Source organism: Chionomys nivalis, chromosome 1 (assembly GCF_950005125.1).
Source record: "Chionomys nivalis chromosome 1, mChiNiv1.1, whole genome shotgun sequence".
NCBI classification, from domain to species: Eukaryota; Metazoa; Chordata; class Mammalia; order Rodentia; family Cricetidae; genus Chionomys; species Chionomys nivalis.
The window spans coordinates 50,037,083-50,325,440 of NC_080086.1; the positions used below are offsets into that span (position 1 = coordinate 50,037,083).

Here is a 288,358-nt window from a genome sequence, read left to right on the forward strand (position 1 = left end):
TGCACATTTTGTTTTCCTTCTGGCATAGAGTTAAGATAGAGTAATAACTTCACAATCAAATGTGAGAATGGGCTCTTCAGAGATCTCATCATTGGCAATCAGTAGATCCAGGTCAGAACTACACGGCTGTCTTCCTAGGCATTCCAGTCAGGATCTGAAGCATCAGGACATCCTTTTCCATTCTGCACGAACCGACAAGAGGCATTCTCTTAACTCTCTCTGTGACACATCTGTTGGACAAAAAACACTCAGGATCACATTGTCCCTGGGCGTCTAGAAGACTGTTGTCTTATAACTCATCTAAAATTTAATTACATTATAAATCATTACATTAGCATCTGATTATAAGTCTTTGGGGACTCATTGTACGTAAAGTTCTAGCAGTAAGGCTGTCTAATAAATGGGAAGCTCTTACCAAGCAAGCAGCTAAAAGATAGCCAGGGTGCCGTTGGGCATCTATATGGCAAACCTGGAAAGACAGGAAGAGTTCAAACAATGCACTGGTTCTCCCTGGCTTGTGAGGAGCGCAGGTGTCGTAAATCCCACTGCAAAGTGTCTAGACTTGTGGGAAGGGTGCTTTGGGTGGTCACAGTAATTAGCAGGTTCTCTTGGCACGTTGCTGACACTGCAGCGGGGATCAGGACACTTGGTAGAGTAAAATATTGACCTGGGCCAAGGGCCGACATAGATACTCCAGACCTGACATTTGGCTCTTAGATCCAGAAATGCCGTTAATTTGGAGTATGGCCCTGTAGTGAAGAAAGCTCCCCTGAACCTGCCTAGGTGCCTTCCCACTTCTGTAAGAAGAATGTTGCATGCAGCAAAGACCCAGGAAGGCAAAGTAGGTCAAAGTAATACATCACAGTGTGGCCAGGGTTTGGGCAGCAAACACAAAGAAAGAACTTGGAACCGACAGACTGAATCAAACAGAGGGCTAGTTTTGGGAAATCCTCTGATGGATGTGTGCATGATTGTTTATGTGGGGGGTGCACATGTGTATGCAGTTGCATTTGTGTGTACAGGTACACATGTGTGTGTACGCCTGTGGATGGCAGAAGACACTTGGGATGTGGTTCTTTAGGCACTTTCTGCCTCTGTTTGGGGAAGCAGGATCTCACATGGGCCTGGAGCTCACCAAGTAGGTTTGGCTGGTTAGGCAGCAAGCCCTAGTGACCTCCCTGTCTCCATCCCCAAAGCTGAGATTATTAAGAGTGTACCAACACTCTTAAAGGAAGGGAGGAAAGCCCTCTCGTTTTTTTTTCAAAATGTGAACTCCAGCCTTCGTATGACCAAGGCAACTTATAAAAGAATGCATTTAAAACTATAATTAATTATAGTTTTAGAGGATTGCAGTCCATGATAGCACAGTAAATGCTTGTTGGTTCCTCTCTCAGCCTCCCAAATCTGTTTCTCCTTCTGGGATATTGACACCTGTAGCTCCTGGTTGCTCCTGACAGAAATTAGACCCATTCTCTTTCCCTCGCTTTCTAGATGAATTTCTATAGCCTCATAAGAAGAGGCTCCAAAATATAGTCGGGTAAACTCTCGTTTCTGCATTTTTGTTTGTGTTTTTGAGACAAGGTCTCACTATGTCACTTCAGCTGGCCTGGAACTTGCCACGTAGACCAGGCTGTCCTCAGATTCACAGAGATCCTCCCGCTTCAGTCTCCTGAGTACTTCCCTTAAAGACCTGGGCCACGATGCCTAGCTACAGTGCATATCTGATTTCACAATTTCTGCATGTTGGGAATGAGGTTGGATGGCCAAGGTGTGCTGTCCTATCAAAAGGTTCAGCTGGGGAAGTGTGGCAGATGGAAGGATCCAGTTTCTCTTGTCAACTGTACTTGACTGGTTGGTGACCAGAGACCTCCCTCAGGTCCTTGTCAGGGGACTTCCTCTCTCTGTCAAGAAAGGGTCACAAGATAAGCCAGATAGACCCTCCTAACAAGATTTAAAACTACAGGCTTTTTCGACCTCATCTCAGAGATGACAAATCCCATTCATTGCTTTGCCACCTTTCTATTTGTTCAATCCCATGCACACCCATAGGGAGGGAATTACACGGGGTCTGAATGTCGGGAGGAAGAGACACCTGGAACTCTCTCGAGACCTTACCTTCCTACTCTTACCCTCCCATTCAAGAAAATAATTATATTTGTTGGTTGCCCCTCCCAAACCTAATGGGTAGCTGTGTAGAACCTTCCACAGAAACCATTACCAGGCAGGAACAGCCAACCCTTAGCTAACAAACTCTGGAGGCTCTGTGGGACAGTAATGAGAACGAAAACCCTCAAGGGGGATAGTTACAGGGACTTCACAGTTTCCTGAGGTTTTCTCTGGGAAAAGTTGCCACTTCCAACTTTTCATAGCAATTATTGGAGTAAAAGCTCCTCCCACTTCTGTCAGGGGACAAGACGCTAAACCATTTTTTTTAATTAATTAATTTATTTAATTATTAAAGATTTCTGCCTCTTCCCCGCCACCACCTTCCAATCCCTCCCCCTCCCCCAATCAAGTCTTCCTTCCTCCTCAGCCCAAAGAGCAAGCAGGTTTCTCTGCCCTGTGGGAGGTCCAGGGACCACCCACCTCCATCCAGGTCTATTAAGGTGAGCATCCAAACTACCTGGGCTCCCACAAAGCCATTACGAGCAATAGGATCAAGAACCCATTGCCATTGTTCTTCAGTTCTCAGTAGTCCTCATTGTCCATTATGTTCAGCGAGACCGGTTTTGTCCCATGCTTTTTCAGACCCCGGCCAGCTGGCCTTGGTGAGTTTGAAGCCCACCAGGCCTTCCTAAGAAGGCCTCACTTCAAGAGAGCTTCCTCAAAGCCTAAGTTAATTGAGGTGTAACAGAACACTACCAACCTTGGAAAGGGAAACATCTGACTTCAGCCCCTTCCTGTTAGTTTGTTCTATTAAGACTGTTGTGGGGCACTGAGGAGCTCTTGTAACAAATGAGTTTCAGATTTGCCGCTGATGTGACACCATTGATGGGATTGCCAGCTAGGGACTTCAAACAAGTGTTCTTCATATACTAAAAGCTCTAGTGAGAAGGACAAGACAAAACAGAAACAGACACGATAAGAAAGATGGACATTCTAAGAACCAAGAAGAGGTGCTAGTGATTAGAAAAATAAAGCCACTGAACACATAGGAAGATTTTTTTCCAGACAGCGTCTCATTTCCTCATGTCCAGGATGGCTTTGAGCTTACCATGTAGCCAAAGATGAATCCTCCTGCCTTCACCTTCTCAGGGCTGGAATTACAGACATATGTAAAATAAAGGTAGCCAAAATCTTAACAGATGGGGGCATAGTTCATAAGTCCCACCCCATCTGAGGAGTTACTGGTGGCTGGTGGCTATAGAAAAAGGGAGAGTCACTTTTGTTCAAAGTCATAGGCCCTGAGAGGCCACTCGTACTCCTACAGATGATCCCTGTGCACGTGGGAGCATCACTAAGGACATGCAGCAGGTGTTAACTAAAGAGAGAGAGAGTGAGTTGGGAGGGAAAACCAAGAGAATGGGGAGAAATCAAAGAGAAATAAATGGGAGTGCATTGAATCCAAACATACTATTTGCATGTATGAATATTAAATGAGCTATTTAATAAGAATTTTAATGAAATATGTAATGTCCCTCCAAATACACATACATTAAGAGAATAAAAGAACATCATCAATTTTATGATTACAGAGTTGATAGCCTGGATAAAATGGACAAGTTTCTTTAGAACTCATCAGCTCTTCCTCAAGAACAAACAGAAAATCTCAGTAGGTTTATAGCCATTAAAGAAATTCAATAGAAGAAGAAGAAGAGGAAGAGGAAGAGGAGGAGGAAGAGGAAGAGGAAGAGGAAGAAGAAGAAGAAGAAGAAGAAGAAGAAGAAGAAGAAGAAGAAGAAGAAGAAGAAGAAGAAGAAGTTGTTGAAACAGTAACAGCCTTCTACAGAAAGAAGTGTGTACCCCAGAAGGGTTCTCTGGTAAGTTCTACCAAACATGTAAAGAATTTATATCAGTTATATGCAATATCCTCCAGAAGACAGAGCCGGAGGGAAAACTTGTTAGCTCATTCTATGAGGCTGGCATTGCCTTGCTCACCATATCAAAGAACTTGCAAGAAAAGAACTCATGAACCTAGATGGAAAACCACTCAGCAAATGTTAAGAATTCAAATTCAACAAAGCATGAAAAAAAATCCATATGCTATGGCCCAATGAGACCTGCAGTTGTGTAAAGGTGGTTCACATTAAAAACCCAGATAATGTTGTCCATTGTATCAACAGACAAAGGGAAACTCATGGAATCATGTGAACAGAAAGAGCTTTGACAACATCCACTACCAATTCATAACAATAACTCTCAGAAAACTAGCAACAGAGGAAACCCCCTCAGTCTGGAAAAAAAAAACAACAGTTGTCACAATGCATTTTAAATTTTTATTTTTTTATTTTTACGTACCAATGCCAGTTCCCCCTCCCTCCCTTCCTCCTGCACTCCCCACCTTCCCATCCACTCCACCCCCATCTGCTCCTCAGAGAGGGTAAGGCCTCCCCTGTGAAGTCAATTAAGTCTGTCCCATCACCTCACTGATGCAGGACCAAGGTCCTCCGCCTTCCTGCTCCTATCCTCACTCTTGTTAGGCTGAGTAAGGTATCTCTCCATAGAGAATGGGTTCCACAAAGTCAGTTCATGCATTAGGGTTAGATTCTGGTCCCACTGCCAGTGGTTCCACATGGTGCCCAAGCCACACCATTGTCACTTGCATTCAGGGGGCCTAGTTCGGTTCTATGCAGGTTCTGCAGCTGTCAGTCTGGAGTCACTGAGCTCCCGCTAGCTTAGGTCAGCTGATTCTGTGGGTTTCCTTCATCATGGTCTTGACCCCTTTGTTCATATCAATGTTGGTCCCTCTCACTGATTGTACTCCAGGAGCTTGGCCCAGTGGTTAGCTGTGGATCTCTGCATCTGCTTCCATCAAACAGTTGTCATAATACTGAGTAGTGAGGAACTAGAAAGTTCCTTGGTAAGATCAGGAACAATCACATCATACTTCTCATCACTCTTGAAGTTCTAGGTGATGCAATAAAACAAGAAAAGGAAATAGCAGGGAAAATGGCTAGGAAGGAAATGTTACAGCTGTCTTCGCAGATAGCATGACCATCCAGCTGGAGAACCCAACCACACACAAGGCAAATAAACAAGCTCAGTGAGGTTGCAAAGTACAAAGTTAATATACTGAGACTGATCCCTTTTCTATTTTCAGTACTAAACAAGTGGAATTCAAAATTGAAGCCATGATCCTGGGGCTTGAAAGACAGTTTAATGGTTAAGTATGTGCACTGCCCTTGCAGAGGATCGGAGTTCAGTTCCTAGCACCCACATTGGGCAGCTCATAACCACCCTTACCTCCACTTCTAGGAGATATGACATTTTCTTTTGGCCTCTGTGAGCATCCCCACACATGCAACAGACACACATATACATACACATTAACACACACATACACAATACAATTTTTGTAACATCTCAACTAAATCAATGGAGAGTTAGTTCAGCTTCATAGATAGAAAGAGCCCATATTTTCAGTATGTCAGGCCTTCCCAGTTGATCCATAGGTTCATTCAACTGGCATTCAAGTATCAGGATTTTTATTTGTTTGCTTGTTTTTATTGTATACACATTAATGTTCTGCCTGCATATATGTTTGTGTGAGGGTGTCAGATCTCCTAGAACTGGCATTACAGACATGTGTGAGTTGCCATGTGGGTGCTGAGGACTGAACCTAGGTCCTTTAGAAGAGTAGCCAGTGTTCTTAACCACTGACCCATCTCTCTAATCCCCCAAATATCAGGATATTTCTTTGGTGGGTATGAACAAAATGTCCTTAAGTTTGAATAGAGAGCCAAATGTCTTCAAATAACCAGCTCAGTATTAAGGTTGAAGACAGTTATAGTATTAATACCTACTATAAAGCTCAGTAATTGATAGAGTATGGTATTGGTGAAAATACAAACAAGTCAATACAACAAAATATAGCACCTAGACATTGATTCACATAAATACCAGACAATTTGATTGAGTAAAGATTCCTTTTTAACAAATGTGATAGAACAGCTGGATTCCCACACACAAAAATTTAGTATGTGTATCGCGCTCTCTCTCTCTCTCTCTCTCTCTCTCTCTCTCTCTCTCACACACACACACACACACACCTAAAAGCAGATCATAGACTGAAGTGCAAGTAAAACTTAATACTATAAAACTTCTGGAGGACACCTCATCCAAGGAAGCCTAAGTGGCCTTGAATATTATGATGAGTTTTTCTTTCTTTCTTTGAAAAGATACAACACTAAAGACTGATCCAGGGTAAATATTCACAGATTAACTGGACTTCCTTAAAAAAAAAAAAAAAAAAAAGGACTTAGCACTCAACAATAAAAAGAAGACCGTCCTTTCAACATAAGCCAAAGATCTGAACAGACGTTTCAACGATGAAGACAGACAGATGTCAAACAAACAAGTTAAAAAAGATATTTGGTGGGACTGAAGAGATGACTCAGAGGTTAAGAGCACTGACTGCTCTTCCAGAGAACTCAGGTTCAATTCCCAGCACCCACATGGCAGCTTACAACTGTTTCCAACTCTACTTCCAGGGGAACTGACACCCTCACACAGACATAAATACATACAGAAATAAATAAATAAATAGATAAATAAATAAATAAATAAATAAATAGTTTTTTAAAAAAGGTATTTGGTATCAGTTGTTGTTAGGAAATTTCACATTAAAATGAGAAAGTGCCATGCTCCTGTTTGAATGTCTAGGGACTATATGCTGACAGCACCAGATGCTGAGGTTGTGGGGCAACACACGATCTCTAACAGCCTCTTTGAAAGACAGCTAGACAATTTCTTAGGAAGATAAACGTAGGCTTATGACACAATTAAAAGCAACACCCATGGTGGTTTGAATAAGAAAAGCTTCTCTCCTCCCCCAACCTGCATGCTCATATTTAAATGTTAGGTTCCCAGTTAGTGGAGTGTTTAGGAAGGACTAGAGGTGTGACCTTGTTGGAGGAGCTGCATCACTTGGGGTTTGCTCTGAGGTTTCAAAAGCCCTCACCAGACCTAGTTTCACCCTCTCTCTGCCAGCAACTTTCGGATCAGCTACTGCTCCAGCACCATGCCTGCCTGCCCGCTGCCACACCCCTGCCATGAGAATCATGGACTGATCCTCTGGAACTGTAAGCAAATCTCCAATTAAACGCCTCATTTTATAAGTTGCCTTGGTCATGGTGCCTCTTCGCAAGAATAGAACAGTAACTAAGACCACACTCCCAAATATTTACCCAAGTAAGAAACAAAAATGTACACACGGACACTTAAAGAAATGTTACCCATTTTTCTCCCAAACTGGAGAAATACTTTCTCCAATACTTTCTTCAGTAGGTCGGATTAATAAATAAATAACGAGATGTGAAGACAATGTGATAGTATTAACTAAGAGTAAATCAATGGTTAGTGCACAAATGAAACCTGTTTGGGGAACCTTACATCCATACTAAGTGTGAAAGAGGTCTTGAAAGGTTTTGTCGTGTATAACACGCTGTTGAAAAGGTAAATCCATATGGACAGCATAAGGACGGAGAGCTGTGGTTAAGCAGTCAGCTGAGGATTCTTAGGATACTGGACTCAGCTGCATGTCACCAGTAATAATCCAGATGGCGTCACTGTGTCATAGGAGCTACATGTCATTATACTGATGTTCACACTTACAGAATGCAAAGCAGACAGTAGACATGACGGAAAGCACGGAGGGTGGGTGATCGTGACATGGCAAGGAGTGATCCTCGGTTTGGGGAAGTAGAGACAGGCAGAAGCCTGGGCTCACTCTGCAAATAGTCTAATGTACTCGGTGGGTCCCGGGCTGATAGAAACCCTGTCTCAAAAAAGAAAGTGGATAACTCCCGGGAAATGATTCCCTTGGTTGACCTGTGGCCTGCACATACATGCACACATATAAGCACCCTTAGGAGAACGCACACACACACACACACACACACACACAGAGAGAGAGAGAGAGAGAGAGAGAGAGAGAGAGAGAGAGAGAGAGAGAGAGAGAGAGAGAGAGAGAGAGAGAGAGAGAGAAGAGGAGGGGAGGGAGAGAGAGAGAGTAAGGATAGTAAGGCTGTATGTAAAGCCTGGGACCATGAATTCTGAAGTCTTTTTTTTTTTTTTTAATGTCCTGATGCTGACCCAACAATTTGAGTTGGAAATGAAACTTAACAGACATTTAAAAGTTATCTTTGATTTTTGAGACAGCATCTTGGTATGTAATCGAGGCTGGGTTTGAATTTACAACTGTCTTTTCTCCCACTTTTCTGAGTACTGGGATTGTAGGCCTGAGCCTCCCTGCCTGCCAGCCTTTTCCATTTATAAGGTGATTACCTCAGGCGTCTCACTGCAGCGGAGGCAAACTGTTCAGCTGTTCCCGCACAAACACCATCCAACCTACCTTTCCCACATCAGTTTGAGATATCACCTGTCAGGTCCTAGTACTCCTGGGTGTTGTTTAGAATATTTCCAGGCTTTCTTTTTCATTCTGTTTACATGTCTCCTGTGTATGAGTGAAAAGCTATTTTCCTAGCTTCTACAGTGTGTTTACACACTCCAAACGGTGAGTCTGATTACGCTGAGAGCTTTCTATTTTTCCACATGAACTTAGAACTAGTTTGCCTCGTAAATTTCCAAATGATGCATTGTCATTGAGGCTACTCCATAAACTAATTTATGAAAAGTTAACATTTCCATGATGATGAGCTACCCAACACAATGACGTGTCTCTTGTTTCTTCAAATTGCATTTGGTATCTCTCAATGGTGCACAAACTTCCAATATGCATGACTGAGCTTGGTGGGAACGAGGCTAGTCACTGATGCCCCAAACCCAGAAACTTAACAATCAGAAGGAGTCCTCAGTGCTGAGGACAAGCATGTCTGAGGATTAGACAGCCAAGGTCCTAAAGCAAGAAGTAAGCATCAGGACATTTAATTAAGACACAACCCCCTCAAACAGTGGCACTTTGTGTAGGAGCATGAAGAAGAGTCTCCCTCACAGAAGCTGCCAACTATGGTCCTCAGAGGAGAGAGAAGGCAACAAGGAGCTGGAAATTCCCAATAACCCTCATGTGGGTTGACCTTCCATGAGAAAACGTTTCAGGAAGAAATTTTGGATCAAAACAGTCTCAAATAGGCAGTTCCTCCAGTTTCCAAAAGCAACAACTAAATTTTTTTCAAATGTAATTAGATATTGCCAATTAAGAACCCTGAGGTGAAATCATTCTGAATGTACAGTAAGACCTAAAGCCAATGACTGATGTCTTATCCATGAAAGAAGGAGAGAGGCTGGGGGTGGGGGAAGTAGTGCGCATGCCTTTAATCCCAGCACTCGGAAAGCAGAGGCAGGCAAATCTCTGTGAGTTTGAGGCCAGCCTGGTCTATAAGAACTAGTTCCAGGACAGTTAAGGTTTTTACACAGAGAAATGTCTCGAAAGAAGTGGGTGGGTGGGGACTAGGAAGTGTAGTTCAGTAGTTGGTTCTTGTGTAGTGTGTCAAAGATGTACAAGACCCTGTACTTCATCCTCAGGAACACAAAGATATGCATAGAAGAAGAATGTGAGTGGGCACGGAGAAGCGCGTGCGCGCGCGCGCGCGCGCGCGCACACACACACACACACACACACGAAAGAGAGCCATGTGAAGATGGAAGCCGATTTGGCTCACAGTGTCACAATTTTAACAATGCCATGGCAAACAGAAACTGGAAGAAGTAAGGAGGATTCTTTCCCAAAGGCTTGCGAGGCAAGATTGCCCCTACTGGCAGTATGACTTCAGTTTTCCTAAACTCTGAAGTTACCCAGATATAATTTGATGTGGACACCCTAGACAACAAATGCACCAACTTTCTAAGAATTCACACCGATAAAATTCAAAGAACTTGGTTTTATAACCCCAGACCAGAAAACAGAGGAAGAAATAAGTTACGACAAGCAAAAGTTAGCACAAAGAACAAGCTGCAGAGAATACTTGGCTAGCATTATGTAGGCATAGTAATGGTCAGTGTGGGATCTAGGACAAGTATATACAATAGTCCCAAAGAAATAAGAATCTTGGGAGATGGCTTGGTCAGTAAAATGCCTGCCATGTAAGTACAAGGTCCTGGGTTCAGATCCCCAGCGTTCATGTAGAAAGCAGGGTTTGGTGGTGCAATGGAGTAGCAGAGACGGGAGGATCTGAGGATCACTGATTAGCTAGACTTGGCCCTGTCTTAAAACTAATGTAGAGAACAATAGAAAAAGACAAAGTTGACCTCTGCTCTCCACATGCATGCACACATGTGCCTAACTACAGACACATGCATATGAACACACATATATACATATAAAATGTAAACATCATTAAAATAATAATAGAGAAATGGGAGTGGTTATGGAACTGATGTTGATATAGAGATTGCCAAAATGAACTATAAAGTTGGGGAAGAGGCATAATATCTAAAATTTTTAAATATATAATAAGTAGAAACTCAGTTAATAGACTAAACAGCATGTGAAATTTACCTGATGGGAAAATGAGATAAACTAGGTGATAGATCCAAGGGAACATCTCAAAATGTAGTCCTAATAGATTTTTTAAGTCATAAATTAGGAAGGGTTGGCAAGATATCTCACAGAATGAAGTGCCTGCAGCACAAGCCTGTGGACTAGAGTTTTGACCCCCAATACCCTCATAGAAGCAGTCAGAGCAACCCAGTTTTAATCCTTGGACTCAGCAAGAAGAGACAGGACATCACTGGGGCAAACTTTGTAGGTAGACTAGCAGAAATTAGAATTGGCAAATTCCAGGTTCAGCAAGAAACCCCTGCCTCAGGACCTAGCGAGAAGGCTCAGCACTTGTTGCTCTTGCAAAGGACCTGGGTTTGATTCCCAGGATCCAAAAAGTGGCTCACAAACATCAGAAACTCTAGTACCAGGGGACTCAACACCCCCTACAAGCCTCCATAGGTTCCAGGCACACACATAGTGCACATGTATGTAGGTAAAACATGCACACATGATTAAAAAGAAAGGAAGGAAGGATAAGAAGGAAGAATAGAAAGAATGAAAAAGAAAGAAAGAAAGAAAGAAAGAAAGAAAGAAAGAAAGAGACAGACAAACAGAGACAGAGCAAGGCCCTGAGTCTGATACTAGCATCACAAGCAAATAAGAACTATAAGAAGACACGGTCTTGCTTTCCTTGCCACTGTGGTCAAACCCCTTACCAGAAGCTACCTAAATGAGGAAGAATATATTTTAGCTCAGAGTTAAATGCAGTCCATCATAGGTGATGTGGGATGTCCTTCTGTATATGTGTTGCTCTTATTGGTTAATGAATAAAGTTGTTTCAGACAACGGATTGGCAGAGTAAAGTCAGGCAGGAAATTTGAACAGCAATTTATAGAGAGTAAACAGAGTCAAAAAGATGCCATGGAGTCCCTGAAGGAGAAAGATGAACATTACCAGTAAGTCATAGCCTTGTGGTGATACATAGATCAATAGAAATGGGTTAATTTAAGATGTAAGAGCTAGCTAGGAATACACCTGAGCCATTGGCCAAACAGTTTATAATAATATAAGCCTCTGTGTGCTTCTTTGGGACTGAACAGCTGTTGGACCAGGTGGGACAGAAACTCCATCTACAGACGGCAAGGCATGGTGCCAAGTGGTTGAGGTGGCTGGTCAAATTGAACTTGCAGTAAGGAATCAGGCAGACTTGAATGCTGGTGCCCAACCCATGAGATACCACTGTATGTATCTTCCCTCTTCAGCTAATTCTCTCTGGAATCTCGCAAACATACCCAGAGAGATATTTCTCTTAGGTAATTCTAAATTCAACCACGTGGCCATCAAAATTAATCTTCACAGAGAGTCCAGGTCAAGGAAAACAACACAATAATATCTTGTATAGTCATATGGTTATGCATATGTATATTTTATCTATCCATTTATTTCCCCATTTAGTGTTTCAGAAGGCAATAGTGGGGACTTGGAGAGGGAAAATTAGGCATGAAAATGACTGTGTGTTCTATGGAACTGAAAAAAAAACCCACAAATCGTTGATTTAAAAATTATGATACATAAGAAGAAGTCTGTATCTAGATATATTTCTACAAAAATACAGAGCATAAAAGTAAAAACCTTGGGCAGGGAAGATAAGTCAGGAAAGTGTGAACTACACAGGTATGAGCACCTGGGTTCTATTCCCAACACCATTTAAAAAGCCAAGCATGCAGGTGTGTACATGTAATCCCAGGCAGCACTGGCGGGAGTGGGGGAAAGTGAAGAGAGTAAGACCCTTGGGATTTGCTGACCCATCAGCCTGGCCTAATTGGCAAGCCCTGAATTCTACTCAGAGAACTTGTCCAAAAAACAAGGTGGGTGGCTCTTCAGAAATGACACTTGAGGTTGACATCTGGCCTCCACACAAAAGCATACAAGTACATGTGCGTGTGCTCTCTCTCTCTCTCTCTCTCTCTCTCTCTCTCTCTCTCACACACACACACACACACACACACACACAAAGAGAGAGAGAGTGGGAGAAACTTTAAATCCATACAGAGAAAAGCCTGATACTGAAGTGAATTGAAATCAGATTTCTCGCCAGCCATAGTGTAGATCAGTGCTTCTCAACCTTCCTGATGACGCCACCCTTTAATACAGTTCCTCATGTTGTGGTGATCCCCCCCCATAATTATTTTGTTGCTATTTCACAACTGTAATTTTGCTACTGTTAGGAATCGCTGTGTAAATATCCGGTATATAGGGATCTAATATTTGACTCCTGTGAAAGGGTTGCTTGACTCCCAAGGGGTCTCTACCAACGGGCCGAGAACTACTAGTATAGATGGATGACAGAGGAGTAACTGTGTCTTAAATATGCAGAGGAAATATCCTTCATTCTTTGGATCCCTTGGTGTGGACAAGTTCCTTGTACAAAGGAAATACCCAAACATGTGAAGCAGGTTCTAAGTTTGAGTAGTGGACTGATACTAGGAGGATTTTAAGGTGCATCATAGAAAGAAGCCCAATTTCTTCTAAATATCTCTTGCTGAAATGTGGATGTTAAAACCGTTGCTGGAGCCAGATAGAAAGAGTTTGCTCATTTAGAATGTCAATAGAATGTAACCAACATGATTAGTAATGGAGGCAAAAGGTCAAAGGAAGATGGAGAACAGATAGCTAAAGCAAGAGGTTGGAATGATTCAAGTTAAGAAGAGTAAAAGAAAGCTAGGCATGGTGGTGCATGCCTTTCATGCCAGCGCTTAGAGGCAGGTGGATCTCTACAAGTTTGAGGCCAGCTTGGTCTACATATCAAGTTCCAGGACAGCCAAGGATACATGGTAAGACATTATCTCTAGCAAGCAAACAAACAAAACACAGTAAAAAAAAAAAAAAAAAAAAAAAAAAAAAAAAAAAAAAAGAAAAGAAAGAAAAAGAGGAAGGGAGGGAGAAGGAAGAGAATGGATGGAGGGAGGGAGGGAAGGAAAGGGCAATGACGGGGAGACTCCCCTAGAGTCCCTAGAAGAATTCAGCCATGATAATGCCATAGCTTTAGTCCAGATTTCTGACCTCAGTGTAAGGGAACATATCCATGTTGTAGGAGAGGCGGGCTATCCGCCACCCGGCTAGCTTTACACTTGAAATAATTATACGGAAACTGTATTCTTTTAAACATTGCCTAGTCCATTAGTTCTAGCCTCTTATTGGCTAATTCTCACATCTTGATTTACCCATTTCTAATAATCTGTGTAGCACCACAAGGTGGTGGATTACCGGGAAGATTCTTAACCTGTGCCTATCTCGGAGAGGAGAGCTATAGCGTCTGCTTCACTGCCTTCTTCCTCCCAGCATTCTGTTCAGTCTATTCCGCCTATCTAAATTCTGCCCTATCAGGCCAAGCAATTTTCTTTATTAATTAACCAATGAAAGAAACAGATAGATAGAAGACCCACCTACATCATATCTACACTGCTTTAAGTCAGTAACTCTGTGGGAATGTGTATCCGCAGCTGTGCAGAGGGTTTGGGGCTCTCAGACGGTCACTATCTTGTTTGGGAGCTCCTGGTGGTGTGAATCTTATAGTGGCTGAGACTCAAAGAGGAAGGGACTAGGGTCCTACAGTCATTTGGAGAGAATGCTCCCACTGACAAAATTTTCCCCCACTAGGTCCACACCATTTAAAAATCCCAGTATCTGTCGGTAGCCCCACAGGCTTAGGATCAAGCTTTTTCATATATGTGCCTTTGGGGGAACTTTTATGATCTGTATTACAGCAATATCTCCTATAAGTTTTAACGATACCATTAGGGTACATATATCATTTTCACCAGACCATGTAGAAGTTCGGCAGGCTCGTTTGACTAGAATGTGGTGGTCAGGTAAGGGATTAGAAGGCAGTGGCAAAGAAGGAGGAGGGGAGACTTATCGTGTGCATCACAAATAGGTCGTCAGAGGACTGTTTTTGCCAAGGTTTGTGGGTAAACTCAGGATGTGACTTTACTATTACAATGCACAAACTCTGCCCACATTTTCCAAAACATATATACAACTTAAATTGAACATCTTAGACGGTTTTGGGGACTAGACTATCTGAAGTGATAATGCCGGAGGAGGACTCTGCTGCTGGGTGCTAGTGACACACTCTTCAGCTACAATCACTGAAGCAGGGTGGTATTGGCACATAGCAGTAAATGGGTGAAACAAAACATTAAAAAAAAAACCCAAGAAAATGTCTTGCTCAGCATTAATCTGTGCTATGAGGAAAGAATTGTTTTCAAGCCAGTGTGTCAGAATAGTTTGGAAGATAGAGCATGACAAAATACATTCTGCTTTCACCTGGGGTTGTAGCTTAGCAATAGAGTATTTGCTTAGGAGGTGCAAGGTCCTGGGTTTGAACTTCCCAACCCAACTAAAATTTGTGCATGACAGAATAAAATGTTTAATATTAGAGCTAAAGAAATCACTCGGTGTGTTAACACTGCTTGTCATATAAGCATGAGGCCCAAAGTTCAGATCCCAACACACATAACAAATCCAGGAGTCCTGTGCCTGCCTGTAGCTCCAGCTCTGAGGAGGCAGACACAAAAGGATTGCTTAGGATTTTGGCTGCCAGCCGGGCCCAGAAAACATAAGCTCTTGGTTCAAGGAGAGGGCCTGTCTGCAAGATCTAGGTAGAGAGTGATAGCAGAGTCATGGGCACATCCTCACACACACGTGCACTCAAGTGCACATACACACATACACATGTATACACACATGTGCACACAAGTGCACATACACAATATATACACACATGTGCACTCAAGTGCACATATACACATACACACATGTGCACTCAAGTGCACATACACACATATATACACACATGTACACTCAAGTGCACATACACACATATATACACACATGTGCACTCAAGTGCACATACACACATATATACACACATGCACTCAAGTGCACATATACACATACGCACATGTGCACTCAAGTGCACATACACGCATTTATACACACATATGCACACAAATGCACATACACATGTACACAAGTACACACATGTACACACGTGCACACACACATATACACACATGCACACAATTGCACACACACATATACACACATGCACACATATACACACACATACACACATATATACACAAATAAATTGTTGACTATTAGGAGACTATGAGATGGTTCAGAAATGAAGAGCCCTGGCTGCTTTTCCAGAGGGCCTGGACTTGATTTCCAGTAACCATATGGTGGCCCACAACCATATGTAACTCCAGTTCCAGAGAATCCAATACCTTTTTTTTGGCCTCCTCAGGCACTGTGTGCACACAGTCACAAACATACACATGGGCAAAACACACACATAAAACAAAGGAAAAGATTTTAAAGTTGAATAGTAACAAAACTCACGTAAAATAATTGAAAAAAGAAATAAATCACTTCAAACTTTAGTTTGGAGATGGCTTTTGTGACACAGAAATAGTCGATGTTTATAACAACACAGTTGAGTGTCTATGATTTGGGAGACAGTGAACTACAGTACACCAATGAAACACTGCTATTATACACAGGGTTTTCATATGGCATTACTTAAAATAAATAGCATGCGTGGTTTGGTTTTATCATAAGCATAGATGTTTGAAAAAGAAGTGGAGAATGTGTTGTGTTTATCTCTTGATGAAAAATCAATTTCTGTTGTGTTTCCCACATTTTTCTATTTTTCTTTTCTTTTTTTGTATGTTAATTTCAGTAATGTATTTTATTTATTTATTTTTCCATTAAAAAATTTACACTTCCTCCCCTCCTCCCAATCCCCTCTGGCTCCCCCACTTACTCCCCCCCCCCCCCCCCCCCCGCTTCAGAGAGGACAGGGGAATCCTGCCCTGTGGGAAGTCCAAGGTCCTCCCCTACATCCAGGCCTAGGAAGCAGTGCATCCATATAGACTAGGGTCCCAAAAAGCCAGAACATGCCATAAAAACAAGTCCCAGTGCCTTTATCAATGGCTTCTCAGTCAACCCCCATTGTCAACCACAATCAGAGAGTCTGGTTTGATCCCATGCTCGTTCAGTCCCAGTCCAGCTGGATTTGGTGAGCTCCCATTAGAACAGGCACACTGCCTCAGTTGGTGGACTAACCCCCTCGTGGTCCTGACTTCCTTGATCTTCTCCCTCCTTCTGCCCTTCAACTGGACCTTGGGAGCTGAGTCCGTTGCTCTGATGAGGGTCTCTGTCTCTATCTCCATCCAGCGATGGACGAAGATTCATATTTACACTTTTCTATTTTAATAAGCAATCCTCTAAGAAAACAATGTTCCTGTGACTTTTCTTAGCAATTCCTAGTGCTTTAAAAACTTAATGGGAACTGTCTTGTTTCCAAGAGCCAAAAGCTGAAAATGAGGCAAGTGTGTTTCAACTGGGGAACAAAGATACAATCTGGACTATCCAGACAGTAGAGAACTGTTCACGAATAAACGGGACTGGCACATGTTGTGACGGGGTGAACCTCAAACACTGAGGTAGTGAAAGAGGCCAGAACAGAAGCTGCATGCTGTATGGTTGACTTGCTGGGAAATGTCTAGAAAAGGCAAATTTAAAATGAAAGAAAGTAAAGGGACTCAGGCCAGCTTCAGCATGGCTGACACAGCAAGCATGGCTCTGGCTGGCTTGTCCTTCTCCCCATTCCCTCTGCCTTGCTAAAAACCTTTAGATTCCATTCCTAAAGCTAGCCCCCAAGGCCCATTCCTGTATTTGGCCACTTTCTCTTCATGAGACTGGCTACCAAGTTCCAGCTATCAAAATACTGGAGTCCGACAATCAAAAGACCCCTATGGCTCAACTAATTAACATGCCCAATTAAAATTAAACACCCCATCCTAATGGGGTTTCCCATTTTTACCTTTATAAACCACATGTGCTTATGGGCCATGTCTGTCTCCTGTCCATCCAGAGGCGGTCCTTTGTCCCTCCAGACCAAATGCCCCTGCCTCCTTTCCCTTGTTCCCTCCTCCTTCTCCCTTGTCCTCCATCTCCTGTCTTAGTCTCTTATTCCCCGACTGATCCTTCTGTGGCAAATAAATCCCCTTGGTTTGAGAACTTGGTCTTGGGGGTCCTGGGCCAATACCTTTCCTTTCAGAAAGTAGATCATCACACTATGTCTTGGGATGAGGGCAAAGATTACATCCATGTGGGGAGAGAGGTTTTTTGAGGGAAGGGGTGATGGAGTGTTCTGGATTATGTTGACAGTTGCATAACATGAAACTAAAATTCCCCGAGTAGTCAGTCCACTTAGAGCAAATGCTACAAACTGTAAGCTATACCACAATAAAATTGTTTTTTTAAACTTAATGGAGAATTTGGTGAAAGTTCAGAGACTAAAAGGCTTCACAGTTTTGCCTCTTCATTTCCTCTTGGCTCTACTTTTAATATGAAGAGGGTGGATGAGGGAAAGCTGGCAAGAGATTGACAATGCCAAATCCCCGAGAACTTGCTTTGAACCGCCCTTGTGTCTGTGTAGACAGAATTGTCAGCTAGATGACCCATAGTATTTCTGATTCCGGGACAGAAGGCCTACCTCCGTGTACACACAGAACCACCTGCCTGTTTCCATATCCAATTGTGGGTTCCCAGAGGTGAGACGCTGGTGGCGTTACCCTCGAGGATTCATGGTTTCAACAACCAGCTCTGGAAATTCTTTAGCCTGCATTTTCCTTGTCTGGTAGGAGGTAAGTGGGCTGTGCTCAATGGTGTTACAGTCCTGTTCTTTTCCTTGGCATTCACCACCGTCAACAATTTGTGCCAGATTCCAATCCTGTGACCTCAGTTCCTGTGCTCTTCACCTTGGATAAGCTGACGTGGATCTACCTCACTATCTACGACTCCCCACCCCCGCTTTGTTCAAGCCCCAGACTTTCCTATCAAAAACAAGGTTTCTCTAATTGTTCTAATGCCTAAAGAATTTTTCCATCTGTGGATTCCTCCGATCAGTGGATCTCAACCTTCCTAATGTTGTGACCCTTTAATACAGTTCCTCATGCTGTAGTGACCCCCAAATATAAAATTATTTTCATTGCTACTTCATAACTGTACTTTTCTATGGTTGTGAATCATAAAGTAAATATTTGTGTTTTCCAATGGTCTTAGGTGAGCCTTGTGAAAGGGTCATTCAACCCCTAAAAGACGTCGCAATCCACAGGTTGAGAGCCACTATCTTTGCCATTAATTTCCGCATTTTGTGTTGGATTTTTACTCTCCCAAACTGCCTTGAGGTGTTTTGTTATGTTCACCATTTTGCAGGTTGGGAATGAGAGCAGGCACAGTAGCTTCTCTGTGATATAGCCAGGACCTTGTTTGGGGCAACTCAGATGACTGGAGGTAGCTGGGATGGACTTTATGTTAGAGACTTGTTTCTGTCATCTAGAGTCACCTGTAATCACGTGGCATCTGCTAGGACTTGAATATCCAAAGTAGCTTCCTCAATCATGTGAATGGCTTCTGGGTTAAAGTGGCTGAGGAACTGGGCAAGAAAGTGGCAAGAAAGCCACTCCATGGACTAGGTTGTGTTTTGGAGTAGTTGAATTTCTTATGCAGTGGCTGCCCTCCTTCAGGTACATGGTGGAAGAATTCAGAATGGAAACATAAATCTTTTATGTTTGGGGTTCAGAAGCCATGAACTGTTTCTCTTATGTTCTAATTGGCTACATGCAGCCAACTTGGATGCATTATGGAAGGATATCTCAAGGGTGTATTTATTGAGAGTTCTGGTTCCAAGTGGTGTATGATCAGTCTTCATTGGTAATTTGACTGAATTTGGAATCATCCGGGAAACACACCTCTGGGTGTTTCCAGAGAGATTTAACTGGGAAGAGAAGATCTACATTAGTGTGGATCTTTTCACCTCATGGACCAGGATCCATAACTGAATAAAAGAGATGAGATTCTAGGTTATTCTAAATCAGTCAAGTTGACAAATGAAGATTAACCATTGCATAAAGTAAGCTTGGGGGTTCCTATCCTGGTCATGTCACTGGTGTGTGACATAGTGTGACTTGGAGGAGTCTATCAACCTTTTGCCTCCCAATTTCCTCATCTTCTTAGAGTGGTAGGAAGTGGTGGTGACAGGAATGTCCTTTTCATCTAGAGCTGGTCTGTGAGTTGGAACAAAGATATTGTTTACTAATCTGCTAGAAAAACCTCTCACATCAGTAAGAAACCCACAAACACTGACCAGTATTAATAATTTATACTACTAATGCTATTTGGTTGGCTACAGTGCTTGCTACATAAAGAGAAAAGAAAATTCCAGGCATTGTCTCCTGAAGCATAAACATAACCGCTCCATAAACTGGAGTGGAGCCAATTGATTCTACAATGTCCGTTTAGGCACCGTTCTACTGGATGAAGACTTCGACACCAGAAAGAGATACATTTCGGTTGTTTTCTTTCTTTGAATGTCTTTCAAAGACATAATATAACCTAAATAACAATGAATTAATTTTTTTAAATTTATAACCACAAAGCTATTTAATATAGAAATGACCTTAGAAAACAAGCATTGAGAGAGCTGGAAGGTGAATCAGTGGGGATCCTTGCAGCAATAAAAACCTGACCCTAGTCTCCAGAGTCCATAGAAAAAGGTCCAGTATGGTGGCATGCAGCTGCAATCCTACCTCGGAGGAGGTAGAGACAGTAGGATCCCTGGAGTTTGGTAGTCAGCCAGCCTAGCTTACTTGGGAAGTTCCAGGCCAGTGAGAGACCTTGTCTAAAAGAATGCACATGGTGCCTGAAGAATGACATCTAGGTTGTCTTTTGGCTCCCACTCACATGTGTACACATGTGCAACTGCACACACACACATGAGCATTTGCAGAATAATATGGGAAAATCAGAGTGGAGACGAAAGCAAAGAGCAAAGATGGGAAGAAGGCACCAGAGCTGTGTTTGAACGATGTGCAGTTGGCAATAACATAATTGCTACCTGCGTTTTCTCCACCAGAGCCTCTTACTGAAAGGATTTGTCTTTATTTTGGAAAAAAAAAAAGTGACTCATGTGAACTCTTCTGGGAAAACAATATAAAACCAGCCCATTACACTATTTTAACTTTATAGAGAAGTGCCTGAAATGAGTTTGCAACCCATGTAATCAACAGAAATAGCCTCAGATTGCAGGAGGGCTCATTTTTCTTCTTAGAGCTCCGAGTTTTGTGGCTGTTGTTTTCCACAAGATTGGTTTTCTTTCAGCCTAGCTGCATTCCTCAAAATGGATTTAGGAAGAGATGGTGAGCCCTGGCAATGCACTTCAGCAATAGACACAAACTCATGGCTTTAAGACCCCCTCAGTGAAGGAACACCATGAAATGAAACAACGAAGGACAAGGAGGAGGCTGGAAAGTTAATTTGGGAAATTCCACTCTGAAGAGGCTCAGCATTGACTCCATTTGAAACAATGGGCCTATTGGACAGCGATGGTCTTTTCTTCCTCTGTTTCTGAGGTTGTGTTGCAGGGTCTCAAGCATGCTAAGCACATGCTTTCCCCAGTCTCCAGATGGTCCTTCACCTAGGGCCCTTACAAAGAGACTCTAAGGAGGTTTGGGTGGATGGTTTGAGTGCAGATGGTTTGGGAGATGGGGCTGATGCTCCTGGAAAAATCCTTGTGGAACTGATAATGAGGCTAAATAATGCAATTACAACCAAGGCCTCCCTCGCTTAGAAAAAAGGATAAAGTTCTTAAATTAAAAAGAAAGAAAGAGAGTAGTTGGGTGTGGCGGTCAGTAGCCAGGCAAGAAGTTTAGGCGAGGCACCAGTGACCAGGCTGGAAGCAGAGGTGTGGCAGTGAGAATTATGGGAAGAGGAAAGTTGCAGTCTGCAGCCGTCACCCAGACACAGAGGACCCAAGATGTGACTACCTTGATGAAAAAGGTACCAAAGCTGTGTGGCTAACACAGACAAGAATTGTGGACTAATATAAGTTATGAGTTAATAAAAAGCCTGAGCTACTAAGCCAATCAGATTATGATTAATGTAGATCTCTGTGTGTTTCTTTGGGATTCAACAGCTGCAGTACCGAGCAGGACAGAAGCCTCTGTCAACATTGGGGCTCCAGAGATGAGGTGGTTTTTCTTTTTCAGGACCTAGCTTTCTAGCGTGGTCTAATTTGAAGTGTGGGGTCAGGCCTTGTACTATTTAACCTCTGGAACAGGGTGACATTGGACAGGGCAGTTTTCTGAGGCCAATGGCAAGGCTCTGCAGTATGCAGTGGCAAGGCAATAACAGCCTACATACTCTGTATTCACAAGGGTATTTTATACAGTAAAGTGCATAAAACACAAGGCTTTGTGAATGTCCACACTTGTACATGCCCAGGCGATCTCACCTACATCAGCATCCCCACAGGCTTGTGTACTCCCCCAGTCAAGAATTCTTCCTACAAAGGAAATCACTATTTTGACATGTCTTCAATTGACATGTAGTGTGTACTCTCTTCAGTCTGGTCCTTCTGATTTAATATATCCATGTGGTTCATGCATGCTGCTGAGTAAAAGAATTATAGGATTGATTCCAGCTACATTCTTCCTCATTTCCATAAACAAATACCAAAATATGAGCTATTCATGTCTCTTATATAAAATGGCATCGTATCTGTACATAACACCTATATTCTCATATGATTTCAAGTAATTTCTAGGAATTCTAGGGAAGAAGAGATAGGAGGGCCAATGGTTTGAGGTCAGCCTGATCAACACTGTGAAACCCCGTCTTAAAACAAAATAAATAAATAATAAATCATGCCTGGGTTTCCTACATTACCTAATACTGTGTAAATAGCTATCGACCAAATATAGATGAAGCAGAAGAAAATGACCTAAAAAAATAACTTCAGGACAATGTCTGAGGCCTTTAAAGAGGAAATGAGAAATTCCCTCAAAGAAATGGAGGAAAAGACAAACAAAAAATTGGAAGACATTAACAAATCCCTTGAAGAAAACCAAGCAATCAAACACATGAAAGAAACTATTCAAGACTTGAAAACTGAAATAGAGACAATAAAGAAAACACAAGCTGAGGGAATTATAGAAACAGAAATCATTAGAAAACAATTAGGAACCACAAATGCAAGCATAAACAGCAGAATACAAGAGATGGAAGAGAGAATCTCAAGCACTGAAGATACAATAGGAGAAATAGACTCATCGGTCAAAGAAAATCTAACAAAAGCTTAACACAAAATATCCAGGAGATATGGTACACCATGAAAAGACCAAATCTAAGAATAATAGGTATAGAAGGAGAAGAAGTTCAACTCAAAAGCACAGAAAATATATTTAACAAAATCATAGAAGAAAATTTTCTCAACCTAAAGAAAAATATGCCTATGAAGATACAAGATGCTTACAGAACACCAAATAGACTGGATCAAAAAAAAAAGTCCCCTCATCACATAATAATCAAAACAATAAACATACAGAATAAAGAAAAAATATTAAGAGCTGCAAGGGAAAAAGGCAAAGTAACATATAAAGGCAGAGCTATCAGAATTACTCCTGACTTCTCAACAGAGACAATGAAATCCATAAGGTCTTAGTCAAGCGTTATGCAGATATCAAGAGACCATGGATGCCAGCCCAGACTACTATACCCAGCAAAACTTTCAATCACCATAGAAGGACAAAACAAGATATTCTATGACAGAACCAGATTTAACCAATAACTTGCCAAAAACCCAACCCTACACAAAGTACCAGAAGGAAAACTCCAACCAAAGGAAGTTGGCTACATCAACGAAAACAGACAATTGATGATCTCTGCAAACACCACAACCAAAAACAACTTAAGGAAAGAAGGAGTTTATTTTAGTCTATGGTTCCAAAGGGACATTTTCATAATGGTGCAGAAGGCATGGTGTGATAGCAAGACCAGGAGGCTGGCTGATTATATATCGCCCATATACAGGAAGGAGACAGAGAGGAAGGCAGAGGACAGGAAGTAGGGTGAGTCTATAAGCTGTCAAAGCTCACCCTCAACAACATCTTCCTCAAGAATGGTAGTACCTCTAAATGCTCCATAACTTCCCCCAGAAGAACCAGCAACTGGTGACCAAGTGTTCACTACATGAGCCCATGGAGGACATTTCTCACTGAAGCCAACACATTGACGATGCTGGTTAATCTTGATTGTTGACTTGATGAGAATTGTCATGATACCTCTCGGTATGTCTGTGAGGTAATTTCGACACTATCTTAGTTATGGTGGGAAGATCCATCAAAAGGGTGGCACTATTCAATGAGCTAGGGTCTCAGATTGCACATGAAGGAGAACGTCAGCAGAGTGTCACCGTTCATCTCTCTCCACTTCCTCACTGTGGACACAGAGTCCAAATGCTGCTATAGCCTTCCGGCTGTGATGGACAGGACCCTTGAACTGCAGGCCCAAATAAAACCATTCTTCCTTTAATGCAGTGGTTCTCAACCTTCCTAATGCTGAGACCAGTGTGGCAACCCCCAATCATAAAATTATTTTCATCGCTCTTCAGAACTGCAATTTTGCTACTGCTATAAATTGTAATGTAAATATTTTTGGAGATAGAGGTTTGTTAAAGGGGAAGGGGGTTGGGACCCACAGGTTGAGAATCACTGCTATGACTGTCCTTTTTTTTTTTTTTTTTTTTTTTTGGTAGGGGGGAGATCAGGTATTTTGTTGTAGTAGTGAGGAAAATAACTAATACAGTGCCTCAAAACTGAGATTAATAAAACAACAACTCTGGGGCTTGGGTAATTTCTCAGGAAAGGGATCTGGGACAAGTCATTTACAACATCAGCTGCTTGTGTCAGACCTACTGGCTCCCAGTGCATTAGGGGCATCTGGGTAGGGCCTCCTGCTGGCACCTTCTACAGATGTCTGTTAGAAACATGACATTAAGCAGCAATGACATTAAGCGGCTCTCCTTCTAGCATTCCTATAGGATCCTGTCCTTCACCGGAGAGTGGGATCACTTGGTATGTGTATTGCTTAGCCCTAAGGTCAAATAGACTGGTGTCAGCTGTAGACATTGTTGATCTTTTTCAGAGGTTCATTTACCTTTTGTAAAATTAGAATTGAAGTAAATCCCATCTGAAATATCCATTATTAACTCAGCATCCCTGGATGAGCTCAGGGCTTACCACTGTGACTAGAATGGGCTGAAGGATAGAGGCAAGGAACGAATCTAGCTATACCTAAATTACATGGTGCTTTGAAAACCTTTGGAGACATTACCTGTGCCACACTCATGGCACGTGTGTCTGTATTTGTCTTGGTTACTGTTCTATTGCTGTGAAGAGACAGCATGATGAAGGCAACTTATAAATAAAAGCATGTCATTGAGGGCCTGCTAACAGGGGTTGGTCCATGATCATCATGGTAGAGGTAGAAGCAGGCAAGCAAGGCATGGTGCTGGAGCAGAGGCTGAGAACTTATGTCTGATCCACAAATAAGAGGTAAAGAGAAGGGGGGGGGGCTGGGCCTGACATGGGTTTTTTGAAACCTCAAAGCCCAACCCCAGTGACCCACCTTCTCTAACAAGGCTATACCTCCTAACACTTCCTAAACAGTTCTACCAACTGTTGACTGAATGTTCACATATATGAACTTGTGGGGGCCCTTCTCATCCAAACCTCCACAGCATCCTTTGCTACTGTTCTAAAGTATCCTTAACCAGACTACATTTATCTGTTGGCTACCTGAATCTTTATCCACATGTTACCTAATCTAGCCTGGGTGTTGTAGTTCATGAGGCTGAGGCAGGAGGAGTCCTGTGAATCTGAGAACAATCCAGGTTACAGGGTGAGCCCAGTTTCAAACAAAAAAGGGGACCCCAAGGAAAAGAATAATTTAGTTGGCATTTTAACTATTTTCTTCTTAATCTAGTTTTGTAATCTGTGTTCACGGTTCTAGGATTAGGGTCTTTGTTTGTTTATTTGTTTGGTCTTTTCTCAAAATGAATCATTGCCCTGTTAAATTCTCTTGTTAAAATACCAACATTAATGTTAGGAACTAATAAGGATATAGTAACACATATTTCTAACAAAATTATAATAAAAGGGATATACTGTAATTCTTTGATAATTAAAAAGAGAAATATAGTGTACATACCATTTTTGTTGTAAAAATCTTCCTGTACTTCTTTGAATACAGTAAAAGTTTAAAAGTTTCTATGAAAAAATTAACAAGGCCTGCTGGGTGTGGTGGCTTACCCTTATAATCAGAACTCAAGACTGAGGCAGGAGGACTGCTGTGAGTGTGAAGTCAGCCTAGGTTACATAGTGAGTTTAAGTCAAGACTGAATACAGCTTGAGAAGTTGTCTTTTTAAGAAAGTAATAAAACTTTTAAAGTGATAAAAGTAGAAAATAAAATTAAACACAGTAACGGTGGTTTAGCTTGGAAAGTCTATGTAAGAGATGAACACTCCCCCCCCCCCCCCACCCCAACTGCTCAGAGAATGAAGTAGAGGTATAAATAGCCTTAATTGCTTTAAACTCCATTGTTTGAATTGCACAGGTGCTCGCCACCTTCTGGACGCAAGGGGTATTTCACCATTTGGAGACCACACAGAACAATCCGAATTGTTTATAAAAACTTGTCTTTTTATAAACTCAGCCCTAAATGGGATATCGCCGTCAAATCCCTCCCCTCAGAACTCGGGAAACCCCGTGAAAGAGGAGCCAGAAAGACTGTAAGAACTCGAAGGGAAGGAGGACACCAAGAGAACAAGGCCCTCTAAATCAACACAAGCAAAGCTCATTTGAACTCACAGAGACTGCAGCAGCATGTACAGGGCCGGCATGGGTCTCCACCAGGTCCTCTGTGACTGTATAATGGCTTCTAGTTTAATGTTTTTATGGGACTTCTGAGTGGGTCTCTGATTCTTGTGTCTTCTCTTGGGCTCCTTTCCTTCTGTTAGTCTTGTCCAACTCTGATGTGATTGTTTTTTCTCTATCTTATTATATTTTATTTTGTCATATTTTATTATTGTCTCTTAGAAACCCATTCTTTTCTGACAAGAGACAGAAAGGGAGTGGATTTCAGATGGGAGGGGAGTTGGAAAGGAACTGGGAGAACAGGGAGGGAAAACAGTAATTGGGATACAGTATGTGAGAAAACAATCTATTTTCAATAAAAAGAAAAATGAATAAAAAATTTAGGAAAACTCGTCTTTTAAATTTAATGTTTAATTTTGAAACTCATGGATCACAATCATATTCTTTAGACTCGAAGAGGGAATATTTTAATGCAAACAAAGATGACAGGCTATATACTTGTCCTCGGTAAGGAAAAATTATGAAGTGGGTCTAAATACAAATTCAAGGCATACATGGAAATATCTGCCTAAATATAAAAGAGACTGCAAAGACAGGTGGAAGAATTGCCTTTCGAAAAGAGAGAGCCACAGTTGTACATTGGTTAAAAGAGAATTTTACATTATTATTATTATTATTATTATTTTGGTTTTTTGAAACAGGGTTTCTTTGTGTAACAACTCTGGCTGTCCTGGAACTCACTTTGTAGACCAGGCTGGCCTAGAACTCACAGAAATCCTCTTGTCTCTGCCTCCTGAGTGCTGAGATTAAAGGTGTGCACCACCACTGACCAGCTGAACTTTACATTTTTAAAGGGAGAATTAATGTATAGTTTGTATCGCTTAGTACTAATCATAAATTCAAAAATAAAGTGAACTGGGAGCTGGAGAGACAGCTCAGCAGTTAAGACCACCCGCCGCTCTTCCAGAGGACCTGGGTTCAATTCCTGGCACCTACATGGTGACTTTCTGTAACTCTGGTTCCAAGGGATCTGACGCCTTCCTCTGGCTTTCACAGGCAGCGGCACACAAGTGGTACAGATACACATTAAAGTAAGACATCTATACATATAAAATTAAAATTAAAAAACAAAACTGTCTACAAAAGGAAAAAGGAACCACATTCCTCCTCCTTTCCCACATGACAAACTCCTTTATATAATTATAATTATTTCTGAGATACAGCAGATATAGTATAAATTCCTACTCCAGAACAAAATTATTGAATCATATAGTCTGTTTTTTTTTTTTTGTGTTCTAGCACTTTCTCTCTCTCTGTCTTTCTCTGACTCTCTCTCTCTTTCTTTCTCTCTTTCTGTGCTAAATATATAATCAAGTACCCATCCAGGAAAAGTATAACTTGGATTGTGAAGTGTTTTAAGTTAGCAGGGCTGGATATCAGAGCTTGTTTCATTTAATTCCCAGGCATGAATAATTAAAAATATTAATGCCTGTGACCTACAGGAATTAGGTCCCATGGTAGATATAAAGATTCTTTCCAGGGAAGTGAGTTTGGAGTAATTGGCTAAAGGCCATCTCAGGGGAATCTTTTAAGGGCTTTACTAATCCCAGATTGGCATCAATTCATTGTCAGAACTGACTATCTATTACTTTTAAGGATCCGTCTGGTCTAAAGCAGGCAGGCCTGGCCTTACAGTATGAAACCAAGATGTAAGTGGTAATATTAGAGGTTTGTTTTTTTTTAGCTCTTTAGTGGTTTGGAGCATGGACCTAGGAATGAGACTATCCTTGGTTCCAATTACCATTGAGCCTCTGACAAATGAACAGGTTATGAATGACTTCTTCACAGAGCTCCAGGAAGGAAAAGATGGAATCAAAACAAGGCTACTGTAGTTCTGCTACTTAGCCAGGAATCCAGCTAGTGTGGGGACCTCCTAACATCTTTTTAGATGTCAAGATTGTTTCCTTAGAATCATCAAAAGTCAGATGTCAAGAAAGCTTTTGTGGATCTGGGGATCTCTACTGTCACAGGAAATGACTTTAAACCCTTTCTACTGATATTTATTCTGTTTTTGTTCTTATTAGTGTTGTCTTGAGACACAGTTTCACTGTGTAGCTCAGAGTGCTTGTTATTATTAAATTGCTACAACTTGGGGTCATCTGGGAATGAAGGAACCTCGATTAAGAAAATGTCTGTCATATTGGCCTGCAGGCAAATCTATGTGGGCATTTTCTTGTTTAATGATTGATGTTGGAGGGGCCAGCCTAGTTGGGTGGTGCTACCCCTGGGTAAAGTAAGTGGTCCTGGGAAAAGAGACAACTGAGCAGGCAAGAAAGCAGGGTGGTCCTCCATGGTCTCTCCTTCAATTCCTCCTCAAACTCTTGCCTTGACCTCACTGGGTCAAGGTGACCTGTGACCAGAAGTGGAAGCTAAACAAGTCCTTTCCTTCCCAAGTAGCTTTTGGGCATGGTATTTATCACAGTAAGAAACAAACAAGGACACCTAGCCTGGCTGGGAACTTATATAAATGACACTAACCTAAAACTTGCACAATCCTCTTGCCTCTGCCTTCTGTGTGCGCGAACACAGGTGCAAGCCACTGAGCCCAGGTATTCCACTGACGTTCACAAATGTCTTCGGGTTACTATTGCTGTGATGACCATGACCAAAGCAAGTTGAGGAGCAAAGGGTTTATGTGGCTTATCTATACCGCTGTTCATCATGGAAGCAGGAGTTAATGCAGAGGCCATAGAGGAGTACTGCTTACTGTCTTGCTCCTCATGGCCTTCTCAGTCTGCTTTTTAATAGAACCTGGACCACTAGCCCAGAGATGGCCCAGCCCATCAATCACTAAGAAAATACCCTACATATTTGCCTACAGCCTGATGTTATGGAGGCATTTTCTTAATTAAGGTTTCTTCCTCTCAAATGACTTTAGCTTGTGTCAAGTTGACATAGAACTAGCCAGTGCAATACTAGATTTGGGCTGTGCTAGTTCCTCCAAGTAAGAGGAATGAGAGGGAAGGAAGCCCAAGAGAATACATGAGGGAAGAGTGAGATTAGTGGGAAAGGCATTTGAGAGAGTAAGGATCACAGAGGAACTAAAGAGAATGATTGAGATGAATAAAGAAAAAAGACAGAAGACAGATTCTAACACTTGTAAGAAAACAGAGAAAAATGACACAGGGTAAATCAAAAGGAAGCACAGTTCTTGAGAGTGGACACCAACAAGGCACCTGGATTCTGATCCTGTTGAACCTCTCTCAGTCCACTTTTCCTTGGAATTTGTAGTGTGGGTTAGAGGATTGTTGCTCTGTCAATGAGCAAACTATTCAAAGAAGGGATCAAGAAGGGGAGCAGAAGGAGGGGACTAGTGGTCCGTTTTTTGTCACTTCAGGTGAAAACTTGAGGAAACCTCGGAGAATCGGACGATGTAAGTAGCTGTGGCTACTGCAGAACCTGCTCCTACTTGCTGAGTGCTGGCAACTTGATCTTGGATAACTTAATGCTATCGTAGCAGCATCTGAGGAGGCTGGACTAATATTATCTTTCTTTTATAGTAGATGTTTCTGAAATATATAGAAACTTTGTAGTTTTCCTAAGGTCGTGCAATTGGGAAATGCCTGCACAGTGTATTCGAATACACTTTGTTGATTTGAATAACTGAGGTGATTAAAATAATTTCTAAGCCTCTCCATAGGCCCTTAGTGAGTCTACAGTAAATTCGTGTTCTGGTTAGTCCACAAATTTCTCGGTTAGTTTTCCTGTTCTTCCAAAAATTCTGTCAGTCGAAGTCTAATAGGCCTGGCTTCAGGGCATCCTTTCTCTTTCTAGTTAATTTGAAAACTCCGCCTCACCAGAGAAAGCGTCCCGTCTCCAAGGAGACCGGCGCGGGAGGGACTTCCGGCCCCACGCGCACCCACTTCCGCCTCTTGCCGGAAGCGCTGAGGCAGACGGCGTGGGCCTGGCGCTGGGGAACCTGGCGCGTGCGTAGCTGGCCCGTGGTGGCTCCAGGCGCGCGGCGATGCTGACCCCCGCGTTCGAGCTGAGCCAGGACCGCGACTTCCTTACGGTCGCCATCCGCGTGCCGCACGCGCGCGCCTCCGAGTTCGACGTGTACTTCGAGGGGGTGGACTTCAAGTTCTACGCCAAGCCCTACTTTCTGAGGCGAGTTCCCGCCGCCTGCGCCCTGCGTTTACTCGGGAACCCGCGCTCGGGGGGCTCTCGCCGCTGCCTCGGCGGCTTTTCCCTGGCGCGCGGTCTCCCGCGCTATCGCCTCCTTCCTCACCTGCCCATCTCACCACCGGGCACGGGGGCACCCATCCAGTGTCTGTCCTGTCGCCCTCGGTCCTTCCTGTCTTGTGCTGTTCTTTCGCTGCACGCCCACGCTTCTCCCCCGCGCGGTGACTTCCCCGCAGGGTCGGCCTTTTGACACACGCCGGCACGCTTTCCGTGTCCGCCTCCTAGCGGACCGCCCTCTGCTCCCTGCGGTTCTCAGGTTCCCTTCGCATCCGTTTAGCAGATTTCTGCCTGACTGCCAAGAGAGGCGAGTAGTAGTTAGCACTTGCCCGTCTGGATTTTTCCCCGTGTTGAACCAAAACGGTAGTGGCAGCTTACACTGGGGCGACCTTTGATGTAGTAGGTACTCAGCGTCTTACGTGCTCGCGCGTGCGTCACCTTAATTTTGATAGCCATACTTTGACTTAGGCAGTACTGTGAGCCCCCTTGTGCGGTGGATGCTGTTAGTCTTCTTAAACTTGTTCATCCGTTTTTCAGCTGAGCATTCCGCTCCGCTGCAGTCAAGCTGGTTTCTTCATGGCTCTTGACTCTTATCTAACCACTAAGATATTAATTAGTATGTCAACTTGAAAATCGAGTAGGTCACTTCCAACTTAGGAACTGTGGATAGTAATGAACCATGTAGAAACTATTTTCCCTATACCTATAAACCTTGGATGTTATTTTATTTATAAATTAAAGTTAAAATAAAGCAGAATAAACATAACTGCGTTTAATAACTAAGGTTTATTATGAAGTTCTCTCCCCCACCCCCGTCTGTTTGGTAGCTAAAGTATTCAAATGGAAAGATGTGTCATCTTTGATTCTTACTTTCTTAGCTGAAGGAATGTAAGTTATTTAGCTTTTAAAATGTGAAAGATATCTGAAAAATTGCCGTTCAAATGGTTGATAGATTTTGTTTGTTTTTGTTTTTCTTTTTTGTTTTTCTTTTTTTTTTTTTTTTTTTGGTTTTTCGAGACAGGGTTTCTCTGTGGTTTTGGAGCCTGTCCTGGAACTAGCTCTTGTAGACCAGGCTGGTCTCGAACTCACAGAGATCCGCCTGCCTCTGCCTCCCAAGTGCTGGGATTAAAGGCGTGCGCCACCACCGCCCGGCTTGTTTTTGTTTTTCGAAACAGGATTTCTCTGTCCCTAGCTGTCCTGGAAATAGATTTGTAGACCAGGCTGGCCTCAGACAGAAGCCTGCTGGGATTAAAGGCCCGCACCACCAACCTGGTGGTGGTTGATAGATTTTGTTGGCTAAATATATACTGTGTTTGGTGATCACTTACCTTGTGTTAAATCTGCAGATTAACACTTCCTGGAAGGATTGTGGAAAATGGAAGTGAGCAGGGGTCCTATGATGTGGATAAAGGTATGGCCTTTGGGGTTTTGGATAGGTTTTTCTATGTTTTTTATATGTGTGTATGCTGATGTTGCTAAAATTCTTTCCCCAAGAGACGCCATCTACCTCTCCTAAGGTCTCACTGATAAACTAGGTGTGATTCCACCGAAGTTCCCTGGGGGAACCATTGAGTTTACTAGGTGTACAGAGGAGTGGGTATGGGGTTATGGGCAGGAACATAGATAGCTAGCTGAAGTAGGCACAGTAGAAGTCTCCAAGGCTTCCCCAGGGCTGCAGAGCTAATTCCCTCCCTTTATCCTATGCTCTAGCCCCTCCTCCAAGACCACATGTAGTTGGGACAGAATTGTTTCATACACTGGTTGTGGGGTGGGGGCTGGAGTGGTGGATGACTATCAGGTGAGGGTCCCATGACACCCCCCACTCCTTCCTCCTGTGAGGCAAGGTACAGTAGTCCACAGGCTCAGCTTTGATGGCGGTTTGTGAGCAGGCCTTCCAGAACTGGAGATGGTGGCAGTCTGACCCGGAGCATAGTACTACACAACAGTATATGTAGGTGTAGATGGGCATGTTGGGAGGCGCTTGTGGATGTGTGTGTGGGGGGGCAGGGGTTCATGTGTGCGGATGTGCAAGTGGAAGCCAAAGAACAACCTCTGATGTCATCCGGAGGAAAGCTTTTTAGACAGGGTTTCTCACTTGCTTGTTGCTTATTGACAGGCTGGGCAGTGAGCCACTGAATACTCCTGTCTGCTCCCCAGCTCCAGGATTACAAACATGCCCCACTACTCCTTATGTTTTGTCTGGGTTCTGGGAACCAAACGCAGGTCCTCCTGCCTGTATGGCAAGTGCTTTACTCACTGAGCCGTAGGCCCAGCCCCAGCCAGGGTTTTGTGGATTCCTACATAGCCACACAGCAGTAACCTTAAAGATGCCACGGAGACATTGCCATATGCTACATAACTCTTTCTTTAATGTGTAGTGCCTGTTATCTGGATTTGGGGCAGTTAGCAGTTTTATGTCTTTTAAAATAGTTTTAAGAATCTTTAAATTTGAATCAAACGTTCTAGTTCCATTTTCAGGAATTGTTTCTACATTTGGGACATGTGTAGAAGTAAACATCAACATGAAATGATTGATTTTAAAATATGAAGGATTTATGAGCTTTTGGATGGAATTTTTCTTTTATAGTTCTCAAACTTGGATTTTAACTACAGGCAGTTGAGAAATTATCCATGGAAGAAATTTAAAGAGGAATTGAATTTTCTTTTTGTGATTGATAAGTCTCCATTTTAGCTAGCCACAAAACCTGTTTATTTTACTCTTCTACAAGCTATTGTCTTTTCCTTTGTCACTGGATTTGGGGTAAGAGTCGCTTGTGGAGCCAGCAGAGTAGCTCGGTAGGTAAAGGTGCTTGTCTAGTAAACCTGGCATCCTGAGTTTGGTTTCCAGAACCCATGAAAATGTAAAGGAGAAAACTGACTCCACAGAGCTCTGTTCCGAATGCCACACCTAAATCATAGCCCAACTCCCCTCAACACACACATAGGCACGTACAATAATAATAAATTTTTTTAGTTCAAAAAGAGTAATTTATATACACTTGTATAATTTATTCAGTAACTATTGACCAGTGAAGTAGGGTAAAGGAGGGAAAATGAGACTGAGAAACTTAGGATCAAATTCCCACCCATAATGCAGTATAACTGTTGTGATATTGATGTATAAGGAAGCTGCCATCCTAGATTGTGGATCTATCTTTAGTTGCCAATAAGTTGCATATAACAATGATATTATTAAACTTTATTGCTGGAGAGATAGCTCAGCTACTAAGTGCATACATATGCTGCTTTTGCACAGGATCTAAGTTTCTGGTTTGTGGTACACAGAGGCTTACAGTTACCTGGAAGTTCAGCTCCAGGGAATCTGACACCCTCTTGTGGCTCTCATTGGCACTTGTACTCGCATGTATATATTAAAAACGTAAAACTGTAAAGTTCTTAGAGCTGAGGAGTTGTATATGTGTGAGCCTTTGGGTTGAGTTGCATTTGGTTTATTGGGTTGCTAAAAGAGGTAAAATGTTTAAAACAGTAGACTGGAAATAGGGTCACACACTTGTAATCCTGGTGCCCAGGAGCCTAAGGTAGGAACATAATATCTTGTGAATTTGAGGCTAGCCAGGGCCCCAGAGCAAGGCTGTCTCAAGGAAAAAAAAATCTCTTGAGTTAATAAATTATTAAATTGCAATTACTTTAGTGTAGTTTGAAAGCCACTGCTGTTCTTTGGATTAGCTATTCTAATTCCCTCCTAGTCCAAAAGTGTATCTCATAAATAACTGTTGCTTGGTGCTGTTGCCTCCCCAGGCCCCTGAATTTTAGAAACTCTTTGTTTTGATGTTTTGACTAGGTTAAGATGGTACGAGGTAACACCAATGCATTCTGTGCTTTGGATACATTGATTTCTGATCGCCGTGACAACTTTGGAAAAGTCCTTCTTAAGACTTTTTTTAAATCTTGATTTATAGTCACTAAATCTATAATAAGGGCCAAATTTTGGAACCCCTTGAGGAATTATGCTTTTTAAGTTTAAATTGTTAGATATTTTTAAAAATATGTTACCGCCATGTTTATTGGTATATATTCATTGCAGAAGGTGTTAAGCTTTATGAGAACAGTTTCTTTCAAGTATATCGTATATTTTAACCATGTTCATCACCCCAAGGTTTTTCCTTTCTCCCTTCTCTCCCTTTTCTTCTCCTGTTAGTGTCCTTGCCCCAAGTTTTCCTCTACTTTCATGTCTCATACACAAGGGCATACCCATTCTCAAACACACATACACACATGCCCGCATGTGCTCACAACCACACCCACAGAGATGTGTGTGTGTGTTATTGTCTGTCTGTCTGTCTGGTTTATGCATCTATAAAAAGACACTTTGGTCCACAAATGAGACAAAACATATTTGTCCTTCTGTGTCTGGCTTATGTCACTTAATATGATCTTTGTTTTTTGTAAATGACATCATTTTTTTAAATGAATGAGTAAAAGTCTGTTGTGTAGATACACATTTTCTTTGTTTATCTGTTGATGGGCACCTAGACTGAGTCTGTCACTTGGTTGTGGTGAATGTGCTGCAGGAAATTTAGATATTCAGGTGTCTGTGGTGTGATGACTTGGACTCCTTAGGGTATATACCTAGGAGTGGTATCTGGGTGGTATGGTGATTCTAGTTTTAGTATTCTGGAGGGCATCCTTATTCTGAGGTGCTAAGATTATTTTACATTCTCACCAGTAGTGCATAAGGCATCACTTCTCTGCATCTTTGCCACCATTTGCTGTTGTGTTTTCTTTGTAAGAGCCATTCTGACTGAGCTGAGATGGAATCTCAGTGTACTTTTAATTTGCATTTCCTTCTTGGCTAAGGATGCTGAGCATTTTTTCCATATGTTTATTTGCCATTTGGTTAGGTTGCTTGGTTTTTTTTCTTTGTGTATTTATGTCTGTAAGTATGGTTTGTGTTGTGGAATATTATAACTATGTAAAGATGTGTTACATTATCGCTTCTCGGCCTTTTGGCTAAGATCAAGTGAAGATGTGTTACATTTGTTATTGTATGTTGTAGAATACTACTTTAACTATGTAAAGATGTGTTATGTTTGTTTATGCTGCGTTTGTTCAATTATGTAAAGATGTGTTGCTGTTTTACTTTGCCTGCCTAAGGCACCTGATTGGTCTAATAAAAAGCTGAAGGGCCAATAGCTAGGCAGTAGAGGGATAGTAGGGCTGGTGAGCAGAGAGAATAACTGGGAGGAGGAATCTAGGCTGGAGAGAAGAGAGAACAAGGGAGGTGCCTAGGACCTGCTGGCCAGGTATCCCCCAGCCAGGGAGCCACACAAGAAGCAGAAACAGTAGGGCAAATAGAAAGAGAGGTTAAAGGCCCTAGGGCAAAATGTAGATGAAGGGAACAGGTTAGTTTAAGTTATAAGAGCTAATGGGATAAGCAAACGATAAGGCCAAACATTCATAACTATTAAGTCTCCATGTTTTGATTTGGGAGGTGGTTGGTGACCCAAAAGAAAGCCTGCTACAGGCTTGTACCTGTGTATGTGTTCATGTGTGTTGTAGGAGGCTGCTTGTTCGTTCCCGGCTGCTCAGACGCAAAATAACCACACAAAAACTATTAATTAAATCACTGCTTGGCCCATTAGCTCTAGCTTCTTATTGGCTAACTCTTACATCTTAATTTAACCCATTTCTATTATTTTATATTTTACCATGAGGCTCCTGTCCTACCAGCAGAGTTCCAACTGGCAACTCGTCTTTACCCTCTGGTGGCCACATGGTGTCTCCTGACTCCGCCTTCTTTCTCCCAGCAGTTAGTCCCCCCCCCCAGCTCTGTTCTGCCCTGCTATTGGCCCAAAGCAGTTTCTTTATTAATCAGTGGTAATCACAGCATACAGAGGGGAGTCCACATCACATGTGTATATGTGCATGTGGATATAGATCAGAGGTTGACTTAAGGTGTCTTTACAGTCCACCTTATTTTTGAGACAAGGTCTTTCCCTGAACCTGGAACTTGCTGCTTCAGCTTGGCTAGCAGCCCAGGGTTCTTCCTGTCTCCACTTCTCTAGCACTGGGATTATAGCTGTTTGCTGTTGTACTCAGTTTATTGTATATGTGCTGGAGATTCAAACTTAGATTCTTATGGTTGTGTGAGAAACAATACCTAAACGGGGTCATTTTTCCAGTCTGAGTATTTTGTGTTTGAGTTCTTTATATTAATTCTCTTCAGATGTATAGTTAAAATTTTTTCCTCATATAATTATATATTATTCCTACTTGCATTTCTCTTATATATATTTACTGAAGTCTTTGAATTATTTTAATCTGTCTAAATATAAAACAATTTCTCTTAAAGGAATTTTTACCATTCGATTGCCCAAGGAAACTCCTGGCCAGCATTTTGAGGGGCTGAACATGTTAACTGCTCTTCTGGCGCCAAGAAAATCCAGGTCTGCCAAACCACTTGTGGAAGAAATAGGTATGTTTACTGTAGTTGGGAGGAGATGAAGATAAGTAGGAATATTTGTAATATTTTGTTTTTCTAGGAGAAGAGACTTGGGGCCAGAAAATTAGAGGAAAAAAGTTCAAGAGAAGAAAAAGGAAAGGTTAAAGTTACTGTGAAAATAGCTTATCTGGTATCACAATTACAAGTCATAACCAGTAGTGGACCAGTAGACTAGTCACATTTTTCTTTACCAATTAAAACATCTTGCTAGAAGTAAATAGTTGGAAACATTTTATAATATGAACACCTGCTAGGTCACAAACTATAGTGTTTATTTCCAATATCCTGGACTCCCACCCATGCTCTTCCCAGGCTTTGTCCCCTCTTCTTTCCTAGACCACCAGTGCCTTCTCCTTGGCCTGATTGTGAGTTGCATGCACAATTATTCTTAGAGTGTGTTCCTTTTTGTCTGGCTTCTTACTCTACGTTCTCATGAGGCATATCTATGTTACAGCAGAGGCATATATATATATCTTCAACATGATTTTGTGAGTTTCTCTATATCTCCTCCTGTTGGTGCACTTTTACGGTGGCTCTGCTTTTTGGCCATCACGAGCAGTGGGGCTGTGGATATTCTTGTCTGTGCCTTTGGTGCACAATGGGAGGCCTTTTCCCCGTGGTGGTGACAGCGGCTTCCTGCTCTCATTGTACCTAGACACCTCAGGACTTAAAGGAAAAAATTAATGTTGAACACATTTAGGTTCTTCTGAAGTTTCTGAGGAAGGAGCTGACGATGAGGATGCAGACTTTGACTGGGAAATTGAGCAGACTCCCTATGAAGAGGTCTCAGAAAGCGCTTTGCAATCACAGTGTCACTACGGATTTGGAAACCTGCGAGCAGGTGTGGTTCAGCGGTTACAGGTATGCTGTCCTGGAAGACAATGGCACACAGCGTTTTCAACTTCATTTCTGCTCACCCAGGGCATTTTTAAGGTGACATAGTTAGTGCCTGTAGCAAGCAGGGTCACACAGCTGTCCATTTTTCCTTGTCCAGCCTGCTGCTATCCTTATGGTTCTGGATGGGAACAATCTAGAACAAATACAAACAGCCACTCTCTCCTAGTGTTTCTGTACAGCCTCAAGGAAGCATGATACACCTAAGGATGGAGAGCAAGTACTAGGGTGTGACACAGCTTCTGTTTCACATGTGCGGGAGACAGGATTTCCTGATGAGGACCAGCCTGGGAGCTTTTTGTTTAGTTTTTCTTGTTCTTATTTTAAATTTGGGGGCTGAATGTATGTATATGTGAGTGTATGTATGTATATACATGTATGTAATGTACATTTGTGTCTATGTGTGTATGTTTGTGTACCACAAATTCACCTGGTATCCGTAGAGGATATATGTACATACACACACACACATACACAATGGATGTAGATAAATAGATAGAGATATTGATGTAGATATAGTTCGGGTTCTCTTTAAGTTTGTAATCCCTCTACTTCAGTCTGTCGTGGGATTACAGGCATGCTCCTCCTTTAGATTGTGTTTTGGTAAGATTTTTAAGTTCTTAGTACACAGTAGATATTGTATTCTGCTTATTCTTGGTGTAGATCAAATGTAAACTCTCAGGAAATAAGGTGTATCTGAGTCTGTCAAGAAAAACCAGGGAGTCTCTATTCTGGTTGTAATTGTGCCTCTGTTTAGATTTGGGATACTGTGATGATTGCTGGCCACAAGTAACTTATTCTGTCTTGGTAAAACGGGAATGATTTTAAAAATGTCATGAAATACTAAAAACTTAAGAGAAAATTCTGGAAAGTGTTGGGCATTATAAAGACTCCTGCCCTTAAAACATTGAAGTTACTCTCACGATTCCTGCAAGAGAATAAAATTGGCATTTACCCTGTAGCAAATAACCCAAATAAACGTGTGTGTAAAAGCTTGGGCACTTTTCTGCCATACATGGCGTGCCCTCTGCTGCTCTGGTCTCTTGTTTTCATGGTGATCTCTGAGGTACTTAGAATAGAGCAGGCTTCATGCAGCTCTGGCAGAAATCAAAGTGCGTGGGCTTCAGTTGTTTGGCCAACAGCTAATTTGTGATCATTTGATTTGGGACTGGCCTGTCCAGAGCTACAAATGAAGGCTAGTACGTGCCGTACAGGCTGAGTCCAGAATCTTCATTCAGGTTAACAGTGCCCCAGATTGTTGGTAGGGAAGACTCCTTTGAGGTTGTTGCTTACTTGCTTTGGTGTTTGGAGACAATCTTACTATGTAGCTGGCCTTGAACCTAGACTCCTCTTGCCTCAGCTTTCCAAATGTACAAAGTGTGACCACTTTGAAGGGATTCTTGCTTAGAGGATACAACAGAACCATAGTTTAGATGAGGCCAAGTCCGTTTTAGGTTAAAAGTTTTTATATTTATTGAAAAGATTTTTAAAGCTATTTAGGTTGCTTTTAAGCAAACATTGTCATGAAATACTTTTTGTTTTTTGATATGGGGTCTTAGGTATCCTAAACTGTCCTGGAACTCACTAAGTTGCTGAGCTTGGCCTTAAATTTCTGATTCTCCTGCCTCCCCTACTTAAGCCTTGGGAGCACAGATACATAACATGGCACCTAGATTTTATTGTAAAAAGTAGTATTTTGAAACATAAAAGTTATATATATTCTTGGGAATAACATGGTATTTCAGGGCATGTATGTAGGTAGTACTCTGTGTCTGTCTGAATGGTGAAACTAAAGCATCAGACACCTATATACCTGCCACTCAGACTAGAAATGGAAGTATTGGTGTAGTTAGGATGCCCTGTCCATCCCTTTATGATTACATCTTTTCTTTCTCAATCAGAAATACTGTTTTTTTTATTTAGATTAACTATCTAAAATTGCTAAGCTCTTTTTCAAACATTAATAGCATGAACATTGTTTTCCTAAAACTCACTTTAGAAAGAGAAGGGCGCTCGAGTGAGTGGACTGGAGGGTTTTATAATGTGTGTGGTGTCCTGCTAGCAGTAGTGGCTTGCCACCCCGTGCACAGAGCACTGAAATTCCAGACGCTCTCAGACTTCCAGTTTCCACATGCGTTTAATTTGGCACCAAAACCTTATCTGAAACCACATAGTTTTGTTCTAGTTTCTCTCTCTCTTTTTCTTTTTTTTTTTTTTTTTTGAGACAAGTTCTCACTTTGTAAGTCAGGCTTGCCTTCAACTTTTGGTAATCCTCCTGTCTCAGTCTTACCACACCCAGCTGATCCTCCCAATATGTTTTATTTAATTTTAAAATTTATTATTGTGTTTGTGTATATATGTGTATGATTTATGCATGTGAGTGCAGGTACGTTTGTGTTATAACATGTATATGGAGATCAGAGGATAGTTTTCAGAATTCATTTTTTTTCTCTATACTGTGGGTTCTAGGGATCATACTCAGGTTATCAGGCTAACACAGTTTCTGTTGCTGTGGTAAAATAAAGAAAAAGTTTATTTGAACTTATGGTTCTAGAGGGAGGGTCTCTGATGGTAGGCAGGGCATGGCATGGTGGCAGGAACAGGAGGCAGGCTATTCACAGTTCCTTCTACACACAGGAAGCAGAGAGAGGGAGCTAGAAGTGGGAAGAGGCTATACACTCTCTCGAAGTTTCTTCTTACAAGGTTTCACATCTTTAAAGACCCGTAACCTGTTCATACAGAGTTCTAGTTGTTGACCAAGTGTTGATATGTCTGAGCCTATGGGAGACTTTTGCCATTCAAACCACCACACACAGCAAGTGATTTTTACCAACGGAGCCATCTCTCCAGCCCCTAGAAGGTTTTTTTTTTGGTTTTTTTTCGAGACAGGGTTTCTCTGTGGCTTTGGAGCCTGTCCTGGAACTAGCTCTTGTAGACCAGGCTGGTCTCGAACTCACAGAGATCCACCTGCCTCTGCCTCCCGAGTGCTGGGATTAAAGGTGTGTGCCACCATCGCCCGGCCCCTAGTACGTTTTAAAAGCTATTTTAAGCCATACTTAGTGTGTGGGTCTGAATTATTACTGTGAAGTAGTAATGTGCTTGAATAGCGAGTGCTACCACAGCCTTCTAACACACTGTTCTCGAACACCTTTGTAATTCAGAGTTCCAAACCTGAAGCCAACAAGTTGGGATTTATGTGGATCTGTCTGCTTCTCAGGGCATCTTTACTATTGTGTCTGCACTTTTTACCAGGAGACAGATCCAGTAAAAAGCTTTAAAGAAAATGGGATTTTCTGCACGAATTAAATTTGAGGGATATGGTGCTCTTCATAATATTAAGAATTAATCAGACTTTCAAAAATCATAGTAAGGTTTATATGTTTTATCAGATGAGTTTACAGCTGCTGTTTGTGATGGTCACATCGAGTGGCTAAAATGTGACCATGTAACATAAACAGTGCTGTCCTCTTTCTTTTAGTGAAGAAGCTATAGTGCGCCTAGAAAAGGTTACCACACAGTAAGAGGATTCAGAACATTTGTCTCAAAATATAATTAAAAAAATGACTTTTCTAATACTGTGTTTTCTTACAATTTTAGTTTCTATAATTTCTGTGTTTGGATCAAGACCCACACAAAACATTTGTTCACTACTTGTATTTTGCCAGTATTTCCTTATTTTTTTTTTTTTAAATGAAAATAGCCGGGTGGTGGTGGCGCACGCCTTTAATCCCAGCACTTGGGAGGCAGAGGCAGGCGGATCTCTGTGAGTTCGAGACCAGCCTGGTCTACAAGAGCTAGTTCCAGGACAGGCTCCAAAACCACAGAGAAACCCTGTCTCGAAAAACCAAAAAAAAAAAAAGAAAATAGTTTTGTTTTCTCTGATGATGAAAGCAGTGTTCTCGTTAAAAAATGTAACCCAAAGAAAAAATGTCTTCAGTGAATAATTTAACTCTTTACAGGAAGAATAATCCTGTCTTCCTTTAAACAGGTTCGCAGCTTCTCTGTTTTATCTGATAATAAAAATACTATTGCTGAAGCAAATTCTCTCCCCACCCCTGCTTCCCATGTACATACACACACCCGATTTCTTGCCTTTTTTGAAATCTCTGCCAGCCACCAGGGCGCCTTTGGAAAACTGCCCTGGCTGCTCAGAGTCAGGGCTGCACAACAAGCTGTTGGCACTGGTGGCTGCCAGAAGCCGCAGCCCTGGAGTCTCTGGGCGCCATCCCAGTCAGCCGTCTCCTGAGACGGCCTTGTTGCAGGATGCCAGGCCTTCTGGCCCTTGCTTTCCTTTGACTACTTCAGGGACCTGAGGTCTTTGTCTCCAGGAGACACACTGGCCAGATGCATACACAGTGCATTTTCTTTCCAGATTGGGTCCTGTTTGATCTGTGATTTAAGTGTATACAAGCCTGGCTTAAATCCTCCGTGACCTTTTCCTGGCAGCGTTCATCTTCAGATCACTTGGGACTAGTGACCACAGCAATTCTAAATGAGAGAAAGAGGAATTCTTTTCTTTCTGCTGAAGTTCATTCTCTTTTCTTCCTTTCCTTGAGTTGATTGATGCCTCAGACTTTTCTTTTGTAGTGCTAAGGATTGAATCCAGGACCACATGCATTCTAAGCAAGTGCTCTACCTCCAAGCTGTGCCTCTAACCATGCCTAACTTTGTGCCCGGCCATTTTAGTTTCTTATTAGGGTCCAGTTTGAGCAAGGCCATGGTATATGTATGTGCATAGAACAGTGCAGATGGGGTGGCCCAGCTGGAAATAGTCACATGGTGTAATCTCTCTGCTCATTGCTGTGGTGGCCTTGAGTCAGTAGACTAGCGGGGAGCAGAGCTGGGGCTGGAAAGAGTTGCTTTTTTTCCAGTTCATCCCATGAAGTTGGGGACTTTATATGTATACTCATTACTGGATCTTTATTCCAGCAACCAGACCAGTCCACAGCCTCTGCACTATGCACTCAGTAGTGATTTCTTTCTGACTGCCAAACACACTGTTCTAGTTAGGGTTACGATTGCTGTAATGAAACACCATCACCAAAAGCAAGTTGGGGAGGAAAGGGTTTATTTGGCTTACACTTCCACTGAAGGAAACCGAGACAGAAACTCAAATAGGGTAGAGACCTGGAGGCAGGAACTGATGCAGAGGCCGTGGAGGAGTGCTGCTTACTAGTTTGCTCCTCATGGCTTCTAAACCTGCTTATAGAACCCAGAGATGGCACCACCCATAAGAGCTGGGCCTTCCATTATCAGCAACTAAGAAAATGTCCTACTGGCTTTTCTACAGCCTGATCTTCTGGAGACATTTTCTCAACTGAGACTCCATTTCTCTGATAACTATAGTTTATGATAGCTGGGCAGTGGTGGTACATGCCTTTAATCTTGGCAGAAGCAGACATATCTCTGAATTCGAGACCAGGGTGGTCTACAGAGTTAGTTCCAGGATAGACAAGGCTACACAGAGAAACCTTGTCTTGAGATATCAAAACCCAAAACTATAGTTTGTGTTAAGCTAACATAAATTAGCCACTACACACTGAAAAAGAAGGTAGACTAGACCCCTCCCCATGAAACATTCTATGGAGAAGATGGACAGTCATTGTTGTAATAAGGAGCGGCGGGGCTGCGTCCCCGGCACCCGGCCGCCCGCATGGCTTATGCCCCAAAATAATTACACGGAAACTGTATTCTTTTAATCACTGCCTGGCCCATTACTTCCAACCTCTTATTGGCTAGCTCTTACATATTGATCTAACCCATTTCTAATATTCTGTGTAGCACCATTAGCTGGCTTACCAGGAAAGATCTTAACCTGCGTCTGTCTGGAGTGGGAGAATCATGGCGACTCCCTGACTCGGCTTCTTTCTCCCAGCATTCTGTCTGTTCACTCCACCCACCTAAGGGCTGGCCTATAAATGGGCCAAGGCAGTTTCTTTATTAAATGAAAGTAACTCCTCCATCATTTCCCCTTTTTCTGTTTAAACAAAAAAGAAAGGCTTTCACTTTAACATAGTAAGATTACATATAGCAAAACAGTTATCAAGCAAGACTTACAGTTATACTATTTATATCTATTTTATCATAACTAAGGAAAACTATAACTATCTATCCATTCTTCAACTCCATCAAAGACTCCAGAAGGATATAATATTACCTAAGTAAACAAGAAGTAAAATACTTCAAACTCTAGAAATGACAGAGACATCACGCTGCCTGGACAGTCATCCAAAGTTTCTCTGTACCATTGGGGCATCTGTCTTCAGCCTACAGGCCCATAGTATCCAGCAGACATTTTCATCAAGCAGGAAATTCCAAAGACAGTTCAGTCACTTTTTGCTGTGTCCTGCAGAATGTCTTGCAGACTCTTTCATGAGTCAGGAACCCCGAAAGACCATCTCACCTTTAGGCAAGTTCAGCAGTCCTCTCTCTGCGGGTTCTTTGTGTCCAGTTTATGCATCAGTCCAGGCAAGAGCAGTTTCTTGCCCAAATGGCTATCAAACTCCTTAAGGAGCCTCTTCGGTGCCCATCTTCCTCTTGAAGTAGATTGGTGCTGCCAGGAGCAGACGTGTCTCATTATCATGAAAAGCCCTAAGTTATTAAAACATTTTAAATGCCATGTTCTGTAGTCTTTGAAAGATATGAAGAATGCCTATCTAATTGAAATATATCTCTATATATCTAGAAAATCTAACTAACATGACTACAAGCTTGACTATTATTGATGATTATCCATTAACAACCTATATTTCCTATTTTACATTACATTTTTAAATGAACTACATAATCACAATACCTTAATCAAGATCAGAAATACATAAACATATAACAAAATTGACCTTAAAATCCATACCAATGCAAATTATTCATATCTATATCATATCCCCCTTTAAATGTAAAAGAACATTTATAAACAATATTTGGGAATATGGGCGCAGTTTTTTCTCTCCAAACTGCTTCCTGCTGAATGGGGGCGTCGTTAATTAGGTATTTCATGGTATAACCTGTGTGCCAGGGTCATCTCAGTCGGCAGTTGAGTGAAGTAATTTTCTGAAGGTGTTCACAGCAACCTTTCAGGAGGGCGTGGTCTATCATACCATATTGGTATAGCCGCAATCCACAGAGTCTCATCCTCTGTGAAAACAAAAGAAGACCCTCTCCAAAGCATCATATCCTTAGACCCATATTCTGAAATCATAATACCCTTATATCCATTCTGGTTTAGCTTGGCAGCCCATATAATGAAATGTCTCTCTGCACTTAGCTCCTTTACAGTCAAAAATTTCAAAGAAAACACAATAATACAAAGAATCCAGACTCTCTGTGAATTTTCCATTTTTACGTGGCTTATTTTTCTTTATTTCTTTTAATCTATAACTATCTGTACTCTGTCTCTTTAAGGACTTTATCCTTTTTTTAAAACATTAACTTTATTCTTTATATATATTTTTTTCTCTCTCTCAAGCCTACGTACATTCATCCAATAGTGTCTGAATCAGTTATATTGTGAATCTGTAATTTTTTTACTATCCAGGAGCACTTTGTTTTGTGCTTTTAAATCGCTAAGCGCTTAAGAATCTAAGCTGTGACATTCCTAGGTCAAAAACAGGTACTGCTTGCTTGCCCCGCCCAGTCCAACATGGCGGAGCCGCTCGTGCCTCTGATCCTTGCACATTGCACCAGTAGCATGATGGAGCTGCTTGTGCCTCTGAGCCGCAGCACAAAATGACTTCCTTTTAGGCACACAGTGAGTCTAGTTGCCATCAAACAAATCGTAGCACTTTACTCCAAATGCTCCATTCAAAAGCTCTGTCTCCCGCAGGAGCCAGACAGAGATTGCAATGGCGGCACAGCGCAGAAAGCCGGCATTTTAAAACAGCCAGTTTTTTCCTGCTGCTGAGTCAGGACAATTTCTTTGCAGCACGCAACCAACAAACAGCAAAAAGCTGTCTTAAATTCTCTCTCTCTCCTTTTTAAGCCCTCTCAGGTTTTACGTGGAGTTCATTAGCACGTTGGGTGCCACTCTGTTGTTAATAGGAGCGGCAGGGCTGCTTCCCCGCCGCCACCCGGCTAGCTTTACCCGAAATAATTACACGGAAACTGTATTCTTTTGAACACTGCCTGGCCCATTAGTTCCAGCCTCTTATTGGCTAGCTCTTACATATTGATCTAACCCATTTCTAATATTCTGTGTAGTACCACGAGTTGGCTTACCAGGAAAGATCTTAACCTGCGTCTGTCTGGAGTGGGAGAATCATGGTGACTCCCTGACTCGGCTTCTTTCTCCCAGCATTCTGTCTGTTTACTCCACCCACCTAAGGGCTGGCCTATAAATGGGCCAAGGCAGTTTCTTTATTAAATGAAAGTAACTCCTCCATCAAGTCATCATGTAGACAGTAAATAGGCTAATGGCAATAGTAGCAGGTGGAAGAAAATGGTGGTATATGAGCCTGGGGACCGTTTTGATGAGGATGCCCAGAGGAGGCCCGTTGGAGGATGGGACATGCATGGAGTTATGATGACAAGGGCACTGTAGATGCAGAGGGTCAGAGTGGAGACAGATGTATATGTCCTCTAGTGCACTTGGCCAGAGGAAAAAGCTGGCATTGGTTTGAAAGGCAATCTGGGCTTGTGATGTAGAGCAAGGAATCTGGGTTCTGAGAGTCCGTTTACCTTCTGAAACACAGAGTTTTCTGTCGGCCCTCACAGATTATAGCCCATTTGTGACCTTAAGTCTGTCCAGGTGCAATAATTAGTTGTTCTCCCCTCTCCCCTTCCCACACACTCACTTTAATTACTGCCAACGAGTAAGGAAACTGAAGGGGAGGAAGGATTTGTGTTCTCAGTAGAAGCCAGTGAGTAACAGGGAACATCCATGGAATGGAGACAGAGAGAACAGGGAATCTGACATTAGTGAGTGTGTTTAGACCTGTATTATATTGTTTAATATTAATAGTAGATGTGGCTCCAAATGCCATTCCTTTCCCCAAGAAGAGCAAAACGATGTCATGTGATTACTTGTCCTGTGAAGGTTTACATTACATGGCAGAAGAACTTGGCAGCTGTGATTAAAGATGCTATCGACATGGATTTTGTATGTGGGCCCCTCTAATCACAGAGGGAGGAGATGAGGCCATGTGATGAGCTGAGGGAGGGATGATGCCATGCTGTGGATTCATTGTCCTGCCTCCCCTCCCAAGGTTTTTGTCCACATGTGCCCTAGCCTCCAAGGAGGGAAGAAGAGCCGATGCTGTGCTGCTGGGGAGAAAGTGTTCTGGTGAATTCAGCTGTAGAGATTGCAAGTTTTTCCCATGGAAACTTCGCTGCATGCTTGTTGAGCTTATTGCATCATGACTGTTCTGTTTCAATTTATTATGAATTGCATAAACTTGAGGGCTGCCCTGAGACTCTTAACTACTGTTTATAATAGGATTTCTGTAGGGAAATGCATTCCAAGTCTGCAAGAAGTAAACTGCAAAGGAACTTTGGAATGTAAATTTTATGTTTGTGGACAGCCATTAGTCTGGTTGTTGCCTCAAATGTTGGTATTTGAAAGTATTAAGATATTCTAGTTGATCCAGTACCTTCCAGAAAGGTCACTGGATTCCTTCGTTAATATTTGAATTTACTTCGGTTAAGACCTACATGCTTTGTGGTAAGAAAGGAAGAGTTTATTTTAGTTTTAGACTTTATAGATATTTATTTATTTGGTGTGAGTATGTGTGCTTGTACCTGTTTACATGCATGGTTTTCAGGAGGAGGTCAGAGGAAGGACAGTTTTTGGGTCAGTTCTTCCACCATGAGGGTCTGGGGGATTGAACTCAGTCAGATTACCCACTGAGCCATTTCTCTGGCCCCAGAACTCTTTTTTTGTTGTTTGTTTGGAAATTATGGTTGTGTAGGGAGACTGGTTGTGATGTCTCCCCATAGTCTAGTTTTAGTAATCTTGCATTCTGACCATCAACTTTAAAGTATGCTTATATCACTGTTTTGTTTCTTTCTTTCTTTCTTTCTTTCTTTCTTTCTTTCTTTCTTTCTTTCTTTCTTTTTTCTTTTTTCTTTTTTTTAGATGACATAAAAAAGTGAAGGGATTTGCTCAGTATCCTCGGACTACTGACTTGTCTCTATTTTCTTTTTGTGTATGTGATTCCCTTTACTGCTGTTCTTTCCATTTACAAGTCTTTTGGGACAGTTCACATGCACAGCTCTCCCGGGTTACCGCTTGGTTGCGTTCCGCTTGCATCCTGTATGTTCCTTCCAGTTCTGTGCTTACCTGGAGGTGATAGATGTGCGAGTAGACACAGAAGAAAGCCACAATTTGGGGAGTATTTTGGATTGTGTGAGGTTTCTTCACTTTACAATTCCTACGTGTGTCTGTTCTGTAGAATTCTGCTTGGGAAACATGCTGCATGTTCACATATGCACATCTTGGCTTAGATTTTTAAACTTTCAAGTGGAAAATCAAAGACCCGAATTACTCATAAAAATCCTTAATTTTTTTTTTTTTTAATTTGTGCCTGTGGGAATGGAGGTCAGAGGCCAGCTTCATGGAGTTGATCTTCTTCATCTATTGCTATGTGGTTTCCAAGAACTGAACTCAGGTGGTCAGGTCTGCATGGCAAGCATATTTACAAAGTAGACAGTACAGGGTTTCTTTCTTTGAGCTAGACAGTGGGAAGAAAGCCAAGTCTCTGTAGATGTTGGATACTCACACCCTCCTGTCTTTGGGAACTTTCAGATCTCTGGGGCTAAGAAGGGAAATGAAGGAGAATTAAACGTTCTTACATGTTTGTAAGAGTGTGTTCAGTTCTGCTTCGTGGTTCTTACATGTTTGTAAGAGTGTGTTCACTTCTGCTTCGTGGTTCTTACATGTTTGTAAGAGTGTGTTCAATTCTGCTTCGTGGTTCTTACATGCTTGTAAGAGTGTATTCACTTCTGCTTCGTGGTTAAATTTTTTTTTTTTTTTTTTTTTCTGAGACAGGGTTTCTCTGTAGCTTTGGAGCCTGTCCTGGAACTAGCTCTTGTAGACCAGGCTGGCCTCGAACTCACAGAGATCCGCTTGCCTCTGCCTCCCAAGTGCTTGGATTAAAGGCGTGCGCCACCACCACCCCGCTTTGGTTTAAAATTTTCAACTAACTAAATATGTGCGTATATGCTTGTGTGTGTGCGCACACACACATGCACCTGCTACAGCATGGTGGAAGTTGTATGCCCCAGGATGTCTGTAGAGTCATGATGACAACTTCTTGGAGTTTTCTTCCCTTCTATTTGTAGGTTCTAGGGATCAGGTGGTCAGGCTTGGTGGCAAGCGCCATCATCCTTTGTGTTAAATGTTAATAAAATATCACTATAAATAGATTCAAACATTTATGGCTTTTTATTTGTTTGTTTGATTTTACTTTTTGTATTTTGCAACAAGATCTCATTGTGTAGCTCTGGCTGGCTTGGGACTTTCTATTATAATAGACTGGCCTCGAACTCAGATCTGCCCAACTCTGCCTACCAAGTGCTGGGAGCAAAGGCATGCTCTACACCTGTTTGTTAGATCTGAATTTAAATATTACAAGCTGTTTCATACTTTAGGGATAGTAATCAGGCAGATTCTTCCATGCTTTGATGTTCCTCCTCCCTTCTCCCAGTTTGGTTTTATATATAATATATATTGTGAGACAGGATTTCTCAGTAACAGTCCTGGTTGTCCTATAACTCTCTTTGTAGACCAGGCTTTAAACTCATAGAGATACCCCTGCCTCTGCCTCTCCAATTGCTAATATTTAAAGCATGCACCTCCATGCCTGGCTTATTTATTTATTTTTATGTGCATTGATGTTTTGCCTCTGTGTCAGTGTGGGGGTACCAGATTCCCTGGAACTGGAGTTACAGATAGTTGTGATCTGGGTGCTAGGAATTGAACCTGAGACCTTTGGAAAAGCTGCAAGAGCTCTTAACCTGAGCCATCTCTCCACCCCAACTCCTCATTTGACTTTTAAATGCTAAAGATTGGAGATAGTGCTCTTTCTTGTTCTGTTGATTTTAGGATGAACTGAGCGAGGTTATTGATATTAAGGATCCAGATTTCACTCCTGTGACTGAACGAAGGCAGAAACGCCTAGCTGCTGAGCTGGCCAAATTTGACCCGGATCATTATCTGTGAGTATTAACTTCTGTGGCAGTTAAATAGGTATTTAACTCTTTATTTTTTTTTTCAGAATCTGTGAGTATATGTATGTGTTTGTGTAGTTATGTGTGCATGTGCACATGGAAGCCAAACATGACAGTGGGTGACTTCTTCAGTCATTCTGCTTTATCTCCAGAGACAGGGTCTCACTGAATCCAGAGCTCACCCATTCAGCTAGGCTGGCCCATCAGGCCTGGCCAGTTAGCTCCAAGAATCCACCCATCTCTGTCTTCCCTGCACTGGGCTATAGTGCTGGAAAGTGCTAGGGATCTGAACTCAGGTCCTTGTGTTTGCATGGCAAGCACTCTACTACTAAGTGAGGAATCTGCCCGGCCCCTCAGTGTCCCAGACATACGTGCTTTAGATCCTGGAATTAGTGAAGGCACTAACCCTAATTCACGTTTCACCTAACCTGTATTTGTGGGGCCTTTGTAAACTTACTACTTAGTTTATACTAGCAAGGGAGCACTCTTAATACTCTTTTGTGGTTTCCTTACCAGACTTCAACACATCAAACTCATAAGAGTGTTTGCTTGTACTTCTTACAGGTAGAATTTTTGTCATAGTTATTTGTATATGTGAATGAATATGTCTTGATTTCCATAAGAATCCAGGTCTACATGTGCTATATTTCTTTCTAGTCTGGGATCTTCCTAGAACATTATCTACAGTGACTAGATAGTTACTTTTGGTAGAGTATCATTAGAACTCAGTCTTAGTTCTGCTGTATTTTCCACCTGCATCTGTTGTGACCTTTGCCATAATCAGAACTATATTTGCATAAAGAACTTACCAAAGTAGAAATGTGCTGTCTTTTACTGACCAAGGTAGCAGCACTTCTTTGCATTTCACTGGGCCTCTGATTACCTGGCTCTTCTAGGGTGTGTGGAGAACGAGTGTAATTGATATATTGACATAACCCTCACTTATTATTTTTTCCAGGCTCTGGGCCAGTGATTTCAAAAATGTTACCCATATAACTATTATCACCGCTTCCCAATATTTTTGTCCAATGTTTTCAGCTTATCAAGTCCCCCCAGGAGTATTTCATTTCATTTTCACAAGGAGAAGAGAGGTGAAGGGACTTGTCCAAGGTCACACTACTACTAAGTGGGTTGGGTAAAACTCGACAAGAGGCTCCTTTTGTCACTCTGTATTTCCCTTTTATGTACACTATTCCACTTTAACTGCCATTGCTCTTGTGATTAACATTCTCTCTCCTGTGACCCAGTGGGGTACTAATTGGAATAGCAGAAGTGAGTCTTGTGATGTGCAAATGGAATGAGTGACGTGTGGTGATGAATGGTGAACTGTTGAACACCCTAAGGGAAGCCGAGAGAGGGCTGTGTTATACTGTGGAGGACATCTGAGAGACACGGCTCCATTTAGACTGCCATTTCTAATTACTTTTATCTCTTCAATGGTGGTTTTAAAGGTCCACTGAAGAGTAATTTGAAGAAACCCATTTAGAATCATGCTGAATATTTAAAGTAGAAATTTCATTGTCAGCAAATTTCTCAGCCAGTATGAAAACAGAATGAGCTTTCCAAGGCTGAAATTTCAAGTGCGAGGGAGCTTAATTAGAAGAACTGCCTGGAAGAGTATGTTTGTGGCCTGAGAGGATTAGGATATTGAAATTTATATTTGGCAGCATGATAGTCTAAGCAGGCCCTGTTTTCCTCCATTTCCTGTGCTACTTTATTCAGAAGCTTTTTAAAAACAATTTAAACTACATGGCGGGGGGGGGGGGAGGGTGTATGTATGTGTGTCCTAACACATGTGGACATCATAGAACAACTTGCAGGACTCCAGTCTCCCACCATGTGGGTTCCCAGGGATTGAACGCAGGTTGTCAGGCTTAGCAAATGCTCCGACCCACTCAACCATCTCACTTGGCCCAGAAACTCATTTGCTGGAATAGTTTTCATGGAATATTCTTTCCATTTCTTAAGGAGTGGCTCTCAGTGGAGGGATGATATCAGATTTTGAAAGGACTTCAAGAAAACGAGTGTGATTTTATTCTAAGCAGGACAGAGTAAGCCACACTGACTCAGGACTAAGATTCAAAGTAAAATCTAGCTACTTTTGGGTTATAACTATTTTGAAATCTGTTGTAAAATCAGGATCTCTTGCAGGTTGGTTATTCTTTTAGGGTGTTCTGCGGCCTGAGAAAGTACTGTTCGTGGTGGTCTATAAATCTCATTGTTTCTGAGTCTTTTTTTTTTTTAAAAATGATTTATTCCTTTTGGATATCAGTTTAGACTTATTTATTTATCTCTTGTCTGTGTTGAGTGTAGGTGTGTATTATGTCATCAAGTGTGGAAGTCAGGACATTTTCAGAGTTTGGTCCTCTCTTCTTCCACCATGAGTATCAAACTTGGGTCATCAGTCTTTGGTGGTAAGCGCTTTTACCTGTGAGCCTTTTGCTGGCTCAGGTGTTATTTTTATACTAAAGTCTGTAGACAGTATCTTCAAGTATTCCGTAGTAATCTTTCACCTTTGCGTACAGCCAAATGTTTGTATTTCTTTTCCTTAGGATATTGTTTTTCTTCCTGCCAAATGTTTGTATTTCTTTTCCTTAGGATATTGTTTTTCTTCCTACATTTGTTTTTGATTCTTGGGAATATTAAAATGATAACCAATTCATAATATCTTGCCTATTTCTTTGGTGAGAACAGAAGGATTTAATCAACATTTTAAACATCTGTAAGATAATGAAAAATCAAATAATCAAGCTTTTTTAATTGTGGTAGATTTTCATTATTAGGACTTTTTGTAAAGAGTTGATGCATTGGTCTGGTTTTTTTTTTTAATGTATTAAGTAGATTTCAGCTACGATTTGGGAGGCTGGAAAGGGTGGCCATTTATCTTCTGTGATTTCCTCTACTCCACGTTTCTTGTGGTCCTCTCACATGGCTTCTAGTAGCCTTCTCCTGACGTCTGACAGCCATCTGTCTGGACTTCTTCAGATGTGTCAGCTGTGAGGCTGATGCTCTCAAGTGAAATCTGCCTCCACTCGTGCTTGGTGTTCTTTGGCCTTAGACAGCCGCTTCTCTCTCCTTGGTGTGATATCAAGTGTTCTCTGTGAGCTGGACCCTGCTCCTTCCGTCAGTTCACTCCTGCCCTCCTTGCTCATGCTTCATCTCCGGGCAGCAGCTGATACTTGCGTTTCCACTGCCCTGCTCTGTCAGTTCACCTTTGCCCCTTCTTGCCCTTGCTTTATACGGAGGCAACAGCTGGTGTTTGCATTTCGCTGTTTCTCATGGGCTTCTTTCACTCATGCAGGCCTCTTGCTAGCTTTCTCTTCCTGCCTCATTTTGTGAACAACTGACCTTCAAGGCTGTGTTCAGACATTACTTTCATAGACCTTTCACCTTCGCCTGGGTGAGGATGCCTCCTCAGTGCTCTCCTGGGCAGCACACTTTTTTTTTTCCACTTTGTGTTCCGAATGTCTGTGTTTATGCCCATGGTTCTTACTAAGTAGTGGAGCCCTCGTGGCGGGTCGTTGGTCTACTGTTGCTGTGTGTGTATGGAGGACATTCGGTGAGTGCAGTGACATTTTCAAATGTGAAAATAATTGATTGGGGAATGTAGACGGTTAGTCAGTCACAAATCATGTTCATGCAACCCTTAATTCATAGACAGTGTAAATAAAGATAAACCATTTACTGGGCCTGGTGGTGCAGGCCCACGATCCTAGGTACACTGGAGGCTAGAACAGTAATGAGGACTGTGAAGAAGCAAGTGTAAGGTGTAGAGATCACAAGTTCAAGGCCTGCCTGAGCTATGATGTGAGTTCAAAGCCAAGGCTGTAGCTAGTGGTAGAGCACCTCCCAGCATGCATGAAACATGAGAGTCAATCTCCAGTACAGTATAAGAATGGAAAACAGAATAACCCATCACAGTCTGGACTCTTGGAATGGTATCTGAGAATTTTTATTCAAAATAGCCAGTTTATCATCTTGGAGGATCTTACTAGGGCAGAAGGATGGGGTAGAGGTGGTTTGCTTTTTCTCTCATGAGTCCCCATTCAAGTGAGCTCTTTTCCTTTGTGTCCTCGGTGTTTCTGAGTCCCGCTCTCTCACAGGACTAGTTCTTCCTGCATGATTCTTTCCTCTTCCTTGGTCACAATGCTTATGACTTAGCCTCTCTCTTGAGTATCAGACTTGTGTGTCCAGCTGTATATTTATATGCCCTAGATGGATACATCAAACTTAACCTGTCTCAGGTAGAAGTTATTAACCCTCTCCTCATATCTTTCAACCTCCTGGGGCACTGTCTCCATGAAGACCACTGTTGTTCTCTGTATTGCTGAGCCATAGTCCTGGCCATTGCTTTGATTCTCAAAGTTCCTCAGCCCCTGCTTCTTGAGGACCCTACCTTCTTCTTATATATCAGATGCACCTGCTTTGTTCCCTCTCCTCTGCCACCATCCTGTTCTGGCACAGCTTCTACTTCTTCGGATCGCCCCTCTAAGATGCATGCCCTGTGTTCAGTGACCTTAGGGGTATTCCTAGTATGGCCTTCATGTGTGTCCAACCTTTTATCTTGTGTCTTGTCATCTACAAAGTTCACAGTCAAGAAACAGGCAATGAATTACATATATCTGTGTGTGTATGTGTATACATATCTACATGTATATGTGTATATATAAAGTAAATTTACATTATTATGTTAGATCTAATTGATAGCTACTCTGAGGTGTTTCCAGTCTGTAGGCCATGGGTCAGACGTGCCTGGAAGGTTATTGTTATCAGTATCTTATTTTCAACTTATCTTGGCAATTCTTCAATGTGATCCTTGTTTCCTAGGTATTTCTGTTTTTTGAGCTCAGGCTACTCTCTCTTATTTTTTTAGATTTTATTTTCTAGTTTAAATTATACATCCATGTGTGATCTGAGTGTGGGGTTGTGCACAGGATGCAGTGCCTATAGAGGCCCGAAGAGGGAGGTGAATCCTTGGAGCCAGAGTGACAGGTGGTTGTGAGCTGCCTTGTGAGGAGTCTGAGAACCAAAATCAGATCCTCTACAAAGGTAGTGCCTGCTGTTAACTGCTGAGCTATCTCTCCAGTTCCTCTCCTAACTCTCTTAATATGAAATCTTTTTTTAAAAATATTTTATTCATCTGTATTTTATGTACATTGGTGTTTTGCCTGCATGTATGTCTGTGTGAGGTCAGTGGATCCCCTGGAACAGGAATTACAGACAGTTGTGAAGTGCCATGTGGATGTTGGGAATTGAACCCGGGTTCTCTAGAAGAGCAGCCAGTGCTCTTAACCCCTGAGCCATCTTGCCAGCCCCTTTAATGTGAATTCTTAATTGTCTTTCAACTGCTGATTGAAATAGTATTTCCTCCAAGGCCCTTAAATGTGTTAGTTTTGTTTTGCTATAGGATTTTTTGCTGCTGTGTTACAGCATTCTGCCATACTTGTGTCTCTGGTGGGACTATAAATTGTACAAGGGCCAGGGCAGTTTGTATCTTGTGAACAGAGAGAGGAACCTAGTGCCTAACATGGAGCTTAGAATATGGCACAAAGTCTTTCCTTTTTCTTCTTGATAATTTTTAAATTTTAAACTAAAATAATGTACCATTTTCCCCCCTTCTTCCTCCAACCTTTCCCTTGTCCTTTCCCTCTTAATGGCCCTGATACCTTTCTCCATACTCTCTCAAATTTATGACCTCTTTTTCTTTCATTATTATTCTCTTTCTCTCATGCCCAAAGCCTGTGAGTCTTTTTTTATTAATACAGTATTTATTTGTCTTCTCTCTGTCAAACCCTGAGCCAATCACTTTCCCAAGACTTCCTGGGGAGGTACAGGAAAAGGAACATACAGGGCAGACGGGACACAAAAGAACTATGGGAGGTGAAGTGGAGACAGCTGCTTCACATGGCGAAGAGGATGAGAAAGGCCACCATTAGGCAAAAGAGCCCCATGGCCTCTGAGAGGGCAAAGCCCAGAATGGCGTAGGAGAAGAGCTGTTGCTTCAGAGAAGGGTTCCTGGCATAACCAATGATGAGGCTCCCAAAAACAGTTCCAATCCCAGCCCCAGAGCCAGCCACCCCAACAGCAGCCCCAGCCCCAATGAACTTGGCGGCTGTGTCGATGTCCCTGGAAATGACACTGGTTTGGAAGCTGCGGCTAGGGACGAGTGAGGTCAAAGGACGAGGGACTGCCAAGCTGCTGAGGGCCTCATCTCTCCGTGTCTGTGGGTTCAGCTCCACTGCAGACAGTGGACGGCTCAGCAGCTGAGAGGTGCTCCTGACCAAGGAGCGGGTGGAGATGAACCTGGAACAGGCATACATTTTCAGGGGTGAGGGGCCAAGGCAAGAGAGCTGCTCCCAGGGTAGAGAAGACAGAGAGCCCTGTGAGTCTTTTTAATGTTGCCTCTCTGTATGTGATTTTAGGGCTGATCATTTATATTAGATAGCCACTTGGGGGCTCATCCCCGGAAAAGACTAATTTCCCCCTTCTCAGCAGTCATTAGTTGCCTGTGGAAATATGCGTCCTGAATTACCTGTTCATCTGTTTGTGTTTTTGTGGCTGGGTCTGAAAGGTCTTTCCTTTATCATAGCATCTCTCAGATCTGGGCTGCTCATGAACCCAGCATTGGTTCTAGACTGCAGCGCAGTCAGTGTTCAGATCCAATTCAGCTCCACTGAGACCTCAGGGTAGGAGGCTCCTCCTCGTGCCTTCTGTGGAAGACATCAGAAACGACTACTGTTCCTTCGGTTTAGTTGCCATTTGCTTTATGGGATTAGTGACCATAAAGAAAGTCAGCGCAACACTCAGTCTTCTCTCAGGTTGTGTACTGATGTAATCTCTATTTCTGTGCAAATATGATAAATTAAGATTATAAAAAAAGAAAGGAAACCAGTGAAATCTGATGTAATAAGCCAATTCATTTTTGAGCAGAGCTGACTTCTTTGAAGATGAGGCAGTCGAACAGATTTTGAAGTACAATCCTTGGTGGAATGATGCACATGCAAAAATGATGGCCTCTTTGGGAAAGAGCCAAGAACAAGGAGATGATGCTGCATTAGGTAAGAAACTCAAATGAGTTTTTCATTGTGAACATTTGTGATTTTTAAAACTCTCATTGCTGTGCCAAGCTACTGCCTTTCATGTTGTATGGCATATGATTTTAATTGCTTTTCATTGTGAAAATGCAATTTTTGGTTGCTAATTGTGCCTCATTTGTTAGCTTTTCTCTGCTGGTATTTAAACTGTAAGGTACCATAGCCTGTGCTGCATGCACAGGTTTTAGGTGTTAGTCCTATGCTTTAAAATTCCACCCTAAATCATTCAGTTATTGTTTGTTGGAAAATTCTTATGAAGTAGATTTTACCTTAGACTCAGTGTTATCTTTTTAAGTTTTTGAATTGATTTATTTTTAGAAATAAGGATATTGACATACATTCATAGTTGAAGAATGTGCTTGAGAGATACGACCGTGCCCCTGTGCTGAGGACACATGAGTATGAGTAGGGGAGACGCAGGCTATGCCTTTGCTCTCGTACATGAATTGGATGTGGCCTCCTCTGTTTATTCTCAGGTAGTGGGATGAGGAAGCCAGAATAGCTGTCTTTCCATCACAGTTTCCAGAGCATGGTGAAACAGTTTGTACTGGAGAATGTTGAGGTGGGGATTTCACAAGCCACAAGAGGTGACTGTTCCATGTGAAGATAAGCATAGCCAGAGTCCTTTTTTGGGTGTGTATGTTCTCATCATTGGTCCAGCACAAGCTGCTTGTTCTAAGTCTGTGGAGTAGAGTCACAATGGTTTCAGTTAGATCAGAGCAAGAGTCCTACGTTATCTGATAGGTGATTTGGCTTTTCTTTATATACTAAAACTAAATTTCAGCATTTAATGAAAGGAGTGCATAGGTAAGAATAAATATTCTGAAGAACAGTAAATGGAATGTAAACTTTCCTGTTGTGGAATATCGGTTTAAGGGGTTTTACATTTGTTTATGCTATGGAATACTTGTTTGATGATGCAAAGATGTGTTGGCATTCTTTTATGTTACATTTGTTTAACTCTGTGAAGCTGTGTTACTTTGCCTGCCTAAAACACCTGATTGTCTAATAAAGAACTGAACAGCCAATAGCAATGCAGGAGAAAGGATAGGCGGGGCTGCCAGGCAGAAAGAATAAATAGGAGGAGAAATAGAAATCTGGGCTTGAGAATAGGGAAAGAGGGAGGAGTAAGAAAAGGAAGAGAGGCTGGGCGGTGGTGGCGCACGCCTTTAATCCCAGCACTTGGGAGGCAGAGGCAGGCGGATCTCTGTGAGTTCGAGACCAGCCTGGTCTACAAGAGCTAGTTCCAGGACAGGCTCCAAAGCCACAGAGAAACCCTGTCTCGAAAAACCAAAACAAAAAAAGAAAAGGAAGAGAGGAGGATGCCAGGGGCCAGCCACCCAGCCAGTCATAGAGTAAGGAGGAAAGAAAGATATGTAGAATAAAGAAAGGTTAAAAGCTCAGAGGCAAAATGTAGTTAAAGAGAAACAAGGTAATTTAAGTTGAAAAACAGGCTAGAGATAAGCCAACCTAAGACTGTGCATTCATAGTTTAAGAATAAATCTCAGTGTATTTATTTCGGAGCTGGGTGGTGGCCCCAAAAGAGTTTAAAAAAAAAAAAAGAATCCAGCTACACTTTCCTTCTCCAGGTTTCTTCTCCTAAAAACTATTACTGTTTACAGTTTTGAGTGTATTTCACATGAATTTATTTTTGTGTTGACTGTCAAACCCACGGCCTTATATATGTTAAACACACACTTTTATCCCACATTGTACCCCACCCCACCCCACCCCAAGCTGTATTCTTAGCCTGGGGTGTTTTTAAAGTACAGACCTCACAGCTAAATATTTGGTTTACTATGGCGTACACAAAAGGTGCTGTGCCTGTGGCCTTGCCATCATTGTTGCTGAGTGTCTTCCACATGGGCATACCCAGATCATTCGCCTTTTTGTACACGGAAGCCGCCGCTGCTGTCCAGTGCTGCATGTCTCTCGTGACGGGGAGCCTTTGGGCTGTATTGCTGACGGTCATTTGGTTACTGCCCTCACGGATCGTACAGGAGCTATTTTTACCTCAGTCCAACTGAAGTAGTTATGGGCTCTTCTGTATCAGTTCCTAAAAGCTGTCTTCAAGCAGTCCAGTAAGCTGCTGTTCACTCCTTTAAGCATGTGATAGAGTGATTATTATGTAATAGGCAGTAAGAACAGTTTATTAAGTGTTTTTGTGGTTAAGTTTTGTTAGAGTTTGGATAGTTTCTACCAGAGTTAAAAACTGCCATTGTAAGTTTAGAAACTAGACTATTGGTTCTGAGTACAGGTGTGTGTGCCATTGTCTTCAGTGTGCTCTGTGGTTGTATTTGGTCTGTGCTTATGACACCTTCAGACTCCTTCCCCAGCTAAAAGACTTGCAGATGTAGCATTGTTGACTCAATCTGGGTCATTAAGGATAAGCTAAGTAGGTCTCAAGAAGTTTGCTCCTGAAGGTCAGCTGCCCTCCCGGGTTTGGCAGTGTTGTGGTTTGAGAGGAAGCTTGTGATGGTGTAGTTGAGATTTCTCTCCACCAGAGGGAGCTAGTTGCCCTAAAAATCAGAAGGCATGCTCTTTGATTTCAGTTCTAGCTTGCTCTCCTTTAATAATGGCAGTGTGTTCTGAGGCCAGTTCTCCATGTCAGCAGTGCTTTGAGTGAGGTCCTCTGTAATTTTAACAGATTGAGCCAGTGCTCTGTCCTTTTAACCGCTGAGTCCCGACCCTTTATCTGACTTGTAGCCAGATTGGTGGTTCAGGCAGTCTGCTCAGCCATTACGGTGATTCATTCTAAAAGTCACCTTTCAAAACAGCAAGGCTATGTGATCTAAGGTGGAAGAATTTGAGCTGTACTGAACAGAAAGGGCCTCCTTAATTATGCCAGGTATAAGGTTAAGTATAGGCAGGACGTGGCTGAATATGAGGCTTGCATTTAACTCCCCCCTCACTGCCAGCTGAGTGACCGTGCAGCCTTGGGTTACTGTGGAAATCTGCCTCCTTCAGAGCTGCCGTCAGGATTGAATGAGGCTGTGTGTATGAAAGCCTCCCTGCATTGTGAGTCTTAGAGATTATTGTTAGAGAGTGAACTGAGTGGCAGGAGAGCTAGGAACTGAATGACTTCTCTGTCAAATTGCCATTTTTGTATATTCTACAAATCTTTAATGGAAAGTTCCTTATTAATGAGATTTTTTTCTTTCATTTTATTCTTATTCAAATATTTGAGACACCCAGAACTGGAGGAATGAACTGGCGTGTCGAACTAGGGTAAAATATGGGAGAAAAGAAATAAAGCAAAGAACTAGCTTTACAGTTCCATTTACCAAGATACATATTGCTGCTGTCTCTCGTCTCCTCCCGATTGTCTCTGCCCTTCTCTGCTGCCTTGCCTTCCTGCTTTGTGCCCCGCAGTGAGATGCTGTCATTCAGATGGGACATTGCAGATGATAGGGACGTACCTTGGAGTCATCCTTCAGATGACGCAGGTACACCTTGGAGTCGTCCTTCCTCGTACTATCATCACCTTTGTTTTGAGCTAAGATATGCTGTAGGTGGGAAACTTAGGTGCTGTCTTTGCTCGGGTGGTGACACTGGTCATGTTTATTGGAGCCCAGAGTTACAGAAGGGAGTCTGACTAACATCATCAGCTTTGTAAACATCCAGGTTTTCCTCCCCCAAAGACTCCTGAATGGCAGCGTTAAATGCTGTGCTCCCTGGGAGCTCCGATTTCACGAGGATGGACTCACCGCATTTCCCAAGTTGTCTTTCAGTGGTTAACGTCAGCCCAGGAGTCTTGGCTTGTTATGACACCACATAACATTACAGCCCATGAACTTCCTTGTAGGGCCGTCCTGTTTGGCACCAGTGAGCCCTTGAGTGTTTGTGGAGATAACTGGCCGTGTCAGTTTTGAAAGTGGTGGAACGGCAGGGCTGCCCATTTAGCTGAGGGCTCGAGTGCAGCGCAGGTTCTTGATCTGTTTCCAGTACACGTACAATGTAACAGACAGATACGTGTTACTCAGAGGAGCCAGATTATGGATGACTGAATCGCTGATCCAGACAAGACAGGGTTGTTTGGGAGGGGGATTTAAAGAGGAAGACAAGGTTTAAAGTAACAGAATCAGAAGGAGTTTGGGAGAAAGAGCAAATACCTCAACAACATCTTTTCATCATCGTGGGACTCCTTCACAGGTCTCAAACATACCAGCAAGATAGGTTGCTAATGTCTGTCAGAAAATAGCTGTGGGCAATTTGCTGTAATGTTTGGGCACCAGCATCTCCTCCGACACTATTGAGCTGACTTTTGTTTTACCTAAGACTGTTTTTAAGAGTATTAATATCTGAAATGTTGTCAATTCTGCAGCTAAGTCATAGAAATGCTTACTTGATAGGTGTTGCTTGAGGTGGTGACCACTCAGGTGTTGGTATTTCCTGTACTGCTGCTCGGTTAGACCTGATTGGTGCTGACTACTCCAAGTTCCCCTTTGGAATGTGATTTACCATCCTGATAAATTGGGGTTTAGGAAACTCAGATTGATTGGTTGAGGAAAATCCGATTGATTTTTATAATGATATCCTCATTAGTTGTATATCTGATTCTTTCGGTTGGCTCAAATATAAAATATGTTTGAACTAAGGCCAAAATGGAACCTAGAAATCCTCAGAAAAAGTTGATATTTTAAGAAAAGGCTAATACAAAGGCTAGTGGCAGCTAGCATCTTTAAATTCAAGAGTACAGTTAGGTAGGCTTTTCCTATGCTGTACAGTCCTTGAAATTGATAATGTGTGGATTTTCTTCCATTTGGAGTGTAACTTTGTACAGTGCTGAGGTTAACCTTTTCAGATTGTCAAACAAGTATGGCTATCGTTACTTAAGAATGGAGACATGGCCCTGTAGAAGAGTTGGTGTGTTTAAAGACAGTTCTGGGCATGGTTTCTCTGTGATTCAAGAGTTACGTGAAAGCTGAGGTCTTTATTAGTCAGCCAGGGTATAAAGGCTTTTCTCTGGTGAGATAATATTACTGTGAACACCTGGCACTTTCCTATTAGCTAAATTAATGACTGTTGGAAAAACCGTGCTTAAGGGAATCCTGTCTCAAATCTTCTTGCTAAGCACAAGGGTCTTAAAGACTTTGTCAAGTGTACTTTCTTCGTGTATTGAGTTTGTTTCTTTATGTAGCTTCTTTAAGCTGAATCATTCAACATGAACTGAGTACTTCCATTTAAATAAAGGCATCTTTAGATGAGCCTTTCAGCGAGGCAAACAACATTCAGTTATCTGTCTTAACTATTTTTAAACATTGTTCTCTAAAGAACGTTTTACCTGACACATACCTGTTTCATTTTTTTTTTGAAATAAATATTCTTTAACTATGATGGCCAGCAGATTAGATGAGTTATTAAAATCATTTGTCATTTGTGGAAGCCATGCCTGTATAAGTGCATTTCTTCATTCATTTCTGCATAGATTTGCTAACATGGTTGAAAAAATAATTCAATATATTTCAAAATCTATTTTTGTGCACTAAGTACATTTTAACAAGTAAAAGAAGTATAGTTTCTAGTAATTTCAGTGTGTTTAGATGTTTTTTCTTTTTGGCTGAAAAAATTTTTAAACAAGTAAAAAAAGTCATGTTAAACTTAAGCTCATACAAGAAGGTGAGTTTGGAAAATTATATATGAAAAGGGCTATGGTAATCATGTCTCTGTTACTATAACAAAATAATAGCGCTAACTACAAAAGAGGACATGGTGGTTTGGCCTTGTGCTTTTGAGCCCGTGATAGATCAGAAAATTATAGCTGAAGCTCATGGTGAGAGATTGGAAGAGGCTGGATTCTTACTGTCCTTCTTAGACTTGCTCCCTGTGATCTTTGTCGTCTCATTTGGCTCTGCCTTAAAGATTTCACTGTATCAATTCCCACCATAGGTTAGATAACAGAGCCTTTACTTACCTTGTGGGCTTTGGGGACACTTATCCAAACTAATGCAAGGGCTTATATCATTTTATATGACTTTTGTCAAATTGTGAATAGTCTTGTTGAGTTGAGGCAGTACGAGAATGGGCACCTCTGTCTATCGGGAGAATGATTAAAGAATATTAAAAGGCAGCCTAATAATTGTTGATCTCTGGATAAGGTAGCAGAGTCTTTTCATAACTCTTCTTTACTAAGAGGCCTCCTTGAGTCACAGCCGAGCACATCTCACTCTGCTAGGGGCTGGGATTCCTTTCTTTACTTGCGGCTGGATGTGACCATGTGCTCGAGTACTGGCTGGAGGGACATGATGGGTAGTGCTCTGTGTACTTTCTGGGTCCTTTCTTTAGAAAGAAGGTGCTTGCCATCCTCCTCCTACTCTCTGCTTTCTAACATCGTTTAGGAAATGATACAAGCCTAGAGCAGCCATCTTGAATGTGTGTAGAAAGAAGTCATAAACCAGGCAAGCCAATGCCCACCAGGCCCTAGTCCCTTCCCAGGGTTGTGGAGCGAGGGAAGCTTGTTTTCCCTAAGCTATTATTCGTCTGCTACTGGCGGCTCTTCGTCACAGCAGTTTAGCCAGTCTTACATGCTGCAAGTTATTCTGACGTATTTTTTTTGTAATTTTTTCCCTTTGTTTTAAAGATTTTTTTTATTTATTATGTGTACAGTGTTTTGCCTGCATATATACCTGCGTACTAGAAGAGGGCACCGGATCTCATAGGTGGATGTGAGCCACCATGTGGATGCTGGGAATTGAACTCAGGACCTCTGGAAGAGCAACCAATGCTCTTAACCTCTGAACTATCTCTTTAACTCCCTGACATAATTTTTTATATGAAGCATGAGAAGTGGGAAGCAGGGCTTCTCTGCTAGTGGGATGAAAAATTTTCAAGTGAATTTAAAAGTGAATAATAGGAAATGGTTTTAAAAAGTACTAATTTGAAAGATGCGAGATCAGTTGCACTTTTATTTGGGGATAGCCATATTTGGCAGTGCCATCCATGCCATGCTAACTTTGGCAGCTTGAAGGATGGAAGAGTAAGGGGATCATGGATTCTTTATGTGATTTTAGAGAAGCATTGAGACCAGGCAGCATGTGTCAGGGGAGTCCCTGCTGTGAAAGAACATTATGTGAAGCTATGAAATTGATGCCTGGGTTGTGACGGAGACCCCGGGATGTTAAGAGGTGCCAGCCTTGACTCTATCGTGGAGAGTGTCATACCAGGCATGAAACTAGGCTGTGGTGGTTTGAATGAGAGTACCCGCATAGGCTCATATGTTTAATACTTGGTCCCCAGTTGCTACAGTTGTTTGGGAAGGTTTAGAAGGTACAAGGGAGAGGTGTGTCACTAGGAGTGGACTTTGGAGTTTCAAAAGATTTTTATCATTCCCAGGTAGCTCTTTCTGCTTCCTCCTTACAGATAGAGTTGTGAGCTCTCAGCTGTTTCTGTTGCCATGTCTTTTCTTCACCATCTTTGACTCTAACCCTCTGAAACCATAAGCTCAATTAAATGCTTTTGGTTTGGTTTGGTTTGGTTTTTTAAGACCGGGTTTCTCTGTAGCTTTGGAGCCTGTCCTGAAACTAGTGCTTGTAGACCAGGCTGGCACCGAACTCACAGAGATCCGCCTCAGCCTCCCAAGTGCTGGGATTAAAGATGTGTGCCACCACCGCCAACTAAATGCTTTTATAAATCATCTTGGTCTTGGTGTTTTGTCACAGCAATAGAAAAGTAACTAAGACACAACCCAAGAGAGATATATCTTGCCGGCAGCAAGTCTGGAGGGACAGAGCCATCTAAGCCCTTTGTCACTATACAGGGACCTATAGGATTTGGAGTTTGTCCTGCTGGCTTTCAGCCTTGCTTTGGTCTGATAATTCTCACTGCCCCCATTTCCTCCCTTTTGGAATGGTAGTGCATATTCTATGCCATTGAATGTTGAAAGTATATATTTTGCTTTTTGCTTTTACAGAATTTAAAAGTAAGAGATTGCCTTGAGTTTCAGAAGAAAGGGCCCTTGGACTTTTCAATATTTTAGTGTTAAGACTGAAAGACTATGGGGGCTATTGAAGTTGAGCTAAATGTATTTTGTACTTGGGTATGGCCATTACTATAGGTGATTTGAATGAGAAATATATCCCCTGTAGGCCTGGGTGTATGACTTGGTTCCTACTTGGTGGAGTTGTTTGGGGGAGATTTAGGAGGTGTAGCCTTGCTGAAGGAGTACCTAGGGGTAGGCTTTTAAATTTTATGACCTTATTTCACTTTTAGTTGTCTCTCTTTGCTTGGTGCTTGTGGTTGAAATATGAGCTCTCATTGTCCTGTTCTATCGCTGTGCTTGCCCCCACTTGCTGCCATACCTCCACCTCTCTGCCATGACTGACTCTTACTCTCTAGAACCATAAGCCAAATAAACTCTTCCTTCTGTCAGCTACTTTTGGTTGTGATAGTTTGTGATAGCAACAAAAAGTAACTAATAAAGCCAGTTTTGCTTACAAGAACTAGAACTGAACAGTTTGTGGTTTTGGTGGTTATTCTTTCTGTTCATGCTTTTGACTCTGTATAGTATTGAGGACTAATAGTGTTAGTGTGAGAGAGAATAGAAAATACGTTGCATGACCAATGTATAACTGTAGAATGATTTTATGACGGGACTGTGCTTGCCATGCTCGTGGAAGCTACTGAATTTGGATCCCAGCACCAACATACAATGCTGGGTGAGTGTGGTAACCTATTTACAATCCTAGAAATAGAGACGGGATCCCCAGAGCAAGCTGACTAGCAGAATTGGTGAGCTCCAGGTTCACCAAAAGGAAAGTATGGCGGAAAATGCCTGATGCCAACCATCTGGCCTCCACATGCATGCACACACATACAAGCACCTATTTCCACATACCATAAAATAAACACATGCACACAGAGATTTTTTTTTAAAGACTTGATATTAAGAGATACATGGTAGATTGCCTAAATTGTGGGCATCAAAGGAAACTAAGAAACTGAAGTCTCATATTTGCTTGTCTTCATGTAAATAAAGCATTTTGTTGTATCATTAACATTTAAGCATTTCAGTGTGTTGTTTTAGAATATGTAGTCAATATTTAGTAAAAGTGACTGATATAAAAAGTGAAATTTCTTTTCTCTTTTATCATGAAGTATTTAATGATGGAAATTGGGGAAATACTGTATTTGCAACAGCTAACAAAAACCAAAAGTACTTTGAAGTAACAAAAGCAGCAATTCTGTCTGACAAAGTTGGTGGTTTAGTGTAGTGGGATTCACTGTTCATTTGGAATAAAGTGAAGTCTTGAAACATGAAATGCTAGCTTCCAGATAGATTTTATTATTCCATTAGATATTGTTGTTGTTATTATTATTTTTTTATGTTTTTTAAAATGTGTATTAATGCTTTGTCTGCATGTATATCCATGTACTACAAGTATTCCTGGTGCCTGCCAGAGGTCAGAAGAGAGCGTCAGATCACTTGGATGGGAGTTACAGATTGTTTTGAACTGTTATGCGGGTGCTGGGACTGAAACCTGGGTCCTCTGGAACAGCAGCTAGTGCTTTAAACCACTGAGCTGTCTCTCCAGCCCCAAGTGAAACAACTTTAAGTTCGTGTATGATTTAGGAGTTGGAAAAAACATTAACCAAGGCTCTAAATCCAGAATCTGTCTGTCTTTCTTTCTTTCTTTCTTTCTTTCTTTCTTTCTTTCTTTCTTTCTTTCTTTCTTTCTTTCTTTCTTCTTTAAAGGACTGTTTGGAATTATATTGAAAACAGTTTCTGTGGCAAAAGGTATCCCAAAATCAGCAGATTTGAAGTTTGGTTGGGATTTATATTTAATATATTTAATTTATTGCTTGTGTGTGTGTGTTGTGTGATGTGTGTGGGTCTATATATTCCTTGGTTCATGTGTGGAGGTTAGAAAACTTTGTGGAGTTGGTTTTTTTCTTCCCCCTTTATAGAGTTCTTGGGAACAAATTCGGGTTGTCCTTGGCCATGATTGGCATGTGTTTTTACCTAATGAGCTATCTTGCTGACCCAAGGATTTATATTTATAATTCACAAAAAGTTTATAAAAATTTGACAGGCCAAGGTGTTCAACAGGAAAAATTGGACAGAACACAGTTTGATGGGCAATTCACAGAGCAAACCCAGTTTGCCAACACAACTAGGAAATAATGCCATCTGTTTAGCAGAGTGGCACTAACTGAAGTACCCGTCCATTAGTTAGTGAGTCACAGTTAAGTTTCTTGCTGTAGAACAGCTTATCCCTATATTAGAGCTCAGGTCTGGCTCTGATGGACTGTGGTAGCTCAGATATGACTAGCCTGTGGGACGAGAGCTATGAGTACAGCCCAACATAAAATCATAAACTTACATAAAATATTATGGAGGCAGAGGCAGGCGGATCTCTGTGAGTTCGAGGCCAGCCTGGTCTACAAGAGCTAGTTCCAGGACAGGCTCCAAAGCTACAGAGAAACCCTGTCTCAAAAAACCAAAAAAAAAAAAAAAAAAAAAAAAAAATTATGAAACCTTTTATTTTATTTTTTTTGTTTGTTCTACATCCTCTTTGATTTTCTTTTTTTTATTTATTTATTAAAGATTTCTGCCTCCTCCCCTCCACCGCCTCCCATTTCCCTCCCCCTCCCCCAACCAAGTCCCCCTCCCTCATCAGCCCTAAGAGCAATCAGGGTTCCCTGCCCTGTGGGAAGTCCAAGGACCACCCACCTCCATCCAGGTCTAGTAAGGTGAGCATCCAAACTGCCTAGGCTCCCACCAAGCCAGTATGTGCAGTAGGATCAAAAACCCATTGCCATTGTTCTTGAGTTCTCAGTAGTCCTCATTGTCCGCTATGTTCAGCGAGTCCGGTTTTATCCCATGCTTTTTCAGATCCAGGCCAGCTGGCCTTGTGAGTTCCCAATAGAATATCCCCATTGTCTCAGTGTGTGGGTGCACCCCTTGCTGTCCTGAGTTCCTTGCTCGTGCTCTCTCTCCTTCTGCTCCTGATTTGGACCTTGGGATTTTAGTCCGGTGCTCCAATGTGGGTCTCTGCCTCTGCCTCCTTTCATCGCCCGATGAAGGTTAATATTCAGGAGGATGCCTATATGTTTTTCTTTGGGTTCACCTTATTTAGTTTCTGTAGGATCACGAATTATAGGCTCAATGTCCTTTATTTATGGCTAGAAACCAAATATGAGTGAGTACATCCCATGTTCCTCTTTTTGGGTCTGGCTTACCTCACTCAGGATAGTGTTTTCTCTTTCCATCCATTTGCATGCAAAATTCAAGAAGTCATTGTTTTTTACTGCTGAGTAGTACTCTAATATGTATATATTCCATACTTTCTTCATCCATTCTTCCATTGAAGGGCATCTAGGTTGTTTCCAGGTTCTGGCTATTACAAACATTGCTGCTATGAATATAGTTGAGCATATACTTTTGTTGTATGATAGGGCATCTCTTGGGTATATTCCCAAGAGTGGTATTGCTGGGTCCAGGGGTAGGTTGATCCCGAATTTCCTGAGAAACCGCCACACTGCTTTCCAAAGTGGTTGCACAAGTTTGCATTCCCACCAGCAATGGATGAGTGTACCCCTTTCTCCACAACCTCTCCAGCAAAGGCTATCATTGGTGTTTTTGATTTTAGCCATTCTGACAGGTGTAAGATGGTATTTTAAAGTTGTCTTGATTTGCATTTCTCTGATCGCTAAGGAGGTTGAGCATGACCTTAAGTGTCTTTTGGCCATTTGAACTTCTTCTGTTGAGAATTCTCTGTTCAGCTCAGTGCCCCATTTTATAATTGGGTTGTTTAGCCTTTTACGGTCTAGTTTCTTGAGTTCTTTATATATTTTGGAGATCAGACCTTTGTCAGTTGCGGGGTTGGTGAAGATCTTCTCACAGTCAGTGGGTTGCCTTTTTGTCTTAGTGACAGTGTCCTTTGCTTTACAGAAGCTTCTCAGTCTCAGGAGGTCCCATTTATTCAATGATGCCCTTAATGTCTGTGCTGCTGGGGTTATATGTAGGAAGTGGTCTCCTGTGCCCATGTGTTGTAGAGTACTTCCCACTTTCTCTTCTATCAGGTTCAGTGTGTCCAGACTGATATTGAGGTCTTTAATCCATTTGGACTTGAGTTTTGTGCATGGTGATAGATATGGATCTATTTTCATTCTTCTACAGATTGACATCCAGTTTTGCCAGCACAATTTGTTGAAGATGCTCTCTTTTTTCCATTGTATACTTTTAGCTCCTTTATCGAAAATCAGGTGTTCATAGGTTTGTGGGTTAAAGTCAGGGTCTTCTATTTGATTCCATTGGTCGACTTCTCTGTTTTTATGCCAATACCAAGCTGTTTTCAATACTGTAGCTCTGTAATAGAGTTTGAAGTCAGGGATGGTAATGCCTCCAGACGATCCTTTATTGTATAAGATTGTTTTGGCTATCCTGGGTTTTTTGTTTTTCCATATAAAGTTGATTATTGTCTTCTCCAGATCTGTGAAGAATTTTGATGGGATTTTGATGGGGATTGCATTGAATCTATAGATTGCTTTTGGTAGAATTGCCATTTTTACTATGTTGATCCTCCCAATCCAAGAGCAAGGGAGATCCTTTCATTTTCTGCCTTTTAATGCTCTTTTTTTTTTGTAACTAGATTGCGTGGTTCTTTGGACATGGTTATCATGACATGATAGCATCTTTTCATAAGGTTTAAAGGTTGGACATAGGATGTGGGATTCCCCTCTGTATGCTGTGAATACCATTGGTTAATGAATAAAGCTACTTTGGCCTATTGTAGCACAGAATAGGGCAAGGCGGGAATTTAAGGAGATAGAGGAGGGAAGAGTAGGTGGAGTCAAAGAGAAGCCATGTAGCTGCTGAAAGAGAAAGATGCTCGCTGGAGCCTATTGGAACTTTGCCCGTAGGCCACGATCTCGTAGTGATGCATGGATTAATAGAGATGGGTTAATTTAAGATGTAAGAGCTAGCTAGAAATATGCATAAGCTAATAGGCCAAGCAGTGTTTTAATTAGTACAGTTTCTGTGTAATTTTTTTGGGTCTGGGCGGCCAGAAAATGAACAAGCGGTCTCAGTCTATAGACATACTTACTAGCCAATTATGCCCATCTCTTTTTAAAAGTGGGTATTGGTTGCTACATTGTTTTCTCTAGGCTTATATTATTGTTGACAGAATTTCTCTTCCTTCAATCTGCAAAGCTGTGGCCCCGTTTTCTTGCCAGCTTTTAAATGGGGCAATCTTCAGATTGTGGAGGTTCCAGAAGTACCTGCCACATAGCCTTTTCACAGGCCATCTCACCCCAGGAATATCCTGGCTCTACTCCAACAGTAATGGAATGTGAACATGGCAATGACTGTGCTGTCATCTTTGTCACATTCTGTAGGACAGAACCAACTGACAAGATCTTGTCCACAAAGGGAGTGATGCCACTCTTTGTGGGTCATCTCGGAATTCTCCATACCACAGTCACTTAAATCCATTAAACTGGAAAGAAATGGGAAAAGTGCTGCTAAGTTTATTTCCCGGCAGGGTGGGAAGTATGTGTAGGAAGGTGTCCCGGTAATTTTATGTCAGTGTAACACAATCTAGAGTCATTTTGGAAGATGAAATCTCAAATGACAAAAAGACCCCACTAGATTGGTCAGTATCTGTGTCAGGCAGCTCATAATTGTCTTTAATGACTGTTCCTGAGGGTATGGTATCTCTAGCCTTCTGCACACACACACAGACACACACACACACACACACACACACATAATTTAAAATAATAAGAATAAAACTTAGGAAAAAGATTTGTGAAGTCAGAAACTACTATTGAAATGTAGGAAGGAAAGGTCTGGAAGGTTTGAACAGATGCATGACTCTTAATAAAGCTTGAAAAGCTTCCTTAAGAAATCGCCTTATATGTAGAGTTATGGATAAATAACTTTGATTTTGCTTTCTATATTTGGAATTCCAGTTTTGGCAAATCTTCTGCACTGGGTGTTTTATGAACCTGAATGGCACATTTAATTTTCAGAGCTGTGTTTTCTTTTAGTGTCTTTTTCAGATGAGGAAAAATATCAGCTACGAAAATTTGTGAATAAGTCTTACCTGCTGGACAAGACAGCTCACCGTCAGGTGTACTACAGTTTAGTTGACATCCTTCTGGCCTATTGCTATGAAGTACGCGTCACTGAAGGAGATCACAATGTAAGTCTGTGTGTTTGTCATTGTGGTAGACCACTGTGTTAGCTCAAGGGAGCTAGGGCTTAGCTACCTGTTGAGAGCAGAGCCTGTTGTGATAGATTACTTAGGGACTGTCCCAGCAGAAGTAATTGTGGTCTTGTCTCTTCTTTCTTGGCAGTAGATCTACTAGATAGATAGCAGAGCAGAGAAGTGTAAGGAAATAAAGCCAAGGGTAGAAAGGAAGGCCGTGTCATTTGACACTAGAGAGTAGCAAAAGAGCCAACTACCACACTTGTATTTTTCTCCAAGCTTCATTTATCACATGCAGAGTAAAGCCTTTTGCAGAAAAGAATCTTAGTATACAGTGTGTACTTAAAAAGATTTGTATGTCAGTCCCATTTTTTCAAATCTTGAATCACATTTCTTTTTGTTATTTAATAGAATCATCTCAGGCCGAGGCAAGAGGTTTGAGAGATCAAAGCCAGCCTGAGCTGTAAATGGAGACCCTGCTTTCACCTTTTGTTCATCTTCTTATTGGATACTAAAGAAACCATTATTTTATTTTTTATTTTTATTTATTTATTTTATTTTTTTTTATTATTTTTATTTTTTTAACTTCATTTTATGTGCAATGGTGTGAAGGTGTCAGATCACTCAGGGACTGGATTTACACACACTTATGAGCTGCCATGTAGGGTGCTGGGAATTGAACTCGGGTCTCTGGAAGAGCAGTCCGTGCTCATAACTGCTGAGCCATCTCTCCAGCCCCGTGTCACTATTGTAAAGACTGCATGTTCAGTCACTAGTGCATCCAGTCTTTGAATTAATAAAGAGATAAATGCTGGAAAACCAAAGTCTTTTGAGGTAGTGTGGCCTTACTATTTATAATTACTTGTGCTCAGAATTTTGGCCTTATCATATGCTTTCCTTTTTCCTTTTGATTATGCAGATAATTTATATCACTGGGATTTCCCATAATTCCAGTAGTTAGTAATAACCACAGTTACAAGATGATTTATCTGGCTTTCTTTCCTTGTGCATGTGTGTGTGTGCGCGCACACTCATACATACTGTGATTTAATTTACCTCACACAGCATTCTACTGTCAATAGTAGTTTGAGATGCCATTTTTTTTTGTTGTCATGATTCTGAAAATTTCTGAAGTGACTTTTGCAGTCTGCATGTGATCTAAGTGAATAATCTTGGGGTTATCAAGAATGTAATTATCTGAAAATACTTTAGTTTCAAGTCTTTTTAAAATTAATTTATTTTTATTTTCTGTTTTGCCATGACCTTGGGTCCCCTGGAACTAGAATTACAGACTGTTGTGAGCTGCCATATGGGTGCTGGGAATTGAACCCAGGTCCTCCCAAAGAGAAGTCAGTGCTCTTAACCACTGAGCCATTTCTCCAGCCCCTCAAGTCATTTTTAAGGACGTTCTAAGTGGATAAAATGTTTACTTAGTCAAAAAAATAAAGTCTCATCATTTTATATTATCGAGTCTTTTAAATTTTTTGAAAGATTTTAAATTTTGTGTTTTTGAGGTTTTGCCTGCACATATGTATGTTGCACCATGTTTGTGCCTGTGGAGGTCAGAAAGGGGCATTAGATACCCTGGAACTGGAGTTATGGGTGGTTGTGCGCCACCATGTGGGAGCTGCGAAATGAACCCAGGTCCTGTACAAGAGCAGCTAGTACTCTGGACTACCGAGCCCTTTCTCTAGCCCCACATACTAAATCTTGATGAGAGAAAGTGTTATACTTGATAAAATTTGCCAATTTTTCTTTTATTTGCATGTTTAAAATCATGAAGTCTTGCAACTTTGCAAGCCTTCGGACTACTGTTAATCTCGCATGCACTTTTAAAGGCAGTTTCTGTGGGGTGTTCAGGTGCCCAGCAGCAGTTCAACAGCGAATGATTTAGTGGAGAAAGAAACAGCAAACATTTTGCTTCAGTTCTGTTTGTATGTCCCTGCTTATTTGTTTGTACATTCTGATGCTCTCATTAGTGATTAATTCCACAAAATTCCAAGCTCAGTGAACAGAGGCATCTACTATTAGTCTCTGCATCAATACAGTTATTTTTCTTCATTCATAAATATATCATTTTTGCATGTACTAGTTCCAGTGAATATATTTGTTTCATTTTCAAATGACTTTTGATGGTGACACTGCTTTCTTCAACACAAAGGTCGAGTCTGCGTGGACTATCAGAAAGCTGAGCCCAACTCTCTGCTGGTTTGAGGTATGAGTTCTACTTGAAATTGTTTACACTTTTGTTGTTTATAAAGTTATTTTTTTCTGTTGTTCATTTTGGTTAGTTCAAGCAATTTTTTTGTTGTTTAAAATTTTTCTTAATATTTTTAAATTGGGAGCTTTATTGTACTTTTTAAAAAATAAACTTGTTACCAGACAGTGGTGGTGCATGCCTTTAATCCCAGCACTCGGGAGGCAGAGGCGGGTGGATCTCTGTGAGTTTGAGGCCAGCCTGGTCTACAAGAACTAGTTCCAGTACAGGCTCCAAAGCTACAGAGAAACCCTGTCTAGAAAAACCAAAAATAATAAGTAAGTGAAATAAAATAAGAATAAACTTGTTGGAATAGTCAATCATGAAGCATTTTAGAAATTGTGGAGGGAAATAATATGTGGAGGAACACAGGATACTGTGGGTTGTTGAGAAAATGTGGACAGAACTGCAGGTATGTTAGTAAACTGCGACGCAGAGTTCAAAAATAGGTAACAAACCCAGGTGATAATGAACTACCAGAGCCACGTACCGTGTTTTATATCTCTTATTTATCTTGTTCTTCAGTAACCTTATTGAACAACACTCAGTAAGGTGAGTGTTGCTTAATTTACATGTAAAGAAACTTAGATCATACAATTTAAAACAAATTGTTCTGCATCCTATTAATTTATGGTTAGAGCTGCTAACCTCTTTTTAAAAACATTAAAATTGGGGGCTGGAGAGATGACTCAGAGGTTAAGAGCACTGACTACTTACTCTTCCAGAGATCTTGAGTTCAATTTCCAGCAACCGCATGGTGGCTCACAACCATCTGTAATGAGATCTGGTGCCCTCCTCTGGTGTACAAGCATACATCCAGGCAAAAACCCTGTCTGTACACATAATAAATAAATAAATAAGTCTTTAAAATAATTAAGATTTTATTTGTCACTATTACTATTTTGCAGGCACTTATCATAGCATCTATGCGAAGGTCAGGGAACACTTTTGTGGAATCAGTTCTTACCATCCACCTTTATGTGGGTTCCATGGATTGAACTCAGGTTTACCAGGTGCAAGGCGCCTCTACCTGTGGAGTTTCCCACTGGCCTGCTATCCTCTTTTAGTGTGACGATAGTTGGTTTTGTTTCTATTTTCTAAAAATTTTTCTACGGTTTTCATAACATTTATTAAAAATAGTTATCTTTTATATTTCTGAGTTTGGAACAATTTGTCTAACATCAAAGTCGTACCATCAGTTCAGATAATGCATACTCTAAGTTTTATAGTGAAGGTTGCTTCATGTATTACTTCCTTCTATGAGGAGGATTCAGTTGCATCACTGAGACAGGTGCCATATGAGACTGTTACTGTTTCAGTAGTAAGAGTGGGCCGGTAGCATTGCCAGCCACCTCAGCTGGTAGCTACTTATAAAGTCAGGAAGCCTGTCCCTGTCCCCACTTTACCATCAAGTCCAAATCCATGTCTGGATGCCTGTCCCAATTAAAACTCTAAAATGTCCCTGCTGTACATATGGGCTTTAATCCACATGTGTGATTTGTTGATGCAGCGTGAGGAAGTGTGAGTCTGTGACCAAGTGAGGTGTACAAGAAGAATCTCACTTGTGCCAGTGGTCAGGGGTTCAGGGTTTAATTGGGATTATTCCTTTTTCATTGTGTGAATTTTGTTGTGTATGTGTGTTATGGAAATTACTTACTGATATGACTCTTCATAGACTTGGACAGATGTTCCTGAAATCCTGGTGTCTTTTGGAAGGAGAGTTTTGTGCTATCCACTTTATCGTCATTTCAAGCTGGTGATGAAAGCCTACAGAGACACCATAAAGATACTGCAACTAGGTACGGTAGGCTTGCATGTCTGGGCATGAGAAGTAAAGTTTTAGTATGTGGAGATGTAGTCATGACTTTTACTCTTTTCTGTACATACATGAGTAACAAAAGTAATCAAATCCACTCCCCGGGATATAAAAGATAATGTTACACTACAGAGATACACAGTCATGCTTACTTTTTTTTTTTTTTTTTTTTTTGATTTCCAAGACAGGGTTTCTCTGTAACTTTGGAACCTGTCCTGGAACTATCTCTCATTGACCAGGCTGGCCTTGAACTCACAGAGATCCACCTGCCTCTGCCTTCCGAGTGTTGTGATTAAAGGTGTGCGCCACCACTGCCCGACCATGCTTACCTTTTCAGAGAAGGGGGAATAAATAGACACATACATCAGCATTCCAGATCATGCCACACTGAAGATAGATTGTGTTTTCAGTGTTTCTTGGATTCCTGTAACTTTCTAGGCACCGGGGTGGGACTGTGGGTCTAGTAATGATGTTTGATAAATTCTCCCCTCATTGAGCTTTACAGCGTTGTCAGAGACTGATAAATAAACCAGCAGTTCCAGTCCAGAGCCACAGCTGCTCTGACCGAGAAGTAGAGTGATTGTTTAGGCGGGCACTTGTCACCTCTGCTTGAGAAAGCAGGGAAGACTTCCCAAGGAAAAGCATCAATACTCTGAAGACTCTGGACTGATGCTAAATTTAGCATAAAAAGTCAAGTAATTTCTGGCTGTAAGAATATGGAAAATTCCAGGCTTCAAAACAGATTCTAAAGCGCCCATACCAACAGCATTAGAAAGGATTAATTTCCAAGGTAATGATTTTGAAGGGAGCATCATCTGTTTGTGTAGATTAGTTCTGGTACATTCATTTAAAGTCACTTTCCACACTTCTTGGTCTTTCTTTTTTGTCCTGCCCCTGTGTGGGGCTTGTCTTTCCTTTGCCCTTTTAAGGGTGTTATGGGCTTTAGTTTTCAGGCTCACATAAGGGAAGTCCTTCCTCCTGTCCATGAGAAGGGAAGCTTGTCATCCCCCATGTTCAGGTGACTTCATTGGATTGCTAGGGAAAATCCCATCTTCGTTGTTTTGTCCCAAGGGACACCTAGCTTTGTTGTCTTCAGTGTTCCCTCTGTTCTCTGAGGGAGGCATGCTTGAAGTAGGTTATAATTGTGAAAATGAATCGAATCATAGTTAACTGAAAGATGCCTTTTCTTTCGCTGATAGATTTAGACTAGCAGTATTTTACTTTGAAGGATTGTTGTTTAGGATACATGAGTGAGTATTGTTGAGAAATCTATCTCCTTTAACTGTGGGAAACAAACTGCCTTTTTTGGTATGTTATTTTTCTGTTGCTTTCCATCGAAGCTACTTCTTGAATCTCTAAAATTACCTTGAGAAATCAATCTATTCTAAATGACTAATAGTCAGGCTGGAGCTATACATCACAATTACTTGCTTTTTGTTGTCTTGCAAGATTTTCTGAGCATTGTTCATAGATTTAAGCTTGGAGGCTCTTGTCTTATGGCTTCCCGGAGGAAGCCAGCAAAACTGAAGCAAGCTCTTCGTGCATGTTCTCATACACATCCACTCTCGCTCTCATTCATATAAACTATTACTTCTTTCTTCTTATTCTGGGAAGTAATCTGGCACTCTGGAGTTTTATTTGAAAAGTAATCAGTTCTGTGATTGCATAACCCAAAATAAATTTGATTGCCTTGACTTACAGTCTAATCAATTATTTTAAACAGTTTTAGTAGGTTAGAGCTGAAATTGAGATTTAACTTTTCATCATTATCACTCACAAAAAAATAGTCTTATCAGCTATATTTTGTTGGCAGCAGACTTGAAATAACACACTAGAGCCCCTGTTGAAATGAATGTGAGCCGACTAAGCCACAGTGCTGGGTTCTGAAACTGGCTTAAGTTGTGCTTAGTGCAGAAGCAGAGCTCTGGGTTGTCCTGAGCCTGTGCCATTGGATGTGAGGGTGACAAGCTCTGAATGAGGGTTGTGACCTGTGCATGTTCAGATGGATGGCACAGGAATGCCATTATTATCACTGAGGAATCTCATTTTTTTTGGACACTTCATAAGTTAAGTGGAAATAGCACCAGCTTGGCATTTGGTGTTTTCCAAGAATGAATTTGTATCTACTTAAAATTCAGAACACAGCCCTAGCAGTCACACTTTTATTGTAAAGGTCAGGTAGTGCTTGCATAGTTGAAAGTAATGAATGACTCTTTCCCACAAAGAAATACTGATCTCAGATGGATGAGTTTCCAGAACTAACGTGGGAATGCTTCTGAAACCACAGAGAATAGCTTGTGATAACTAAGATGAGAGTTTTCAAAGAGCCATGAATTTGCTTTATCTGACTTTACAACATCCTTTACCAGGATGCTTTATTGGGCCTTGAGCATCTTTAAGTTTCCTGCATCCTTACCTCTTCCCATCTTACAGAAGGCCCTGCTTATCTGTCTCTTTTGTTGTATATTAAATCCAAACTTCCACAGGATGGGAACTGACCTTGCCCTGGTCAGCACTGTTTTAGTGCTTTACTCATATGGTTGGCTGTTCTCCCTCTTCGTTCCTTCTGCAGCACAAAATTCCCCTTTGTAGCCAGGCGATGGTGGCACACACCTTTAATCCCAGCACTTGGGAGGCAGAGGCAGGTGGATCTCTACGAGTTCAAGGCCAGCCTGGTCTACTGAGCGAGTTTTAGGACAGGCTGCAAAGCTATGCAGAGAAACCCTGTCTTGAAAAACCAAAAACCTGACTCCTGGGCAAATGTCACTGCCTCCTGCTGGCTGATTTTTCTTTTTTTTTAAGCACGAATAGAACCCATCCTAGAACCATCCTTTAGTAGATTTCAGTCAGTTGGAAATGAAAACAGTTGAAAAAAAAACTAGTTTCTGGTCTACCTTAGATTTATTCTACTGGAAGCTACACGCCGTATCATCCATTACTTGATCATACATTGTATACATCTTGAATATTTGGATTCGTGTCTCTGCCTATAAACACTATAAGGTTTTTCTCACTCTGCGGTTGGAGGGCAGCAAGCAAGTTCCACCTTTGAGCTCATTCTGTGTCCCCATTGCTGTGGATGGAAAGTGCACATGGCTTCTATAATATATATATATATATATATATATATATATATATATATATATATATATCCTATAGGTTTTTCTGACACTTAAGATTCTATACATGATTTCTTGCTAGTCCTAGTTACAAGATAAGTCTAATTTTAGGACTTGAAGTTTTAACTTCGTGCTTGTAAAGAGGAAACCTTGACTTGTCTGGCTTGTGCCTTCCTCAGGTTGTGTAGCCAGTAGTGAGTAGGACAGCTGTCACAGGAAGGGGCCCCTCCCTTTTTTAATGGGCAAATCACATCTCTAATGGCTAAGTTACCATATTGACATTGCTGCCATGGGAAGTGCCAGTTGCTTCCAGAATAGCCCTTGCTACTCAGCCACCACAGTTGCTCTTCCCTGCTTTCTGATGGGGGCAGGTGCGAGTTCTTGGTCTGTTCCTGTTCCCAGGGAAAGGAGGTTGAACTCTCTGTGGGCTTTTTTCAAGTAGGCTTTGGCCCATTTTGTCCTGTGTGAGCCTGAGTGGAAATGGTAATCACACCCTAGCTGACATGAAGTTGCTGTTTTCTGTGTTAGCTCCTGGCTCCATTCTTCTGATGCCTTCTTATCTCAGTTCATGGCTAGTGCCATCTAGAAAAGCAGAAATTACTGCCACATGTTTGCAGAGGAAAAGCAGTCTCTAAAAAAATAAGGGAATGGCCAGCCAGGGTAGATGACACAGCCTGAACTTGACTCCATGTCTGTCTAACTCAAAGTCTGGGCCCTCTTGACTATTGGATTCATTATAAATGGAGTCTGGCGTTAGCCTCATAATAACCCGCACTGATTGTGAGAAAGCCAGTGTTGTTGCAGTGAGGGGCTAGGTTTCTGGGTGCTCCTGAAACACATTTGCTGCCGAGTCAGTGAGTGTATGGGGTTCATGATATGGCCGTTTTGTGTGTTACGATTTTTTTTTTAAAGATTTCTGCCTCCTCCCTGCCACTGCCTCCCATTTCCCTCCCCCTTCCCCAATCAACTCCCCCTCCCTCAGCAGCCCGAAGAGCAATCAGGGTTCCCTGCCTTGTGGAAAGTCCAAGGATCTCCCACCTCCTTCCAGGTCTAGTAAGGTGAGCATCCAAACAGCCTAGGCTCCCACAAAGCCAGTACGTGCAGTAGGATCAAAACCCAGTGCCATTGTTCTTGACTTCTCAGAGCAACCCTCATTGTCCGCGATGTTCAGGGAGTCCGGTTTTATCCCATGTTTTTTTTAGACCCAGTCCAGCTGGCCTTGGTGAGTTCCCGATAGAACATTCCCATTGTCTCAGTGTGTGGGTGCACCCCTCGCTTTCCTGAGTTCCTTGCTCGTGCTCTCTCTCCTTCTGCTCCTCATTTGGGCCTTGGGATTTTAGTCCGGTGCTCCAATGTGGGTCTCTGTCTCTGTCTCCTTTCATCGCCTGATGAAGGTTAATATCCAGGAGGATAACTATATGTTTTCCTTTGGGTTCACCTTCTTATTTAGCTTCTCTAGGATCACGAATTATAGGCTCAATGATTTTTTTTTTAAATAAAAAGTTGTTTGTTTTTTCTAAATCTGAACTCAACCACTTTATTATGTTTTCTAGTTCAATTTAGTCATTATTTTGTTTGGGCAGCTGTATGAGAAATTTTGGTTATTAACACCGATAAAATTAGAGTTTAGAGGAGCTGGGGTGTGGCTGGGGTGTAGCTCAGTAAGGAGGCTTGCCTTCTCCGTGCAGTGTTCAGTGTTCTAGGTTCTGTTCTTAGTACCCAGAAAAGTGGTAAGAAAAATTTGTCTGTCTCATTTCTAAGCTACAGCCCAAGAAACCTCCTTCGTGGGTTGAAGGCCACTTTCACATGAGATGAGTAGCAGCCCTTACATAGAGGTTCCTAACAGCTCAATAATAACAGACTTCTCAGAAATTACTGCTTTACAGTCCTCTTCTGTAGATACAGTAACATGATCATAAGAAAGCAATTGCCAGGGTACCAAGTACAGGCCTTTGGACTGACATGATTTTCATTTTTAAGAGATGTAGGTGATTATAAATTGAGGCATCTGTGGCAAGTGTATTATATGAACTTAGAATTCTGATGAAACTTTACAAGTGAATTTCTTCTTTTTTAAAATTTATTTTATGTGTATTAGTGTTTTGCCTGCATGCATGTCTGTGAGAGGGTGTCAGATGTTGGAAAGTATTAGAAAATACTTTCGAAAGTTCAATTAGAAGATACATCCCCAAATTAGATTACCAGATGAGTTTATTTAGATTGACTAATATGAACACTTTTTAGACCTTTTAATTTTTATTGCTCAGATACATGCTGTGCAACTGTTCTGCAGTCTACTCAGCGAGGGTTTGTTGAGTGCCTGCTATGTCAAGGACCTGCTGAGCTGGGTCCTAAAAATGCAGTAGTCTGGATAGGGGAATGATATACATTACATACTCCAAAGGGTGTTTAGAAATTTCACTTTTCATTACTGAGGGTTGAACCTAGAGCCTGAAAGTGTGCTATGGTTGAACCATAGCCCTAGTCTGCTCCCAAGGTTGTTTGATTTAGTGTTTTTAATCGTGTGTATAAGAAGAAGCTCAGAAGTGTCGAGAGTGAAAATCTAAAACCAGGGAAACTGATTTAAGGTATGTCACCTCCAATAGAAGGGAGTTAGTTGCTGCTATATTTGACTTCCATGCCTCAGTCCGACCATTTCCTAGCACACTATCAAGTATCTGTTAATTGGTTGATGAGTTTATCTATTAATTGATTTATTCAACAGACAGTTTAAATGAGTACCTACTTGGAAAAGCTCTTCTGGACAAAGGACCCAATAAAAATTAAGAGCAATAGAAAGAAGAATTAGTAGCTTTTCAGATGTTGCTGACCCTCAATAGTGGCTTGCTTTTAGCTATAGCCAACACTATGACGATGATGAATCCACGGGCTCTATTTCTTTCACTTACTTGCAGAGAAAAGTTTCATGGTCTGAGCACTGGAGGAAATAGGTTTTGTTAAAAGGGTTTCTTCTTTCATAGAATTGTTCCAGGAGTCATGTGCCAGGGTGATGACTTTACATGCCATAATGGCACTGGTGGCAAGTTCATCTGAGGCAAGAAAGTTTACGATGAGAACTTTATCCCAAAGTATAAGGTCCTGGCAACTTGTCAATGACAAATGCTGAACAAGCACAGATGTTTCCCATTGTTTCATGTGCACTGCTGAGGCTGAGTGGGTTGGGTGATTCGTGTGGTCTTTAGGAAGGTGAAAGAAGACATCTTGGAAGCCAGCAAGAAGATCCCCATTGCCAGCTGGGGACTGTTCTGATTCATTTGATTTGTATGCATCTTAACCATTAGACCATTCCTTCTGCCTCTCAGGAGAGCACATCCCATCTCCTGCTCACAGTATCCTGGAACCTTTGTGCTCTCCCCTTGCTTCTTTGCTGTCCTGCTTAGTTTTGGGTTTTAGTTTTTGTCAGTTTCATACAAGTTAGAGTTATCTGGGAAGGGAAACCTCAGTTGAGAAAATGCCATCAGATTGCATGTAAGCAAGTCTCTGTGTATTGTCTTGATTGATGTAGAATGGTCCAGCCCAGGCCTGGAGGGATGGCTCAGCCATTAAAGGCTAGGCTCACAACCAAAAATATAAAAATGGTCCAGCCCATTGTGGGTCCTGCCTTTCCAGTGCAGTGTCGCGGTCCCCCTCGGCCAGCAAGGAAGACGCGCAACACCAGAGCTCTTCTTGCTAAGCAGTTTTATTCAGGACCTTTTTACAGTTATCTCTCTCTCTCCCTCTCTCCCTCTCTTCCTCCCCCCCCCCCCTCTCACTCTCTCTCTCTCCTCCTCTCCCTGGGCAAACCTCTTCCAGCCCTTAAGTAGGCCTGGGCCGCCAACCCCAGATTGCCAGGTGGCACTGCCCATAGGTCCACACATATGCAAGCAGCTGACAATCATTGCGTGATAATAGCATAAGTCAGGCCTAGTTGATATTAGGAGTTGATTATCACAGAGAGCACTCGCTTTCGGGATCGCGGAGGGTGGTGAGCCAGCACCATCAGGTGCAGCTCCACGCAGCTCTCTACAGTGCAGGTGGTTGTGAGGTGTGTAAGAACACAAACTGAGCAAACCAGGAGGAGCAGGCTTGGTCTCTGCTTTAGTTCTTGCCTCTAGGTTCCTACCTTGAGTTTCTACCCAGACTTTTCTTCTTGGTGAACTATAAGTTGTGAAAGGAAATAAACCCTTTACTCTCCAAGTTGCTTTTAGTCATGGTGATTTTTCACAATAGAAACCATAGCTGAAACATTTGAGTTACATATTTTCCTTATTCCTCTTCGCGTCTAGCTTGATTGAAGAGATAAGTTTGAGTATGAATAAAAACTAAAGTGAGGGGACACAGGCCTTCCTGTCTGTGTCACTCAGTACTGAAGCAAGTGCTGTGCACTGGCAGGTACACGGCACAAAGTACCCTCCTTAAAAGGAACATTCAGTTTAACAAAGGGAGATGGGATGATTCACTTGAGGTTGGACAAGTCCTCATGAAGGTTATATGGTGGTATACTGCCTTCCCATCATCTAGATACTAGTCATCTAAACCCTAATTAAAATCTTACAGGAGCAAGCTTTAGAGCGGGAGTCAACTCCCAAATTGTGGTACTGAGCCAGAGTGCTGGAAAGTATAGACACTGTGATTGAGCTAACCTGAGCTACTCTTCTTTCTCCCGCCTCACGCATAGAGGCTTGAAATCCCATCTCTTCATTAGCGTGCCAGTTTGTTTCTGTCTCTGCAGTGGTTCTATCTTCCAGTTCATGTTAGCCAGCCTCAGAGCATTCATAGGTTTTTATGTAGCCCATCTAGAAGGATGTTGATATGCAATGGCCGTCAAAGGGAAGAAAACCATGTCCACTTGTTTCCACAGAATCCCTGCCTCTAATATTCCTGGCACCCACTAAGTGTTGTTAGCTGTTATAAGTGTGTAGTTTGTTTTCATGGTAATTTGGAAGTTAAAATTATAAGAAAAGTTCTTTATTCGCTTAAAATACAATATAGGGGGCAGCATTTCCTACATGGTTTGCATGTTATAATTGCCTTCTAGTTACTGTGAATTGCTAATAGTTTAAGGTTTAATGTTCTGTTCCTTGAAGTTTGGTTATGTATGTTGCTTACTGGGGGTAATGGCTCTAAATCAGCTGATTTCTTAAATACTTTCAGAGAATTCACATCCATGTTATAGTTCTTAAACTGTTTAGTTAATATGCTTTGCTAAGTTCTTCGGTTTCTTAGCTGAGTAATATAGAAAATGAAGAAGTTATAGTTTTTTCAAATGTATGACTTTTAAAAACTTCATAATTAATTCCCTTTGACTATCTATAAAGTCAGCCAAACCTTTTTGAAAATGGGAGTAGCTTTCATTCTGTCTTCTGTAAGAAGATGAAGTCGTATTTATTTAAAATGAAGTTAGGGTGGGAAGAGAGGACTTGAGGTCCTATTGAAGGTTAATATTGGAACCTAGATGAAATCAAATGAGTCATTTTATATGCCCCCCCAGAGGGCATACAAGAATTCCATTTATGTAACTTAAGAGTTTCTTTAAATAAGGAGCTCATCTTTAAATACTACTAAGTGACAAGCATGCAGGTGTTGAGCAGACATGAGTCTAGTCTTTCTGTGCAGGGCAGTACACAGAATCGATGAAGAGTAGAAAGGTATGCACAGCATGGCCTTAGCCTTTGAAGAGTTTGTTGTCTGACAAGAATGAAGGAACAAAAGACAAGACATATGTATGCATTTGTAAGATAAGGGGGCTTGGTGACAGATGATAAATGGCTCAGTTGAGAAACTATTTACTCCACAAGTTTGAAGACCAGAGTTTGGATTTCTAGTTTGTAACCCTAGCTCTTGAGAAGTGAGACTAGGATGCCCAGAGTAAGCTAGCTAGCTCGCCTAGCTGAACTGGATGCTCTGGGTTCAAGTAAAAGAACTTGCCTTAGTGTATGAGGTGGAAAGTAGTCAAGACACCTCTGGCCTTTGCATGTATACACATGCATGTGCGTGGGCACGCACGCACACATGCACACACCCTTGCACCACTTATGTATGTATATGATAAAAAGTGTGTGTATAAAAGGAAAAAGAGAAGAAAATACCTTAAGTGTTCCCAAAAGATCGAATCTATCCTGTTTGGTCCCTGAGTTAAGTATTTTAATTTTTTTCATCTCATTTATTTATGTAGGAGGGCTATTAAGCTATGACCTTGTATCCTGTAACCCTTAAACTCTTCATGTAGATGACTACCCTTGTACTACTGATTGTTCTACTTCTACCCTCCTTAATGCCAACATTTTAGATATGTGTCACTATGCCTGGTTCTCCTTTTACATTTTAAGTGATTAAAAATAACAAAAGAAAAGTGATACTTTGAGTCAGGTACGATGGCACACACCCTTCATCTTGGCACCTGGGAGACTGTACAGAAAGACTGCAAATTCCTGCATGTGGAAGACTCTGTCCCATAATAAAAACAAAATTATGTTTCGTGACATGAAAATTATATTCACTTCATATTTTAGTGTCCATAAATAAAGTTTTATTGGAACACAATCATGCCCAATCACTTACGTATTTTCTTTGGCTGCTTTTATAATTTAATGGCATAGTCAAGTAGATGCAGCAGAGATTACACAGCCTACAAAGCTAAAATATCAAATTTGTAGCTCTTCACAGAATACATTTACCACCTTTGCCTCAAGTTTATCTTGAAGGATTGGAGGCTGAGGTCATGGGCTGCCTCCTATCCCTAACAGCAGGGTGCTAACATTTATCACTTTCCTTGCTATCCCACTTTGTAGGCAAGATACAGCTGATCTATTTGGTTTGCAGTAGCATAGGATCCTCCTCACTAGGAGGAGCAAACTGAGATGTCTAGTTGGCCAAGCAGTAAGCAAATAAGGCAGGGTGTATGAAAACAGTGATGAGGCCTGGGTGAAATGGGCAGATGCATGGTCCATCTGTCACCTGCTGTCACTGTGTTGTGTGTAGTCTTGACACTCTGCAGGACTTTAAAAGAAGTAGAAAGGAACAATACTGATTGCCAACATTTTTTTTTAAAAAATCACCTTGGGCCGGGCGGTGGTGGCGCACGCCTTTAATCCCAGCACTTGGGAGGCAGAGGTAGGCGGATCTCTGTGAGTTCGAGACCAGCCTGGTCTACAAGAGCTAGTTCCAGGACAGGCTCCAAAGCCACAGAGAAACCCTGTCTCGAAAAACCAAAAAAAAAAAAAAAAAAAAAAAATCACCTTGGCACAATATTTTCCACCATCAAAAGATGCACGTGATGGGCTGAGTGGGTTTTCTTTCAGGCGCCGCTTGAAGAGCTGCTAGCTCTTCCTCCTGTGCACTCACATTTCCTCTCTCTGGCTTCGTAGAGCCGCTTTCCCAAATCGAGCTAACAGTTCCCAAGGGCGTGTCAGAACTTTGTTATTAAGCAGTATCAATTCAAACAGCTAAGTTTTAGTTGGACATGGGAATATGTGGCATATTCTTCGGATGAAGTTGTTGAATCATAATTGTGCTAAAATATTTTTGAAGTTTTTAGTATATGTTTTAAGTTTGTCTCAATAAGCTGTTTGTCTTTGACTTCTTAACTTGTCCATTTTTTACTTAGTATGTAAATAGGATTTTTTTTAAAGGAGTTTTACCTGGAATTTGAGTGTCTTGTTCTTAACTGTCTAAATGAGTGAGAATCAGTTATGCAACCATCAAGTGATTTTGATGACATCTGACTATGTGCTTAGAGATTGAAAGACCTGACACTTTGACAGGCTCTGATTAAGGGTTGTAAGCACAGAAAAGGCTAAAAGCAGCCTTGGTTTTTTAATGGTGCAGAGGAAAGAAAATTGGTACAGCTGAGTTTCAGGTAGTAGATGTGATAAGAGAAGTTGGAAATAAGTTGTGTGTTATTGGGGAACTTTTCCAGGGAGACACTGACAACAGACCAAAGAAACAGTTCTATCCAAGTCTAGTTTAGTGGATCAGTGACATCATTGGAGTCACTTAGAGGATCATGGGGAGGGGCTACTTACTTGAGCATAGGTGAATAGAGACTGTTTAGTAATAAATAGCAGCTGTTTCTCCACTGGAGTCCAGCCATAGGCTTTTGATGTCATTTACAATGCCAGGCATGAGTTCCCTCCTACGTTAAATCCAATCAGCAAGCAGTTAGTGGCACCTATAACAGTCATACCACTATTGTTCAGTAGACACATCTTACCGTGTATGTGGGTAGCATATCATGCAGCGTCCTTAACCAAACAGGACTGTTTGTGACAGTTCTGCCTGTGCAGAATCTTCTAGCGCTATGAAAACCAGCCAGCCCTGCTCCATATCTGTGGAGGCATTGTGGGGTTGGCAAGAGGCCTGAACTGGCCTTGTCCCGTAGTCAGACTGATGACTATCTTGAATATCACCATAGAACCTTCATCTGATGACAGATGGAGATAGAGACAGAGACCCACATCGGAGCACTGAACTGAGCTCCCAAGGTCCAGTTGAAGAGCAGAAGGAGGGAGAATATGACCAAGGAAGTCAGGACCACAAGGGGTTGGTCCACCCAATGAGACAGGGTACCTGAACTAATGGAAGCTCACCAAATCCAGCTGATCTGGGACTGAACGAGCATGGGATCAAACTGGACCCTCTGAATGTGGCTCACAATTGAGGCAGACTGAGAAGCCAACAATAATGGCACTGGGATTTGTCTCTACTGCGTGTACTGGCTTTTTGGGATCCTATTCTATTTGGGTGCATACCATTCTAAACCTGGATGGAGAGGGGAGGGCCTTGGACTTCCCACAGGGCAGGGTACCCTGCCCTCTCTGAGGACTGGAGCGGGAGGGGAGTGGGAAGAGGAGAGGAAGTGGAAATTTTGACTCCTATTATTTATAAAGTAATAAAAAATTTAAAAAATAATTTAAAAAGGAAAAAAAAAGCCAACCAGCAAGGTCAGAGCTTCCAGCTCATTTCCAGCCTAACTTCTCCACGTCGTCCTTCGTCCTCATTTTAATTGTCTGCCTTTTAAACTACGTCTGTCCTAGTCAGCAGCTGCAACTCTACTGCTCCCAGGAGCAGCTAGGCCTGCAAGAGCCACAGCCTGAAGAAATTCTGTTCCCTCAGGCACCGACTCTTCCAGAACTACTAAGAAAACTTATCTAAATCTCTGTCCCGCTAAAGAACTCATGATTCACAGGTTGAGGTAGAATCCTGTTTCCAGAGAGGCTGAATAGCAAGCAGCTCACCTCACTCGCCTCCTGGGTCTCCCGAGAAGTCCTCGTGCCTCTTCTCACACCACTTTATAAACTCTTCTCCACCTGGCTCCTCCCTACTATTTCCTGTCAGCTAGTCGCTGACGCAGCCTCCAGACCGCAGGTGAATTTTATTTAATCAAACACATCTTTGCATCATTAAACAAATATTCCAGACATAAACAGAAGTAACACACCTTAAAATAATATTCTTCAACACATGTCCTGCTGCCAATTTTTTTTTTAAAGCAATGAGGGTTTATTATCTAATTATAGCATGCAGCCAACAGTTATGGTAGTTGTGGGGCCTCAGGAACCTCCTTGGCTACCTCATAGAGTGGTAGCCTATCTCTGGCACCAGGATTGTCATCCACTATTATGGCTGCATGGTGCCTTTCTTCAGACTCTTTAACTCTTATTTTTATTGTTATTCCAGATGTTGCTCAAATCTATAAGACACTCAAGGAATAGTATAGCATTATATAGTTGAGTCTTTTTTGGGGTGGGGAGATAATCAAACCTTTCAACAGAGGTTGGTAAGGATATTTGAAGGCCTACCTTATCTAAGCAAGTGCCAGTTTATCTTGGAAGATATTTTTTTTAAAAAAAAAAAGAAGTCTTATTAAGGTATTGTATAATACAAAATGATCTTATGTACATCAATTGTTTCATCAAAGAACAATGTTGAGGGCACAGTTAAATACTTACTATGCTGGCATAGGGACCTGAGTTCAGATCCCTAGCATAATGGAAAAGTCTGGGCATAGCATTGTATACTTTAGTCCCAGTGCTGGGGAGTAGAACCAGGACATGCTGGCTAGCTACTCTAGCTGATCAGTGAACTCTTAATTTCAGTGGGTTGAAAAGATTGAGGATAATGTCCAATATTGACCTCTGGCCTAAATTCATTCACAAATGTCTATGTTCTAGCAATTATTTTGTGTGCATGTATACAAGATCAGTGTTGAGTACAGTGTGATGTATGGGAACACTACATGTATGGGGTGCTGCTGTGCCTGCCGTGCGTCTCTCTGCTCCAGTGGTCTCCGTGGGGCCAGCTTGTACTGCTCAGCCTAGCTCAGCCAAGAGGGAGCAGGGCTTTGCTCTAACCTAAGGTAAGCACTGGAGTCAACTTCTGGGTTCTGACAGGCTCTGGGCTATCACTGTGGTACTTGTGTGTTCGTCAGTCTCTCCTGGCTGTGAAAAAAAAGGCTCTAGGTTGAGTGAACCGTCACCACTGCCAGTAAACTTTCTTGGCAGGGCAGAAGTGCACACAGGTATTGTAGATGTTGAACTGCCGACCCCAAGATAAGCTTCTTTTTCACCTGTGTTGCTGTTACGTTTCCCTGAGCTGTGCTCAGGCTTTAAAGGCTTCAGAAGCTTAATAGCACAGCCTTTGCCTTTCTGGTCATTTTCTCCATAGGAGCTCTGCTCCACAAATCTTGGCACATTTGCCACCTAGCAACCTGCACAGACTCCTGTCTGCTTTGACCTTTTCCTCCCCTCTCGATTGCTTTTGCTCTTTACACACCTGGCTTCCGTGCTGTTTGAAGTTATCCAGGTCTGCCGGAGCTTCTCCTATATTGTAAAGGTTGTGTCCCACCTTAGGGCTCAGCAGCACCACCAGAATGAAGTCCTTGCTGAGTTGGCCTTTTCCCTTCTCCCCACTCCCTTTTCTTCTTTCCTCCCTCAGTCTATTTTTCTTTCTTTTGCTATATTTTTAAATCTGTGTGTCTGTGTGTAGATACATGCATATGAGTACAGGTTCTCATAGAGGGCAGAGGCTTTGGATCCCCCTGAGGCAGGAGTTGCAGGTGATCATGAGCCCTTAGTGTGGGTGCTGGGAATCTAACTTGTGTCTTCTGCAAGAACAGTATGTGCTCCTAACCCCTGAGCCATGTCTCCAGCCTCTCAGCTTCTTCTTAACTCTACTGTGAACAGTCCTGTCAGGTGAACTGGTCATCAAATACTGTTCCATCTTACTGAACTTACTTTGTTGTGCTTGCCTTTTGTTGTCTTAATGAAATTCATGGAGACCTCAGCTGGTGAAACCAAGGCTTTCTAATGATGCCCGTGTAAGGCCTTGGGTACTGCTATTGTTTGCATTGCTTCAGGTTATGCAGCCTCTGTCTCGGGGAAAGATGAATAATCATATTACTTAGTGTCTTGGTTATTTTTCTGTTACTGTAATAAAACACCGTGACCAAGGCAACTTACAAAAGAAAGCATTTCATTTGGGGTTCACAGTTGCGGGAAGTTAACTTCTGTAACCATTATGACAGGAAACATGGTGGCAAGCAGGCATGGTACTGAAGCAATACCTGAAAGCTTACAACCTGATCCATGAACAGGAAGCAGAGAGTGCTAACTGGGAATCATGTGGGTCTTTGAAGCCTCCAAACCCATCCTTACCACTCCCACAGTGACACACCCCCTCCAACAAGGCCATACCTCTTAAGCTTTCTCAAATATTTCTACTAGCTGGGGACCTAGTATTCAAATCTATGAGTCCTTTCTCATTCAAACTACCACACTTAGTTTCTCTGTCTTCATGGCACTCAGACTGGTTCCATTTGCTCCCCTTTTTCACAACCTCACAAAGCCAGATTGTCAAGGGGTTCTTCATTCCTCAATTAAGAGTTTTTCTCAATTTAATCAGTTCAAATGCAGAGTGTTCTCTGATTATCAGTCATGTTGAATCATGGGGTTTTCCTTTTTTTGTTCTAAAGGTGGGACTTGAGAAGTGTTTTCCAGCACTTCTACTTTGCTCTGTCCCGCCTCACTGATTCTTCCATGAGTTCTAAGATTTTGGAACCAGAGAAGGGCTCTTTAGCACAGCTCTAACTTATGCTGTCTTTTCACAACCTTCCAGCTGTGAGAAATGGCAAACCAACCCTTCTGTCTCACCTTTTTTGTTTTCCTACTGTTTTGCCAATGGGTTGCATCTGCATGCCTTTTTCTCACAATTCCTCCCGTATACAGGCAAGTTCTTTTATCATATGTTTGGGACATTACCATTTCACAGGATGGACCCCATTAGTCAAGGAAGCATGCTACCCATCTTAAGTAAAAGAAAATGGCCACCTGAAAATTATTCCCAGGGATGCTCTCCTCTTAGATGGCTTGACTGGTTGCGTGTTCTATCATGTGTCTAATGTAGAATATGCCACCAGATAGCAAGGAGGCACATCATCCCATATCCATGGGGAAAAGTGGTTCTGTCTGGATTGCTGACAGAGGAGCGCCCCGTCCTCACGCAGATCATCCTCAGCTGCATATCTCAGTACCTGTTGCAGGGAATGAGCAGCCACCTCTCCCTTATTCATCATCAGTTCTTTGGTTCTGCTTGGCTGTCAGTTGCATTTTATGAGTCTTCCTGGGGAGACATGAACAGACTTGTATTGACCCTTAGATAGGGCACTGATGATGGACCAAAGGAATACTTCTGTTACTTGCAGGAGTATAAGTGAGGGTTTTCTCACAAGAACATGGTCACTCAAAAGGCAGCTCCATCTCCAAGAAGCCCACCTCAGCCTAAGTGATGACTCACAAAGCTGCATCCTTACAGCTCCAGGAACAATTTGCAGGCTGATTAACTGGTCCTTGAATTCTATCTCCCTAGCAACTGCTTATTGTCTTTTATAACTTTACAAGTCTTGTGAATGTCATAACTCAGGAGCTTTCTGAGACCTAAAGGCCTTCTCCTTTCCTCCTGGAGGGAGTGTTCCATGATTGTCATGAACAGGTGTTTTGTATCCTCCTGTGCTAGAATTACGGGTGTGAGCACTATGCCTGTAATAATGCAGTAGCTTGAAGTTAAGTTCACAGACCCCAGAGGTGTTGCCTACCTTTGTGTATGTTAACCCAGCAGTCTGAGCAAGGGTGTAAGTGTTAGCTTTGGTCTACTCCAGTCTGTATCCTTTATTGAACAGGAACATAGGGTTTTCTGGACATCGTTCCAGTTTAGAGAATAAAAAGTCACATCCTTTCCTGCCTAGGAGTTCTCCATGCAAGGTGATGAATACAGATACTGTTTATGCCATAGTGGTTGAGAGTCAGACATGCTTAATTTCAAATCCTAGCTGGGACTGGGCCAAATCATTCACTTATTTGTGAAACAAATAAAGGAAGTGCCTAACTTAGTAGGGCTAGTATGTGATGTACATGTTGGCTCTAACTGGAGAGGTGTGCCAGGCATTGTGGAGGTACCTGAAGTAGGCCTGGGGGAGAGCTGGAACTCTCTTCCCAGAAAAAAGGAATGCCTGAATTGATACTTGGATGGAAAATTAGACACTGGATTGAATCTGTTTCAGGCAGGACCACCTATAAAGTGTACTCTTGCTTCCTGTTAATTCCTGTTAATGTGTAGATACTGTGTGTAGTGTAACTGTAATAGCAAAGGATATTTGTTTGTTTTTTTTTTAAACTGGCCTTACTCTGCCTACGAGACTAACTCATTTTAAGTATGTGCTTTTTATAATGCAGAACTCTTACGTGGAATTTGAGGGTGTGAAAGACGCAGACTGAGAAGCATTTTGTTATTAGGGACTTTTCTGTATCTTAACAGGTTTTCATCATGAAGCAAATTACCCCATTTTGTTTCTCTTAATTTTGACTGATTTGACACAGTATTTCTATCTTCTCCCTTTTTAGGCTCAAATGAGCTATGGAAATTAATGTTAAAATAATTGCTAAGATATCTCTTTTGATAATATTGTCTCACCAGGCTCTAAAAAATTTACCCAGGTATCTGCTAAATTGTGTTTAAAGATGATAAATACTGTTGGCTTTTATTCTGATACATTTTATAAATATCGATGAGGCAGCCTTTCTGTCAAGACTTTAAAGTCTTCTTTTCCTTTCTTGACTTCTTGTTTTGAGTAGCTTGAAACATCAAAGAGGCAGCTTTGCCAGAATGGACCCTTGCTGAGCAAGTATGAGGACTGTGTTTAAATGCCTGGCACACTTATAAAAAGTCCGGGCTTAGCTGCCAGGGTCAGTGAGAGACCCTGTCTGCAGAGAATAAAATAGAGTGACAGAATAAAATAAAGTGGCTACTTAATGTTCTTCACTGGCCCTCCAGTCACTGGCCTGCACTGACTACTCACTGAGCAGAGAGACACTGTTTCAAAAACCAAGGAAGGTGACTCCTGGAGAACAACACCCGAGGTTGATAACAGTGCAGGTTGACCTGCATGTGCATAGGTCAGAGCTGGGTATTCCGAAAGCTGTAGTTGCCCATTGGAAAGAAACTGAGATCATCTTAGGTATAGATAGCAGCTTGCATTATTCTTCCTATTCTGGCACCTAACCAGCAAAAGCATCTCCTACTTGATTCTTCTAGGGATGAGACCAATTTCTTAAATACCTTCAGCCACAAGCTGGTTTGTCGCTGAGAGATTATTGCCCAACCTGGTCTGCTAATAGGAGGAAAAGTCAGAGAACATGTTAAATCGTGTTTACTGGCCACCTACTTATTATTGCCCTCCATATGTTCTTCATGTTGTCATTATGTTTCTGTGTGCCATCATTAGACAATCATTCCAGTGAAGTAAAACATTCATGACTTTTGTCACTTACAATCCCAGGACACTAGTTTCTAGTGCCTTCATGGGTGAGTAGAAAACCCTAGATTCAGGGACAACATTCTTGCATGGCTAGGGTTGGCTTATCCAGCCAATCAGTCCTAGGGAATCTCTGAGTTTAGGGCCATTTGACATCCTGGGGACAAATGCTAGTTCCTTCCTGCAGTGAAAATAGTTACCGTGGTTACTGTGCAAAAGGTACCTTTGTTTTTTATACTCTGGAGCAGGCAGTGAACCGCTTGAAAAATGGTCACTTTCCTGCAGTGCTTTTGAGCCAAAATAATTGTCTTAGCTTTAGGCCTGAGCAGGTTTTTATGCTCATAGCATGTGTGACAAGACCATAACTGGGTAAAAGCCCCACAGGAGGCAGGGACTGTGCGTCCCTGTAAGCTTCTGGTCACCAGCCATGTGACAGCCTAGAAAGGACTAGTCTTTTCTTTTGTGGATAGCTGCTGAATAAGCAGCTGAGGACAGGACAGAAAGAACAGTTGGTACAAAAGAGATGTTTAAAACCCCAGCTAGCCCCCTGTATGCAAACCCCTAGCTGTGACGCCGTGCTTGGCGTGGGGAGCTGGCTGCTAGCTTGAGAAACCAGAGGGGCTCAGATGACAATAGCGGGCTGGAGGGAGGTGACTTGAATGTGCTTCTTTCTCTTAGACTGTCAACTGCAACCAGCCCGGCTCTCTTTTCCATGCTACGACATAAAATTCCCTAAAACTAGTTTTGGTGAGGCTTGTTGATACACAGCTTTTTGAAGAGAGCTTCTAACCCCCATTTTCCCAAACTCCCTTGCATATGATTGCTTGAAAACGTCATCTGAAGATTGCTTGTCAGTTGCTTAAGTGCATATGAGTCACAATGTGTAGCATTCCTCTGTCAGTGTTTGAGAGCTCTGTAGCAGAGTGTGTCCAGGTTTTTGCTGAACAAATTGCATGTATCTGGTGGACAATTTGAAAAAGAAGAGGTGTAAATAATGAATAACTATGCCCCTCCATGTAGACCAGTGCTAGGCACACAATGGGCTCATCTGTTGATTCAGTGAATGGACTAGTACCTTCCCTACCACCTTAAACCCTGCATTTTCTGTTCATCTGGTTATATTAGGAAGGTACGAGATCTTGGGAAGGAATGTTCTGGGACTGTCACCCTGTAAAGACATAGAGTCAAGTTACACGTGAATGGTTTTCTGGCACAGACCTGTGATTGCTACTTGAAACTCTTTATAGTCAGTCAGTCAGGGTGCTGATTAGCTTTTTTTGTCATTTTGACACGTGTAAGAGTCATCTGGGAGGAGGAACGGGCAATTGCGGAATTGCCTCCATCAGAATAGCATTAGGGCAAGAATGTTTTCTTGATCAATGATGGGTGGGGTGAGCCTCAGCCCTCTGTGGCTCTGTGAAAAATCAGGCTGAGCATGACAGTAAGTTAAAGTGTTCTTTATGGTTCTGCTTCAGCGTCTGTCTCAGGTTCCTGCCTTGAGCCCCTGCCTTGGTTTCCTTTGATGATGGACTGTGATGTAGAAGTATAAGCCAAGTTAACCTCCCGCCTCCATGCCCCCATGGTCATTATCACAGCAATAGAAATAAGCTAGGACAGCCGGTATCACAATCTTAATACCTTCCTGCTCCATGCTCTTCACCGAAATAGAAAAATCAGGAGGGAACCAGTTCGTGTGTGCCTAGTGGGACACTTTTTATCCTGTTGGCATTGGAACTGTTCCAACCATTCTTTCAGGTTCAGTTTCACCTTTGGGTTTTTTGGGGTGACACTGGTTTCACCACAGGTATGTGCTCTGTTTTTATTTCCTCCTCTTTTCTTGAAATTCTCCCATCCACATTATCTACTTCGTATTTAGGCAGGCAGTGGAGGTGTCCATCTTAGTCACAATGAAGTCTTTCTTTGACTTGACTAGATGAACTTGGGGTCTTGTAGTTCTGAGCTTGCTAAGCATTGCACAGCTCTTTCATCTTGTAGGCTAGCAATGGAACTTTCATTGTCTGCATATTAGGACGCTGCCTAGTTAACCCTGGAAAGGCCTGACCTGTGTTTCCAAGGACTTAACTCTTGACTAATAAAATGTGATATGACTAAATGGGAAACGGGGAGCAGTTGGAAATTTTAATTAAAAAAGAATAAAAAAAAATGTGATATGACTGAGTGACCCAAGAGTGTATAGGTAGCATGGCACAGTGGGTGGTCTGTGGCACCACTGAGGTTGGAATAGTCTCCATGGCTCTTACATCCTGGCAGCTGGGATTCTCCTATGAAGTGAGCAGGGGAGGTTTAGGGAGGATCATCACCTGGCATCCTTTCCATTGCCATTGCAGGGTTTAGTAAAGGGACATGGGCTGAGGGTTTGCTGAAAGGACCCAAGACTTGCTAGACAAGTTATGTCAAGTAGAAAAGAGGAACAAGTTAGAGGATGCCATGAAAAGTCTTGAAAACACATGCTGGGGGGTGGGGTGGACAACATATCACAAAATGTGTGACCCATTGGAGAGTCTAGAACCAAAGATGGGGAAGAATTCTTGACTCTTCACATGAGATGATGGATGTGTGAAAGGATGTGGACTCTGGTGGCCGGAAAGAGAGGGTAGGAATAAGGCATTGCCAAGGGAAAAGGATGGAGATTTTGTGTGGGTTAAAGAAGCGACAGGGAAAGAAGCTGAGTGACCACTTCTGCGCTGTGCACTCACTTCAGGTTGTTGAAAGTGAACCTGCTAACATATGCATCTCTTCTATGTATTGGGCACCACCACTTTAAATACAAGTTCTCTTTTTTCCAAAATGTGCTTTTGAGCCAAGGGGCAGTGCAGGCCTGTAACCCCAGCTGCTCCGCAGAGGCAGGTGGATCACAAGTGCAAGGACGGCTTGGGCGGCATAGTAAGACGGTTTCAAAAATAAAAGCTAAAGCTGGAGAGGTAGCTCATAAGTTAAAATATTCTTAAGAGACTATTAAAACTCTGAGCTGTTTTAAATGCATTTCCTTCCAAGATCTTAATTTCTTAGTTAAGAAATCAGATTTTTTTTTTTTCCTCCTTAAGGTTGACTGGATGTTTTTAATTTTTTTCAGGTAAGAGTGCAGTTTTAAAATGTCTCCTGGATGTTCACAAAATCTTTCAGGAAAATGATCCAGCCTACATTTTGAATGATCTCTACATCTCAGACTACTGTGTATGGATTCAGAAGGCCAAGTAAGTTTTGTGTCCCTGGGCAATTTGTATGAATTTGCGTTTGTAAAACACCACTTACCTAGGAGGAAGAAAATGAAATACCTGGAGAGTAAATCTTAATGTGAAAGAAACCCATATAGCTACTAAACACTTTAGAAACAGCTGGATTCTAAGGGGCATGTGGGACTCACCCGGGCTACATAGAAAGACTGTCTCAGAGAAAGGGAGAAAATATAAAAATTCTCTCTCTCTCTCTCTCTCTCTCTCTCTCTCTCTCTCTCTCTCTCTCTCTCACACACACACACACACACACACACTTACACACACACGCACACACACAGGGAGGGGTGTCTAGGCTTTATTAAGATAGGCAGCTTGGTTGTTTAGAGAGATAGGTATAGGTGGATAAAAGAGATCGGTTTGATATATGTGTGTATACATATATGAATATATGATTTATGGCATTGTGTTGCTATAGCAGAATATCTGGCAGAAACAACTAAAGGGATGGATGATTCTTTCTGTTCACAGTTTAAAGCAATAGTTCTCATCCTGTGGGCATGACCCATGTTAATAACCTTTTCACAGGGGTTGCCTAAGACCACTGGAAGACAAATATTTACATTACAGTTCATTACAGTGATGAAGTAGCAATGAAAATAATTTTATGGTTGGGGTGACATTGTAAGCAGAGACTGTTCTTTTGTTCCTGGTCATCCAGACCCGAAAAATCACATAGAAACTATATTAATTACAATACTGTTTGGCCTGTTAGCTCAGGCTTCTTATTAACTAACTCTTACATCTTAAATTAACCCATTTCTATTAATCTGTGTATCGCCATGAGGCTGTGGCCTACCAGTAAGGTTCTGATGTGTCCTTCTTTGGCAAATGACATCTCTTTGACTCCGCCTACTCTCTGTATCTCTTCCAGTGTGGCTATATTCTGCCTTGCCATAGGCCAAAGCAGCTTTATTTATTAACCAATAAAAGCAACGCATATACAGAAAGACATCCCACATCTTGTCATGCATTAAACGGTTACAGCATTATGAAGGTTGAGAATAACTGGTTTAGAGGGTACATGGCAGGGAAGACATGGTAACTAGGGTCAATGTGGTGTGAACTTACAGCATGGCTTCTTCGTGTCTTATCAGATGAGGAGAAAGTCAGGCCAGGCTGTAGCTCTCAAAGGACCATTCCTAATAGCTTGGGTTCTAGAGCTATGCAGTTCTAAAGGCTCCATAGTCTCCAGGTGGTCCTTTAACCTTAACAAGTGGTAAGGCAGATGAGACTGTGGGGCCTTCTGGAGTCAAACCCTAACAGTGTGCACACAGAATTGCTAACCTCCTTTCTGAATGGAAGTCTCAAGACCAGGTACTTAGGCCTATACCTGCGGTGGGACTGTGTGTGCATGCATGTGTACTGACATTTGCATGTGTAAAAGTCACAAGATTTAAGTCTAATGCAAACAAGAGCTGTGCTTTTGTCCACTGACCCCTGACTTACCAAGTTCATGTCTCCAAGGGTAAGAAAAACTTTAGTCTTGCAGCATAGGTATTGAAGAGTCTGAACACTCGAAAATAGGCCCCAGCACTTGCTGAGTGACATTTTCTTGATTTGTAAAGCCATTTAGCATTGCTTCAATCAAGGAAGCAAAGTCAGCTGACTGTTAACTTAAAAAGACAGTGCATTTGTATGTCAGGAAGGACTTGAGTACATAGATCTACTTCTCATCAGGCACAGCTAGTGATCCACTTCAGTAGCGAGGGGCTGTTTGTTGAGATTTACAGAGCTCTTGATTGGAACAGTTTCTGGGTGCTGTAGAGCATGATGGCACAGTGTTGTGTCAGTGCTGACCAAGAAGGGAGAGAAGCAAGAGGCTTCTCTTACTGCTGTGATTGCCTTTTAATACCTCTTGGAATGATCGTGATACGGAATTTATTTCTTATTTCTGTTCACAAGGAAGCAATTACATTAGAGTGCAGCGTGAAAGCCCCCTAACTACCTGTTGGCTGGAGGATGCTCAGGGTTACTCCAGACATACCTGATACTATTCAGCATGTGGAGTCAGCATCTGTGTTAGAAATCTAGATTTTGCCAGATGGAAAATTGGATCTTTAATCCCTGAGGTCATAATGGCAGGCCATCACTTTATCTGGTTCTCCTGCTAATTGAGCTGATCAGATGCCCTGCTGCGATTTCCTGTTGTTACTTTTGTTTTCATAATATAATTAGATTGAAACAGTCTCTCAGTGTTGGTTGTTTTGTTTTCTGAGAGCAGGGATTTTATAAACATGTAATGAGTGTTGAGGTTTGTGCCAGGATCCCATTTTCATGAGTTCTCTTCTCCTATCTTGTGACATCGCTTATTAACCACTGAGCTATCTCTCCAGCTCTGACATCGCTTATTAAATACTGAGAAGACTACATTGTATTTTATAGACAGATGTAAGTGTGCAAGTTGCTATGGGCTCACCAGACATTCTTAAAGTTTTTTTTTTTTTTAAACTTGTTTTAAGTCATGGGAAACTGCAGAATTCTTAGGTTCTCAGTAATGAATTGTTCTGGTAGTAGTGATTTGTTTGTTTTTGTTTGTAAAAGAATAGTGTAGTCAGGAGTAGGAAAGGAGAGAGCTTGCAGAGACTCAAGCATTTTATAAACTACCTTTCTTCTTTGACTTCATCAATTTGAACCTCACTTTTCTTTCTCCTAAATAGGCTGTGTTTTACTGTGATAAATGATACCCATTTCTAATAATGTGTGTAGCCCATGAGGTGGCTTACCAGGGAAGATCTTAACCTGCGTCTGTGTTGGGTGGGAGAATCATGGCGACTGCCTGACTCGGCTTCTTTCTCCTAGCATTCTGTTCTGTCTACTCCGCCTACCTAATTTTCTGTCCTATTAAAGGGCCAAGGCAGTCTCTTTATTTAACCAATGAAATTAACACAAAACAGAAGACACTCCCCCATCATTTCCCCTTTTTCTGTTTAAACAAAAAAGAAAAGCTTTCACTTTAACATAGTAGGATTACATATAACAAAACAGTTATCAAGCAAGAATTACAGTTATAATATTTATATCTACTTTATCTTTTATCATAACTAAGGAAAACTATATCTATCCATTCTTCAACTCCATCAAAGACTCCAGAAGGATATAATATTACCTAAGCAAACAAGAAGTCCAAAGCTCTAGAAATGACAGAGACATCTCGCTGTCTGGACAGTCACCCAAAGTTCTTTTGTACCATTGGGGCATCCATCTTCAGCCTACAGGCCCATAGTATCCAGCAGACTCTTCCATGAAGCAGAAAATTTCAAAGACAGTTCAATCACTTTCTGCTGTGTCCTGCAGAATGTCTCACAGACTCTTTCATGAATCAGGAACCCCGAAAGACCATCTCACCTTTAGGCAAGTTCAGCAGTCCTCTCTCTGCGGGTTCTTTGTGTCCAGTTTATGCATCAGTCCAAGCAAGAGCAGTTTCTTGTCCAAATGTCTATTAAACTCCATAAGGTGCCTCTTCAGTGCCCATCTTCCTCTTGAAGTAGATTGGTGCTGCCAGGAACAGACATGTCTCATTGTCATGAAAAGTCCTAAGTTATTAAAACATTAAATGCCATATTCTGCAGTCTTTGAAAGATATGAAGAATGTCTATCTAACTGAAATGTATCTCTATATATCTAGAAAATCTAACTAACATGACTACAAGCTTGACTATTATTGATGATTATCCATTAACCTATATTTCTTAATTATACATTACATTTTTAAATGAACTATACAATCACAATACCTTAATCAATATCAGAAATACATATAACAAAATTGACCTTAAAATCCATACCAATGCAAATTATTCATATCTATATCATATCCCCTTTTAAATATAAAAGAACATTTATAAACAATATTTGGGAATATGGGTGCAGTTTTTCTCTCCAAACTGCTTCCTGCTGAATGGGGGCGTTGTTATTCGGGTCTTTTATGGGATAACCTGTGTGCTAGTTTCTTCTCAGTTGGCAGTTGAGTGAAGCAATTTTTTTGAAGGTGTTCACAGCAACCTTTCAGGAGGGCGTGGTCTATCATACCATATTGGGATAGAAACAATCCACAGGGTCTCATCCTCTGTGAAAACAAAAGAAGAAACTCCTTTCCAAAACATCATATCCTTAGATCCAAATTCTAAAATCATAATACCCTTATGATATCCATTCTTGGCAGCCCATATAATGAAATGTCTCTCTGTACTTAGCTCCTTTACAGTCAAAAAATTTAAAGAAAACACAATGTACATAATCCAGACTCTCTGTGACTTTTCCATTGTTACGTGGCTTATTTTTCTTTATTTCCTTTAATCTACAACTATCTGTACTCTGTCTCTTTAAAGACTTTACCCTTTTTTTTAAACCATTAACTTTATTCTTTTTTTTTTTCTTCTCTCTCTCAAGCCTACGTACACTCACCAACACTGTGGTCTTTTATGTCTGAATCTGTTTTATTGTGAATCTAATTTTTTTACTATCCAGGAGCATTTCTTAAAATGTTAAGCACTTCTTAAAAACTTAAGTTGCACCATGTAGGGGTAATACAGTACTGCCTGTTTACTGCCAGTCTAAAACTTAACTGTGCTATTATTATGGTAATTACGGTAGTTCCTGCCTGAGACCAGCACAGTTCAGCTTGGCTGAGCTGAGCCTCTCCTGCCTCAGAGCCATTTGGTGCCCCTGAGCCACAAGCAGTTCCAGGCACACAGCAGTCCACATTGCCATCAAACAAGCCCTAGCACTTTAATCCAAATGCTCCATTCAAAAGCTCATTCTCCCACAGGAGCCAGACAGAGATCGCGATGGCGGCACAGCCCAGGAAGCCGGCATTTTAAAACAGCCAGTTTTTTCCTGCTGCTGAGTCAGGAAAATTTCTTTGCGGCAAGCCACCCACAAACAGCCAAAAGCTGTGTTAAACTCTCTCTCCTTTTTTTTTAAAGCCCTCTCAGGTTTTTAAGTGGACTTAGTCCATCATGTTGGAGCACCACTCTGTTGTAAGAAGCGGCTGCAGGCTGCGTTCCCAGCGCTCAGCCGCCCAGCTAGTTTTCACCCGAAATAATTACACGGAAACAGTATTCTTTTAAACACTGCTTGGCCCATTAGTTTTAGCCTCTTTTTTTTTTTTTTTTCAACTTTAAAGACTGGATTTATTGGAGAAAAACAAAAAAACCCTCAACCCAAAGGATGGGATTTTACATCTCAAGACATCTCCCAAATAATAATGTCTACAGATTACAAATCATTTTCATAGAAGATATTTTTGTACAAATTTTACATGTATTCAGGAGCGGGACATAAGTCAACCCCTGCTTTTATTTTAACAGGAGTAGAGAGTGGGACAGAACAGCTTTCTTCTGGATGCAACTACCTTGAAGGGAAATAGACACGAAGAGGTCAAACTACCTTTTCATTGTCCACAACCAACTGTTTAAAGAACCCATTCAGCGGTGGGTCTCTCACTCAAGCCCACTTCCTAGCTACTAGCCAATCAAGTGAGCTGCTATGCCCACTGCTGCAGCACACTAAACCAAAGCTCCCGCACAGCAGGCCTAGGGCTTGCATATCAGGACCAAGTTCTCATTTGTCTGCAGGCATCCTGACATCCTACAACAGGGAAGCTTGGCCTCTTTGGAGCTGATCCTTACATCAAGGCGCAGATCAAAGCAGACGTCAAGCTATTGTGTTGCAAGAGAAGCAAGAACCTATTCAATACTTCTCTGCATATCCTTTATTCTTGAGGGAAGTCAGGAAACCAACCCCCGTAAACAGAAAACCACAGTCTAGGTCACATTAGAAACCCAAGCACCAGTATGGGGTTCCAGTGAAGGAAATGTATAGAAACCTCACAGCCCAGTAAGGCTGAAGACCTTTAACTCAACTCTCCTCACGTCACCAAGTCCATCAACTGAAACACTCTGACGGCAGCAGGAGCAGGCAGACGGGCAGGGACCGGAATCAGATAAAATGAATGCCTGTAGGAACAGGTGTGCCACTTACACACAGACTGCTTTTGGAAGGCTAAGTGTCATCAAGAACACGAGATGACCAGAGTGATAAGGTTTTAATAATGTAGATATATTTGAACCTCTAGAAAGAACAGATCTTAGAAGACTGGAATTTCCCATAACCGCTAAGTGCTTCCTCATCCAGGAAATGATCCATTCTACTCATGCGTCTATTGGAGGTCACACCATTTCCCGCACTACCTGGTATAAAATAACTGATCACTCCCCCAACCAAAGCTTTTCAAACCACGATTGAGCTTCCCATTTATTTTGGTCCCCAAGCAATACTACTTGTTAGTGGCCTGTAGACTCATTCCCAACTACCCCCTTGGGGAGTAAACAAACAAGCAAACAAAAAACAATTCCCTCTAGGCTGGCCCCAGTTAAGTCAGAATTAAAGTAGAAGGGCTGGCAGCCTCCTGGAGACTAAAATAACTTGAGAGACTAAATCTACCTTTCCAAGGATGGGAAATTTATTCAGATGATGTTTGGGGAATTCATAGGTGCCATCACAGGGTACGAATTAAAAGGTAGAAATCTCACTCTTCCTTGTGCCTTTCTCTACTGTCTAACTGATGCCACTGTGTCTGTCACTACAGTCCTGCTGAATGGAGCCCCAGGCACTAGCCACACAGGTAGCGGCTTGGTATCCTCAGAACACATTACAACTTCCCCATTCAAAAGCAGGAGCCACATCTCTCGGGCTACGGTGGTGATTCTCCAGTTACTTCAGTACTGTAAAAGGCTGCAGCAGCATGCAAAACAATTTCATTTCATTAAAAAAAGTTAAGAAAGGTCTCCAGGAGATGGTGAGTTTTATTTTTTCTTGTCTGGATAGAGGTTTGATTTGCCCTTGAGTGTTCCGGGGTGGAGACTAGAAGAAAGCACAGCGTGTGGAGGTCTACTCAGTGTGGTCGTCTCCCTCAGCCTCATCGTCACCATCCACAGAGAGAGCAGCATACTTGCTTGCAGAGCTGAACTTAGAGGCTGGGCTCTCCTCAGGTTTCTTTGGCTCAGGTGCAGATCTCGAGTCTTTATTGTTTTTGCCTTCTTTCCTGTCCAACTCCTTCCAGTGCTCTCTGCTCCCTCCGTCTCCAGGACCGCGACTGGAGCTCCCAGTTTGGCCTCTTAAGACACTCACCCCATCTACTTTGTTTTCATCTTTCCTTGATGGTCCGTCCTCAGAGGAATGAGCTGGAGCTACTTTCCCTCCACCACTTGTAGGGGACTGCTGCTCTGTGTCTGAGCTCTGAGATCGAGCAGGAGGGTTAGAGCTTCGCTTCACCCACGCATTCTCCTTTGGTGGAGGGGCTGGCATTACCTTTAGAGGCTGATCAGGTTTAGGAGGTTTGGAGGTTGGAGAGTGACAGTCTTCTTCTTTATTGAGGGTTTCATTTTCTAGAGACTTCTCACTCTCTCTCCTTCGTGTATTTCTACCAGATGTGGCTGAGGCCCCAGTCTGCGATGACTCACTTCCTGTCCTTGACCGTTCCCTTTCCTGAGTTTCTTCACTTCGCCAACTTGGGTGTCTCTCCCGCGGCCGGCGGTCTAGTTTTGGCTCATCCAGCTGCCGCTGCAACTTCTGCTCCTTCTGCAGCCGCTCTTCTACTTCTCTTTCTCGAGCAGCTGTGTCAACAGGTTTTGCCCCTCCAAATATAGAAGCTGCTCGGCTGGACTGGGAGGTGCTAGCAGAGGAATCATCTTCCTTAGGAGTACTCCGAGGCTTTAGATTCAGTTTGGGTCTTTGGGGGGGACCTCTGTCATCACGCCTATAATCGTCCCGAGAGTAATCATCCCTGGAGCTCCAGGACCGGTCATCCCTTCTGTCGTATCGGTCTTCATAACGATCTCCACCTCCTCTGTAGTCATCATCCCTACGGTACCCACTGCCAAATGCTCTTCTGCCGCTGCCTATCCTGGAGTCATAGCCTTGGTCATAGTCTCTGCTGCCTCGGTCGTCATAGCGATCCCGGCCCCCATAGGGATCCATATCTCGACGTGGGCCGTCCCGATACCCGTCCCGATACCGGTCTGAATCGTAACGATCTCGATACTTGTCTCCAAAGCTATCGTCGCCCCTTCTAGGTGGGTAGTCATCAAAGCTGTCTGCGGCAGGACGGGCCCTCCAGTCTGTGTCTGTTTTGTCAGAATCCCAATTTCTGTCTCGACCAAAAGAACGATCATCCCGGTCTTTATCCTGTGCTTGATCAGCAACATCCACTCGAATTCTCCGGTTACCTAGAGACTCTTCATTGAGACTCAGAGCACTGAGCAGAGAATCCAGGTCCTCAAATTCTGCATAGCCAAAACCTTTTAACCTGTCTGGATTGCTGGGTTCACGTGGTAAACGTACCGCGCTGATATTTAGTCCTCTAAAGAACTCCTTAATGGAGTCTTCTGTCACATCATAGGGCAGGTTTCCTAGGAAAGCAGTGTAGGGTGGTGATTTGGGAAGACGGCTCCGGTCGATATTGGGTTCCCGAGCAGCCCGTGGAGCAGTGGGAAGGATGGAACGGTCAATTGGAGGTGCCCTATACACATCGTCATCGTTACTGTGCCAAGTTGTTGACACATCTCCTTCCAGGTCGTCTGTTTCATCAGCCCAGCTGACTGGTTTGGGGACATAGGTGCTTCCTCCACCAGTACCCCCATCCTCAGCTAGAAAGTCTGTTAGGGAGATGGTCTTCCCCTTCTTATTCTTCTTTTTTGCTGAGGCCGCCATGTTGGGAGAGGGAGAGAACGCAAAGGCTAGTTTTAGCCTCTTATTGGCTAGCTCTTACATATTGATCTAACCCATTTCTAATAATCTGTGTAACACCACAAACTGGCTTACCAGGAAAGATCTTAACCTGCGTCTGTCTGGAGTGGGAGAATCATGGCTACTGCCCAGTTTAATTTTCTATAGTGAAACCACCATGTTTTTATATTTCACAATAGTTTGTATTTTCTTTATTCTCTATTTGATATTTTTATTATAATAATAAAAGCTGTATAATATTTTATTGGAAGTGCCAGAAAAGTATGGAATTCTGACCTACACAAAAACAGCATTCCATTTTTCCAGTCAGACATTTACTTTGGCAAAATTTTATTGAAGTGCTGTCCTTCTTGTATTGAATCAATGCAGCTATGGCAACAATGTAAGGTTTTCCTCATGAGGGTGTTTTGCTTCCATGCTGTCTGCTTCTTGTGGAACATGGAACCTTGGATTCTTATTAGGAGTTACGAGTCTATGGGGAAAACAAGTATTCCTTGTTTCCTTCAGTGTCCATGGCACTGAACCTTCCAGTGTGGTGCCTGCTGCATCAAACATGCCCTGAGTAGCAGCATGAGGGTTGCTGAGGTTTGACTTGCAGTCATGGTAACAGATAGATAGATCTGTGACAATATCCTGCCCTGTGGGTCCAGATACTTTTCCAGATAAGCCATATGTTACAACCAGTTTTCTTTACTCATGGCTGTAGAAGGAAGCCCAAAGAAAAACTGCTCCCTTTGGGAACCTTCCTGGAGGAAAGGGATTTAATGAACCATTTGTTTTGTTCATAAATGCTCCCATAGCACTTGGTTGAGAAATCGCTATGCACATCTTATGCCTTCCCTATAGTGGAATAATGTAAGCCCTCATCTCCACTAAAGCTTCAAGGGCCCTATGAGAGAACACTCATCTGGATCTACAGTGTCTAGTGTGAACAGCAAATTTTAGTTGAATTGAATGGGCCCTGTTAGTTAAAGGAAAAGTTTTTCATTGTTAAAAAAATGTAACTCTGGAACTGGTGAGATGGCCCAGCAGTTAAGAGCATTGGCTGCTCTTTCAGAGGACTGGGATTCAGTTCCCAGCACCCCTACAGAGGATCACAACTGTCTATATAATAACCTCAGGTCCAGGGGAGTATGGTTCCCTCTTCTGGCCTCCACAGGCTTTTGCACATATGTAGTACACATACATGCAGACAACACCCATAAACCAAATAATAATAATAATAATAATAATAATGTAACACTTGTAAAAGCTGTGAATTGGGGTTCAGCAGATGGCTCAGTAGGTAAAGGCACTTGTCAAACCCAACAACCTGAGTTTGGTCACCAGACCATAGTAGAAGAGAAAACCAACTCCTATAAGTTGGCCTCTGACCTCCATACATGCATCATATTATTGTGTATGTGCACACACACACAATAATAAATGAATGAATGCATAAATAAATAAGGTATAATTTTAAAAGCACTGTCCATCATTTGTGGCTTATCTTTGTTGAAATTTTCAGTTATGTTCAGTATTGGATTTCTTTCTACGTCTGACTCTTTCATGGTGGCCTTCCATGATTAATAGTTCTTGTAGTTCTGTCTTCTGAGAATTTAGTACTTTCCACCCTCTAGGTAATATAGGATGGGTAAGAGTATGTCTCATTGGCCATGTGACCTAAGAAAGTTGCTTCTTCCTCCTATGCAGTCAGTATATGTATTTTAATACTTCATCTATTTCCTGTCTGTCTGTCTCTCTGTCTATCGGCTTTTCAAGATAGGGTTTCTCTATGTAGTCCTGGCTGTCCTGGAACTCACTTTAAACCAGGCTGGCCTAGAACTTGGAGATGCACCTGCCTCTGCTTCCTGAGTGCTTGGACTGAAGGCATGTGTCACCACACCTGGCTCCCCATTCATTCTTAACCTAGTGGAAATACTTTGCACATACCCATTTGTAGCCTGTTTTACACTTAATAATATTCAATACATCTTTCCCCTTTATAATGTAGTTTCTATCAAGTTTTGTTTTTAAATAAGAAACTCCACACTGTCAAAAAAAGGTGTCTGTGCCCACAGAAGAGAACTGACAGTTAACTGAATGGGTTTTGTTTTGTTTTGTTTGGGTTTTGCTGGTTTGAAACAGGATCTTATGTAGCCCCAGGATCCTTTTCTTCAGCTTCCCTGATTCAGGGAATGCAGACACTCTCCACACATTTGGCTAAAACTATGTGGCTTTAATTTATAGTACATTTTGAAATGACAAGGGGACAAATAAGGCTTTATTTTTGTTCTTCTGCATATAACGTTTTTGTTATTCTTAAATCTAAATAAAATCCTGACAGTCTTCAGTATAAATATCTGAGCATGTAACTGAAGCATTGAATCGTTTCCTCTCTCTAATCCAGTGCAGTTTTTTTTTGTTTGTTTGTTTTGTGTGTGTGTGTGTGTGTGTGTATGTGTGTTACTGGGGATCATTCCTGCACATGCAAAGCATGCCCTCTGTCTCTCAGCTAACTCTCCAACTCCATCTAGCATAGTATTTTGTTTTCAGGGTAGGTAATTGTGCAGAAAAAGAATTTAAGATGTGTGCTTGAGGTAGGAGTACTGGCTGCTCTTCCAGAGGACACAGGTTCAATTCTCAGCACCCACATGGTAGCTCACATGGTACTATCTGTACCTCCAGTTCCTGGGGATCTGAAAGCATTAAGCCAATGTACATAAAATGAAATTAAATAAATTTTTTTTTTTTAATGTGTGCTTGAAATGCTGGGCCTGTTTACATTGAGCTGATAGTTTGCTAATTAATACTCTTGGAACATTTAAATTCCCACTCCTTTTTAGCATAATTTTTCCTCAAAAGCAGTTTTATGACCCTAAAGATACTGAAGCCAGAAGTCTATGGAAGGAAAATTTTTCTTAAAGACTTATCTTGAGGATGAGAAGCCTTCTACCTCAGCCTTGGTGATTATAAGTGAACTTAAACCATTTCTGTGCTGTCTCACAGTAGCTGAACACTAAGACCTCTCCGCTCTGCCCTATTCTTCTTCCAGGCCTGTGTGCTTAGCAGGGTGAGGTGTGCCCCTGGTTGCTGCAGAGGAGGAGGCTTCTTTGCCACTTTTATTCCTGGCATATCTACAGCAGGAGGGGTGGGATTGACTCATGCGAAGGTGCAGCATTAGTACTATATATCTTATAGAATATTGTCGCCTTCAACCTTGTTGAACCCTAAGATAGGACAGATGCTAAGACAGGTGTTGGGAAGGTTCTGGTGAACAAGTTAGACATGTTGTCTAACAGTGTTAAGAAGCTTTGGGGCCTTTAGAACTGATTAACCAAAGAGTGATTAACCCCTTCTGTGTGGCAGTATCGATTCTCACAGTAATGGATTGGTTCTCTGTTGAGCAGGTTGTTATAAAATGGCTCGGCTCCTTCATTTTTTCCCTCTCCTCTGCCCAGGTCCATTTTCTTCTGATATTCCAATATCCAATGTATGATTCTCAGTAGAAGATAAGCAGCTGAAGTTCTGTGATTTCAGACTTCTTAAACTGGGGGCCAAAATAAATTTTAAATTACTCAGTCTGAGGTATTCTGTAATAGCACAGAAAATGGATTAAAAACACAAAAATATTCAGTTAAGATCATAAGGATTGATGACAGCTAGTCAAAGGGCTGGGGATGTAAAGCTCCTGTCTCCTGTGTGTTCAGTTTTTAGCACCAGAAAAAAGAAAGTTAAAAATAGTAGCACAGACCTCAGATGCTAGCTAGCACTTGGGGGCCCGAGTTAGAAGGGTGGGAGTTTGAGACCAGCCTGGAGTGTGTGGTGAGACCCTGTGTCAGAACACTAGGTGGAGGTGAGGAAGAAAGAGAGCGTCAGACAATAGAGAAGTCACATGGTCTACCCAAGCTCTCACAAACTGTGGCTATATCACAGTATGGGCATAGGATGGAGGGAGATGAGGCTTATGGAAGCTGTGACCACTTCATCCTGGAAGTGGGGAGTGACCAAAGAGCCTGAAGCTGTGTACCTGTATGAGTGACATCGTCAGAGCACATTGTAGGAACCTACTGGAGTGGGGTTGGGCTCAAAGCTGAAAGACTTGCTTGAGGATCCAGGCTAATAGTGACTGGAACTTGAGTGGTGACCATGAGCAGGAAAACTGTTGTAATATGAGCGGCAGGGCTGCGTCCCCGGCACCCGGCCGCCCGCATGGCTAGCTTATGCCCCGAAATAATTACACGGAAACTGTATTCTTTTAATCACTGCCTGGCCCGTTAGTTCCAGCCTCTTATTGGCTAGCTCTTACATATTGATCTAACCCATTTCTAATATTCTGTGTAGTACCACGAGCTGGCTTACCAGGAAAGATCTTAACCTGCGTCTGTCTGGAGTGGGAGAATCATGGCGACTCCCTGACTCAGCTTCTTTCTCCCAGCATTCTCTCTGTTTACTCCGCCTACCTAATTTTTGTCCTATTAAAGGGGCCAAGGCAGTTTCTTTATTACTTAACCAATGAAACAACAGATAGAAAGATGACCCACCTCCATCAGAAAACAAGTCAGTGCTCAGAGTCAAGAGGTGGTAAGGCAGGTGGGGTACTACTTGGACAGGGTCAGAGAGAAGGGGAGGAGTGGAGCTGAGAGCCAGGTTCGAACTTGGTCAGTGAACCTAACTGCAGCACGAATTCTAATTGGTGTTAATAATAAAAAACTGGAGTCAGATATTAGGGAGAGAAAGCTGAGAGATCAGAGAAGCGGAGCAGCCAGCCATTTAGGGAGACCCTTTATCTCTACCAAATTCTCAGATCTAAGGGGCGATCCTGTCTCTACACATCCTCAGAATGCTTCTCCAGGCTGCGTTTTCAGACTGCATTGGAGCTTCTGTCCTCCCACCTTATATTCCTCTCTCTACTCAGCCATATTGCTCCTGTCTCCACCTCTCCTAGTTCTGGGATTAAAGGCTTGTGGCTCCCAAGTACTGGGATTAAAGGTGTGAGCTGCCACTGCCTGGCTCTGTTTCTCTTTTAGACTGGATCAATTTCTTGTAGCTAGTGACCTTAAACTCACAGAGATCCATCAGCCTCCCCTCTATGGGTAACTAATAGCTTAGCTCTGCGCTCTGATGTTCAGGCGAGCTTAATTTGTTAGATTACAAAGTATCACTAAACCTGACCAATGAAGGCACCTTTGACAAGATTTAATAATACTGGAGAGATTAGGTTGAGAGAGATGAAGAGGGCAGTCTTGAAAATGCTGTCTTAGTCTCTCAGGAACATCCAGGAAACACGCCAATAACATGTGGATCACAGCTGGGCAAGACGTCTTGAGAACTTGGACAGAGAAGGGATATGAATTAAACAGTGATGTGAGAATGCTGTCTACTTGCCTGGGACTCTGGTCCTCATGTGACTGTAATAGCAATCTTTCCTGGCTGAGAAAATCACTGTGAGAGAGACAAGGAAAACATGGCAGCAACATGCTGCACACATTGCCTGCTTGTTGCTGTGGTTAGTGGAAGAGCAACAATGGATTGAAGCTGCTTATATTTGGGCCAGTTTATTCTTGCAGTATACCTTTATTGATGCATGAACATCTTAACTACCACCCTTGCCTTTAGTTATGGGGCCATATGAGAAACTCTCAGCCCTCTAATGTGTTCTGAAGTTGCTTGTTATCTTGACTTGAGTCAGGTGATGGGGGAGAAGCTCACTTAGGCTTTGACAATAGAAACTAGTTTCTTAGTAGATGGTTGATTGTCCTCTGAGCCCAGGTGCTAAAAGTGGCTGGACCCAGGGGACTCAAGCCATGAAGAAATTCAGCAGCCTGCTTTAGCCATGCCCCTTGAGGCTGCTGCTTTCCATATACACCCTTGCTGTTCTAGAAGCTCTCAGGGGAACCAGAAATATTCCACAGCCCCGAGTTCACACATCCTTCCTTTTAGTGCAGATGGTGTAGAACCATTGGTTTGTAATTCCGGGAGAGGAAGAATGGAGCTGACCCCAGTGGCCATTCTCTCTTCTGTCCAGTATCCTTGGTCATAGCAGGTTGAAGAGGTGCTTGTGGAATGAGTCATACTACCCAGGGCTCAGAGTGTACCAGACACAAGCAAGCGTCATAAGGGCTGAGCTGTAGCTGCGGAGAGACAGTATCTCCGTGTCACTGATATTTATAATGAGCCTACAACACTGAGGGTATCTGGCTAAATTAAGACCTGCAAAGTGACAGGCGGATACTCTGGGTAGTTTGCCTGGTGTGGGAAGTTACTTCTCTGGTACATGGTTAAATGTTGAGTGCTGCATTGTCTTCTAATGACAAAGATGTAGAAATTTCAAAAAGCAATTGTGTATAATTCAAGCACATTAAACCTGCTTGAACTGAAGTCTTTCCCAGTGAGATGCTTATCTGCCGTGTCAGGTTGCTCTTTAGTTTTACTGTTTATTTTTAATTAAGCCCGCAAGTTCATCCTGGATGGAAGTGGGATTTATCTCCATGGAAGGATTACTACAGTGCCAATATCTTCTCCCTTGTGTCCATCTGGTGAGGTGTCACAGAGAAGGGATCTTCTTAATAGGCTTACCTTATCACCAGTAGTTCAGTGGTGAGCACTGGGGACTACCGCTCTTCCTTAGACGTTTTTACCAAACAAAGTGCCAAGAAATCCTAGGATTACAGCTATCCCTACGATTCAGGGCTGCAGTAACCCTTTGAAGAGACCAGTGCTCCTGGAACCGTGTATTCAGAAAAATTGCGAGTCAGGATGTTCAGAGTTTATGAGAGGGTTTTCGTTATTTATATCCTTCTTTCTTCATTTGTAATTTTATCCTACTTCAGATAATCGCACAAGTGAGCGAGCATGCGTGTGTGTGTGTGTGTGTGTGTGTGTGCACGCATGTACATGTTTACTTGCACAGTTTTTTGCACATGGGTATATATGCATAGGCCTGAGGTCAGGGTCTGGTGTATTCCTAAGTCATTCTCTACCTTATTTCATTTTATTTTATATTTTTCTGACATGAGGTTTCTCTGTGTAACCCTAGCTGTCTGGAACTTGCTATGTAGACTAAGCTAGCCTCAAACTCAGCTGCCTCTGCCTCGAAAATGCTGGGGCTAAATGCACATACCATCATATCCACTTACCACTTTAATTTTTTGAGACAAGGTCTCACACTGAACCTGCCACTCATCAGTTGAACTAAACTAGCTGGGGATCTGACCGTCTCCATATACTCCCACCAAATCCCCAGCGCTGGAGTTCCAGATGCTGTCTGACCTTTAGCATGGGTGTTGGTGATCTTCACTCGAGTCCTCGGCTTGTGCAGCAGACACTTTACCACCAGAGCCATCTCAGCTCCTAGATGGATGTTTTATTTAAACATAGTTTTAGACTTAAAGAAAATTGAGAAGATAGTACGGAGTTTCCAAATATGCCATTACTTCCCGTTATTCACATAACATATTAAAGGCTGAGGTGTCAGTCAATGAGTCAGCATCGACACATTAGTATCAACTGAAGATTTTGTTTTTAGTTTTAACTTAATGTCTACCTTTTGTTGTTGTCGTCTAATCTTGATGTGGGATTTCCCTCTGTATGCTGTGATTATCATTAATGAATGAAGAAACTGCTTTGGACTTATAGCAGGGCAGAACTTAGGTAGGCGGGGAAGATGGAACTGAATGCTGGGAGAAAGAAGGGCGGGGTCAGAGAGAGGCCATGTAGCCCTGCCAGAGACAGGTGTCAGAACTTTAGCCTGTAAGCCATAGCCACGTAGCAATACACAGAGTAATAGAAATGGGTTAAGTTAATATGTAAGAATTAGCCAATAAGAAGCTAGAGCTAATGAGCCAAGCAGTGATTTAATTAATACAGTTTCTGTGTGATTATTTCAGTTCAGTGCGGCCAGAACAAACTAGTGACCTCCTTCTACATAATCTGAAGTGGAACCCAAGGCAATTCTTTAGGCCTTTGATTATCCAGGAGTGTAAATTCCTCTGAGAGGTACTGAAATACTGTGGAGATATCACTTCTCTGAGGATCTGGATCATTGCAGATCCAAGCCTTGTAGAGGAATGGTGAGGATTTTCAGAAGCTTCAAAGTATAACTCACGTATGACTTGTGTGTGCATATGTACTGTGGGCACCAGTGTACTGATGCAGTGGTGAAATAGAAGACTTGAAAATAAACTCGGCAAGGCTGTGTGCCTTCCAGTTTTCTTATGGGGTGGAGATTAGGAGAGGAAGCGTGGATAATCTTGCAGAGAGATCACAGCTTTCAGCAGTGCTTGGGTATGGGTGCCTTGCCTGTGTCCAACGAGTGGCATCTGCACCCAGCCTGTCTTGTAGGTTTGACTGGGTTCTGTTTGTCTCTGATTCTTCTCGTGCTGCTCACTGCTGGGTGGCTTTGGCCTCCCCGGGCTCTTAGAGCTGTGATTTGTAAGGGAGCAAACGGTGTTTCCCTATGCCTTCTTGTTCTTTTAATATTTACGTCTTAAAACTCTAGACCAAATGAGTGTGGGTGATAGATCTGGTGGGTTTTGTGAACTGCATTCTGTACCTTGTGGAGTTTCTCCTGTGCTTGAATGTCTTAATGTCTTACTCAGGGAAGAGGCTTACATTGATTAATGTGGCGCGTGTGCGGTTATCATGCTCAGAAAGCTCTCGGTTTAAGGAGAGCTTTGTCAAGAGCGGTCTCTGAATGGAGTCACAAAAAAGCTTTTAAAAAACTGACAACTTCAAGTACAATTTCCTTTTCTTCTGCCTATTATGATTGAAACCCAATCCTTGTTATAACATAATTATCTTAACCGAAGCCAGCAGGGAGTTGCTGCCTTATTGTAAGGGGTGTGAAGTCCCCTAAATAAATAGAGGATTAATTACATTCACAGCATGTTGTGAAGGTGATGAGATTGATTGTGGTCGTTTGACTTGTCCCATTTCCTGCTCAGACTACTTCTTGAATAAATAGAAGCTGGGAAAATGAGAACAAGAGCTCCCAAGCATGTCACTAGCCTGGGGTATTGGAAAAGGACCTTTTCAAGGCCAATCTCCAGATTTTAAATTGTTTATGTGATGTTTATTTTGAATAATTCTGTTGCTGATCTTTTTGTTTTCAATTTAAAGACTTCTTTTAGAGATAATTTTTACTTCAAGATTATAGATTATAGCAAAATATTTAAAGAATTTGACCATTTTGGTTGAGTTTTGAGAGTGGGTCTCACTGTGTAGCCTAGGCTAGCCTTGAACTCATGCACTTTTTTTAGACTCCTGAGAGCTGAGATTACAGGTATGCACCAGCATACTCAGGCAACAATTGTATTTTAATGTATTAAGTTCTCTCCTTTTCTGCCCTCCTCTGCCTTTTTTCTCCTTTCTTTTCCTTACAGTTCTGGGGATCAGCCCAGGACCTTACACATGCTGTCAAGTACCCTACCACTGGATGGCATCCCCAGCTCCAGATATGTACATTTCTAGTTCATGTTTAGATATTTTCATTTAGTTTGCCTATTAGAAAGTTTAAAGAAAAAAAATGGCTGTTAGATTTTTGTCCATTTTACATAGGAGTTTATGCATTTGTTAAACTTTGAATAATGCATTTGTATCCTTATGAAGCGGGCTACATTCTCTGTTTTGTGTTTGTCTTGCCTTCTGCTTCTGTAAAAGATGTTTTAATGTTCTACATTGATTCTTGTATTTATTCTCTCAGTTTTCTACTATTCCGACTTCTTAGGTGAGGCGCTCACAGCTGTGTAGGATGCAGGAAAACTGTAATAGATCTTCCCACCTGTGCTTGTTAGGAATGAGATTACGCTCCACTAACACTGAGTATATGGCGGAAAGCCTGTGTGGTGGGAGCTACATCATTTGTCTTTGGCTCAAGTGTCCTTTGTCAAAAAAGGCTATTGCTTCTTGGAACAGTTCTCCTTATTTCTAAGGAGAACCATAGCCATTATTCCATTTTTCTGAGAGCCTGAAATATGGCCAGGGCAAGAGGTGGCCTTTCCTAGAAAATTAAGAGTTGGGGTTGGGAGTTCTTTGTTTCAGTTAGGTTACAGTCATGGGAGCAGGGGTACTGCGGCCAGAGCCTCCCAGCAGATGTTACTTATATGTGGGCAGAATGGATTTCCAGGGTACCACAGCTTGGCTTTACTTAACTTTTGTTTTTCACATTGTGTTTATTCATGTTGTAGGGATGGGGAGGCACATGGAGGTGAGAGGACAGCTAGTGAGGTCAGCTCTCTCGGGGATCAAACCCAGCTTGTCAGGCTGGTCTTGCTGCCAGGATTCTTTTTGTTTTTTGGGGGGGAGGAGGGGTTTCGAGACAGGGTTTCTCTGTAGCTTTGGTGCCGGTCCCGGAACTAGCTCTTGTAGACCAGGCTGGCCTCAAACTCCCAGAGATCCGCCTGCCTCTGCCTCCCAAGCGCTGGGATTAAAGGCGTGCGCCACCACCGCCCGGCTACTGCCGGGATTCTTATGTATTCAGGAATTAAAGAGCAGCATTCTGGTGACATTTTGAGAGAAACAGAATTTGAAATAAACTGAATTTTATTCTGATGTGTTAATTTAAAACATTAAAGATGAAAAACAGACTAGGGAGAAAGCTCAGCTGGTGAAAATCTTGCTGTGCCAGCACAAGGACCTGAGTTTGGCACCAGAACGCGTGTGAAAAAGCTATGTGTGGTGATGTATGTCTGTAACCCCGAGGCCCACTAGCCAGCCGGTTTGCCGAGAAAACACTGTATGAATGAAATGCCCCTGTACGTCTCTAGTATTTGGATACTTGGTTCCTAGTTGATAGCTGTTGGGGAAGGATTAGGAAAGTGGCCTTGTCGAAGGTGTGTCACTCGGGTCGGGCTTAAGGTTTCAAAAGCCCACTGTTTTCTCTGGTGTGTTCCTGTTTGTGGACTGGGGATGTGCGTTCTCAGTGGCTGCTTCAGCTCCATGCCTGCCTGCCGATGCCATGCTCCTGGTCATGCTGGTGAGGGACTTCTATCTCACTGGAGCTGTAAGCCCTCCCACACCCTTCTTTCTCTAAAGTCGCCTTGGTCATGGTGTTTTATCGCACAAGAGAAAAGTAACCAAGACAGGCATGATCTAAGTTCAGTGAGAGGTGCTGTTCAAAAGACAAACAGGTGGAAAACGATCTAGGAAGACACCTGGCATAGACCCCTGGCCTTCCCGTGCTTGTACATTTATATGAGCACACAAAATAACTTATAAAAAGAGCAAAAGCCAAGTAGCATTCTGAGGGGAAAGGGGGATGTAATTTGAAATGGACAGCCTGTGGGAGGTGAGACATGGGCATAAACTCAGGATGTATGATCCCATGAGATGTGATTTTGTGATTTCATTGTTCATGGGCCTAGTGAACTTTGCACTGTGAGGGGGTCTCCTAGCGGATGAGGGTTTTGCTGAACTTGGTACTCTAGCATGAAGGAAAGTTCCTGCTCCTTGTTAATAATGCTGGGTAAATGCTCAATGCATTGAAAATCTCTAATTCAGTAAAATGCTTCAGCGAACATAAGCAGTTTTGCCCTTTCTGTACAAAACACAAACCTGTGTCTTATAAGACCTCCAAAACTAGACAGAAGGACATTTGCATAGATAGACAGACAGACAGACAGAGATGTTTTAGGTAAATGCTCCACACAAACATCAAAAAAAAAAAAAAAAAGAAAGAAAAAGAAAAAAGAATAACTTTGCAGGAGTGCCTGGTGTGCAAAAGTGAAAATGGCCTGGGAGTGTATAGGTCGCATTACCTGCTCTTTCCAGCAGTGTCAGCTCTGAGTGTGAGGTTGGGGCTGCCAGGTAGCCTCCCACAGGAGTCACACTCAATAATTAACCCCTCGGGCTTTCAGCCATGTGCTGTTACCTTGTCCAGAGACAGAGTAGAAGTCACTTGCAGAGGAAAGGAGTGCTCCTCCTTCAATTCTAGAATGTTCTCCACATCTTTATCCTCTCCAAATGATACGCCTCAAAAGAAGACAAAGTGATTTGCTTGTAACTGAAGGGCATTATGTATAATCATTGTTTTTAATCCTGTAAATAACAGTTTTCTGGATCACACTCACCCCGTTTCTCTGAAATACTTCACTTGTGAATGTTCAGTTCTTAGACCTTCATTGTATAAATGAATTCAGATTGTAATTGAACCCAAACAGTATTGAGCACCTGCTATGGCGGGCACACTTCATGCTGGGTAGAGTATGAAAGTCATGGTTTCTGCATCAAAATATCCACTGTCAAAGAGTTAGTTGGCAGTTCGTGCTTAGAGAGTAATGATATTATACAGTCATGAGAAGTCATAACTGGAAAGTACATGGAGAAAGCAGCATACATAAAGCTCTACATGACAAACACACTGAGCATGTTAGAGAACATTCACAGAAAAAAATCTTACAAGGAAGCATGTTAATGATAGTAAAAGTGTCTCTAGTTTCATGGGAAACTTCTATTTCATATGTAGATTTTGGTACAGAATCTATGCATGAAATATATTTATGGATTAAATATCTGTATATCTGCAAATATAATATATAGGTATTTCCATACCCTTATATTTTCTTAAATAAACATTTTAAGAATTTAAATGAGTGTTCCAACAATACAGAATAGAATAGAAATGAAGGCAGAAAGTGTGGTGGTTTGTACTTAAGCCCAAAGGAACAAATCTAGGAGGTGCTGGAGCTCATGAAGCTCATGTGTACTTTCAACAGACTAGTGCATCATTGCATGAACATTTACTAGTAAAGCTGATGGGACAAAAGGGTACACTGTGTGACACACTGCTCCCAATGCCACTAGAACAAATGAAGAGCTGTTGGAGAAGTGGGAAAAAAAGAGAATCAAAGGGATTTTTTTGTTGTTGTTTTGTTCTTATTTTTGTTGTTTTGTTTGCTTGCTTGGTTTGGTTTGGTTTGGTTTGGTTTGATTTCGGGAGGGGCACTGCAGGGGTGAATGGGGAAGACTGGGAAGTAAACAGAATTAGGGTGTGTGATATGAAATTTCCAAAGAATCAATAAAGAAATTATGTTTTAAAAAAAAGAACAAAAAGAGAAACCTCTTATCTTCTCAAGAAAGTACAGCAGATACAACAATTAGATAGTTTATCAGTACTTGTTTGAGTTTTCATTTAAGCTGCCTGTCCTTTGGCGTGCAGATTCAAAGTTTCTCTCATTGTTAGTTTTATGATTTAAGCAAAATTAAATAGCAGAAAAGAGGACCACAGTATTTGCCATGCTTAGTTGTGCATTTTGTGCCTATGTTGCCAGCTGTAATATGTGTGGTGTTGCCTGCCCTGAGTCCTGTACTGGATGAAGTACCTCTGTCACAGGCTTATGATGTGGGAGTGATTTCTTTCTAATCTGTTGCTTTCATTGGTTAATTAATAAAGAAACTGCCTAGGCCCATTTGATAGGCCAACCCTTAGGTGGGTGGAGTAAACAGAACAGAATGCTGGGAGAAAGAAGCCGAGTTAGGGAGTCGCCATGATTCTCCCACTCCAGACAGACGCAGGTTAAGATCTTTCCTGGTAAGCTAGCTCATGGTGCTACACAGAATATTAGAAATGGGTTAGATCAATATGTAAGAGCTAGCTAATAAGAGGCTGGAACTAATGGGCTAGGCAGTGTTCAAAAGAATACAGTTTCCGTGTAATTATTTCGGGGCATAAGCTGGTCGTGTGGGCAGCCGGGTGGCGGAACACAGCCCCGCCGCTCTTATTACAACAGGGTTATGATTATGTGGTATGCCTTACATGACAGAGACACGGGCAAGTGATGCCTCTTCTAGTTTTGATCTTTATAACTCCATTCTGCTCTGCAGACCTGTCTTTTTTCAGAACCCAAAGACATATTCTCTGAGTGAGGAATGCAGCTGCTACTCCCATGTAGTTTTATGTACCCATGTGCCACTCCAAAGTGTGCCAACCAATTTAGTTTTTATTTTTGTCCTTAGTATATCCTAATGCTTCAGGAAAATGGCATTTAGTTCTTACCGGAAGAAATTGACTTCCCTTTCAACATGGTGTATAAAATTCCAGTTGTCAGCATATGTCCTGCTACTTGTCTTAATAGCCACAGCAGTTTAAAAGGACTTCGATTATGCTGTGTAAGCTAAAGTGATGTGAATTAAACTGCTGGCAGAGGCTCTCCAGAGGACTCCTGGGGCCCAGTGTCCCGGAGCACAGGTTTCAAGGCAGCCGTCTGAGCACACCACCTGCACGCCTTCATGTTGCAGATGCTCCCCTGTGGTTGTGCTCCCAGGTAGCTTCCATCAGTTCTGCCTGGGAAGGCCGAGACTCTTGTCAGCCGCCTGTCAGGAGGGTAAGCCTTGCTCCAGGTGGTTCTAGAGTAGCTTTGCTCGAATCTTTCAAGAAGAACCCCAGAGTATGCTGTGGTGTGTACAGGTCAGTGTAACATGTTTCCACAAGTCTCCTGCCAATGCCCTTGAGCATGGCTCAGAAGTTTTACCAAATTCTGACTTAGCTTCACATCTTTTGGTGTCCTGTTATGTCAGCTAGTGATAACGGTGCTTTTGAAATTGCTATTGTATTGGGTGTGAGTATGTGTTCATCCACCTGTTCATTCAACAAAGAGCTAAGAGTTGCTACCATGGGTAAGGTTCTAAGGTCCTGAGACTGTGGTAGAATGCAGCATGGCCCCTGTGCTCCTGGAGCTTACAGTATCATTGGGAAAGAGGTGTTAATCAGAGTCATGTGCACAGAAAGTAAATGAACATGGAAAGTACTGGAGGAAAAAGAAAAGAATTCACACTGTTTCTAGAATGTGGGACATAGACTTAGTCTGGTGAAGGGTATAGGAGGAAGAGTGCGTGTCTTAGGAGAGCACTCCTTAGAATTTGTGATTTCAATAAAGTCCACGAAGGATGTCATGAGACAGAGGTAGTGGACTTCTGGAAACTACAGTAGACCCACCATGTGCAAAGGCCCTGTGACAGAAGATGATTCTATACATGTTAAAAGAAAATTGACTTCCTTGCTCATCTTCTCCCTCCTTCTGCTCTTCAACTGGACCTTGAGAGCTCAGTCCGTTGCTCTGATGAGGGTCTCTGTCTCTATCTCCATCCGTCGCCGGACGAAGATTCTATGGTGATATTCGAGATAATCATCAGTGTGATAGTGGGGCAAGGCCAGTTCAGGCACCCTTTCCTCTGCTGCCCAAGGACCTAGCTGGGGACATCCCCATGGACACCTGGGATCGCCTCTAGAGCCAAGTCTCTTGCCAGCTCTAAAATGGCTCCCTTAATTAAGATATCTTCTTCTCTGCTCCTATATCCACCCTTACTCCATCTTCACCCTCCCACTCCCCCAAGCTCTCTCCACTCTTTCCTTTCTCCCTTCTCTTTCCCCCTCTTTCCTTCCTCCATCCCCACCCTCACCTTCACTCCTACCCCCACCCTCATGCTCCCAACTTTTGCCCGGCGATCTTGTTTGCTTCCAATTTCCAAGAGGATCTCTATATATTTTTCTTTGGGTTCATCTTGTTAGTAGATGAGCTAGAAAGTCAAGACCATGAGGGGTTGGTCCACCTACTGAGACGGTGTGCCTGTTCTAATGGGAGCTCACCAAATCCATCTGGACCGGGTCTGAACGAGCATGTGATCAAACTGGACTCTCTGAATGTGGCTGACAATGGGGGCTGACTGAGAAGCCATTATTAAAGGCACTGGGACTTGTTTCTACTGCACGTACTGGCTTTTTGGGACCCTAGTCTATTTGGATGCAAAGCTTCCTAGGCCTGGATGTAGAGGGGAGGGCCTTGAACTTCCCACAGGGCAGAGTTCCCTGCCCTCTCTTAAGAAGGGAGGGGGGAGGGAAGAGGGTGAGTGGGAGAGCAGGAGGGGAATGGGAGGAGGGGAGGAAGTGTAAATTTTTGAATGGAAAAAAATTAAAAGAAAAGAAAATTGAAAGATGCTCATGGTGGCAGAAAAACAAGAGGGAAAGGAACGTGTGAATGGAGGTCAAGATGAAGCCATAGACTGACTGAGCAGTGCTTTCCAGTGTGAAGGATTTATGGTACATAAGAGGGTTTGTCATGGGAGGTAGGTGGGAGGACTATTGGCAATATCCTCAGGGATGAGTGTACTCTATGTGCTGGGTGGGGGGCGGATTTAGAAACTGACATGGATTTGGGAACAAGAGAGGAAGACCAGAAGACAATGCTGGGGTTGTGGTTTGTGCAGTTTAACCAGGGATGACATTTTTCTTACTTGGGACTAAGGTTTGGGATATTGACTTTTATTAAAGAGAGTCTGCTGATTATAGAACTTAACCTCTTAGAATTGATAATCCCAGGGAGTGGCTACTTTTCTTTTTTGCTTCCTTTTTTGTTTAAAATAACTCTGAAGGCTGGCATTGCTCAGCAGATAAACATACTTGCTACCAAACCAAGGACTTGAGTTCAATCCCTGGAATCTGCATGACCAGGAGGAGAAAACTGACTCTCAAAAATTGTCTTCTGACCTCATTACGGCACCCCCCCAATCAAATAAATAAATGATGTAGGTGGGTCTTCTGATGGAGGAAGGTCATTGGTTAATTAATAAAGAAACTGCTTGGCCCTCATAGGTTAGAACATAGGTGGGTGGAGTAAACAGAACAGAATGCTGGGAGGAAGAGGAAGTGAGCTCAGATACGGGGCAGCTCCTCTCCAGAGCAGACGCAATGAAGCAAGCCGCCAGGTCAGACATGCTGAATCTTTCCCTGTAAGACTGGTGCTACACAGATTATTAGAGATGGGTTGATTGGGATATGAGAATTAGCCAGTAAGGGCTAGAGCTAATGGGCCAAGCAGTGTTTAAAAGAATACAGTTTGTGTGTTGTTATTTTGGGGCATAAGCTAGCCAGGCGGCCGGGAGCTGGGTGACAGGAATGCATCCTGCAGCTCCTACTACAGTCTTCTTTCTAGGTGTTGCTTTTATTGGTTAATTAATAAAGAGAGTGCTTGGCCTGATAGGTCAGAACATAGGTGGGTGGAGTAGACAGAAGAGAATGCTAGGAAGAAGGGAAGTGATGCAGAGGCCATGCCTCTCCTCTCTGAGATGGATGCAGGTTAAGATCTTTCCCAGTAAGCCACCACCTCATGGTGCTATACAGATTACTAAATATGGGTTAAAGCAAGATGTGAGAATTAGCCAAGAAGAGGCTAGATATAATGGGCCAAGCAGTGTTTAAAAGAATACAATTTGTGTGTTGTTATTTCCGGTATAAAGCTAGCCATGGGCAGGACACAGCCCACTATTCCTTCTACAAATAAATGTAATAACATAAACAAAATGACTGTTAAGTAGACCTGTTTGTTTAGGGTTTTGGCTTCTGTGTGCCTTTTTGTGTGTGCATTTGTAGAATATGGTTGTTCTCTTAAAATGGTTCCTTAAACCAGGTGGTGGTGGTGCATGCCTTTAATCCCAGCACTTGGGAGGCAGAGACAGGCAGATCTCTGTGAGTTGGAGGCCAGCCTGGTCTACAAGAGCTAGTTCCAGGTCAGGCTCCAAAGCTACAGAAAAACCCTGTCTCAAAAAATAAATCAGTAAAAAGGAAATAAAATAAGAAAATGTAGTGATATAGTGAGTGCATGAAGTTAAAGAACAGTATCAAACTTGGCAAAGATGTCTATCTCCAGCCCGAAGAGACAGAATAGTGCCAGTTTCTCCGCGGCTTTCTGTGAAGCCAGCCCTCATCTAATCACAGGTCCTCCACGCTGTATTGATCATTTTTTCTTTTCTTTGTGGTTTTACCATTTATGTTTTAGTCCCAAATTTGCTGTGTTCTTGTACTTGTTTTAAACCTTGCATACATAGAATCCTCTTGTATGCACTCTTGTATTACCTCACTCCTCCCTTTAGTATTGATGTTAGATTTATTCATGATGCCCCATGGGGCTGTGGTCACTTCTTTGTTTCCCTGTTGTACACTGAGCCATTGTCCAAGGGTTGTAAGTTCTCACTGTTTCCAGAGCTGTTGGGGCTGTTTTTGGAAAGTGCTCTCTGATTATCGCCACCTGCTTCCAATGGACTTGTGCGTTGTTACTCTTGCTGGGTAGAGAACCCAGGGCCTTATGCAAGTCTCTACCACTGGTCTACAACCCCAGCACACAGTGTCTGGGTGATGATGGAATTGCTGGAATCTGGGGAGTAATTGTTGGGTAGACTTCCTGGGTAAATCAAATTGTTATCCAAACTGGTTGTGGCAACTTAGACCCCATTCTAGCAGTGTAGAATTCCCCTGGTTCTAATTTCATGCTAATACTTATATTAAACTTAAGGTCTTACGGTCTGACAAATGAGATTATACACTTTCAAGATGGCCTGGGTCTAGATAAGATTTGACAGTCTAAAGGAGTGCGAAGCTATTTCTTTTATTTTTGTTTGTATTTTCTTGGATATTAATAAAGTAAAGCACTTTTATTATATTCTTTAGCTATTGGTGTTGCTTGTCCTGTGAAATACCCATGTCTCATAATTCCCAAATTTCCCAAGAAGGTTTTTGACTTGCAGGATTTCTCCAGTGTGCTAGTTGCTAGCCCTTTATTAGTTAAATATGCTGTGTGTGTCTCTCCCCGTTTGCAGTATCTTTCAGTCTCATTGAGTTTTTATACACAGATTTTTATTTTAGTGTACAGTCTATCAGTATGCTCCTTTTTGGCTCTGCTTTTTGTTTCTCATTTAAGAAAGTCTTTATGCTTTGAATGTCATAAAGACACTCCTACAGCATCTTCTAACTTTTTATTTGTGATTAAAATTATAGGTTTTTAGTTCATCTGGAATTGATTTTTATGTGTTACGAGATAGGGATCCCATTTCATTGTTTTCCCATATGGATTACCTTAACCCAGCTTCCTTTATTAAATAGCCTAGCCTTTCGTTGTCCTCTGTCATAAATCAAGTTTATATGTATGTGTGGATCTATTTCTGGGTTGTCCATTCAGTTCCACAGATCTACTTGTCTGTCATATTCCGATAGCATACTTTCTCAATTACCATAGCTTTGTATCTTTGAATCATCTTGTTAAAGTTCCATGAAAAACATTGTGGTGGAATTGCTTTGAATCTATTAATCAGTTTAGGAATACTAAAACCGTTAGCCTCTTCAATAACATGGTATGGCTCCTAAGTTTTCCTTATTGTCTTTCAATAAAATTTTGTAATTTTTTTATAAAAAGGTTATACATTTTTTTATTTATTGCTTCAATTTTGGGTTGCTGTTATAAATAGGATTTAAAAAAAACAGTTACTTTCAAGCTGCCCGTTTGAAGTGCAGGGAAATGCATCCCACTCCTTGCCTTCCAGTATGCTTTAAGCATGCACTTGCTCCCTGGTTTTCTTGTAGACAGTGGTACTGCCCTTAAGTGCAGTCAGATGTTTTCCACACCTTCTATCCTTCATTCTTTGTCTTTTGAGTCCTTTTCATCTTATTGCTGTGGTGTCCTGCAGTGCTAAGTAGATTGGTGGTAATCTATTTCTCTTTCACAGCATGCTTTCATAGATGGCCTTTATCTTAGTCTGCAGAGTTTTGATTCTAAGTGCTTGTTCAATCTTACTGTATCTTTTCCCTCATTTTTTCAGTGATCTCAAAGTTTTCTTTAATCTATTAGTGTAGTGAGTGGCATTTGTAAAACTCCTAACTTCAATTAGGCCTTGCATTCCTGTCTTATCTATGGTTTATTATTTAAATATGATATGGACTTAATTTTCTGTAGGTATGCTCTATAAGGAACAGCTCTTCCTCCCCTCTCTGCTCCTTTTCCTGATTTTGTGGCAAACATCTGTGTGTATATATATGCTCATGTAATTTTAAGTTTGAGTCTGGCTTATTTTGTTTAACGTGGTTTCTAGTTGCATTCATCCAGTTCCTGCAAATGTCCATTTTACTTATGGCCGCATAAAATTCCATTGTATATGTGTTACCACACTTTGTTTATCCATTCATCTGTTCATAGACATCTAGATTGGTTACATTTCCTATTGTGAATAGTGTAGCAATAAACATGAATGTGCAAGCATCTGTGGTGTATTGACCTAGAGCCCTTCTGGTATGTACCTGAGTGGTGTATAGGTCATAGGGAAGTTCTAGTTTCAGCTTTTTGAGGCTTCCATACTAATTTCCATAGTGACTGCAAAAATTAACATTCCTGCTAGTAGTAAATGAGAGTTCTTCCATCCTCACCAGCATTTGTTATCATTTGTTATCTTTTTGTTTTGTTTTTTTTGTGTGTGTGTTGTTATTTTGTTTTTCAAGATTGGGTTTCTCTGTATAGCCTTGGCTGTCCTGGAACTCACTCTGTAGACCAGACTGGCCTCAAACTCACAGAGATCCACCTGCCTCTGCCTCCCGAGTGCTGGGATTAAAGGTGTGCACCACCACTGCTTGACTTGTTTTCTTGATTATACTAATTCTGGTTGGGGTGAGATGAAACCTCAAAGCAGTTTTAATTTGTATTTTCCCTCACAGCCAAAAATATTGAGTACATTTTCTAGTATTTACTGGCCATTTGTATTTCTTCTTTGGGAAACTGTTTATTTACTTCACTGGTCCTTCTGTTGGCTGGATGATTTGAGTTTGGATTTTGGATTTTTGCTATCCCCTTTTGCAGTTCTTTATATACCTTGAATATTAATTCCCTGTCTGATGTTTTTAAAATGTCAGACATTTTCTCCCATTTTGTAAGCTCTCTCTTAACTCTGGTGACTCTTCCCCTTGTTGAACAGAAGCATCTTAGCTTTATGAATTCCTGTTTATCAATTCTTGAGGTGTTTTCCTATGCTAGGCTTTCCCCTGAAGTGCTTTTCTTTGTTTCTTTTTCAATTACAGAGCTCCAGGTCTCACATTCGGGTCTTCAGTTAAATTTTAACCGATTGTGCAGAGTGAGAGGTTGGGTCCATTTCCATTTCTCCAGTACCATTTGTTAAAGAGACTGTCTCTTTTCTCCAGTACGTGTTTTTGGCACCCTTGTCAAAAGTTCAGTGGCTATAACTATATGGGTTCTTTATTTTTCTGTATGTGTGTAATCTACCAATGTGAGTTTTTCCATTTTCTGGTGTCTTCAGTGTCTTTTTCAGTGTTTTAAGGTTTTTATTATTATTATTTTTACCTCTGGTTTTTTCTATTCTTTTATCATTTGGGAATGTCATATGTGTATATAATGTGTTTTTATCAAATACTTCCTCTTTTTCCTCCTCTCTGTTTCCTTCCCCATCCCTGCCCCATATTCCTTCCCAGTTTTGTATATTGTTTGTTTGTTTGCTTTTAACCCACTGAATTCACTTAGTGCTGCTAATATGTATATGGGTGTAGGGCTATCTACTGAAACATGGTAGCCTCTCAAGGTCACATTTTTAAAGAAAATTAATTATCCTCCCCCAGCAATGAAAAACTGGTCAACTAGGGGTACAACTTAATGACTATATCTTTACCTGTGTCTACCCTGCCCAATGTGATGGGATTTTGTATAGCTTTATCTTGCACAGGTCTTATACATGTTGTCAGAGCTGCTGTGAGTTCATAAGTGCAATTGCCTTGTTGTGTCCAGAAAAATGCTTGTTTTACTACTACCTCTGTAAATTATCTCATCTGACTTTTGCCTCTGGGCTTTTATCTATCTTTATTCTGTATATCTTTCTTTACTTCTTACTCCATGGCTTTCTGTATAGCTGGATAGCCTTGTGTCCTCTCCTTTTCTTGCTCCTCAATCTCTCATCCTAGATTTCTCCTCCTATTTATTCTCTTTGCCCCCAGCCCCACCTATTTCTCTCTTCTGCCTAGCTATTGGCCGTTCAGCTCTTTATTGGACCAATCACATGTTTTAGATAGACAAAGTAACACAGCTTCACAGAGTTGAACAAATGCAACATAAAAGAATGCAGCACACCTTCGCATCATTAAACAAATGTTCCACAGCATAAACAAATGTAACACATCTTCAACTAATATTCCACAACAGTGTTTAGAATTTGGTTGAATAATATGCCCATTTAGCAGAATAGTAATAGGAATTTTCCCTTAGGGACTATGACCTATCTAGCCATAGGTTCTTGGCCCTAGTAATGGTTTAAGGTATGAGTTCCATCTTGTGGAAGTAACCTTAAATCCAGCCAGAGAGACTGGTTACTCCCATAGCATCCATGCCACTATTATGCTAGTATGCATATCTTGCCAAGCCAATTATTACTGAATATAGGTTTCACAGTTGGGTAAGGCTGATGGCTACTTTTCTTCCCTGGTAGCAACACTATGAAAGCTAGCCAGTGGGAATGAGACTTTCAGGTTGGCACCAGCTTGATTTCTTTATGTTCTATGACTTGAGTATGTGGTGAGTTCAGCACTAGGTCTTACGATCAAGTATGTACAGTAATTAAGAGTTGTGACAGTAGCACATAATGTTGGGAGGAGTCTACTGATGTGATAAAACACCATGGCCATAAGGAAAGGATTTAGTTCACCTTACAAGTCTCAGGTTACTCTCCATTAGTGAGGGGAGTCAAAGCAGAAACTCTAGGCAGAAACCTGGAAGCAGGATTTGAAGCAGAGGTCATGGAGTAATGCTGCTTACTGGCTTGCTTCTGTCTTATGTAACTCAAGACCACCTGTCCAGAGATAGAAGTCCACCCTCTCCTCATGGGCTGGACTATAAATGGAGGTTGCTCGTTCATTTCCTGGCCACCCAGACCCAAATAACCACACAGAAACTACATTAATTACAATACTGTTTGGCCAATGACTCATGTGTATTTCTAGCTAGTTCTTTAATCTTAAATTAACCCATTTCTATTAATCTTTGTATTGCCATGAGGCTGTGTCTTACTGGAAAGGTTCAGGGCGTGTTCCTCATTCAGCAGCTACATGGCATCTTCCTGATTCCACTTACTCTCTCTCCATATCTCTTCTAGCCTGGCTATATTCTGCCCTGACATAGACCAAAGAAGCTTTATTCATTAACAAGTAAGAGGAACACATATACAGAAGGACATCATACATCACTGTACTCTACATCAATTATTAATCAAAGAAAATACCCTACAGACTATTGCCATATAGACAGTCTGGATTGAGGCATTTACTCAATTGAGGTTCCTCTTTCCAAATATGTTGGTTTGTGTCAAGCATTCAAAAAACAGCGAGCACACCATTCTTAGCACTGTTCTTTTTTTTTTTTTTTTCTTCATAGCCTATGGTGTCATAAGAGAACCATTGTGCCCACCCCATTATAGGATAATTCCATTTAAACTCATTTTACATATGCATAGTTATGTGTATAAATGTATACATACGTTTTAGAAAGCTTCTATAGTTGTAGGTTTCCATGAGGCTTTTTCACAAACTTTTATTTTGTTTTCTCTTTTCAAGCTATTGTGAATAAGATTTTCATTCTCTCTCCTCAGTTTATTTCTTGGTGAGTTCACTGCTGACATATAGAAGAGCTACTAATTTATTTGTCAAATTTGTATCCTGCTACTTTGCTAAGTGTTTATACAGTCTAACAGTTTTGGTGAAGTCTATTGGATCTTTTAATGGTATGCTCTTGTATCTTCAAACAGATACACTAACTCCTTCCTTGTCTATTGTGTGCTATTTGTTTCTTCCTCTTGTGTCACTGCGGCTGCTAAGACTCTAAGCACTATAGTGAGTACAAGTGGAAAGTGTGGGATCCTATTTCACTCAAGACTCAGAGAAAATGCTCTTGGTTTTTCCCCACTTGGTGTTGTGTTATATATAGCCTTTATTTTGTTGATCTACTTTCCATCTACTTCTAGTTTGTTCAGGGATTTGATATCATAAGGGATGTTGAATATTGTCTAAAGTCTTTTTGTGTTGATTGAGATGATCATGTAGTTTCTTTCCTTAAATCTGTTTATGTACTGAATTGCATATGCAAGCCAACCTTGCATCCTGGGAATGAAACCAACTGGACATGGTGTATGATCTTCTGAATGTGTTCTTGAATTCAATTTCACTGCGTTTTACTTAGAATGTTTACGTCTGTGTTCATCAGGGATATTGTCTATTCTGTTTTTATTGTGTCTTTGTCTAGTTTTGTGTTAGAGTAATCTTGGCTTTATAGACTGGTTTTAATAGTGTTCTTTCCATTTCTATTATATGGAACAGATTAGGAAATATGGTATTGCTCATTTTTTAAAGGTTTTGTAGACATCACCAATGAATCCACTTGGTCCTGGAATTTTCATTGTTGGAGGCTTTTTATTACTGCTTCAGTCTTGTTGGTTATTATGACTCTGCTCCCCAGTTTTTTATTTTAACTATAAATTTTCAAGATACTTCCTAATGAGTTTCTGTATTTCATTGGAATCCAGTAAAGAAGAGCCTTTCATCTCTTTTTTTTTTTTTTTTAGTCTTTTCTTTCTTTGGATTTGTTTGGCTAGATGCTATCAATCTTGTTTTTGGTTTTTTCCAAAGAGCCAACTCTGTGTTTGATTCTGTATATCTATTTACTTTTCATTTTGTTCATTTCTGGCCCAATCTTTGTTGTTTCTTGCTATCTGCTGTTTTGGGATTTAAGTTGATCTTGTTTCCTATGACCTTGAGGTGAGGTGAATCATTAAAATGCTTTTTGATTTTTTTTTAAACATAAGCTCTCGTAGCTAGAAACCTTCCTCCCCACAGGCTCTGGAAAGCTGCGCTTTCGTTTTCATTTGATTCTAGAACGTTTTAATGTCCTCCCTGGTTTCTTCAGTGACCCACTGGTCGTTCAGTTTTGTGTTGTTCAGTCTCCTTGTAGTTGTGTCGTCTTGAAGGTTTTCTTGCTCTTTGGTTTGTACTTTTCCTGCACTGTGATCTGATAACGTAAAAGGTTGTTGATTCTTTTGTATTTCTTAAGACTTGATTTGTGGTCAAGCATGTGATCAGTTCTTAGAAAGCCATAGGTTACTGAGAAGAATGGGGATTGTGCTTCTTTCAGATGGAATGTTTTGTGGATATCTGTTAAGCCCCTTTGACCTGTGGTGCAGTTTAACTCTGAGGTTTCTTTATTGATTTTTTTTTCAATTGGATGACCTATCCAGAGATTAGAATGGGGTATTGAATCACTCACTACTATTCTGTTAGGACTGACCTTTTGTGTCCATTACTGTTTGTTTTATAAAATTGGGAGCCCAAACATTCAGTACATATGTATTAACAATCACAATACTTTCTTGATAAATAGCTCCACTTATTAATATGTAGTGGCCTTCTTTATGTCTTCTGAATAATTTTGGTCCAAAGTCTATTCTGTCAGATACCAGAATAGCCATGCTGACCTTGCAAATTATTTCCATTTGCTTGATGGGTTGTTTTCCATTCTTTGACACTCAGTTTGTGTATGTCTATACCAGTGAGATTGTTTCTAGGAGGCAAAAGAAAGGTGTGCCTAGTTTTTTAACCTACTCAGGAAGTCTCTGTCTCTTTATTAGTGAGTTGAGGCCATTTACAATTAAGGCTATTATTGAATGATCTTAATGATTTCTTTAATTTGTTGGTTGTTTTTCTGATTGGATTATTGTTTGTCCTTTACTTCCTGCTCTTTTAATATCAGGTGTTTGTTGGACATAATATGTTCTTATTTACCTTTCCTTTGTTCAGGCATCCTTTCATGAAATTTATTATTCCCTTTGGTCTTGTAATTGAGACTATCTTTCTTCCTCCTCTGTATATAGTATTTCTGTAAGTATTTTTTGCAGTGCTACCTTGGTGGTCATGAACTGCATTAGGTTGTGCTTGCCTTGAAATGTTCTTATTTCTCCTTTAATTAAAAAATAGTTTTGCTGGGTATAACACTCTTGGTCAGCAGTTACTTTCAGGCCTTGAAATATATTATTCTATGTTGCCCTGGCTTCAAGAGTTGCTAACCAGAAAGATACTGTTCCTGTCTTTGTTGGTGAGTTGGCATTTTCCCCTTACAACTTTGAATGTTGGGTTTTGCTTTGTATTTCTTGACATACTGGCTGTATTGTGGAAGGGGTCCTCTCTGGCCACATGTATATGGGGTTCTTTATGCCTTTTGTTTGAATGTCTGTTTCTAGATTTGTGGAATTTTCTGCTGTAATTATTGAATAGGTTCTCTGTCTTTAGTTGTTGCTGGTTCTAATATAACGTTTTCCTTGGGGAGGGGGTGTAAAGGCACAACGGTCAACAAACACAGATGCCAGGAGTCAGGTAGAAGGCTTACAGCAGGCTCATTTATTTAGCAACGGTGAGGAGAGGGTGAGGCAGACATATAATACACTTCCAACACCGAGGTGTTCTGATCTGTTGACAGCTGACATCTCATGTTTGTCTCTCATTGGCTGGGCATGATCAGGACCTCTGGCAGTACCTGTTGCTAGGCACTCAGGAAACCCCAGTTGGTAGCTCTTTATTGGCTAGTCATGACAGGACCCTTGACAGCTCCAGGCAGACTCCTGGTTGGTTCTTTTTGGTCTGATAGGCCCTAACTTCCTACATAGTCACATTGGGCACTTAGCAGGAGCCAGAGTTCTTTGCTCAGGCCTTGTTGACCCCACCTCAGGACGGCTCAGCAACTGGACTGTGCCTGTCTTGGGGTGGCCTGACCTACAAGCTCTTGCCCTTCATTGACTACCAACCCTCAAAGAGCATTCATTCCTGGAGAGCTGTCAAGGGTGGAGGGTACTAGGCAGTAGCTTTTTGAATTACAAATAGCCAGGCATGCATAACCTCCTGTGGAGGACTGTGAGGAGGATGCCTAAGAGCCACTGAAGAGTCACCATAGTTGCTGTCTACTGATGTCAGATCTGCTGCATGAGATATTTAAGGAGAATAAGAGTTAACAAAACCACCCCACCAGTTAATGCATATGTGAGCATCCAAGAGGGATCCAATAGCCATTTCATATTATTTCAAACTTTTTCAAAGTAAATGAGTCAAAGGCCATAACCTCTGCCCTTAATAAATTAATTTGTTAGAGGGAGCAATGAGAGCAGGAAAGGGGAGTATATACATTACCCATCCTGGATTATTCCTTCCTTGGTGGAAGCAGGCTGATCCATGGCTGGGCATACATCTCTTACCAGGATCCATATTGGCAGTCTGAGGAAAAACACAAGTATACCCTCTCCCACAGGTTAGCAGGGGGACTAGAGACTGCCATTGGAGGGAGATATGATCTCTCCAACTCACCAGGGGCAGGGGTGTGTTCCTTAACAGAGATACCTAGTGCTTGTAAGCTGGACTGAACCCCTTGTCATCAAAACTGAAAAAGTTCGTATGGAAAAGGACCTCTGTTAAGGCCAGATGAAGATTTCTCCTAGCCTCTGGTGAGATAACCTTGGCCAAAAGCTCCTTAAGAGCTCTGTTGGACCTCTCCACAATGGCTTGTCTCAATGGATGGTAGGGTATGCCAGTGGTATGGGAAATCTTCCAAGATCTCAGAAAGTCACCTAATTGTTGAGAGGAATAGGCAGAACCATACATGCAGACACATAGAAACACATACACTTTCAAATAATTAAAAATAAGATGAATATGTTAAAATGTAATAATATCCTACTGAAAATATATGTCACTCTATTATAATCTATCTTCTATAATCTATCTATATATCATCTGTTTATTTACCTGTCAAGTCTATCAATATATACATAAGTTGCTTAGCTCAATGTACTAAAGAGTCAAAAACAGAGAAATAGAATTCTGAGGTGATAACAGAGATTTGACAATAATAGTCCCTAGAGTTTTGGGGATTTTTTTTTTTCTGTCCCACACTAAGCGGCTCTTCTGATATGAGACAGAAACTCTGAATTTTTCTTTTGGTAACATGCTTGGGTCTAGAGGAGGAGAGAACCACACTCCAACTCCACAGCCAGCTTTGACTTTTAATTTAATTGGGACTACAACGTTTCTGAGAATTGAAGAGATATAGGTGTTTTGGTAATGAGATCTAATATGTGACAGATACCAGGGCTCAGTTCTTTGAGTTTTTATTGGAATGTAAAAAGGCCAGGGTGACATGAGGGATGAGAGTGGAGGAAGGTACTGCATAGAACTGTATCCTTATTGGAAGTGTAAGGAGTCCTGCTAAGATCTTGTTTTTTTGGTAAGTGATTGTCAGTAGTTCCTATGAATCCTGCAACCATTTCCTGGAATGAGATAGAGTCTGCCCAGAGGGACTGGGTAGTCTTTAAAGAAAAGGGAAAGACAAGTTTATATGGCTCTTGTCCATATGTGCTTCATGCCAGCATCCATGCCTTAAGGCCAAGTTGGAAAGACTGATCAAACTTAGAGGTGATTTTGCACAGATCAGAAGTTGCTTTATGTATCCATAATAGGGGCCCAAATTGCCATAGCACTCCCAAAAACCCTAGAGGATCATTGCCAACAAGGGCTTCTGAGGTCATGGCACTGCAGGCTGGAGGGAGCTAGAATGGCCACAACCTTCTGTAGTAGATCTCTAGCCTCATGAGTAAACCTAACTTTGATGGATGGGCAGGTGAGGCCCTCCAACAATGGAAAGGTGTCTCCTCTCCTGATTGAGAATGTGCAGAACAGGCCACATAATTGTTGTAATTCTGAGAATGAGTACAATTCCTTCATTTCCAATTTAAAGGAAAGGGAGCAAACCTGCTTAGCAATGGAAAATCCTAAAAAGTCAAAGGGGGGGTACCATTTGAACCTTATCTGGCACCACGCAGATGTAATGATGTGAGGTCTTTTAACACTTTTTCAACAGTCCTTTGCAGATGTGCCAGAAGGAGATCATCCATGTAATGAATTAAGAGGATGTCCTTAGGAATATTCACTAAGGCCTGAGAAACATATAACTGACATATTGTGGGGTTATTTTTCGTTCCCTGGGATAATACAGTCCATTGATATCTTTTGGCTCGCTTATTCATATTAGGCCCCCATACTGTAAAGGCAAAGCAGTCTCTATCCTGTGGTGCTAGGGGAATTTGAAAAAAACAATCCTTCATATCTAAAACTAAAATGTAATAAGATGAGGGAATAGTACTAGGGTGTGGGAGGCCTGGTTGCATGGACCCCATTTTCCATGTGGTCATTAAATGCATGGAGATCCTGCAGGAGGTGTAGTGTCCCAGTCTCGTAGTTGGTTCTGTGTGCCCCATCTTTAGCTGTTATACAACCAATTTCTTTAGGATTGACAACTTTGGTTAAATTATAGGCCACTGTTCCACCTAAAGCCCTCATTCGAGAGCCTTGTCAGTAGAACGAGGCTAGGAGGCTCGATTGTGGTGGATTTCTGAGGGACAGTAGCCCTTAGAATTGGGGTTGCAACTTATGTGTAGGACTATGATTTGCCAAACCTATCTTTTCATGGGCCTGAAGGGTATCAAAGAAAACTCTATCATCAGTAGTTAGGACAGCACCCATATCCTGAAGGATGTCTCAGCCCCAGAGGTTTCTTGGTACCGTAGAAACAATAGGGAAAATGGCTCCCTTTTTGCCGTCAAGGTCTCTCCAGTGGACTGGATGGGTGATCAGTTTTGAATATTGTTGACCTCCTACTCCAGGTCTAAATTTACAATGGGGGGAAGCAGAGTGCCTCCATTTCTGCTAATATGGTGGCATCCGCTCCAGTGTCCACCAAGCCTCTGACAGCTTGTCCATCAAGATAGACAGTCAGCATTGGGAAGCCTGGTTGTATGTCAACTTGACACAAGCTAGTTATCTGAAAAGAGGGCATTTCAGTTGAGACAATACCTCCATAAAATCCAGATAGGGCATTTTCTTAGTGATTGAATGGGGGATCTATATAAACAAACAAACCATGAGAAGCAAGTTAGTAAGCAGCACCCCTTCATGGCCTCTGCATCAGCTCCTGCGTCCAGATTTCTGCACTGTTGTGAGTGCCTGACCCAACTTTTCTTCAGTGATGGACTGCCATGTGGAAGTGAAAGCCAAATAAACTCTTTCCTCCCAACTTGACTTTGTGGTGTTTCATCACGGCAATAGAAACCCTAACTAGGACATCTTGCAACTGGACTTGAGACTTGAGGGAGCTGTGGCTTCATCTTGAGGCCAGGATTGTCCAGCTCTCATGTCTTACCTTTGGAAGCAGCATCTGAGTTTTCAGGCGCTGGCTACTCCCAGGGTTCCACTGGGCTCGCCTCTCTCTGCCTTTCCCAGCATCCTTTCACTTCCTCCTTGGCATCCTGAGCCTTTCTTCTGTTTCTGTCTTCATGATAATTAGTTTCTTCTCATTTGTGACTTCTTGCTCTCAGAGAGGCAGTTTCTGCTCTTCTGTCTTACTAGGAAGTCACATTATCATCTTGAATTTGGTTTTGATAGATTCTATTTCTCTAGAAATTTATCTGTTTCCCCTGATTTTCAAGTTTTCTGGCATAAAGTTGTTTTTCCCTTTATGTCTTCTCCGCATGTCTGAAATACCTGTACTTGCTCTCATTTTGTTCTTGTTTATAAGTTTTGAGAAGGAGGGTGTATTGTGTTGTTTATCAGTGCTTTTTCTGCTAATCCTGTCTGTTTTTGTTTCTCTTCTATGTAATTGCTTTCAGCTTTTATCTGTGTCTTCCTGGGGGTTTATTCTGCTTTATGTTCCTCCTTGGCTTGTAATACCAACACTTACTAAGCCATTACTAGGGAGCCCTGTTTTATTTAAGGTCGTATGTTTCCTTCCAGCTGTCTGCTTTATATTTACTGCATAGGTTTTGAAGTCACTGAATTCTCATCATTATTCAATTCTAAATATATTCTGGTTTTACTTTGTGTGGGTTTCACTTTCCAGACATACTGATTTTTAGAATGCCATGTTTGCTGTTGACTTTGAACAGTTCTGTTCCTGTCAAAGAATTGCATTATTTTTTGGAAATTGGTTGAGGTTAATTTTATATCTAGCATATAGTCAGTTTTTGTGAATTTTCAGCTTTATTCAAAACAGTGTCTATTTTCTGTTTGCTAGCTGCTGTGCTCTGTATGTCTAACACACAAATGAGCAGCTTGTCAGTTGGATGATTTGATTTCTTTTATCTTTACTGATTTGGCTGTTTTACCTGTCGGGTTGGAAGAGGTATGTGAAGTCTGCTACTGTGTTGGCAGTCTTGTCAGCTCTTACCTTATGGAGAGAGACGTGTTATTGGTGATAATAGTTTATAATTGTTACATCTCTCTGAGCTAAATGTTCATTATGTGGTGATCTATCACTAATAGCCTTTGTCTTAATGTTTGTTTCATCTGCTAGTAGTATGGCTGACTCAACTCTCTTTTTCTTCTTGTGTGTGAGGCTATGTAGCCCAAGCTGGCTTTGAACTTGTGATGCTCCTCCTGCTTTAGCCTCCCTGCTGCTGGGATTACAAACATGTGCATCTCTTGGGTATATTCCCAAGACTGGTATTGCTGGGTCCAGGGGTAGGTTGATCCCGAATTTCCTGAGAAACTGCCACACTGCTTTCCAAAGTGGTTGCACAAGTTTGCATTCCCACCAGCAATGGATAAGTGTACCCCTTTCTCCACAACCTCTCCAGCAAAGGCTATCATTGGTGTTTTTTATTTTAGCCATTCTGACAGGTGTAAGATAGTATCTTAAAGTTGTCTTGATTTGCATTTCCCTGATCGCTAAGGAAGTTGAGCATGACCTTAAGTGTCTTTTGGCCATTTGAACTTCTTCTGTTGAGAATTCTCTGTTCAGCTCAGTGCCCCATTTTATAATTGGGTTGTTTAGCCTTTTACGGTCTAGTTTCTTGAGTTCTTTATATATATTTTGGAGACCAGACCTTTGTCAGTTGCAGGGTTGGTGAAGATCCTGGAGCACCGGACTGAAATCTCAAGGTCCAAATCAGGAGCAGAAGGAGAGAGAGCACGAGCAAGGAACTCAGGTCCGCGAGGGGTGCACCCACACACTGAGACAATGGGAATGTTCTATTGGGAACTTACCAAGGCCAGCTGGCCTGGGTCTGAAAGAGCATGGGATATAACTGGACTCGCTGAACATAGCGGACAATGAGGACTACTGAGAACTCAAGAACAATGGCAATGGGTTTTTGATCCTACTGCACGTACTGGCTTTGTGGGAGCCTAGGCAGTTTGGATGCTCACCTTACTAGACCTGGATGGAGGTGGGTGGTCCTTGGACTTCCCACAGGGCAGGGAACCCTGATTGCTCTTAGGGCTGATGAGGGAGGGGAACTTGATTGGGGGAGGGGGAGGGAAATGGGAGGCGGTGGCGGGGAGGAGGCAGAAATCTTTAATAAAGAAATAAATAAATTTAAAAAAATAAAAGTAAACTTCCAAAAAAAATGTGCATCATGTCCCATTCCATTTCTTTTAATTACTGTTTACCTGATTTGTTTTCTTTTTGTTCTTAATGGTTTTATTTTTTGTAAGCATTGTTTCAGTAAGCTTTAGACAACTGATTTTTAGTAAATTCAAATATCGTTTCAAAATCTTACTTTTTGTGTATGTGAAAATTATACTTCAAACAAGTCCATTTATAACCTGGGACTCTAGATGTTCTGGGCTTTGGTCCTCATTACATAGGTTATGGTGTTTGGCTCCTCTCAGTCTTGTGTTCCTGTCTTTGATTCACAGCTCCATATTGAATCAATCACTAAATCCTTTCAATTCTTCCTCTCCTCTCTTTCATGTAAATCCCTTCTTTAGGTTCCCATACCTCTCCCTTAACACAGGTCTGTATGTCTTGCTTCCTGCTGAAGTGCCCTCTCTGTTTTCCTTCCTGCCATGGTTTGTCCCCTATATCTTTTCCATAATAATGCCAACCTGGCCATTTGAAATGACATTTTTACTATAATTGTCTTGGATTTTTTTTTGGGGGGGGGTAATCTGTAATTCCTCTTCTCCATAGTGTAAAGGCTTAAGTGAGTTGCTTTTCCATGTCCACTGCCTCATTATCTAAGCCAGATGTGTCTGTCCCACTGCCTACAGTAGCATGTGGTCAAGGATATCTATAAACATGTCTCAACACAAAATTCAGAAGCTACTTTAAAAATTTTCATTTATGTATCTTGATTTCATGAACTTTGTAGATGATGAAATCATGTTGCAATATCAAAGCTTAGACTCTAAGCTTTGTTCCTTGGTTCTGGTAGACACCCTCTTTCCTACTATGGAGATATAGTCAGCATCCCACAAATTGGCCACAGCTTTTGTTATCCATCGCCTTTGCATCTTCTATTCCTTCTACCAGAAAGGTCGCATTTTGTCTTAACTTTCTCTGACAACCCAGCAAAATCATCTCCCTGCTGTAAGACTTGACGCTAATGCTGGCACTACTTTCCCCAGTGAGGTCCTTTGTGATGCAGCCAGTCTCACACCGTATAGAAACCATTTTCCCCGGCCATTAGATCACTCCCCCAGGTCCCACATTTCCAACCTTTTGCCCACCCTGACCTTACTCTAGCAAGCTCTACTTTGTCAGTACCCTGTGGCCCTTTTCAGTCAGGCTTCTTAAAAGTATTCTCCAGAGTGAGTGTGACATTCCAGGCTTGGCCTCTCTCTAGAGGGGCAGTTGCTCTCATTTTGTGGTGAGCATCACTTTCTCAGCAGAGACCAGGAGTTCATCTGTTTATATTGGGAACCTTAACATTCTGTTTGTTTTTACTTTGCAGTTTAGCCAAACTCCTAAAATCCTCATGTCTGAGTGGGATGCTGCTCTTAAACACAATTCATCTGCTGGTCCAGCTGTTGGAGGCTTTGCCTCTGTTTGTTGTAGTAACTCCTTTAGCAATAGCCTTTATACTGGCCCACTTTGAGTGTGGTCTCATGTACTATAAATGCAGACAAAAAGCGTGTGCAGGCCTCTTGGCTGCTGGATTTGGTTCTAGTACCCAGTGCACGCAGAGGACTGTGGATCACTACTTTTTCTGTAAGTTTATCTCCATATAAATAAACCTTTGTTATACTCCATTTCAGGTTATTGTGGAACTCTTTTGTACGCCAGCATTCTGTCCCTGTTAAGTTTCCCTTGTTGGATCTGGGTTAGCATTCCATTCCATATAGTCTTTTTGGAAGTAGTCTCTGTTGTCCAGGTAGGTCCCATTGTAAATGTGACTTTGCAAATCTACTAGTAATCTTTTGTAGAGCACTACTGTATGCTAGGCATAAGTACAGGCATTGGAAGACTGAAGAATTGAGAGAGATTTTTTTATATGACGGAGTTAGAATTAACATTGTGTTTTACCCAAGATGCCAGTGGAGTATGGAAAAAGGAAAACTGAAATCGGAATAGACTGCCTTCTGCTAAGCTAAGTTCAGTCTCTGTCAAGTCACACGTGAGCCTAGTCAGCTTTATGGTCAGAGTCCATGCTCCAGTCTTCCCCATCAAGAGACCATAGATGATTGTCATATGCAGTGTTCCTGGGTTTAGACTAGCCCAATAGGTGGCTTCATCTTTGTGACTTCCAGCAACTCCTGGGGATTACCACTTCTGGACTATGGTCTGTAGTGGGAGCTGCGGGCTGTGTTCCTGCTGCCCCAGCTCCTGGTCGTCTGGCTAGCTTATGCCCCGAAATAACAACACACAAACTGTATTCTTTTAAACACTGCTTGGTCCATTAGCTCTAGTCCTTACTGGCTAATTCTCATATCCCGATCAACCCATCTCTAATAATCTGTGTAGCACTAGTCTTACCGGGAAAGATTCAGCATGTCTGACCTGGCGGCTTGCTTCATGGCGTCTGACTCTGAGAGGAGCTGCCCTGCATCTCCCCGGGAGAGGGGAGCATGGCGTCTGAGCTCACTTCCTCTTCCTCCCAGCATTCTGTTATGTTTACTCCACCCACTTATGTTCTAACCTATGAGAGCCAAGCAGTTTCTTTATTTTTTAACCAATGGCCTTCCTCCATCAATGGTCTCATCTTTTCTTTGCCTCTCTGAAAGCCAGACAAAACACACCTCTTTGCTATCTTCTCCGATAATGGGGATACCCAGCACTGTGGTTCCTTTCCAGTTGTTTTGTGTGACCAGAGAGACATCTTTGTCAGTTAACATCTGTCACAGGTTTTTTTTTTAAATTGAGCTCTACATTTTTCTCCTCTCACCTTCCTTCCTCCCCCTCCCCTTCTATACTCTCCCGTGACCCCCATGCTCCCAATTTACTCAGGAGATCTTGTCTTTTCCTCCTTCCTGTGTAGATCCATGTATATCTCTCAGGGTCTTCTTTGTTGTCTAGGTTGTCTGGGGTTGTGAACTATAGGTTGGTTTTTCCTGCTTTATGTCTAGAAGCCACTTTTAAGTGAGTACAGTTTTGGGTCCACATGATAGCTGTAACATTGTGGTAGTTTCTAAGTATGTTTCCCTTTTCTTATCATTCTTAGTTTATCCAAAAACCAAGAGCCCAAGTCAGGCTGACAGAGAAGCAGACTTCTCCGTCCTGAGACTTCTAAGCTAGTCAGGTCTAGAGTAGCCCTTAGGCTCTTGATGTATAAGCCATGAACAGCTAAGCCAGTCCAGCTCTTAGTCTGGGAAGACAGAGGTCACAAAGTTACCCCTGCCACTGTGAATATGGTAGCAAGGCCATGAACATCATGGACAGTGTGAGCTCTGAGCCAGCTTGTCAGTCCTCAGACCTCTGCCGTCTCCATAGACCAGCCACTTGACCTCCGCTCTTCAGCCATCTCTAAAATAGGGAGTTAGGCATACCGTGTAAGTGGTCAATAAATGCAAGCTAACAACCAAGCTGTACTGCTGCCATGCTGGCTTAGCAGTGGGAGCAGTCCGTAATGGTAACAACTAGCATTTATCAAGTGCTTGCTGCATGCCAGGCATTGAGCTCCAGGCTTTGTATACATCCTTTCTTCCTCTCATGGGCTGCATAAGCATTTGGGTTATGTCCCATTTTATTATAGCCCTAGGTTACAAGTATAGAAATTGAGGCTCAGAGAGATTAAGCAACCCAGGCCTGTTTGAAGTCAAGGCCTGAGGTCTTTACTGTCTAGCTGTAGTCAGCCGGTCCCTCTGGAGTGTTCCAGAGCACAGAACCCCAGACAATCTCTGCATTCTGTTGGTATCGTATCTGAAGCAGTGTTTGCTACAGAACATGTATTCTTGTTGGGGAGACAAGATATACAGAAGGCATAGCTAGAGAACTTGTGGGTGACCCCAGCTCACTGCCTACAATAGGGACAGGCACTCAGCCTAGCACACTGGGCTTAATGGAGAGGGGTCTTGAAGAGAGAACCAAAGATAGTTGGGTGTGACCTTGCACAGCAAGGAAAGGGGAGATGAGCTAGGCAGGGACAGCATGTGTAGTGTGTCATGAAAGTTAGGGCAATCATGCTGTGGCACCCAGAAAATGGCAGGGAATTGAGAAGATGAAGCTAAGTGATTGTGAAGGTTGCAGGCTCGTTGCTTTGGGTCACATTTGGTTTCTTTCCCTATGTTTCTAGAAACTTTAAATTGATTTTAACACTTAAAAATTAGAAGAGTTTATGTAAAAGTCTGGGTTTATAGCTGCTCTTGAATCATGGATCCAGTTCTGGCAGTTGCTGGCCCATCCTCACGTGGTAACAGTTGGCTGGAGTTGGGGCCAGCTGTCTCTATTATGAGGTACAAGTGCTTTCCATTCTGTCCAGACCCCACCTGCCCATGAGACTCCATCTGTCTGGTTTCTGTGGGCCACAGTCTGTAGCCCTGGCCTGGAGGGCGGGAGCTCTGATACTGGATACAGTTTCCTGAGACTGGGCAAGCTTCTGGCACTTGTGCATTGCCAGGGCCTAGCAAATCCAGGGCCCTTGGTCCTGTGGCACCTGGTTGACAGCAGTGACCACATTAGAGTGGAATGGGCTTTGGAAGCCACAGCAGGACTCTAAAGGTTTAGAGGAACCAGACCAAGGTTGCACCAGCCAGCCTGGTGGTTCATTTTGAGCTGTGTTGTAAAGGCACAGTGTGGCTGGCCATTAGCATCAAAGAGGCTGTGCACACACAGTGCAACCTGAATGTATGTGTGCCGAAGGAAAAACTGCTGCTTGTGATTGCTCAGCGTCCAGCTCCCTGGCCAGACATGGAGAGGCTCTGTTGCTCTGTTTGATTCTTTGAATGAACATTAAACAATAGGAACAAAAAAACGCACAAACGAGACTTATAATACGTAGTTGCCTCACACAGCAGGACAGCAACATGACAAAGATCACTGCCAGGGCTTCCAGCCCTGTGTGTTTTAGCAAAAGCCTGTAAAACCTAGTTGCCTTTGAGTAGTGCTATGATCTTTCTTCCTGGCTGCTGACGACAGCTTGCCTCTGCATTTAGCCTGTGTTCTTGCTTTGTTTATTTATTTATTTCCCTTTCTTCTGCACTTGGTATTCCTCCAGGCTCCATCTGAATGTACCTTGCCATAGGGAGCACTCGACAAGAAGAAAGTCCTATTGTCTCTCCCTCAGGCTCAGGCTTAGGAAAATCAAAGCCAAGCAGAGGCAGCTCTTCCCTGCCTGCAGCAGGGTCAGCAGTCTATGTAATGTTTTCCCTGTCAGCTTATCGCAGCTGATTTCTTGTGGTTTTGAGCAAGGGAGTGGGAGAGCTGTGTGGTTGCTGCCTTTTGAAGCAGGTGGGGCCTGCAGCTGTGATCAAAGCCAAGCTCTGTGCTCCCTGCCAACCGATCGCATTCCCTACTTTTTTGCAAACTGCTCCATGTGGGCCTGGCTTTCTCTGTAACGTGAGATGGCACCAAGGGAAGACCCACCTGTCCTCTCAGACAAGACCTAAGAAGGGAATAGCATTTGTGCCCCTCCTGAGCAGCAGGCGTCTCAGCACCATCATTTGAGTCAAACCATGATGAGCTTTAGCATCAGGTCCTAAAGAGCATGTACTGCCTTCCGTAAGCGTCTCGACTGTGAGGTTTTAAGTTGTACTTTGCATCCCTGGCTTAGTGAGGTGATATATCAGCCATTCTCGCATTCTTATTTTTAGCAGTCAGTGATTGCATAGATACCAGTTTGGATCTAACAGCAATGTGTTGGCAACTCTCCAGTTCTAATAACAGGAGAGTCCTTTCTCACTGGGCAGTGGTGGTACATGCCTTTAATCCCCAGGGACAGAGGCAGGCGGATCTTTGTGAGTTCAAGGCCAGCCTGGTCTACAGAGCGAGTTCCAGGATGGGCTCCAAAGCAACACAGAGAAACTCTGTCTCAAAAAAACAGAAAGAAAAAAGAGTCCTCTGAGTCTTGAAGAGTAAGTGAACTTGGAGTTTTGATGAAGTATCCAGCCAACTAGTGGGGTCTTAATCTTCAGCGGTCTCATGATCACTGTAATAAAGTACGGAACAGCTCCCAGCCTCAGAACTGTTGTAGACAATTTACATGTTCTGTTGACAGGGTCTAGGACTGTGCACATTTAACAATTGTATCGATTCTCAAAGAGTCAGAGCCCCTCGCTGACCGCTACCAATACTTTGCATGTGTACGTGCGGAACTCTTTACTCCAGGTCTCTTGGTGGCTGAGATAATGGTTTCCCTCGTTATGTTTTGTGCTCAGTTTCTATCCAGAAAATCAACTAGGTCTGTTTTCACGTAAGTTATAGACAACCTTTAGCCTAACTTAGGGACTTACTGTAGAAGCTTTTCCATGAAGAAGTAGTGGTTCAGAAGAGATACAGGCATCAGTGATTATAGTGCGTGGCTGGTGTGAGCAAAATCAATGCCATGCTCTGATGGTGTGACTCCTGAGGGCCATCGCACAGGGTACAAGGAAACTGGGAAAAGGGAGCTTCCAAAACAGGCCAGAGAGGTGACTCCGTAGCTAAGAGCCTCTGGCCTCTGTGGACATCAGGCTCACAAGTGGCAAGAGACTCATACACATAAAATAAAAATTTAAAAAAAAAAAAACATTTAAGAACAGTCTGAATAAGTGCTTCATTAGAAATACATAAAAATACATGTGTGAGTCTATATGTCTACCTAGGTATATAGATATTGATACTGGTAGATATTCTTAGACAAAGTAATCCCTTGAATTTCAGAATTTATTTGGAAAAAATCTCTAACTTGAATGGCTAGAGCAAGTACTGTTTCACAGAGACAAGTGTGATAGACCAGGTTCTTGCATGGAAAACACATAGCTGTGCTGGATGGAAGTGAGCAGTCTGGCAGCTGAGTCTACTAGACAGCTTTCATCTTCTGCTTCTCACAGCAGTGACACAAAGAACTGGGCATTTGATAGAGTGGCCGTTGATTGGGAGGTGCTGTGTGAAATAGTTTATCTCTTATACCCTTGGGGGCTGTCTGGGTTGGGGAGATAGTCCTGTAGAATGCTTGTCTCGTGAGCACGAGGACCTGAGTAGGTCCCCAGGACCCTTTTAAACAAAACTGAATCAGTGGCACGTGCTCGTAATTTCAGTACTGAGGAAGCAGAGGTGGGAGGGAGAGGCTTCTAGGACTTGTTAGCTAACCAGCCTACTCTGCCTGGTAAGTTCCAGGCCAGTGAGATGCTATGTGTCAAAAAAGAAAACACAAGGGGCTAGAAAGATGACTCAGCAGCTAAGAGACAGTTGCTCTTGCAAAAAACCTGGATTCAGTTCCCAGTACCCACATGGTGCCTCACAGCCATTCAAACTCCCTTTTCTGACATCCTTTTCTGGCCTCTGTGAATACCAGATATTCATATGGTACATAGACATACAGACAGGCAAAACACTCATAGATCTTAAAAAAACAAAACAAAAAACTTTTAAGTATAACAAGATGCATGGCAGCTGAGGAACGACAACCAATGTCTTCTGATATCTGCACATACATATGGGTACATATGTGCATACACGTACACAAACTACTGTATAGCATAAACTGTTTTAAGAAAATAAGCTTTTTTTTTCTATAGCACAGTAATAAAGACCCAGAGACAGAAATTGGGGTTCAACCCAAAAACAAGAAAAGCAAAACAGCCAAGGTAGAGAAGTCTTACCTCTACCAAGGCTGGTCAATCGTAAGTAAACTAAGCAGCCTAAGCCTCTCTCCTCCCATTTTATATTCCCTCTAGTGTTGGGATTAAAGGAGCCACCACCACCTGGATTTGTTTCTACATTGATCTTGTGTAGTTCAGGGTGGCCTTGAACTCAGAGATCTACCTGCCTCTATCTCCCAAATCCTGGGATTAAAGGTGTGTGTCACCATTACCTGACCTCTAGTGGCTTTAGTTTTGCCTCTGGTCTTCAGACAAGATTTATTTCTTAAAACACAAATAATATAGCACTAAAGCAGTGGATTGGGGGAAGGAGTATCTTAAGTTAATTTTTATTGGGGTCTGTGCAGACTCTCAGTATACATAATGAGTGTTTTAATAGGATAAAGCATTATATAGCCACTATCCGGCCCTAAGACGTAACTCGGAAACACGCAGCAGGCTGCCCTGCGCTGTCCTAGCACCACCCGCCTTGTGTCTGCATGGCTGCTTCTCATTAGCCTGGTTTCCCTGGTTTTGAACTTTCTGTGACTGAAATAATGAAACTACTGTTTTGTGACTTCCTTCAGTCAACATGATGAGGAGAGCATTCTGGCTGAACAGGCCCTACAGACCTTTGGGGGGCATCTTAAAAACCAGCTTACAAAACAGCTTGGCCGCACTAACCCCTCCACGGGAACATGGCTAGGAGCGTACCTGGCACTAGGCTTGTGAGTGGAGGATGCTGGGGAGAGGTGGGCACACCTTCCTCTACCTTGCCAGTTGGTTATAAGATGCAGTGAACGGAACCATTCACTGAACCCTTCAGTGTGAAGTCAGTGAATTAGAGCCCTCATCATAATGCAGTGTGACCTCGGCTCTTTGTCGCTTGATAGTATCTGCAAAACCTGTGTCTACATAAGATCCTATTCCCAGTTCCAGATGAGAGTATCGCCGTATCTGCATGGATCAGGGTTCAGCATGCAGTACTGTCAGACTCCGTCTTATCAGTGGCCACTGTTAGAGGAACTGATTCAGACAGCCATCACTAATGACTTTGAGCCCCTTCTGTTAGGTGAAATGTGAGATGTTTTCAGAGTTCTTCAAGGCTAGCATATCCACGTGCTGTGCTTCATGGGGCCATGGGGTAGTTGCAGAGAGGAAGGGAGCTGGAGAACCCTGTCTCCTCTTAGACATGAGACCCTCTGTAGCCTACAAAGATAGGTGGGTTTCATTTGTTGAACTTGACCAGCTGTTTGGTTCCACTCACAAATCGTCAGCAGGTTTCCTGCTTGGTACCAGAAATCAGTCTGCCTTCCTCTGTGCCCCTCCACCCCCAGTGCCCTTTCCTCTCTCCTTCAGTCCACACTGGATGGGGCTCAGATTCCTCACTGGCAGCCTGAAGAAGCTTTACTCACTGGGGCTGCTGTGGGGACTGTGGCTAGTGAGACATAATCCTGTGAGCAGAGCCTGCACCCAGGAAGCAACAGCCCTTCTGTAACCTATGCAGAAAGGAGCCTTGTCCCTTTCCACGGTGCCTTGGTGTGGTCCATCCTTGTTAGAGCTGCTTGCCCTCGTGATCTGGCCATGTCGCTTAGATGTTTTATCCTCTTCCCCATTTGAATCCACGGACCAGAAATACATAGACAATGAACGTTTGTGCATTCGTCATCGCTCTTAAATACTAGAGCCTTAAAGGAATAAAAAGACAGTGAGTGTAAGATTGTCCTGAGAACACTTGCTAAAGTTCTTAATGCATTTTTACCATTGTTACATGGCTACATACTTATAACTCTGTGTGCAGTGTATAGATCTGTTGCTGATTTTTAAGATTTCCCTATACTTTATGACATTCCAAGATGGAAGCTCTTTTCTGCTGGGACCTTGGAGAAGCGGCCCCTACCAAGTCTGTAGAGAAAGGTTTGATCCTGGCTTACGGCTCACTCAGTTCTCATGATTGTTTTCCTAACTCATGATGTCAGCCAAGTTAACATCTCCCTAAGACACCGAAATGTGTGTACACGTATGTGCCCACCTGGCATGGGTGTGTGGGCCAGAGGCAGAGCTCAGGAGCCCTCCTTACTTGTTCTCCGCTTTCCTTCTTGAGGAAGGGTCTTTCACTAAGCCTGGAGCTCTCTGTTTTCTCTAAATAAATGTGCTGACCAGCAGAGCCCCAGGCTTTGACTGTTTCTGCCTCCTTCTGTGGGATCAAAGGTGCTTACTGACATACCCAGCTTTTTACATGGGTGCTAGGAAGCCAGATTCAAGGGCTTGTGTTTATACAGAGAGTGCTTTACCCACTGAGCCATCTCCTCAGCCACACATTACATTTTTTTACTTTCTTTCTCACACATTAAATAATTTGGATTACTGCCACAACAACTAGCTGGTAAGCATTTGTAAGAGAGCAAGTAATAGGGAAGAGCCTGTTCCCTGTTACAGTTCCCTGGCAACTGTAGGGTCGTGCCATGGAAGTCATGGGGTCATTCAAGCATGCAGCAAAGGAGCCCTCACCCCGGCTTCAACTATAAGTGTAGGATGAGAGAGGACCATTCTATAGGACTGAACTCTCAGTGAGTCTGTCTGTTAACAGGAAGTCCCTCCTTGCAGCTGCTTGGCCTTCAAGTTTCTGTATGTGAGCAGTTAACAAAGAGCAGCAGGGATGGAGGGGGCTGAGCTTGGAATGGTGCATCTACAAACCTCAGAGTCCCAGCACTTTCAGCCACGCCAGTAGCTAAGAATAGCAGTGGGACTCCTTCACTCCTCACCCACAGCCTCCAGAACTAAGAACCACTAGCCTATGGGTTCTGGGCAGCTCCAGAGTGGGGAGTTCAGGGAACTACTAACCCACAAACTAGATGTTTCTCATTATCATGCCCAGGGAGCCTTAAAATCCAGTGGGAAACTGAACAGGACGTTACTCTGTACAAACCAAGCACTAAGTAAATAAGTGCAATTTTTAAAATTAAAGTGTGTATATGAATGTGTGTTTGAAGCAGAGGGCCCTGAAGAAATGTTTCTAAATTTACAGTAGGCCGGAATCTGACATGGCAGAACTAGTGCCCTTGAAAAAGTGTTGTTGCTTAGCTCCTGATTGAACTGAGACGTATGGGGACTGAGGGACAGAATCCTATGAAAGGTGAGGTGTGCTAACAGAATTAGCCAGTAGACTGTCATCCAGTGTGAACGATCTCAAATTGGCTCACTGAAGTCCAGTCTCAGAGCGTCCTGCCCGGCAGACCTAGGTTAGGTTTGGGCAGAGGAAATGAAACCTAGTTGTTTGCTATGAGATCTACAATAGACCTGCCATTGCAGGAAGTGGTGAAAAGTTGACTGATCACTCAAGACACAGCTCTACAACGAGAAACAGGATGCATGCCTTCATTTATGTGATCTCGCCCCCTGTTGTATTGTGGACTCTTTTTGAACTTTGGCTATTTAATGGGCTGTGGGTTCTTTTCAACACCGCCATCCCAAAAAACGCAGTCACCAAATACAAAGTCATTAGAGGAATGACACAGTTTAGCTGTGTCAGAGGTGTGTGCTTATAGCGGCTCCTTTTACACTTTCCCTCTAGTTAATTTGCCAGAACTTGTCAACAATCTATAATTTTTAAAAAATCCTCCAAATGGGATGCTGTGCCACTGTACAAAGAACAAACTATTTTAACAGTTATATGATAGGTTTACAATTGTAGCAACGTCTAAGAAATCTAGTTTGGAGTGTGACTTTATGATCGCCTTGGCAAGTCTCTTAAGTACTGATTCTCTTCACTAACAAATGCATTCTGAGCATGTGACATGCTCCTCATTTACACATAAAAGACATGTAACTGCACCAGGACCTAGTATGTCTTCACTAAGAATATCAGAATGGCTGGCACTTGTAAGAAGCTGGCTATTTAATGTCATTGACAAAGTTTTTTTGACGCGGACTAGCCAGTTCTGCTTTGAATGTGACAAAAAGAGTCACCAGCTCCCTTAGACAACCTGATTTTTGAAATGGTGGCACCATTACAGAGATAGATTCTAGAACTTACAAGGAACGGCAAAGTAAAACCAATATTAATTTTGCCTGTACTTGAAAGAACAAAATGGCTGCCTTGATATAACTTGGTTTTTCTCCACAAATAATGTCCCCATTTTTTTCTTTTATCTCTGTGAAACAATTGAGTCGTGAGCCCCATTTTATTTCTCCAACTCTTATATCAAAATAGCTCATGCTATAATTACTTTTTATCTCTGCACTAGGGAATGGGGGTAGAATCCAGAATGACACTTGTAGAGACTGCAGAGTGTCTGTTAGAACTCAGTGCTAACAGGATACTAGTCAGCCTCACTCTGCCCATCCTCAGGATCTGCTCCACCGTGTCTGTCAGTATGGAAGCTCATAGGCATGCTGACAGTTCTGAGGGAGGGGCTCAGAAATATGCAGCTCCTCCACGGGAGTGCTCTCTGTTCACTGGCTCTTCTGAAACGAAGCTTCATTTGTTTGTTTGTTTGTTGTGTGAGCCCCGTAGTGCAGGACATCTTGCAGGAGTCTGTTCTTACACCCTGTGTATCTGGAGGATGGTACTCAGGTCATCTGGCTTGGCCATGGGTGCCTTTACTCACTGAGCCATCTCACTAGCCCCGAAGTCTGAACATTTTTAATTAGCGGGTATTGCTTTCCTCGTTGATTTAACAGTAAGCAACACTAAGGCTCCCTCATGCTTGTGTCATTTGTCCTGTTTTCTGTTGGATTGTTACGTCTTAGAATTATGCTGTCCAAAACTTCCTCTGGATTAGGCCCTCGTCTGTGATGTAAGGTGGACATATTTTTCCTACCTTAGCACTAGCCCTTTGACCTAGTTTTGATGGGTTTGGGGGTTTCCCTTAGTTCCCATAGCTTCTGTCCTGTGGGTGGGAGGAAGGCTGTCTGCATTCTGAAGTCGTAGAAAATCCTCCCCGCCTCCACTGCTTGTGCGCCTTCTCTTTCTCTCTCACACACCTGGGACTTGTGTTTGGGGTTTGCCCTGGTGCCATGTGAGGGCACCAGCTTCGTGATGTTTTATTTCCTGTTGTCACCAATCTGATTCATGAGCACCTAATTTTTCTTCTTACTGTAATTTTCAAGGTCCAAAAAGTTGACTGCCCTCGCGGACGCCTTGAAAGCAGCCTCCCTCAGCAAGGCCCAGCTGGGGCTGGAGCTACAAGAACTGGAAGCTGCCGCACTTCTCGTGCAGGAGGAAGAAGCTGCTGGAAGGGCAGCTCAGTGCGGCCCCGGGCAGCCGGCTGCAGGCTCCAGTCCTGAGCCCAGTGACTCGGACAGCACCACATCATCCGATACGGAAGACTCAGCTTCAGAGCAAGAGGAGCTTGTTGGACCTCGGGCCTCACTGCTCACTTCTCTGCAAGCCCCCCTTCTGGAAGCGGACAACACCCTGCTCATCCAGGATAGAGAGCTCTGCAGACACGTGGCCAGCCAGGGGTGTGACGTCAGTCAAGGGCAGACACTGGCCTCTGCCCCGGCTCCTTTGATAGAGGAAGTTGGAGAAGAGCTGAGGACCATGCTTCAGGTTTCCACACCTGGTGACGATGCTGGGAGCCACAGCTGTATGCAGGATGGAAAGGGGAGGGGACAAGAGCCTTGTGATTGACTCAAGTGGTTGGCTCATTAGTGGCTGCTCTCATATAGGCTTGGAATTTCTCATTTCCACTGTGTACTTTTTCCCTTGTCTGTATAGGATATTGCTTTTTAGTGAGCTAACATTTATACCTTTAATTTTTATACCTTTAATTTTGTTTTACAACTTAAAAAATAAATCCCTGAAGTATTCTTTCCAAGGTGCAAGTAATATTTTAAAATGAAGACCGTAGTTCTACTAGGAAAAGCTCTAGACAGTGATTCTCAACCTCCCTACTGCTGCGACTCTTTCATGTTGTGGTGACCCCAGCCATAAAATTATTCTGTTGCTACTTCATTACTGTAATTTTGCTACTGTTATGAATCACAGTATAAATACCTGATATGCATTATACCTGCTCTTCCGCCCCCAGAAGGGTCGAGACCCACAGGTTGAGAAGTGCTGCTCTAGCTGTAGCAGCACAGCTGACAGGCAGTACTCACATTTCAAGTGTGCACTGGGCGAGATACTAACGTGAGTACACCGGTGAACTGCTCACTGCGACCAGGATGATGAATTTTCCCCTCAGCTCCAGCTGTCTTTGGACCATTTGACATCCTTTTTCCCAGCCAGATGCCACCCACCTGTGTCCCCTGAGCGACATCCCCGGAGCGACCACTGATCTGCTGTGTCATAGTCCGGCAGCTTGCACTGCCTGCACCGCACATAAAGCATGCAGTGTGCTCTTTGCTCAGGCTCCTTTCACATAATTGCTGAGATCAGTGTGTGTGCTGTTGTATGCCGAGTCGTGTGTGTCGTCTTAGTGTGGAGACCGATTCTTGGGATGGATTTGTCCATTCACCTGCTGTTGGACTTGTGAGTTGCTGCCAGTGTTTGGACTCTGAATAAAGCTATGTGAGCATTTGGGTACAAGTCTCTGTGTGCATACATGTTTCCTTTATCCTAGGTAAATATTGGTGTGGCATGGCTGAGTGTGTGGTAAGGACATGTTTAATATTTTACCAGATTGTGGAATTGTTTTCTCTCATAGCTTGGATGGACCAGTTTACACCAGTGGTAGGTAAGTGTTCCCATTTTCTCCATGCTCAATGCTACTGGGAATTTTCATCATTTTTACTTTTGCTTATTTAGTTACTGTGCATGTATGTGTGCGTGTGTTTAGTTACTGTGCATGTGTGCATGCATGTGTTTAGTTACTGTACATGTGTGCATGCATGTGTTTAGTTACTGTGCATGTGTGCGTGCATGTGTTTGGTTACTGTGCATGTGTGCGTGCATATGTTTGGTTACTGTGCATGTGTGCGTGCATGTGTTTGGTTACTGTGCATGTGTGCGTGCGTGTGTTTAGTTACTGTGCATGTGTACATGTGTGTGTTTGAAATTGGAGGTCAGAGGACAGCTTTCAGGAGTCAGTTTTTGCCTTCCACCATGTGGATTCCAAAGATGGAACCTGGATCATCAGACTTGGTGCCAAGCACCCTTACCCTGAGCCATCTTGCCAGCCTTCTTAGTGTTTACCATTCCAACAAGTGTGGAGTTGAAGCCCTATTCTGATCGCTGTTTACTGATTCAAGATTTACTGTGCTGAGCCTTGTGGTGGTGCAGCGCATCTTTAATCCTAGCACTCGGGAGGCAGAGGCAGGCAGATCTCTTACTTTGAGGCCAGCCCGGTCTACAGAGTGAGGTCCAGGACAGCCAGGTGTACACAGAGAACCCCTGCCTCAAAGAAACAAAAACAAAATAAAAGGTTTATTGAGTTGAGCCTCTGCACACATTTATTTGTTACATGTCCTCTAGAAGTGTCCAAATCTTTTGCCAATTTTGAAGGGTACTTTCTTACTTTTTAGTTTGAGAGTTCTTTATAAGGTTTGCATACAAGTTTTCATGAATCATGTGTTCCTGCTTTTTCACATGCCTTATTGTCTTTAACCAGCTGGCAAACTCTGGATTTTATCTCGCCGGCTGTTGGGTTTGCATTCCTACAAATATTTTTTATCTTTCTTTAGGGATTTAGCTAAGTGACTTGTACTGTTTTGGATCTGGCCTCTGTATTTGTTCCTTGTAGGCCAGAGCCCAGTGTTTATATTCCTGAGAGTAGTCTTTCAGTGTCTGTGTGTCTGTCTGCCTATCTCTCCACCCCACCCCCCTTACTTTTTTTTTTTCCCCCTTACTTTTTGCATAGCTATGACCAGATACCTGACTGAACCAACTTAGGAAAGATTCATTTCATCTCATAATTTCAAAAAGATTTCCATCCTTTTTGACGGGAGAGACATGGGGTGGGAATAGTTCCATCTGTGAAGGTGGGAAATTTTGAGGGTGGCTTGTGCACGTGGTGGCAAGCAGAAGAAACAGACCAACACCAACGCTCTGGCGACCTGCTTCCCCAGCCAGACCCACTGCAGTAGCTCCACGGATGTCAAGGTACTGCCACTTTGGGAGGTAATGGGGAAGGAATTATTCAAAACATAAGACTGGGTACCTTCCAGATTCGAATCTCCATGCTGTCCTGCTCTTTGGCGTCCCCCTCCCCCCATAGGCGACAGCAGCTGTCTTGGTTGGAAAGCTGTCTGTCTCCTGTGCGCCACACTTCTCTGGGCTCTACCTGGATTATCTCTCCTGCATGGTGGGGCGGTTTTAGGGCTCACCTGGTCTGTTTCCTGTCTTTCATCACCTGATGGTGGGAAATCATGGCATCATGCATCCTCCCATTTTTCTCTTATGCTATTCCCTGTTACTCCATCTTGAGTGGAAACGGTCACAGTTGTGTGCGTTTCCCAGCTTGCAGGTCATTTGCTGGGGAAGTGGGGCTGGGTCAGGTCTTGTCACTCCTAGACACCACTACTGTATTTTCAGTGCTCTAGAGACACACGGTGAGCGAGTGAACAAGTGAAAGAAACTGATTTGCTTTGGGTGGAAATGAAATGAAACTTGATCCGCGTTCGTTCATTCTTTCGTCTCGGCACTTTTTGTTCCCAGACTGAATTAGAACGAGTGAAAGGATTTGTATCTCTGATCTAAATTCCGGTTGTATTAACATGTTAGTTGGATGACTGTGCTGTTTGACATGCGTGTTAACTCCTCAACACTGTAACGGCCTGGCCTGGGTGTGTTGGAGCCTTTTCTCAGGCTCCCTGGAGAGCTTCAGAATTTCTGTGACCATGGCGAACGCAGTTCTCCTCAGCAGCGTGTTACCTGAGGCTTTGGGTCTGTTTACTACAAGTTGAACAAATTCTCTCTTGTCTAAATGTTTAAAGCCATAGACATTTTCTTCCCTTCGTCAGTTCCTGTCCCTAAGAGTCTGGATAGGATTGACTTCCGTGAGAATATCTTGGAAAAACTGCTTTCCTTAAAGATATGCGAACATGATCCTCCTGACATTCTTAAAGCCAAGGGGCTCTGTGAACTCTCTCCTGAGTATTAGCGATGTCATGTGTGAGTGCCACGGCTTCAGGCTCCTGAATTCCCTTTGTCCACCGGGCTTAAAGCTCATGGAGCACGCCACCTGGCCTTTGTTTAAGAGGACTAAGAACACTATTGCCCCACACCTGCAGCCAAGAACACCCCTCGTAGGGGCTGCCTTTGGGGGTTTTATGTTAAACAACTTTCCAGACAACTTTAGGGACCTCCCGTAACCACAGGGGTTTCCTCAGAATGATGGATGCTGAGAGAAAAGGCAAGCTGAGGAAAGAACCAGAAGAGACCACAGTACTCCCTAATCACAGCACAGTGAGCTTTGACTCACTGAGCTTGGCGAAACTTGGAATTGAGTTCCAGAACCTTGCCCTGGAGGGTTATGTCAAAGCACCAAGACTTTCCTTTCATCTTGAAAATAGGACTGAAATTATAGTCCTGGGTCACCTAATAATGTGTTTTGAGAAGTACAGCATGGAGTTATTTGGTCATTCAGTGTGTGAACATGATAGAATCTTCTTACAGGAAACTGTGGTGGCTCTGGTGTCATCAAGCAATAGAATCTCTTGGATTTGTTTTTTGGGTTTTGCAGAAATGTCTTAACCATATAGCCTAGACTGGCCTGGAACTTAGTGTCTTCCTGCCACAGCCTCCCAAGTGCAGGAATTACAGGCCTATGCCACCGCCTCCCCGCTAGGTAATGGAATCTTAAGCGATCACCCTCATGTAATGTGTCTTTGACAAAAACATGCAGAACTCATCTGTGTTTTCATTGCTTATCTTATAGGACTGTGAGACTTTATCTTCAAAACACTTGATGAACTTGAAGTATTAAGCCAACATGAGGGTTCTTCCTTCTTGCTTGACTTCCCCGAGCTAAACAAGGCTCTATGTAACAACAGGTTGTTAGGGGAGTCAGCAGTGGGAAATGACCCAGCCCTGATCGTCATTCAGGAAACAGGCTAGTGATCAAAGTCTGCACAGTTCATCATTAATTACATCGGTGAGTCACAGTGATACCTTGTCCTCTGACTTTGCATCATCCCTGGCTTTCCTGTGTCTGTCTGTCCCATTATCCTTGAAGAGTAATACACATTCTTGCTGCGGGCATGGCGCTCTGGTGCTGTAACCAGGATGGTATCATCTTTCACCAGCACAAGATTAATTTACCAATGAGACAGGGCTGCTCCCTACCACATGCTGAGTTGGGTAGCAGCTGCTGGGCGGTTTTCACACCTGCCAGTGGAAAATACACTTTCTTTGTGGGAAACAGATTCTGTTACTGCATACTAAAGGGACTTAAAAAAGTTGATTAAATTATTTTAAAACAGACTCCTTTGTATTTTACAAGAAGTAACTGGAAATCTGTATAATAATAAGAACAGATATTGCTAAAAGGAATAAAATTTAAAAATACATAGTATTTTCAGAAATGTTAATTGAAAAATATGTCACTGCATATCAGGTAGATTCAAGTTAAGTTTCACAAGCACAGCTCTGAGCGTTTGGTTGGGGTTTAACGCCTAACTCCCAGGTGGAAACTTGGGATCGGAACCGTTGAGCCTGGCTTCTGAGCGTGGTCTATAGTTTTTCAGCCCCTAGTAAGCGAAGGAAGCATTGATTAGACTTGATTTAAAGCAGCGAGTGATATATGCAGCTGGGAAATTGATTCATGTCCCTCAAGTGACTGGGGTACAGCCGTCTACCATTGACACAACTCCTGTCTCAAGGCTGGAAAACAAACGGAGGCAGGAGTCAGACATAAGTGATTGCTGCTTTCAGCTCCTGGGGAAACCATTTGTTTCTGAGATAAGGAAGACTGCTCTCCAGTCATAAAAAGATAAAGCCGGAGGAAGGGGACTGTGGAATCTGATGCCTGGGAGCTTTGCAAATGCCAAGAGGAAAGAGGAAAGGATTCACCTCCCTAGGAGCATGGTGCTGGGTGAAAGGCACTGGAATTGCTGTCTCCAGACAAGCTTTAAAGATCTCAGGGGCACACTGGTGTCTTTGAAGCCAGGTCTCCGGTGCTCTTGGTGTGCTCATTCAGGGGCTGTATCAGCCAGGAACCACTGAGTGATCTTTATGGTCCCTCAACCAGGGCAGGCATCTGAAGTACTGAACCTCCTAGCCTAGAAGACCTCCAGAAACTCATTCCCTGCTGCCCGGATGAAGCTCCTGTGGTTGCTGTGTTTGCGTGTCTGCTGTGTGTCTCACCTCTGTTGTCTTCCCAGGTGCTTTCCCCTCTCACTTCTGGAAGTTTATATGTTTCCAGCTCACCCCAGCTTCAAGACTCCTTCAAATGCCACTGCCCACAGGATGTTAGCTACTCATTTCTCTAGGCTGGAAGTAATTCCTCTCCTTGACCCTGAAGAACAGTTTCTGTATCAGTACTTGCTGCTTTCAGCTGGGACTCACAACATAGAGCTGTGTGCAGCTCCTTCAGTGCCGCAGAAACCTAAGGCACCTCTACTTTGGGTCCTTCCCAGCAATTACACCAGTGCCTGTCCATACGATACTTTCATATGACACCTGTTGAAAGGCAAAGCAAAAATCCAAAAGACTGGATGGCTTCTGTGAACGTTGGCCTCACACCCTGGTCGACTGTTAATTCTGCAGATGTCCCTACCTCGAATGACAGAACCATCTGTTCATCTCTGTTCCATAAGCCTTGGTTCTGTGTTCAGTGTATGTTGCTGCCAGCGCTCTAATCAGGAAGATCAAGTATATGTCTTCCCCAACCATCTGGGTCAGGAGCCCTCGTGTTTTGGCCCAATCATCACCTATGTTCTGCCTCTTTCTGCCATGGTCTCCTGAACCCTGACTTCACAGCATTCTCTACCCATGATTCCCTAGGTGGGTGGTCAGCTAGCAGGGAACCTGTGAAGTCTCCTCTCTAAGCAGAGTGGATGGGCTCCATCAGGACCAGAGCTGTGGATCCAGGGAAAGCTGGCGAGATGGAAATAGAAAATAGGTTCCTACCAGGTTGTCCCCTGGAACACTGGGCTCCAGAAGTGTGGATTCAGACTTGTGCGCAATTAAGTTAGGAAAAGACAGAAGAGAACTGTGGGTACAGAGGGTGCTGCTGCCCATCCGCTCACCTCCGCCTAGCTTTGCAGGTATCCAGCCCAGCCACCATTCTGAACCCGTCCTTTCATACAGAAGTTTAAGTGAACACATCATTGGGCTTTAAGGAAAACTTCACCGAGAACCAGTTACCTTCTTAGTGTTTTTTCTCAGTCTTTTATGCAAAAAAAAAAAAAAGTCTGGGGGCCGGGAGAAGGGAAGGGAGGAGGAGAGCACAGGATACTCAAGAAGGGGGAAGGACAGAGAGGGAGAGCAAGGAAAGAGATACCTTGAAAGAGGGAGCCATCAAAGGATTAGGGAGAAACATGGCACTAGGGAAACTCCCAGGAATCCACAAGGATGACGCCAGCTAAGACTCTAAGCAGCAGTGGAGAGTGCCTGAACTGGCCCTCCTTTGTAATCAGATTGGTGACTACCTTAATTGTCATCATAGAACCTTCATCCAGCAACTGATGGAAGCAGATACAGACATCTACAGCAAAGCACTAGGCTTGGTGGATGGAGAGGGTGAGAGAGACATCAAGAAAAGCCACAAAAGGGATCTGGAGTCAGTTTTACCAACAATTCAGGAAGGAAAGAAGTTAGAAGGAGCTATCTACTGAAGACAGAATGCCAAGGAAAGGGCATAGGCACCAGGGAGTCTTGGAAATGGGCATGACATGAAAGAGGCAGACTCTGGGGGTCTTTAAGTGGTGTTGCTCGAAGGAGAACACTCACAATTCTGCCTGGGGCTCCCACATCCTTCTTCCACCCATCTGTCTACATCAGTGTGGACCAGAGCCTGTTGTGGGTTCCCAGAATGTCTGCCTCCTTCGTCCATGATCTAGTCAAAGACCTTTCTAGTTAGTACACTAGTCCTTTATCCAGTGTTACCACCTGGATTTGTTTCCCTGTGATCAACCATGGTCTGATGATATTAAACAGAAAATCCTTTTCAATTGCAAGCTTTTCTGAGTTGTGTGATAGACTCTTCTGCGATTCTATCTACTTTGTCCTGCTGTGTATGGTACCTGCTATTGGTCACTTTGCAGCTCCTTATATCACGTCAGCCATTGTCTTGCATTGCTGAGTTATTTTACTTAGTAATGTCCCCAAAACATGAATCATGATGATGGCATTGCAGATGTACTACAGAGAAGCTGCAACGCACTTCCTTTATGTGAAAAACAACTCAGAAGAAAACAAACGATGGCGAAGTTGCTCAGACTTTGTAGTATATCTTCGTAGTATATCTACGGAATATCTACTGTACACTAGTATAGACTAGTGTATCAGGACCTGTGGTAGTGGATCAGGCCCTGTGATAGTGTATCAGGACCTGTGATAGTGGATCAGGACCTGTAATAGTGTATCAGGACCTGTAATAGTGTATCAGGACCTGTGATAGTGGATCAGGACCTGTGATAGTGTATCAGGACCTGTGATAGTGTATCAGGACCTGTGATAGTGGATCAGGACCTGTGATAGTGGATCAGGACCTGTGATAGTGTGTCAGGACCTGTGGTAGTGTATCAGGCCCTGTGATAGTGTGTCAGGACCTGTGATAGTGGATCAGGACCTGTGATAGTGTGTCGGAACCTGTGATAGTGTGTCAGGACCTGTGATAGTGTATCAGGACCTGTAATAGCGGATCAGGACCCTTGAGTAGGAGAAATAGTACTAGGAGGCCCTGCTGTCTACCATGGCTTGGCAGCTCTCTCTGAGCTGGGCAACATGGAGGACTCCCTCCCCCCACTGGGGCGGGGGAACTAGTGTGATCCTTGACAACAGTTTACCACAGAAGCTCCCCCCCATGTGGTAATTAAACATTGTTCTAGGAGCTTTCTAACAGGACTGTGCTCCCATATGATAACTAAGGCTTGCACTAGTAACTTTATGATAGGAATGTGCTGTTTAATGCAAATTAGGTGACGCCCAGCCACCATCCCAGTCCTGTGCATCTCCCCTCACTCTGGAGTAAAGTTGAGCTGTCTCTGGAAGGCGATTTCTGCTGTCTTCACAGGCCATCCAAAGCTGTTACCACCTCTGCCCCTTTGTCCACATGGACTGGTGGCCAATGAGCCACCAGGAAAGGAGAGGACCCCACAAAACACCATACACAGAACTTGGGTTACAGGTACTTTTATTGTTGTTCCTCTTAATGCACTGAATTTATAAATTAATCATAGGTGTGTATGGGTAGGAGAAACATGTACTGCGTCAGTACTGTCTGTGGCTTCAGGCATCAGCACCAGTGGGTCTTAGGGAGGACACCAGAGAGGATAATGCGCTAACAGGAACCCTAACACAGTGACTTCAAACAGGAGAGATGGCTGGGGTACAGTCCGAGAAGTTCATCTGGAGAATGAGTCTCAGGAGCAACTTGCACAAGCTACTCTCCATGGGACATGGTTTGTGTGGTCTCTGCTCCAACATCCTCAGTGTTGACATTAATTCCAGTTGAATGCCTCTCTCAGTCATGGCTGCCAGCAACCAGAAGCTTCCTCTTTTCTGATCAGAAGAGGTTATTTGTCCCAGTTTCCAGCAAACTCCTCAGATAACCCTGACTAGATCAACCCAAGTAAACACTGATTCGTTTATGGTTGTTCATTGAGATGGTGTGCTTGGTCTCAGTCATATCAATGGTCACTTTGTAGGTGGAGGACGGAGGGTAGTAGTGGGAGAGTGACTGATAGCCACCCCTTTCTGGTCCCCATCGCCGCTGTGGAATGAGCCACTCAGTTCCACCTGGTAGAGAGCCCTGTGAGGCCTGGTGGTAGAGCCCGTTTCTGGCGTTTGTGAATCCCAGGGTTTCCACTCCAGAAAAGGGGGCAGCATGGGAGCAAAGAGAGAACCGTGTAATTATGAATGAACAGTCTCTGTCACCCCCTGGCTTCCCTGTCCTCCTGAGTGTTCTGAGTTGGCCACTGGGCGGTGCTAGAGTCGGGTTGTACTAAGTGAGGGCCTTCTTTACCAGGCAGGCGGACTCTGGATGCCCCATCTGCCAACCCCCCACCCCAAGCTCTTTCCAGGCGGTACTGCAGTGCTCGGCTGTTCCTGACGGGATTTGCATTCCCTACTTTTCTCCCTCTGGCCTTTCTCCCTGCACACTGGCGCTCTAGCTTCCTCTCTTACCTCTAATCGGCCTTGGGCTTTGCTACCCACAGGGCCAAACTAAAAGCCCCGGGTTATCAGATACCCTAAGTGGTAAGATTGCAGCTTCCCAGGTGCCAGACTGGCCTCGCACCACCCCTGCGACGCAGAGAGCACCCTTGTCACAGAAAAGGGGCCGGCTTGCAAGTCTAATGCCTGGCTTGAGATCGTCCTGCATTCCCAGCCCGGATGTGGAGCTCCGTGCTGCGTGCTCTATCAGAAGCACTAGGCGATGGTCCTTCGGGTTCTTGCAGGGCCGTGAGGGGGGGGCGGGGGTGACCTGATTGCAGAGAACAGGATAGACACCTTTCCTGTGGGTGTCCTGGACCAGTCCCACGTGGGTCCAATGGTCGCAAGGCTGCGGATCCTCATCAACGGTCCGGGACTGAGCACGGACCCTTCTCAGAATACCTGTCGCCGCGAAGGACTCCGTTTGGCAATCATCCTTGCTTCAGGAAGGGCGCGGGGAGGGAGGGTGATTCTAGCTGGCGACTGCCTCTTGCGCGATGGAGGGAAGGCTCGGGTGGCCAGCCCTCCCCCGCTAATCCGCCGCATTGTCCGCTGACGTGTCTAATTATGTGTCTTACAACCACCGCGCGGTCCCCGGAGCAGCGGGGACCTTCTGGCGGAAAGACGAGAATGATTGCTCCATCTGTTCCCGCGGCACCTGGAAGGGGGGTGGTGGAGGGGAAGTGCGCGTGTGCACAGGCCGGGCGGGCGGGGTGGTCACGCGGAGCGCAGGTGCCTCGGGAGCCAGAATCCCGGTGGCAGGTGCAGGTGCCAAGATCTCCCCGGCTGAGCGGATGCTTAATTACAGTCGACCGCAGGGGCTGTTTCACTCCTGAGTGACGGGTGAAGCTCAGAGCAGAGCTGGAGAAGGTAGCGCTGGTGGGAGACTGCTGGAAAGCAAGAAAGAGGTCGTTCCCTAATCACCCGGCCACACCTCATCTCTAGGCGTTTTAGAGTCCTTTGGGCTACGTAGACGCTCTGCAGACCTTACCTTCTATTCTGAAATATTGTTTTCGTGGCTCTGCCACTACGCTGGACAGGTATCCAGACAATCAAAAAATAGGCTGTCCTTGGAGTCAAATGTCAGTAACAGCACCTACACACTGACCCTTTACAGTTTGCTAAGTGTTTATTAGCAGGTGATCTTTTCTTCCCGGTACACTGGGCATGGCGCTCAGGGTCTCTTCGATGCTGGGTAAATGCTCTGGCCTCTAGTTCTGGTGCTCGAGTTTGGCCCTGCGCGGGTGGGCACATATACAATGGGAGCTACAGAGGACCAGAGTCTGTTTGAGTAGCACCGAGTGTAGCTCATGGTGGGAGCTGTGGATACTCTCCTGAAGGAAGGTGAACAGAAGTGGAAAGGCTTTGAAAGCATGGAGCGAGCTGGCTGCTGTGGGCTAGTTTTCCTCAGGTGATGAATCTGATAGATGAGGGAACCAGATGACTCAAAGTAGGTGGAACAATGTGGTGCAAGCAGAGTCAGTCGGTTGGGACAACCCACAGAAGGTCACATTTCTTTGGGGACCCGGACAACAGTTACTACATACAGAAAAAGAAAGAGAAGATCCATCAGTCCAGGATCTACAGAAGAGGAAAAGTAATGTGAGCATGTCTTGTGGTTTGAGGCATACTTCATTATTAAGGCCCAGCAAGCGGTTTCGAATCTTGCTGTCTTGGGCTGAGCAAAGTGCTTTAGCTTGTCCCTAAGCCTGATGACCTGAGTTCCAGCCCCCAGCCCCAGCCTGGGCCCCACATGGTGGAAATAGAGAATGAACTTCAATGGGTAGTCTTCGTGTGTGTGTGTGTGTGTGTGTGTGTATTCTAGCCCATGATGGTGTGAAGAAAGAGGGGCAGATACGAACATGCACACACAAAAATAATAACAAATTAAAATGTACTTTAGAAAGATTCTTCTTGTGCCCTCTCATTCTTGGTATCTCCTAGCCATTGTTCCTCAGAATTTACCAGATGTAACTGACCATTTTCCCCTCATATGCAGTTGATCTGTCAAATGCTAAAAGCACTGATACTGATGACAAGCCATATTGTGAATGCAAGTGCTAAGGGCTCAGAGACCTCCAGGTCCTTCTACCAATGAGAAGGCAGAGTATCTTGATTCCATTCAACAGATAAGAAAACTGAATCCTTTACCTAAGCTCACCATGTTATTAGATGTTTGTATTAGCAGCTGAGGTTGTTTCTATGTAAATCCAAAAACCTTATGTGTATAGGTGTTTTGTCTTCATGTCTGTCTGTCTGTGTATCATGTTCATCCATTGCCCATGAAGTCCAGAATTGGGCATTGGATCCCCCGGGACTAGAGTTACAGATGGTTGTGAGCTGCCATGTGGATGCTGGGAACAAGCCCCATCTTCTCTGAAGAGCAATCGGTGCTCTTAACTGCTGAAACATCTCTCCAGCCCTACTTTAAATTATTTTTTAAATAATTGCATTTACTTAGTGTCACACATGCACGCACTCACACAAGTGTGACAGGTGCTAGCTTGCACAAGCATGCATCTGTGTACACATGTGCACATCTGGAAGTAAAAGGATAACTTACAGGAGTCCGTTCCCTCTTTTCAACATGTTGAACTAAGGGATCAAACCCAGGTCCTCAGGCAGCAAGCACCTTTACCCACAGAGCCTTCACAGATGGTCTAGTTACTTCTATTTTAAAAGTAATGATGTGGGGGAAACGGGGAGACTTCATGAAAGACATCCCTTGAAGATAAATAAACTGGCATCTCCTGCCTGCTGGCTCTGTGCCCTTGGACCTTGGACCACAGACTTATTTCCTGTTGTTATTTTTGCTCATATGTAGTGTATGTGTTTGCCTGTGTTTGAGTGCATGTGTGTCTTTTTGATCGCTCTTCACCTTGGTTATTTAGGCAAGATCTCTAACCCCACTAATGGCTCACTAACCCTCGCTAGCCTTCTCCAGAGATTCGGTTTTTACTTCCAAACTGTGATTACAAGTAGGCTGCTATGCCCAGTTGGAGTTCTGAAGATCCAAAATCTGGTCCTCAATGCTTGTGCTGAGCCATCTTCTCAGCCCTGGACCTGTTAAACTTCTCTGGGCATCAGTTTTTAAAATATCTACCATAGAGTGATGGTCTTACCCCTCCAGGTAGTTGGAACAGGACTGAATGGAAATATAGCATTCTCACCACCGTTTGGCCCATGGTGGAAGCCAAACCATTTGCCATTTCTCTACTCTGTGTTGGTTTCTAGGAACTCAGTCCAAAAGAACATGTGCTCTGTGCACACAAGCCTTCTAGTTATTTCCTTTGTGCTGTTTCCCCTGCTCCAGAGCAGTCTGGCACATCACAGACACTCAGTATTCTGGACCTGAGTCCTGGGTTTCTGTGAGCTGGTGACTCTGTAAGATGTGACTTGTAGTGGTTTCCTAAGAGATTCAGCGGGATCCCAGGAACTAATCTTGGCAAAGAAGAAGTGAGACAGCCACTTTCATCTCCACCCCCACCAAGCCAGGATAAAACCATGTGGCTTATATCTTGGTGATTATGGCCCAATGTGGGACAGCAACTAAGCCATTGGAGCTACGCTGGTGACTTCAGCCCTAGCCCAGCTTCCTCAAAGTGAAGACATGGCTGCCTTGGGCCACTCGTCTTAACTGGAGAGGTCTTGAAGAGTTTAAACTCCACATTTGGCATCCGTTTGCTTCTTGAAGTGTGTTAAATGGTTCTGTCTTCCTTCCATCCCTTACTCTGGAGAAGCTGGAACTAGACTGTAGGTAGGAAGGAGTTTGGGGGAAGGGCCTTCCAAGGTTTCCCCCATGGTGCTTGAGAGGAAGGTTGGAAGATGGGGTTGGCTGTGATGATACACATATGATGGCCATTCGGGGAAGGCTCCCGAGCGTTCATGCTCCTATAAAGAGTCCAGAAGCTTGAAAAAGAGGTTAGAGAGCTGGAGACATAGCTCATTTTGCAAGCATGAGAATCTATGTTCAATCCCCAGAACCCACATAAAGAAAGTCAGGTGGGTGTAGGCGCTCACTCACACGGGGGAACTGGGGACAGCTGGGTCCCTCAGGCATGCTGACCAGTCGGCCTAGTCATTTCTAGGCCAGTGAGAACATATCTCGAAAAGATGGTGGATGGCTCCTGATGGAGAACACTCAAGGGTGACCTCTGGCCTCCATATGCATATACATATGTGCACCTCTGTACACACGAGCACACATGCGTGCAAAAGACTCTGTACACACGAGCACACATGCGTGCAAAAGAAAGACAAAGAGGTAGCCTGTAAAGCCAATCATATCTCTGAAATCCCAACGAGATCTGTAGGACAGGAGGCTGGAGGAGTGAGTGCAGACAGGACAGGACGAAGTCTCAATTCTAAGGGGCAAAGTGGCCATCGTCCTCCATTGAATAAAGCTTTGAACCGGCAACTGCCTGTGGAATGAGCACTGAGAGCAGCATATCCCTCCCCACACCTCCCACCCCCAACCCCGTTACCCTCACTCTCACCCTGGATGAAGTCACATGCCTGGCAGGGATTGTTCATAGGTTCATAGGAGGCCTGTGACCATGCATGTGCAAGCCAGCTCCCCGGGTGAGGAAAACCTGAGGCGGCTGGCTCAGCAGGGTCAGCTCCAGCCTGTGCCAGCCAGGACTGCTTCCCCTCTGGTATGCCATGCCGACAGAGCAGGACAGCTTCTGGCGGCAGCAGCCCCCGGGAGTGTGTTTGTGCATTCAGGCATCAGCTCACTCAGCCAGAAGTAGCCAGGGAGTGGTTCTTGTGCCCAGCCTGACGCAGAGGGAGGGAGGAACAGATGGGATGTGAGCATCGTCATGGAGGCTGGCTGGCTTTCTTTTGCATTAGCATTTTATACCCTGGCTCTCAGCAGTGGTGAGCAGCCAGCAGCACTAAGCCTGTTGCCAGAATCAAGAAGTTTCAGCCTCAGGAGGCCCTGACCCTGTCGTGACCCCAACAGGCACTTGGTGGCCAGGCTGCACCTGCACTGTGTCTTCTCTCCAGCCACCTTGGCCCCTTCCCAGCTGACAGCACTCCAGAGAATTGAAACCATCCACCCAGAGTCCTGTGGAGAACCGGGGACAGGGAATTTAACTCAGCAGCCACATCCCAAGACCTGCCCTGTGATCTTCCACACCTAGGGAGATTCAGACTCTAGAGCAGTGGTTCTCAACCTTCCTAATACAGCTGCACCCTTTAATACAGTCCCTCATGTTGTGGTGACCCCCAGCCATATAATTTTTTTTCATGCCAGGACGTAGTGGCGCACACCTTTAATCCCAGCACTCAGGAGACAGAAGCAGGCAGATTTCTGAGTTCAAGGCCAGCCTGATCTACAGGGTGAGTACCAGAATAGTTAGGGCTACACAGAGAAACCCTGTCTTGAAAACCAAAAAAAAAAAAAAAATGGCCTTGTGTTAGATTCTGTGAGGCGAGGGAAATACGGTCTGTCGTCAATGGGGCTGTATCATCTGTTTTCTGTTGCCATTTCTGCGGCTGAATACTTTATAGGAATTAACTGTCACATTTGAGGGGCGAAGTCCACGGTGAGAGCATCTGCTTGACTTTGCTGACGGCCTTCTCATTGCGTCATAGGAGGAGCAGGTCCAAGAGTGAGAGCTCTGAGGATGGACATGATACAAGAGAAACTCGGGAAGATGTCCGGCTCTTCTCCCAACCGCTTCATAGTGCCCCTGAGGGAAAGTGCGGAGAGCTGTTTTCAGGCTCCTGTGGCCAGAATACCCTGCTACAGGGTTACATCTGTCCCAAGGGCTGCCTGGGTCACACTCCTGACAGTGCCTTCCACCCATGCCTGGCCCTCAATTGCTTCTGGGGACCATACCATCCCACTGTTATCTTCAGAGGCAGCATGACAGTGGGGTTCCACACGGATACCCCCATTCTCCGTGACCATGTTCTTTGGCCTGGCCTTTTCTCTGCCTCTTTGCCACTGCCCCTCTGCCTTGGGAAAGAAAGTCTGTTTTCTTACTCCTTCCCTTCTGTTTTTATCTTAGAGGTCTCTCAAGGGCCATTTTTGTCACTGTTGGACAGAGCAGAGGTGGCTATGAACTGAGGGGATAGGCTGGTGTTGGGGGGCAAGCCTTGGTTTGAAGGCGTTGGCAGTAGAAGCCAACAGCTCTTCTTGTTACTGCAGGGGGAGGGAGAGCCATTGGAAACTACTGGCACCAAAAGCCACCGTCCACACCGGCCCCGATGGAGTCTAATTGCCAACCCTTGCACAGCCTGCAAATCTGGGGAACCCTCATCTGCTGCCCTCCCTCACACACCTGTGCCTGCGCTGAAGCGCTGTGGATGGGAACTGTGGGCCTCACTAAGAACCAAAGCCTCGCTGGCAGGTGAGGGCAGCATTGACTCCAACCATAAGCCCCAAAACCAAGTTATGACTGCAGGCTCATCTCCCTCCCGTGGCTGTGCTGCTCCTGGGGCAGGTCTGTCCGATGCTCTGGTTTGCCCTCTCCTGCTTTTGTCTCTGATACAAACATCTCTGGAAGGAGGGACAAGCAAACCCTGGAGCTGCCTTTCACACCAAGGATGAAACGAGACAGAGACCCTTGAGGACACGCTGCAGGGCACTGATGGACACCAAGCATGTACCCCGAGGAGGTGGTCACCACCTGGATACCTCACAGAGTCCCACATGGTCGTCCTGGTCCCCGGCACGCAAGCTTCGCCCTCCCGTTTTGCTGAGGTGACTATGCTATCCTGATTCTGCTGCAAAGCTCCCATGAGGGTGAGGGACACACACACTTCTCTCTTTAGCCAGGGAGTCAGGACATGGGCTTCTTCAGTGGGCAGGGAGGCATCCCGGTCCCAGACACAGACCACAGCATTTGTTTTCTGCTCTATAAAGGCCTTGGGGTATGTGTCTGCCAGTAAGGCCAGTCGAAGACCAAGAAAACCAACTGAGGAACTCGAGAGTGGGTAAATTAAAAAAGGCTCCCATCTGAAGTGTTAAGGTAGGAGTATCAAAGTTACAGGGAACATTTATTCATTCAACAATTATCAAGCACCTACTGTATACTATGCACTGTGAACTATCCCAGGCTTGTAGGAGTGGCCTAGTACAACATGCATGCGAGTAGATTCACAAGTAACCACAGAACCACAAATGTGGGGAAAGGAAGGAACGGGGGAGGGGGCACAGCTTCCGGTAGGGTGGGGGAAGGGAGGAACTGGGGAGTGGGGCACAGCTTCCTGTAGGATGATCAGGAAAGGAACAACTCAGCCTTGTGAAGAGGCATTGCTGCAGAGGGAGCAGTGTGGGCAAAGACCCTGGGGCATAAGAGAACATGGAGATTTAGAAGGACAGTGAGGAGGGGCTGTGGATGTAACCAAGGAGAGGAGAGGGCAGGAAGAGGCCACTGGAGAGGGAGGTGAGAGCCACAGGATCTGAGCGGGCAAATAACATGGTTGGCCTCCTTTAGAAGTTGGATGGTTTGAAACCCGCACAGGGGTTAAAGAACGGAGGAAGACAGCAGTGTGTGTCTGGCAGGTCCCGTTCAGGGCTGATGGGGATTCCCCGCTGTATGCTGTGAATACCATTGGTTAATAAAGAAATCTGCCTTGGCCTGTGATAGGGTGGAGTCGAGCTGGTAGGGGGAACTAAACTGAATGCAGGGAGAAAGAAGGCAGAGTCGGGAGAAGCCATGTAGCCCCGTCAGAGACAGACGCTGGACAGAGTCTTGCCCATAAGCCACAGCCGCATGGTAATACACAGACTGATAGACATGGGTTATATTAAGATGTAACAGCTAGCTGATAAAAAGCTAGAGCTAATAGGCCAAGCAGTGATTTAATTACTACAGTTTCTGTGTGGTTATTTCTGGAGTCTAGGTGGCCAGGAAATGAACATGCAGTCTCTGCTCTACACAGGGCCGTGACTGAAACTGGGATAGCTGCCCTCCCTGCATCCCAAACGCAGAGGGGGGCAGCTGCACTTGACTTTCATGTCCTTGCCATCTGTGGTCCAGTGTCTCGAGGTGCTAGATCTCCCGTGAATATCTCTAATGGACCTCAAGCCAAGTGCTCATTCTGGGATGACTTAGTTACGCATAGAATGGGACAGGGTTATTGTGAACATTCCAGTTGCTATGGGGTAAGGATGGGCCCCTAGGCAGGAAGGTGTAAGATAATGGGAATCCTGTTGCCAGGAAACCGGGCGCTAAGGAGTGTACCTATGCTTGTGATGCCCACCTGCGATCCCGACAATTATGAAGCTGAGGCAGGAGGATGGCAAGTTCCCAGTCAGCATAGGCAATCTTTTTTTTTTTTTTTTTTTTAAACTTTATTAACTTTATTTCATGCACATTGGTATAACGATGTCAGATTCTCTGGAACTGGAGTTACAGACAGCTGCAAGCTGCCATGTGGGTGCTGGGAATTGAACCTGGGTCCTCTGGAGGAACAGTCACTGCGCTTAACCACTGAGCCATCTCACCAGCCCAGGCAATCTTATTATAGATTCTGTCTCAATAAAATAATGTGGGGTGGGGTGGGTAAATGGCTCAGTGAGTAAGGGTACTTGCTGCACAAGTGTGAAGACCCGACTTTGTATCCCAACACATATGTAAAAAGTCGGGTATGGAGTGCATGTAGCCCCAGTGCTATGGGACAGGGGACAGAGATAGGAAGGTCCCTGGAGTTTGCTGACTGCCAACCTCGCCCCAGGTTCCTAAAGAGATCCTCTCTCAGGGGAATAAGAGTGACAGAGTGGGGGAGTCCTCCTCTGGCCTTGGCACATACAGGTGCTTGAACCCACTCACGTGCAACCCCCCAACACACACACACAAAAGTCTGAAGGGGAGGGAGAAAGGGCTGGAAGGAAAGAAGAGCCCAGGATCAAGTTCAGAGTTCAGCTCAGTTTCCTAGTAGCCAAAGCGAAAAGAAACGGGAGCATCAGAGTTGTGATTGGCTAACAATAAGAAGGAACAGATCCCAAAGAGGGGAAAACATTTTCTTCCATGACACCTAAAAGGGCTTTCTGGAAAGCTCTTCTGTGGAAGGGGAACTGGGAGATGCTGTAGGTAATTCATCCAGCAAGGGTTTTATTTAGATTTCTGGAGAACTGAGGTTTCCAAGGTGGAGATTGTCCCATGAACTCTGAAAGTAAAGGGACATTATTGCAGCTATGGAGGTGGCTTCTAGTGAGGGGACCCACTGTGCTTCCTTCTGATCCCACCTGTAGGAGAAATATGATAAGTGCAAGGGGCAGGACAGGGCACAAGAATAGAGAGCAGGCCATCCCGCAGAACGCCACCCGTTGAGTGTTGCTGCTTGGGTTAAAGGATTTTGTGAGGAACTGGAAACTTGGGGTGGTTAAATCCCGAGTGCTTGTCAGTCATGGTAGTGCAGGCCTTTAATTTTGATACTTGGGAGGCAGAAGGAGGTGGATCTCTATAAGCTAGAGGACAGTAGGGGCTGTACTTCATAGTGTGGCCATGTTTCAAAACAAAAGATTCACAAACAACCGAGCGGTGGTGGCGCACGCCTTTAATCCCAGCACTCGGGAGGCAGAGGCAGGTGGATCTCTGTGAGTTCGAGGCCAGCCTGGTCTACAAGAGCTAGTTCCAGGACAGGCACCTGGAAGAAAGCTACAGAGAAACCCTGTCTCGAAAAACCAAAAAAAAAAAAAAAAAAAAAAAAAAAGATTCACAAACAAAACTTTTGAATGTTGACCATTAATTTAAGACTATTCAAAATCTTCCTCAAAACCCAGGGAAAGGTGAATATAGTCATGGCTCCTAGCCTGGTGTTCCGGCTTCCTGAGCAGCCTTTCTCAGCCAAGGTGCTGGGCTGGCTTCTGGTCTAGAGAAGGTGCTAAGATCCTATCTTGCAGACCTAATGAGCTCTGAAGCCGAGAGCTCACACCATGGCCTGACTGCTCACTTCCGTGCTGTCTTTCTCTTTTCTTGTTTTAAAATTGTTTTTAATTGATCTATGTATTTTCTCCACTCCCTTCGCTTCCTCCCCCCTCCCTTTCTGCTCTCTCCCCTGATCCCATGCTCCCAATTTACTCAGATCTTGTCTTTTTCTTCTTCCCATGTAGATTAAATCCATGTATGTCTCTCTTAGGATCCTCTTTGTTGTCTAGGATCTCTGGGATTGTGAATTATAGGCTGTTTTTTTTTTTTGCTTTATGTCTAAAAGCCACTTATGAGTAAATGCATGTGATATTTGTCTTTATGGGTCTGGGTTACCTCACTCAATTTGATGTTTTCTAGATCCATCCATTTGCCTGCAAATTTCAGGATGTTGTTATTTTTTTCTGCTGTGTAGTACTCCATTGTGTAAATGTGCCACATTTTCTTTATCCATTCTTTGGTTGAGGAGTATTTAGGTTGTTTCCAGGTTCTGGCTAGGACAAACAATGCTGCTATGAACATAGTTGAGCACATATCCTTGTGGCATGATTGAGCATCCTTTGGGTATATCCCCAAAAGTGGTATGGCTGGGTCTTGAGGTAGGTTGTTTCCTAATCTTCTGAGAAACCGCCATACTGACATCCAAAGGGGCTGCATCACTTTGCACTCTCACCAGCAATGCAGAAATGTCCCCTTTGTATCCCACAACCTCTCCAGCAAAAGTTGTCATCAGTGTTTTTGATTTTGGCCATTCTGACAGGTGTAAGGTGTACTCTCAGAGTTGTTTTGATATGCATTTCTCTGATGGCTAAGGATGTTGAACATTTCCTAAGTGTTTTTCAGTTATTTTAGATTTCTCTCATTTTAGAGTTCTTTGTTTAGGTCTGTACCCTATTTTTTTATTGGATTAAATGTTCTTTTGATGAACAATTTCTTAAGATCTTGAAGATCTTTTCCCATTCTGTAGACTGCGGTTTTGTCTTGTTGACTGTGTCCTTAGCTTTACAGAAGCTTCTCAGTTTCAGGAGGTCCCGTTTATTAATTGTTTCTCTCAGTGTCTGTGCTGCTGGTGTTATATTTAGGAAGTGGTCTCCTGTGCCAATGCTTTCAAGTGTACTTCCCACTTTCTCTTCTATGAGGTTTAGTGTGATTGGTTTTATGTTGAAGTCTCTAATCCATTTGGACTTGAGTTTTGTGCATGGTGATAGACATGGATCTATTTTCATTCTTCTACATGTTGATATCCAGTTATGCCAGCACCATTTGTTAAATATGCTTTCTTTCTTCCATTTCATATTTTTTGCTTCTTTGTCAAAAATCAGGAGTTTGTAGGTGTGTGAATTGATATCCAGGTCTTCAATTTGGTTCCATTGGTCCTCCTGTCTGTTTTTATGCCAATACCAGGCTGTTTTCAGTACTGTGGCTCTGTAGTAGAGTTTGAAGTCAGGGATTGTGATGCCTCCAGAAGTTGCTCTATTGTCCAGGATTGTTTTGTCTATCCTGGGATTTTTGTTTTTCCATATGAAGTTGAATACTGTTCTTTCGAGGTCTGTGAAGAATTTTGCTGGGATTTTGCTGGGCATGCATTGAATCTGTAGACTGCTTTTGGTAAGATTCCTTGCTGTGATTTTTGTGCTTTGTGCCTGGCCCTGGGCTCCAGAGAACTGGCCAGCTATTTCCCTCAGGGAGTCTCTGTACCAGCCAGGCTAGAGCAGCTAAGCACATTGGAGTTGGGAGGGAGCTCCCACTGCCATCTGGGAGCTTCTTCCAGGGATATGACCTGGCCCAGGGGATTGGAGAAATGATGTTAACTGAGTTCTCAAGGCACCAAAGGAGAGGCCTGGCAAGGGCCATGACTGCAGAGAGAGGACACTGGCTGGGTGGCTGGGTGGCTGAGTAACTGGGTGACTGGGTTGCTGGGCAGCTGAGTGGCTGGGTGGCTGGGTGACTGGGTGGCTGGGTGGCTGGACCACTGGGTGACTGGGCAGCTGGGCAGCTGAGTGGCTGGGTGGCTGGGCAGCTGAGTGGCTGGGTGGCTGGGCAGCTGAGTGGCTGGGTGGCTGAGTGGCTGAGTGGCTGGGCAGCTGAGTGGCTGGGTGGCTGAGTGGCTGGGTGGCCGGGTGACTGGGTGGCTGGGTGGCTGGACCACTGGGTGACTGGGCAGCTGGGCAGCTGAGTGACTGGGTGGCTGGGTGACTGGGTGGCTGGGTGGCTGGGTGGCTGGGCAGCTGAGTGACTGGGTGGCTGGGTGACTGGGTGACTGGGTGGCTGGACCACTGGGTGACTGGGCAGCTGGGCAGCTGAGTGGCTGGGTGGCTGGGCAGCTGGGTGGCTGGGCAGCTGGGTGGCTGGACCACTGGGTGACTGGGCAGCTGGGCAGCTGAGTGGCTGGGTGGCTGGGCAGCTGGGTGGCTGGGCGGCTGGGTGACTGGGTGGCTGAGTGGCTGGCTGGCTGGGTGGCTGGGTGACTGGGTGGCTGGGTGGCTGGACCACTGGGTGACTGGGCAGCTGGGCAGCTGAGTGGCTGGGTGGCTGGGCAGCTGGGTGGCTGGGCGGCTGGGTGACTGGGTGGCTGGGTGGCTGGGCAGCTGAGTGGCTGGGTGGCTGGACAGCTGGGTGGCTGGGCAGCTGGGTGGCTGGGCAGCTGAGTGGCTGGGTGGCTGGACAGCTGGGTGGCTGGGCAGCTGGGTGGCTGGGTGGCTGGGTGGCTGGGCAGCTGAGTGGCTGGGTGGCTGGACAGCTGGGTGGCTGGGCAGCTGGGTGGCTGGGCGGCTGGGTAGCTGAGTGGCTGGCCCCTGTTGTCCTCTTCTCCTTGTTCTCTCATTCTCCTCCTCTTCCTCCGTTCTCCTATTTATGCTCTCTGACTGCCAGCCCTGCCTATCCTGCTCCTGCCTCACTGTTGGCCATTCAGCTCTTTACTAGACCATCAGGTGTTTTAGACAGGCAAAGAATCACAGCTTTATAGAGTTAAACAAATGCAGCATAAACAAAATAATGTTAAATAATGTTAAAATAATATTCCCTAACAGAACTGGGCCATATAAGGGAGGGGAAGGAAATGAAGGAAACCTTGTATGGCAACCAGGAGGCCAAAGGTACAAAAAGGGGCAGCTGACCAAAATGTCTGGAATATACAGGGAAGAGCCTCTGGGGCAAGGGCAACCCAGCCTCTGGGCTGGAGAGTTCAGGACAGGGGGCAGTGTATGCTGCCACCCACACTCCGCAAGAGGTAAGGACTGAGGGATGCTGGGAGACCTGGTGGCCAGGTCCAGCTTTGATAAGTTAAATAGGCACCACAGCCATTTGCCCCAGGTTTGAAACTTAACAATTTTAGTGTGCCCGAAGAATTCATTCACCTGACTTCACCGCACCAGTGCTGGGGTTAAGGGCTATGCCACCATTCCCTGCTTTAAAAAAAAAGAAAGAAAAGAAAAGAAAAGTAAAACTATTTCTGTGTGCGAATGTGTGTGTGCATGCTTGTGTGATCGTTTGTAAATGCACCGTAACACACGTGCGGAGGTCAAAGGACAATTCTGTGGAGCTGGTTCTCTCCTTCCACCTTTACGTGGGCTCCAAGGACCAAACTTGGTTTCCCAGGTATGCACAGCACCCTACCTAGGGACCATCTCATTGGTCCATACCCAGCTTTCCTTTGGGGTTCTGGGACTCAAATTCGGGTCCTTCTTCATTTAAGGCAAGCACTTTACCCCCTGAGCCATCCTCCTGCCCCTTTGCGTCTGATTTTTGAAATCAACAAATAAATCTTAGCTCCCTCAGTAACTCTTGCTGGGGGCACAGAAACCTGTCATGAGTGGCTCCGTCAGCCATCTCTAGCTCGTGGCTGCTTCTCTCATTAGCCGGTTAAATAAACGCTTGACACATGTTTACCCTCTATTAGTTTAGGAGCCGCCTCTTTCTTCCCGGTGCCGTTTGACAGAGCTCTCTCCTAAATGTGATGAAAAAGTGCACAGGGGTTTCAGCAGGCAGCTGCCATAATTGAATTTGCCCATGGACGTCAATGTTAATATTCTTCGGAGAGACCCAGGCTCCTATTTTTACCTCCAGACTCAGGCTTTACCTCTTGGGGAAAATAACTGGTTTGGTGGAGGGCCAATCTGCCCCTGTTATCCAGTGTGGCTTTATTGCAGGGTCCCTCTCCAAACGGGGGGACTCCAATCACCATGCTGTCCATTATGCTAAGACGTGCAGTCGTGGATGGGCAATTTATTGTAATGGTATCTAAACTAATGAACTCCACTTACAATTAAAATGTTTTAGAAAGCTTGCTTTCCTCCCGGGTCTCCCCGGGAGGCCCAGCTCTGACAGAAGTGGAATCGCGCTGCCTCTGTGTGTGAGGGATGGCCCATCAACTGTGTCAAATGTCAGAGATGCTCTTTAAGGCCCTTTAAAGAGCGGGTGGGGAGCCAGCATTGTGCCTATAAATTCATGAATATCAATTTAAAAATCATCTGTTTGGAGCAGTGTAGAAATGGCAAGTGCTAATTGGAGAGCTGGAAATGCAGGGTTAGGGTCTCAGAGAGGAGCCCTCTAATTGTTCCAGAGTTTTCTATAGTTGTGATGGCCATGACACACTGCTGTAGTTTGGGTAAGGCTGCCTCCCCTACCCCCAAGGCCCACACATGATGGGTTAAAGGCTGAGTCTCCAACTTAGTGCAACTGGGAGCTGGTAGTAGGGCCTTTATGGTGCAGGACCTAGCAGGAGTTCTCTAGCTGATGGATGGGCACGCTACTTTCTCTTTCTGTGTTTTACGTCCCAGCTGTGAAGTGAGTGGTTTTACTCTCTCACAGACATCCTGATATGCACTGCCTCAGCAGAGGTCCAAACCAACATAACCTGTTGTGGGATAATCTTTTTGTACACTGTGAAGATTTGTCACTCGGGTTGGGTTTAAAAAAAGCTGAATGGCCAATAGCTAGACAGGATTTGGGGGCAGAGAGGACACTGCGAAGAAAGGCAGAGACTCCAGGAGACACAGAAGGCAGTACAGAGTAAAGGTAATAAAGCCACAGGACAGAAAGTAGATTGATTAAAATGGGTTAATTTAAGTTGTAAGAGCTGGTTAGTAACAAGCCTAAGCTACTGGCCAAGCTTTCATAATTAATAAGAAGTCTCCATATTTGGGAGCTGGCAGACGGGGCAGATAAAGACTGCCAACAAGAGTCAACTAACCACAGTGGGCATTGTGCTAGAATGCTCTTTTCCTTAGTTTGCAACCCACCCCTTGCTCTAAGGGAGCCACTGTCATCTTGCCTCAAGTAAGTAAGGTTCTGAGATGTGGCATTTCCCTGAGGTCACCCAGCTAATACGGCCAAGGTAGCTTCTGAACGCAGGACTTCAGGATTCAGAGTGGTTCGTTTGGCTCTCAGGCTTTCTTCACTTGCCTTCTCTGTGTTTCTACTCTAATGACATCATTAAATTCGATGCTGTGGAAAGAGGGGGCATTTCCACCCTGCAGAGTTAATTCCTGCCTTTAGGAAACTGTGTCTCCCCTCCCCGAGTGCCTTCTGTCTCTCCAGTGTTGGGTAACCTCTTCAGGTTCTTGTAAAATGCTGTTGCCCTGTGAAGCCACTCCTGGGCACCCTGCTTAAAACTACAGACTGCACAGCCCAGAGCCCCTTTCTGTTCCCCTACTTCATTTCCTCCTCATCCCCACATTGTGGTCTGAGTGGGAAATGACCCCTATAGGGCCCTGGGTTTTGAACACTTGATTCCCACCCGAAGGCACTGTCATAGAAAGTTCTGGATGCTTTAGGAGGTGCAACTTCATTGGAAAAAGTAGAGTCATGGGTCACTGGGGGGCAGCCTTGAGGGTTTCTAGTCTGCCTCTGCTTTCTCACTGCCTCCTGCTTGCTGTACTGCTAAGATGGAAGGAGCTGAGGGCTCCTAGCTACACAATCCTGCTCTCATGTCTTCCCCAAGGTGATGACTGTATGTACATTTTCAAACTGTGAGCCAAAGCAAGCCCCTCCTCCCTTAAGGTACTTCTTGTCATATAGGTTACAGCAGAGAGAAAACTGACGAGTGTTCCCAGACCCTTAGTACTGTCTGTCTCAGTGAGGGTTTCTGAGGGTTTCTATCACTGAGATAAAACACCATAATGGCACCACAAGAAAACTCACAGCATCAACTAGCCTGTGCTCATAGGGGCTCCCAGAGGCTGAACCGACAATCAGGAAGCCTGCATGGGACTGACCTAGGCCCTCTGCATATATGTGACTGTTGTGTAGCTTGCTCCTGTTGTGAGACTCCTAATATTGCTAATGGGGGCTGTCTCTCACTCTTTTACTGGTTTTTGGGACCCAGATCCTCATACTGGGTTACCTTGCCCAGCCTTAGTACATGGGAAGGTGCTTAAAAACAAAATAAACAAGCCGACAAACAAAAAGCACCAAGAACACTGTCACCTCTGCCTCTTTTGTTCACTGGTATAATCATAGATGCTCTAGGTGCACAGATCTCTGTTTGAAGACCATTTATAACTTGGCCAATGAGGACAGGAAACTGGTGCTGTGTATGCCATATCCCAGGCATGGGGTGAAGGGTTTGCCGTGCTCTCTCCTTTAGTTGAAGACTGCAACAATTATTTTGCCATTTTGGAGGCTAGGAAGTTAGGAGAGCTTGCTCAAGCTTGTGCAGCTGCCATTTTTAAACATTTCTGTAAAGCATAAACATCACATGATAAATTGACCCACACTTAAAGCACAGACTTTGACAAGTGGGACACACATACAGCTGCCACTAAATGCCAAAGATATGCATTGCCCATCACCTCAACAGCTCACCCCCCCACCCCTATGCCATACGTTGTCCTCTTCTGGCTCCTGACATCTACCTAACCTGTCTGTTTGTTGCTGCTATTTTTATATATATTTACCTCTTCTAGAATGTTCTGTAAAATGGATCTGTGCAGCATATTGCTGAATACAATCATTTGAGACTTGTGTGTGTTGTGTTCATCAACAGTTATTTCATTGTCGTTGCTGAGTGGTATTTGCTGATATGAATATACCACAGCCTGTTCACCCAGTTGTCTGTGGGTGAACATTTGAGTCGTTTTCAAGATGGGACTTCTGGTCATTAACCTTCATTGTCAGCATGGCAGGATTTAGAATCACCAAGAGAAAAACTTTTGGGGGGGGTCTGCGAGAGGGCTTTCCGAAAGGGTAACCGAGCAAGGAAGACCCACTCTGAGTGTGGGCATACCCATCCCTTGGGTTCAGGTCTTGGACTAAATACAAAAGAAAAGTTGGTCCTGAGAGTAAAGTGTTCTTTCTGGAGGTTTCCAGGGCTAACCCAGGTGAAGGGGAAACACTGTGCTCCTATATTCAGTGACTTCCCCTGTTGGCAAAGAATATTCCCACAAGCCATGGGCAAACATGCTAAATAGAAGAAATCAGTCAGAGTCCAAGAAATCCCCGCTCTGGAAAGCTGCCAGCAATGGAGCAAGCTGCATCTGTAGACCTGTCACCGGTGAGTTCACCACATGTGATGAAAGGGGGAAACTGAGTCCTGGCCAGATCCCTGGACCACACTCCAAAAGCTTCCGCAGAGGATCAAGCAGCACCTTCTTCCATCCCACACCAAAGAAATGTAATCCTGCAACCAGGGTGGTACCTTCCTCATGGGGACCATTCCCGTCGAGTCCCTGTGTCCTAAGCTGACACCATGGAAGATGCGGGATTGTTCATGAGAGAGAATAAGCACTGGTGGATGCTGACACCAGAGACGCCATGATCCGAGTCAGGCTTTTCCTGACAGGGACTTGAGCTGAGTCCCCTGCCTCACCTCAATGTAGAAAAGGAGCAGATCTTGGAGATTTCTTCCAGACATCTCAGTCCCAGGCTTGCAGTGTAGCTTTGGATGCTGGAAAGGAAGACGTCTTAGTTATAGATTTAGGGAAATCCTCCACCTCCCACACGCTGCTGAGATGGCACAGGGGTACAGGTGCTGCTAAGGCTCATGACCCAGCTTCAGTCCTATGGGATCGACATGGTGGAGGGAAAACAAAAGAACTGAATCTCACATCCTCAACCTCCATGTGTGCTCTGTGTCATATGTGTAACACCTCCATAGACACATGCACATGTCCACAAAACCAGTAAATGTGAGAATAAGAAAATGACCCCAACCTTGTGAGGTACGTGATACTCAACTGTAACCCACGGACCAGAGGGGGAAGAGGAAGGAAGAAGAGGAGGAGGAGGAGGAGAAGGAAGAGTAGGGAACGGGTGTGTGTGTGTAAATGTCAGGTTTCAAACCGGGGACTGAGGTACCTATTAACATGTCAAAGCGGACCTGGCCACCAGGTTCTCACAGCATCCCTCAGTCCCTATCTGTTACAGGCTCCTCCTGGCTGGCATATTCACCCCTACCCTGAACTTCTCCAGCCCAGAGACTAGGCTGGATTGCTCTTCCCTAGAGCCCAGCCATTTGGCCTATGCTGAAGCTTTTACCATTTTGCCCTCTTGTCCTCTAGGTCACTGCTTCTGTTTCTCTTCTCGCCTTCTCCCTGTTTCCCTCCCCCTCTCCTCACAAGGCCTGGCACATTCTGGTCATGTTCAATGTGACCCCTCCCAGATGTCTTTGCCTCCTTTATGTCTACATAAACTTTCTCCTCTACCATTCTTAGGAGCAGTCATGGCCTCCTTTTCTTTTTTCATTTAGGGAAGGTGAGGAGAGGAAAGGAGGGGAGGAGGGGGGGAGGGGAGGGGAGGAGTAAGGGAGGGGAGGGGAGGAGGAGGAGAGAGGAATCAGTAATTTTGTCACAGCAGTGGGGAAACAGGAACCAACTTGCTATGAATGTTGAGCCATTCTGTGTGAACCTGTGTTGAAGTTGCTCCTGGGTAAACACCTGAGCATGCCACTGCTGTGTCCTAGGGCCAACCTAGGGTTAATGTCATGAGAAACTGTGTGTCTCTCAGGACTGTGGCTCAGCTACTTGCATCACACCTAGATGATCTGGGGAACAAACTCACAGAATGCAAGCCCAGAGGTACTTCTATCTGCCTCTCTGCTTCCGGGAGATCACGACAGCACGATCTGGGAACATTTGGAGCCCTAAGCCTGTGACTTGCAGTAGACATGTCTGCTGTCAAGTGTAATGCAAGTTGGGCAATGAATGGTGGTTTAGTGACTGCCTCCCCATTATAGGAACACATACATGTATGTTCATGAGTGTGTATTCACATACACTTACTATACTACGTACATACACATACACACATATATATTATACACTCACATACACTTATCATACATTGCACTAATATAAATAGTGTAAACCGTTTGAAAATAATCGCAGGATACTCCTTATTATCTGTGTCAACAAGTTTTTGCAAAATGTTTTCATCGGCTCTGCCCAGCCAGTATCTACAATCAACATGCTTGCAAGCCTCCATGAATGTCTGCAGCTAACTTTGCTTATCTGGAGGGTAAGGTGTCAGTGTGACATGAGAACATCATGTCACAGTGTCACGCATCAGTCAGTGTCAGCTGTTGGCTGACATAGTAAGCTCGTTATTAACATTTTCTCTCTTTTTCTTAAGTCCAGACAACTAATACCTGACCGAGCTCTGATTTGAAGTGTGTACTGATGTCCGTGGTGCAGACGCCCCTACACGACCTGTCCCAAGTTGTCCATGTTGAGTCAGTGAGTGGGATCTGGGAAGAAATGCCAGCTGTGCGCCATTCTCTGCAGGTACAGTGATCCTCAAGAGATGGGCAGGTGTAGAGAAACACTTGGGATGCCTTGTCGCCTGTGCCACCTTTTCAACTGTCCTTAGGGAGTGCTTCTGTTTTAGTTATACTAGCAGCTGTATTTCATAGCCTGCTTTCGGAAATCCCTTCATATGCTACCTGCAGTTTCAGGAAGGTGTGTGGCAGGTCCACACAGTAGCGACCTGGAGAGGACCACTGAGATGGGTTCCGTCAAGAACAGAGCACATCTCAAAACGTTAAAAATGTTTAGTGATATGGTTTCATGTGTGTGTGTGGTGTATATGTGTGCATGTGTATGTCTGTGCATGCATGCACACATATGAATGCAGTTGCCCACAGAGGACAGAAGAGAGCATTGGATGCCCTGGAGCCGGAGTTACAGGCAGTTGTGAGGAACTCAGTCCCGTGCAAGAGCAGTCATTGCTCCTAACTGAGTTGGGCTCAATCCCCAGACCCCCATAACTTTCTCTTTAGGCACCGTGTCCCCCAACCCCTTGTTCCATTGCTGCAGCTGCCAGCACAGTGCCTGCCATAGGCTGTGTGGCTTCCCTTTGGACCTGAGAGACTTTTACACAGCCCAGAATCCACAGTTCTCTAAAACAGATATCTAAAGCAAACACTGTTGATAAATCACTGAGAAATGTATGTGCTCGATTTGGGGCTCTTTTCATTGAGCCTTAAGGAGCATTTGCTGCCACCAAGGTTTTCCCACCCCTACATTTAGTTATGTAACTTCGTATGGGGTCAGGACCCACAGTTCCAGAAGCACTGGCTTATATAACAGGAATGTATCTCTCAGTTGGATGTCACAGGGTGGACTCTCCTGACACTGTTTTCCTCCTCCTCTCCTTCCCTTCCCATTCTTTTTCCCCTTTTTGTTTGTTTGTTTGTTTGGTTGGCTTTTTTTTTTTTTTTTTTTTTTTGAGACAGAGTTTCTCTGTGTAACAGTCCTAGCTGTCCCTCCCTTTCTGGGCCACGACGTTGGCCCCGAACTCACTGAGATCCACCTGCCTCTGCCTCCAAAATAAGTGCTGGTATAAAGGCGTGCACCACCACCATCCAGGACAGAACCCTTCCTTCTTTTTAAATAAATATTTCTCTGCGTGTGTATGCACACACGCAGAAGCCAGGCCAGGATAGCGAGTGCCTGGCGCTGTCATTCTCTGTTTTAGTCCTTGAGATAGGATCTCTCTGGAGCTGGAGATCCTCCTGTGTCCTCCCCAGGGACTGGAGCGACAGGCACACACACGGCCATGTGTGGTGTTTTACCTGGTGCTGAGATCTGAACTCAGACCCTCATGCTTGGGCATAAGTGTTCTTACCCACTGAGCCGTCTCTTGTAGTGCTGGGGATTGAGCACGGACCTTGCACACAGTAGGCAAGCTCCCTGCCCTGGCCTGCATCCCCAGCAAAGGCTCGGCTCTCTCTGCATCCTCATTTGGCACCCTCTCGGCACACAAGCCCTGTGGTGTTTCTTGCTTTTCGATAAGGACATGTGTGCCCCCATGCTCATGACTTCATTAGTTACACCTGTGCAGGGCCTGGCTCCAAACCTGAGCGCAGTGAGCGCAGGCTTCGACAAGTACATCTAGAGTGACGCCTTTGGGTCCGTGACTAGGGCTGGTGTCTCTGCTTGGCTTTTGGAGACAAGGCTAGGGTCCTTTATCGGGGCATCTGAAGTGTGGTCAGGGCCACAGGCTGGTCATATAGGAAGAGGTGATGGGGGAAGAAATGGGAACTGAGGGTTCAAGCTGTAGTGAGGACGGCCCTCAGCCCCCTGTCCCTCCTGAAGCTGGGATCCCAGGCCCAGGAGCATGCACCTCAGCAGAGCAGCATACACAATGGACAAAGTCCCAGAGCTGCACTGACCAAGCCCCAAGTCCCAGAATCCCATTTGCCAGCATCTCAAAGGCCACTGGCTGAGGGAGTTCCCACAGCACGTTTACCTTCTTTTCACTGTGTGACCTTAGGTGAGCTACTGACCCTCTCGGTGCATTAATGTTCCTATCTAAAGGGTAAAAATTACGCCAATATTTCCCTTAAAGGCTGGTATGAAGATTCAGTCAATATATGTTGATACATTGTATTAGTCGCTTTTCTGTTGCTGTCATAAAACACCACGACCAGGGCAACTTATAGAAACGTTGATTTTAGTGGATGGTTCTAGAGGGTTAGCATCCATGGTGGTGTAGAGAGCATGGCTACAGGCAGCAGGCATGGCGGTAGCGGTACTGAGAACTCAGAGCCTGAACCACGAAAGCAGAGCGAGAATTGGAAGAAGAAGAGGCTTTTCATTTCAAACCCACCCCAAGGGACGTACTTCCTCCAACAAGGCCATCCCTCCTGCACAGGGACATTCAAACCGGCAGGTGTACACACACAGATGCACATTTGCAATTAAAATAGAGGTAATTTCAATTGGCTAGCGATGATGATACATGTGTCAGCTGTTGTAGCTCCAACTGGAGTCTCTTTCCTTCCCCTGATGCGAGAACCCACAAGTCTATTAATCAGTTTATTAAGGGGTGCAATGCAAAGACAAACTCACAAATACAGAACAAAGCAGACACCGCCACAGATACAGCTGCCTTAGTCCAGCCGTTCTGCCCAGGGGTGAAGAGCACCAGCCGCAATCAGCCTCTCCATCGCTTGCTCTGGCTCCGTCCATGCCAAGAGAGTGGGCACACGCTCCTTCCCCAGTTTATGATGTCACACAGACTCAGAGAAAACCATGCCCATGGCAAGTCACTCCCAAATGTTATTGGCTGAGCAGATCAAGTTCCCCCAACATTCCCCCAAGAGTGAGGCCTGAGAGGACCGATGTCTTGTCTTCTGTCTATGTCCTGAGCACAGTACACAGGCCTTAATAGGTATCCAACCAATGGGTTGAGTTAGATTGAGCTACAAGCTAGTACCAGGGGCTTAGTGGCGTGATTGAACAGGAGGATTGTGTGCACGCTCACAGGACTACCCAGTTATCGTATCATTAATTGTTGCAATAAATAATTTTAATGTTTTATTGAAATATAATTCACATAGTGTTTCTTGAAGTAACATTACCCATTTAGAGCCTGCAAGTCACTGGATTTTAGTGGACTCTCAGAGCCAATGGCTCTCACCCGTCATCATGGTTTTAGAATGCTCCAGGACCCTGTGCAGAATCCCTCTACCCCACAGCACAGCCCTCCTTTCCCTCCCCACTGCCAGCTGAGTGACCCAAGCTGCGCTCTGCTCTATCTCTGTGGATTAGCCTGGTCTGACCATTCTGGATAAGTGGGGTCACACTATTGGTGGTTCTTAGTGTGTGTGTGTGTAGGTGGTTCTTTTCAGTACAGTGTTTGCACGCCATGTGAGTTGATGGAATAATTTTGATTTTGATTTTTGTGTGTGTGGGGATTGAACATGGTACCTTACCCTTGCTGGGCAAATGTCTACCACTGAGCAGCAACCCCCAGTCTTCTGATGAACACCCAATGAAACCACAGGTAAAATGGAAAGAGGAGATCTTGCAGCCTAAGTGTGGCATGGCTGTATGTGCCTACAACCCAGTACTCAGGAGGCTGGGGTGGGAGGGTCATGGCAAGTTGAAGGTCAGCCTGGGCTGCATGGGTGAGACAGGGCTGTGAGATTCTGTGTCAACACACACAACCACAAGTAGAGGCCAAACCAGACATGCTGGCAGACGTCTGAAATCCTAGCACTTTGGAGCCTGGGGGATAAAGATCACACACTCAGGGTCAACCTAGGTCACAGAGCGGAACACTGACTTTAAAAAACAAAGCTAAGGGATGTAGCTGAGTGGCCAAGTCCTTGTACAAGCCCTGTGTTTGGTCTCCAGTTCTACATGTCCACGCCTGTGGCTGCACCAAGTTAGAGCTGCTATTGCCACCATCAGCTGTGAATGGCCCGGCCAATGAATGGAGTACCACGCAGGGGAAGATTAGGGGTTGCCAGGGCTGAGGACTGGAGGGAGCTCAACTGCAGACGTGCCTGAGGAGTCTAGGACAAGAGGACGCAGTGTGTGTTGACTAGAATGTAGAACGCACCAATTATACAAGCGCAGCCATAGCGTTCTGCAGAGGAACAGGCGACTGCATTACCATTCAATCCATAGCGGAGAACAGCGAAAAGTAAAGCCTGCAGTTGCTATGCTACTGCTTGTTAGCCGGTACTCACCACGGGCGGCTGGGACCCAGCAGTCGTACCTCTCAGCGCTCACCCTGAGTGAGGCAGACATCATCAGCCTCAAAGTGAATCGTGTCCTTGCAAAATCCAAATGCGGTGGTCCTTTCCTCCAGGTTCTCAGGGATCTCTGAGAGAGATTAGCATTAGATGAGAATCAGCATTAGGTGGGGCCCTTGGGGGTAGGGTTAGTGCCCCCACAAAGGAGAAACTGGTACAGAAGCCCATGTTTATAATTCCAAGGGAGGCCACGTGTGGACACAGAGGCCTGTCTCCATATCCTTGTCCTGACCCTAGACTTCCAACTCCCAGAGCCATTGTGAAACAGCCGTTGTTTGAGAAACTCATTCTGCAGTATGTTGTCACGACTCAAGAGCGGACCACACCATTTCACAGGAGCGGAGACTGAGGGCTTGGGCGGTAACCGTTTGCCAAATGTATATGCCGTGTGTTCAGACTTACCGTGCTCCACTTGCCCTGTGGAATATAGCTGGAATTGCGTCCAGAGGGCTCCGGGGCTGGAAGCTCAGTTCTCAACTGGTGGTGATATTTGGGGAGCTGAGGCAACTTCAGGAGGCAGGGCCTTGCTGGAAGAAGTGGTTTGCTGGATCCTTGGGAGTAAATATTTCCCCGACCCCTCTCCTCTTCCTTCCAGTCACACAGGACCTCAAACTTCTCTATCATGTGATCCGGCTGCCATGACGGGGCCAAAGCAACCATGAACCAAAACAATCCTTCCCTTTACCTGTTTATTGTCAGCTATTTTGTCCCAGAGATGAGAAAAGGAAGTAATACAAGCCCAGAGAAATTACCTCTCCCACTCTAGAAGATGGGCTAACAATCGTTCAAGTTCCAGCTCAGGGATAAAGTGTGCAGCCTGGTCCAAATAATCGGTTTCTGTGATCCTTCGACTTTAAGGGTCGTGTCGGGGATTAGCCACTTTCCCCGGCAGAGCTGCTGAAACCCAGGTTTTACTGGTAACGCTAGGACAGAGCTCTTTCCTGGTGGGCAGGACCTGCAGCAGCCGAGTTGCCACCATCTAGAACAAAGCCGATATTCCAGAATCGTCACAGGAAGAGACAGGTTGGAGCTCCTGGATTGTTTTGTCCTGTTGCTCATGCAAGAACGTATTCCATCTTCAAGGATCAGGTTCTGTTTTTGAAGTGTAAGGAAGAACGTGAGGTTCACACAGAGCGTGTGTCCAATGACACTGTTCAAACCAAGGTCAATTCTACGGTACGCACTCTGTGCACTTGCGTGCATGCATACACGCATACATGTTTGCCATCTCCCTGGCTTATATGCCTGGCATTTTATGTGGGTGCTGGAGATAAAACCCAGGTCCTTATGTTTGTGTGGTAGGTACTTTAGCTGCTCAGCTATCTACCTACTTAGCACCTATACCCATTCTGAGTGTCCATCTCTGGAGAGGAAGCCAGCACCATGGTGCATAAAAAGATAAGATTCTGAGACTTTGAGAAACTACATGATGTTCACACTGGACCTTTAGGTCTTAGGCCTGGCCCTCTCCCTCGAGCCAGGTCTGTGACCTACATCTGTGAAATCTGTCCTTTTCCCCACATAAAATGGAAATAAAAAAGCATCTACACCACCAGGTGCCACAGAGGCCAATCAAGATAAGAAAGAAAGAGAGATCCTTAGCGCAGCGTCTAGGAAACAGTCCAAAACAGTAACTATTTTATTGACTGAAAATATTGACACGGAGTGTGGGTAACTCCCTCGGTCACCCATGCCTGTCGGATCTCACTATAAATACTTTGTCTTGTTTAGTTTTGCCTCTGAATTGTTTTTTGCCAGCTGTAATGATTTTAGTAACACCAGGCTCCTTCGGGGACACTTAGAATCAAACGCAGGCGGGCTCAAAGAGCAAGACTGCCCACACCCTATCCTGCCTCCAGATGGCATGTCCTCCTCCAATACCAAGCTCCAGCATTTGAAACAAACCGACTGTGTCCAGGGAAAGAAAGATGGCTCAGTGGGAAGCACTGACTGCTCTCCAAGAGAACTCAGCACCCATGCCTGGAATTCCAGGGGATCCAACGTCCAACGCCCTCTTCTGGATCCTTCAGGTAACTGCAAACATACACATTTGAATACATAATTAAAACAATAAAATTAAGTCTTTTTTTTTTTTTTTTTTTTTTTTTTTTTGCCTGGATGTTTGGACATCCACCCTGAAAGCGCATCAGCAGGGAGGAAAACCACTTGAAGCTACTTGGAGTCAGTGTGCCTCTCTTCCCCCCCTGTACGGACTGCTCCTATCTCAGGGGGGTAGAGTGGGACTCTTGGTCATTGGACATCTCTAGGAGTGAGAACCAGAGGGCAGGAGGGCTACAGTGGACAACACTGCCCTCTTCATCAATGCCCCTGTGAACTGGGCTCCACCCTGGGCTCAGGGATCTCAAAGTCAAGCCAGAGACTCTGTCATGGGAGATTTTCCTGGGGAGACGAACAAATGTATATCTACTTCAAATAGGGAGCCCGCGATCCACTGAATAGATTCCACCCGGGGTGGAGAATCAGCGTGTTTAATTACAGTTCCTTTAACCTTCATGTGCTTACATGCAGGAGCATGGGCAACTTACAAGCAGCTACACTACGAAGAAAATGTCTCTCCTTTAACTGTGAGGTGTCTATTACTCCTCAGGGAGAAGTGGGGTGTCATGAGAACCCCCAGCAACCTTCAGCTGCATCTATCTCTATTGCCTGTCTGTCTGTCTATCTCCCATCCATGGCAGAAAGTTAACATCTCATGTGTGGGTACCTTGGGAGTAATCACAGCTGCAGAGGGCTCTAGATGGTAAGAGCGTGTCGTGCCTATTCCACAATCCTGTTTCCCAAGGAGGTCCAGGGACACTGTGAACACATGCTGCAGTCCCCCTTAGCTGCAGGAGATCCCGTGAACAATGGGGCTATATGGGAGCGCAGGACACGGAGCTCTTGGTGGCTGCCCGTGGCATCTGTCATGGGGGGTTTCTCTATTGACCATTAAGATCGGAGCTCCTGTGAACCCCAGGCTGCCTTTGCCTCCTGCCTCTGAAAGCCTGTGCTGAGTTGGTTCACTGCTCTCGGCCTGTTCTGTTGTGTTCGTCATTGACTTTGGGAGCTGAGGTGCTTGTGTGTGGTGGCCACTGGCTTGTGACGTGACAGCTACCAGAGCCTGGCTCCTCCTTGCTCCCTGCCCAGTCTTTGCTCCTTGCCTCAAAGTAAGCCCCTGACATCAGCAGAGCAACTCCTAGATGCTGCCAAGAGGACAGTGCGAACAGACTCTATCCCCTCCATCCAACCTCAGACCCTGTGGCTGGGGCCTAGTAGCCTAGCTTTAACCTACCCCCAGGGGACACTGGGACACTCAAAAACTGTGACTAGTCTGGAGCGTCTCATCTCTCCGTGGCAGTTGCTTACCCAGAGAGCTCCTGGCTCCTAGACCTGTCCCCAATAGCTAGTACTTAACTTTAAAAACACATTTCTCTAAGTTCTAATAGAGTTTTATTTTAATATTTGCTAAGCGAATACGTTTATGATAACTCTTTTAGACAGGGATTCATGTAACCCAGGCTGATCTCAAACGAGTGAAGGCAACTAGCTGAAGATGACCTTGAGTTCTGATCCTGCTTCCACACTGAGACTACAAGAGTGTGAATCCTGGGTACCAAAGGGGCTTGGTGCATGCTAGGCAAGCTCTCTACCTACTAGACCACACCTCCATGCCTGTGTCCGGGATACTTCAAAAATGCAACACCCCACATTGTGACCATGAGCCTGTGTGCTGAGGTTCCAGTGTGAGGCCCCTGGCTCTGCTGTGCGTCCCCTGGCTCTGCTGGGCATCCCCTGGCTCTGCTGGGCATCCCCTGGCTCTGCTGGGCATCCCCTGTGCTCTCTCTGAGCCTGCACTTGCTCAGTAGAGGAACGAAGCTGGGAGAAGGAGATCTGTGGGAAGAACTTAGTGCGGGGAGAGGTAGGTTTCGTAACCAGCATTTCCAGCCTGCCTGCTCTTGACTCCTTCCAGCTCTACAGTGTGGTAGCCATTACTCATTGCGTTGCAGATGAGAACACTGAGGCTTCATAATGTATGTAGGGGTTGCTTAAAGTTCTCACAGAGCAAGGAAAGATCCAAACTCAAACCCAGCTGCACTCACTGTTTCTGTTCTAGAGGAAGGGTGGTCACAGGACACCCAGTAGCCACATCTCTAGTTCCGTGCGACATGTGATCACTGGCCATTGCTTACCTGAGGGAACAGAGCCCAAGTGGCCAGAATTTGCTTTTTTCCATGGATCTCTATCTGACAGGGTCTTCCATAGTTTCACAGTGTGTGTACAGTTCAGGGAGTCTGAAGGCAGAGTGGGGTCACTTTTGGAGCTTGCCTCCCTGTGTCCTCAGTCATGACGAAGGCTGAGGATGTCAAGGGCAGGAACTGTGACCTCGGTAGGCAGGCTGTCGGGAGCCCGGAGGCTGGTGGATTTTAACTGTGGTCATTATGGAGTCACGAGAGCCAAACCAACGTTACAGCCTGTAGACATCGGAGAGGCATACATGTCAAGAAAAATGACAGGTTGTTTGTTTACCTTGTGGTTCAGTTATGGCAGAGCAGGTCTTTAGAGGCCTGCAGGCCCAGAAACACAGACGTAACATCACCGTGTTACAGGACGTCCTGAGCCAACACACAGAGCAGAGGAGGATAGTGCCCGACACCCACCCCCCACTCAGCCCCTCACAGACCCTGAGCTCATCTCGCCTTTGAGACTGCCACTGTTCAGATGGAGAAACTGAGGCAGGAAAGGCAAAGTGACCTGTTTCAGTTCCAACAGCTGGTGGGTGGCTAAGCTGGGAGTTGTGATTCACATAGATCTGGCTTCCAAGCGAACACCATGTGGCTCACTGACTGAGAAACTGCCAGCAGATGAGACCTTTGTCCCTCAATGAGCTGCGTGCTAGGCGAATAATCTAATTCCACCTAAAGACATTTTTTGTTTGGTCCTAATTGTGGGGTTTTTGAAATGTTTGAGTTCATTCCCAACGTTTAAAAATAGAGGTTTTCTACACAGACTGCGGACTTCTGCCTTCTCTTTGAAAACTCGGTGTGGAAGAACCACCAGGGCTAAGAGTAACAGCTCACTTTAATCCTTTGGAGTGCCACAGATCCGTTTACAACCTGCTCTGGGAGATACTGGGGATTCCAAGGCTTCATGGGAACTTACTGCAGCCTGGAGAAGTCCGTGGACACTACTGTAAGAACGTCAACCCGGCACGTTGTCATGAGTATGTCAAAGCAGTCAGCTACAACTGTGGGAAAGACAAACTGTACTTCTCCTTGCTTGGAGACAGGAAGTCCCGCATTCTCGTGTCGGCAGGGCTCATGTCTCTGCAGCCCCTCTCCGCAGCTGTGATCGCCCCTGTATCTGAATGAAGCTGGCCCAAGGGCCAGCTCGAATTTCATCTTACAAGGACGCTCACATGGGATGACAGCTCACCCCAATGACCTCATTTCACATTAGTGATCTAATGTCACTAATCCAACCATAGCCACATTCTGAGGTTCTAAGAATTGAGTCAGGCTTCAATGGGTCAGGGAGGTCACACAAGTCCATAGTAGTTGGGTATTGACTGCTTTCCCATAGGATCGGCCCATTTCATAGGGTCAAAGGGCTTCAGAGGTTTTCTCAGAAAGCAGGATAGGCAACTATGAGTGGAAAACTGAATGTGGCTGGTACCTGCCCAGATTCAAGGCTTCAGGCACTTCAGTTGCCAGGCTCTATACCCCCTTCAACATCTTGCCCACCAAAAGTGCCAGGAAGTATCCCCCACCCCCTAGTCTGCAGGCTGTGACTCCCTCTACTCCAAGGTGAGTATTCTACTTATATCAACCACGTCTCTGGTATCTGTGTTTCTTTTCACATCTTGGTCTTGGGTACCATGGGTGGATAGTTCCTCCCAGGTACCCTAGGACCAGCTGCTTCCTGAAGAAGTCAAACCCTCCACTCAGCAGTACGTAAGAAGAACCAGGCAAGCCAGAGCCCTTCAGAAACCTTGTTCACTGAGTTCTGACACTCTGTGTCCCTGTCCACTTGTTTGATCAGGAGACACAGAGGGACAGCCCAATACCACAGAACCTTCTAGATATCCCCACTATCCATCCCCACTACCCCTGCCTCAGCGAGGCTTGGTCAGTGCTTTCCTGTTTTAGGCCCTTTCTCTTCTTCTGACCGACACCCCCTGCCTTGCTTTCACACGTGACCTTTATGTGACATAGTCTGGCCTGCTCCTCCTGAGAACTGCGGGTACCAAGTTAACTTTCCAAGGGCAAGTGTCTCCAGATCTATTGCCTTACCACAGATCATGCATCTTACGTTGATACAACTACACATTAGAACGCTGTGTCTCCCTGTGGCCCCATGGGAGTAAGCTGCAGCCACTAACAATGGGCGCCTCTGCTGGTTGGCTGCCCTTGCCACTTCTTGTGCCCTCACCTGCCTGCCAGTATCCTGAACCTCCTGAATACATCGACTATATTCGCATACTTGTCCCAGGGGCGCTTCTGAGGGAACAAAATTAAGTAGGCATAAAATTGAATCTTTTTTTTAAATACAGAGAGGAAATAAAAGTGGAGACGGGGGACTTAACGGATAGCCGTTGAAATACCTTACACTGTTAAGTTTCCAGAGGCGTGCAAGTACATAAGTGTGCTATGAGGGGGATCTTGGCCAGAGTCCAGGCCCTGATGCACAGTAAATCTGCCTCCACCTTCTTTCCTGACTAGTATTGGCTCTGGTGCTAGGCAGTGCCCCACACCGAGGCTGACAATCAATAGGTACCCAGAAGTAATAATTTAGTGAGTTAATAGTATCACAGGGGAACAGAAGCCAGATGGAGTAGTCCCCAGAGTCCATTCCCACCCCTGGTAGTTTAGGTAGGTGATGTGGGATGTCCTTCTGTACACTGAGAATATGTGTTGCTTTTATTGCTTGATGAATAAAGCTGCTTTGGCCTATGGCAGGGCAGAATATAGCCAGGCGGGAAACCCAAGCAGAGGGACGGGTGAAGAAAGGTAGGGTGGAAGAATGCCAGCAGCTGTCAGAGAAGCGAGCTATGAGGTAACGAGCTTCGTGGTAAAATATAAACTAATAGAAATGGGTTAATGTAAATGTAAGAGCTAGCCAGTCATAAGCCTGAGCCATCACTCAAACAATTATAATTAATATTAAGCCTCTGAATGATTATTTTATGAGTGGTTGTGGGGACCAGTGGCTGTGGTAATATGAGTGGTGGGGCTGCGTCCCACCACTGGGAGCAGCGGTGGGCTGCGGTCCGGCCGCCCTGGCTCCCACATGGCTAGCTTATGCCCCAAAATAATCACACGGAAACTGTATTCTTTTAAACACTGCCTGGCCCATTAGTTCCAGCCTCTTATTGGCTAGCTCTTACATATTGATCTAACCCATTTTTAATAATCTGTGTAACACCACAAGGTGGCTTACCAGGAAAGATCTTAACCTGCGTCTGTCTGGAGTGGGAGAATCATGGCGACTGCCTGACTTGGTTTCTTTCTCCCAGCATTCTGTTATGTCTACTCCGCCCACCTAATTTTTTGTCCTATCAAAGGCCACGCAGTTTCTTTATTAATTAACCAATAAAAGCAACAGATAGATACAAGACCTACCTCCATCAAGTGGCCTAGAGAGAAACTGGTCCAGCAGGACTGGGAGAGACATAAAAGTCTCCAGCTACAGCCTCCCTTGAATTGCCTTTGTGAGTCAAGTCTTCTTTAGATGGACATAGCTTCCCCCCACTAATGAATCCTTGTTCTTCAGGCCTGGGAACTAGGTTGTGTCTTTAGAGACTCTTACAGGTTATTTCTCTGATCCACTCTTCACTGTGTAACTTGGGCCCTAGATACCTCTTAATCTTTCTGAGTTTGGGCCGGAGTAGGATGGTTAGGTGAAGCAACCTCTCTCTGGTGTTGTGGGGAGGCCACTGGTTGGTTCCCAGCTTCTCAGCCCCGAAATAATCACACAGAAACTATATTATTTAAAACACTGCTTGATCCATTAGCTCTAGCTTCTTACTGGCTAACTCTTACATCTTAATTTAACCATCTCCATTAATTTGTGCATTACCTCAAGGTCGTGATCTACCAGCAAAATTTCAGCGTGTCTGTCTCCAGCGGAGGCTCCATGGCATCCCCTGACTCTGCCCTTCTTTCTCCCAGCATTCAGTTTAGTTTTCCCCACCTACCTAAGTTCTGCCCTATCAACAGGCCGAGGCAGTTTCTTTATTCACCAATGGTATTCACAGCATACAGAGGGGAATCCCACATCACTCTGGTGTGGACGAATGGGTAAGGTGGGATGGCACAGACCCAGGGGAGGCGCTTCCACTCCCAGAGGAGAAATCTTAGGCAAGTTGCTTTCAGTCCTCGAGTCTCAGTTTATCAATATGAGACACAGTGATGACCATGGTGATGAGGATGTCAATGAGGTGACCCTGGGCTTTGTCTGTGCCCATAGTTCATTTTCAGTCAGCAGAACCAGTGCTGTAATAATACCCCCAAAGACTTGTGTGGCTTGTGTTTTCAATGCTACTCATAGACCTGGTGGGCAGGATGGAGTTAAATCTACAAGTGACCTTTTACCAGATTCTGGAAGCTTGTGGAGTGCAGGTAAAGAAGGCTTTAACATTATAAGGAACCATGGTGATGCGTTTTGTTTCCTGTGGGGGTAGCTTCCTAGTGACTACCAGGAAGCCAGGTCCCTCTGGAGTCAAACAGTGGGACTTCCTGAGGGCATAGTCCTTCCTTTGTTGGTCAGCCATAAATGCTGCCCTCCTCCCATGAAATGCTGTTGACTAGCAGCTTGTAGAAGAGATAAAGCGAATGAACTGTGGGATTGCAAAGGGAAAGGAAGGAGTTGAAGGTTGTGAGGGCCTCTACCAGAGTGTGTCCCCTCAGCAAACTTCACCGTTTCCAGAGATAAGAACACAGAGAGAGGGAAAGAAAGAGAAAATGGAGCAGGAGGGAGAAAGAGGAACAAAGGAGGACAGCAGAAGAGGAAAATCGAGCTTGAATCTAGAAGAGGCTATCCTGACACCCCAAACCTGGAATTGGCCGAAAGAACAGGCCTATGAGGTATACACAACTATCCACCAAGCTGATGTTTGGAGCAGACATCATTAATCCATCACCACATTCTTTCAACTTAGATTCAAATACCCTTGACTCCTTTTAATGCCTCATCATTACCGATCCTCCAAACTATGTTTGGGTTGAAACCCTACCAGCTACTGAGAATTTGGGACAGAATTGTAAGGCAGACAGGTTGTCGCCCGAACCCAGACTTCCAGCCTCCTTACTCGACTGCTGCCAACAAATGAAAATCCTAACCAGAAAAAAAAAATGCGTACTTCTAAGACTGAACCAAAAGGGATTAAATAATCACGTTAGCAGTGATTTCGAGAGCCCCAAATTAAACTAAATTCACATTTTTTGTGCACGTGTGTGAGTTCTTGTCAGGAAGGAAAAAAATGAGGGAATTAAAATGTCTTGAAAAGATCCCTTTTTATAATTAAGCCTTCCTTGCCTGCGTTCTGTTACCCACGCTGACACATTATAGCAATAAACAGCCTGGGAAGGCTGCGCTCCTGCACTGTGTCAGCCAGTGAAGGATGGGGTCTGTGCAAGGCTGCCTGCTGGAGTCCAGCCACTTCTGGGGCCTGAGTGCCGTATTCGAAGTTGTCCCCTGCCCCCACCGCAGCACAGGCAAGCGCGGGATTCGTGCTGGTCCCTGTTTCGAAGGACGTCTGAGTTTTAGTGTCACCAGAACATTCTGAAGGAAATTGAACCCTTCAGGGTGGCCATCAGGGGAAGAGTCTGTCGCTGTGGGGAGCTGATCCCTGTAACTGTGAGCTTCCCTCGGAGCAAAGGAGAGATGGCCCCGGCAAAGGGAAACTTAACTGTCTTGTTGCGGGTGAGGGGGCGGCTTTTGGAACCCGGGATTTCTCTAAGCGAGGATGAAGGAGTACTCGTCTAAACCAGCGCTGTTACGGGATCTGAGAAAAGTACAAACCGGCTTGCCAGAGGGAAGGGTGGGGCAGTGTAAACTCCTGGGGGAGACTGAGGACTCGCGGATCTGCATCGCTCACTGTACGAAGATGGCCGAGGACTCTTCCTTCTCTCTGTAGTGCCAGTCTCCTGCCTCTCCTCCCTCAGCACTGATATGTTGGCCCATCTGTAGGCCAGAGGGGGATCCAGGCTGCCGGCAATCCCATCTGCTCTCTTGGAACCTCTCTGAGGCCCTGAACTGCTCTGAGGAAATGTACCGCTGCTGAGGCCACAGGGGATGACCCTGCAGCTGGAGCCCGACCCTGTGGGCAGCAGACTCAGGCAAGCTGCGGTCCTCCCTGCCAGGGAGCCACTACAGCTAGAGGTTACCTTGAAAGTCCCTCTTCCAACTGAACCCCATGTGGTGACCTCAGTGCTATAGGAGCATCTCTCTGCCCACAGAAACGCTGTTTTAAGTTTGGGGGCAGTATCTGACAAATCTAGGGGCCACCAACATGCAGCTTTCCCTCAGCCTTGGACCCTGTGTTCCTAAGACACCGTCTCTCCTCCTCTTTGCTGGTAAGAACATCCCCTTCCCTCTAGAATGTTACTGGCATTTCCAGAACAGTGCCCTCGGCAGGCCAGTCGTACAGGAAGTACCCAGGAATACCACAACCACTTTCTTCAGCTCTGGTGACATTGGGGGGGGGGGGGGAGGGTATGTGAAAGGAAGCAGGCTGTTGGGCCACATCCACTAAGGGCTCTGAGCCCTGGGAATCTCTACCCCAGTCAATAGAAAACATCTTGACCATGCTTAATCTTGTTCTAAGTGCATTTGAAATTGGATTTAAATTTATTTGATTTCCTCTGAAAATGTTGCCCTGGTGAGCTGATGTAGTTGGGAAGAGAGTTAAGAGGCCTCGCCTGTGATTTGCAGTCTTCAGGAGGCTGCCAGTGCCCATGGACTAGGCCTGATTTCCACAGCCTTCTTACCTGTTCTTTCTCCTTTGCTTCTGCCCAGTACTAAAGACTTTCTTCTAGCCTTTGGGATGGCCATACCTGCACCGAGAGGAATATTCACTGCCAACCTGCTGGCTGGCTATAGGCCCAGCTTCTGGAGTATTTGCCTTAGCCAGCAGACCATGGCTCCAAGCCCATCTCTTCTTTGCCTAGTCTGTGGCCCCCGAATCAACTCATGGCTCACCTTGGTTTTCCTTTCCTGCTGGTAGCCGAATGGTTACCAGCTCCCTCACTGCCAAACTGTGTTCTGAAGCCTGTATTCCTTATAGGACACCATCTCATACATTTTGTTATAGCGATAGACAATGACTGAGACGAGCTATATGACCACATGGATGTGGATTTTAAGACAGGCAATGTTGGGGGATAAAGGGAATGGGAGGTGTTGCACAGGGAGTGGGAAGTGGGGGGTGGGCTTCTGGGTCATATGTGCCCACCCTTTCCTGATGGAGATTCTGGTCACATGATGTTCATATGCCCAACAGTTTACTTATCACCTACATGTTTTCTGGGGTTATTTAAGGGACAGTTAGGAGGGAAGCATTTGCACTCAGTAGAATGGCTTCACTTCTCTAAGACTGAGCTTTAAAAGTATTTATTTTTTTTATTTTGTGTGTGTGTATGTGTGTGTATGCCTGAGTGGATGTCTGCACCTCACATGCTTGCGGGTGCCCACAGAGGCCAGAAGAGGTCATTGGATCCCTTGGAACTGGAGTTACAAGTGGTTGTGAGCCGCTGTTGGGGCTGAGACCCGAACCTGGGTCTTCTGCAATAGCAGCAAGTGCTCTTAACCACTGAGCCATCTCTCCAGCCCAATATTGGCTTTTTGGGGCTGTTTTTGATTTTTTGAGACTAGGTCTCTCTACATAGGTTGTCCTGGAACTTCCTATGTAGACCATAGCCTCAAACTCACAGACATCTGCTTGCTTCTGCTTCCTGTGTCCTGGAATTAAAGACATGCACCACCACCACCGCCAGGCTGAACTTCATAAATGATAGCTGATATTACTATTGCTAGTATTTATTTTTTTAATTGCTGTTCTTAGATTTCTGTGGATGCTTAATTCAAGAAAGAAAGGAAGGAATGATGGAAAGAAGGAAGGAAGGAAGGAAGGAAGGAAGAAGAAAGGAAGGAAAGAAGGGAGGGAGGGAGGGAGGGAGGGAGGGAGGGAGGGAGGGAGGGAAGGAGGGAGGGAGGGAGGGAGGAAAGGAGAAGGCCAGGGTTTAGTGGGGGTGGAGCAAGAGGGTCATAAGTTCGAGCTTAACCTTGGATATGCATTAAGAATCTGTCTTAAAGTGAATAAAAGGCAGGTTTTAGTTTTTAGTTAAAAACTTGGGGGGATGTCATGCTTTTCAAATGAGAATGAAAATGTCCTTTTAAAGGGCCCTCCTGTGGGTTTAAGTGTGGAAAATGAAAAATGGTTGCCACTTTTGAGAATACTAACTTTCCTTCATGATCCCCCAGTCCTCTCCCAGGCTATGGGGAGAGTGTAACAACGCCCAGAAGAAATGGATACCCCTGTCGTTTCTCCACACAGCCAGGAGACGTGACTGAAGATGGATTTCCCAGTTCTTAAGGAACCAGAGATATGCAGTAGAGTCTCTGCCTCTCTTCCCAGGGGCCCCACCAAGCAGCCATGCCCTGCCTGGGTCCAAATGTGAACCTTGTCCCTGGAGGAGCAGGCCAGGCCTGCAGGCCGGGAGCACAGCTGAAGCCTTCATGCTCTGGGTATTACATTACAGAGACTGGGAGGGCTATTGGCACAGCTGTGCACAGCTGGCAAAGAAGACAGGACTCCAGGAGACCCTGGTTTCAGACTGCTGGGACACCCAGTGCCAAGACGATGGCCCCAAGGGATGTCATCCGGGTGAGGGGAACAATTCAGGCCATCTTACCTTAGTGACCTCAAGCAATGGCTGTGTGGGCTGCAGGACTCCCCTTCCCCCCCCCCCCCACCAAAGTCCAGGCCAGTGAGTGCAAACTGCTGGCTGTGGTCATGAGAAAAAAGAAAAGCTGGCACGTTTCTGTTTTGGAACAGGGTCACCTGCATCCCGGGCTGGCCTGGAACTCTGTTCAGCTGAGGATTACTTTGAACTTGTCATCCTCTGAATTTCACCCCCTAAGAGCTGTGTTGACCAGTGCACACCACCACCATATCCGGTTTATGTGGTGCTAGGGACCAAACCCAGGTCCTGGTGCATGCTAAGCAGGCAACCTCCCAAGAGAGCTATCCCCTCACTTCTAGCAGCCTAGCTGGGGGCAGCACGGAATTTCTGGGCATCGCTTTGATAGTCTCTAAATCGTTCAGAAGCTGCACGAGGTAACTTCAATCCCACAGCTGAGGCAGGCAGATTGTGATTTCAAGACTAGCCTGAGCCACACAGCAAGATCCTACCTCAAAGCATTGATGACTTGAAATCTTGAACAAGGAGCCTTTCTGGCCTTCTGCATTGACCCTAAGGAATTTTGTCTAAATTGCGAATCCGTGAATTTTTAGCTCACTGAATATTTGTCTTTTCCGTGTCCTCCGCTGTACTAACACCTCAGGACTTTCAGAGACATGTGGCATGCCTCTCACTACCCATGCTTTAGAAATGAGGTTGCTGGCATCACCCAAGACAGGCTGGCAGCTGTCCAAGTGGCCAAGGGAACTGGCAGTGGGGCTGATGGACCTTTCCCTAGGTGTAGACTCCTGCAGGTCCCTACCCCGTCCCCACGCTGGTTCAGTGACAGCTTTTACAGTTTTCCTCACTTTCGATGAGTAAGAAGTACTCATTTTTACTAATACTGAAAAAAGCTTACAGGCCACCAAAAGACACACAGCTCCAGCCTCCAGAATCATCACTGGTCATCCCAGAAAGAAAGGAAAGAAACAAAATGCCTGATTGTTAGAGTTAGTCAAATCAGTTCTACAACGTCCACACTTTGAAACAATGAGGGCACTATAGTAAATGACACAGGACTGGCTGTGGGCATAGTTAGGTGATTATTTCAAGTGTTTTAAAATCTTGTCCAAAAAAATAGTCATGGGACTTTTTACAGATATGGGTGATGTTCTGCAACTTTTTGAAAAAAAAATTTATTGATTTTTATGTATATGGGTGTTTTGCCTGCATGTGTGTCTGTGCACAATATGTGTGCAGTGCCTGTGGAGGCCAGAAGAGGGCATCAGGTTCCCTGAAACTGGAGTCACTTATGGTTGTAAAGCATCATATGGGTGCTGGGAATTAAGCCCTGATGCTGAAAGAGCAGCCAGTGCTCTTAACTGCTAGGCAATCTCTTTGGCCCCTTCTGTCACCTTTAAAGGGAACAAGGTGATTACAGTTTTTAAAACGTCTGTCTTTATGTCCATGCATTTTATGGATATGTACATTCATATCCATAAAAATACCTTCCTAGCTGTTTCTTCTGGCTTGAGGTTATCTGTAGCTATCTTTTTCTTTCTGCCTGTCTGTCTGATCTTTCTAAATTGGGGGTAACAAGTATGTATGCTGAGGCCAGTCAGACACCAAAACTATTTCTACTTACAGGTAGACTGGGGAGACCCTCCAGCAATAAAGTGCAGGGCGTACATGCATGAGGACTGCGTTCTGGTGCTCAACACCCAGGAATGTATGCACATCTGTAACCCCAGATCACACTGTGATGAGAGGAAGTGGTGGCAGTCCCCAAATCCTTTTAAGGCTATCTCTCTGACTTGCCTGGTGAGTGCAAAGCCAGTCAGAGTCACTGTGATTATAGGCCCTCTTACAAGTGCCCTTTCCTGTGCACGGAGAAGGCTGTGGGAGGAGGTAAATGGTAGCTTCTAGAATAGTGGAGCTCGGGGACCCTCTGGAAAACCTCAAATCGGGAGCCAGGGTGCCAAGGTAAAAATATGATCCTTCCACCACAAAAACTGAGGTTGAGGCTCAGTGCATCAATGCAGCCATATTGGGAGGTGGAGCACAGGGAGAGGTGTTTATATTATAGAGTGGAGCCTTTAGGTGCCTGTCTCTCTGGAGCTCTTAGCTGTGGCAGGAGACTTACCCTCTCTTCTTTCTCTTCTCACTGACTTACCATTCCACTTGTTCTCCATGGACAGAGTAGCAGGAGGCCCTTCCTGGAGCCAAGCACACGCAGGGACATGTGCTTCAGTGTCCAGTGTGCTGTGGGCCCGAACAAACCTTTCTTCACCAACAGGCCAGGCTGAGGTACCTGTTACAGAAGGAGGAACCAGCTCGACAGAGGCAAACTAGTCAGCCTTGAGGGGCAGTGTTACACTGAGGTAAACCACACTGGCCCTCTTTTTGTTGTTGTTTGGTTTTGTTTGTTTACTTGTTTTTCCAAGGCAGGGTTTGTTTGTGTAACCGTCCTGGCTGTTTTATTCTGTGCAACGTAGACCAGGCTGGCCTTGAACTCACAGAGATCTTCACGCTTCTGCATCCCGAGTGCTGGGATTAAAGGTGTGGGCCACCACCGCCTGGCGAGGACCCTCTCTTTAGCCACCCCTGTTGCAAGAGCTATCATCAAGGATATGAGGGCAGTGTGCACGACAAGGAAACAGGCAGACACAGAGGTCTGGTTCCACTGCTCAGGGACACAGAAGGCGGCCCAAGGACCTCTGTTGAGTGGAGACGCCTGAGGTCCCCTGACTGGGGCAGAGCCATCAGCCTAGTTGCTAACTTACGTACCCAGGTGTTTCACATCTACCAGGGCAAAAGACTTGGGGTTCACTGTTCTCACAGCACAGATTAGGAAATTGGGGAATCAGAGACTGGTTTGACATTGCCTGTCTAGGACGGCTTGGGGGTGGTCTGGGGGCCTCTGGGCCTTGAAGCTGTCCTCCCTCAGAGTCAGTGGGAGGTGTGTGACAACCCACATCCCTGGCTCAGGCCAAGGGAAGGGAGTATCAGGGCTTTCTCTCTGGGGAAGCCTCTGATCAGGGGCTTTTCCATTTCCCACTTCATCTCCACAGCAGGCTTGGAGGAGGCAGGACACTCCTACTTAGCCCCTTCTCACGACCTGAGTTGAGTCACAGAGAATAAAGAATTGGGAAGACATCCCCACTTTATTAGGAGCTGCGACAGAAAAAGGCTCTTGGCAACCTCGGGGCAAATTCCAGGAGGATAACTACTATTGAGAGAAAAGGACCCTTCTGGACACTGACAAGGCCTGAAACATGGAGTCTCCCAGGGAACAACCGTACCCTTTGCTGTCACACGGGGAGGCTTTGAAAGCCCCGTTTCTGTGGCTTGAGCTGGGACAACCTGTGAGTTCTTCTTACTGCCCAGCTCATCACAGGATCTGGCTGAGCCTGGACTTCAACTCCCCTTTGCTTGGAGTTACCCCCCCCCCACTCTCGCACAAGCCTGCAAGCCACCCCTGGAGTACTTCCTGAACCAATGGCTTGCACACAAAATGTTAGCTCCTTCTGGGGACCTGTATGGCATCAAGCCTGCCCTGCACAGCTGCTCTGTAAATATTTGTTGGGCGAATGGGTGAGCAAGCTGGACAGGTGGATCCTGACAGTTTATTATGCTAATTGCAGTCCTGCCTTTTTAGCCCTTGGCCTGGGTGTAGCAGGTCGGGCCCCTTGGGAACCCCACCCCCCTCCCAAGCTTTGGGAGGAGGACAGGTGTCTTCTAGCAGGGCTGTCTAATTGAGCAGAGTATTAAAGGTGAGGCTGTCGCCTTTATCACTTAGGATGCAGTCCCAGGGTGGGGGCAAGAGTGACCCTGAATCTCCAGCATCCTATCATTGCAGTGACTGGAAGGAAAGGCTGCTCTGGACCAGAGTAACCTAACCTTTGACCTGGACTCCAGTCTAATTCACTCTTTCCCGTCCATTAGCTCGAGAGAGGGAGGGGGCCAGAAGGGAGGGATGGCATTTTTTATTTTTATGACATTTTTATTCTCTGTGACCTGCTGGGTCAAACCCAGTTTCTGCTCATGAATTGTGCATCTAGGGGAGCCTTTCTATGTTCCCAATGGCTCTTGTTTAGTTTACCTCCTAGAAAGACTGGGGAGGAGGGGGATCAAGTATTTCAGTTAAAAACTTCACCTCTTGCCATTTCAATGGACGCTTTGTTAATTGGGCGATTCATGCCACAGAGCAACTGGCAGAACTTGCTATCTTCTCCAGGTCTTAGGAAGCATCCTGTCCGGGCTGGGGAGAGATGCCTCAACTGATGAAGTCACTTGCTGCCAAGCCCCAAGACTCGAGTTTGATCCCCAGTTGACTCCCCAACGTTGCCCCCTGACCTCCACAAACATACACACACCCTAAGGAAATAAATGCAAATACATGATTACATAAATCAGCCCTGTCCCCCAGTTTTATGTTTGAGAAGACTAGGAACTCAAAGACCAGCAATAACATGCCCATGTTCACACAACTACTAAGACCCCACCACTAGTAAGGACCTGCTGAGAAGGGAACAGAGAGCTGAGCTTGAGAGTTCCTCCTCGTGAGGTTGAAGCAAGGAAATTCCAAGTCTGAGGCCAACTTGCGTTACAAAGCCAGAGCCTGTCTCAAAAAAAGGAAACAAAAGGTATGTGAATGAATTTATCTCACTTGTGAACATCTTTCCTTTATTTTATTTCAAATACAGGTTCCTTTTGGACCAGGCCACCCAAGAACTCATTCCAAAGTCCAGTGTAGCAAAACAACCACTCAAGGTCTACACTTCAGATGTTTTGGGAGTTTGACATAGCACACCAGGAATGGCTCCTTCCTGCAGCACATACCCAAAACTCCACAGAGTTCCGCTGAAGACTTACTTGTTCATCGTGTTAATGTGTGTTCTCTTGCCTGAGACTTCGAGACTCACTATACTTACCTTCTTTGTACGGCTGGGGCTTCCTCATAACGTGACAGCTGGCTTCCAAAGAACTGAGTCTGAGAAAACAAGAGCAAGGGAAGGAAAGTAAGATCAAAGGAAACATATATGGACTCCAAAGTCACTTGGTGCCCGTGCCCGTATTAGTTGTTTTCTGTCATTGTGATAAACGCCATGACCAACTTAAAGAAGAAAGCGTTTATTTGGGCTTATGGATCCATAGGGAGAGTCCAACATGGTGGAGGAAGCATGGGAGTAGAAAGCTTAGCAATCACATCTTCTTTTTTTATTGTTTTTATTGAGCTATATATTTTTCTCTGCTCCCTTCCCTTCCTCTCCCCTCCCCTTCTACCCTCTCCCATGATCCCCACACTCCCAATTTACTCAGGAAATCTTGTCTTTTTCTACTTCCCATGTAGATTAGATCCATGTATGTCTCTCTTAGGGTCTTCATTGTTGTCTAGGTTCTCTGGGATTCTGGGTTGTCTTTGCTATAAGTCTAAAAGCCACTTAGGAGTGAATACATATGATATTTGTCTTTCTGGGTCTGGGTTACCTCACTCAATATGATGTTTTCTAGATCCATCTATTTGCCTGCAAATTTCAAGGTATCATTTTTTTCTGCTATGTAGTACTCCATTGTGTAAATGTACCACATTTTCCTTATCCATTCTTTAGTCAAGGGGCATTTAGGTTGTTTCCAGGTTCTGGCTATGACAAATAATGCTGCTATGAACATAGTTGAGCACATATCCTTGTGGTATGATTGAGCATCCTTTGGGTATATTCCCAAAAGTGGTATTGCTGGGTCTTGAGGTAGTTTGTTTCCTAATTTTCTGAGAAATCGCCACACTGACATCCAAAGGGGTTGTACCAGTTTGCATTCCCACTGGCAATGTAGAAGTGTTTCCTTTACCCCACATCCTCTCCAGCATAAGTTGTCATCAGTGTTTTTGATCTTGGCCATTTTGACAGGTGTAAGATGTAATCTCAGAGTTGTTTTGATTTGCATTTCTCTGATGACTAAGGATGTTGAGCATTTCCTTAAGTGTCTTTCAGCCATTTTAGATTCCTCTGTTGAGAGTTCTCTGTTTAGGTCTGTACCCCATTTTTTATTAGATTATTTGTTCTTTTGATGACCAATTTCTTGAGTTATTTGTGTATTTTGGAGATCAGCCCTCTGTCTAATGTGGGGTTGGTGAAGATCTTTTCCCATTCTGTAGACTGCCATTTTTGTCTTGTTGACTGTGTCCTTTGCTTTACAGAAGCTTCTCAGTTTCAGGATGTACCATTTATTAATTGTTTCTCTCAGTGTCTGTACTACCGGGGTTATATTTAGGAAGTGGTCTCCTGTGCCAATGCATTCAAGTGTATTTCCCACTTTCTCTTCTATGAGATTCATTGTGGTTGGTTTTATATCTGATCCATTTGGACTTGAGTTTTGTGCATGGATGATAGATATGGGTCTATTTTCATTCTTCTACATGTTGATATCCAGTTATGCCAGCACCATTTGTTGAATATGTTTTCTCTTTTCCATTTGATATTTTTGCTTCTTTGTCAAAAGTCAGGTGTTCGTAGGTATGTGGATTGATATCTGAGTTTTCAATTTGGTTCCATTGGTCCTCCTGTCTGTTTTTATGCCAATATCAGGCTGTTTTCAGTACTGTAACTCTGTACTAGGGTAACTCTGATGTCAGGGATTGTGATGCCTCCAGAAGTTCCTTTATTGTACAGTATTGTTTTGGCTATTCTGGGTTTTCTTTTTTCTTTTTTTCTTCTCTTTCTTATTTTTTTCCTTTCCTTTCTTTCTTTTTTTCTTTTTTCTTTTTGGTTTTTCAAGACAGTATTTCTCTATACTGAGTTTTTTGCTTTTCCATATGAAGTTGAGTATTGTTCTTTCAAGGTCTGTGAAGAATTTTACTGAAATTTTGATGGGCATTGCATTGAATCTTACCAACTGGGTACAGCTTGTCTTAAGGGTCAGGGTTTGGACCTAGTCAAACTTAAATGACATGATTATTTGGCATCTGTCTTGCTTACTAGATTATTGTTCCCTCAAGGGTGCATGTGTCTAACCTGTATGGCCAGTTCTGCTGAAACTGAATCAAGTAGAAGTTAAGGATTTCACTTGGGTAGCCAGTGTCAAAAAGAGAGTGTGCAGTGATTAAAACCACACTCATTTCTTTCTCCTGTGTGAATTTCTGTTCTCTAGGAACTTACTTCCCTGGAGTTGATGACTGATTCATTCATTTATTCATTTACTCTTCAATGGGACTGCTGCTTCTCTTAATTGTGGACTAGCCAGGGAAGATGTCCTATATGAATTTAGATGTAAGAGGAGACATAGAGAGTGTTCAGGGAAACCAAGAAGGTGAAGGCTGAGACAGAGCTCCCAGGTAGAGGAAAGGAGATCACAGTTCAGTGTGGCAGGTGCATGGTTTGAGAGATGAATAACAAAAGGTATTGCAAGGTAGGCTTCAGGGTCAAGCAGGGCCTGCTTATAGCTAAGCCTGAATGTCCCCCTTAAGGAAGTTAGCCTAGCCCTGAGTGTGGTGGGAAGCTACTTGGGCTAGCCAGAGGGCTGGCTGTGTATGTATGACCAGTTGGATGGGGGAATTGATGGCCAGATGGCATTCTAGCAAAGTCTTGACACTCCTCTTTCTGAACCCGATAATTCTTGAGATACTAGATGTCAAGAAAACCCCACAGAGGAGCGTCTGTCCAGGAAGGTTTTTTCCACCCAGCTCTGAGGACTGACTTCTGTGTCTCCTTAGCAACCACATCTGCATTGAAAGGACTGGGGAGGCTGTCACACTGTGGCTATGAGTACGCTTTGGCGATCCTAGCTCTTGTTTGGTCGGCTCGGAGCCACTTGTCATCATTCATCTATCAGCACCCACATCCGGGCGGGTCCTTGATGTGCTGTGTCCCAAACCTGGCCAGTAAGTTTAGAGAGTCTGGAAAACGGTTGGAAAGAATAGCATATTTTAGGCATCCATGGTTACCACCTCCTGAACCCCCGAACTGTCCCACGTAGGGTGAAAACATCCTGCCAGCACGGAGGAAGGCATATCTAAGAGATTAGAAACAGCATTCTGGGGACAATCTTTGGGTGCCTAGATTCAGCTTTCCCTGAAGCCACCTGCTTCCTGGATGTAAGCCGATACTTCCTCATCTTGTCTGTCAGAAATAGCTGTGCAGGACTGATAAAATGGCTCCGCACGTAAAGACACTTGCCACTGAGCCTGAAGGTGTGTGTTCAGTGGGACCCACTCGGTGGAAACAGAGAATTGACTTCCTGCAAGTTGTCACCTCTCCACCCATGCTGGGCACACACACACACACACACACACACACAGAGAGAGAGAGAGAGAGAGAGAGAGAGAGAGAGAGAGAGAGAGAGAGCAAGCTATGGAGTTCTGACAGTGAGTGAGTGGTCCTAGGCATGGCAAAGCATCAAGGCATGAGGCCATAGGACGGCGTGGGGACAGTGCCCTCCATCACCTGCCAGACACTTCACCAGTCATCCAGCTTACCCATTATGCCCCTGCTGTAGGAACTCTGCCCTCTCCACTTGTCATCATTTTCCTGGATGATCCTGTGCTCTCTACACTGCTTACAAAATAATAAAACACTATTACCAGAGATGGACACTGACTGGCTTGAGATGCATTGCCATGCTTTAGTGTGTGTGTGTGTGTGTGTGTGTGTGTGTGTGTGTGTGTGTGCAAGTATGTGTTTTGGACAAAGCTGCTCTGATTCAGAGACAGCTTTTGCTGAGTGGTTCTGGCTCAACGTTTCTCTTGAGGCCAGGAGTGTCAACTGGAGCTTGTCACCTGTAGGCTGAGGCTAGGATACTCACTCTCAAGATGGAGGTGGTGGGAGATTTGGGATCCTGGCCATGGGGATCCTCCTCTAGGGGCTGCTGAGAATTCTTACATAGCAGCTGCCTCTGTGATTTAGGAGCAGAAAGGGTGGTTGGTGCCACGCTTTTGATGAATCAACCTCCAAGGTCACACTGTGTCCTTCCTGCAGGATTCTCCTAACAGACAGTCCCTACAAATGGGAGGGGTGGCACTATGTTACAAAAATAGATGGTTGTTTCTTGACTTCTAGGCAGATATCAAGAAATGTCTATTTGTACAGATAGGGACGGCACCAACAGACAAATTAAATAAATAAATAAATAAATAAATAAATAAATAAATTGCATTAGATCCAGCTTTGGTGAACCGGTGAGTTTATGGGGTTGCTTACAGGATCATGGGTTTATCAAAGACAGCTTCACTGAAAAGCCACTTAGTGACTTATGTCCACTAGATCACTGAAACTGGGCAGCTACATTTCTTAAAGGGGTCCAACCTTCTGCTAACTTCCCACCTCTGATAGAAGCTCAGCGAGGGGAAGGAGAGGGGAGGGCTTGGGGAGGATGCTATGAAGGCTCCCAAGCCCTGTTGACCTCTGCCTCTCTCTACTAGAGATTGTTATGTTAGTAGGCAAGGGCCCCTCAGGTGCTTACCAACCCTCTGATTCAAGACACGTGGGTCATGTCAACCCTGAGGAAGCACACAACTAAGGGACATAGCAAAGAATGGCCACTTTCCCAAGGGGAGTGCTGGTTATTAGCCTCAGGTAGGCAAGTGGTTTCTTCCCAGTGTGGTACTGAGGCCCGTGGATGCGAGATGACTTGGCATCCCTGAGGCATCTGGAAAGCGCCCCTTCCTGCAGCATGTGCTTGCAGGGGCTGTTTCCAAGCTCACCGAAATCTCCTTAAATAAACTAGTGAGCTGACTAAACTAATTTGCTGGTCTGCAGCTTCTGGCGTGCCTGGGGATTTCCTAATAAATACTAGCTTCGGTTTGGCGACTCGCCAGCGTCCCAGCCCTCTCAGGAGCTGAGCACAGCAAGAGCGACAGCGCCCTAAGGGGTAGGAAGGTGGCCTGCAGAAGGCCTGGTTCTGCTATGTCTTTGCCTCTGCTGATAGCATGTTTTGAGGGTACCTCTTTTTTCTCTGTGCCTCAGTGTCTCTCACTGGAAAGATGAAGGATAAACTTTCCTAACTGGCAAGGCTGTCGCCATGTTTGGATGAGGCCATGTGACATTTTCTGAAGGCTGGCCCATGGGATGCTGGGTCACACATGTCCAGCTACTCCAGGACAGGCTCCATGCAACAGTGGGTGGGGTGTGCAGAGTTGTGAGCACCAGGCCAGCCTTCTCTTGTTTCCTGGACTGCAGACGAGACCAGCCTCCTAGCTATCTATCAATGCAGCTGTCCAGGGTTCTACCCTTGGACTTACGTGCTGGCATGAGATTCCCTGTGTTACCTTAAAACTATGCCTTGCAACTGAAGTTGGCTGGGACAATGGAGCCCGTGTCATGGGCTGAGAGTCTCAACGTGTGTGCAGCTCCCACCCACCTCCTCGGAACAAGTTCTTGGCTCCCATATTCCCTCCCCTTGGCTCCACAGGCCCTAATGGCCACCCACACCCTGGTACTAGGCCAGTCATGGCACCTGAGACGGGATTAATTTGTGTCTGCACAAGAAGGTCCTGTTTGTAGCCGTCCTCAGCTTCCTGCAGGGACTATGTTGTGATGAGGAGGGGCCTGCCACCAAAACTCCTTTAGGGAATCTTAGGGCTAGGCAAAGTATACGTATCCAGAGGTAGGGCTGACAGGGGTCATGCAGGATTGCCAGGCAACTCTGACCTGGATCGTAAAGAATTTGGAACTTCTGCAGAGGTTGGTCACAGCTGAGTATCCCTGGGAAGGCACACTGTCTTCTTCGTCCCTAGTCAGAGCTTGAGGATGCTGTTGGCCAACGACAAAGTATCCACAGAAGGCAGATTGATTGGTCTTTTGCCCCTAGCAAGGGCCTTGGGGACCGTGTCTGTCATGACTGGGTGTCCATGAAAGGTACTGACGGATTCCTGATCTCCAGCTGGGGCTCTGTGTTCTCCGTCATTCTCATTCCTCCCATGATCCACATAGCCCATCAGCCCGCAGGGCTTGTCAGCTCCCATGGTGGAAAAGGCAGAAGAACTACGGCTCAGAATGCAAACTTGGGAGCGGCTCCGCCGCTTCCTGCTAGTGTGTCCTTTCGGCACACTGAACCACTCTGAGGACTCACTGCTGCCTCTGCAGTCAGCGGGAAGGGGTCAGTGAGGGCTGCAGGCTTGGCAGGGGCAGTGTCTTCTCCCCGCTTTCCTCTTTCCCTCTCTGCCTTCCTGCCCCTCTTCTTTCCTTTACTTCTCCTTCCACACTCCTCTCTCACCTCCCCTCCTCCCTGTTCTGTCTCCATCCCTCTGTCGTCTTTTTTTTTTTTTGGATTTTTCGAGACAGGGTTTCTCCATAGTTTTTGGTTCCTGTCCTGGAACTAGCTCTTGTAGACCAGCCTGGCCTTGAACTCACAGCGATCCGTCTGCCTCTGCCTCCAGAGTGCTGGGATTAAAGGCGTGCGCCACCACCACCCGGCTCTCTGTCGTCTTCTTCCTCCCACCCCTTCTCTCCCCTCTGCTCTCCCTGCTACTCTTTCTCCTTCCTTCCCTCCCTCTTCCTGGAATGAGGGTCTTACTGTGTGGCCCAGGTTAGTATAGAACCTAGGATGCTGTGACTCAGTTTCTCTGGTACAAGAAATACAGTTGTGTACCACACCAGACCAAGAGTCCAGGGTTCCTGAAAAGTAGGGAACCTGTCACCCTTGTGTCCAGCACAATGACCAGAAGACTCTGGGTACTCATGGAGATCTTGTCTTATGGTGACACTCCAGAAGGGGACTTCATGCAGAAGACCTCCACCCCTGCCCCAGTCCAATAGACAGTACATTTGGGAAACAGTGTACAGCGCAGGCAGCAGGTACAGACAGGCAGGCAGCAGGTACCAAAGGCCTTTGCCTCATTCTTTCCCTGTCTGTGTATCTTGGAACTGGGTGTCTCATCTCTCCTGGGAACGGCTCTATGGACCCCTCACAGGCCTGGCCACAAAGCCATAACTCACTCCTCCCCCTCGGCTCCCCCAGCCTTAATTGGGCCAATCTGTCCCCCTGACACCCCGCGTTCTGGTTCATTTTGTTCACAAAGCCCTGTCTTGTCACTTGACAGATTCTCAGCTGTCGCGGGCACATTTTTCAATGCGTGTTCTTCACATATTTCCCAAGCAGGTTTCTGCTCTTCTTAAACCCACCGCACTTTATAATTTCTGAGTGATCTTCCTCTCAGACCATCACTCTTCTCCATTCCTCTCTACAACTTCCCCTTAAAAGCCACTAGGTCTTGGAAAGATGCTTCACCGTTCTCAGGGCCACGTTAAGCAGCTGTGTGGAGGAGCAAGGTACGAATCTGCTTCTTGTCCTACGTCGACCCCAAAACCATGGCTTGGGGTAATCATCCATTTGGCAAGTAATGCTGGAAGCAAAGGTGATGAGAAAGAGGAAGGGAGGGAGGGAGGGAGGGAGGGAGGGAGGGAGGGAGGGAGGGAGGGAGGGAGAACCTAGCCTTTGCACTACTCCCTACTGGTTATCACACACACACACACACACACACACACACACACACACACACAGAATGTAACCTATGCATGACCTCTAAAGTGGGTACTGGGGCATTCAGCCAGGGCTGCCATCTCCAGGTAGATCCTGAATCACTTCTGGAGTCCATATGACCAAGTAGCCTTTGCTGGCTTTGGAGAAAACCTCTGTAAGGACTTAGGTCAGGACTCCGGAACTTTCTACAGAGTTTTCCATCAGTTTCTCTGAAGTCAGATGGCCACAGGGAAGGTGACATTCTGTATACAGATGTCCAAAATAACCTGGCACACAGATGTGGCCTCGTATGCTGCAGACTGCTATGACTTAGTCTCCACAGGGCCTCTGGTTGTGAAGGGTCCCTACTGGTTTGGGGGCAGCCTCCAGGCGGGTGGCACTCCATTTCTGCCAGGCCCCCAGAAGGAAAGGGATCCCAGTCCAGGCTTCTATCTCCGGCAATCAGTCCATGGAGAGGAAGGGGCTGGCCCTTGCTGTGCAGAGGGACAAGCCTCTCCACAATTTCCCAGGCCTGTGTTCTCATGCACGTGGGGTCCCAAAGACATTGCTCACAGTGTTTGCTTCTGCAAGTGACAGAGGCGAACAAGGGGTGGATTCTTTTCCTCGAGTCTGTCACTCTGCGTCTGTTGCCCCTTTCTGGCGTGTCGGGTGGATCCCAGAAATTTTTATGCACTTTGACTGGGGGAAAATGACCTTTATGCACCTTCCCCCTCTGCCTACGTCAGAGTCTCCCAGACAGGCTTCCTGCAGAAAGCAAACTGCCTCTCCTTTGGTAGAGACTCTCTCAGGATCAGCGTCCCGTGACCTGTGCATTCAGGAAGCTCCATGAGCAGGTGCTCTCCCTGCTGCTGCACCCTTAGGGCTGGGTGTGTCTCATCCTTTCTGGAAATTTCTTGTGGACTCAGAGCCTGGGAGTATGAAATGGGCAGGAGCTGGGTCTGCTATGATGCCTCCTCCCCCACCCCCTTCTTCCCAGGTGACAAGGCCAGGGAGCATCATTCCTTCGTCTTGGGGACAAGCTTCTTCCTGAAGACGACCTGAGCAGCAATCCCCAGAGAGACAGCAGCCCTGAGCTGGGGCAGGGACAGGGGATCCAAGAGCAGGCAGGAAAGGAGATGTTCCCTCTGGACTCCTGCTGTGGAGTTTGTTTGTGCTGCTCCTGGGTAGGAGCCTGGTGGTCCTGCTCTCTCTCTCTCAGACCTGAGACTGTTCGGAAGGGAACGCGTGGTGTGGAAGTGGGGGGGGGAGGTGGGGGGTGAGAGCTGGAGGGAGAGACTACACACCTTGGTAAGAAGGGCACAATGGACAAAGCTGTCACCAGAGCCATACAGTCCTCTTCTAGGAGACATCTCCAGCGCACTAAAACCTCACATAAGGCTCCACTTCTGAGAGATTCTGTCTCCCAGTAGTGCTGTGGTCTGGAGGTCAGATTTCAACAACATGAGCTTTTGGGGATATTCCAGATCCAAACTACAGTGGGACATGCTGTTAGTCTGGCCCATCTGGATCCCTTTGGGGGGTGGCTGTCTTTTCGTTTGTTTTTGCGTCTTGAGACACACTTTCTCTGTGTAGTCTGGCTGCCCTGAAGCCCACTCTGTAGACCAGGCTGGCCTTGAACTCACAGGGATCTGCCTGCCTCTGCCTCCTGAGTGCTGGGATTAAAGGCGTACACCACCACCACCAGGCCCACCCTGTACCCTTTTGTAATGTGCATGGATGTGCACTGGTCTCTGAGGAAAGATTTTCACATGCAGTCTATAACCATGGATGGGAAGGTATTTTAAAAATATTCAGTAATCTGTAGCTGAAAACTGACATTCCTTTCTGTACTGGTGGGATTAGTAGCTCCCAAGACTCTGTGATCCATGCAAATCTGAGGTGTCTGTCTATCACACTTTGCCTGACATAGATATCTGAAAACGGTGTTTACAGACATCTCTGTTTAAAGTCATAGCCGGGCAGTGGTGGCGCATGCCTTTAATCCCAGCACTTCAGAGGCAGAGTCAGGCAGATCACTGTGGGTTTGAGGCCACCCTGGTCCAGAGTGAGTTCCAGGACAACCAGGTATACACAGAGAAACCCTGTCTCAAAAAAAAAAAAAGCCAAAAATAAATAAACATACAAATAAACAAATGAATGGATAAATGAATAAGCAAATAGACGAATAAATAAATAAATATTAAAGTTACAACGACAGTAGCTGACTAACAGATCTTATCACTGTGGTAATAAAGAAACACTGGTTATTATTGTCTTGAAGATTTATTTCACATTTCAGCAGCTGGGCAGCAGTCTTGTCGGCAGTCCTAGGCGTTTAGTTCTCTGCATGTAGAGCCTTGATGCTGCAGAAGCCTCTCCTGCATCCAGTGCCAAGGGACCACATGGCAGATCCAGGATCGGAAGCTCTGCTCCATGCCTAATTTCTGGCATTGGAACCTTGTCCACACTGCTAGGACCAGAGGAAATACCATCTTTAGCATCCAGTTATCTGTTGTGGGAGCCGCGGGCAGCATTCCCACCCGGCTCCTGGCTGCCTGGCTAGCTTATGCCCCAAAATAACAACACACAAACTGTATTCTTTTAAACACTGCCTGGCCCATTATATCTAGCCTCTTCTAGGCTAATTCTCACGTATTAATTTAGCCCATTTCTAATAATCTGCATAGCACCACTAGGTGCGCTTACCGGGAAAGATTCAGCATGTCTGACCTGGCTGCTGGCTGCATCGCGTCTGGCTCTGAGAGGAGCTGCCCTGCATCTGAGCTCACTTCCTCTTCCTCCCAGCATTCTATTCTGTTTACTCCACCCACCTAAAGGCTGGCCAATCAAATGGGCCAAGGCAGTTTGTTTATTGACAAATGACCTTCCTCCATCAGTTATCCATAGGACTTAATGCTATTTTTCCCGGGACAATCATTGTGGATTCTCACCATCCAGACTTAGTCTCTCATAGTCTAACCACACTGACTGGCAGAAGCTGGAGTGGTCATTACACACACACACATGTGTAGGAACTCAAAGGAGTTCTTCCATATTCTGTGCCTAGACTTCCACTCCATCTTAGGGTATCATTTGGAAGACAAAGATGTGGGTGCACATGTGCAATCTCTGTGTGTGGTGTTTGTGTGTGTGTGTGTGTGTGTGCGCGCGCACGCACGCACTCACACTTGCCTGTGCCAATGTGCAGAGGATGTACACTTAATTTGAAATGGCTGGTGAGATTGTTTCCCCTGATGCTCTGCAGGCCCTGGATAAGGCAGATCTTGGAGAGGTGTAGCCAACAGAATGCACAGGGGAGATAAATGTGTTCTCTTTCAGCCACCTGAGATCCCCAAAGATCTGGATTGTCTGTCTTTGGATTAGGTGACTCAGGCAGACAGAAGGTCCTGTGTTGGTAACCAGGACAGGCTCTGAGATGGTTTGACTCAGATCTGAGTTCCTCAAGAGCCAGCACTCTTCCAGCTTCTCTGGAGCTGCTCTGAGCAAGAACACCAGGATCAGAGGCTTGAGCCACTCGCTGTTCACACTGAACTTCCTCTCCGGTTCCTATGCTTGCTGCTCCCAGCTTCCCTCCGTCACCAGGCCTCTCTGAACCAGAGCTTTCTCTTCTGTGGCATGAGGCACCTGACAGAATCTGCCAGGCGGTGTCCCAACAGGATACACACACCCCTAAGAGCTTCGGTGTGAAGGAACTAGGGGCATGGAGTAGAAGGGACGATAGAGCCTCCCACAGTCCCCATGTCCCAGCTAGGCAGGACAGCAGTACAGAGTGGATAACAGATACAGAGGGTGTCCCTTGGTTTAGGGACTGGTCCTGGCAGACAGAGAACTGGGCTTGAGCCCTTCAGCTTCAACCTCTTCCCACCAGTTTCTCACCATACCTATTTATATATCCAGTCAATGAGAAGGCAGGAGCAAGGTGACTTAGGGATCAGCTTGAAGTCAAGACAAGTGAGAAAGGCAGAACACAGAGCTAAAATGGCAGAGGACAAACTACCCTCATGTATTCCTCAGCCAGAATGTGGAGCGTTCCCCATTCCATCCTTTTGTTATTTCGGGGTCTGGTGTATGAGTGGGTATTGGATGGATGGATGGATGGATGGATGGATGGATGGATGGATGGATGGATGCAAATCTTGACTTGTTAGCAGTAACACTTCATTTCCATGTTGTGAGTTTCTGGAAACAGTAGACAGGGCCTACAGATGACCCTGCGCTGTCTCTGAGGACGAGTGGGGAAGCAGATGGGCTTGGCTTGCCTAGAGTAGGCTGCAGATGACTAGACATCCCAAGGCTGGGTTCTGGGACTCTAAAGACAGATAGACAAGAACATAGAGATGTCTGCTCAAGAATTTGGAGACCTATGGGATGATCTCAGAAGAAACCGCAAAAGACTCCTTTTTTGGGGGGTGGATATCCTTTGTTTATTTGCTTGTTTATTGTGTGGGGGTGTTTCTCATCTTCATGTATATATGTGGTACACACACACACACACACACACGCAGTGTCCAAGAAAGTCAAAAGAGGGCATCAGATCCCCTTGGAACTGGAGTTCCAGACAGGCGTGAGTGGCCATGTAGGTGCTGGGAATTGAACTCAAATCCTCCAAAAAGGCAGCCAGTGCTCTTGGCCAATGAGCCATCTCTCTAGCCCATACAAATTCCTTTTGGTCTGATACAGTCAGCTTTCTTTTTCTTCTTATAGCTTTAAAGTTAGAATTAGCAAGTCAAGTGATGGTAGCTCACACCTTTAATTCCAGTGCTTGGGAGGCAGAGGCAGAGGCAGGTAGATCTGTGAGTTTAAGGCCAGTCTGGTCTACAGAATGAGTTACAGGACAGTCAGGATAACACAGAGAAACCCTGTCTCAACCCAGCTCCCCCCCCCCCAAAAAAAGCAGCATAACTTTATTGTTTAAAAATAGTAGATATGACAAAGACAAAGGAGGTACAAAACTGTTGATATATGGGTGGATGTCTTTCTGGATTTTTTTTCATCTCCATTTCTATTTTCAGTTCCCTATAGTTCCCAACCAGAGCTAAAATATCTCTGCATTTTAAGCACTTTCTTTATATAGACACAGTTCAAAACAGTATGCCTGCCTGCGTTGACTCACTAAATCCCTATTTGGTAGGGAGGCATGGAAAGGTTAGGTGAATTGTACAAAGTCACACAGTCAGGAAATAGGAGAATTGAATGGAAGCAAGCTGACTCTAGGGCCTGGATTCTTCTACCTGTTTGTGGCTCCTAAGTGGGGTGGGGATGGCTAGAGCAATCTTAACCTAGCAGTCTGCAGCTAAAATGTCTTTTCAGGCACCAGCCTTCAATCCTAGCACTTGAAAGACAGAGGCAGAGGAACATCTCTATGAGTGTGAAGCTAACCTGGTCTGTATAGTGAAATCCAAGCCAGCCAGGGATACATAGTGAAAAGTTGGTGTTAGGAATGGGGTATTGCTATGACAGGCTTGGCCATGCTGCTGTTGGCAAAATGTGGACCTTGGGACTTTGGATTAGGAAAACATTGACCTTTTTAAGAAGGGCTTAATGGGACATACTAATAGGAGTATGGAAGATGGTGGAGCTGAGAGCAATGTAGTTTATGGCAACCTGGCTCAAGATGCTTCAGAGAAGATTAGTAAGCGGCCTAGAGACCATTCCCCTGATATTTTGGCAAAGAATGTGGTTGCTTTCTGCCCTTGTCCAAAAAAAATCTGCCTGAGGCTAAATTTTTGAATTAACAGCATTGGCAGAGGAGGTTTCAAGACAGCCCAATATAGACTGTGTGGCTTGGTTATTAGTGACCATGCTTACGCAGATCTATAATTAAAAGGAGCCAGCTAAACAAGGAAAAGTACAAAATATAGTTTGAGGAGAAAGGGGGCACCAGGAAGGGTAATGGAGCCAAGTCTGCTCCTCACAGAGATAAAAAGTTTTTTTTTTGTTTTTTGTTTTGTTTTTTTAAAAAAAAAAAAAAGAAAAAGAAAAAGAAAAAACCTGATCTTGAGTGGAATACAGGGAATGGTGGCCTCAGGACAAGATCTCACCCAGCTAAACTTCTGATTTGTGAAAAGGAATTAAAGAAAAGCTTAGGGCAGGGCATGGTGGCATATGCCTTTAATCCCAGTGCTTAGGAGGCAGAGGCAAGAGGATCTCTGAGTTCAAAGCCATCTTTGTCCACAGACAGAGTTTCAGGACAACACAAGCTTAGGCAGTGAAGGAAACCATTGAACACAGAAAGCTGATGCAGATGTATTTGAATGAGGGGGCCATGTTCCAGCCTCAGCAAGCAGAAGAACCTGGCAGTTTGGGCCATGTGGTTCTGACTTGAGAGGTAAAGATATAAGAAAGGGGTTGTGGGGCTGGAGAGATACCTCAGAGGTTAAGAGCTAGGTGCTCTTTGGCTGCTCTTCCAAAGGTTCTAAGTTCAATTCCCAGCAACCATGCGGTGGCTCACAACTGTCTATAATGAGATCTGGTGCCCTCTTCTGGTATGCAGACAGAATATTGTACACATGATGGATGGATGGATGGATGGATGGATGGATGGATGGATGGATGGATGGATGGACAGACAGATAAATCTTTGAGAGGGGGAGAAAAAGAAAGACATTGTGGACTCTCCCTCTGTGGCTAGGCCAGGCATGTATCAGAGTATCCCTGATGGAGGCCCAGAGAGGCCTGTGTGAAGCTGTGAAGGTGAAGCCTGGACTTCATTGGAGACCCCAAGATGTGGAGATGCCAGAGTTGTGGGATACCTGCCTAGGAGAGCTGCTAACAGGGAGTGGAACCTGCCCAAGACAAAAATAAAAGCATGTTGCAGGCAACAAAGCTGAAAGGCATTGGCGATCTAAAGAGGATTTGACACCAGATGTGGAGGTGCAGAGTTTGGAGTTCGCCCTGTTGCCTTAGGTCCAGTATTTCCTCCCTATGCTCCCTCTCCTCCCGTTTGCAGTGCATGTCCTGTGTCATTATATGTTGGAAGTATGTGAGCTGCTTTTGATTTTTATTTTATAGGGGATTACCTATATTTTATAGGAGATTGCCATGAGTCTCTGAAGAGACTTTGAACTTTGAAGTTTTAAACCATTTTGAGACTGTGATAGACTATGGGGACTTTTGAAGTCGGACTGAATACATTCTTTTCATTATATTATGGCTACAAGCCTATAGGGGCCAGGGAGAGGAATGTGGTGGTTTGCATAGGAACTACCCCCCAAGGGCTCATATGTTTGAATGCTTGGTCACCAGGGACTGTCTACTTGACAGGGATTAGGAGGTGTGGCCTTGTTGGAGTAGGTGTAGCCTTGTTGGGGATGAACTTTGGGATTTCAAATACCCAAGCCAGACCCACTGTCTCTCCCCTTCCTGCTGCCTCTGGATCCCAATGTGGAACTCTCAGCTCCTATCAGCATGTCTGCCTGAGTGCCACCATGCTTCCTGTCACGCTGATAAGGGACCAAAGCTCGGATACTGTAAGCAAGCCCCAGTTAAATGCTTTCCTTTATAAGAGTTGCCTTGGTCATAATGTCTCTTCATAGAAACAGAACATTGACTGAAACAGACACTGTCTAAAATAGCCAAAGAATAAAGGGGATGTGTTTTCAATATCTCCATTGAGATATGAGCATTAGGTCATAGTGCCCCCTTCTGACAGGGCCATGCTGATGTACAGAAGGGCTGGCATCTTCAGAGACACATGTGGTAGACATACACATGCTGAACACTTCGTCCGCCATTGGGGATTACTAGGAGAATAAGGCGGATCTTGGGACACAGTTTAGCTGCCTGCCTGCCTATTGAGCATCCACAATGTCCTGGTTTAATCTCTAGAACCACATGAATCCCATACGGTGGTGGTACAAGCCACTTAGGGAGTAGAAGAGGATCAGAAGTTCAAGGTCATCCTTGGCTACATAGAGAGATCAAAGCCAGCCTAGGATAATACATGAAACTTGTCTCAAAAGACAAGGAAGGTAGACTAAAATATCACTCTGACTTCTTTCTGTTCTCTCTAGCTCAGGGGAGACACCCGGACTCGCAGCATAAGAGCACCCGTTCTGTGAAGGGGATCAGAGTCTGCTGGAGATGGCAGGGGGCATTTTCAGATCTTGAGCAGGTCTGTGCCCTCACCTCCCTTCAGGTCCTCCACAGTGTTGCTATTATCAGATCTCTGCCGTGGCCCCCCCTTCCTCTGAAGCTCACTCATCACCTTGTCTCTTCCTTCAGTGTAGTCCAAGATGGCCACCTACCTCATCCTAGAAGCTCATTCAAAGGCAAGGGCTAAGGATTCCTCGTTTTTTAACTGGAGCTTCCCACGCAGTAAACTAGAGCTCAACATGAATAGCCGGAAGTCACACACCACCGAAGAACGCAACAGAGCGTAGCTCGCATAGAAAGCCTGGGCGAGCATGCTGTACTCCCTTGTGGACTTAGACTCTGGTGTGTTTTGTTCTCAAACACATTGCCTCTGGGTATGTCTTTCCTTTTTTAAAATTCACTTTCAATAAATATTAAATACAGATAAATGACTCTCGTAGGAGGAAAGCCACAGCAGGGCGTGATGAGAAACGCTAAGAATCACCTGGAACCAGTGAGCCTGGACACTGTGGCTCCTGAGCCTGAGTGGCTCTTGATTTTGTTTTTAAGTTAGGATCTTATCTATCTTAGGCTGGCCTTGAACCTCCTAAGCGGCTGATGAAGACCTTGAACTGCTGCTGCCTTCCTGCTTCCCTCCGCCTCCCAAGTGCTAGGATTACAGATGTGTATTACTATGTCTGCTTTATCTAGTGCTGGGCTCAAATCCAGGGCCTTAACATGCTAGGCAAACACTGTATCAACTGAGCTACATCCCCAGCCCCTACGTGATTCATCTGGGAGGTAATTCAGAAAAATGGTAGCCCGTCCACAAAGGACATGTGTGGGCCACTGCTGCTCAAATTCTGGGAGCTTGTGTCCACACTGCCCTTCAGCCATACTTGGGAGGACCATGGGACACTTATTGTCATCTCCCACTGGTGGCTGTTGGGGTTTCAGAGGTACTCTGGTAGTATTTTTGTTCTCTTATTCTCTGGACTGTCATGCTTGTACCCCAAGGAATCTCCAGAATACTGGAGAAAGCCCTCAGACACAGAACCATGGGCCATAGGGGTGGGGGTGGGAGTGGAAGTCCACGTATGAGGCTCTGAAATGCCAAGACTCCTTGACACATCAGCATTGGCCACAGGTGATAATCGTGGTCACCAAGGTATTATTTAAATAGCTAGAACACATTTGCCACATCCAAAGGGACAATGTGGCAACTGTAAATGGAAGCTTTTTATCCCACCCAGTCCACCATCACCTTTAAAATAACCACTCAGAGGCTTAATATTAATTATAAACTGTTTGGCTTATTAGCCCAGACTTATTATTAACTAGCTCTTACAACTAAATCAATCCATTTCTACTAGTCTATATTTTACCATGAGGCTTATGGTTTACCTCACATCTTGCTTCCCTGGTTGCTGCTGGTGTCTGACTCAGCCCTTCTTCTCCCTGTATTTCTGCTTAGACTTTCTGCCTGGCTCTATTCTGCCTGGCTATTGGCCAAATCAGCTTCTTTATTGACAAATGGTAATAAAACATATTCACAGCCTACAGAAAGATGTCTCACATCAGGCAACTGCTGATTTTTGCCAGGCAAAAATTTAGGCCCAGTGTCCAGCTCTTTGGACCTCTCAGGAGAAGCTGAACTTTTCTATTTTTGTGTGGACTTTCTCCATTTGCTAATGTTGAAAATGGTTAGGTTTTTTTTCTTTTTCTTTCTTTCCTTCCTTCTTTCCTTTCTTTCTTTTTTTGTCAACAATGCACACTAGAGTTATCTGGAAAGAGTAAACCGGTCTGGGGAATTGCCTGCATCAGACTAATCTGTGGGCATGTCAGCAGGGGCATTTCTTAGCTAATGATTGACACTGGAGAGCCCAGCCCACTATGGGCAGGTGGTACTGGGCTGTATAAGAAAACAGGCTGAGCAAACTCTGAGGAAGCAAGCTAGTAAGCAGCGTTCCTGCATGGTCCTGACTTTGCGTCTGCCCGAGTTCCTGCCCAGATTCCCCTCAGTGATGGATTGTGGGAAGCGTAAGCCAAGGAATCCTTTTTCTCCCACAAGTTACTTTGGGTCATGGGGTTTTTCACAGCAACTGAAAACAAACTAGAAAATCTCTTCATTTGACTCCCACCCCTGCCCCAGCCGTACCGTCTGAGCTAACCAAAGCATAACTGTGGGCAGATCTGGTTTATAGGCAGCCGCATTCTGAAACCTGACCTATACCAAGAAACTGATTGATTTTGGTTTTCCTGCTAAAGGCAAAATCTAAGGAAGAATTCTGGTAAAGGGAAACTGAATGGAGGAGTTAGAAATGGGCTGGATTTATGTGTTAATGAGTCAGCCCCTCCCCACCTTGGTAAGCAGGAGAAAGTAAGTGCTACTTCCCCTGCAGCTGTCTGGAGGCAGGGGGTGAACAGTCCAGGAGAACTCCATGTATGATTAGGGTTTGGTTTTGTGGTTTTTGTATTTTGTTTTTTTTAAACTCTTTACTCTTTGGGGGCCACCATCCAGCTCCCCAATAAATACACAGAGGCTTATTCTTGCTTATGAATACCCATCCTTTGTTTGGCTTATTTCTAGCCAGCTTTTCTTAAATTATCCCGTCTACCTTTTGCCTCTGGGCTTTTACCTTTCTCTATTTCTGTATATCTTTTCTTTCCTTCTTATTCCGTGTCTGTCTGTGTGGCCTGGTGTCTGGTCCCTGGCACCCTCCTCTCCCTTTCTTGCTCCTCTTCTTTTCTCTCTCCCCTTGTATTTTATTCTCTTTGCCTGGCAGTCCTGCCTCTTTCTCTCTCCTGCCTACCTACTGACCGTTCAGCTCTTTATCAGAACAATCAGATGTTTCCGGCAGACGAAGGGACACAGCTTCACAGAGTTAAACAAATGTAACATAAAAGAATGCAACACTTCTTTTTATGATTAAGCAAATGTTCCACAGCATAAACGAATGTTACACATCTTCAACGAATATTTCACAACACAAGAGTTCTTTAGGGACCCAGTGTCCTTCTACCTTGTTGCTTGGTGTGATCTCCACCCATGGGTCAAGAGTGGCTTTCCAGTTCATCATCTACATTCTAGCTCAGTTCACGTCCCTTAGCGAAAACTTAGTCACGTGGTCTATTTAGCTGAAAGAGATGCTGGAAAAGATTCACCTTTCTCCTTCCCTGCAACTTAATCTGGCAGTCACACTTGGGTAGATTTGGTGAAGGGTGGGTCAAATGCTATAGGGCGTCAGTGGGAGGGTCTGAGAAGGAAATGATGATCCAGCAGCTCCTACCCAAGAGAGATTTGTTTATTGGAATGAAGAAAACTTGGCTTTGCTCATGGGTTCTCCAGGTTGACTTGATACTCTGGCATGAATGGTATACAAATAAGCACAATGGATTCCTGCTGGGTCCAAGACACTTTCCACATCTGTTCTCAGGTACTCTCTCTCCCCCACATGGTACAATGAGGATTTATTAATTCTGTTTTTAGAAGAGAAAAATAATTCAGAAGTGCAGAATAGACCTTGGAATTGTTGAAGATATTATGGATGTGTGTGTGCACAGGATGAGTGTGGGGGGGGTGCGCAGGTACATATATGTGTGTAGGGGTATGTACATGTGGAGGTCATGGGACAAGCTTAGGTGTTGGTCCTTTGACACATTTAACCCCTCCCCTTTTGAGATAAGGTCAGTCACTGGCCTGGATCTCTCTCGTCTTGGTTGGTCAACCGGCCCAAGGAATCTGCCTGCGCTGGGATTGCAAGTGCCCACACCTGACATTTTATGTAACTTCTGAGGACACAGTGCTCATACAGTTACTAGATTATCTCCCTACCCCACAACCTCTGCTCTGTGACAAGATCTTATATGATTGCCCATACTAGTTTTGAACTCCTGGACCCAAGTGATCCTCCTGCCTCATCCTGTCAGCCTCCCAAGTATCTAAAAGTCACAGGGACTACAGGTGCATGCCTGGTAGTTCCAAGCTCCTAATTAGGGGGCTAGCCTGGGTCCTGGCCCATCGGAACCGCTGTACAGGTTTGTCAGATCAGAGGAGTCAAGAGCCTGGGCTTGGGACTAGGAATGGAACCTATGTGACTGCGAAGCCCACGTTCCTCTCACTGCGGTCTGTACGCCCACTGCTTCCCTGGAGACAGCGACTGCAGATCTGCTGGCTTGTTGAGAGGGTAAACAAAGCATGATGAATGAACCTCCTCCCCGAATATGAATGCCTTATTGTTGTTATTCTTTCTTCCCGGACAGCGTGTGCAGCCTCTGCTGCTGCTTGCCTGTCTGGTGGGTTAAGGCACCATAGCTCTCAGTTCTAATGGAAAGTCAGGACTGAGACCAGAGTTAATGAAAAGGAGGGGACTCAGTCAGTGGCACGTGGCTCACTGCTAACCTGCACAAGGCCATTAGCTCTCCCGTCGTTAACTGGATTGTTCCACCCGTGGTGTACTGCTATCCCACAAATACCCCTCTGGGTATATCCCACATCAAACAAACCTACTCTAGGAAAATTGAGACCTGTTGAAAAGATAAATGAGAGATAATTATTTAATTAGCCACAAGAGACTTTGTTTTGCAAACCAGGATAATAGTCCAGTTGTGAAATAACACTGAAATTTTCGTTCTAGAGAAAAGCTGGGATGCGAAGATGTCCAAGTTTCCTTCTGGTGCGTTTAGGAATGTTATCGAACAGATTAGGTGTGAGACATTGTGGAGCCATGTGCCAGGAAATGTGTGGTGCCTGAATTGGGTTGGGGATTACTAGAGGTGGATATTTTAAGGGTGCTGGGCAGACCCCTTCCCCAGCTATGAAGACTTGGAAACTGTTGGAAGAGGCCAGTCTAAGATGCCATACTTAGGTCGTGTGACCCCCGCATCTCTGTCCATCACTAGTCCCTGAGCTGCGCCCTCCTGCACTGAGGATTGTACCTACAGCCTCACGCATGCTGGGGAAGCTATTCTCATTTTGAGGCAAAGTCTAAGTTGACCAGGCTCTCTTTGACTTCACTCTGTAGCCCAGGAAGTTTTTGAGCTTGTGGTCCTCCTGCCTTGGTCTCCTAAGTAACTGAGATTTACAGGCCTGTGCCACCAGGCCCAGCTGAGTTTCCATCTTTAAAACGAGAAAGAAGACTCCCTTGTTAGTGTTTGGCACTTGAACTGAAAGATAATATCACACCAGGCTGGGCTGGCAACTTCACTTCTGTACATACGCTGGAGAGAGCAGAGAGGGTAGCTGCTGGTTTGCAAAAAGGCAAATGAGAAGAGCAAACAATAAAGACCACACCTGTCAAGCTTGATTTCCCAGTGTTGAGTTCCTTGGAATGCATATGCCCAAGATCTCAGTAGCAGCTTCAAGCCTGTTTCCCTGTATCCACTTAGGATACGGATGAAATCTTAGCTCAGGGTTGTTGGCTACTCTCACTGACTGCAGTGGTCTCAGACCCTTTTGTTTTGGCCACTGAATAAGGTAAAGGTGTTGTCCATGAGTGTTGCATGGAGCTAGCTGCTTGTTCATCCCCGCCCAGAACCGAAATAGTCACACAGAAACCGTATTAATTAAATCACTGCTTGGCTCATTAACTCTAGTTTCGTATTGACCACCTCTTACATCTTAATTTAACCCATTTCTATTAATCTGTATATCACCACAAGGTCGTGGCCTACCAGCAAAGTTTCAGAAGTCTATCTCTGGCGTTGGATCCATGATGTCTCTCTGACTCCACCCCTTTTTATCCCAGCATTCAGTTCTATCTTCCCTGCCTCCCTAAGTTCTACCCTATCAAAAGGCCAAGGCAGTTTCTTTATTCATTAATGGTAATCACAGCACACAGAGGGGACTCCCACATCACATGGGGACACATTCCCGCTAACTAAGTGGTGGTGGTCTGTGATGGGAAATGTAACTGCTTTGATGCTGGGTTCAAGCAATGCTGGATTCCTGGAGCAAACTCAGGAGAGGCCGCCATCTTGCTTCTACCTGCACTGCCCTTGAGGTCATGCGTATTTCCCTAGAGAGCAACTGGCAGAACCACCACTGAGTAGGCTGGAGGCCAGGGTACTGGAGAGAAAGCCTCAAGATGTGATGAAGAAATCTGGTGAATGCAGGAGGGTGGAGTGGACCCTGCATGAAGTCGTCCATGTATCTTCACCACAGAAACTTGGGCACATTTTCTTTCTTTGCAACCAAGCTATGTGCAGTAAGCCAATAGGCTTCCCTTTCAGCCCTCCTTTCCCTCTCAAGTTTCACCAGGGACGAGAAACCCTATCTGGCTACCTGAGAGTCTTGTATACTGATACATCATATCCAGATTTATTGTGGGGACCGATGGAGATCCATTGTGGCCAGGCATTAAGCAACTAATTGTGTTTGGTTCATTCCAAGGCCATTATAAACAAGCAGTTTGCATTCCAATATCATGAGTTTCTCAGGAAAGGGGTTGTCTGTCTCCTGGTCCTCATCACCTCATCCTGTGTTCCTCCTTAGTGATGTCTGATTGGACCGCCTCTTCCTGCCAACCCTGTAGGTTGATACCATCCCTTGTGGGGGCTTCATGGTGCCTCTGGATGCCAGCCTTGGTGCTGAGCACTCTACATACAACGTGCTGTGTCACCTTCATAGTCTCAAGTGACTGTGTGACACTCACCATTTCACAGATAGGGAAACAGAGAAGCCAAGTCATTCGCCTGACTTGACAGCCAGAGATTTGTACCCCTTTGCTTTCTTAGGTCTCTGGCTTCCACGTGTTCCCCCATGGCACCTTCAGGGTCTGGAGGAGAGAAGGCCCAGGTGGCCCACCTGGCAGGAAGGCCCCCGGAACTTGGCTTTTCTCTCTCCTCCTCCTCCATGAACACAGTCGCCAATCCGGAATTTGGCCCTTCCTAAGAAAGCCCAGGACAGAAGCCAAATGTTGACTCACCTGCCAGACTCAGCCCCATCCCTGCCAAGATGCCTCAGGCCTGAGCAGGAGGCCTGGTAGGGCTGGCCCATCAAGGGACCTGTGGCTGCTCTCGGGGAGCAGCTTCAAAGGGCCAGGCCTTCTTTCTTTATGCTTCAGGTTCCAGGGGATAAAAAGATCCAGATGGACCCCTTCTGCTCCTGCCTCCTCCCATCCTTCAGCCTGGAAGTTTCTCAAGGAGACTGTTTCCTCTGTGCTGCTCCGTGTGTGGCAGGCAGATTTCTGCAAATTCCTGACGGCTTCCTACCCTGGCGGGCAGCGCACACCCCACACCCCAGATTCCCAGGAGTGTGGGTATCATGGGTTTCCTTCCACGAGAAGACGATGTTGTCTGTCACAGGGATCCCTAAGAAAGGGAGGCAATTTCAATGGGCCTAATCCACCCCAGGGATGGAAGTGTGCCAGCAAGGAGGACACTTACAAGCAGAGTCTTTTTCAGAGGCTTCTCCCAGGCTTCAAGCCCAGCTAGCAACGTGAATGCGGCTTTCTGACGTCCCAGCAGGGGAGAAGCAGCCCTGCTTTATGCCGAAGTGTGCTGTGTATAGCAGGAACAGAAAACAAATAGACTTTGAACAACTAGTAACAGGTTCACTCTCTCCCCAGCCTGACCCTCCCAGTCTACACCACAGGGTCAAGACAGCAGCCGCTCTTCTTGCCTCGGGCCAGAAGATGTCAAAGTCAGCCTTGAGGCTCCTCTTCCTTGTAGATACTTTAAGAATCCGCCAGCATGTTCTTTCAGAGTCCTTAACAGTTTCCCCTCCTGTTGTGGACCGAGCCTTTTTTCTCTTCCGACAGATGTGTGGTCCTCGGTAGTAAAGCTTTGGTCCTGGTAGCTCCCAGGCAGTAAGAGAGAGTCTTGTGGGCACCAGAGGAGGGTGTGTATGCTGCTGACCTACTTAGCTTTAAACACAGACACAGGCCAGAAGGGAGAAGAGGGGTTTGCATGAGAGGCCCCATAGGAAGCAGGGGCCACTCTAGTATGGGGCCCCTGTGGGCATGGCAGGCTCTCCGAGCCTCTGCTCTGCACGGCTCTGCAGATAGAACCCGGTTGTCTCACAAAGGCATTCCCAAGACTGCTTCGGAATCAATTACGCTCAGAAGTCATGCTGTGAAATCTCTCCCGAAGAACAGGATTTTATTTATCGTTCAAAGTTTTGAGCCAAGAGTGAGAAACGGTCGATGGTGATGACTGGGGAATTCCCAGGAGGCCTCTGAGGACTTACAGGCCCCCTCAGCCCTTAGAGTGGGTAAAATGGATAGGTCTCTAGGCAGCCACAAAGCCAGGCAGACTCGCAACTTCCTTGCAGGCTTTTCTAGGGTCCCGGCTTCTTCCCTGGGGATTAAATGAGGTAACTTTGCGGTTTTGGTCACTCAGCAAGGTACCAGATGCACCAGGAGGTCTCAGTAAATGCTAGCTATTGTGGCAGATAGGTTGCTGTAATTTATTTCTCAAATGGAAGCGTGTGTGTTTATGTGTGTCTGTGCGTGCGCACGTGTGTGTGTGTGTGTGCGCGCGTGTGTGTGCTCACGTACTTGCATTCATCTTCATTGCAGGAGCGGTTAGTTAACGTTTGAAAGATCACAGCCCCACACTCCAGAGGAAGTTGCCTAAGTGCTTCAATTATCTGTCTTAGTTCAGCATCCACCGGTGTGTTAATTAGCATAATGGATTTCTAAAATGGTTTTTCATTGATGGAAAAAATGGCGTTTAAGAAAGGTAGATGGTTAGAAGTGCTTCGGGGATTGCCTTGTCTGAGCTCTGCGAGCAAACAAGCCAGGCCAGTTGCCACTTCTCATCTAAAGGGGGTCCGCCAGCCCTGAGTCTAGTCAAGCCAGTTTGACCAGGTTAGCTCACTATGAACAGACAGTGCCACCCCATCTACCTCCAGGGAACTTTTTGTAGACAGGGTTGTCAGAATATCTGAAAGAAAAATTGAGTGAAGGCCTGGAAAATGCAGCCTGTTGAGTATTTGCCTAGCGTGCCCAAGGCTGTGGGTTTGATGCCCAGCACCTCATAAGCCTGGCATGGCGGTGCCTTCCTATAGTCTCAGTACTAGGGAGGCAGAGGCAAGAGAAACAGAAGTTCAAGGACATCCTCATCTATGTAGAGTTCCAGACCAGCCTGGTCTATATGAGACCCTGTCTCACACAGAGTGAGTGAGCCGAGGTGTGGAGCGACACTTGGTGTCCTGAACACTCAGTCATCCTGGTGTGTTACTCTGAGAAGGGCTGTCTTTCTGTCATGCCATCAAATTAAGCAACGAAGCTGGGCAGTGTGGGTGCATGCCTTTAATTTCCGCACTTGGGAGGAGACAGAGGCAGGCAGATCTCTGTGAGTTCAAGGCCAGCCTGGTCTACAGAATGAGTTCCAGGACAATCAGGGCTACACAGAGAAAACCTGTCTCAAAAAGCAAATAAGTAAAATAAATTAAGCAATGAAGAGAGGAAATGTATTCTTCACAGACTTTTTACCGTTGTTAGATTGCTAGGTAAGGAAGTCTCTGGAGGGCAAGCAGGCTTAGAATGCGTGTGTGTGTGTGTGTAGGTGTGGTGTAAGGGTGTTTGTAGGTGTAAGGGTGTGTGTTGTAGGTGCGTGTGTACATAGAGTTGTGTGTAGGGGTGTGTATGTGTAGGTATGTGTGCATATTAGGTTGTGTGTATAGCTGTATGTGTTGTGTGGAGGTGTGTGTGTGTGTAGGGTGTAGGTGTGTGTGTAGGTGTAGGTGTGTGTAGTGTGTAGGTGTGTGTGTATGTGTAGGCATGTGTGTATGTGTAGGGTGTAGGTGTGTGTATATGTGTAGGTGTGTGTAGTGTGTAGGTGTGTGTGTTTGCATGTGTCACAGCACTTGTAGAGAAGCCTGAGAATGACTCTCAGGAACAGGCTTTCTCCTTCCATCTGGTTGAGGCAGGGGCTCTGTTGTCTCCTTGCAGTGCTGTGTACTCCAGGCTAGCTGGCCTGCAAGCTTCCGGCTAATTTTCCTGTTTCCACCTCCCATCTCCCATGAGAGTCTGGGATTACAGATGAGTGCCACTGTCTCTGGCTTCTTACAAGTGTTCACAGACTCAAACTCGAACCATCAGGCTGTGTGATTTGCACTTTTCCATGACGATCTATCTCTCCACTTCCAGGTAGAGAATTTAGATGCCATTCCCTCCCAAGGAGAGGAACCTAAAGCTATGGAACTTTCTAGAAGTAACATGACTGCGTCTGCAGAGCTGGAGTATGGAACTTAGAGCAGGACCTGGATGCTGTTCCTCTTTCTTCACTACCAAGTGGCCTTGGCTGAGCTTCTTCATCTCTCTAAACCAGCTCCATCGTTTAAAAAATGGGTCTAAGGATGTTTTCCTATGAGTTACAACTCAAGCAAACAGGCTTGAAGCCACTTAACAAAATGTCCCACACAGAGCGAACCTTCAGTACCTCCTAGTTACCCTCACAGATTTTATACAGAGCATCAGAGATCCTTTATGGCAGATAACAAGGCATGTAGATTTCCTAGTGCTCACAATGTATGATCGTGAGTTTGCAGCAAGATACAGAAACCCCTGGAAGGTTTGTTAAGAGCACATATCCTAGTTACCAGCCCAGACCTCTTGGAGTGGGCAGGACCAGCACACTCTATATGTGCTCTGATCCGCGGAATCTAAGGATCCTGTAGGGCTCTGTACAGCAGAAGACGACAATGCTTCTGTCTCTCTCCAAAGACTCCTCAGCACCACATCCGAGACAATGGTACCCACTGATGTGGGAGGCCGTTCTACCCCTAGCCATCTCAGCACAGTGAGGAGGCAGGGTCACCCACATTCTGCTGATTTTACAGCTAGATCTCCTGCAACACTGATAACTTGCCTGAGCACTGAACCAGTTGACAAGCTATCACTTGAGAGACTTAGCCTTCGACAGCTGATGCCTCTCACCCCACGAAAGGGCCTCACGTTCATTGCCTTCCTAATAGATGTGACAAACACCTTGACAGAAGCCGCTTAAAGGGAGAAAGGTTTATTTCCTCTCACGGCTTCAGCATTCTCAGTCCGTTGTGGTGGAGAAGGCAGAACAGAGTTCACAGTGTGGGAATGTGAGGCCAGGCTCCTCACGCCACATGGCAACCAAGAAGCAGATACAACTAACCCTCCAATAGGTCACCACTAGCTAGGGAGCAAATATTTGAAATCATGGGCCAGCAGAAGTCATTTCACGTTCAAGCCAAACTGGCCCTGCACCTCAAGACAGAGTCTTAGAAAAAGGACAGATGAACCAGGTGCCGAGACTGCCTGCCTAAGGCCTTAAGAGCTGTTCTTTTTCATTTAATGATGAGTTTGAAAGTCCGAAGTTTTAAAACAATAATTGTGGCACTTCGTACCTGTAACCCCAGCACGCTGAGGCTGGAGACAGGGAGAAAAGTAGCTTTGGCTATCTTTGACTGTACAGCAAGTTTGAAGCCAGCCTGGGCTACATCAGACCCTGCCTCAAACTAAAAGTAAAGTGTTAATATTTTCATGTTATTAAATGTTTCTGTACGTGAAGAGTTCTGTACCGTGTTGGACAAAAAGAGTCTCTGAGATGACTGAAGGCTTTATTACCAGTCGGCTGGCTGGGGCTCTTTTGCTTTGTCTGAATGGAAGTCACCCACAGGCAGAGCACGGTTTCCTCAGTGTTCCCAATCCCAGTCTCCAGGCCTCGTGGACCAACAGCTCCCTCGATGGCTCCAAGCTTTACATGCCAGAGGCTGATAGCTTTAGGTGCGTGTGCTACTCTGGGCCTTGACTGGCAGTGGTCCTACGCTCAGTGACCGGAAACTCATGACTCTTGGCAGCAGGTCACACAGTGGTGGCAACAGGTAATGGTCGGTGTGACAGCTCCCTGGAGCCCTCTGATCTTAGTGGCAACTTGTATTACAGCTCCTGACCTTTGGCTCTTTATGCCCTTCTGCTCACTCCCTCCCTCCCCGTCCCGTCCCCGCCTCCCGCACCCTCATCCTAGTTCTCAGTCTTCACTATCCACTTCCAAAGTCCTTCCTCCCGTGCCTTCTGGATCTTTTCGGTCACTGCCACCTCTGTTTGTGTTACGAGGGACAAGTAGATAAACGACCACCACTCGGAAAAGCCTTTTATTGGACCTGATGTCGCATCCCGAGGAGCAGCACAGGCCTGTGTCTCTCCAGTGACCACAAGAGGGAATTTACCAGCATAGCTATGCAGCCATAGACAAGGGGCCCTGCAAAGACAACTGGCTATTAGCTCTAGGCTATCACAGCAGGACTTCCTGTTTTATCAGCCTGTGTAGGTGTAGGTACAGCTTTCCCACCTGCTGATCGCATGCTGAGTCATTAGGAGAGTGGTCTTCCTCTCCTGGACATGATGGAAGACAGCTTCTGCAAGGTCCAGAGCACAAGAGGGAGACTCTGGAGTCGTAGGGGAGTCAGCGGGGTCTTCTGTTCACCAAGGCTTGCTTGCCTGGAATGGAGTTTTCCTGACCTGGTGTAGGCAGTGGCTAGAATGAGGCCTCCTGAAGCTGGGTCATGTCTTCAGTAGCCATGGTTACAGAGTCCTTTCCAGCTGGAGTACAACGTTCTCCCGGTAGTTCCTTGCTCCAGGTTGCCGGGCATAAAGGAAGAGTCTGTCAAACAGCCCAGTCCCAACAGCTTCATTCATTCACAGAGAAACATCAAAGGGCACTGGCGGAAATGGGCTTAACGAAGGCCGAGCTAACATGCTCAACAACACAGAAGAGCTCAGCAGAGCATGGCGGGGCGGGTAGCCTAGGAAGAGCTGGGTTCCTCTCAGTGTCTCAGTGGTAAAGACATGAAAGAGGAGGCTGACGAGGAAGCTAGATAGATGGGGTGCCAGGTCTCGGAGTGCTACTTCCGTCTCAGCAATTCCTCTTCTGGATATAACTGGGGTCACCTAGCCTTCTAGCAAGATGGAGCCAGGGGTTTAAACATCGAAAACCACCTAACCCTAAAGTGTCATTTAAAAGATTTTAAACCTAGTATCTTTCCTTTTAAAACAAATCTTAGTTGGAATGATACTTTATGATGTGACAGTCTAAAAGACTATTTTTTAAAGCCCACATTTTACTATGTGTATTTTTAAAAAGATGAAAAATATATATATATTCCATACCAGCTTAATGAAAAACTCCCCTCTATCTCCTCAAAGAGTCAAGGAGCCCAGTCAGAGGGCTCAGTTCACTAACCAAACAGTTAAGATGGCTGGTTCCAGACTTTTCTCTGCATATGTTTTCCCCTAACTGAGCATCCCTGTTTTTTCGGTGGGAGATAAAATAGCCAAGAGTTCTAGTCAGCCTGGGGCTGGAGGTGTTCCAGAATACACTGGTCACACACGTTAAAATAAAATATTAAAAGGGGTGGGGGGAGGAAGGATTTAGGGAAGGGGAAAGAAGGAAGGAAGGAGAGAGAAATGGAAGGAAGGGAAGAGAGGGAGGGAGAGAGGATGGGGAGGGGAAGAGAGTGGGGGAGACAGAGGGAGAGAGAAAAATGTGAATATCCTGGGGATAGCTCAGCTTGGTCCCACTTATGACCTCTAGGGGGCACTCTAGAGTACCCCAATCCAAGGAGCATTTTCTAAGGTGGCCCTTGCCTGGTTGATAGTTGCTACTGGGCATGGACCTAGGACCAATAAAGCCTTGTGAATGGGGTCAGAGCACCAGCAATATTTCCTATGAAGATTTTCTGTATTAGCACATGCTTGTATTTTATTTGGGGAATCCCTAGGGAGTGAATCAAAAGTCTCATGCATACTAGACAAGGCTGCACTACTGACCCACGCTCCAGTCCTCCTTTATTTTAAGACATGTCTCACTGTTACTTAAGCTAGCCTTGCACCCAATTGAAGCCCAGGCTGTTTTGATTTGTTTGTTTTGGGCTTGGCTGGGTTTGAACTCTATGTAGCCCAGGTTGGTTTCCAACCCCTGGTGCTCTTCCTACCTCGACCTTCCATGTAGCTGGGATTCCAAGGCACCTCTAAACGCTGCTATTCAGTTTTCTACTGTTTTGAAATTCTTCTTCTTCTTATTATTATTAATGGTTTTTTGAGACAGGGTTTTTCTTGTAGCCCTGGCTGACCTGGAACTCACTCTGAAGACCAGGCTAACCTTGAACTCAGAGAGTCACCTGCCTTTACCTCCTGGAATTCTTAAAGGCGTTGGCCACCATGCCTGACCGACTTTATTGTTTTCATTCTGTATAAATATACATACATTTGGGCATGAATGTGTGTGTGTGGAGGCCAGAGGGCAGCTTGCAGTAGTCAGTTCTCCCTTTCAACCGTGCTGGGCCCAGGTGGTCTAACACAGGGCTGTCTGGCTGACTGAAAAACGGCTTTAATGGTTGAGCCATTTTGCTGACCCAGACCCAGTTATTTTAAACATGGGACCCTCTATTCCTGAGTCTCTGGTACCTTGATTTATGAGGGCGTCTAACTGGAAAGCCTGCCTTTTTAGACCACAAATCCAATACTGCGTTCGCAACAGGGGCGCAGGCTTGGAATTGTCCTGGGGTTAATCAAATCTCAAGGCTCATCATGTTAATGACCAGCATTGACACCGGATGAAATATTCCTAGAACTAATAAGACACACTTCAAATGAGTTCTCTGTTGAAGTCATCTTTACGCTGTCTGCTGAGCCATTGGAGACAACTAAAGAGGAAAAGCCTGGCTCCTGGAGCTGTCCTGGAGTTGCAGCCAGACCAGCTCCCAGCGGGAGCTCACGTGCCCACGTGCTAATCCCGGGTGCTGACAACCGGGGGGCCTGTGAGCCCTGCGTGGGCGACAGTCAGGTGTGTGTGGCCCCAGGCGGCCTGTCTCCCTTTCCTCCTGGGCTGCAGGATTGCTCTATCTAAACAGCAGGAATAAGTTCCCTTTGTCACCGCGTCGCCATGGTAATTGGACACGTGATCGTCTTTTTGGAGTTCTTGGCAAACCCTTGGCTGTTGGGTTTGGCTTTTACATTCCAGACTGTGAAGGAAACCGGAGGGAAGGAATTACTCTTCCCAAGAGCCTCGGGCTGTTTCCTAAAACAATTTGGGAGGCACATCCCACCCCGGTGGTTTGGGGAGCCCCAACCCTGGCTTTTCAGAACGCATGCAGGAGAAAATGGAACCTGCGAAGGCTTTCTGCCAGCGATGATTTGATGGAAAGACGTTTGCTGAAAGTTAGGCTAACGGTGTGTGTTACCGTGTAAACGGTGATGCGGACGAAATGTTCTCCTAGATGCACATAGGAATACATGGGTAGGGATGGACAGCAAAAGGCACCCACCATACGCTGCTGCCTGGGGATTTATGATCCTGTTCTGTTGGGTTTTGTAAATTTGAAGTTTCCCACAAGACAAAAAAAAAAAGTTTAAAAAAAGTTAAAAAGGCATGGTGTCTGAGAATTAAACCTGCTTTTGTTCTTAAGGGTTATGGGAAGAAGTTTTTTTGGTTTGAATAAATGTTGCTTTAAGGTTAACAGAATTCAAGGATATGCCAGAAAGTTCTGACCTGTAGACCAGAAGGTGCAGGTTTAGGAGTGGGATTGACAGGAACGGACAGTCCTGCAGCCCAGCTCCTAGGGCTTCAAACAAAAACCTTTATGTCTGCTGAGGGTAGAATTCTGAGCTCTGAGCTCCATCCCAACCCAGAACTCCCGATTTGACAAGTCAGTTTGCCTATACCACCCAGAGGAGCAAGGTATAACAAGAGAAGGGAGACGTTAAAGAATTCCAACAGGAAGGGATTTGTGATATAAAATTTGTGATATACATACCTGTGATCCCAGCACTCGGGGTTGGGAGGGAGAAGGGGAGGCAGAGGTAGGCCATCCAGACCCTAGGATGCATTTGAACTACATATTGAGTTTAAGGCAAGCCTGGGCTACACGAGAGTCCTACTGAGAAAAACAGGGAGAGAATTTGTGAGTCTTTCTCTTCCTGTTAGTAACTGTAAGTAAGGTCCTTCATGTAAGTAAGGTCCAGCAAACTCTCTAAGCTTCAGGAAGGCTGTGACCTCTTCCATTCTGGGGCCCTGGCACCCAGGATTTGAACTCAGCCTGAGAGGATGGTCAGGTAAATGCCTTAAGAAAATCAGTTTTGTTTCTGCCATCCCAGGAACCCACAACCTGATTTTGTTACAGTCTTCATAAACACTGGAGGTGTTTGCTCTTGATGGGGCAGGGTGGTATGGCGTCTGTGGCTAGCAGGCTTTCAGAAGGACTCAGAGTCCTGGGCGAAGTGCTAACTTGATCTCTCTGACATTCATTTCCCATGTGGCCTTAGTTTCTGATCCACAAAGTAGGGGTGAGTGCTGGCTGTGTACGCCTAACCCGTGGCAGAAGGGTGAGGTGAAGCTGCAGGCACCAAATTCCCAGCGCAGCACCCAGAACAGGAGACTCATAATGTGTTGTACCCTGGGCATCCAACAGTCTCTGCCCACCTGTGGGATACACAGGAAATGATCTATTGGTTCCCATAATGACGCCCGTCCAGGTTCTCTCACACAGGCAGTGTTAGTTAGTGGTCCTTCGGGTGGAATCTGCCATTTAACCATTTACCAGAGTGATCCCTTTGATTTCTGTAGTTCATTTCTTCTATGTTACTTTTAGCTTTAAAATATGTAATCCTATTAATTACTTGAGAATTTCATACCATGTATCTTGATCATATTTACTCTCAGTTCTTTCTCATGACCCCTTCCAGGTCCACTTTCACCTGGCACCCCACACCACCCCTCTTTTTTTTTTTTAAATAACCCTCCAAGTCCAGTTTGTGTGGCTGTGTCCCCATGGGTATGGAGAGTGGCCTGTCCTGCGCTGGCAGAGTTGTAGCTAGCTTTCTATCTAGTTGCCTGAGAGACTCTGTGGGATTGCTGTGTGTGCCTTACAAAGTGTGTGTGTGTGTGTGTGTGTGTGTGTGTGTACACTGGAGGGAGCAGGGGTAATGTATGTGCACATGTTTGCCCATGCCAGGTGCTCAGAGGATGACCTCAGGTGTTTTCAGAAAACCCTTCATTTTTGGTTTGAGACAAGGTCCCTCACTGACCTTGAACTAGGCTAGCCTCTGTCTGCCTCCCACCTCACTACTGCTGGGACTGCAAGAATGTGCTACTATATCTGGCTTCTTCTGTGGGGTCAGAGGATGAAACAGGTCCTGGTGGTTTCCAGACAAGCACTTTATTAACTGTGTCATCTCCTCAGATCACTTCCCAGCATCTTTCTGGGCATCCCTGGTCCTTTCCCAGATCTTGCCCAGATATAACCTTTGTGAGAGTGAAGCCCCCCCTCCATTCTCTGTGTGTGTGTTCATGTGTCTGCAGGTACCTGTGTGTGTGAGTGCATGTTTGTGTGTATGCATGTATGGATGGATGCTGGAAGCACGTTTTGGTTGTCAATCCTCAGGAGCAGACATCTGCGACCTTAGGACCTGGACTTCACCATTAGCTATGCTAGCTGGCCAGCAACCCCCGGGATTCTTTTTTCCAACCCCACCATACCCCTGCAGTGATGGGAAGGTCTTTCTAGGTGGCTCCTGGGGCCTGAACTCAGGTCCTCATGCTTTCGGGCCAAGCCCTATAGCCTGGGCCATCTATCAGGGTCAGACTTGGGCCATCTTGATCCACCCTTATCTTTTTCTTCTACTTACACAGAAGCTCATTTCCTTCTGTGGGGCCTCAGCACTTGCTACCTGTCCTCCTTGCTGGTTTTAGGGTTTCTGGCACCTTCTTGTCATTCAAACCTCAGTTCTTGTACCATATCTTCAGAGTTGATCGGCCAACAGAGAAGCAGCTAGTTACTCTCAAGTTACTCTTTAAATATTTCTTTGTGGGGCATGCACTGGGGGCCACCATCTCCTGTGTCCCCCAAGATCTAGGATCTAACAAAACAAGGCAACAAAACAGCTGGGTTTCTGGTCAGTAAAAAGGAATAGTTAATGAACACACACCACACAGTACTGAGGCTCACCCCTCAGATGGGTCTCTCACTGGCTCTTTCCACCAGAAAGGTAAACCTTCTCTGAGCCTTCCCACAGTCCCACTGTGATCCTAGGGAAAGAAATTTTAATCCTCTGTGCTTCAATCTAGAGTGTAAAACCATGGAAATTTAGAGTGTAAAAACCATGAAAATTTAGAGAGTTTCATGGGGAAGTCGCGAGACCAATGACAGTGATTAGGATCTAACTTTTCAAAGGATGAGTAAGCACTTGTTATTATAGTTAATTACATTATTTTAATGCAAACTCTAATTTACTCTTTTGACTTTTCCCCCTATCTCTAAAACCATGAGAGGGGACGTACATCTGAAGGCTGCACTTGGGTTTATTTGCCATGCCTACAAAGGTATTCTGTTGTGGGGAGCGGGGTGCTGGGGGGAAGATGTGACAGGGTCTAGACCCCAGTGCATTTTTCACAGGAATCTATTGCTGCTGACATGGCTTCGGGCTCACGTCATGTCAGAGGCTGTTCACTGAACAGTTCGTTTGTCCCTGGGCAGAGTGAGAAGCTGAGCCAGGAGGATTACTTACTATACGTTCAAAGCCAGCCTGCGGTGCATAGTGACTTCTAAGCCAACCTAAACTACAAAGTGAGACTTTATTTAATTGAAAAAGTGTGTGTGGGGGGAGGGTCTGTTTGGTTCATCCCTGGTGAACCTGGTGAAGCCAGTTTCCTCAGCTTACCTCCTTGTTTGCCATGCTGCCTGAGTAGTGATTCTGGTGTAATCTTACCAAACTTTGGATGGAGATTTCACTTCTCAAATATGATTTGTGATTTTCATATTAACATTTTGTAACATTGGGTTCTTAATCATGATGTCATAAGGAGCTTAACTGATTTGAAACTAATTATGCCCCATAGTACAAATGAACATATCAGCTTGATTCAAATTGATCGGACGGCTTACTCAGAGCTTGGGCCAGAGAGTGCTGGGACTCCTGGGAGACTTTCCTGAAGCTCTTGACTTGGGTGACTCAATTATTCTCCTGGAAATTATCGGCTGCCTCCTTACCCCTTTTATCACAGGCTGAAAAGACAGGACAGTTCAAAGGGGGGTGAGGAGCCACAGGGAAAAGTGGGCAAGTGTCTCGGTCTCTGTCATTCCTCCTTCAGTGGCTTGGCCCTGAACAGTTTTACGAGCCCACGTTTACGAGCTGTGGTTTGGAAGCACCCTAAGCTCAGGTTGAAATGGTTGGAAGTCAGTTAAGCGCTGACAATAGAAGGTGCTGGAAAATGCAAGACTCATTTGGAAAGTTTGACTATGACATTTATTCATTTATTATATGTGTGGAGGTGTGAAACAACCTGCAGAATTTAGTTCTCTCCTTCCCCATGTGGGACCTGGGTATTCGACTCAGGTCATCAGGACTGGCATCTAGCATCTTTGTCTACTGAGTCATCTTGCCCACTCAGCTTTTCTTTCTTCTCTTTTTAACTTCAGGAGTGACCAGTACAAGTATTTTCCCATGGAGTTCATTCTCTAAGCAGATGAACTCCTGAGTGACACGCACACTTTCGTGGGACAGGAGAGTTCCATTATCGCGTGCTCCCAGATGACGGGAATTCAGTTTTAATTGGCCCTAATTGGTACCTGGTCCCCTGAGACAGAGCGTTTATCACCTGCCTCACAAAAGCGTGACATTCCTTTCCTGCCTTTGAAAAAAAATCATTCCTGAGATCAGACACACCAAATGAACTGCCAGCAGGGCCGAGAGCAGCCTCTGGGCTCCAGGAAAGATGCAATTCCCAGGACACCGGGGCTGCCGAGGGCCAGCATGCAGCAATCACACGGCATTCTCTCCAAAACCATTTCTCTCTGTTGGCAGTCCTGCCCAGATACATTGTCACAAATCAGTTTTGTGTTTCATGTTTCTTTGAGACAGGGTCTTCTACAACCCAGGCTGACTTTAAGCTCCCTATGTAGCCAAGGTTGACCTTTGAACTCCCTATGTAGCCAAGGTTGACCTTTGAACTCCCTGTGAAGACAAGGTTGACCTTTGAACTCCATAAGTAGCCAAGGTTGACCTTGAATTTTGATGTCCCCTGCTTTTACCTCCTGAGTGCTGGGATTACGGGAATGTACTACCTGCTTAGTTTGTGGGTATTCTTGTGCATGTGTGTGATGTATGGACATATGTATGCTCCTGTGTGTGTATGCATGTGTGGAGCCCAGAGGAAATGTCTCTGGAACTTGATCTTCAGCAGAAGTGTTCCTATTACCCCCCCCCCCCCGGACACACACACACACACAATATCTCTGTGCTGGTGTCAGAATGGACCTCCTTGGGCTGCTATTGCTGCTTCTGTTGCCCTGTGTGCCCAGCATGGAACCGTTTGCTGTACCTATTCAGAATTGATTTAATTCCTTCTTTTCTATGGAGGCTCAACGTGTGCCAACCTGAGGTGACATCTGGGAAGAGTTTCCTGGATCATTGCCACCTGCAGCAAAGCACAGTGCAGGATCATTCTGGGGACATGTGGGCCTCCTCTTTGATAGCCTGAGGATGTCCCATCGCGTTGACTGGCCTTCCTTGCACCTGGACCGAGGCTCTGGAGTTTCCATCCCCCAGTGCATGTCTTCTCCTGCATCACAGCTGCACTGCAGTCCATATTCTGACAGGACCCACCTCACCCGTCCGCTTCCCCTCTTCCTCCCAGGCAGTGTTTTTAGTGCCTTTCTTATGTGTGTTTTCTTGGGATCGGCTCCTTGGAGAACTCAAATCAACACAGTACCCTCAAGTAAAAATGTGGTGGTATCCTAGTAACCCAGAACTCAGGCAAACTCAGGATCTGAGGCAGGGGGATCTTGCACTAAAGGCCAGGATGAACTATATAGCAAGACCCTGTCTGAAAATGAGAATACAGTCTTGTCCATCGGAGAAGACTTTGGACTCTGAACAAGAATTCGTCAGTTTCATCCTGATTCTGTTCTTAATGAATATGTGGCTTTGGCTGAGCTCTCGGTCCTTCCTGGCCTCAGTTTCTTCTTCAGTGAAAGAGGATAGTATGAGCTTCCCAGGGTTTTGGTGTTGTGTAAACCTTGGAGAGTCCACCACAGAGCCAGCTCTCAGTCATCTTCCTCCCTCTGAGCCTTGCTTCCCCAACTCTCTCTTCTGTAAACCCAGCAACAGGCCTCATCCAATCAGTGACTCTCCTGTCTCTACAGTCAAGTGCAGGCATTCCAACAAGTGCCCAGGAAACATATCACAGGAGCCAACACAACCAACACGGAAGAGCTAACACAACCACCATGGAGGAGCCGATACAACTAATACAGTCACTTCCAGGGCACTGTCTCGGTCTTCCCAATTGTACAGCTCAGGAGTCTGTAGTTTGTGGAAGTATAGTGTCCCTGCAGAAGAAGGAGCTTGGGTGTGTTCCGTTCAAAGCTGGGCCCCAATCAGCATAGGGTGGTCGGACAAGACAGTGAAGAGGTACTCTGTTTTGTATTTTTGCTGAGGCCATTTTAGGTTTAGCTAGAATTTGATCTCCCTGATGGAGAACCCCATGGAAAATTACCCAACTCTATTCTAGGAACCTGAGGTCAAGATGCCCCAATGAATTTATCATGGCATCTGTTAAATTGCATGCTTGCTCAAAACCTCCCCTGCAGTTGCCAAATGAGATACCAGGATGTAGTTTTTGCCTTTTAAAACCCCTTGCTCTAAACACTTGGTACTACACTTGGGTCCCAAATACCTGAGTGTCATTCTAGACAGTTGGAATAAAGACTTTCAGTTGGCTATTAGCTGCCTCTGAGTGGTCATCTCTGGTGGGCTCCCCATAGCAATAGAAGCCACTTTATAATGGAGAGTGATTGGATAGCCTCCAGGGAGAAGTAAGGTGTTCTGGCTAGCTGACCGGTTTCTAAAAAGCCTTCATGAAAGCTTGGAGGTGTAACTCCGTGGTAGAACATTTGGTTACTATGTGCAAGGCTTGGAGTTCAGTCTAGCACCAGGCCCAGCCAATCAAGCATCAATAACCTTATGGATGCACGAAGCCTCGTTGGAGGGTGTGGGAGACTTTTGTCAGGTGGTAGGAGTGAAACAGATCAGAGGGACTTATCTGCCGGGGACAGTGAAGCTGAGGTTAGACACTGTCATCGTTCAGTACCATTACAGTACTGATAATGTTCCCAATAGGCCTTTATGATAATCACCCTTTTAATGTTTCATCTTTTTCTTTTAAAGAAGTTGGGGTGTTAGAAGCTGACTTGAGAGTTGGGCATGCTTGCACATACATTTAATTCTAGCACTTAGAAAGCAGAGGCAGATGGGTCTCTCTGAGTTCAAGGACAGTCTGGTCTACAGAAGAAGACAGAAGAAGAGGGGAGGAGGAGGCAGGGACGGTAGTAGCGGCTGTGGAGCTGATTTATCTCTATACCTGGGAGTTATTGGACTCTTCCCGGCTGTTTCGCTGCCTTGGGCAGAGGCTGGTCAGACCAAGCAACCTGGCTACTCTGAACGCTCTAGGGACTCCTCAAGGAAGAAACATATCAACCACGGGGACATGGTGAGCCTGGCTCCAGCTTCAGACAGTGATGTCTCGGGGATGAGTTTAGTTTATGGACAACTTAAAATCAACCACATCATGGAAGATACAATCTCTCTCCAGTAACTTTTACCTGCCTGTATATCTTCAGGGTGACATGGGCCCTGATGAGCCCCTCTCCCAGCAACTAACCATGTTCTGTCTACAGATCTTAGAGGAGGGGCAAGGCCCGGTGTCTGTCTCCCCCACCAAGCTACTGCCACCTCTCTGAGAATCCTCATGAAGGTGAGAGGCTCTGTAAGTACCTCCTCACTCCCATGATGCAAAGTTAATGGGCCCAGTCTTATGCAGCCCTCCTTGGGTGAGCACAGCTAATGACAGTTCAAGAGGGCACCAGCCACATCATGGCAGAAAAACAGCGATTCTCACCAGCAGCCAAAGCACATGACATTTGGGAGGCTGTAGTAGATGTGAGGATACATCTGGCATTGGTAAAACCCTTGGTCCAAATCCCAGCTCTGTCGGTTACTAGCTGTGTAGCCTGGGTTTGGGCTGCAGAATCTGTGTGGCTTGGTTTACTTGTTTGTAAAGCAGGCAGAGCAGCAGCTGTCCTGGTGAGGTGGGTTGGGAGCGCAAAGCGAACTGCAGCAGGGCCTCACTGGGTGCACTGCAGGTTGCATTCATCACTAAGCCAGCGGTCAGCACAGTCCTTGCTCCTGCCAGGTCAGGACGAGAAGGGAGGAAAGAGCCTTGAGTTTTCTCCAGTGTTAGGTAAGAAAGCTGGAAAGGCTGGTGCCTGGTGGCGCTCGTTCCCAGCAGCGACAGCATGAATCATGCTTAATGCAAGGTCCCCGAGTCTAAGCCTGGCTGCACCAGCGAAATTGAGATAGGAATGAGGCCATAAAAAGAATCAGTGCCCTCACCTAAGTACCTGATTGCAAATATTTGGCTTCAGCGGATCCTTCTGGCGTTTCCTCCAGGGAGAATCTTGGAGGTTGCTGTCTGGGATAAATCACACAGATGGAACAGCAACCCACTACCCTTTCCAGTCACTAATAAGACCCTAAAGCTTGGCCCCCTGGGGTAGGGGAAGTCAGAAGAAAGGAAGCAGTCATCTTTTTTAAAGTGCATGCTTCCCCTGCGGTTGAGCCAGCTGGAATGTGGTCAACAGCCGCTGCCAGGGCCTGAGATAGCTCAGCCCTCCCTCTGTGCACCCACGGCATACTCCTAAGAGGGACAGAACATTGCTGCCTGGGCCTGCTGAGCCCTGCTCACGGCTGGCCCTCATCTCCCCCAGGAGATCTAAAGAGAACTTAATCCATATGTTTGGATTCCCTCACTCATCAAAATGCAATTTTCCAAGAGTCATTTGATCTCCAAGATGTTATGTGAGTGTCTTTTTATATTTTATATTTTCCTTCAGAAAAGGAAAGCTGATGGTTTGCCAAAAGAAAATGAACTCCAAACCCTCGGGCTCTGAATGGGTTCAAACATCAGGCCCCAGGGAGCCGGGCAGAGGATGTTGCTTAGCCAGGCCTTGAATGCTCTGCCCAGAAGCCAGGTGAACCCAAGCAAAGTGAAGACAATTCTTTTACCTCTCTCCTCTCCCCTCTGTAATTGAAAACTACTCAGACAGCTCTCAGGCTCTCCATACTTTGTAAGAGCTGTGTGCCTTTGCAAATGCCCCAGAGTGTTTTGGGAGGAGTGTTTTTTCTTTTTACAGACAAGGGCTCATGGACCTCAGGCTGGTCTTAGACTCACTGTATAGCTGAGGGTGACCTTGAGCTGAGGGTGATCTTACATGCACATTCAACGTGCTCGGGTTACATTTGCCGCCATGCCCTGTTCATACAGTGCTGGGGATTGAACTAGGGGCCTCCACCATTCGTGCATGCTAGGTAACCACTCCAACGACTGAGCTATAGCCCTACGCTCATGGATCCTCTGTACACAGACACCCTTTAATTGGCGTCTTTACTCCTTGTCCTTGCTCCCTCCTCTCTCCTTCCTTCTTCCTTCAGCACACACTGAATGCTAATGATTCTGCAGCCAGTGCTGTGCTGTTGGGGACACACCCGAGGGAGAAGACCACACCATCCCCCATCCTGTCACACTCTTGAGAGACCCTCAGGAATGAGCATTCTGGGATGTCTCTGCTGCCGGCCCACACCACCTTGCCAACAGAGGAGTGTCTGGCAGGCGGGTTTGTGACCAGCAGGCATGGAGGAAGGCAAGTGAAGCGTTAGGGTCAGCAGCAGCGTGGACAACTCACAGACACCTCTCCCTCTTTCCCCTAGTGAGAAAGCGGAAGCTTAAGGAAGGTGAATGTGATGCAGCTCCCAGGGAAGGGACTGGAGCTGGAGCTGGGTATTCTAAAGCTGATCCCTCAACTCTACCTTCAGCCCACTGTGTGCCTCCTTTTGTCCCACCAGGGTCACACCCAGCATGTGGCCCAGTGGCAAGTCTCACTGAAGCTCTTTAGGCCTTTTGGAGTCTTTCCCTCAGCCCTGATGGCACAACCCCTCAAAGAATAAATACACAGTGCTGTTTCTCAGTCTCTCCCTCCCATCTTCTATCCCCTTCTCTTCTCCCCCTTTTCTCTCCCCTCTCCCCCTTTCTCCTCCTATTTTCTCTCCCCCTCTCTCCTTTCCTCCCCTTCTCTTTTTTCTCTTCTCTTTCCCCTCTCATCCTCTCCCCCCCTCCCCCTCCTGCCTCCTACCTCCCACCTCCTACCTCCCCTTCCCTCCCCTTCCCTCCCCTCCCCTCCTCTCCTTTCCTCTCCTCTCCTTCTCTGCCTCTCCTCCCTCCCCACCTCTTTCTAGTGCTAGGGATTAAACATAGGGTCTCAAGCAGGTCATGGAAGCATTCTACCACTGGGCTACATCCCCAGCCCTAGTTTTTCAATTAGTTAATTCTCTTTTAAAAGTTTTTCAATTTTTTTTATTTTTTATGTTCATTGGTGGTTTTGCCATGGAACTGGAGTTACAAACAGTTGTAAGCAGCCATGTTGGTGTGGGGAATTGAACCCGGATCCTCTAGAAGAACATTCAGTGCTCTTAACTGCTGAGCCATCTTTCCAGCCCCCTGGTTAATTAACTAATTCTCAGTATTTACTTAGCTGGGCAGAGGCGGTGCTGGCTTTTAATCCCAGCACTCAGGAAGCAGAGGCAGGTAGATCTCTACACGTTTGAGGCTGACCTAGTCTACAAAGCAAGTTCCGGGACAGCCAGAGCTGTTACCCAGAGAAACTCTATCAAAAGCAAACACACACACACACTCACACACACACGTCTTTGTGTACATGGTGTATTTTTGTTGTCTTTACTCCTTACCTTTTTCTTCCCCCTCCCACCAAACCTTCTTCCACACAAGCCCAGCCCTGTTTTTTCACTTCTGACTCTGAGACAAGGTCTTGCTAAACGGCCCTACCTGGTGTTGGATTTGCTGTGGTGGAGGCCGGCCTTGATAGTTTTCTGCCTCTGCCTTCTCGAGTGCTGGAAACACGGGACTGTGCTACCACGTCCTGATCGCACGTCTCCTTGCTCCAGTGGGCTTCTATTTTAAGCACACGCCTGCTGTTCCTGAGCACCTGGGTACAATCTCAAGAACCATAAAATAAAACAAACACAAGCACGCATGCAATTGCTGTCTTTCTCTTGACCAATTTCATTTCATTTTCAACAATCTGCTTGCCTCTACTCTGTGTACCATATGAGCTTAGTCAACTCTGTGGATGAATGAATGCTACAACTTCTGCTTAGCAGCACAGAACCGTAGAAATCATTCATTCATTCAGTCAGCCAGTCATCATTTCTGAGTTCCTAGCCCAGGTCACATTCTGAGGTCACACATTCTGAGTGGGTCAGATTCAGTGAGAGTGACCTCCCTCTCCTAATCCCTCAGGGGTTCCTAACCCCTGACTCAAACACCTCCAGCATTTCCTTCCGTGGTGCCATCTGAGCTCGCACGTGCCCTTCTCCTAGCCGTCATCTCTACTAAGATGCACACCTCCCCAACGTCATGGTCTCACAGTAAGTTGTCCGCACACAGCATGACAGTACTTAACTTCCGCATCAACCCCTCTTGGTTCACCCTCACCCTAACTTAGCCTGCACCCCTCACTGCTAAGCAGACGGGAAACCGTTCGAGGTTGCCCTTGTCCGTGCTCATCTCTGAGAGTCCACCAAGAAGCACGACCTGGACTGGGCTGCTCAGCCTCTGTGCCAGGGGGTGATGCTGAAGTTGGCACCAGAGTCAGTTAGTGGAGTCAAGACGGAGAGGGAAGCTGAATGTCATGGTGACATCCTTTGGGTCTGAACCAATTCATGCCTGGAGCCAGGCTTTCTCTGGGACGTGGCCTGACAGATTGTCTTTGACTTTTAGCCAGCCAAACCGGATTTCCTGAGGTTTGTCCCAACAGAATCCCCACAAACTCATGGCCCGTGGCACTGAGAGACACCATTGTTCCTGAATGCTATTTTCTTTCTCCCCAGGAAACTAATCTTAGACACAAAGGCAACACAAAGGTGGGATTTTCAGGTGTGTTGTTGGGGAATGTGACTATGAGGAGCCCAAGTAGGTGGCCCTGATTTTTTTATTTTTGTGTGTGCTGTTCTTGCCAATGTCAGCCACCTTGGTATCACTCAGTCGACAGTTCCCGAAGTGGTTTAGTTCAGTGGAAAGAGTTTTGTTATTTTAGCACACATTTTCATTGTGGGTGGTGGGGACATTTTCTGGTTTTGTTTTGACAAATCAAAAGTAGTGATTTCAGTCATCACTAAATTAGACTATAGTTACGCATTCACTACCTCACAAAGTTTCAGTTAACAAGGGCCAAAACATACAGGCCTCATCAGTCCACCCTACAACCTCAATGCACCCCACAGCCTCCGTGACCCCATGACCTTCGTGACCACATGGCCTCCGTGCACCCCACAACCTCCATCAGTGACCACATGGCCTTCGTGCACTCCACAGCTTCCGTGCCCCACATGCCTCCGTGCACCCCACGGCCTCCGTCCACCCCACAGCCTCCATCCACCCCACGGCCTCAGTGACCACACAGCCTCCGTGCACCCCACACAGCCTCTGTCCCCCACACGGCTTCCGTGCACCCCTCAGCTTCTGTCCACCCCACGGCCTCCATCCACCCCAGGGCCTCAGTTACCACACAGCCTCCGTGACCACACAGCCTTTGTCCTCCTCACAGCCTACGCCCCCCCCCACAGCCTCAGTGCACCATTCAGTCTCAGTGTGCAGCAGGTTATATCATCCTATAATACAATGTACATTCTGTGATGTTTGCACAATGGCAAAATTGCCTAACAACATTTGTCTTCATTGTTAGGTGGTGCATGACCGCTTTGGGTCTCAAGGGACTCTAGGAGCTGACTGGTTCGGCCCCCCTCAATACTCTGCTTCTTCCTTGTAGAACAAGGCCATCAAAGGGTGCACCTCCATGTGCCATGGAGACTCGCACTCACTCAAGATTAACTAGAACTTGTTTGTCTGGGGCTCGTGGTGAATTTCAGCTGGTAGAGAACTTGCCTCGCAGTGTTTGAAGCCCTGGGTTCAAGTCCTGAGATCACATACACTGTGAGTGATGGCACATAAATGTAATCTTCACACTTGAGAGGTGGAGGCAGCAAGACCAGAAGTCCATGGTCATCTTTGGCTGCATAAGAATTTCAAAGCCAGCCTGTGCTACAGGAGACTTTGAAAGAAACAAAACAATTTGAAATCTCTTATCTGAACAGCCCTGGCAAAGCAAACAAGCAAGCAACCTGTCTTGTTCTAGAGACTCCAAGGTGTGTTTCTTTACAGAATGATGCATTCTCAGTGGTTCAGTCTCTCTCCCTGGGCCTCTGTTTCTTCATTTGCAAACATGGGGATTATAATAATAGAAGCCGCCCTACCGGAGGGAAGTCCAAAGCCTTAGCCTGATCGCTTGCTGAGTCACTTCTTGCCTGCTTCTCTGGAAGGCTGGCAGTAGTGAACCACAGCCCTGGCCTTAATGGCCTTTGGTTAGCCCCAGAAGCAGGGGAACAGAGTAGACGCTGGCTCCCTCCCATGGGGTCACCATAAGCTGCCTGTGTCTTGTCAAGGGAGGGTCCAGCTCCTGTGGTACAGTTTCTCCACAGGCTAGGGTGATGTGTGGAGCCAAGGAGCTGCGCTTGCCCTGCTTGCTCCCATCACCCTTCTTCTTGCAAACCTTCCCAAGCTCTCCTGTGAGCCTCTAGTTTGAGCCACACTCTGCTCCTGCTGAGTCATTCCTATACATGCCCAGCATCCCAGCCTCCCTAGCAGTTACCCTGGTGACACAGTTGTCTCCTTAGCAGAGGATCAGATGTGTGATGGATGTGACCTGAGGGTCCCTTTCACTCCTGAGGCCTCTTCCTAGAGGTTTAAGCCTTGAAGGAAGAGCAGCTTTTTTTTTTTTTTAGTAGAATTTTAAGAAGATTTGTTTTATTAAGTCTGTGTGTCTGTTCACACAAATGTCATATATGCGGAGATTAGGGTTTAACCTTGTATGCCACTCTCTGGATGACTTCCTATGGCCTCTCCAAGGGGTTTCCTCTCTCTGCTCTTCTCTGTCCCTGATTCACCTTTGCTCTTTCTCTACTCCAGCCCCGCTGATCCATGGCAGCCCTTTCTCAGCCTGTCCCCAGACATTGTGGTCACCCCTCCCTGTCTGTCCCTGCCATGCAAGGTCTTTGCACCCCTGGGTGATTATTTTTAAGCCATTGCCACCTGGCCTGGTGCCTGGCACTTTCAGTATGTGCCTGCAGAGGTGACAGATCCCCTGGCACTGGAATTCAGGGAGCTGTGAGCCACTTGACGAGAATCCTGGGAACTTAACTTGGGTCCCTTACAAGAGTAATGCACAGTCTTTAACCACTGAGCCATCAATCCAGCCTCCCGAAGAGCGGCTCTGATGAATGACGGCCCTTGTAGCTACACATCTGCTAGGTGCCAGGCACCGGTGGATCATGGATGCAGCTTCCAGTCCCTGTCACTGTGTTTGCCTCTCTTACATTCTAATCTTCCTGTATAGGAATCTCAGGGTGTTAGACCCAAATCCAGGCGGGCTCCTAAGGCTAATCTATCTTGAGCTTAGACTCAAGTATGTTTAGTGTTTCCAATTGTACCCCTGAGTTTTTATGTTCCTCTCAAGTTCATGCGTTGAAACCTGAACCCCAGTGTGGTAGGGCTTAGAGACAGGGTCTTTGAGAGGTAATTAGAGTTAGACAAGGTGGTGGGGGTTCTGCTCCCCATCATGAAATTAATAACTTTATCAGAAGAAAAGAAGGAGGGATCTGGTAATATTCCCCTATAATCCTCGCACTTAGAAGGTAGAGGCAAGGTAGTGAGTTCCAGACATCCTTATCTTTGCTGCTTTTGTCTTCTCTGACGCCTGTTGAAAATGTCACTTTCCAGCCAGGACACCTATGACAAGGGAGAATTTAATGAAGAATAAATCATTTTAACACTGGTCCCAGCTACTGAGGAGCTCACCATAGACATTGCCTATAACAAAATCAAGTGTTTCTTCAGCCATAGACCTCAAGCCTCCAGTTTCCCCAATGCCAGCTTCTCAGGATACCAACCCCTCGGTATCCAAGTTAAAGCCCCACCACCCCTGCCGCCATCCTGCCTCCTATTAATGAGGTGTCCCGGAACGCTCTTCGGGAACGGTGTCGCTGTCATAACGAGTACAGATGGCATGAAAGTTGAAGTCTACTTGAGACTCCAGAAAAGCTCATATTCAAAACAAAAATATCATATTCCCCCAAACATCTCTTGAGGCCAAAATGAAGCCAGTTCCCAAGAAACCCAAAATAGTCATCAAAGGACCCAGGCCTCGAAGCTTCAAGAGGAAGAGAGGAGGACGTTAGAGTTGAAGCTATAACTTCAGAAAGGGAATCCGTTTTTGCAGCCTGGGGAAGAATTGCTATGAGAGCTGCTCAGCCTAGGGTGATGAATTGCCAGCCTCTTCCCTTGAACGAAAGTCAAGGCCTTTCAGCCGCCAATCACTGCCTGCAGGTGGTGCATCCTCCATGGTAGACAGCTCCCTGCAGATAAGGCAGGCTGGGTTTGCCTGCAGATGCACGCTGGTCATACCTGGGTTCCAGACAGTCCCCAAAGGATGGTACCTCTCTTTCTATTACCAGCCTGTGTGTTCCTATCCCCAGGAGTGGAAGATCATAGTTGTGTCCTGAATGCATCCACAGCAATAGGAAGATGAGGAGAAACTTTGAAAGAGACAAACACACTGAAAGGAAATACAAAACGCTACCTCCAAATCTGCCACCTTAGACTGACGTCAAGGTTTTCTAAGGTGAATGAGCAAGTCTTATAATGGCTAAAGAACTGGACATTCATCCCTATGTTGGACTTGCTCAATGCTATTTTGTTCATGGGGTACAGAAAGCAATTTTGTTCACAGGGTCCAGAGAACAACTGGGGTAGAAAGATGTCTTATAACAAAATAAAATCTCTATCTTTAAAAAAAGAAGAAGAAGAAGAAGGTAGAGGCAAGGTCAGCTTCAGATACATAAGACCCTCATCTCAAAACATGAATGGGAGAGAGAGAAGGAGGAAGGAAGGAAGGAAGGAAGGAAGGAAGGAAGGAAGGAAGGAAGGAAGGAAGGAAGGGAGAGGGAGGAAACAAGGGAAGGAGGGAGAGAGTGGGAGGAAGGAAGGGAAGGAGGGAGAGAAGGAAGAGTGAAAAGAAAAAGAACTAGAGAAGTTCAAACTGGTAGGCAAATGCTAAGCAGAATGAGAGAGAGAGGGTGAGTTCAAGACCAACCTGGGTTACAGCTCAGCTGCAGAGCTTGTCTGCCCTAGGCTTCATCCCCAGCGTCGTGTAAATCAGGTATAAATCTGGCAGTACCTGCCAGAAATCCCGGCACTTAATAGGCAGAGGCAGGAGTCCAAGGTCGTCCTTAACTGCATAGTGAACACAAGACTGAAGAAGAGAGAGAGCAGTATTTTCATTCTGCCCACCATGAGGATAGCCGGCATCCACCAACGAGCCCAGCAGAGAGCTCTACCCAAGGAAAGCAGGCTGGCGTTTTGATCTTGGGTGTCCAGTGTTTTGAGTGCTCTTTGTGTCAGTCGGTTGTGGAAGCTGGGACAGCTGCTGCCCTGATGAAGACCATAGAAATATCTCTGTTTGCGAGGGCCTCAGAGACCCTCTCCTCCAGCCCTGTGGACCAGATGCTAGCTGAGCCTTTCACAGGAGTAACTGCATCTATTCAAGGATGTCCAAAATCAAGATGCCAGGCAGTTTGGCTTCCTGGCCAGCACTCTTGTTCTGGTTTGCTGATGGCCAACTTCTCATCATATTTTCCCATGGTGGACAAAAAGACAAGGAAAGAAAGCCAGAAGTTCCTTTAAAAGTGCCACTTTTATAATTCCGCCTTTATCCATTTTCTTAGAAACCCTACACAACTTTGCTTATAGCTCATTGGCCAAAGACTGCAGCTATGGCCAGACTTAGCCACAGCGGCGGCTGCTCAGGGCAGTCTGTTCCTCAGGTTCCCTGCAGCCATTAGTACTGCCTGGCCCAAAATAGGAAGGAACAGTGACTTCTAGGTGGGGGTCTCTTCCATGGTGCCGCTTTTATCATTTTACCAGCGAGGAAACCCAGGCGCTGAGAGTCAGGGGCTCAGGCATCTTACCCACGATGACATCAAGGGTAAAGACTTGGCCAGCACTCGGGTGAGGTCTGCTGATTCTGGCATGCGTTTTCCTGGCAGGTTTGCTGAGAGGAAAGGCTGGGACTGAAAGAAGCGGGAATGCGCTGGACACTGAACTATCCTGCCTGTTGTCTTCCTTGCCTGGTGAGTGAGTCCAGGATCGTGTGGAGCAAAGTACCACCGAGCTACTCCAGGCCATGGCAGGGTCTCAGGAGCAGGGCCTGGATGAACAGAGTAGGCAGGTGAATGAGTGTGCTTGGGTGTGGCTGTGCATCGTGGAAACAAGCCAAGGGATGCTTCCCGGACAGTCTCTACCCTCAGCTGACTGACCACTGAAACCAGTTCTCCAGGCGTAATGTTTCCCTGAGATAAGTACACATAACCATCCACAGGTCCCCAGGGGAATCTCATTTTTTTTCCCTAGTAAATTTTCCGAATACCCTTTTAATCCACTAGGGCATAGTGGTACACGCCTGCAATCCTAGCACACAGGAAGCAAAGGCAGGAGGATCCCAAATTCAAGGACAACCTGGGCTAAATAGCAAGGCCAGGAGTCATAGGTGTTGCCCACCTCCCAGCAAAATTAGAGTCTTTCCACCTCATTTCCCGACTGACCTCTCACAGGCTCTAAGTAAATTGTGCTAATACTGGAGGGTCTCTAACTTGGCCTCACTGAGAGATAAATCTTTTTCAAAAGCAAAATCAAGTTCTCATTCTCTGTCTGTTTGACCTTTTCCCTTTCAAGCCCGAGGAGGCTGTTCTGAGAGTGGAAGCTGGGGAATGCGTCACACACCGAGCTTCACGCCTGGGTGGAGTTGTTCAGCAGGACTTTCAATTAGAAGTAAATACTAGGAGACAGGGCTGCCACGTGCTCTGCCCCGGGAAAGAGCAACCCTGGCCTTGGGGCTGTGACACTCTGCCCACCACTCTGGGCTTTCCGTACTCTGCTCTGTCTCCTGAGTGGTTCTAATGTACCAGGCTTAACCTAACTTAACTGCCGGGCTGGTTATGCAGGGTGCCCTGTCTGTCACCCAGGGCTTTGAAGAGCTCACCAGCTTGGGACCATCTGTAGGGGTCAGGAAGTGTCTTCTCTCCCCGTACGGAGATTCTGAACTGAATTCTCCAGGGGAACATTAGACCCTCTTAGAACCAAGCCCTGGTGTCTATGGTTTTCTCCCTCTGTGACTATAGTTCCGTTTGGAAGAAGAGCGTGTGGGAACACGTCTCTCCCCTGACCGCCATGCTCTGAGGCACAGCTGACGTGGTTGAGGACGGCCAACTGAAGCTGAAGCTTCTACAACTGGACTTTGTATGGGTCAGAGTGCTGCAGACTGGAGCCAAATTATCTTGGGCTATTTTTAGTTCCATTGACAGTTACTCATCGCCCCACCCTTGTGTCTGACTTAACAGCTGTGACGATCAAAGCCTTTTGTACCGAACTTTCTTTTAGGCCACCAACCAGCTCCCCAATCATGATATAGAGACTTTTTATTAGTTATGAATGCTCAGCCTGGCTTAGTCTCATTTCTGGCTAGCTCTTTTAACTTAATTTGTTTCTCTTTATCTACCTTTTGCCTCAGGGCTTTTTACTTTTTCTTTCTGTGAATCTTACTTTCCTGCTGTCTCTATACGTCTGGCTGGCAGCTGCCTGGCTTCTGGTCCTGGGCATCTCCCTTGCTCTCTCCTCTTTTCTCATTCTCCCCTGACCCAAGCCTAGATTTCTCCTTCTACTTATTCTCCCTGTCTGCAAGCTCCACCTAACCTTTCTCTGCCTAGCTACTGGCCATTTAACTCTTTGTTAGACCAATCAGGTGCCTTAGGCAGGCAAGGTGAAACAAATGCAGCACACATTTACATAATTAAATACACATCCTTACATCGTCAAGCAAATGCAGCATAAACAAACGCAACACATTTTTATACAGTTAAAGTAATAGTCCATAGTGTAAGCAAATATAATACATCTTTGCATAGTTAAATAGTCTACAACAGCCTTTAAAATAAATTCTTAGCAGACTCGTAGCATCTACCAAGCCACATGCCAAGGAAGTCATCAGATAGCGTTCGAAAGCTCCAGCACAGGTACACTTATCTGCTATAGTCTACCTGTGGTCCCTTCGATGGATTTTCTAAGGGCCTTGATTTATAATTTCCCCTTTTCTCTAGCTAAAACAGTTCCACATAACCACTTCCACAATAAAATGTGTCCTTTGGAACAGCCCGAATCTATGTTCCTAGGCCACGATCACTTTCGGATAAACAGTCTCTTATTCCCTCTGGGGTGACGACTCTTTTTGCACCAATGGGATCGTGCATGTTCTGAGAGGGATGTCTCCCTGTGTCATTTCTCCTCATCTTCACACCTCAGGGGATGTGCCTGGTGTCACCTGGGGAAGTGTCTCACTGAGTTGACGTTGGAGGAGGATCTGTACCTGTTAACATTCTCCTGTGCTGCTTAGCTGCTTCTGGGACTGCACAACCTTCAGAGCATTATGGGATGGGAGCCCAGGCTGTCTACACTTACCTTTAACTCCTGGAATGACCGTCCATCTCCCCCCTCCCCCTGTGTTTGATCTAACTTCCTGTTGACTATCTTGAAGATCCTTTTGGAGATGTACATATAGACCTGGTAGTGGTTTGACTGAGAATGGCCCCCATAGGCTCATATATCTTAATGTTCAGACCCTAGTTGATGGATCTGTTTGTGAAGGATTAGGAGGTGTGGCTTTGTTGAAAGAGGTGAGGTTTTAAAAGCCCACACCATTCCAATTAGCTGTTTTGCCTAGTGTTTATGGATCAGATGTGAACTCTTAGCTACTGTTCTGCCTGTCTGACTGCAGCCCTGCCATGATGATCAGAGACTCGCCCTCTGGAACAGTGAACCCAAATTAAATGCTTTTTATAAGTTGCTTGGTCATGGTGTTTTGTCACAGCGATATAAAAGTAGCTAAGACAGACCTGTCACCAACCCAGAGGTCAGGAATGACAAAAGGATGGCGGTGATGGCTCAGAGCACAAACTCCCCTGCCTTGATGTAACCACCAGATATTTCTACTAGTGTACTTGAAAAAAACACTTTCTGCCAGGCGATGGTGGCGCACGCCTTTAATCCCAGCACTCGGGAGGCAGAGGCAGGCGGATCTCTGTGAGTTCGAGACCAGCCTGGTCTACAAGAGCTAGTTCCGGGACAGGCTCCAAAGCCACAGAGAAACCCTGTCTCGAAAAACCAAAAAAAGAAAAAAGAAAAAAACACTTTCTTTACCAGCTCTGTCCTATCCCTGTAAAAACTTCCCAAAACATGATGTTTGGAAGAGCCTGGATCTGTGTTCCCTGGCCACGGTCACTTGCACTGGCTCCAGAATGAACCGTCTCTGACTGCATTTGAGGTGAGAGCTGTGTTTTTATTATTTGCATTGATAATAACAACCCACTGTGAATTTGTTGGCCTGAACAGTAAGCACTGCCTCTTAGTTCAGTTTCGTGGTAAGTTGTTCAAGCGGCCTCAGCTATGTACTTTTTCTGGTGTGGCTGGAGTCTGGTGGGTATGGTCACATACGTGCTCCATCTATGGTGATCTCAGCTCAGACAGCAGACGTTATGTGGGCTCTTGTCACTCTGCGTGCCAGCCTGGTGGCTCACCCAGGAGTGGATTGCTTTCAAAAGCCAGAGGGAAGAGCACAACCTTCCCCTTGAGGCCTACACTCAGAATGGGCTTGCAGTCATTTTCTCTGCATTCTGATGTCAAAGCTAGCCCTGTTCCTAGGCACAGAGGAGGATTTGACTCATGGTGGGGCAAGCTGCAGTGGGCATCAGCCACCTTTGCAATTGATGACATGGAGCCATTTTCCAAATCCACTTAGGGCATCCTTGGAGGAGGAGCATCATGGATCACTATAGCATCAGAGTGTGGATATCCCTCCCCAGGCTCAACGAGGAACATTGCTTTTTCTGCTTTTGAGACAGTTCACTTCATAGCACAAATGTAGCTGGCCTCAAACTCAAGACCCTCTTGACTCAGTGTCCCTAGGGCTGGACAGGTAGGTATGCATTACCATGCCTGGCAACTTTAGATCTGCAGGGTGTGTTGAGATTTTTGAATGATGCTGTCTCAGCTCCCTGGTCTGGAGAAGGAAGTGGGAGGCAGTTATCCTTGGTCTAGGCTTGACATGGTCTAGGCTTGACATGGTCTAGGCTTGACATGGTCTAGACTTGACATGGTCTAGACTTGAAAAGCAAGTTTTGGGGTTTCAAACATCTGTATTTTTTTTAATTAAAAAAATTGTGTGTGTGTGTGTGTGTGTAAGAGAGAGAAACAAACAGACAAGGAGAGAGAGAGAGAGAGAGAGAGAGAGAGAGAGAGAGAGAGAGAGAGAGAGAGACTTGTGTGTGTACAGGCCAGAAGAGGGTATCAGAGCCCTTAGAATTGGAATTAATGTGGGTCACCCAATGTTGGGTTCTGGGAGTTGAACTGTGATCCTCTAGAACAGCCAGTGCTCTTAACCATAGAGCCATCTCTCCAGCCCCCAAAGCTCTGTGTTCTAATTGAGAACCCAGTTCCCGTTTGCAAGGTATGCGGCTTTGAGGTTTTCCTAAGAAGGCATGAAACAAAGCAAAGCATATCCGTCCACTGACCTGCCTGCAAAGGGTAAAATTCTCACCCTTGGTGATTCATTCCTTTGGTTAAATACATTACTGTGCTCCTGCTGATTGGCACTTAGTGTCAAATGGGTCATTGGATCCTTCTGTGTGTATTGAGTTGATCCCTAGGCACAGGAAAGTGTGGGTTTTGTGGAAAGCTTTGGAGGTGGGGGAAGACAATGTGTGTGTGGAAAGAGGAGAGGTGACAGGCTGGACTGGCCATAGCCAGAAGGAAGAGGGGAGGAATGAGCAGGATTGGTCTGGATAAAAGGGAAGGTCACCTATTGGGTGGTGAGAGTCAAACCAAAAACTTTGTGACCTGTGGCTCAGGATCTGTATCTGGCACAGGGTGGAGAGGGAGGATAGAGTGTTTTCTGGCTCCCCCCACACACTATGCTGCTCACAGACCCCTCCCAAATACACACTACAGAAATATTCACAGCACCAGTGACCTCTGCATCCCAGTCTTGGGGACTAGAAATTTGTCCAAACCCTGCTGGACCATGGATTTTCAGTGTCTTGGAACCTGCTCTGCCCCGAAAGTGGACAAGAGCAGGTCACTCGCCATGTTGTCCCTCTTTAAACCAATAGCATGACTGCTCCACGGTATGGTTAAGGGGGAGGTTTTTAAGTGTAGATATGAGAGAAAGAGAACAGCCAGAGGTGTTGTCTGGGGTTTCTGTCCTGCCCGGTTCCCAAAGTCATTAAGTCCCAAAGAAATTACACAGAGGCCTACATTAATAATAAACTGATTAGCCCAGTATTTCAGGCTTCTTATTAACTCTTATAACTTATATTAGCCCATAGTTCTTGTCTGTGTTAGTCACGTGACTTGGTACCTTTGTCGGTGAAGCAGTCACATCTTGCTTGCTCTGTGTCTGGCTTCCTCTCTGCTTGGGTGACGACTGCAGACTGAAACTTCCCTCTTCCCATAATTCTCATTGTCACGCCTCTACTTCCTGCCTGGCTAGTGGCCAATCAGCATTTTATTAAAAATAATACAAGGGACAGGATAAAAGACCATTGTCCCACAGCACAGGCATCTAGAAGAGTCCCAAGCACAGAAAGTAATAGCCTGAACATGGCCGGCAGACTGGACCTGGCCATGAGAGAACCAGGAGATCAGAGAGAGGTAGAGAGAGGGAGATTGAGAGGAAGAAAAAGAGAGCGAGGGCAAAAGAGCATGCCAAGAGGGGGAGCACGGCTGAAATAGCGGGGTTATAAGGAGAATGAGCAGCTGCCTGGAGGAAAGCCAGGAGCTGGAGAAGCTTATGGGGGAGGGGAGGGGAAGGGCTAGACTTAGCATGGGCTCTGAAATGGGTAGCAAGTACTTGTGATACTGAGGGAGCCTGGAGGCCAGCACACTTCAGGGTGCTAATAGGTACCTCACACAGCCATGTGTCCCTTCTGCCAGTGATAAGGGAAAGGGCCCCTTTTGGTAGAGGCAACCCCTTCACCCTTCACCGTTCTCGAGGAATGCTGGCTTTTGTAAAACTACCAGAATTTGGGGAAAGAGAGTTTCCTGTGGACCTGGCAGCCGTGTCTAGCACGGTCTGCCACATGTTTCCAAAGGAGAGTACCATTCTGCCAGGAGGCTTAGGTGGATAGGCTGAGCTTGCCCAAGGCTGCAGACCTGCTGAGAGAAAAAAGACACAGAGGCCTGAGCTGTTAGAAGCTGTACACGGATAGGACACATTGAAAGGGGGGGGGGTGGAGCGGGAAGGGGGCCCCAGGCTCTTCTGGTGACCTGGAGAATGACCTGGGGGCAAACCTTGCTTTCTCAGGTAACAAGAGGTAGGAGTTCAGCTACAAATCAACTAAGTACACAGAAATATCCCATAGCCCCTTTAAAATGGTACACACCTACAATTTGAGAGGTTGAGGAGTTCAGTGTTAGCCTGGGCTGCATGAGACCCTGACTCAAAAAAAAAAAAAAAAGTTACTTTTGTGTCAAAGATAAACTAGTCAGCCCTGTAGCCTTTATCAAAGGGCTTTTGTGTTTTCAAGGGGATTTATCTTAGAGCTCCTTTATCTAGCTTGTATAATACCCAGGCCACAGTTTTGCTTCTGATAACCGTTGTGGCCTGTCTGTCACTTTTATTAAACAACTTGTGCTCACCACTGAGGTGGGGGAGGTGAAGACTTTGCTGGCCCCTGAAAACTAGCTTGTAGATAATTCTACTCAGTGGCCTGTGTCTGTCCTTCCATCCGTCTGTCAGTGTTCCCCGTGTCTATTTCTGATGTGGAACTCGTAGCTTCTGTTGAGAGCAGAACTGTAACTCATTTATGAAATCCACTCCTCTTGGACATACGGGTGTGGTTCTATAGGCGCCAGAGAAAATCCCCTTGGGAAGAATGTCAGTTGTTTGCCGAGGCGTGGCTGTTAACACTCACCCTCCTGAGGCACTGTGGCTGTGACTGTGGCCTGCCCTGCCTCTCTCCTTACTCATGCAGGGCTGTGTCACCTCCTAAATGCACTATTTGCTTGCTTTCCTTTCCACCCCTCTGTGTGCTTACCCTCATCTCTCCCCCTCCCCTTTTCCCCTTGCCTTCCTTCCATCCCCAATCCTTCTATTCAGCCCTCCTTCCCTTCTCTCTTCCATTCTCCCTCCCCTCATCTATCCCATCATAGTAGGATGAACTCTAACCTTACTGATGTTGTCACCCTAGAGGACTTACTTAAACTTTTAGGGTCTGTGTCTCTCCTTAGAAAGTGGAGAAGTGCAGAAGTGGGGTCACCTCATGAGGCATTTGTGAGGACTGAATGAATTTGTTAATAAGAGGATATTTGGCAGAGCGCAACTTTTTTGTTGTTGTTTGTTTGTTTTTTGAGACAGGGTCTCTCTGTGTAACAGCCTTGGCTGTCCTGAAACTCAATTTGTAGACCAGGCTGGCCTCAAACTCATAGAGATCCGCTTGCCTCTGCCTTCCAAGTGCTGGGACTAAAGGCACATGCCACCACCGCCCTGCTCAAGAGTAATCTTTTAAAACTTGCTTAGGACTAGGCAGTGGTGGCGCTCGCCTTTAGTCCCAGCACTTGGGAGGCAGAGACAGGCAGATCTCTGTGAGTTCAAGGCCAGCCTGGTCTACAGTAGCTAGTAGGGCTGGAGAGAGAACTTAGTGGTTGAGAGTACCCACTTAGCAGCTCACAACCCTCTGTAACCCCAGTTCCAGGGGATCTGACATCTGCCCTCTGTGGGCCCTGCATAAATAGGTAAATGATGGAGGAAGGTCATTGGTTAATTAATAAAAAAAACTGCTTGGCCCTCATAGGTTAGAACATAGGTGGGTGGAGTAAACAGAACAGAATGCTGGGAGGAAGAGGAAGTGAGCTCAGTTGCAGGGCAGCTCCTCTCAGAGACAGACGCATGCAACTCATCGCCAGGGCAGATGCGATGAAGCTCTGACCCAGGATGGACGTAGGCTACAATCTTCCTGGTAAGCGCACCTTGGGGTGCTACACACATTATTAGAAATGGGCTATTCCAGGTATGAGAGTTAGCAGAGAAGAGGCTAGATATAATGGGCCAAGCAGTTTCTTTATTACTTAACCAATGACCTTCCCCCATCAGGTAAAGAAATAAATCTTTAAGCTAAAACATAAATAAATACAAACAAAAAGAACAACAAAACAAACAAACCAATATTTGCTCTTACCATGAATTCATTTGGGAGTAAACAAAGCCTCTCCCTGCCTCTCCGGTCCTCCCCCTCCATCCCCACCCCCTCACCCCACTCCCGCCAATGCAGGTCCAGGAGCCAGGGTAGACAAAGTTCAGAGTGTCCAGGGAGAGAGACAGCTGAGACAGCATCTGATCACCTGCCTCCAGGTAGAAACCACAGGGTCAATCTCTTTTGGCATTGAAAATAGAACTCCATGTTAGGCAGAAAGGGGGCATTCCCCGAATGCTGCTGTGGTCTAGGGTAGGCTGTGCTGTCTCCTCCTAAGATATAGAGCAAAGGAGAGCAGAGCCAGGCTTCTAGCTGCCAAAGATCAGGACCTGTATAATGACCACGCAGGTGTCATGAGATGAGAGATGTGGGTGAAACAGGTGTCTGATGGTCTGGGCTCTGGGAGGGAGTCTGGTCATGGGACATGGACAGGGGAGGACCTGGAAGGGGCACCAGGTAGGTTCAGGGTGTTGGTGGGCCACAGGCCTCACTACCAGCTGCCTGCCTTCTCTGTAGTAGTGACAATGCTGGGCTCAGAGTCTGGGCACCAGAGCCTGGCTGTAGGCCTTCCACACCACCGTGAGCACTGCCACTTAGGTCCTTTGGAGGTGCCACAGCTCTTCCTCCATTATTTTCCGTTGTACCTGGTGCTCTGTTCACTCAGTTGGTGACTTAGCTCTGTGTCTTTGAGTCCAAATGCTGTTTGCCATGGCTCAGACCAAAGTAGCATGTCTGGGTCATGGTGGATGTCAAGGTTCATCATTGCAGGAGTTGGGTCTGCAGAGGGCACTTGCCTTGGGGAAGCTAGGTGCTGTGCTATAAGGAAGCTGGGGCTTATAGAGAAAAGTATGTGCTGACTTTTAACTGTTAGCCTCCACCAGGCTCTCAGACAGGACTCACCTGGTGTCCAAGAGAGGTTGTCTAGAGTACAAGAGTGAGATCAGAAGCGTAGGGAATTGCTTGGCAACCCAGGACTCTTCCTGACTTGGGCCATGAACACATTCCTCATTGAACAATGCACCTAGCAACCTGTCAGCAGCCCAGGACTCCTACTTGCTCTAAGCCACATATATCTGCTTTAAATGATGGAAATAGTTACTCTCCTTAGCAGTCCTGTGATGGAGGCCCCCCCTTACCCAAACATACCCTGGAATATAATCCAGAAACTGAGGGCAAGGGATTTGGGGTGCATATATAATAAAGCAAAAAGTATCTTCAAGTAAACTTTCAGGGAGAGTTTCCTATTTACCATCTTATGCCTATGTGTGATTAGATGGGCATATAATTAAAATCAGATGTATTATGGGAAGGGGCATGTCCAGTAGAGGAAGGATTATATGACTTAATCTGTCAGTCAAAATAGAGAACCACCCAGACTCCACCCCTTAGTAGCCAACCCCTCCCTCTCTTGAACCCTACAAAGGTTCAAAAAAAGAAGTGCCAGCAGTACTCAAGACCTCTGAACCCCCTCACTCGTGTGGCCCACTGTCAGTCTGTACTAAGTTTGCTTTAAGTAAAATTTCCTTGATCCTTTTAAAAATCTGTGCAGCTTTTACTGTGTTCTGACCAAAATACCAAGAAAGAACCAGGAAACACTGGGTCTAGACAGTGACCCCCCAACCACTGACTACCTGCGACACAAGCTCAGAGCGAGCGCTAGGGGCGGTAAGTCTCTGTCATTGTCTCCAAAGGTGTGTCAGCAGGTACCTCACCACAAGGTGGCTTCCCCAGGCTTGGCTTCTGTCATTACTTCTCCACTAGTGTGTAAGACACCATGACCAAGGCAACTTAAAGAAGAGAAGCTGTATTTGGGACTTACAGTTTTCAGAGTCCATGACAATAATGGGGGGGGGTAGAGCAACAGCAGGCAGGCGTGGTGCTGGAGCAGTAGCTGAGAGCCCTTATCTTCATCCATATGGAAATGACGTGGGCTTTTGAAGCATTAAAGTACAACCCAAGTGAAACCCCTCCTCCAACCACCCTTTCAAAATCCTTCCTAAACAGTTCTACCAATGATAGACCAGGCTTTCAAATACACGAACCTATTGGGTACCATTCTCATTCAAACCACCACATTTTATTGGCTAGTGACACAGACCCTGACACATTGGCAAGACCCGGGTGATCCCGGCACTACTGTATCCCCAGGTCATCCCTAGCCGCAGAGGGTTTCTGGATGTAGAGCAGAGAGCATGAAGTAGGGAGGTGGTATGTAAAGTTGAGCCCGGCAGATGACAGGGCCTGAGACCCGCGCAGGAGTCATGGCACAATCTGCCAAGCACCCGTTTGCATCGAGCACGGAGTGTTGGCCATCAAAACCAGAACAGGCTCTCAGCAAAGCCTTAGGGGGTCAGAAAAGGGTGGCTGGGAAGGCAGTTTCAGGTGGAGGGTACTAGGCAAAGGAAAACTGGTGGGGAGACAGTTCTTCATTTCTGGGGACTCATCTCAGGGCAGGGAGAGCTCAGAATGTGGAGTTCAGTGCCACCCAGTCAACCTCAGGTCTGTGCACTTTAGAATGTCACCATCACAAAAGAAAAAGACTCTTCAACTGTTGCAGATAAAAAGAGACAGCACAAGTGCTCACCAAATAAAGTCTTGACCTGGACTGGTCCTCATTGGGAATGACACCACAACCCAGGATGTCACTGAGTCAGGGAGCAACCTCTAAACGTGGACTGTGTATTATGTGCTAGTGGTGCATCCTACTGTATATGGTTTTAGTTTCTCTCATGTAAGAAAACATCCTTTGCTGAAATTCACAATGAGCCATGAGCCACAAAGTGCTCTGACATCCATGGTGACCCACTAAATGTTTTTGGTAAAAGCGGTCTTTGTTTAGACACCAATAAAGCAAAGATGGCAGAATGTGAATTGGTGAGTCTGGGTGAAGGACAGCCTTATGATTCTTCTCTGTGGCTAAAATTGTTTCATAAATATTTAATGAAAGAGGGTTTTTTTATGAACAGAAATGAGAAAATGTAACCCAAGAGGCAGGGAGGGGAGAAAGGGGGATCTAGAATTTTCTGTTTTATTGGAAGGGACATGGAGTTGCAGAAAGGCTAAGTGGCCAGGCAAAGGTCAGTGAGTACCGTGGGCTTCGTGCCCCTGACTGTGGCTATTCAAGTCCATGGAGCTCCTGGGAGGCACGCTGATTGATGGCCCAGAAGGCTGTGTCCACGGAGCCCTGGAGATCTCAGGCTGCCTTTAATGTGAGCCGTGCTGCGAGGTCCTGAAACATGCCCCAAGTGTTTGGAAAGGTTGATAGCATCTTGGGGACTTGTTCCCACCATGCACAGAAGCTGTAAAGTTTCAATTGTGCGGCTTGTCAGACCCAAGTGTCTTTTCTGAAGTGCCATAAAAAGGCTCCATCTGACGTCTGACATCAAACAAGCCTGTACCAGTGATCTGTGAATGTCTGGGAGAGAAAGGCCGCTGTTGCTTAAATGGGAAGTTAGTCACAAATCTTCCTTTCTCCTTCTGAGAGAGACCAACGCATTAAAATCAGGGAAATGGTGGCCATCTGTGGGACCCACACATACAGAAGGGTGGTAGAGCATTTACCTAGCATGCGTGAGGCCCTGTATTCTATTCCCAGTGTGTGTACAGAGAGAGAGACAGAGACGTGGGGCTTCAGGGTGTTGTGTATGGTGTCAGGTACCTGTTGTTCCAGCACTTGGGAGCTTGAGGCAGGAGGATTGCAATTCCAAGGCCAGCCGGAGCTCCATAGTTGTAACCACTTTGGAACCTGACTGACAGAACCTCAAAAATCTACACTCAGTGGAGAAAGTACATCTACACTTGAACACTTCATCTCAGAGAAATGAGTGCTCGTGTCCCCACAAGTGCAGACTTGATAGTCACAGATGCTTTAGGAATAGCCTAAAACCAGAAGCGACCAGGGCCTGTCAACCTAGAATGGATGGATGCATACATAAGCAAACACAGAGTACTCCTGAGCAATGGAAAAAGCACAAAAACTCTAAAAAGCAGCTAGTAGTGGTGAGAACCTACAAAACCAGGACTCAGGAGGATTGTGGGTTCAAGACCATCCTGGGCTACACAGTGAGACCTTATCCCAAACGTCAGTCAATCAGGCTGTGGATACGGTGGTACACAGTTTGGACCCTAGTATTTAGGAGACAAAGGCAGGAGGATCTCTGTGAGTTCAAGGCCATCCTGGTCTACATAGTTCCAGGCTAGCTAGGGCTACGTGATGAGATCTTCTCTCTCTCTCTCAAAAAAAAAAAAAAAAGAACAGATCCTTTACTGAGATATGCAGCAGCATAGATGGATGCCATGGTGATGGACACAGAAGAACTTTAGTGTGAGCATTGGGATGGCTTTTTTTAAAAAAAAACAGGTAGATTGAGTCTGATGATGGAGGTCTGACAGAGAATACTGGGGTGCTCACAGGATGACCAAGGTGACTGGGGTGCTGGCCACAGCTGACATCTGGTTGGGTTATGATTACATGAGTGTGATTTGAGCATTAAGCATGCAGCGTGTGAATTAGACACTAATAGAAAGCTGGGAGAAGCCACTCAAATGTCCTCTTGGGCCCAAGAAGGGGCAGTTCGGCTACAGGGACATGTCCCCACCTCTGCTCTGTCTCCTGGTGTAGCAGCTCCTGGAGACTGAAGGCTAAGGTAGGGTCTCTAGGCAGGCTTAGGCAGCTGCTTCCTTCAGACTCTGCCCAACCCTCTGAGGTTGGCTTCTGCCAGAAGGCGTGTTCCTCAGGCTGTGGGCAGGCTGGAGGTGCTTTCTTCAAGACCGAATTGACTCATCATAGAGGGGAAAAAAGAGAAGTATTTCAGTTTTGTGTTGTTTGCCGGGTAACTAGCCAGGCCCAGGTCGGGGAGCCCCTCATGGGTTTGGGGATGCAGGAGCCTTTTGATTGGAGTCTTGAGTTGATCTGGGGCTGTCCAAACCCCAAGCCTACTTGATTCAATTCTAAAATGTGATGTTTGTGTTTGGCAGGCGTCAGGCATCAGTCGTGGTAGTGACGGCTCAAAAATAACCACGTAGGGCAGCAAAGGCTGTGCCAGGAGAGGGAGAGACAGGAGGGGGTGACCAGCATGCCTGGAGCTGGGCTGAGGCGGGCTGCCATACAGTGGGGCTGAAGAGGAGGAAGAGTGAGGGCAGCATGGGGGGGGAGGCAGGAAAGCAGAGCAAGAAGAAGCAGATTAGACAGGATGCAGGGGAAGTTATCCCAAGGAGAAGACGTGCAGTGGAGCCCTAACCTCCACATATGTGTGCACTAAAGGGTGTGCACTAACGAGTGTGCACCGAGTGTGCACATGTGCGCACCCACACTCCTTCTTGGACCTTCATGCCTTGTCTCTGCTCTGCCTGTGTTGAAGAGATTATCTATGTCCCCACTAGAACTGAATGCAAGTAACTCACCAGGACACAAGAGCTGTCACACAGAGTGAATGGGCTGAGAGCTCTGGCTGTAAGGACACCCTGCACCTTGGGAAGCCACCCCCAGGAGGTGAGCAGTAACAGTTCACAAGCCACTCCCCCCTTCGGCTGGCCACCTGCGGGTGTGTGCTGAGCCCTCAACGCAAAACAAAAACAAACAAAAGCAAACCCCTCCGGCTTTCTCACCTTTAAAGGGAATGAGCTAGTTTGTTCTAGAGCCGGGGACATGGATTTAGTAGGTCACCCCAAATTCCATCTTCCGGCATGAAAGCAGTTTCATTAAGTTTTCTAATTCTATAGAAGAAAGAAAATCATAAATCAAGGTTTTAAAATACATTGGTGGGTACATCAGAGAGGTTGTTAAAGCGAAAGGAGGCAGTTTTTCTATAGGGACAAGATGGCTCCGGTGACATTAGCTTCCCAGTGTGCACAAGTGGAAGCAGTTATCTGCTAAGTTCATGGATTCCAGAAACGTTTTGGTCTGCTAGTCACAGGATGTTAATTCAGACACAGAGGTGAGCGAGGAATGGCTCTTCCGGGGGCTAAAGGTAGCCCTGATGAGATAAGGTGATTAGCCCCTGGGCCCAGAACATTCCAACCTCTTCTCTGGACCTGTAACTTTCCAAACCTCTCCACAGGCTTTAATCGGTCAGTCAGTCTCCACAGACCCAGCTTCTTTCCCGAAATTCTCCTTGACATGACCAGGAGACAAGGAGAGCTTAACAAGCCCTCTTCCCCCAGCCCTCTCACCTGGCCACAGGCAGGCATGTGCACCGCCCTGTGGGGTACCTGGGAGCTGCTAGCACGGACAGGCCTCACTTGGGAAGCCCCTGGGAAGCCCTCAGCCCGCCTGGCAGGGTAGACAGCCATCACTTGTTACACTTGGGCAGTCGGCACTCAGTGATAGAACTCCTGGGCAAGAAGTAGAAAAGCCAGCCGCTGGAGGTGAGGGCGGCGGGAGACAGTCCGCGGAGGGGGGCAGCTTGGGAAACTGGAGAAAAGGAAAGCTGTATGCTGGTGACTGGGTGCTTGGGAGCCATTAAATATTAATAGAGAACAGAGGCCTGTGGTAGGGAAGACCAGGGAGGAGAGGGTGGGGCCAGAATTTAGAGCCTGCAGGAAGACAGCTAGGTTTCTGTTGGAGCTTTGTGTTCCTCCACAGAGAAGTGACCTTGCCCCGAAAATCTCCAGGCTGCAGTTATTGTCCTCAGCAGCTAACACAAAAGCCAGTCCACTCACTCAAGGGGAAGTCTGTGTGAGAACAAAAGCAAAATGGCCTCAGGGTCTCAGGGGAGGAAGGGCGGGGGAAACCCCCAGACTGGTCTATTATTCCCCCCAAATCTGAGGCGTCCCAGACTACACCGCTGTAGTTTCCAAAAACTGCCTTCTTGGAGTTGGGGGTGAGCCACTGATAATCTGCCTTGCAGAGCTGGGGCTTGTGGGTCAGGGTTTACACTCCCACGAAGCCAGGTTTCTCTCGTGCTCTCAACTCCCCGAAACCTTGCCTAGGAAGAGAAGAGCCAAAGAGGCCATCCCAGCATGGCTGTTCTTTTTCTAGCCATCTACTGTCTCTCCCCAGCTCCTGCTGCAACCCAGATATTGCAAGCTTAATACCCAGGTACGTTCATGCTGTTTGAAGGTGGGGCCTTGGGAGGTCATTCGAATTAGAGGTGGTTATCAAGGTAGGGCCCCCATTTTGATATCAGTGACTTTCTAAGAAGGGGGTTCAAGCTGGTATGCTTGCTCTGTCCCCGCGTGACATTCCCTACCATGTTACGATGTAGCATGCATGAGGCCTTTACCCAATGCTGTCTCCAGGTTCTTAGACTACTTCCTCATTCCCGGAACCATGAGCTCTCAATCCTCTGTTGTTTATGAGCAACCAAGAAAATGGATTAAGAGAGCTTCTGGGTCCTCTCTTGTAACTTGGGAAGAGTGGAGCCAGCCTTCCTCCTGACTTGAGAAAATTAAGTGAAATCGTATTAATTGAATATCATCAAGGAAACTGATCCACAGGAGACACTCAGCTAATGAAGACTAAGGTTAATATCATGCTTGCAGTGCTGGGAGTGTAGCTCAGTGGTAGACAGCTTGCCTGGCATATATGAAGCCCCGAGTTCAATTCCCAGTACTATAAAAACTTAAAAATATTGTGCTTGCGTCAGTTAACGTGCCTTACCCCAAGCCTGCCCTTGGGGGAGTAGATACAGAACGAATGAGGTTTTAGGGTCAAGCATCTAATGATGAGGTCATCCTGCCCAGTGTGCACACTCGGCCCATATTCTCTGGCAGCCAGTGATATTAATTAATAGCTAGCATTTCTTGCGATCTCACCAGGCTGCAAATGAGTTTTCTCCTCTAACCCTCATAAAGCCCCTGGGTGCTGGAACATTTCACATTTGAGGAGATGGAGGCTCAGGGCCGGTAATGTGCCCAAGCTAAGAAGCCAGGAAGGGCACAAGCTGCAAATAGAACATTCCAGAATGTGCTTCACTACAGCTGGCCCTGCCTACAGAGGGGCGGGTCCCTAACAAGGAGCAGGATGAAAACCTGCAACACAGCCCATGCTCCAACACCTCACATGAACCTCCCCAGGCGATGCCATTAGCAGGATGGGATCCTTTCCTTCTCCTGCTAAATCTCAGTGGGGGGGGGGGGGGGGAGAGAGAGAGAAAGAGAGAAAGGGACAGATAGGGAGGAAGGAAGGAAGGAAGGAAGGAAGGAAGGAAGGAAGGAAAGAAGGAAGGAAGGACCCTTTGGTTCCCGAAGTCCTCATAGAATCCAGTACCTTGTTCCATGGCTTTAATTGACTCTGGAATCCACACAAAAGGAGATCAGTGAGGACAGGCCCTGCTTCCTCCCCCCACTACTGTACTTACCACAGCACTGGAGCACAGCAAATGCTCAATATTTATCAACTGGCTGGGTGCAGGCCCCACTTCACACAGTCACTAGGGCCCCACGTCGTTGGGGGCCGTGATAATGCTGTGTCTCTAATTTTTCTAAAAACAGGAAAACAGCCAAAGGAAGTGGAAACTATGCAGCCGTGAACCAGGCTATCCTACTGGTACAGTCATAAGATGCAAGCGTGTTCAGCAGCGAAGTGGCTCATGGGAATTCTAACTGTTCTGAATGAGAGGATTACATGGAGAAGCCTAGAGTCTGGGGAGTAATGGACTTAGTCAAAGTCGTTTCCTCCCATCTGTGCTCTAGGACTGCAAGGGGCCCGTGAGAAGACTCAGATAAAATGCTTGCCGGAAAAGCAAGAGCTCCCAGTATGCATGGTGGTCCATCTGTGGTCTCAGTGCTTGGGAGCCAAAAGGAGGGGATCCCCAAAGCTAACAGGCTAGCTGGGTTAGCCTAATCCGTGAGTTCTGGAGTCAGGGAGAGACTGGGCTTCAGTAAAGAAAGTGGAGAGGGATTGAGAAAGACATCCAGTGTCAACCTCTGACCTCCACACACACATTCTCACATGAGTGCACACATTCACACACACCTATTGTTACTGAACTTGAGGGTCACAACTGCACCCCAAGTCAGGACCAGCCAGCAGTTCTCAACAAGCCAATTAAAAGAGGAAAGCAGAGAAAGGAGAGTTTACTCAGTGAGGCCACACTGGGGTCCCCCAAGCCCCTCTTCCAGGTCCTGATGTGAGATGGCCCTTTAATCAGAAGGCCAAGGATTTGATCATCTAAGTAGTCCCAGCACAGTGTGGTCCCATCCATCATGAATCTGTTTTTGTCTGGGCTTTAGCCTCATCCTGTTAGGTGGCCTAACACGTTTTAGAATGTGTGAGATCTCTTTCAGGGAGATAAGTTCCCCTCCAACTGGGGCCTTCTCCTTCTCCCATCATGAGATTTCTGGGGAAATTACCATTTTTTTGGGACCCACTGTTTCAATCAACTGAAAGTCAAATTGAGAGACCCAAGTGTCCCTTTAGAATATCTTCCTTTTGGCCATGCGTGTTACAAGAATGATGGGGCTGGAATGGTGGCTTGGTGGCTTCCATAAAATCGGAGTTTGAGTCCTAGCACCCACATGGTGGCTCTCAACCATCTATGACTTCAATTCTAGGAAGTCAAATGCCCTCTGCTGGCCTCTGCAGGAACTGCAGGCACGTGGTACACATACATGCAAGCAGACAAAACACCCATACACATAAAATAAAAACAAATGAGTATATAAAGCAAGAAAAAGAATGGAATTGCAAATAACTAAAAAAATGATGAGCCGGGCGGTGGTGGCACACGCCTTTAATCCCAGCACTTGGGAGGCAGAGGCAGGCGGATCTCTGTGAGTTCGAGACCAGCCTGGTCTACAAGAGCTAGTTCTAGGACAAGCTCCAAAACCACAGAGAAACCCTGTCTCGAAAAAAAAAAGCAAAAAAAAAAAAAAAAATGATGATGAACCATCTTTCCCAGAGCTTGTGGTGCCGCCTGTGACACTTGTGTTGCTGTTGTAACCCAGCAACCCCCACCTTTCATGACTTCAGTCTGTCAAGCACCAAGGACCTTCCTGGCTGGCTAGACCAGAGGGGGCCCTTGATCATGGACAGCCAGTAGAAAGGAGTTCCTTGGGACACACGGATATTGGACAGGAATGGCTGTGTCCACAGTATGCTTCTATGATAAGGGGCCTGCTCACCTAAGATAGGAAGAAAGAGTGGGCACACAGAAAGAGGAGGGGTCAGAGAAGGCAGACAGACACGGGGCAGACTACTGGGTATAGAAAACATGAGCTGCAGCTCATGGCTCACCATGGTGGTGGTGGTGGTGGGGACTCTGGATGCTTCAGAAACTAAACCCTAGCCTCATTCTTGTCGCTCAATAAACAGCACCTGCTGTTTGAAAGCCCCAGGGGTGTGGTTTATCTGGGCTTCCTCAACTGCCTCCTCAGTTGTTCCCAAGAGGTAGTGGTACCTTCCTCCTTTTTCTAAACGGGGAAGGGAAATGTCATTCATTTTCTCAGGGTCCCACGGCTTGTAAGTGTGAGAGCCAGGTCTCACACCCAGCCTGGACTCCGAAGGCTACATTTTAACAAAAAGCCATCCTGCTTCCCTGGGCCCCAGAGTCCCTGGCAGGCTCCACGGCAGGCTCTGCAGTTAGTTTCCTGAGCTTCCTCCAAGATCCTCATCTTCCAGTGGGTCACATCGTTGTACCCTACACTGCCCTTCCCCACAACTGGTCGGCCTCTGAATGTCCCTCCATTGTCTGCAAGGCCACCAATAGTCCACCATCAAACCAAGGAGGCAACTAGCAGGCAGGGGAGGTGTGCAGAGAGGGCCTAGATAGCTGTGTCACCACAACTAGCAGCCTTCTTGCCAGCTCATGAGGAGAAAAAACTACAGGTAGGGAGAGTCTGTGGTCAAGGGGGCCCTTCCTTTCCCCAAGACACCAAGAGCCTCAGCAGGAGGAAACAGCAAAAAGACAGACTTGGAGATGCTTTCTCTGTGGGCTCACCCGGCACAGGCCTGCCTCTGAGTGGAAAAGACTGTTTCTACAACCACAGAACAAAACTGGACCTTGGGAGTAGACATGGTAGATAGGGAGGGGGAACACTAGAAAGGCTATTTAGGAGATTAGACCCCTCTGACGGAATCTGAGGGGGAACCCTTCCATGATATGGCTCAGAAAGCACCCCGAATGCCTGGTAGACCAAATAAGGGAACTGAATGTCTTTACCACGTCCTTCTGTCCCATGATCTTAAATAGAAAAGCTCACCGCTATCTACCAGCTACCCAGGCTAACACTGCTTTTGTCAGGCTTCCTTGCAGTTGAGTGTGTAGCTAGGCCCATTTCCTACACTGGGGACCCTGCTGGGCTCAATCACTGGCTGGGGCAGCCATGGTCACAGGACACTGGCAGATGTAGGCCATTAGCTACTTAACTCCCCAAGACAGAATATCGGAGTGATTGGTTTTCAAAGCTGCTGTGTGGTTGCTCCTCATTTCCCCCCTCATCTTGTGCCTTCTGTGCCCAGTTCCCTGTTCACACAGTCTCTCCCTAGGCCCAGCTGCAGAGTCTCACCCCACTGAGGAAATGCTGGGAGCCCAGGTCCCTGTTCACAGTCTCCCCCTAGGCCCAGTTGCAGTGCTTCACCCCACTGAGGAAATGCAGGGAGCCCATGTCCGGCTTTCCCATCATATGCTTTAATGTGTCTCATTGGTTCGTGTTTTGTCTGAGACAGGGTTTCACTATGTAGGTCTGACTGGTTCAAAATTTGCTACATAGACCAGGTTGGCCTCACAGTCAGACAGAGATCTGCCTGCCTCTACCTTTCAAGTGCTGGAATTAAAGGCATGCACCCTATGGCCAGCCTCCATTTGGTTCTGGCTAGATCTCTGGCTCCCCTGAAGCAGCCATGCCGACTAAGCAAGCAAAAGCACTGTTGAGGTGGAGACCTTGAACTCCGCTCCTAGGCAGATGGATGGTATATCCAGACTCCAGGGTCAGAGCAGGGGATGGGAGGTCCTCAGAGAAGAAGGGTATCTGTGCTAAGATGACAGAAATATATATCAATGCTGGAGTTCAGTTATCTCACCCATTTCCCCCCCAGAACCCCATTTGCAGAAAGCATTTTACTCAGGATTTTTGTGAAACATAAATTGAGACATGAAGGACCTTAGAAATAGGAGGAATATATCATGGCTATGGAGGTGGCTCGGTCAGTAAAGACACCTTTCCTCCAAGCATGAGGACCTGAGTTCGATTCCAGCACCCAAGTGGATAGATAGGTGCGGTGGGCAGCGCATGTTGTCATCCCATTGCTGGGGAAGCAGAGAGAAGAGGAACCCTGGGGCTTGTAGGCTGACCAGTCCAGCCAACTCTTGAGCTTCAGGTTCAGCGAGAGACTCCGCCTCAAAAACAAGGTGGCCTTTAATCCCAGCACTTGGGAGGCAGAGGCAGGCGGATCTCTGTGAGTTCGAGACCAGCCTGGTCTACAGAGCTAGTTCCAGGACAGGCTCCAAAACCACAGAGAAACCCTGTCTCGAAAAACAAACAAACAAACAAAAAAAAAAAAAAAAAAAAACAAGGTGGTGAGTGTTCGAGAAAGACACCCAGTGTAAACACATGCATGTGCAAGTACACACACACACATACACACACACACACACACACACACGGAAGAAGCGCATCATTAGTGCATACTTATCCTTTGGAAACAGGGCATCAGTCAGGATCACTAGCAAAGAGAAATCACCTGCAAACTCCATGGGGTCTTGGTTCACTGAAGCAGCTGGCCACTCTTCTTGATGTAGTGTGTTCTCTTTATCGATGCTACAGATGTTACTCCAAGACAGATGGGAAACTGGGCAGGTTTTATGTCTTTTTAAGAGATCAGATAATGAGACCCTATAGATCTCCCCCAAAGTGTCCTAGTGGCCTTTTCAGAGCATTCAAATGGTCCCGGGCAGCCTCTGTGGTGAAAACCAACGGTGGGGTCTTCATTCTCCTCTTATCATTGATGGTCCCCAAGGGAGAAGGGCATTCCCTTCTTCTCACACCTGCTCCAGGGATTAACAAGATCCCAAGCAGAGAAGCTATTTGGCTCTAGCAATTGTGAGCCAAAGGCTGTGGAACCCTAATTTAAAAATATTACTGCCCCAGGCCTGTGTGCAATTGTGTCCTCAATTGGAAAGAATGAAAGGGGGTGGGGATGAGGGTGTGTGGAGATCACATCTGTAAGTGCTCGGCCCATACGTACCAGGACCTGAGCTAACTCCCCAAACCACATTGTAAAGAAAGTAGGTGAGAGGTGGTGAGGAGGTGGCTCAGTGGACACTCAAATCCGTGCAACCCCTGAAAGCCTGAGCACATTTAAAAAGTCAGATTTGGTGCTGCGCATCTGTAATATCAGCACCCACAAAGCAAGATGGGAGATGGCAACCGGAGGATCGCCCCCAAGACTCGATGGCCTTCCATGACTTGCCTTGGTCAAATGGCAGAGGCCACCTTCCCATCACCTTTTCTTCGGAGTGGTTCCTCCTTTTCTTCTTAAGGGAAAAAGTGTGTGTGTATGTGTGTGTGTGTGTGTGTTGTATAAATGTTTCCAAGTGTGTGAGTGCAGTTGTGTGTTTGTGAGGACGTACGAAATGAAAAGGTCAGAGGACAACCTCAGGCCATTTGTGTCCCCTTCCTCCGTGTAAGGCAGATTCTCTTGTCCACCATTGTGTTTGCCAGCCCGGCTGTGAGCTTGGGGAGCTGGACTCTGGCACGCATGCTTGTGTGACTAGTATTTCGGCCACCCAGACACACAGCTCTTCCTTCTCTTGGAAGGACACCAGCCAGTTAGGTGAGTAGGGCCCCCTCAGTTAACCACAATCCTATCTCCAAGTACAGTTAACATGCTCAGGCTCCAGAGGGACAGATTTGGGGGGATGTTCTTCCGTGTGCTATAGCTGATTGATTAGGTTTCAAACCAGAGTCTAATGAACTCAGCACCCCTCATTCCATGCACCCACATCTGGTTTCCTTTTCTTTTTTTATGCTCTGGCTATATAGACAGACTGGAAGATAAGAATTACTGCCACATCCTGATCTTTTCTTGCATGGTAACCCCACTATTTGGAACTAACCAGATCGGTGTGGCTTGGTGGGAAAGAAGCAGGAGCTGTGGTGGGGCAGCCGTGGTTCATTTCCCAGTTTGAATGTCTGATAATTCATCAGATACCCTTTGTGCCCCGCCTTCTGCATCTCCCTGTAGAATTGAGTTGATGATGCAAGTGCCATTTTGTTGAAGTAATGAACATGAAATGAGAACCTGAAACAACATAAGCACAGACTAGACGTGGCTTTTCATAACTCCAAACTTCCCAAGGCGGTGGAGGTGGGAAACGAGGCTTGAAATGACCCTTCCATTGGAAGGCTCTACGGCATTACCGTATCACCTTCTTTCTTCTCGCTCCCCAGTCTTCACCACCTCCTCCTTCTCCTTCTCAGCCTATTAATGGGCAGCCAGGCTGGCTATAGAAACCTCAGGACAGGAGCCCTGGCCATGGCAAGGGCCTTCAGTTGCAGCCCACGTTAGCAGACCGCCACTGCATTGACCAGCTTCACCTTGATTCCTACAGTGGCTCACAAAGAAAATCCAATCCCCTGAGCTTACCTGGCAGATCTCTTCCTTGTCTACATTCGAGCAGGGAGAGGCAGTGTTGTCCCTTTGAGCACTGCCTTGGGAGTTAATCAGCAGGACTTTACCGAGGGCTCTCTCACTAATGGATCTCAGCCTAGTTAATGGATAGCCAGGCTGGATACAAAGCCCCGGGACAGAGCTCACAATATAACCCTCCATAACAGCCATAGCTTTGTTACTGCCCAGCAGGCTCCCCTTTCCCTTAGGGCGGGTCTCTCCCAGATGCCCCTCAGACACACCCAGACAGCCTAGAGTGCAAGCGGGGTCTGTCGCAGGACACAGAGTTCAGTCATCTTTAGAGCTGAGGACATCTGGCTGGGCCACCTGAGGCAGAGTTGATCCCTGCAGCTATAAATCAGTTCAGACCAAGGCTGAGGCTTCCTGAGAGGGAGACCCAGATGCCCTGGCTTCATCAGAGGGACGGCAATGGAGACCGACTTTTCCACAGTGGCATGAGGCTGGCCAGGGGCCAAATCGCTATTGATTTTTGTTACAGAGACAAGACACTGCTGCTTGCTTCATCTGTGTGGGCCGGTTCAGGGAAGGGAAGGGAGGGGCTGTGTTGAAGGAGCTCCTCTCGCCCCCGCCCCTCAAATGTAAAGGGGAGAGAGGATGCTTGTCACAAGCAGGATGGCAGTTTTCTGCAGCCTTCATGTGTCACTGAAAGGTGACTATGGGGACGCAGCCTTATTGGATCCCAGGAGGTTTTGCCTTTTAATCGTTTGTAGAAACATCTTCTAGTGTCTGATTCCACAGTGGGAAGAGCCTGACACCCTCTAACCTGCCTTTCTTGCTCATGCCAGCGTGATAGAAGCAGAACAGAACAGAACACAAGGTCATGTTCGGGCCAGACCCAGCCATTGTAGCCTTCGGCAAGAGTTCTAGCAGCTGCCTTCCTAAACTGGATCAAGCATTTAAAAACTACCAACAGCACTAACAAAGCGTTAAGCAGGCAATGTTCTGCCTACCGGCCTTGACCGATATGCTTTCCTTAATGGCCTGAGGTCCCTGGACAGAGCTTTAATTTCTAAGGCTTCTTCATATTCTGTACAGGCCCTTCTGGGATGTGGCCGTCTCTTCCCTTGTCCGCCCCCCCCCTCGCCCCAGTGACCCCCTCTAATCCTGTTATGCTTGCTGCACAGGCTCTCCCGCCCACCTTCTGTTCATTGGTCAGTTTTCAGACTCAGGCAATACACACCCACACATCCTGCAAACAGGATGGAAGCCACAGCACAGAGAGTTAGGAATTCCAGGTATCTGGAGTCCAGAGGGAGGAGAACAAGTAGCCGCCATGTGGGTACAAACCTTTTGTCTCATGGCCTCCTGAAAGTCTTTCCCTCTTTGAGAGACACAAAGGCAGAGGAACACCAGTGGGGGCCATGAAAACAGGAGGCTATGACAAGACCTTCCCGCCATGGTCAGAGGTAGTTCCACCATTATAAAAGTCCTGAGAGTCCTGGGCTATGGGACGTGGTTCTTAACTGGCAGTTTGGGAGAGATGGGTCCTGGACTTCCTTTACCACCAAGGAAAAGGTTTTCTAGCCTTGAAGAGACTGCCTGGGAACCAAGGAAACTAAAGAGGTAGGAGTCTTGTCCCTGGCTGTGGCCTTTGATGTCCCCTTTCCTCTCTGGAACCTTCACCCGAGGACAACTACAACCTTTGTTTCCTCACCCTGGCCTGGCGCTCCCACCCCACACAGTGTCTGTATTTGTGTCTGTATTTTCGTCTGCTCTTTTTGTGTCTGATGACTTTTCCTGTATTTCTGAGCCAGCAGCAGTGAGCCTGGGAGACGACGCTCTGGCCCCTTCACAAAAAGGTCCATCATGTTCTTTGAAAAAACTTTTGCAGCCTTCCTTTTTCTCCCCGTGACCTGCCATCTCCCTTTGCTTTGGGTCCTAGATCCATATTATTTTTTCAGCAGTCCCAGTGTTTCCCGCATCTATTTTGAATCCTGAAGAAGTTGATGATTCTGTAATAGTCTCACAGACCTGCCCCCAGGAGCTGAGGAGTGCCATAGCTACAGTCTCCCTTTGTCTAGCCTCACCAGGTTAGACCTTTTCACAGCTCCACCAGCGGAGACTGGAGGGCCAAGCTGTGTTTTTAACCATAAACTTTGTGTTGAGATATCCTTCCCGATCCAAAATCTGTGCTGTTGCCATCTAAAAGAAACCCAGGTCTGTATTTATTTCTGCAGATCGAATGGGGATTTTACCATTTTATTTTCAATTATGCATATGTTCTCTAGTCAGTTTTCAAATCTAGGCAGACAAAAGACACCTACACATCCTAGAAACTGGATAGAAGCCACAGAGCCAGAGTTAGACCCTGAGAGTCCCTGTCCACCCAGATGTGGGAGCTTTTATGTAGATCTGCGCTTCTGTGTAGATCTGTGCTTCTGTGTAGATCTGTGCTAATCTGTGCTTCTGTGCTGATCTGTGCTTCTGTGTAGATCTGTGCTTCTGTGTAGATCTGTGCCTCTGTGTAGATCTGTGCTTCTGTGTAGATCTGTGCTGATCTGTGTAGATCTGTGCCTCTGTGTAGATCAGTGCCTCTGTGTAGATCAGTGCCTCTGTGTAGATCTGTGTAGATCTGTGCTTCTGTGTAGATCTGTGCTTCTGTGTAGATCTGCGCTTCTGTGTAGATCTGTGCTGATCTGTGCTTCTGTGTAGATCTGTGCTGATCTGTGTAGATCTGCGCTTCTGAGTAGATCTGTGCTTCTGAGTGTAGGTATCCTTGAAGACCAGAGATGTATGCTCACCCTGGAGCTGGGATTACAGACAGATGTGAGCTGCCTGGCATGGATTATGGGAACCGAACTGGGGTCCTCTGCAAGAGTAGTATGCAACCTTAACCATTGAGCCATCTCTCTAACCCGTAAACCAGCAGTTCATGGGTCATGACCCCCTTAGGGGTCGAAGGACCCTTTCACAGGAGTTACTTAAGACCATCAGAAAATGCAGACATTTGTATTACAGTTCATAACAGTAGCAAAATTACAGTTATAAAATAAAAATAGAAATAATCTCATGGTTGCGGGTGAGCACAGCATGAAGAACTATATTAGAGGGTCACAGCATTAGGAAGAAGGTGGAAGACCTAAATGGAGGATTCTCTTTCTGCATCTGGAACCAGAGAGTCTCAACTCCTCAGGAAAGAGACTTTCATCCATTAAGACACCTGATCCTCCAAGAAGTGAAATCAAAAGGTAGAAAGAGAGGACATTTGTCATTTCAGACTGGTCAAGGGCTTGTTTTCTTGTCTCATCTGTCTTCCTTGCTTTGCCTTGGGCTTGCCTCTTACCATAGATGTCAACCATGATGAGACTGGCTTAGTTGATCTTGCAGATTGGTAATAAGTAATTGTTATTAAGTTCTTTAAAAAAAAGTCTAGCTACTGCTGTTTGCAGAACTGGCAATCCACCTCCTCTGCTGTGTCCTGGTTAGTTTTTATCAACTTGATACAACCAAGAGTCACCCGGGAAGGAAAAAAAACTTACTGAAGAATTGATTCAACCACACTTGCCTATGGCCATGTGTATAAGAGATTATCTTGATTAATAATTGATGTGGGAGGACCCAGCCTACCATGGGCAGCATCATCTCTACACAAGAGGTCTGGGTTGTATTAGAAAGCTATCTGATCCAGGTGTGGTGGGCACACACCTTTAATCCCAGCAATTGGGAGGCAGAGACAGGAGGATATATCTCTGTGAATTGGAGGCCAGCCTGGTCTACATAACAAGTCCAAGGACAGGCTACAAAGCTACAAAGAAACCCTTTCTTGAAAAACCAAAAAAGAAAAGAAAAGAAAAAGCTCTCTGAGCATGATCCTGAGAACAAGCCAGTAGCAGCATTCCTCCAGGGTCTCTGCTACCGTTCATGATCAGAATTCTTGCCCTGACTTCCCTCAGTGATGGAGTACGACCTGGAAGGGTACGCTGAAATAAACCCTTTCTTCTACAAGTTGCTTTTGGCTGTGGTGTTTATCACAGCAACAGAAACCAATCTAGGACAGATAGCGCGGACTAAGGGAGTCTCTCGCAACCTGGCCATGGACTTGAAGTCATCTCTGCTATGCTCTTTCCTTCAAAAGCAGGGCTTTTGTCGTTGGCGATGGAGGTTATTTTTATTTGTATGTTTGTTTCAAAAGGATCTCACTGCATAGCTCAGACTATCTTATAATTGGATCTCCTCCTACCTCTGACTCTCAACTGTAGGAATTACAGGCATGTGCCACCCTACCCAGTGAGAAGCCAGCCTATTCTACCACTGTGGTTTGAGTTCCTGGACTCAGCCATGCTTACCATCCCTCAGTCCCTGGGCTTTGCAGTTATACAAGACAATAACCATCTCAACTCCCCCCCCCCCATTTTTAACTTAAGCCTGCTTCCGCTGAATTTTTTCCATTCCTTGAAACCAAAAGAGAATATTCTAATATAGTAGGCTTCTATAAATATTTGATGATTGGTTTGAAAAGAAGTGCTGAAGAATTGATAAGCAATTTTAGAACTCTGAAAGTGCAGAAGCCCAGAAATAACACCCATGGGTTGACAAACTTTTTCTGTAAACAGTCAGCTAGTAAATATTTTAGGGTCTACAGACCACACAGTCCCAATTGCCGCTAACTAACTCTGCCAGTTTGAGCATGGCCATAGACAATACAGCAGTGAATGTGGCTGTGTGCCAATAAAACTTTATCAACAAATCCAATGATTTGGCTCACTGACCATGGTTTTCTGGTCTCTGCTCTAGGGTACTGGTGATGTGGGAAGGACTGTTTAGTTTCACATGTTTTGAAATAGCTGAGCAGACAGAAGGATTTGGGGATGTCACTGCAAGGCAAGTCAGGCTGGGTTTCTTCTCAGTACTCTCTGCTTTCCTGGCCCATCAGTGTCTAAGGAGTTGTTGTAAAAGTGAGCACTAACCCAGATCCTCAGTACCCTTACCTTCTCCCACCCCCGTTTCTAAGTTGGTCCCAGTGCTGAGCCCTTCCCTGCTCCTTGCCCTTCCATCATCCTCACCTTTTTTCATCTTATCTTCTTTTTAAAATGTGTGTACATGTGTGTGCATGTTTACATGTGTGCATGCATGCCATGGCACATGTCCGGCTGTCAGAGGACAACCTTGGGTAGGCAGTGCTCTCCTTTCATCTTGTCTGAGGCAGGGTCTCTTGTTCACCACTGCCCAGGTCAGGCTAGCTCATCTGTGAACTGGGGACTCTCCTATGTTCTCCTCCCATTTCCCAGTTGGCTAGGGTTACAGATGCTACCACATCTGTCTTTCCATGGGTCCTGAGGATCTACTCTGGTCCTCACACCTGTATGTCAAGTGCTTTATCCACTGAACCACCTCCTCAACCCAACTTCTTCTCTTTTTTACTCACATTTTTTTCCACTTTCCTCTCCTCCTCCCATGTATGTAAAAGGGACAGAGCTTAAGAGAAAGGAAAGGTAACTGTTAGTTATTTGAACCTTGACATGTATAGGCAGACTTTTCTGTCTTGCCAGCCTGCTCCCAAATAACTACATGGAGACTTCTTATTAATTATAAAAGATTGGCTAATAGCTTAGGCTTGTTTCTAACTAACTCTTTTAACTTCTATTTCATTTTTATTCATTTGCTTTCTTCCTTGCGGCAGTTTTATTACCTGTATCCCATTTTGTGTATCTGACTTTTTCCTTTCCTGTCTGGCTTCTCCCCACATCTCCTGGCAACTCTACCTTTCTTCATCCCAGAAAGCTCTCTCCCTGTCCACAAGTCCTGCCTAACTTCTTCCTGCTTAGCCATTGGTTATTTAGCTCTTCATTAAACCAATGAAAGCAACACATCTTCACAGTGTACCAAAAGACTGTTCCACAACAGACATGGCCATGACCCCTGAAAGAAGCAGCTTAAGGAAAGAAAGCTTTATTTTGGTTTGCAGTTGCAGAGGGATCCAGACCATCATGGTGGGAAGGCATGGTGGAGCAGATGTGTTTGTGGCAGAGGGAGCATGTGGTAGAGGCTGTCCACACCACGGCAGACCCTGAGGCAGAGAGCAAGGCAGGAACCTTTGTCCAGTTATGACCTTCCAAGCCCCACATGGGACCAGCGACCCTTTTCTTGCAGCTGGCCTCCACCTCCTAAAGGCTCCAGAACCTTCCTAAATTGTATCACTGGTTGAAGAATAAGTGCTCAAAACATGAGCCCGTGAAGGACCAAGTCAAATCCAAACACCAGACAGAAAAATGAAGGAAACCAGAGACTTCTTCCCTGTGAAGAGGTGACTGTGCTGCTCTCCGGGGTACCCCACTTCCAGGAGAAGCACTCAACAAGCTGGGGATCTGTGGCACATGACAGGGGACTCCAAGAGTGTGAGATTCAAGAGGCACATGACTGCTCAGAATTCTGCTTCCTTTGCTACTCCTGAGGCCAGCGATAGAGCTAGAAGCAGGAGGAGCCTGAGCTGCCCTATGGAAACGCAGCTGTCTTAAGCATCTTTTCAGAGCTGAGCCAGGCAGTCAACAGAGACCTGGTGAGGCTGGGTGGAAGAAAGATAAGGCTTGTCTTCCTTCTGAGGCTGCTACAGCACTGCCCTAAGAGTGACACTCAGAGTCCCCCTTCAATCTGTCAGGCCCTTCCCTTTGTAGCCTTTCAGTTGAAAGTGCTCACTGTTCTGCAGGCTGTGACCTGGGGTCACACTCTTGTTGTTTTTTCCAATTAGCTAGGTGACCTTGAGCAAGCTACACCCTGCCTCTGTGCCTGTGTATTGAAACATTGAGAGTGAATTACTGACTTTTTATTTTCATTGTTCTCTCTATTTCCTTCTTCTTCTTCTTCTTCTTCTTCTTCTTCTTCTTCTTCTTCTTCTTCTTCTTCTTCTTCTTCTTCTTCTTCTTCCTCCTCCTCCTCCTCCTCCTCCTCCTCCTCCTCCTCCTCCTCCTCCTTCTTCTTCTTCTTCTTTCTTTTTGAGATGGGGTTTTATGTAACTATAGCAGACCTGGAACTCACTATATAGACAGCCTAGCCTTAAACTCACAAATATCTTCCTACTCGTTTTTACTTTATTATATTTTCATGTGTGTGTTCATGAGTATGTGAGTTACCTGACATGCATGCTGGGAATTAAATTCAGACCCTCTGGAAGAGCAACATATGCTCTTAGTTGCTGAAGCATCTCCCCAATCCCTAGACTCACTTTTAACATGGGGATAGATTCTAAAGTCAGCTGCAAAGCATGTATGCTTCAAAACATGGTGTGGGAAGTACTTCCGTCTATGTTTTGCTTTTATTGGTTAATAAATAAAGCTGTTTCAGTCAGTGACTTAGCAGAATAGAGCTAGGTAGGAAAACTAAACTGAATGCTGGGAAAAATAAGGTGGAGTCAATGAGAAACCATGTAGCTCCTGTCGGAGACAAATGCTGGATGGAACTTTACCCGATAAGCCACAGCCACATGGCGATACACAGATTAATGCAGATGGGTTAGTTTAGTATATAAGAGTTAGTCAGAAATACGCTTAAGCTATTGGCCAAACAGTATTGCAATTAATACACAATTCTGTGTGATTATTTCAGGAGTCTGGGCAGCCATGAAATAAACAAACAGCCTCTGTCAACAAAACATTTCTTAAGGGCCCCAAATCACCATAACAGGATCTCATGTAGCTCATAGGTGCCGGCCAAAAACTCAAGCAGCCAAGAATGATCCGAGTGCTGGAATTGTAGATGTGTACCACTATGGCCCATCTTAAGCAAGGTGAGGAATCCAACCATCTAGGGCTTCCTGTCTGCTAGGCAAGGACACCCCAGCCCAGCTGTATAGAGCTTTTCAGGCCCCCAAAAGGATCCGGTGGGGTGTCTGGAGATAAGTGTCTACCTTCCAGGCAGCGAATGGTAGGCGTCCCATGTAGTCTTTCCTGAGACTCTTTTCCCATTCTGCATTCCTAGCTTCTGTAATCACACAAGTTACCAGTTGCTTCATCTGTAATTGGAAACATCAAAGAAATATTAGTATTACATGGGCTGGGACTGGAGGAGATAGCAAACCACGAAGCAGCAGTCACCAGTAGGTTAAATGAGACGCTTACAGCGGCTCTGAAGGGCAGTGCTTGGCGCAGAGTGTTCCGTAAAGCATAGGTGTCCTCCACTGTTATTACTGTTATTACGTCTTAGGCGCCTCCATTCAGTCTGGCCTGTGATCATCTGGAGTGTGTGGAGGACGCCGTCAGCTCTCCGCCCTCATCACCTGCTCTCCTTTGTCCTTGAATCTCTGTCAGGGGCTGTTGTCCTCGTGCTTTGGGTGCCAGCCGCATGTGCCCGGGAAATCACAACTGTCTTGGCTCCCTCGCTGATTGTCAGATGCGAGTGATTCTGATGCTGAAGCCACCAAGTTCTATCACTCCGCTGCAGGAGAGAGTCCAAGGGACCCTCTCCTTACCTCTTCGCCCCCCCCAGACCCTCTCTCCCAGTTCTTCACAAGTCACTTTCATGGGATTCCTCATTCCCTCACCTGCTCTTGGGAGTCTGGTCTAGAGTCGGAGTTCCTGGAATTTTTCACGTCAGGCAGATGGAACCAGAGGCAGAACAGAGTGGGCGCGAGAACAGGGAGGGAAAGAAGCTCTAGAAAGAGAGGGGCGTGGTCAGGAAGAAAGGAGGGGAGTGGCCAGGAAGAAAGGAGGGGAGGGGCCAGGAGTCTCCAGTCCTGAAGGCTCCCGCAGAGGCTGCTGAGAAGGAGGAGGCAGCTTCCAGAATTACGAAAGTGAGCCAGGCTGGGAAATGGAGGACCCAGGACGGAGAAAGGGGCTTGTACATGGGCCCGTGACATTTCTAGGGATGGGATTGGGTACTGTGTCTGGACCAGACAAATGCCCAAAATTGAATGAATGAGTTGAGTGGGTAAGAGGCCAGCACTGCACTCCAGGCCCTAAGCCAGCAGGCTTAACTGCGGCTTCTAGTACAGTTGACCCTGCAACATGGGCCCTAGAGGTGCCTGGCACACCCTTCAGATCAGCCTCTTGCCCTCTGCTCCCCAACATCTGAGGCTTCAAGTTCTGGACTGTCCCCCACCAAGGTTCCAGTGCAGGTACATCTAGAGGTCCTTGTCATGCACCTAGATAGAGAAGTTGCCTCTCCTGCCCTCCTTTTGCAGGAAGACTGTTTTTAAAAGTAATTTATGTGGCCTGAGAGATGCCTCAGCACTTAAGAGAACTTGCTCCTCCTGCTGAGTGCTTGAGTTTGGTTTCCAGCACCTGCTTTGGGCAGCTCACAACCTCTAACTCCAGCTCTAGGGAATCTGACACCCTCTCCTGGCCTCTACAAGAAACTGCATGTGTTATGCACATACATATGCAATCACACACAAATAAATTTAAATCTTTTAAGTTTATTTACAGTGTTTCTGTGTGCATGTTGGCATCTGCGCATGTTCATGTGTATGTGTTTGTGTGTGCATATAGAGGCCAGAAGTCAACACTGGTTGTCTTTTTCGATCGGCTCTTGACTTTGTTTTTTGAGGCCAGGCCTCTCACTGAACCTGGAGCTCACTGATTGCCTAGGCTGGATGCCCAGCAAGCCAGAGACCCTCCTGCCTCTACTTTCCCAGTGTTGGGCTTGCACGATACCAAACTTTTTATGTAGGTTCTGGGAACCCAAACTCAGGGGTTCATGCTGGCATATTGAGCCCTTTACCAGCTGAGCCATCTCCCCCAGCACCTGCAGAAAGACTTTCTTCAGAGAGATCAAAGATCCTCCACCCTTAGTGACTCTATCTCTGATCTGTCTACGAATTTCCTGCTGGCTCAATACAGATGCTGGTCTGGGGCCAGCCTGCAGTTTGAACAGGTTTCCTGGAGAAGAAGGTAACTTGATCACCAGTCACTCTGGGCACAACCGAGGTGCCAAGGGTGTGTGCCTTTGTCTACCCTTTCCAAAAAGACCCTTTGTTCTTATCTGTCCTTGAAGGCTTAGCTCGAATGTCTTAAAAAAGTGCCCAGAGTCTTCCTCATCCTTTCTCTGGGAAGAAGGCTTTCTGTTTCCATGTCTGTTTCTCCTGTAACTCCCAGGACATTTATTGAACGCCCCTCTTATTAGGCTGTGTGGTCGCCTTGCAGAAGCCTGTAGCTCGTCTTGTGCTTTCTGGCATAGAGGACAATTGCTTTCGAGTACTTGCTCTGAGCTCAGTCCCTACTGGGCATTGTTTTAATTATCCTTAGATAGTCTTGAGTGGCAGGTATAAGTATCCAGAGACTTAGAGAGGGGAGGTGAATTGCCTGCAATCACATAGCTAGTGAGTGGCCAAAGCCACTGAACCTGTCAGCTCAAGCTGTCAAAACTTCAGCTCTTACTCATTGTGTAGTCATTGAATGAGTGACTCAGTAAATGGATGGATGGGTGGGTGGGTGGATGGATGGATAGATGGGTGGGCGGTAGAGCATGCCGGATGAAAGAACTGATTCTGTCTGAAGTGCTTTACGTGAAGCTCGGGGATTCCATCCCTTGATTTCGGATGAGTCTCCTCAAATCCCTGTCCTTCCAACCCCAGGCTTTCTATGAAATCTTCATTCACAGCTGAGACCCCGCCCATGAAGAACAGGAAACTGACGTGTTCAACCCCAGCTATTGCCCTTTTCGACCGCCCTGGGGTTCAGTCCCCAGAGTCTCATCTGTCACTGGAGGGGCGGGCTATCCCTCCCCCCAGAGTGTGGGGGGAGCTCCCTTCTCCTGGTTAGATAGAGAGGGAGGTGAACCGCAGAGCAGAGCAGCCTCTACCGCAGCCGCGCTGACGTGGAACCAGGCAGCTGTTGGCTCTTTTTTCACCGGAGCAGCTTATCTCAGATCATCTCCTCAATCACAGCCCTTAAACAGCCTCTGACTATCAATTCATATAGTGCCGGCTGCTCCTGTTGCTGCTGCTGGTGGAGGTGCTGGGAAAGAATTACCGTATGTACTTGTGTAGAGGCCCCAGGATCCCGGGGTCACCTCTGTTCCGTAAGGTAGTCACCCTAGCCGCTCAGCTCCTGCAACTTTCCCATGGTTCCTTCCATTCCCATTCTCTCTGCTCAGCAGGCTCTGGTCCCACCAAACATTCAGTACATAAAATGCGTGTTCTTCAGCCTCTTTCCTCAGGGCTTCCGGGCTGGCTGTATTCTCTCTATTGGCTGCAAGGTCCTTCTGGATTACCTCAGCAGACAGCCCTTCTCATCGCGCACAGCTCCCTTCTCTCTACCCCACTGTCCTGTTTTATTTTCTTCGTCCTGCTTATCCTTGTTTGGAAGTTTGATTGTGCATGAATGTGTGCAAAAGTTCATCTCCCTGATAGAGCATATTCAGTTCCCCAAGTCCTCTGGACTTGTTTTGCATATACGCTCATCTCCTTTCACTAGACCTGACAAACTGAAGCCGTTCAGCAGGAGTTGCTGACTCCATGGCTTTGAATCCACCTATCATGGTCTCTGGGTTGAAGATAGGGAAAACAACTGTTCAGAGACGTCAAAAGATAAGCCTCAGGTCACACAGCAGATAGGCCAACCCAGGGGGGACTGGCTGTAAAGAGGGGGGAGCTGACAGCCAAACTCCTAGAGGCCCTGGAACACTTGAAGTCTGTTTTCTTTTTTAATTTTTTAAAGTTTTGTTGATTTTTATTACGTATATGAGTGTTCTGCCTGCGTCCATGTATGTGGACCGACTGTGTGTCTGTTTCTGTGTGTGTGTGTGTGTGTGTGTGTGTGTGAGAGAGAGTGTGTGTGTATGTGTGTGTATGATGTCCGGGGACGCCAGAAGACTGTACCAGATCTCTTGTCACTGGTGTTAACAGATGGTTGTGAGCCGTCATGTGGGTGCTGGGGAAATGGAACCCTCTAGAAGAGTAACAAGTGCTCTTCTTAGCTACCAAGCCATCTCTGCAGCTCCTACCCTATCTATCTCGACTCCAACAGAGTAAGTGACACAGTGACTCACGTTTATTAGTTTATTGTGGATTTGCCCCTGTGCCTGCCTTGTGTTAATGGCTTCCTGTGTATTTAGTTCTTGTTAGTGTCCCTTGGTATCCTGGTCTCCACTCTAAGCAACAGATGTGATAGGGGAGCAGGTCATTTACCATTGTCACGCATCATGCGGTGTGCAGGAGCAGGCAGGACCGGTGACCCTTCTCCGATCCTCCAGTCCCTGTGGTTACCGGGTGTTGTGGGAAGGATGGACTGTCATTCCTGGCTCAGGCCTTCTGTGAGTGATTAGTGTGGGGCCCGTGCTGGCTAGCAAGGGCTAGGGATGGGAAGTGCAGTGGTGACCAGAGTGACCAGCCCAGCTCTGCTGCTCACAAGCTGTGTGACTCCCCTCTGAGCTGCAGTTTCTACACCGATGCCCCACGCAGGACAGTGGTAGGAGAGAAGAAATGACGCACAGAAGGGGTGACCAGTGCCCTACACCCAGAGAGCTCTGAGCAAATGAATCGTTTGCTCAGATAACACAGGTCACATTCAGACTTGTGGACCCAGTCCTGGGACGACAGCTTGGCAGGGGGACTTCATTAAAGTCAGAGCCCTTAGCCTAGACCCCCCCACACACACACCCACACACCTCCTTCTCGTTGTCCAGGAGTCTTCCTCCAAGTAGTGTTAGCTGTGTTTGAATACCTTGTCTGTCTCTGTCATAGTCTCTCTATCCAGGAGTTCGTAGCTGCACAATCTCCCCAGCCTTCACTCTCAGCTGCCTCTGAGGTGTATGTAGTAGGCCTTTATGCAGATTTGGGCAAATACTGTCAGGTGGAGAGAAGAGTTTGGGCCAGGACTGAGAAGCAGGAAGTAGCACATACCACACCCACTATTCAAGCAAGTGATCTGGGAGGCGGGAGGGGCCGACTGCAGCTAAAATCGGCCTCGGGGAAAGAATTGGGAGTTGAGGTGGCAAGAGTAGCAGCTAGGGGTCAGGACTACAGAAAGTGGACTCTGAGGAAGGATGGACTGTGGGGGCCGGGACCGCGTGCTTGGAGCACTGGAAGGAAGCTGTACCAGCATCAGGGTGAAATTCAAAAGGTCAGTGAAGCAACCTGAATTTGGGAACATCACCCCGTCAGAGGGTTGGGCCACTCTGAGGCTTCTGCTGTGGTCAACATTGAGCTTCAGTGGTTAAATCTGGGAAAGGGACCAGTGGCCTAGACAGTGAAAGGCAGAGCTGCAGTCGGTGGACGCTGGCCAGCAGATAAGGAAAGCAGTGCAGGCGGTCAGTGATGGGGACATCAGGGCAGCCATGGTGATAGGTAGTACTGTCCAGAGTCCTAGTCATGGAGAGGCAGAAGTCACTCTGAGAGTTTGCTCACATAGAACTGATGGGGGTTCCATAACGTGTGTATACGTGTGCACACGCGTCTCGGTTCAGACATGTATGTGTGATCATACAGGATCATGTGGAGGACAGAAGACAACCGTGTGTGTTATTCCACAGTGCTGTCCACCTGTGTTTTGAGAAAGGGTCTCCTCACTGGCCTGGAGCTCACCCTGCAGGCTAGACTGACTGGCCACTGAGTCCCAAAGATTCACCCATCTCTCCATCCCAGGCTTGTCACTACAGCTGGGTTTTGGTTGTTGCTTTTTAACATGGTTTCTGAGGCTCAAACTTACACCTGTCTGCTTGTAAGGCAAGCACTTACCTGACTAAGGCACCTCCTCAGCCTGGTTTGGATTTGTTCTTTGACACAGGCTCGAGCTGGCCTTGTACTTGAGATCTTCCTGACTCAGTCTCCCAAGTTCTGGGACTGAGGCAGGTGAGACTGTGCCCAGGTCCCACACTGTCAGAGCTTTGTTCAGAGGGCTCCTGGGGCTGAGTGGGAGGGTGGGGTCTCCCGTGTTACTAACTTCTGACCTACATTCATTGTGCCTACTTTGGTACCAACCTCACATTCCCTTTAAGGAAAATCCTTCCTTCCCTATCTTTGGTCACCCAGGTTCCAGGACACACATGACACTTAGGTTTAGCCGGTCATGTTTCCATCCCCTGGACACAGTGAGGTTCAGCAATGACATTGACTGAGACCCAGTTTAGCTAGGCTGGCTTTGAATTCTATGTGTAACCAAGGAAGACCTTGAGCTTCTGACTTTCCTGCCTCCACCTCCCCAATACTGGAATTTAGGGTATGAACTACCATTTCTGGTTTGTGTGGTGCTGTGGTTTGAACCCAAGGCTTCATGCATCCTACACTCTGTCAACAGAGCTTCATCCACAGCCCTGACCCTGGGCGTTTGGGTGGGACTTCTGGTGGAGAGAAAGTCCCCATTTTACTGGATTACCAAATGAGAGAGTCTATACCTGGGAGTTTGCCTGGGAATGAAAACAATAGAGGACTAAGTGGGGTTAAGAATCAGAGCCCCATTCAAAGGTTTAGGCTCTGCATCCTGCTCTACCTGAAGCTCATCCTGAACTCTGACCTTACTTCCCTGCCTCTCGTATCTTTGTTCCAGGAGAATTCGGAATGGAGACACAAAGACTAAAGCCTGTTTATGCTGGCTCAAACCATGAAGCCACAGATTACCAGGGGGAGTAGCTCCATGCTCACCTAAATTCAAACACCACAGAGGCAGGGATGGAGGGCACCAGAGAACAAGAGTGAGAGAGAGCCCTGGAACGTATAAAGGGATGGGGAAGGTGACCAGCCACATCGTCGGCATCAGAGAAGGGAGTCTGTGTGCAGCTGGCATCCGCAGTCCTGGCCTCTGCCTTTGTGTCAGCGTGGCACAGTACCTGACTGGCTCTTTCTCAGCCCTTCCAGGGAACTTATCTTTGGAACTTAAATTGTTGTTTTGTTTGGTTGGTTGTTGCTTTGGTTTTTTTCCTCCTTGCTCCCAAAGGATTTCCCACTCTGAGGCAGAGCTGTTCACTCGGCTGCCCTTACTTCTGAGCTGTGGTTTTCATCCCTGGGAGCCTTTCCTGCATTCGGCCAATCACATCGGAATCTCTGCGGTTGCGGCTGTTGGAGTCCAGGTTTTTGCTAAGCGAGGGCACTGTCACTCACTGAGCGACACCCCCTGTCACTCATATAAACATCTCTTCAGAAGATGGTTGTGTGTATGTAGTGCAGGTGGGTACGGAGGCCGGAAGTTGTCATTTGGTGTCGTTCTCATTCACCCTCTACCTTATTTCTTTTTTCTTAATTTTCTTTACTTTTGTGTGTATGTGTAAATGCCTGCATGTATATGGGTACCAAGTGCATGTCTGGTGGCCACTGAGGTCAGAACCGCACTCCAGGGTGGTTGTGAACCACCATGTGCTGGGAACCGAACCTCAGTCCTCTGTGAGAGCAGCAAGCACTCTTAGCCTTGGAGCCATCTCTCCAGCCCCGTCTCCACCTTATTTTTTGAGACAGGTGTCTCACCAAACCTACAGCTCATTGTTCAGCTGAAACAGGCAATCCCCAAACTGAAATCCAGCAAGCCCCAAGGATCCCCGCCCCCCCCCCCCCCCCCCCATCGTCACAGTGCTGGGATCTTAGATCCATGCACAAAGCCCTGTGTCCGACTCTTTTGATGGCTCCCTCGACCATTTTGAAACACATTCCTGGAAAGACTCATACTGACAGTGTTAGGTACACTGAGGGCAGGGGCCGG

The 288,358-nt window shown here is 45.3% G+C and overlaps 3 protein-coding genes and 1 pseudogene across 3 annotated transcripts; 2 read left to right on the forward strand and 2 right to left on the reverse strand.

The window, feature by feature from the left end:
- Window positions 1-30,339: 30,339 nt before the first annotated feature.
- Window positions 30,340-151,743, forward strand: Shq1 (SHQ1, H/ACA ribonucleoprotein assembly factor). The gene is made up of 11 exons (XM_057769482.1): window positions 30,340-30,556; window positions 31,975-32,039; window positions 36,942-37,064; window positions 37,792-37,952; window positions 50,023-50,135; window positions 57,078-57,205; window positions 71,234-71,388; window positions 73,556-73,609; window positions 75,327-75,450; window positions 96,487-96,607; window positions 150,315-151,743. The coding sequence occupies exons 1-11, from the start codon at window positions 30,414-30,416 to the stop codon at window positions 150,835-150,837; spliced, it is 1,710 nt and encodes a 569-aa protein (XP_057625465.1). The 5' UTR covers window positions 30,340-30,413; the 3' UTR covers window positions 150,838-151,743.
- On the reverse strand, window positions 56,031-56,519 carry LOC130874320 (ATP synthase F(0) complex subunit C2, mitochondrial-like). The gene has a single exon (XM_057769498.1). The coding sequence runs from the start codon at window positions 56,465-56,467 to the stop codon at window positions 56,048-56,050; it is 420 nt and encodes a 139-aa protein (XP_057625481.1). The 5' UTR covers window positions 56,468-56,519; the 3' UTR covers window positions 56,031-56,047.
- On the reverse strand, window positions 101,766-105,372 carry LOC130874313 (eukaryotic translation initiation factor 4B-like). The gene has a single exon (XM_057769469.1). The coding sequence runs from the start codon at window positions 105,359-105,361 to the stop codon at window positions 103,541-103,543; it is 1,821 nt and encodes a 606-aa protein (XP_057625452.1). The 5' UTR covers window positions 105,362-105,372; the 3' UTR covers window positions 101,766-103,540.
- Window positions 151,744-245,134: 93,391 nt separating the features above from the next.
- LOC130871657 (developmental pluripotency-associated protein 2-like) lies at window positions 245,135-248,534 on the forward strand (annotated as a pseudogene).
- The last annotated feature ends 39,824 nt before the right edge of the window (window positions 248,535-288,358 follow it).

What these genes read in the sequence shown, in the direction of transcription:
- Shq1 (XM_057769482.1), top strand. Translation starts at nt 30,414, where the DNA reads ATGCTGACCCCCGCGTTCGAGCTGAGCCAGGACCGCGACTTCCTTACG. An exon ending in TTTGACCCGGATCATTATCT is followed by an intron (nt 50,136 to 57,077) that starts GTGAGTATTAAC and finishes ATTTTTGAGCAG; the next exon opens with AGCTGACTTCTTTGAAGATG. An exon ending in GTATGGATTCAGAAGGCCAA is followed by an intron (nt 96,608 to 150,314) that starts GTAAGTTTTGTG and finishes GTAATTTTCAAG; the next exon opens with GTCCAAAAAGTTGACTGCCC.
- LOC130874320 (XM_057769498.1), bottom strand. Translation starts at nt 56,467, where the DNA reads ATGTATGCCTGTTCCAGGTTCATCTCCACCCGCTCCTTGGTCAGGAGC.
- LOC130874313 (XM_057769469.1), bottom strand. Translation starts at nt 105,361, where the DNA reads ATGGCGGCCTCAGCAAAAAAGAAGAATAAGAAGGGGAAGACCATCTCC.